The sequence below is a fragment of the Pezoporus flaviventris genome, unplaced genomic scaffold (assembly GCF_033815535.1).
Source record: "Pezoporus flaviventris isolate CSIRO_AGI_PZ_B2104156 unplaced genomic scaffold, CSIRO_AGI_Pfla_v1 ptg000285l, whole genome shotgun sequence".
Classification (NCBI taxonomy): Eukaryota; Metazoa; Chordata; class Aves; order Psittaciformes; family Psittacidae; genus Pezoporus; species Pezoporus flaviventris.
The window spans coordinates 209,273-496,748 of NW_026892832.1; the positions used below are offsets into that span (position 1 = coordinate 209,273).

The 287,476-nt window shown below is 39.8% G+C and overlaps 3 protein-coding genes across 3 annotated transcripts; 2 read left to right on the top strand and 1 right to left on the bottom strand.

Moving 5' to 3' along the window:
• Positions 1-2,787: 2,787 nt before the first annotated feature.
• WDR36 (WD repeat domain 36) lies at positions 2,788-32,726 on the top strand. Its single transcript, XM_061443070.1, has 23 exons — positions 2,788-2,973; positions 3,955-3,982; positions 6,415-6,515; positions 6,989-7,106; positions 7,990-8,122; positions 9,748-9,802; positions 10,639-10,771; positions 11,413-11,588; positions 12,183-12,303; positions 14,414-14,479; positions 15,468-15,551; positions 16,552-16,706; positions 17,348-17,462; positions 18,088-18,253; positions 18,537-18,645; positions 19,410-19,489; positions 23,363-23,470; positions 24,634-24,731; positions 26,211-26,353; positions 27,016-27,132; positions 27,365-27,446; positions 30,220-30,407; positions 32,203-32,726. The coding sequence occupies exons 1-23, from the start codon at positions 2,827-2,829 to the stop codon at positions 32,350-32,352; spliced, it is 2,673 nt and encodes an 890-aa protein (XP_061299054.1). The 5' UTR covers positions 2,788-2,826; the 3' UTR covers positions 32,353-32,726.
• A 30,862-nt stretch (positions 32,727-63,588) lies between these two features.
• CAMK4 (calcium/calmodulin dependent protein kinase IV) lies at positions 63,589-207,876 on the top strand. The gene is made up of 11 exons (XM_061443073.1): positions 63,589-63,887; positions 126,408-126,486; positions 141,834-141,896; positions 142,593-142,675; positions 157,679-157,751; positions 190,460-190,550; positions 192,451-192,525; positions 196,569-196,644; positions 201,645-201,771; positions 203,847-203,999; positions 206,282-207,876. The coding sequence occupies exons 1-11, from the start codon at positions 63,691-63,693 to the stop codon at positions 206,444-206,446; spliced, it is 1,182 nt and encodes a 393-aa protein (XP_061299057.1). The 5' UTR covers positions 63,589-63,690; the 3' UTR covers positions 206,447-207,876.
• Positions 207,877-222,775: 14,899 nt separating this feature from the next.
• STARD4 (StAR related lipid transfer domain containing 4) lies at positions 222,776-230,261 on the bottom strand. The gene is made up of 5 exons (XM_061443086.1): positions 230,050-230,261; positions 228,122-228,171; positions 226,477-226,603; positions 224,372-224,486; positions 222,776-223,836 (listed from the first exon to the last, which is right to left on the bottom strand). The coding sequence occupies exons 1-5, from the start codon at positions 230,152-230,154 to the stop codon at positions 223,610-223,612; spliced, it is 624 nt and encodes a 207-aa protein (XP_061299070.1). The 5' UTR covers positions 230,155-230,261; the 3' UTR covers positions 222,776-223,609.
• Between the last annotated feature and the right edge of the window lie 57,215 nt (positions 230,262-287,476).

The window sequence follows — 287,476 nt, forward strand, 5'->3', positions numbered from 1 at the left end:
CCTCAGTGCCCGGAGCAGCCTAGAGCCCCGCCCCGGACATTTCTCAGTGCCAGGGGCAGCTTGGATCTCTTCCCCCGGGCACCCCTCAGCAACCTGAAGCTGGCATCCCGGTCGACAGTGCCCGGGTCATCTGGCTGTCCTGTCAGCCAGGCTGTCCCCACAGAAAAGCAGATGTCCCTCGTCTGCACTACCCGCAACTTGCGCGACCGAAGTAGCTCCCCGGGGAAAGTAGTTTCTAAGGTAAAACATTCACCTTTGAGGGGGGGGAAATAAAAAGTGTAGGCGACACAGGGAAAATAACACTATCCATCCACTCCTGCACTAGCGTGTCAAAGCAGTGTGCTACAGATGCCCCTGCGACCTCAGTACAGAGGGTCTGAGCAACCACCCATCTGCCGGTGTCCTGAAGAGTTTTATCTCACCTTTAAGAGAAAATCGCATGTTACTATAATAATTGTCGCCGAAAGTGTCCCCAGTGCAGTTATGGGGGGGGCTATTCACACTTGTTTTATGCAAGATTGGCTGTTGTGGAGCGATCAGGTTTGTTTTGTTTGGGGTTTGGATGCTGCGTTTGATTACTATTAATTACCTCAGTTTTCTTTTCAAACCACAGCTGCCTGTGGTTCTGGAGTTCTGGAAAGGTCTGAAGTTCTGGAAAGAGGTGCATGAGACATCCAAATGAGACCCGGTTATGGAATTGGAAACCTTCATTTCCGTAGGCGTTCAGGTACATATATGAAGCCAGTAACGATCTGAAGCCCAGCTGGAGAAAAACAACGTGTAAAGACACCATGGATAATCACAAGGGTAACCAACCAGTTTTTCTAGTGCTCCCGAAGCACCGGCATCCCAGATCTGTTCTCCGTGCCTTGTAGGGTCACGCAGCGGTGCAGGAGAATTAACTTTTGGCTTTTTCTTACACAGTCTTTTGTGGCTTGATCATCTTTCTTCAGATCGCCGACCTATCACGGGGATACAATTTCAGCCTCTGTAACCACGACGAGATACAAGAGGATCTCCTAAACGTTTTGGATCCATACATGACCTTTAAAAAAGAGGTTGGTGGTTTCTCTGGTGGCATCGGAGGGAAACTCTGGACGGCACTGCCTCCACGATTTTACCCTTGACCGCCGGCCGCTACTTTCTGAAAATCTCGATTAGCAAGCCGGGAGTTGGCTAGTTTAGTAAACCGGTGCCTGTGAAACAGGACAGGGAAGTTATCTCCTACTCTCGTCCGGCGACCTTCCTAAAATGTGCTTCGCTGAAGCTGGGACTGGCAGGGACGGAGAGCAGGAGCCCGGGCGGCTGCTGCCAGAGCGCTATCCGACTCTTCCCGGCGCCTTGCAGACCCGTAGGACTGAAAGTCGCTTGTGTAATGATTCACCGACGCTGAAGATGTTGTCACGGTTGCAAAGGTGATGAGCGGTTTAGAAGCTAATGGTCCACACGCTTAGCGGCTCTCGGGACGGCGCACCGTGCGAGCAGTCCCGCAGCGGGCCCGGAGCACCCCGCAGCAGCCCGGCACCGGCTGCCTCCACCGCCGATGCCCACACCCTGCACGGCTGCGGGGAAGGCGGTAGGGATGTTTGTACCGGGGTGTCCGAGGCGACGGCGACGACCGTGGGTTTAACAAGCATCCCCTGTTGTTGTTTCCCTCCAGGAGCTACAACTCGATTTTCATACCTGCGAGGACGCACCTTCAACGCCCGCGGGCCCGCAGCAGTCCGAGGTTCGCCGGGGTGCACGCATCCCCCGACGGCTACGGGGAAAGAGAGAGAAGAACAGGGGTTTGAGGGAGGGAGGGAGGAAGAAAGAGGAAAAGGGTGGGAAAAAGGGGGAAAGAGGGGAAAAAAGGGAGAGAAATAAAGGGAGGAAAGGGAGAAAAATGGGAGAAAGAGGGGGGAAGGAGGCCGGGATGAGCAGCGAGGGTGGGGGGGTGGGTCGCGGGAAAGTGCTAGCGCGAGAGGGGTGTGAGGGCTGGCGGGGCTCGGTCCGTGGTCCGGGGCGTGACCGGCCGTTTGCCCGCAGGACTCCCGGCGGGCGGACCGGGCGGGCCGGCTGCTGGAGTGCGCCCTGGCGAGGGCGCGGGGCTGCGGTGACCGGCCGCCACTGTGGCCGAGCACCCTCTACGTCGTGCAGCGGCACTGCCCCGGCTACCGGCCGTCACAGGTGGGTGCGGGATCGCGTCCGGGACGGCAGGGCAGCCGTGCGGCGGGGAGCGCCGGGGGCAAGAAAGGCAGCCCCGCGGCGGCGGTCCGTTAACGCATGTGCGGTGGCAGGGCGGCGCAGTCGGGAGGGCGAGGCGAGGCTCGTGCGACGAGAGCAAGGCCCAGGAGCTGATGGCGGTGTGGAGAAGCTACATGAATTTGGGCTAGGTGGCTTTGTATGGGGTGGGTTTTTTTTCCCTTCACCGAAATTTTGCTGAGTATTTATTGTCCGCCGGTCAGTCAAGCAACGAAGTCATCCTGCGGGTTATATAATTTACTAAAAGAATGAAATAAAACAAACACCCTGGGTAGTACAGAGACTGTTCGTGCCCCTGGGGCCCGTACACTGGGGCTGCCCGGGGCAAAAGGAAGGAGGGAAGAAAGGAGAATAAAACCTAGAAGTGGCTGCAGAGGCGAACGCGGATAACAGCCCTCCGCCTGCCGCAGCGCCCACCCCGCCGCGCAACCCCACACCGCGGCAACGGTAAGAGTGGAGGGGCGTGGCTGACTGCGGGGTGTGTGCGCACGCGGGTGCGTGTGTGCGCGCGGAGGAAGCGGGGAGGGGCGGAAGCTGGGAGGAAGCCGGAAGACACGCTTCCGGTGAGTGGGCGGCGTGGCGATGGCGCGTGAGGGCTGTGGGGTGTTCGCTGGGTTCCGCGTGCTCGGCCAGTTCAGCGGCCACGTCCCACACGTCCTGCGCTACCACGGCCGGCACCGAGAGTTCTACCTGGCCACGGCCGTTGGGCGTAGCGTCCACACTTACAACGTGAGTACACGGCCAGCGCTGCCCTGTTCCTTTCATCGGCGTCCTGCCCGCCAAGACAGTGGCCGGCGCTGGGCCGCGCCGCCGCCTGTTGGCCTTTACGCCGTGAGGAGGCCGCCCGTAGCAGTCCTCGGCGGCGAGAGGGGCTGCCCGTGGGAAGGGAGGGAGACGGCGGGCTACAGGGGCCAGCGTGGGTGTGCCCGGCCTTCGCGTGGCTGAGGGCCACCCTCATGCTGAGGCTTACCCCTTGTCGCTGGGAAAAACCGAAGTTCGCCTGTAGTTTGGATAGTTGGGAATTAGGGGGTGGGGTTCTTTGGGCAATCTGCTAAATCGGTTCCATTAGGTCGCATGAAAACTTGTAACAGATAAGCATCTTTCAAAGATAAACGCGCCTGGTGTTAACTCATTCCTTGCTGTGCAGTAAAAACATTTTCAGATACAAACAGGACAAAACTGAATTTAGTGATTATAGTGAACAGGACGGTGCCGGCAGCCTAGATCTTCTTTTATGTGCCTTTCTGGTCCGCGCTTAGAGTTCACTCACTCCCGCCAGTCTTGTCCACAGATTGTAAACTAAAACAGTGATGGCTGTAACTAAAGCAAATTTATGTGAACACAGGTGATAACATAATGTGGTGGTAGAGAAAATAAACTAGAATCGGCGATGGTGTGAAAACAGTTTTTCCTAAGCTTTGCAAGGTGTTAAATATGTGCTTAGTTTCTTGTGCATTAGGGTATAGTATATCAAGAAGCACAGCTTATTGTTGCTGGATGGTCTTTTGGCAAATGTATTGTCCCATTCCCTTTGACCTGCTGCCTGTGGGTTTTCCTGTAGATGCTGATAAACTAAGATGGATGATTTTTCTGTCTTGTGAGGCATGCGGTTTACTTCTCTAGATTGGTTCCTGGAGTTTTGAATTTCTATTTATAGCAAATTCATTGCAACCAATCACTAAAAATTGCCTCTTAACGTTTTCATTGCAGGTGAAGAAGCTTGGTATTGTTGCTGTGAGTAAGTATGCGCAAATTGTTAATTCCAGTATGTATTTTTTTTAACACATCTGGCATTAGCACTTGATTCTCAACTCAGAAATGGAAAATTAATTGTAGTTATGTACTAATATTTACACAGAAATATGTTGAAAGGACTTTGAGAAATACCAGATACCCACTTGGAAATAAGACTGCAGTTGCAACTTTAATTGAATTCTCTTAGGGATATACCTTGTGAACCTCCTGTCCTTGTTGTCTTCTTCCAAGAACACCCCTAGGTCTTCAGGAGTGAGCAGTGGGTAAAGCTGAATTTCAGATCCCTTTCTTGTTGTTTTTGTGGTTATTAGAAGGGCATGTTACTGAAAGAAAATAATTACAGGAACAGAACACGTGTGGATGGGACTAGATGTCTTCAGGGGGGGTGTTAAAAATTGGTTGGACTGCTGGATACAAAGGATATGAATTGACATCCAGTTGGCAACAGAGCATAGGACCCTAGGTGTCAACAGTAGGGCCCATATTGTTCAGCACCTTCATCAACAGCCTGAGTTACGAGGCGATGTGCACTCTTAGTAAAAATCTGCAGACAGTACTACATTAGGGGGAGTAGCTGACACCCAGAATGGCACAGCTTCATCCTCGAAGGTGTTGCAAAACGCTAGGCCTGAGCCACCAAAACCAGCCAAGTTCAGCAAGAGCAAGTGCAGAATCCTACACCTGGACAGGACAAGCCAGAAACTGACTGGCTGCATGGCATCATGCTGAAAAGGGGCAGCGGCTTGAATGTGGACCAACAATGGAGTAACTGAATAAGGCAAGCCATGTACTGGGCTATGTTATATCTGTGGCCAGCAAATCAGGGAAAGTTGTTATTTTCCTGCATTTTGTGCTGGCGAGGCCACACTTAGAGTACAATAACCAGTTAGTGTGGTTCTCCCTGTTGCCACTGCACCCCTTTTCTTTCAGGAGGGATGTGAGGAACTGTGGAGTCTCGGGGCCTACAGCACGCAGTATGAGAAGAGACATTGAAAGAGCTGCACTTGATCAGTCTTGTGAAGGGAAAAATACAGGGCAGCCTAGAGGCAACCTGTTTCCTGAAGGGCAGTTACGAAGATGGTGCTGCTGAATTTGTAGTGGTGATAGTAGACAAAAAAACAAGGGGCAACAGGCACAGGTTGCAGCTTGAGAAGGTCACAGTAACAATTAAGGAAAATGACCCAAAGAGGAAACCATATTGTAGTGTAGAGCTTGAGCAGTCTGCTTCCCCGAGAACTCAGCTGGGCATACCTGCAGTTAAATGTATGTAGTACTGGTGATAATCCGTATTTTTGGGGAGGTTGAACTAGATGATTTGCAAAGGTCCCTTCCAGTCAGCATTTAAATGATTCAGTAAGTTTTTTAATTGTGTATACCACAAAATTTTACACAGACCTCATAAAGCAGAATATTTTCCCTTAACAGATCATCTCTAAACTTGGAAGTCAGTGACTGTCACACAACCTGGACTAGATTTAGAAAACCAGCAGTTACCGCTGTAAATACATTAATGTAACTTCTGTTTTCAGCTTACAAAGTCATAAAAACACAGCATATTCTGTGAAATCCTTTTCAGTGGGCTAGATCTTCTTACAGACATAATAATTTGATTTTTTTGAGAAATTAAGTTGTTTACTTACGAAACTGTGATACTAAAATGAACAGTGTGATTCTCATGTAGTGACATTGGTTTACTGGTGTTACATGGTTGCTGCTCTGAACTTCTTAATTGGCATGTGCCTAAAAATGTCTTGGCCTAAGCAGACTTGCATACGGCTCATGTAGAGTTCTGTTCATGTGGTCTTATCTTTTGGGACCACATCAGCAGCTTCTCAGTATGATCTGGAGCTTTGACTTTTACCATTTGAGCTAGTAAAGCAGCAGATCACAATAGTAGGTACTCTTTCTGAGCCAGTCACAAGATGGGGAGTAAGAGGCATTCTTACAGCAGTAGATTCCTGCTGTCTTTAATCAGGAAATGGGTGAAGTAGTGGGTCAGCAGCTTAACTTAGTAGGCATTGCTAGTGATGAGACTTTCATTTATTATCTGAGTTCCCAGTCCAAGTAGGCTGTAGGACTCTTGACAGTCCACAGAAATGCTGTGTTGGCATAACTTCTTTATAAGCCCTCGCAAAGCTGGTATGTGCCTTTTCTTACAGTGATAATTCAGTAATTTATGAAGTGTTTTTCAAAATAACCACCTGGTCTGTTGATCTGATGTTGTTCTTGTTGGTGTGATGTTATTTATGGTAAAAGTGCGTTTAATCTGAAATACGCCCTTCTCTAAGAAATTCAGCCGAATGTTGGAACAGGAGAGCTTTCTTTGTGGGTCACCATGCTAAACAAATTAAATCAGGCTTTCTCTTTTGTTATTAACCTGAAATTTGTTCAAATTTTCTTTTCTTTGATTAACAGGTAATGCTTTGCCACAAGACATTACGTGTTTGGCAGCAGACCGCATGTTGATATTTGCTTCCAATGACAATGTTCTCCATGCTCTTGCCAGAAACAAAGAGGTTTTTATTCATTTACTTATTGCGTAGTAGTACAAAACAGTTATGTTCAAGACAGTTAATTTTCTACAAAAGACTTATTTCCATAGATGTTTAATATCTTTTAGACAAACAAAAACTGTAGAAGGAAGAATAAAAAGATTGAAATAGAATGCAATGGCTGACCTTTGTTTTATATATTCATTATAATAATAAAGTAGCTACTTACAGATAAAAAATAGTTACTGAAAAATAATTCTAAAGTCATATGAATTAATTACAATAAAACTAAATAATTAAAATACTTTAAAATATTTTTGTTAACAGTTTCAAGTATCAGAGAAAATTATGTGTCTTCCACTTACAGTTGTGTCGTCTTTACATGTATTTTATTTAAACTTTACATGTATTTTATTTATAAAACTTAAGTATTACGTTAAGCATGGCATGCTATCTGAACAGCTTATATTGAAAACATTTCTAATTTGAAATTGTAGGTGGTTCATACATATGAAGGTCACAAGGCAAGGATACACCTTCTGCAGCCCTTTGGTGATCATGTCATCTCTGTGGATGTTGACAATGTTCTTATTGTTTGGGATACACAGTCAGAAGGTGAGAGACACTTTATTTTAGTCACTACTTTGTAGGATAGCATTGTTAACAGTAATGTTAAATTTTATTTTTTTTAAATGTGTGTAGTCAGAAGTAGTTTATTCTTTAAAAAGTATCCTTAAATGATAGTGCTATTTGAGCGGTAGTCTGAAGTCCTACCTCTTCACTAATTTTTCATTAATGAATGCTCTACCACAGAGGTGCAGGATCTCACTTACAGAGACCCAGTAAGGTTCCATATATATGTAAAAAGATATGCTTATACGAAAGTTTCATTTTAGTGTTCCAATTTCTGGTAAAGAGTGTGGTACAGTAGCTTTGGCACCATCTCTGAAATCCTTGATATTTACCAGTCCGGGTAAGACTAAATTCTTATGAATCATCTTATAATCGTGTCAGCATCTTCTCATGCCATTGTAAAGTGCCTTAGGAAATCGTGCCTCAGTGCCCTGAAATTTTTATTTTAGAAGGCATTCTCATTGGTGTGACCAGTGTCATTTCCTGGATGCTGGGTCTTGAAAGTGGCTGCAGACAGGTTTTAGAGATTTGAAGTTGCTATGACAAACAAAAGGCATGCTGATCACTTGAGGTGTTTTGCTCAGACAGGAGCAGTCATCCTTCAGAAAGATATAGATCATTGCAGTTCTGCCAAATCGTTGTGTTAGGTAGGCTTATAGGGAAAAAATATACCTTCAAGCCAACAGGTGTTACAGTGTAAAGTTTAGCCTGTCCTGTTATGCGTTACCTAATCCTTTATGCAGGAAGCACCAGTGGCATTTGTACAGAGTAACCATCAGTTCTGCCTTTACATTTGTGAAGGGGTGACAAACCTGCGGTTTTGTAGGGGGTAGCAACATTAACGTTGTTCCTTACTCTTTTGCAGAGCAGTATCTTGAAATGGATTTTGATAAGGCCAGTTTTGCAGTTTCTGCAGTTCTGCATCCCAGCACCTATTTGAATAAAATTCTCCTTGGGAGTGAACAAGGGAGCTTGCAGCTGTGGAATATAAGATCCAAGTAAGATTCTTAATAACCTGGATACAGTTAATGCTCCAAGTATTTTCATATGCAAAAAAATAATACTTTTTAAGTACATGGAATCTTTTACCGAGTCCTTTGGCACAGGTTTTCAGTTGGTCTATCTCCAGGAACAGCTGCTGCTTCTCCTTGAATTCTGATGCCTTTCAAGTTGTGTGGTGTTTACTCTTCCTTCAAAATGTCAGGGATTGTTCAGGATTGGTTTTGTTTGTTTTTTTTTTAAATTGCTTTTAAATTATTATTATTTCTTGGAATCACATAGCTTTCCCTTGAAAATAATTAGAATAATAGTAAACGCATGTTCAGGCCTTCTGCCTCCCTTCTTCCAAGCTTAGTAGTTTGGTTGTTGTGGGTCCAAGGAAGTGCTGCCAGGTAGTGTGGAGGTAGTTGATCCTTGTATTCACGTAAGAGATGTGTAGGCATGTAGCTGTCTCTGAGCATGTCCTGGTAGAGCACCATCCATAATGGCAGTATTCCATGCCTTCCATGGTCAGATGTTTTTCTGACTTGTAAAAGTTACAGCTACAGAGAACTTCCCTGCTTGTTGATGTATGTACTGCAAATAGGTGTTAACTCAGCTTGCATAGTTCAGTGTTTCAATCTCATAGCTATAATCTCTCACTGAAACAGCTGCTATTTTTTTTTGTTTCATATTCTAATGTTTTGGAGATGCTGTATATGCTATATAGGAATAACGTAAAAATACAGAAAAGTTAAATAGTTGTAGTCACAGTACTCTTGCATCTTTTCAATGCTTGTCACAGCAGCTGAGATGCAATACATCCTAGGTGATAAAAAGTCTTCATTAGATGGATTAGTTTCTCTTTTAATTGTGTAAAAACTTATGGGACTTTTACTACTCTTTTGGCAATGTCGCTGTGTTAAGCAGTATCTACTTTTGACTATTTGTTTCCTATACAGAGTATGTTATAGGTAGGTGTGGGCAAAATTAGGCAAAAAAATAAATAGGAATGTCAAGGTTGAAATTCTATGGTCTCTGGCAAGAAAGGAAAATGAGAGGTGGTAACACATGGCTGCTGGCAGTCTTTTAAGAATGACAACCTGTAACTGTGGTAATGGAATACTTTTTTAATCATGTATGTTCTTAAACACTATGTCCATAATTTCACCCTTAATAAGTACTGCATGACTGCCTTGTCAGTGAACAGTCCTGCTTCATGCTTTGGCTGTCACCATTTCTAAAAGAAACAAGGTGCTTGTAATATGAGTGTCTTCATTTAGGGAAGTTAGTCTGCAAAGGAAGGATTTATTTTTAATAGAGGTTGGACCTGACTTTATATCATAATAATTCTGAAGAGGTGTGTTCAGAGCAGAAATGCATGGGAAGCAACTGGCATAGAAGGGTCTTCCTCCCTATTTAGGTTATGTCATTATGTCATCTTTGTGGTATTAATGCATGGTGCTAACTTTTTCCAATAATAATTTACTCCAAGTTTTATTCTTCACCTTATTTATTAGTATCACATTTCTGATAAGGACAGAAAGCTTATGTACTTTTCCTGTATAAGTGCATATAAAGCAGCCATTTTGTTGTAGGGGAAAAAAAAATGTTGATGTATGTTTCTTATGTGTTTGTTTTCCAGCAAACTCTTATATTCCTTTCCAGGATGGCACTTTGCAGTCACTGCCCTTCAACAAGTTAGTAATTTTGGTATCTTATTTTCTTACATAACTGGTCAAGAATAGAAGGCAAAATATCATTGCTTAAAATTATAGCAACAAATATCGCTTACATTCTCTCAGGTAATTTTAATAACTCTCTTGAGCATTTTACTCATTGAAGAGGGGTAGACTCGAAGGCTTATTATCTGCCCTTCCTCTAGCTCTAGTTTTGTTGTATTTAGCATCTTAGCTGTTTTGTGTTCATAACATCTGTAGTCTATTCACTCAGTGTAGTGAATTCACAGAAACGGTTTGTGAGATGCATGTGTTTCATATAACTTCTGTTGCACTGGTAGTTTTTTGCTAAATTTAATTTGCTTTGGAGGTTAATAAAATGTAGATTTTGCTGATTCAAGGAAAGGTGCTATAATTGTATTTACTGTATATTTGTATATATATAAATGAATTAAAATTGATTGGTAGCATTGATCACAGCTTTGAAAATGGTTTGCAGTTATCCTGGATAAAACTTCTAAATACAGGGCTTCTTGCAGGGTGACTGATAGTCTATGAGAACTGAAAATCTAAAGTGGGGTGTTTTTCAAAGGAATTCCAGCTTCTAGAAACAGAATTGTTTCATCCAATGGAGACTTGAGCACAAAATCTTTCATCTTCTGGGTTTTTTTTAGGTCTGTCGTGTGTTCAGTCATGTATTAAGGTGATGTATGTAGAAGTTCTTGTGCAAGATGATTTATTTGGGTTTTTACTATTTGTCCTGGACTTAGGATACCTTGTTTCATATGTATTGGTATTGGTAGTGCAGCAGCAAGTTTTTGTTTTTCATTTCAGTTGCTTTGCTATTTTCCTTGCAGGCTCCAGCAGTGGATGTTGTTGCAGTTGGTCTTGTATCTGGTCATATCATTATACATAATATTAAGTTTGATGAAACTCTGATGAAATTTCAACAAGACTGGGGTCCCATCACGGCAATATCTTTTCGTACAGGTAAATTATGGCATTTTTAGTGAAAATTTGTATAAAATCACTAAAACTAAGTGTAAGGTATGAAATGATGTTCTCTTAAGTGTTTCAGAATGAAAATTTGGGCTGAGAGTTTTAGTTTTCAAAGGCTGCAGATAATCTAGAGAAGCTGCCTCTTAAGTAAGGGAGATCATGCATCTTCATCATACTGGCTGTTTTTATAATATTTTCTTGTGTACTGACTCAGTGCACAGGAAGTATGGCATACAGTACTCTAATTAGATCTTTTCTAATTCTCTCTTCCTGTCTTTGTTAGGAAATGTAGTGTAGATGCTACTGGATTGTTTTGAACTTTTGTACTCATTTTAGTCTTTGAGTACATTTCTGAAATTTGGTTTTGCTGTTAATTGAAAAGCTCAAGAGGATTTAAAACAGGGACTGATAACTTCCAAAGTTGTGACACAGTAGCACTCACATCCTGATGCATGTAGGCTAATAAGCTTGGAATAATTCACTTAAAACATACTTTTAGAATCAGCTTGAGATTTTTTTTTTTTCCTTGTGAGTGTAGTTTTTCATTGTGTCAGTTTTAAGATGTGAGAAGTCAGCAAGGATGAGCTGAATGTCAGTAAGCAAACCTTTTGAACTTTGTTATTGTTGAGCAGATGGACACCCAGTAATGGCAGCTGGTAGCCCAGTTGGACACATTGCTTTGTGGGATCTAGAAGAGAAGAAGCTAATGTGTCAGATGCAAGATGCCCATTCCACAGCAATAGCTGGTATGTCGTTTGTCCCTGGAGAGCCGCTGCTTATTACTAATGGTGCTGATAATGCTATACAGGTAGGTTACAACAGCTGCTCCAATCTGCTGTAATGTTTTTCTGGCAGTCCTCCAAAGTGTAAATGTTCAGTTCGGATTGAAGCAGTTTTCAAAAATATATAGCAGAACTCAAGATCCTGAAGTTGCTGCCTGTCAGTTGATTTGTAATAGGGCAGTTTAAACATTTGCTACCATGATGTCATTACTTCATTTACTGCTTTGTGATAGCCTCGAAGAACAAAGCTGTGGATCCACTTTTCCAGAACCATGCTTTGCATCCTGGCACACTATCTTAAGTCTTGATCTGTTTGCTTTTTTGTTTGTTGTTTTTTTTTTTAAATGTTCTGGGTCATGAGCAGTTGCTGTTGATGAGTCCCTTGGCATCAGTGGACACGCAGCACATTAGCCGTTGGTGGAGGGACAGAATGAACAGTGGGAAACATTCAGCTGCTGTGGTAGGAAACCTCCGGAGTGTTTTAGGATCAAGGATGAAAGCCAATGTGTGAAGTTTGCTGCACCAGCTCACAGCTAAGCCTATTCCACTGCCAAGAGCATTAATTACTGGTGGGACAATTTTTATCAGCTTTGTTTTTCTGCTCTTTTTTTGGGAGACAGGTATGGATTTTTGATGGCCCTGGTGGTACAGGACGTGTCTTGAGAAGCCGGATGGGGCATAGTGCACCACCAACAAAAATCAGATACCATGGGCAAAACGGAGAGCAAATTCTTAGTGCAGGTATGAATTCTCAGTCTTCAGTCTGATTTCCTGCATGCAAAGCTAATTGTCTTTGTTTTACTAATACAATAGACTATATGTTGTGTTACGTATGCGTATTTATGAAACGTGGTAAGTGATCAGTGTAGATGGTATCAGTTATTACTGTATCAAACTGTTTTGCAGTTTCCTCAGAGGATTATCAGTGGGTAGGTTGAAGAGTAGTTATAAGCAGAAAAGGTTACAAGCTGCTTTTGTCGTCCATTTGCATATGCTTGATGAATCAGTTATTTCATTATCTCCTAAGGAGCTATCAGGTGGTCAGAATTAAAACCTGTAAGAGCAAGGGAAATTCTGTTGTGACAGGGAAAAAACAAGCAGCATAATGCAGTTAGTAACTTAGAGGAGACACTCCACCTTTCCCACTAATTTAAGCAGGCTTTTTGGGTTGCAGTGTCTTTGTAATCTCTTACAGCTCAGTTATGTACTCTGAATGTTGCTTGTTACCAAGACTGTAACCTAAATGTGTAAAAATGTGTGACTGCCCTTCCTTAGAAACTAGCATACTTAAAAATCCATAAATAGATGCCTTTGGAAATTAAGTACTAGATCAGATGGTTTTGTGGCCCAGAATCACTTCTGTAATGGACTAATAGAGACTGTTCATCTAATCTCTAATTACTCTGAAGTAGTGAAATTGTCTACATGGGTAACTTTGAAAACATAACATTTTGATGAACGTTACACCTAGTACAACACAACAATGCACTGTACTAAAACTACTTGTGCTAAAATTACTCCCTGGTCCTCCAGCTAGGAATTTGGATTCAATTAACTGCTTACTTGACAGTAATTCAGCTCACACCAGATGAACCATAGGAACAGTAAAGAATTGCTTCGCAAATCCTTACGTTTGTTTTAGCCCTTCAGTGCTTTGTTAACTGTACTGAAAAATGGAGAGAGCAGAGGCAGCCACCAAAGTGGAAAGGGTCTAAAGTTTTGAGATCTGATATATTTGCAGTGCAAGGAGACTGTCTACATTGTTTTCTGAACCAGTGGTAAAACTTTACAACAGAAATGAGCTGGCAATACTGCGGGTTGCCTTCCAGGTGCCCCTTGTTTCCTTAAAACAGGCATCTCCACAAATCAACTTTGTGAAATTTCACCAATGTCGCTGGCTTTCATTGAGCTTAACATTTCTTCCAGTTCGCATTACATACATTCTGCCTTACTTCTGTATCATAGAAGTAAGGAAAGGATGATAGAATAGTATAACTGTTAAATTGTCTTTCAAATTATTTTAAGTTCACTTTTAATAATTTTTGGTTTCCTTATGTGTTTGGTGTTGTAAAAAATGTTTTATGGTTTTTATGATTTTTATGATTAAAAAAATCATCTCCGCATTTAATTTTACATGCGTTGTGCCGTTTTATTTTCTTTTAGTTTCTGGTTCTGCCTTGTCCACATCTTCCCCACAAAGTGCATCTGTTTTCCAGTTTCAAATTTGAGCTTTCTGTCCCTTTATTAAATTAAACTAAATTCCTGTTAGTTCTGCGAGCATTGTTCTCTGGGTAGAGAAGTCCCATTAGTGTCCTGGTCTACAGGAAGGATGGACAGCACAGCTTTGACCATTTTTGTTAGGGTTAGCCTACTGGCTAACCTAGCTGGAGTTCTTAACCAGCCACAACATATGTTTGTTTGACAAAACATAAAGGATGGGATATCGTAGTCGGTGAAGAAGTGTGTGGGGTCATGGGAAAGCTACTGAAGTACTATGGAGATATTTGAAGGTTTTGATCATAAAGAACTGGGAACAGCTAGATATTGTGGTGGAGAAAGGAGATGGGTCACAGAAATTGTACATGGAGATGATGTCCATGAAAGAGGTGTCATTTTGATCTTGTGCGGGACAAAATAGTATGAATGGGATATAGACCATAAAAAAATATACTCCATTACTTCCACTGTTAATAATATGTATTTTAACTCGGAGCAGGAGTTTTAGTAAATACTTTATTGTGGTGTTTGAGGTTCCTGAGTGCAGATATTCTACTTTATTTGCTCAGTTGGCTTATGAGTAAACAGAAAGTTGGTTTTTGCCCATCACTGCTATCTGCTGATATCTTGACAGGTCAAGATGGAACATTGCAGTCTTTTTCAACAGTGCATGAAAAGTTCAATAAAAGTTTAGGACGCGGTAAGTATTTCAGTGAAAGTACGTAATATTGGTGAAAGAAACCCTGAAAAATATTTATGTAAACAGGAGCTAAAACATTAGGTAGGCCTTATTTTCACTCGCTATTGTATGAAGACTATTCACCTCAGTTCTGCAAACTCAGTCCTTCCTGATGTATATAAAGTGTACTCTCAGATTTGTTTATAGTTAAAAGTAATTTCTGTAGCTTGACAGTGGGAAAGATTGGGCATGAGTTTTGTAATAAAAATGTGTAAAGCAGTAGCTGACATTTCAGCATGTGCAATTACAACTTTCTACCCCATTTCCCTCCTACTCAGTTGACTAAATTACTAGTTCATTTGTATTTCTTGACTTTAGTTCCTTTGACTTAAGGTAAGAGTTTAATTTAAAAACCACATTTTCCACACAGTTCTGTGTTTAAGGGATGTAATTTCTTGTACAGGTCAGAAAATAAGACTCAAAGACTAAGATTTTTATTTTCAAATATCTATATATTGATATCTCTGTATTTACGTTTAGATTTGTGTAGACAGATGTATATTAATAGATTGTGTATATATATCCTTTGACCATAAATCTGAAATTTCTGACGTTGGTTAAACCATGATATTTAGTTATTGAAAGGGCTGGGTGTTACATATTGCTTCATTTAGTCACATCTTCGTGACTGCGATTTTAGCTGTGAGGGGGGAACCTCTGCCTGAAGATGTCAGCGCAAGATCCTGGAACAAATTGATTGAGAAATACATAATTGAATATAATTGGCTAGTCATTTGCTCAGCATCACATAAATTTTGACAGGAAATCTTATTAATTTTCTCAACTGTTCAAACCCTAGGTAACAGCAATACAGAATCAATGTAAACCAAATTTATCTAAGTTTAATAGGAACTTTATGTTTGGTACACAATCCTTTTTAAACCATTATTCTCAGATATAGCCATGAGATTGAGACACGTAACTTTTTTTTTATTATTATATTTTTAAGGTTCAATTAACAAAAAGAAATCAAAAAAGAAAGGTCTTAAGCTTGATACGATGGCACTTCCACCAATTACAGTCTTTGCTTCAGGTAAGTAGTCTGTGAAATACATTACAGAGCTGAGCATGGCTTCATTTTGTCTTTTAACCCTCAAGAAACTACTGTTTTGAAAGCCTGTGCTGTATCAAGATGAGATTGAAATTCTGTGGCCTCTCATGAGCTGTTGAGTGGCAGTTTAAAATGATGTTTTACTTGGTAAATTTTTCTGTTATTTTAGAAAAGGGTATTTTATTTCAAATGTCTAACTGGCTCTTCGCTTGAAAATCTCCAGCATGTGAGCCAGAATCTTCTGGTGTATTATGCCAAGATGGAGAACCAGCGGTTACAGGGGTTGAAAATTTTTGTCAGTTGACGATATCTTAGCATGGTTGATTTTGATTCCTGAGTTTCTTTATGTGAGTCTTTTTTCAAAGTCCAATTTCTGGCTTTAAAGACAAATTACTCTGTTCATTTGTATTTAAGTATGCAAATATGAACCTGGCTTTCTGAATCAGAATTGCAATTATCTTTGCTTCATCGAAATTCTTTAAATTAATTACCTCCTCTTCAGGTTTGAAGTCTGTTTTGTCCTAAGTGTAACTATTATTTTGTTTTGGAGGATGGTTGATTTTTTCATACATTGAAAGGTTTGGATTTGCAATTTTGAATAGCTATTTGACTACATGCAGTATTTATATTTGGAGACTTCAGTGATATAGGCTGTCTGTATGTACTTTGCAAATATGTGAGTGTGTGTATATATGCACTTCTAAAATTAGTATTCGATCTACCTGATTAAGGTAGTAGAACTACCTTAAATTCTACTTCTGCTGCTTCAAGGTAAAAATGTTAGTGGTTTTTTTAACATTTTAGTTACACTAGCAAACGCACAATGGTTTGCCTGGTGTTTTTTCTGGATGGTAGTCTTTTGACTGTCCAAGAAGAACAGTAAATATGAACTATTTTGCCTAAAGGCAGTGAAAAATATCAGAAGAGCTTATTTTTGACTCTGTAGTGATTGTTTCTAAAACGAATATATGTTATGTTGCAGAAGTGGCACATCAGAGTGACTGGGATGGTATTGTTGCCTGCCATCAAGGGTATATAACGTGTACAACTTGGAACTATCAGAAAACTTCCATGGGAGCTCATAAACTGAAGCCAGAAGAATTTAGCAAACATAAACCTATTGATACATATGCAACAGTAAGTTTATTTAGGATAATGTTTCTTCAGCATTACAGTATATACTGTTTTGTTAGCTATTTGTACAAAAGTAATATTTAGAATGAAAAAGCACGACCTAGATATGTTTTAGTTGATTTGCAAAATGCTTTCTGCCACTTCATTGTGTCATACTACCTGTTTTGTAATGCATATGGTCTTAATAAAAATGCTGCATATGCATTTTTTTTCTTTAAACATGCAGATTAATTGCAGATTTTCAGATTCAGATAGGTGGTTGGTGTTTACCGTTAATCTGTCATAGTCATATAGAGTTGATTATATGCCAGTGATGATAAATGTGCTCTGTGAATGCAGATTGTTGAATATTTGATATTCTTAGATACAACTTCTGATGGATGTCACTAAGGCAGTATTTCGTTATCCTGCATAAGGATACAGAGCCATGTATGCTACTTGTTGACAAACTTGATTTTAAGAGCCCCTCACTCAGTTGTTTTGCGAAGTAATCTCTTTTGTTCTGTGCAGTTTTCCTTGAAGTCTAATAAAAACTTACTACTCTTGTGTTCGTGATATGTTACATATCTTCTTACAGCTTTACTAATTAGATACACATTTGAAGAATTGCTTTCATGGGTGTTCTTTTTCTTTCCCCTCAAAAGGCAGTTGACATTACCTCATGTGGAAACTTTGCTGTAATTGGGCTGTCAACTGGACAGGTTGATGTGTATAACATGCAGTCTGGCATTCACAGAGGGCATTATGGTGAAGAAAGAGGTAAGAATTGCCACACTACAGCCTGGTGTTCTGTAGTCTAAGATCTCAGCTTTTGAGATGAATGTGAGAATATTTTCAGTGTTTCTAATTATCCTACACTGTCCTGTCTTGCACTGTAATCAGAAGTAATTTGAAACCTACCCTGAAGGACAGGATCTGTGCTAGTTTTAGCAGCTCTGATATTAGCTAATTAACACAAAATTGTCAGTTACCAAAATTGTTAGCAATCTAATGAGATCCTCTGGCCTCAGCTGTTTTTGGAGTAATCACATTTCCAGTACTTGGCTTCTTGTTACAAGGCTTTATCTCTGAGATTTTTTCCATCTGTTTTGTGCTCCCTGCTTGAAAGTGAAAGAATATGCATGTGAAACTGAAATTCTAAGCAAGTCCAGTTCTTTACATAAGCTATCTTTTCAATTACCTGGCTGCAGACTTGGGACTTAATGTAAGTAACAGTGTTCAGACTTTAATGGTTGCATATATGCGTATTTCGTATGATGTATCCTTATGTATGTTTGCTGTTGCTTTATAGGTTTGCAGTTTATATTAGGGCCGACATAATCGTGTTTGGCATTCTGGTGTGTTTAAAATTCTCAACTCGGATTTTCTTTTCACTTGATTGCAGCGCATGAGGGAGCCATTAGGGGTGTAGCAGTGGATGGGTTAAACCAGCTGACAATCACAGCTGGTAGTGAAGGATTAATTAAATTTTGGAAATTCAAAACTAAAGATCTGGTTTACTCTGCTGATCTTCCATGTGTTCCGAGTGGAATTCTGCTTCACAGAGATAGGTAAGAAACTGAAGCTATTTCATGTGTATATTGTTTTGCTGTAAGTACGTAAGTCTAGGATTGCAACCGAATACTCTAATGAAGTTTAAAATTCTGATGCTTTGAAATACAACTGACTACTAGTTGACAAAACGAGTACGAAACATTTTATTAGACAGAAGGAATGTAATTCTATTTATCTGATACTATCCTAGGGTAAAAGATTTTTTTGAGCAATGTTAAGATGTTGCTTTTAATTTTTGTCTGAGTATTCACTATCATATGTGCTACTGATTCTTGGCAGTGGTATTCTGGGAATTGCCTTTGATGACTTCAGTATTAGTGTTTTGGATATAGAAACCAGGAAGATTGTGAGGACATTCTCAGGACACCATGGAAGGATTAATGACATGGTAATTGTTAACTCATTTTTCTGCAACATATACAGATACCTAATTAATTGTACAGATGGTGGGTTTCTCTGCATATGTTAAGTCACTGAGTATTATGTTCAGCTGTGAATAATAAGCTTGTATTTAGCTCTACAGCAGTTTTGGCCATGTTAGTTTTCAAGTCAAAATGTATAGGGTTCAAACAGTGTTTTTAGTGTGTTTTCAGATTTTACTGTAACTGTGCAACAAGCTGATTTTGGTTTTAACAAAAGAAAGCATTAGGAATAATGAAAACCACACTGTGTAGCAAAATTGTTCAAGGCTCTTAACTAGAAATACAGAAACGATGAGCCAGGTAAATAAAAGGTGTAAACAGATATAAGATTACACAACACCCTGATAATTCCTCATTGTGCATCTTGTAAAATAAGTGTTCGCTGAAATACTTCTTAGCTTCTGATTTAATTCTAAGTGCTAGTAAGTACCTACTTACTTGATTTCTTCGCTTTTATGCTTGGTGGTTTTCATCATTAACATAAAAGCATGGACCAAAGTGCTTTTATTAACAGCCAGGTGTATTCTGTGTCATATAGTTAAAACTGTTCCAAAATAGCTTCCTTTTTTGTCTTTTTCTTGCTTTCAGGAAGGTGGTGTCAGTTTTCTTTTATGGCCAGATGATGTCGTCCTGGTGTTAGGGAGCAGTCTAATCTTGAAATGTGCAAAACGGGGCCTCTTGTAGTGTCTGACTTGCCACTTTTGCCACTAAACTGTCTGGTTTATTTTAGACTTTCAGTCCTGATGGTCGTTGGCTAATAACTTCATCAATGGACTGTTCCATTAAGACTTGGGACCTTCCCTCTGGATGGTGAGTCAGTTTAAAAACATGTAATAGAAATGTCTTATTATCGCCTTTTGGTTTGTTAAGTGGCAAAAAGCCTTCTGACTTGATGGTCACCAACCTAAACTATGTGATACTCAAAAGTTGTACATGGTGTAACAACCCAATACCCAGTATATTAGTTCTGTCAGATGCTAGCAATATGTGCCTTTTTCTCGATGTACAGAATAAAAGTGTCCTGAAGTGAAGATCTAATAATGAAACCTGGAGTTTCCATGTAGTGTGAATTTTTCCCTTGTAAGTAGTGCTGTAATCTAAATGGCAAGAGATTGTTTAAGGTGGATTGCTTCATGATATACTGAACTGTTTGTAGAATCATAGAATGGTTTCAGTTAGAAGCAGCCTTCAAAGATTTAGTCCTACCCCACTCTCCTGTAGACAGGTTCATTATATCAGGTTGCTCAAAACCACATGCAACCTGAACTTGAATACTTCAGTGATGGGCCATTCACAGCTTCTCTGGGTGACCTGTTCTAATGTCTCACCACCCTCATTGTAACATTTCTTCCTTGTATTCAGTCTAAACCTACCTCTCAGTTCAAAACCATTGCCTCTAGTCCTCTGAGGAAAAGGCCTGTTAAAAAGTCTCCCTCAGACTTTCCTAGAAGCCCCCATTAAGTATTGAAAGGCCGCAAGAAGGTCTTCTTGGAGCCTTCTGTTCTCCAGGGTAGACAATGCCAACTTTCTCAGCCTTTCCTCATAGGAAACATGTTCCAGTCATCTTACAGTTTTCCTGGACCTGTTAGAACTTCATGTCTATCTTCTGCTGCAGGCTCCAAATTTGGATGCAGTACTGCAGTTAATTTTGTAAATTGAAGCCTGTTCTCAATTACATTAATTTTAGCCACACAGTAAGGCTTTACTTCAGTTACATTTTTTTCATTTGTGCATGCTTGCAGCTGCCAAAAATACTTTTATGATCACTTTGAGCAGTATTCTCCCACAGAGAAATTTGGCCAAGTACTCAAGTAAATACAAGAAGTTTAGAAACTTAAAAAAAACCAGGCCAAAGAGTAACTTTGAGTTCTGCCAGTGCATTCCTTTAGCAGCACAACAAATAGATTTTTAATAATTTAAAGTAGTGCTACACAGTGTGCTGTTCTAGTCATATCTGGAACTGAATGGTTTCATTTGGATCGATTACTGTTGTTGATTCATTTTCGTAAATAATTTTGTATACTGTAAGTTTTCATTTTGCTATAAAAAATATGTTGAATCTACAGAAGTGACTTATTCTCACATGATGAATGATACTAGTCTAAAATGGGGCAAGATGGACAGTAGCTGTCTTCTTTCTAGTACAAATGGGAAGGACATGATCGCTCTGTTACGACTTCCTCTTTCTGACCCTCTTTCCCTTCCAAAATTATTAACTACAGAATTAACTACAAAAATTGCAACATTAATTATCAAACTTCAGAGATGTTACTTGTCTCTCTCATTTCTTGATAACACAACATTTTGCAGTAAGGATCCATTCATATGTTTCTTTAACAGTAGTTCTTATTTGCATGTAACACATAAGTAAATGATGTAACACATAAGTAAATGATTTCTCTCTCAGAACTGCAAGAAATTACGGTCAAGCCAAGATCTAGGCAGATAGGTGACAAACTTTACTTTTGAAAGGAAAGAAACAATTACGTTAAATTGTTCTTCCCAAATGTAAAGGAAAGGTATTTTTCAGCACAGTGTATTGAAAAGGAAGAGCCACTTTTAATAAAAAGCCAGATGCTTGATTTACTTCTACTCTGGTATATTTGCTTATAAATACAAGAACCAAATTATAAACTGTGCATTCTAAAGACTCAGTTATGATACTGTCCTTACAAAAGGCTGGAAAACATGTTTTTACATGACTGAAGTCCTACATTGTGGAAAATATCAACTGACTGTAATGGACTCCATACTGTTTACTTACTGATCATCTGTTTTTATTTGGGAATGGTGCTTAACTGTCCTTATTTTAAGTATTCCTTGTGCATGTTTTTTATGTAGGGCTTTTTGAGAATTAGGAAACAAATAATTTGTGCAGAGAAAGTTACATGGAGGAACTGGCATTATGCAAATTTTTCTTTCTGCACTGTAGCTTGAATAGACAAATTAAGAAATCAAGGCTACAAGCTATTTATAGTTTGGATGGAGTACTTGAGACAGAATAGTATAAGAAACATGTTGATATCACGAGCTCAGCAACTTCATACTTCCCATTGTCTCACTTTTGCAATTAAACAGGAAGCGTAAAGGTGAATACTTTCAGCTACTAGGCATTTATGTAACAATTACTGTACTCTTTGTGTAAAAATTTATAAGCGTGTCTTTTTCCTATAGTGGATTGACCTTTCATCTTCTCCCTATCTGTAATTTTAATCATCATTTAAATTCAGTAGGTAATAAAAATTAATTTAGTGTAACTTAGTTTTGCAGTTGTTCCTTACAGTTGTTTTATTGAACAGTATTTCTCAGTTACTGGTAAAGACTGTGGTAAGAGGATGGATTTGAAAGTAAAGTATGTATGTGTAGTAAGATTTTTTTTAGCCATTGTGTGCTGCATGCAAAAGCTATCAGTGTAACTGACACATGTTCTGGCATTTACAGTTTTAGTGTTTGTATATTTTATATTGAAAGTGATGAATAATGTGACTTTTACCTGGTTAGTTTTCATGTAATGTGTGTCTTAATAGCATGCACTCAGAATAAAATATCCCTTTCAGAGGAAAAAAGAAAAGGCTTTTATTTTTAATACGGTTTGTTGGATCATCACAGGAGTGCTCAAGTACCTAAGAAAATGCATGTCCACAAGATTTTTACATTTTAAACTGCTTTGTTACATGAATATTTTTTCAGTGGTTAGTGAACAGAGCTGGGTGGTAGAACTAGCTGCTTTTGTTACTTCCCACTTTGCTTTTGATTCTGGTCTGTAAACCAGAAGAAAGTATTGAAGCTCTCCATTTGTTCTTTTTGTTTCTCAGTTAAGTAGTTGTCAAACTCAGTTGCTTCTTACAATTTGAAGTAACTGAAATGTATACCTCAACAAAGGAAAAACAGTGCCATAAACCCAGGCTTGAGTGGAAGTCTACTAGGGTGTGCATCATTCAAGACTTGTGGCATCAGCCAGAACTCTGAAATACCTTATTGTTAAAATAGTCATGTAGTATTTGATATTTTAACTTTCTTTTTATGTGTGGGGTATTTTTTTGTGGGTTTTTTTTTTTTTTTGGGGGGGGGTGTTGGGGGTTTTTTGTGTTTTTTGGGGGGGGGGGTGTTTTTTTTTGAGGGGGGGGGGGGATTTTTTTTCACCTTTCTGCAATAATGAAAGGAATGGTTTATTAGGCCGAAGATACAATAATCTCAGAGCATTCTTTACTTTAGAAAGATTAAGTCCTAGTGTTAACAAAGTGTATATCAAGTATCTTGAGAGAGTGAATTGACAATTCAAGGCGAAGTATTGAAAGATGAGGTCAGAGCATCATGAGGCTGATTTAAAGTGTGACATTTACGGCCTATAAATGTTAATATTAGGCATAGGGAGTTGAATGTGGACACATGGTTCATCATGTTCTCCACAGAATGTGGATGTTTAAGTACGTAGCATAAGTGTATCGGCTTTAGCCGATTTAGAGACTCTTACGAGGTGGGTGGTTTTGTTGCACAGTGCTGTTCATTTGCTAAGCTTAGTATTTTAGTACTGTTGTATTGCAGTACCTATCATATGCTAATTTGTATACATACTTCCAATATCCTGCTTGCATTCACTCAAATTTGTGCTGTAATTCAGATATGAATAGATAAACAAGCTCATCTTGCTGAGAATTTCTTTGTTGTGTTTTTTTTCCTTAGCCTCATAGATTGTTTTTTGGTAGACTCCGCAGCTGTGAGCCTTACTATGTCTCCTACGGGAGATTTTCTAGCGTCAGCACATGTGGATGACCTTGGAATTTATTTGTGGTATGTAATACATCTATTTCTACATAGAATTTCAGATGCGGAAGAATTCTTTTAATCACCTGTATCACAAATAGGGAATTCTTCTACAAAGTACCATCTCCGGGCTTTTGTCTTTTCTTTTTCTAATTAAGACAGGTATTCTGTGGTGTTGTGATTCGTAAATTTTGAAGTCTTTTGCAGTTATAAAGATATTTATTTATTTTATTATTATTATTAATGAATAATATATATTATTCATAAAGATATTCTGATAATTAAATTGTCTTTTCCTAAATGTTTCTTTATTATTCTAAAGAATTCTTGTTATGCCATTCCTAAAGTTTTTCTTTGACTCTGCTGTTTTGGTTTCTTTACTCTATTGGAAACATCAGTGCTCATACAGTATTGCTTTCTGAGGGGCTTTTCTTCTTGTCCTGGTATACAATGTTCTCTGAGACTTCTGAGTAGGACTTGTAAGTTGAAATTATTTATGTTTAATGATAAATCACCTCAGATGTAAATTGTATTTCAGTTCAATTTCCTCCTAACCTGTCTTCAAAGCGAATGACTTGTTAGGCCCAGAACTGAAGTAACACATCTTTTAAGTGATAAGTTTTTTTTCTTATTTTTTGCTTTCTCTTATTTTTTTGCTTGATAGGTATTTCAAGTTACATTTGTTGCCTGTGGTTTTGTCTCAGGGTTGTTCAATTGTTAGACCTTTCTGTGCTTAATTGCTTTGTTCTTTTTACCTAGCCCTTTTTCATATTGACTGAAAAAAAAAATTGCCAAAATGACATGTGTGTGTGTGTTCCAAACCTCAAGAAAATTTGCTAAGAGTACTATTTTGAAATTCTGTGAAAGCGGCATTTCTGTATTATATTGTACACATTAACTACAAAGCTTTTTAGATTGTTAGGTTTGCAACTTCAAGTAAATGCAGCATCTGGCAATAATTGAAGTAGTAATACTGCGTAATTCCACAATAATACTCCAGCATAACTTCTGTGTTTCAGACTTTCAGATGATATACATTACTGTGTTTCATTTATTGTTTATCTGGTAGATGAGGAAAACTAGTCTTGAATAGAACCTGGTGAATTGCCATAGTGCAGTAAAAATTATGTCTAAAATATTTGTTCCCGTTCACTTGAAGGTTGTTTTAAAATGCCTGTCTTACTTTTCAGGTCAAACCGTTCTCTGTATTCACTTGTCTCTTTACGGCCTCTTTCGGCAGATTATGTACCTTCTATGGTGGCACGCCCGACTACCTGCCCCATTGAAGGTAATCTTCACATGAAAGAGTATTTAATTTTCGATTTGGTACTATATTTCAGATAGAAGATGGTTTGCTTCCTCAGTGAAGACTCACTGTTTCTCTGAAGTGTGCCTGTTGCTTCTTCTACCATTTTTTGGCATATTTAACTCATATGCTAAATTGTTTACTAAAATCTAGTAATAGTTCTGTGTTCAGACATAAAAAATTACATTGCAATGATCACCATCTCTTCAAGGAGATTTTGCAGATGTTAAAAACGTGTGTGCTGTTTGGTGGCTTTCTTTGATCTGACTTGTCAAAACAGAAGGTGTTTACACATCTTAAAGGCCAGTTTGAAATTAACATTACTGTTTGGGGGTGTAAAGGGGATTGTTGTTTGTCCACTTAATTCCAGCTTTTTTGTCTGCCTGTAAGCTGTGGTAGCTTCACTTGTGCATATTGCCTGTGTTGGCAAGAGAAATGGGTTCAGCTGTCATATAGCTGTGCTAGATAGTCCCAGTGAAAGAAAGGCCTAAAATACTTTTTTGATATGTTTAATAGAAACAGCTGTGGGCTTGTAGCAGTTTTGAGGGCCTCTAGATGGAACTCTTGTCTGCCACACATTTAGCATTGTCTATACATGTAGATCTCCATCTGGAGGAAGAACACACCTTGAATATTGACTGCCCAAAAGAGCGGGGAGCATACTCGATGATGACTGCTTTGTTAATCACATACTTATTTTAGATACTTAAATTATGAAGACAGGATTTTAATTCCAAAATTTAGAATGTTTTAATCCTATAAACTGATTCTGGCTGAACGGTTTTAACTCATTTTCTACCTTCAGCAAATGTAAAGTTCCTGTTGACATGCTCAGGAGCTTTTAATGGTTTGCATTTCTTTGCTGTGTTAGGCTTTTCCACCACATTCGTGGTTTCAACCATGTCATATTTTGCAAAAAAGGAAGGGAAAGTAGAGGTGTTTGGTCAAGACCACGTAGGAAGTCTAGAGAAAACCTAATGACACACTGCACATCTCTCAGTGTTTGTTGTACTTCAGTGTTGAGATCTTCATTTTTATGTGCCACTTCAGTCATACCTATGAACAGGTTGTGAATATTTTTTAAATGCAAAGGTTTTACAGACTTTTAACTTGTAACTTAAATTGTTTAGTATGTATTTTAAAACACTGTACAAGATTTTGAAAATAATCCACTTCTATAAATTGATTTTACATGATTTCAGCCAAAGCAAACAAATCTTTTTAGTCTTCAAAGTATTTATTCAGTTCTGCATTTTAGCTATAATTGTTTGCAATTTAAATTTAATATTTCATAGGGTTAATATTGTTTCTGTAGCTTTTCAGCTGTTTGTTATGCTAGCACTCATACATGCAGCTGTTATGCATGTGTTTTTAAAAAACTGCAGAAGACATAGTCACGTTTTGATTTTTAAAAATAAATGTGAAATATGTATGTTCATAAAATAGATCTGTTGTTGACAGATGTGGATATGGCAGGAGATGAAGAAACATGTGATGAAATGATCGAATATGCCTCACCTGAGCAGCTCGGATTGCAGCTGGTGACCCTTTCCTCATTGCCGGAATCAAGGTGGAAAAATCTCCTTAGTCTTGATGTTATCAAGGTAATTATATTGGGCATGCCAGTGCAGATCTGTAGTATTTGGATTGTATTTTTGAGGAAGGAGGTAAATTAAGGGCTGTTTCTCCTGTAATACAAAACAGGCAGTTAACCATTCTCTTGGATGCTCAAGAAAACTTGAGAAGGCAGAATTCATAATTTTTGCCATTACTGTTTCTGCAACATTCCAGATAGCTGTCTGAAAGCAGATCTTTCCATGTCAATAAAAGTGCCTGTACAGCTGTGCCAGGTTATGCCTCTAAATAACTGTTGGGCATTCACATAACCGGGAAAAGAGGGAATATGCAAAAAATAGTAGTATACAGTCAGATATATTTGCCTGTGTTCTATGAGCTGCATTTACCTAGTCACAAAATTTGATCCTACTTTTCAGGTATTTTTCAAGATTTTGCAGTAGAAGACTATATAGTGCTTTTCACAATTTCTGGGATCTGGGAGAGGGGTTTGTTTTGGCTTTTTTTTTTTTTTTTTTTCTTCTCCTAAATGGTAATTTCTTATTTAGTGGTAAAATATTTTACCTATATACTTATTTTTCAGTTAGTCCTTACATTTTTCATAGTATTTTAAAAATAAAACTCTTCATAAAAAGAATTTCTACATGTTCTTAATGTGGTGATGATTTTAATTCAAGTATCTGCTTAACAGAAAAAAAATAAACCAAGAGAGCCACCAAAAGTTCCCAAGTCAGCTCCTTTCTTCATCCCAACGGTTCCTGGTCTTATACCCCATTACGTTACTCCAAGGGAAGAAAATGATACACAGGTAAAACCAAAAATCTATTAATATAATAGTGCTTATCTAGTGTATTTTAAAAGAAAACGCTTATGTGTTTTAATGCTAAGTGAGATCTTGCTTAAAGACTTTAAAGTACCAGTTTTAACACATTTACATAATGCTTTCTTTCTTAAAGTGTTTGTTCTGTTGGGGGAAAATAATCAAAATGTAAACATATGTTTTGCATGTTCATGTACACTCTTGTGCTTTCATGTTCTAGTCAAAGGTAGTAAGCCTTGGAGTACTGGCACAGAAATCTGATTTTTTCATTCATCTTGAAGAAGCCCTGAGAACTAATGAATGTAAGTTAACAAGATATTTCACTAAAAAATGTAGATGCTAATAATATTTTGATACACATTTGCTTTCTAATGCCAGAATTGTAACACGTGAAGAAAAAAATACACATAGTATAGTAGCAAAGACAAAGAGCATGACCTGTTGTGCATAAGGCTAATACGTAGATAGCCAGTGTGTATCAAAGATCCGTTGGTAGTCTAGCTTGCTGCAGAATGGAGCCCAGTTCTGGCTGAAACCCATATAGAGAAAGAAGGTAGTGTTTCTAAGATTGTTAGATTTGCATTGTGATGATCTTGCCCAGAAAAAGTGCTATGTATTATTTGTAGGGTAAGAAAGGAAGGGAGTGATCTGATGAGATAGTAACTGGGACGTGAAAAACATAGTTTGCCTGCCAATTTCTGTTTCCGTGGGCTACTTCACTAAACATTCTGAAAACTTGGAGCTTTAGTTGCTTACTTCATAATTCAAATCTTAAGAAATAATTAATATAAAAATAAGCTTTTGGATTTCTTTTAACATTCAGTTACCATTGAAATTATCATGTAAATTGACTGTGGAATTTACATGCTGTTTTCCCTGTTTCAATTGGTGCTGCTGCAGAATTGCTGAAACTTAGGTTTTTTGGAAATGATTGCTGATATAGCTGGCTTGGAAACTTAAATGGGCAGTCACCAGTAGTATCATGGTTTAAGCCCAGACAGTAACTCAGAACCATGTATCCACTCGCTCACTCATTCCCCTCTTTTTCCCCCGGCTCCCAGAGGGATGGGGAGGAGAAGCCAAAGAATGTAAATCCCACAGGTTGAGATTAGAATGGTGCAGTAACTAAGGTATAATACAAAACCACTCATACTACCACCAGTGATAATAATGATAAGGGAAATAACAGGGGGAGAGAATGCAAAACTAAAAAGGGAAAGGAAAAACACCAGTAAACACCAGTGATGCACTATACAATTGTTCACCACAAACTGAACAATACACAGCCTGACCCAAGCAGCAATCTCCCCTTTCTGGGTGATTCCCCCCAGTTCATATATTGGGCATGACATGCTGTGATATGGAATATTTCTCTGGCTAGTTTGGGTCAGGTATCTTGTCTCTGCTCCTTCTTGGCTTATTGTGCCCCCCATCACTGGCAGAGCATGAGAGACTGAAAAGTTCTTTATCAGCGTAAATGCTCTTTCAGCAAGAACTAAACCATTGGTGTGTTATCAGCATTGTACATAGACTAAAGTGGAAACACAGCACTGTACCAGCTACTAAGAAGGAGGAAAATAACTGTTACAGATGAACCCAGGACAGGTAGCTTGTGCACGAGGCAGTTCTGCTGGGAATTTTTAGACCCCTTAATCTCTTCTGATATAATCAGCTTACTCAGCTGTACTTAAAGCATTTTTATATGCAGAATGTGATTATCACAAACAAGGTGTGGTGTTACACTGTGGTTTTAGTACCTCAATTGGTAGTATTCTTTTAAGGTGCTTCAGAGCTGCACAGAGAAAAGTGAAACATCATGTGAATAATTAAAAACCTAACCAAGCACCTAGAGGCTGGCTGTTCCAGGGAGCAAGTGCATTGCAGTAGTGGTGCAGTGCGCCTGCCTCAGGCCACCTCTGCTGTGAGGAGAGTGTGCTCCAAGGTCCGTGCTGTAATCCAAATCCAGGCTTTGTTGATCCTGGCTGAAGAAGCTGCTGGTGGGTAACATGGCTCTGTGCTTGCTAGTTTACAAGCATCTCTTATAATGGTAACTAGGCTGTGCAAGTAAGCAGAGATGTACTAGAAGCTATCCTGGCTTACCATTGGGATGGAGACAGGGTTTTGTATGTCAGATCAGGACTGTGGAACACAGACTGAGCTGGGCACCTTTTCTGGATTGTATGTGTCCCAACTTGACAGTTATGTTCTATGTTTAGTTTTTCAGTGTCACAGCACAACAGTGAATTAATACATCTGTTTAATATTAATGTCACAATTACATTTAAAAATAGATAATTTTCTTAGGAATCAAATACAGATGCAAACAGATTTATACCACCTAAGGAATATTAGCCAATGCCTAATATCATTAGTTACCATGATGTAAGAATGTAAAAAGTTGCTCTTACTAGCAACTTCTTAGGAAAAGAAATATTAATTAGAAGACATTTAAAAAAATGTGTTTAACAACAGCTGTGTTTACAAGCATTTATATTTTTATCTCTGCATTTTTAAAGAAAATGAATGGAATTCTCAAAGATCAGGTAGGATTGTAGAAATACTGAGGAAGAACATTTTGAAGAGGAAAGAGTTTCTAAATTGCATACGTTTCTATGAGGGAAAAGATTGACCCCACCCCACCATAGACAGTATTCCCTTGTCTCTTTTAGGGTATATTTTCAACAACCTGAGGTCCCATCTCTTTTTGCCAAAAGAAGTAAAATGGCAAGTTATGTGGTTAATGAGAATTTTTTTACAGCTTAGAAGATGGAAATGGGGGAGGAAGGGAAGTTATATAAATACACAGTTGTTACTTATATTTTTCAAGGTAAAGTTACAAATAAAATGAAACTGTTTTGTTAGAGATGTGCTTCTCTATAGGATGTGATGGGACATTAAATTGAAGGCTGGATGGCATTTGGTGGAAAACAAAAAAGGCAACAGTAGAAACTTGAAACTTACAGTCACTGCTTAAGAATTTTGGAATAAACCTGTCCAGATGAACGATTTGTAGCATTCGTAAGATTCTTTCCTGTAGATGTTACTGGTGATGTATTCCTCAATGTTTTAACACAGATACAGCTTCACTTAACTTACTGAAAAGCTTGGGACCATCTAATATTGAGGTAGAACTAAGGTGTTTGGCCCCTGAAGGTGGTGGCTCAATGGAGGCGATGCTAAGCTTTTTGAGAATGATTGGAATGATGCTGAACAAGAAGTACAACTTTGAACTTGCTCAGGCGTACCTTGCACTATTTTTAAAGGTAACAATTTTCTCACAAAGTTTTATGTTAGTCCTGTTTAAAGTGCTGGCTGTCCAGTAAGGAATGAAAATTGCCTGCTTGAAAGAATTATCTTACATGATTTTTGTTGGGGGTAGTTTTAAAACTGCTAAATGAATGTATTGAATAATTTGACAATTTACCTGGTCACAGTCCAGAAAAAACTGAAAAAAACCCCACAGATGTTGTGAAATGGACCAGACGGGTTTTGTTCTAGTATTTGTTACTTAGAATTGTTCTTACTGTTTGTAACATACCTAACTTCTTAATAGCTGTTAATTGATAAGTAACTGTAGGCTATGCCTTAAGAAGAGAATGCAATGTTATTAACATTTGGGATAGTAAAATAGGTATTTTGTTGGACTTACCACTAGATACCACATGCCTGACTTACTTGCCATGTCAGTGAGCCGTCTTTCTTCTGTTACTGCTTTAGCACCTCAGAAGTAGTAAAATTATTCCAAGGAGTGTGGAAGTTAGAAAGTTATTGCAGTAAAACACAATAGCAGTTACTCGTAGAGGGAAAGCGGTTCTGCAAAAGATTGAAGCCCTTCTGATGCATAAATGCTTACCTTATCAGGATACTCTGGTTTAGGAAACTGTGGTAAAGCAATTATGTACAGTTTACTAGGAAAACGTTGCAAACATTCAGGTACATGTAATACTGGTTATTTAACTGAGTATTTCTTAATAGCAATATTAAGCAGGGATTGGTTTTAAAGAGAATGTAATGCTGGACAAATACAAATACAACTTGCTCTTTTCCTTTTGGGGGGTTAAATAGGACATGTGGGGCAGCTTCCACAAGAACAAGTACTGCAGCTGAATATGAGTAAATTTCACGTTGTAGTCTTGATACTCATTCACAGTGGCTTTTTATCATGTCTGTTTATTATTAGTTTGGTTTTTGTGAGTCTTGTCCCTTGGACTGGCTATAATAGTTGCAATATTAAATGCTAGAATTCTTTTTTTTTTCTTTCATACAAAATCTGTTTGTCTTTAGTGGACATCTAGGTAATTTGCCTCAGAAATGTACTTGGGATCTGAAGTACAGTCAAATAATACAAACTCAGCTGTGACACATGAACACCATTGTCTTTTGCTGTGGGTTCCAAGTGAAACAGCTCTGAGCTTAGCAAGACTTCTAGATTTAAATTGTAATCAGGAAAATAACTGTTCTGTCCATTAAGTCGTAATAACATTGCCTGTCTACAAGACAGAGGTTTCTTCTTTGTGCTTCACCAAGGTTCCTGTTTATTACCTAGGGAGACATCATCTCCCTGGATCAGTATAGAGCATGCTGGCATCATTCTTCTTGCTTTACGCAACACATAAGAATTAAATATTAAGTAACATTTAATAAAAATAATTAATTAAATTTATTTGATTACAATAATAGATAAAATGATACAACATAAAACAGATAAACCTCAGGGCACCTGTTTAGACTTTCTAGCCTGAAGAGGAATTTATGATGTGGGTTGGAAGTAGAATATGTGACTGATTGGGATAGATGCAGCAGCAGATCTATTAAAGCAGTAACATTAAAGACATTTTGCTGCTTATCCCATCTAATACATAGAGTATTGGAGTAAAATGGCTTGAAAAAGACTAGCAAAAGAGAGCATTAAATAGAAGGAATTAATTGAAGGCAAAGAGTCCTTCCCTTACTTGGGACATTAATGAAAACAAAGTATTGGAACTGAATGAGGAAATTGATCTTCTAAATTTTTTGTTACCTGTATATTTTTCACTAATTGTTTGTCTTCGTTTTCAGTTGCATCTTAAAATTCTCTCATCAGAGCCAAGCCTTTTGGAAGAAGTATCCAGGTTGTCAACACAACTTGAGGAAACGTGGATTCATTTGCGGACTCTCTTCAGTCAGAGTCTGTGTGTGTTAACATATATGAAAAGTGTTTTGTTGTAAAATGCTTAAGGGTTTTGTCTGCATAAAATTCCCCTTGGAATAACAGTACAATTTATTACAAAAAATACTGGATTTCGGGAATTATACTATGACTTCTGATGCTGTATTTTATACATCTGTGTATGGCAGAATATTTTAGAATGTGCATAACTTTTTTTTTTCTCAGAGCAAAAATTAATATGTGCAGCTTAAATATTCATGTTGTATCAGTGTGTGCTGTCAGTGAACAAAAGAGCTGGACAGCTATAGGTAATGTAGCTAGTTACTGTGTACTTTCATGACCAAAATGTAAATCACAATGGAGAAGTGGCTTGCAAAAAAATAAAAGTAGGAATGTAATTTCTGTGCAGGAGACCAAAACCTATATTGTGCTTGGTAAATTATTACTGTTGAGACAAAAATAAAACAAAAAGTCTGGGTTATTAGCATTTTATTAACATAAGATTAAAGCAAATTAACATAAAAATGCATTTCTGTGCAATTGGAGTGCTTTCCCTATAACACTTGTAAAAACTAGTTTTCTTGGTTTGGCAAGCTGTATTCACTGTTTTGCCTCAGACACCTATTTCTGAAAGCAAGGATTTTTAGCTGTATTACAAATGATATAACTTGAAAAAACACTGAATCCTAAACTAAACAAACAAAAAAAAAAAAAAACCATTTTTTTATAACCAGGTTTCTTGCTCTAATTTTGGAGGCTAAATTTCTTATGAAAATTTGGATCCTTTTCTTAAGGTGATCAGAATAAAAGCTTTGAGCTGGGTGAATTTTTACATAAATCAGATGTTCTTTGTATGACTTGATATTTAGGTTTTAAATAATAATGTGTGGGCAGTTTGGGAGCCCAGGAATGTGACTGTCTTAAACTTTGCTGTTTGAGAATTCTGCCTCATAGCAGAAGAATCTCCTCATTATTTTACATGCTCTGGACACAGACTAACAGGGTAACCAGTACAAATGTATACAGTTTTGATGAGAAAAGCTGAAAGATGTGTTCACTGCATATGGCAGACTGAAACTATAATGCGGTTTTGTTCTACACAGGTGATTGTTATTTTAATGTTGTCACATTACATAACTCTTTAGTTATGTATCCTGGAACAAATTATTTGCAAACATAGAATTATAGAATGGTTTGGGTTGGAAGGAACCTTAAAGCTCATCCAGTTCCAACCACCTGCTACAGGCAGAAACACCTTCCACTTGACCAGGTTGCTCCAAGCCCTGTCCAGCCTGGCCTTGAACATGGCTAGGGATGGGGCAGCAACAGCGTCTTTGGGCAACCTGTGCCGGTGCCTCACCACTCTCACAACAAAGAATTTTCCTAATGTCTAGTCTGAATCTCCCCTCTTTCAGTTTAAAGCCATTCCCTTTTCCTTTCACTGCAGGCCCTTGTAAAATGTCCCTTTCCATATTTCTTATAGCCCCCCTTATGTTTTATAAGCAGCTCTGAGATCTCCCACAGCCTTCTGTTCTCCAGACTGAACAAGCCCAGCTCCCTCAGTCATCTTTATAGCAGAGGTGCTCCAACCCTCAAATCATCTTCACAACTGCTCTGGACTCACTCGAGCAGGTCCACATCCCTCTTGTGATGGGGACACCAAAACTGCGCACAGTACTCCAAGTGGAGTCTCACAAGAGAAGAGTAGAGAGGGAAAATTTCTTCCCTCAACCTGCTAGTCATGCTCCTTTTGATGCAGCCCATCATACGTTTGGCTTTCTGGGGGCTGCAAGCGCACACTGCTTGCTCATGTTGAGCTTCTTGTCAGCAAACACCCCCAGGCCCTCCTCAGGGCTGCTGAAATCAATTTTCCACTCAGCCTGTGTTTGTGCTTGAAAGTGCTTCAACCCAGGTGCAGAACCTTGCACTTGGCTTGGTTGAACTTCATGAGGTTAGTGTTGGCCCACCTCTCAAGCATGTCTGGGTGACATTCCTTCCCTCCAGCGTATCAACCGAACCACACAGCTTGGTGTTTTTGGCAAAGTTGCTGGAGGTGTGTCAGTCCCGCTGTCCATGTCGCCGACAAAGATGACCAGCACAGGTCCCAGTACTGACCCCTGAAGAACACCACTCATCACTGATCACTTGGACATTGAGCCACTGACCACAATTCTTTGACTCCAACTGTTCAGCCAGTTACTTATCCACTGAGTGGTCCATCTGTCAAATCCGTGCATTTCCAATTTAGACACAAAGATGTCATGCAGGACAGTGTCAAATGCCTTGCATGAGGCCAGGTAGATGACGTCACTCTTCTATCTACCAGTACCATGGCCACATCACGGAAAGCCACCAAATTTGTTAGGTACAATTTGCCCTTAGGGAAGCCATCTTGGTTGTTACCAATCATCTCCTTACTGTCCATATGCATTAGCATAGTTTCTATATCTGCATCATGATCTTGCCAGGTGTTGATTGAGACTGACTTGCCTGTAATTACCCAAGTCTTCCTTTTTTCCCCTTTTAAAGATGGGGGTTATGTTCCCCATTTTTCCAGTCAGTGGGAACTTCTCTGGACTTTCACAACTCCTCAAATATGACACATAGTGGCTTACACAATTCATCTGCCAGCTCCTTCAGGACCTGTGGATGCATCTTATCTGGTCCCATGGACTTCAGGTTCCTTTGATGGTTTCAAACCTGACCTACAGTGGGCAGTTCTTCATGCTCCCAGTCCCTACCTTTGCCAACTGTGACTTGGGCAGTGTGCCTGGAGCTCTTGCTGGTTAAGACCAAGGCAAAAAAAAACCACTGAGTTCCTCATTTTCCATGTTCTGTATAACTAAGTCTCCCATTTCTTTTTGGAGAGGGCCTGCATTTTCCCTAATTTTCTATCATCAACCTATAGAAGCTTTCTTCTTGCCCTTGATGTCCCTGGCCATATTTAATTCTGCCAGATCTTTACCTTTCCTAACCTGATCCCTGGCTGCTCTATTTCTCTGTATTCCTTCCAGGCTACCTGTTCTTGCTTTCACCCTCTGTAGGCCTCCTTTTTATGTTGGAGTTTGTCCAGGAGCTCCTTGTTCATCCACTTAGGCCTCTTAGCATTGTTGCCTTTTTTGATGAGGGTGCATTGCTCCTGAGCTTGGGGGAGCTGGTCCTTGAATATTATCCAACTTTCTTGGGTCCCTCTTCCTTCCAGGGCTCTATCCCATGGTACTCCACCAAGCAGATTCCTGAAGAGGCCAAAGTCTGCTCTCCTGAAGTCTAGGGCAGTGAGTTTGCTGCCCACCCTCCTTGCTTCCCTAAGGATCTCAAACTTCACTATTTCATGGTCACTGCAGACAAGGCTGCCCTCCAGCTTCACATTCCCCATTATCCCCTCCTTTTTTATGAGACCAGTTCCAGCATAGAACCTGTTCTCATTGGTTCTTCTGTCACTTTGAGAAGGAAGTTATCAACACATTCCAGAAATTCCCTGCATTTCTTATGCTCTGCTGTACTGTCCCTCCAACATCCTCCGGTCAACCATACACTGGTTGCATCTAAAGGAGCATGGCCAGCAGGTATATAGAGAGGGAAGCATTTCTCCTGCTTTACTCCACCTGTGAGACCCAGCTTCAGTACTGCATTCAGCTTGGGGGCCCCCAGCACAAGAGTGAGTCCAGAGGAGGCCATGAAGATGCTCCAAGGGCTGGAGCACCTCTTCTAAAAAGGCAGGCTGAGAGAGTTGGACTGGAGAAGCCTGGAAAAGAGAAGGTTCCTGGGAGACCTTAGAGCAGCTTCCAGTACCTAAAGGGGGGCTACAAGAAATCTGGAGAGGGACTTTTACAAGGGAATGTAAATTTCCTTTTTTTTTTTCATTCTTTTTTCATTTCTGTCTGTCTGCCTTGTACATTCAGCCCCCGCAGGCCAGATTTCTCAGTCATGTACATGCAGTGTCCAGTACAGAATACTTCCTGAAACAAGTAACAATTCCATATGTATCATGAGGTGAGCATCTTTTTGGCTGCTTGAATTTGCAAGAGATGTTGTTATGGTTGTCAGAGGAGGGCAGAGATGATGCGAAGTCAGCTTTTACAGCTTCTCTATGTTGTTCTGGCTGTTATGGATAAAGACTAAAGACCATGACTCATATTAAAGCTTGAAGAGATCAAATAAGTATTATAGAAGTTCACAGACTGATGTAAACCTGAGAGTTCTTTGTGAAGTTTACCACTGAGATTTAAGAAAATCCTTTGTACCATAGAATTACTAGCTTCTGGTGATACAATTCTCAAGAACCCATTACTCCCAGTTTCTTGAATGGAACTGAAGCAGTGCCAAATCCCTCAAATTGCAGTGTAATATACAATAAACCCCTGAGCTTACAGGTCTCACTGTAACTAATTTAGAAGATCTTTTAAGATTCATTTTTTGAACCAAGGCATTAGAAATAAAAATCTGAGCAAGTCAGTAGTTGCACATATGCCTTAGTAGAAGGAACAGTAGATAGAGAACTTTCCTCTTGGATCAGAGCAAGGGTCTCTCAAGACTAGTGTCCTGTCTCCTGCAAAGGGTCTATCCAACAGGTCAGGTATGAAAGGATCCTTTTGAGCACATCATGCCAGCTTTCAAGGAGACGGCTATTTAGATACTTCATGACCCAGCTGTATTCTAACAGTTGTGTTCAATATTCTCTGACAGACCTGTTTGCTCTCTGTGAGTTTATCTAATCTCTTTTAGAACCCATTTATCCCTTCACAACATCCTGTAGTAATGCAACCTACAATTAAATTAAATACTAAGGGAAATAATTTATTTTCTGTTTGTATACTCCAGACGTGCTATCTTCTAATGCTGCATACCCCTCCTACGTCTTTAATGTGAGAAATAATAATTGTGCTCTAGTTCTTCATGCTTTGCTGCCACAGAGCAGTTGTGAAATGGTTTCTACTTGCAGAAAAGATACTTCATTTTACTGAGTCACACGTGTGACTTCCTTCCTCCCTTCCTTCCTCCCTTCCTCCCTTCCTCCCTTCCTCCCTTCCTCCCTTCCTCCCTCCCTCCCTCCCTCCCTCCCTCCCTCCCCCCTTCCAATCTTAGCCTTCTTGTTCTTAGCCTTTTATGTTGTCCTTTTTTTCTTCCAAAACTATGCCAACTTTTTGCCATTCATAACTTCTTCAGAAATAAAAAAAAATTTTCCACTTGCTAGTGGATGCAAGTAGGTATTTCATCTGGTACTTCCTGTATTATTCCCTCACCCAAGAATATCAAGGGTGATATTTGTCAAAAGTTATGGAATACAAGTGGTAGGACACATTATAACTTGATTTCATAGATTGGGCTTCATGTTACCTGCAAGAACTTACTTCACCTGATTGGCATTCTAATGGCGTATGCAACAGAGTCTGAGGAAATCTGTTAGCTGGATTAAGGGATGTAGTTCTGATTAATCTTAGGTTTTCTTCCAAGGAGGACAGCTACTGAAGATTTTACCAAGCCAAGTCTGTTTTAGGCTACCTCTGTCCAGGAGCTTGCTGTTACAATTCTTCGTGCTACTGTGCGTCACCACACTGCTCCCAGCTTCTTAAGTCTGTTACCTGTGCCTATCTGTGCTAAGAAGGCCAATGGCATCCTGGGGTGTATTAGAAGGGTGGTGGTTAGTAGGTCGAGAGAGGTCCTCCTTCCCCTCTACTCTGCCCTGGTGAGACCGCATCTGGAGTATTGTGTCCAGTTCTGGGCCCCTCAGTTCAAGAAGGACAGGGAGCTGCTGGAGAGAGTCCAGCGCAGGGCAACAAAGATGATTAAGGGAGTGGAACATCTCCCTTATGAGGAAAGACTGAGGGAGCTGGGTCTCTATAGTTTGGAGAAGAGGAGACTGAGGGGTGACCTTATCAGTGTCTATAAATATATAAAGGGGGAGTGTCATGAGGACGGAGCCAGGCTCTACTCAGTGGCAAACAATGATAGGACAAGGGGTAATGGGTACAAACTGGAACACAAGAGGTTCCACTTAAACTTGAGAAGAAACTTCTTCTCAGTGAGGGTGACGGAACACTGGAACAGGCTGCCCAGGGAGGTTGTGGAGTCTCCTTCCCTGGAGACATTCAAAACCCGCCTGGACGCATTCCTGTGTAACATTATCTAGGTGTTCCTGCTCTGGCAGGGGGATTGGACTAGATGATCTTTCGAGGTCCCTTCCAATCTCTAACATACTGTGATACTGTGATACTGTGATAGCAGCCTTCCAGTATCTGAAGGGGGCCCAAAAGGATGCTGGGGATGGACTGTCTCTTCATTAGGGACTGTAGTGACAGGACAAGGGGTAACGGGTTAAAACTTAAACAGGGGAAGTTTAGATTAGCTATAAGGAAGAAATTACTTACTGTAAGGGTGGTTTGTCACTGGAATGGGTTGCCCAGGGAAGTTGTGAATGCGCCATCCCTGGCGGTGTTCAAGGCCAGGCTGGACAGAGCTTTAGGTAACATGGTTTAGTGTGAGGTGTCCCTGCCATTGCAGGGGGTTTGGACCTAGATGATTGTCGTGGTTTAAACCCAGTCAGGTAACTTGTTCACTCACCTCCCCCCCCTTCTTTCCCTCCCCCTACTCCCGGAGGGACGGAGAGGAGAATCGAAAAGAATGCAACTCCCACGGGTTGAGATAAGAACAGTTTAGTAACTAAGGTATAACACAGGTCACTACTGCTACCACCAATGATAATAATGATAAAGGAAATAACAAGGGAAGAGAATACAACACCTCAGCACCAGCTGACCGATAACTTGCCCCCCAAGCCCGACCAAGCTCCGACCAATACCTCCTCCAACCCTGCAGACTCCCAGCCCTGCCGGCTCACTCCCAGTTATATCCTGGGCATGACGTGCTGTGGTATGGAATAGCTCTTTGGTCAGTTTGGGTCAGGTGTCCTGTCTCTGCTTCCTCCCAGCTTCCCCTCCTCCGTGGCAGAGCATGAGGCTCACAAAGTCCTTGGCCAAACCAAAACATCGCTATCAGCTCTGTTCCCGAGCTGAAAGTCAAAACACTGCACTGCACCAGCTACCAAGGAGGAGAAACATGACTGCTACTGCTGAACCCAGGACATTATCCAGCCCTTATTCCATACCATTCACGTCATGCTCAGATCCCACATTTTCAATATACCATCACTCTTATCTCGGTGCACTCTTATCTTAGTGCATGGACCAGACCCTATAAAGCTGCTGTGTCCATCTGGTCCATGTCAGGCTCCATCTCTTGTAACAGTCTTCCAGAGTAGGAGAGACTGTGTTCAGTGTTCACACTTGTGAATAACCTGGGCAATAGTGTCTATTGCTAAGTCCACCCCTCGATCATGAGTCCATCTCTGTGTTGCATCTCTGCTCTGATGGCCTGAAGTGCCATGGGCCCACCAGGCTCAAAATAATTCACTGTCCCCTTTAGCAGTTTCTGCAGCTTGTTGCTGGGGACTCCATACAGCTGCCTTCCATCTCCGATGCTTCCAAAGCACTGGAGGGGCCCAGTGGACTAGATACTTGCCCATACCGTCCCACACACCCTGCCACTCATGACTGTCCAGCCTTGGGGAAAATCTCTTGGTCCTCCTATATCGTCGTCTAACCCCAGACAAGACCCAAACCTGACTCTGCTTAACTTTTGAGATCAGACAAAATGGTTGTGGGTAGAACACAGTCTGTGTGTGCGCCAACATGCTGATCCCCATCACGATCAGCAGGCAGGTCCCAAGGATACCCAAAGGCCATTCAAAACCTCCAGAACTCTCAAAAGATGCTGCTGTGCTTGTCACTGGGGCTGGTGTAGCTTCTGTGCTTGTCACTGGGGCTGGTGTAGCTGCTGTGCTTGCCGGCTCTCCCACCACCAGCTTCTCTTTTCCTGAGTCCAGCTCTTCCTCCTCTGCCTCGCTGGGAAATGCTGCGTGGTCTCCTGCATCCTCCTGGGGCTCGGCAGGCGGCTTCCGGGGGTGCTCTCGGCCGTCGCGGGGCTCGGCTCGGCCGCGGGGCTCGGCTCTTCCGCGAGGCTCGGCTCCTCCGCGGGGCTCGGCTCGGCCGTGGGGCTCGGCTCCTCCGCCGCCTTCTCCAGCTGCTCGGCAGCCGCTTCCTTCCTCTCCTCGACCGCCCCGACCTCCTCCACCGGCAGCCGTCCCCTCGCGGCCTCCGGCCCCGCTCCCGCCGCCGCTTGGTGCCCGGGGCCGCTCTCCCGGGCCGGTTCGGCTGCCGCCGGCTCCCGGGGCCGCTCCCCCTCGGCTCCCCGCAGCCTCACGAAGATGGAGAGTAGGGCGAGGGCCAGGACGGTGAAGAGCAGCCGGACGGCCAGGTACAAGTCCACGGCCACGTCCGTCCCGCCCTGCTGCTGGAGCCCACCCGTATTACAAGCCATTGCCATGAAGCACAGTGAGACAAGAACCTTAGCCCAGGCCCCACACTTGATAAACACTAACACAGCGAATACCGGCTCTACGTAAGTTACAACATTCTGAAGCTGTGAGATCAAGAAGAACAACTCTGAGAGCCAATAAATCAGCATTGTGACGAATGACTATTAATCCAGTCAAATCTGTCGTTATCTCAACCCTTCGTGCCCCACATTGGGCGCCAAAAAGAACTGTCGTGGTTTAAACCCAGTCAGGTAACTCGTTCACTCACCACCCCCCCCCCCCCCCTTTCTTTCCCTCCCCCTACTCCCGGAGGGACGGAGAGGAGAATCGAAAAGAATGCAACTCCCACGGGTTGAGATAAGAACAGTTTAGTAACTAAGGTATAACGCAGGTCACTACTGCTACCACCAATGATAATGATGATAAAGGAAATAACAAGGGAAGAGAATACAACACCTCAGCACCAGCCGACCAATAACTTGCCCCCCTCAGCCTGACCAAGCACCGACCGATACCTCCTCCAACCCTGCAGACTCCCAGCCCTTCCTGCTAACTCCCAGTTACATCCTGGGCATGACGTGCTGTGGTATGGAATAGCTCTTTGGTCAGCCTGGATCAGGTGTCCTGTCTCTGCTTCCTCCTGGCTTCCCCTCCTCCCTGGCAGAGCATGAGGCTCACAAAGTCCTTGGCCAAACCAAAACATCGCTATCAGCTCTGTTCCCGAGCCGAAAGTCAAAACACTGCACTGCACCAGCTACCAAGGAGGAGAAACATGACTGCTACTGCTGAACCCAGGACAATGATCTTAAGGTCTTTTCCAAGCCAAACTGTTCTATGATTCTATGGTTTGGTACAGAGTTGTTTTGATTTGGTACACGGTTGTTTTGTCACCAAACGGGTTAGTTGGACCTTGTTCCCTGAATTCGTTGCTGGCTGGATTCAAAGTCTGAAGAGTGAAAGCTTTCTTCTCTTTGAGCCACAATAAGCCTTCAATGCAATCTTTACTTTCCATTTTCTTTCAGGTTAAAAATAGAGGTATTATGAGGAAAAACATGTAAATGCCAAGTGAGAGTAAATGGATGTAAATGGATGTAAATGTTTACGCATTGTTCAGCATCACTGACTTGAAGCCCTTGAACACTTAGTATATGTCACATTTAACTCTTGCTTCTTGAAAATGAATGTTAGGAAAAGTCTTGAGTCTGTGCACATCATCATAGTGCAAGTGTCATTGTCCCAGAGTAATGAAACTTGAAGATAACTCATTTGTGTTGGCAAAAGCCAAAGTATTTATTGCCATATTTGAACTCTGTTGATGAACTGTGTTGGAGTTTAGCATTGTTTGTGGAGCATGAATATATAAGTAGTTTCTCCTTTGGAATGTTGACATCAGCAGATGTTTCTGAGCACGTTAGATTAGCATATCAGTTTTTTTCAGCACATCACCAGTTGTAAAATTTACTTGTTTAATGAAAAAATTATCTTTTCTAAAAAAATTACTCTTTTAGAAATGAGGAATCCAATCAGTGCCTTATTTGACATTAATGCAAGGAGTCTGCTTTACTTTTTTTGTGGGATTGCTGTACATAATAAGAGGAGAATAAAATGCTGCTGTTAAATGTCCTTAGCACCTATGTTTTTTTTTTGAGTGGCACTCTTTGGAAGACACCTTTTCTCCACTGATGTGTGTGTGCCTGTTCACAAAACAGTCATGCGGCTAAGTGTAGGTATATACTATTGCCCTGACTCTCTAACGTGTTAAAACGCCTGATGTGCTGGCTTTGTGAGTGTTAGCATATGCCAGTGTTAAGGGCCATCCCCCGTGAAGGATCAGACTACCTAGGCAATTGACAGTTGCTCTAATCACCCATAGAATAAATCAGAATAAGGCAGAGTAAAATAATGTATTTGTAGAATCCTCACTCAATTGCTATATTTGTAAAAGCTATGGAAATAAACTTTACTATTCAAATTAGGTCCAGAGGATTCCTTCATCCTGTGTTAGCATGTAGCCAAATTGCCTTACAGCTACATAGCTAAGGATCTAGCACTGTCTCTTGAGTTGTCCCATGTTGGTCCCAGAATACCACATGTATTTAGCAACTCATCCCATCCATTGGCACCCCAAACTCTCCTTGAGGGTTATTCAGATTCACATGTCTCAAAAGGGTTTTGTAAACTTTGCTCACTAAAGGAGTGGTTATGACATTCCTCCCTTAAAACCAGCAATGTTCCCTAGTACTTTGGAAACATTAAAATCTCTCTGGCATGGCTGGAACTGAAAAGTCACCAACCTGTTGTAGTGTAACATGTCCCTTCCTGTCACATGGGACAAAGTTTAAAGCCCAGGTAAATGTGTTCTCAGAGTGTGCCAGGATACATTTTCTGTTGAACAGAAGATTTGATCACACAGGGTTGTGCAGCTGGTTGTTCACGTTTGAGATTAACCTTCATATTTGCCCATTGGTTTGGGTTGACAACAGGGTAAGGGATGACTGCCCAGTTCTCTTTGAAGAATTCAGTTTCAACAAGATCGCCATAAGCTATTTCAGCAGTGCTTACATCAGTATTAATTGAGATTATTTATTCATGGGGCTAGAATACACAGCATCATCTGTACAAAAATCCCTGTAGCTCCTTTCATATTGATGGCTGAGGATGACATCCTACTGGATGGAAAAGAGCAGAAATACTTGATGCCTTTTTTTGCTTCAGTCTTCCCAGGCAGTCTGCTTCTTTTACTATGGGTACTAGCATCCTTTCTGAAGCACAGCGGCCTGCAGCAATGGAGGTGTAATGTGTTAGAAGAAAGGCTTTAGAGCACAGTGCGCTTAAGTCACTTCATAACAATGGAACTGCATGGGACTTCTACACAAATCTAGTTTAATAGCATTGCCTATCAGCGATAAAAAAAAAACGTAATCAAGGAGGTCCCTGACAACTTGATTGAGGCTTTTCTCCCCTTTTTTTAGAAAAGGTGGAGTGGAGGATCTAGGGAAGTACTGGTTGGTCAAACTTATCTGAGTCTCCAAAACAGTCATGGACCATGTGCTGCGTGTACTTTTGGAATACATCTCCAGCACACAAAGGGCAAGGTGATGAAGAGCAATCACCTGAGAATCATGAGGGCAAATCATGCTTGACCAAGGTGGTTGTCTTCTAGGAGGTAATGTCTGGTTAGGTGGGCAAAGAAAGAGCCATGAATTTAATAATGAAAATTCAGTGCAAGCATAGCACTATGTAATTACTTAATAGTCTGTTATTAAACATCGCAAATTGCTACTGTTAAAGTCAACAGGCATGCTGTCAAGTTGTGGAGACAGTGTTCTCACCGGAGAATGCATAATTGGTACATAAACTCTGAATAATCCTGAAAGATACAGCAAGGCCATGAGAGGCCCGAGGAAGCCTAAACAAGCAAGATAAGAAGAAGCTGGAATTCACCGAGTTAATGAGAATTGTGGACTTTTGGCAAGTTTTCCAGGTCAAGTTCCCACACCTGTGCTTAACCAATTATATGCTAGTTACAAAGGGTCTTCAAGACATGTATCCAATCATAATATGCCAAATCACTGTAAATGCATGTAAGAAATAGTATTTAAGGGGTTAAGGCTTTGTAATAAACGGCTTTTTGTCTGATCATATTGATCTCTGACTGAGTCCATATGTTTTCTGCGGCAGTCAGTTAAGATTTTGCAAATTTTAGTGCTTGTTCATTCTGCTTGCCGTGTACCTTTTGTATTGCTGGGGAGGGACTCCTCGTTAGGGACTGTAGTGATAGGACAAGGGGTAATGGGTTCAAACTTAAACAGGGGAAATTTAAGTTAGATATAAGGAAGAAGTTCTTTACTGTAAGGGTGGTGAGGCACTGGAATGGGCTGCCCAAAGAAGTTGTGAATGCTCCATCCCTGGCAGTGTTCAAGGCCAGGCTGGACAGAGCCTTGCATGGCATGGTTTAGTGTGAGGTGTCCCTGCCCATGGCAGGGGGGTTGGAACTAAATGATCTTAAGGTCCTTTCCAACCCTAACTATTCCATGATTCTATAACTGGCTCACGGGTGATACTGGGTCTGTAGCACAGAGGTGTGAATTACTTTTGCAGTAAGCCAGTATCATTTACATTATAGAAATCAATTTAATCACAATATAATTATGCCCAGTGCATTATTATTTTGTTAAATATCCCATAGCAAAAATCTCAATAAATTAGATGCAGAAATGTTGACTACTACTGGCATCTGAGAGATTTGCAATGCGATGCAGAAGAATTAGACTGCCAAATGAGTTGAAAATATTTCAGGTGGATATCTGATAAAGAATATTTTAAAAATGGTGAGTGCCACAACATATTTGACAGTTATAAAAGTTCTTGCCTTTTATCCCAGAAGGTTTTATTCTCATGTATCATGAGAATTATATATTATGTCCCCTGCTGCAGCCATAGATCATTCTTCTTTTTATAATAGTTTCTACAGCCTGACTATTTTATAACCACTTGGTAACACTATTTTTGCTTGAGCAAAGACCCTTTTCCTCGGGTACATGTAGTCTGGGGATGGTGAGAGGTCCAAGAAATGCTGTTAAGAGTGACTGTAAAAGCGTGTAGCCAGTTGAGAAAGAGACACAAAGTGCAGTTGTCTAAGGGAAAAGGTAGTGTCTAGAAATGTGTTCCTGGAGCAAGACTGCTGCTTAAGATTGGAGCCAGTAGAAATCTCAAAATTGTGAAAGAAACAGACTGGGATGTAGAGCTGGGGACTTGCTGCAATTAAGTCTTACTCCTTAGCAAGGACAATGCCTGAGGTGTTACAAAGGTTCATGCAGTCACAAGTGAGAAGGATTGTCAGTCCCCAGCAAGAGGATGAACCCCACTACAGTGGTACTTGGCCCAGAAGAGGATATCCTCTCTAGTGTTGCTGTTCCCTTTGCAATACCTCTCACAATAATTAAGGAAAACATCAGAGCAGATATCTCAATACCAGAGCAGGAGTTATGACTGAAAAAAATGCTTGGAAGAAAGGAACACAGCCACTTTTTTACACAAAAGGAACAGGAGACAGTGAAGTAACACAGTTGTGTTCAGTGATCCTGCAGGTAAGCAAGGATCTGAAAGCTGATAGTAGGTAGAAACCAGCATCCACATGTTTCTCCTTTTCCCTGCCTAGCAGTGGAAGCATTGCAGACACGCTGTAGAAGCCCTCTTTTCCTTTACAGCAAGATCTTGCCTTTATGCTTGACACAGTTCCTGTGGGAAGTTCTGCTTAGACAAGGCAACTGAGTCCAGAAGTGACCCCAGCAGGCTAATGTTAATTGTTGTATGCCTGATAATGTGCAAGTTGCAAGATGTCTCCTGGCCTGCCTTAGGGAGTGATTTTCTCATAAACACAGGATCCAAAGCTGGAATTCAGCCTCTCAGAGAGCAGTAGCTTGTTTTCTATGTAAGTTGGGATTCATGTCTCTGTATTATGATTGCTAGCATCAAGATCTTAAAGGGCAGCAGAAACAAACAATGCAGTGGGCAAATACAAAGATATCTTCAAAGCATTTCCTTGATAAAATTATTTAGAAAATGTACTGATCTTTCCTTAACAGAAGCCTATTAGTGAGATTGACTGAATGTTCCTAAGGTTTCTGAAGATGCTGATTATAGCATACACATATGAAACAGACTATCTTGACACGACTGAGGAGGTGCTGTACTGGCCCATGCCATTTCCTTTCATGCTGAAAGGAGAGGCTTTGAAAAATTTACTAGCTTATTTCAAGCAGAACTACAGCACAGCTCAGATACTCATTCCTCATCTTGACATGTTGGAGTAGGAAATCCTGGAGACCCAGATCATTACAGGTATTACCAATAACCTTAATTTTGAACCATTATCACCCCAACTCAACTCTCTGGACTGAGAAACACAGATGGAGCTCTGGGATTAGCAGAAGATGGCCCTAGAGGTTGATATGCAATTGAAGCATGGACTATGACTTCTTTGATGTGCCTGGTCAGCCTGAACAGACACATAATGGAGTGACTGTGGCATCAGATGAAATGGTTCAGATAAGATGAATCTAACCTCATTTGAATTAATCTGGCAAGAGCTATTGGCTGGTGGCTAAGAGTGGAGTGTTAATGTTAAGCTGAATGCTGCTGCTGGAGAAGGAACCAAACTCAAAACTTGGTGGTTAGAATATTCTTACCATTTTAGTGTGCTTCATCAGCAAGAGGCTGATTACAACAGCAGTCTGAGGTACAGCTTTATATGCTAGCATATGTTTGTTGTTCTTGTGATTTAAAAACTGTTTTAAATACTGGTTACAGTCCTAAAAATGATGCTGTGCTCTGGGTAGCTACTAACATGTGTTAGCTCTCTGCTTTTAATAACTGACAGCCATAACTGAACTGTCAATTAAAATGACAGATTCCTGTTGATTAGAGACATCTACAGTGAATCTCTAGCCACTGACAAGAAACAGGTTTATATGCTACCAGACAGTATTTTGTAATAATGGGAAAAAAAAAATTTATCATAAGCCATAAATGAAATTTCTGTTGTCTTTAAGAGCATGTTATTTTGCAAACAGATTGGAGTCAAAGCTTTAAATAAGAGAGACTTTTGCAAAGGTCATGAAAACAAGATTGGTAGTCCTTGAATCTTAATCCATCAGGATTGAGAACTACATTCAGAAAGGCTAAGTAACTGGTTTATGCACACTGGAGAATATTAAATTAAATAATTAATTGCCTGTAAATAGAAAAGTATGTTCTGGTCTCTACTATTCTGTTGAAATGAGTCTTACATGGCCATAGGCTTTTTGCCTCTCACAAATATTAATCTCACTGAGTACCAGAAATATTTACAGAGAGTGACACACAAATGACAACAGATTTTAAATCTAATAAAATATAAAATTCTGTGCTTAAGAGAATTGTATAATTTTCTTCCTTTTCATTTAGCTTTTACTTTTTTCCCCAAAAGATGATCTGAAGATCTTCTTAACTATAGCTATCATCCTCCCCAAACCAGAAAAGGAAAGGTTTACTAGAATAAATTGATGACCTTTCCAGTTACTTCTGCCAATCGTGTCGCAATTTTTGTGCAATTATTTTTGCAGTATTCACCCCACTGTTTCCATATATCAGCTACATTTTAAGAGCTGAATAAAACATTGCGGACACGTATGGTTAATACAGCATTTTCACAAATATGTTCCATATTTCTAAACAAGAATCTCTCTTCACATTGCTTAGTTATGCTTTTCTCCTTTAATTACAAAGGAGGGTATCTTACTAAAATGACAGGATCGTTTCTCAGATTGTACTAAGATAAAGGAAAAATCTGGTTTGTTCAATTAATATCTCTAATTTCCACTCTAGGATTCTAACTGTAACAATTACCCTTTATTACAGTCTGCTTGTATTCCCATTGGAGACTAACTTGAAAGGCAAGTGCTTCTTTTCTCATTGTTATTTTGTTAGTAACCACATTCTGAAGAGCTGATTTTCAGTCTGAGCATCACCCACCCATTTTATAATGTGGATGGTAATTTCTACTTGCTCAGTGGGTTAGTCTTTCATTCAGTGACTTAAAGTGCTTGACTTGGATAAATTTAGCTTGACAGCAAGGCATGAATATAGGTGTTATCAGAAATGTGTGACTTTTAGGGAAATGGACCTTATAACATAGTACTAGGTAGAAATAACTGTATGTTGTCATGTAGGAGTGCTCACTAGAGTAGAGGTTGGGCTCCCAGTTGTGGCTTCTGGGCCTAAATATTTTGCTTGCCATCTGTTGCTTTTTTCATCATGCCATCTTAATAGATCTATCCTCTATCAAGTCAGCAAAAAGATCAAAAATAGTACAGAAGAATTCTAACTCTTGGCTCTTTGTTCTACCAGTATTAGTCCTCTCCTGAGAAAGCTGGAGGAAGAGGAGTGATGAAAACCAAGATTTCTGCATACATGGTAAACCGGTCAATGAGAGCAAATCCCATCTTTTAGTTTCCATGTTGTGATCTATGGTTTTGAGATGCTTTCGTGAAAAGTGCTCCTCAAGTGTTTTACCTAAGAGTTACTAATAACTCATCCTACCTTCCTCTCTGGCAAAAGCCTTCAGTGTTCACCTGTATTGATTCTGATCAGCACTTTTAATTACAGGGGAAACAGAATCATAGAATCATGGTTTGGGTTTGAAGGAACCTTAAAGATCATCTATCTCCAATAACTTGCCATGGGCAAGGACACCTTCCACTACGGCAGGTTGCTCAAAACCCCATCCAACCTTGCCTTCACCAGTTCTAGGTATGGGGCAGCCACAACTGCCTTGACAACCTCTTCCAGTACCTCACCCCCTCATAGTGAAGAATTTTTTCCTGATACCTAATCTATATCTCCCCTCTTTCAGCTTAAAGCCATCCCCCCTTGTCCTGTCCTTACAGGATCTTATAAAATGTCCCTCTCCAGATTTCTTGAAGCACCTGTTATGTATAGAAAGGCAGCTCAAAGGTCTGCCAGGAGCCTCAGATATAGATGTCTTAGATTTAAGTATCTTAGAAATACAGTGATATATCACTGTTATGCAAAATATGTTACCCACCCAGTCAAAGGCTTACAGCCTTACTGTACCTCAGCTCAAGCCGATTTACTTCTAGCAAGAATTAAAGAATACTAAATGGTCAAGTCTGGCTCCTAATAAGTTCATATAATAGTGTTCATATTTGTAGATGGCTAGGTAGCAGCCTCTGGGTTTGATTCTACCCAGAAAGAAAATGAATGAGGAATTGCTCTGTGAATTCGAATTACTGAAGTCATGTGAATCATTGTGTTGTCATGTGAGTCATTGTGTTGTCATGTGAGTGTTGACAAATCTAGTCATAAGGTTGTTAAAAGCTGTCCCCTCATTTTCCCCTCATTTTCTCCTCTAGTAGTGAAGACTACTATCTGGATAGCCAAAATTATAGTAAAGAATGAGTCTCTGTCCCTCAGCAATTTCACTCATTTTACGTATAATGAAAGGAAGTTTACATTTAAAGAATGGGGACAAAGAGCTAACAATAAGTGCAGCTGTGCATTAGCGCCCACACATCATATCCTGAAATTCATATAGTGGAGGGTTGTAAATGTACATGGAGAAGCAACAAAAATGCAAGAAGAGATGTTTTTACCGTATGCCCAAATTTTTAGTGTGCTTTTCAGGTTATTCATTATTCATATATCTAGTAGTGTGATGCATTACTAAAATGGCCTGACATTTTCCCTAAGTTTCAGGTTTTAGTATAACTATATACAGCATGTAACTTCAATCATACATGTACCACATGGCCTCAGAAACCCCACATCAGACTTACTTGCATCTCTTAGGCCATAGTGGAGCAGCATATGGAGTTCCAAACTCAGTGGGCTTCAGGATATGCACATAACTAACTAATTAGATGTGCAAATACTCACTGAGTCAAACCCATCAGTCTTCAGAAGTGCCCACACAGCAGGAGATTTTCTTGGCCAAAAGTTTTCTGAGTTGTGATGAACTGGAAAGTCATTTAGGAAAATAAACCATAGGAAAAATCACTTTGGTAGGATCATCTTTTTATCCAACCTGCTGCCTAAGTTTTGCTTTATGCTGAGATGAAAAATGTGAGAACTTTATGATAATAACGGGTCTGTTAGATCTGACTGAAGTGGCCAAAAGCCAAGGAAAAATGAAACACAGCAAGCATATCTGATACTTCTTCTGAAATACTTTCTTAACCTTTACCAATTTGAAACTAATAGACACTGTGAGGCAGAGGTTGTTTCTAACTGTTCTGGTATATTGAACAGTAGATTTGTGTTTCATGAATCTTGCCTGGCCTCTTTTGAATCCATCTACATTTTTGGCACGAAGTCCCACAGCTTACCTGCTCACAGCTACTTCCTCTTGCTTGCTTTGATTCTGGCTGCTTGCTAAGTTTATCTTATTCCCCTTAGTTCTTTCACTGAAAAAGACAGAAATCAACTAATCCTTATCCATCCTGGCTTCCCTATCCCCCTCTTGATATTCTAGGCCTTTAGTTTGGGTAAAATTGAAAAGGAAGCAGTTGCACAGATGACCTTGTAATGGTCATTCTACATAAGCAATGTAGATAGGTTTGTATAAATGCTGAGCAGTTAGGCATTCTTATTCAGAAAATCAAAAATAATTTTTATATGACTTCATGTTTTGAATGCTTTGATAAATAACCATGAAGGCTGATTATTTCTTGAATTGTAGGCAGCTTAGGATAGCTGTAAACATCAGAGAGTAAGTTATTGGCTGCATCATCCTCTTAGCTGGCAGATTATCAATCTCAAAAGAAAATACAGGCAAACATTTTGGAATCCCTATCCTGATCTTTTAAGTGTATCAAAAAAAACATTCACAAAGCAGCAAATGACGGACAAGCTGAAGGTAAAAAAAATTGTTGTTTTCAGATACTTCATAAACTAACAAATACTTCCTCTGGAAAAAAACAAAAATGCTCACTCAGAATGGATCCTAACCTTAACTCTAACACTAACACTAACCATATCCCTAACCCAGCATTTTGTTAGTAATATGCCTTATCTTGTCAGACTCCAAAATCTCTATTTTATTTAATTGCAGAGAAGAACATTTCAAAATAACATTGTTCTTCCTTGGAAGTTTTATAGTAAACAATGCTTTGGATGAGATCCAGTCCAAGAGGACAGGTATTCAATTTGTGTAGACCCTGTAAAAGATGGAGGCTGTGCTTTTGCAGGTTCTTGGCAGCGTATGAGGCCATGGGTAGTAATGGTGGATAGCCCCATTTGGGAAGTCATGATCAAAGGGTGAGGTGTCCCTGCCTGTGGCAGGGGGGTGGAACTAAGTGATCTTAAGGTCCTTTCCAATACTAAATGTTCTACAATTCTATGATTCTCTCATTCACTATAGATGAGTTAGCTGGCAGCTGGTGAAGCATGTTTGACACTGGACTGTTAACACAGAGCACCTGTGTTGCAAGATATGACCCGGTGTTTAACACTTAAACATGTAGCAAAATCACTGAGGCTATTGTTTACTGTATTTTCTCTTTTGCATACATGTTTAAATGTTTTTATTATTTAATGGGATCACTTACAATATTTGAGAACCCAGTGACTTCCCTGGGACTCTGTATGCTTAAAAAGCTTATTAAATCTTAATGTTCAAGTGCTGTAAAGAGAATGCTGGGTATTAATAAATTATATGTGACATTTATTATGCTAGATTCTGTGTTGTCCCAGAGCTGTATTTGTTCCCATTAATGGCATTTGTTCTCAGTAGCATTTCAGACTGCTCTCATCTGATCTTTTTATCTGTATAGCAGTTTGAATTGCCTGAAGTCTTTCCAATTCCCATGATCAGTTCCACTTGTGTAATTTTAAATACACTAGGCAGAGACCACAAGAAGGAGCAAAGTTGAAAGAAGTTAGAAACTTGCAGTTAAGGCTGGGGTTGTGGAAAATCAGAATTTTCTTGTGTTGCATGCAAAATTGGAACAGAAAGTTGAAAGCTCTGTTCTCAGATCTGTCACCATCTCTCAGTGCCTATAAATAAATCACTAGTGTATTCCTGAGTTCCTTCATCAATGAAGCAATGCTCAGTGTGTTACTATTACCAGGAATTCAAGGGAACTTTTAAAAAATGAGCAAAACAAAGTGGCCAACTGAAAGGCAACACATCCTGCTCAACATGCCAGTATTAATTTGGCACCTAAAGGTTGTGACCTCTCTGTGCTGAAGTATCATATTGTGATCATACATGTCTTGTTAGGACAGCTTCATTTAGCTCTCACAAAATCTTCCCAGCAGTTGGCCTCCAATAACTGTCAGAATGATTGAGTAATTTGGATGGCTTCCAAGGCTTCTTCTTTTCCCAGTAACCTACATTGTTTCAGATTGAGTGTGCAGTGGCAAAAAATATTTGCCAGTGTCCTGGGTTCAGCAGTAGCAGTCATTTTTCTCCTTCTTAGTAGCTGGTGCAGTGCTGTGGTTTTGACTTTCAGCCTGGGAACAGTGCTGATAACACCAATGTTTTTAGTTGTTGCTCAGTAATGTTTACTCTGACCAAGGACTTTCTGAGTCTCATGCTCTGCCAGGGAGGAGGGGAAGCTGAGAGGAAGCAGAGACAGGACATCTGACCCAAACTAGCCAAAGAGACATTCCATACCACATCACTTCATGCCCAGGATATAAACTGGGGACAGTTACCCAGAAGGGTTAGATCACTACTCAGGTCGAGCTGGGTATCAGCTGGCGGGTGGTGAGCGGTTGTATTCTCTTCCCTTGTTATTTCCCTTATCATTATTATTATTGGTGGCAGCAGTAGTGGTTTTGTGTTATACCTGAGTTACTGGACTGTTCTTATCTCAATCTGTGGGAGTTACATTCTTTTGATTCTCCTTTCCATCCCTCCGGGAGGTGGGGGGAGGAAGGGGAGTTGAGTGAGCAAGCAGCTGCATGGTTGTGGGTTGCCAGCTGTGCTTAAACCACAGCAGTTCTTTTTTAGTGCCCAACGTGGGACACGAAGGGTTGAGATAACGTCTGACCAGAGTATGTCTAATTGTATTTGTGATAAGTATTCCTTGTTCTGGATTAATAGTCACTCATCACAATGTTGATTTATTGGTTCTCAAAGCTGTTGCTCTTGATCTCACAGTTTCAGCATGTCGCACCTTACTTACAGCCGGTATCTGCTGTGTTAGTGTTCATCAGCTGGGGGCCTTGGGTTAAGGTTTGTTTCATTGTACTTTATGGTAAAAACTTGTAATACAATAAACTCATTGATCATGAAACTGATCTGGCTTGTGTTCCCAGTGTGGTCACCACCTCTATATTTTGGGAGGTATATGATAGGAGCTTATAACTATTACACATCTATTTTCCCCTCCTCGGGTGGCCAGCCTAGGAGGGAGACATTCCCACACACCCTAGTGACAAGTACAGCATCTACTCAAACTCTGAATACAACAGATAATGCAGCTACTCCAACTGCAAGCACAGCAGCTACACCAAATCCAGCAACAAGTACAGCAGCTACTCAAACTCTGACTACAACAGATAACGCAGCTACTCCAACTCCAAGCACAGCAGCTACACCAAATCCAGCAACAAGTACAGCAGCTACTCAAACTCCGACCGCAGCAGACAGCGCAGCTACTCCAGCTCCAAGCACAGCAGCTACACCAGCCCCAGTGACAAGTACAGCAGCACGGTTTGAGAGTTCTGAAGGTTTTGAATGGCCTTTGAGTACGCTTGGAACCTGCCTGCTGGCTGTGATGGGGATCACCATGTTGGCACACATACAGTGTTTTACCCACAACCATTTCATCTGATCTTGGAAGTTAAGCAGAGTTGGGTTTGGATCTTGTCTAGGATTAGACAATGATATAGGAAGACCAAGAGATTCTCCCCGAGGCTGGAGAGTCATGAGTGGCACGGTGTGTGGGACAGTATGGGCAAGTATCTAGGCCAGTGGGCCCCTCTAGTGCTTTGGAAGCATTGAAGATGGAAGGCAGCTGTATGGAGTCCCCAGCAACAAGTTACAGAAACTGCTGAAGGGGCGGGTGAATTATTTTGAGCCTTGTGAGCCCATGACACCTGAGGCCATCAGGGTGGAGATGTAACATAGAGATGGACTCATGATCAAGGGGTGGACTTAGAAATAAACATTATTGCCCAAGTTATTCACGAGTATGAAACATGCTGCAATTAAGCAAGCCAAGCGGTTAAAGCCTCTTTGGTATGGAGGACAATGGCTGAAGTACAAATGTGGGGAGGCCTGGCAGATTGACTACGTCACACTCTCTCCTGCTCTGAAAGACTGTTACAAGTGATGGAGCCAGACATCATGGACCGGAAGAACTCAGCAGCATTATAGGGATTGGTCCATGCACTAAGGCATGATCTCTCTCTCTGTGTGGAGATATATATATATATATATATATATATATATATATATATATATATATGTATATCTATATATATGAGATAAGAGTGGTGGTATATTGAAAAACGTGAGATCTGAGCATGATGTGAATGGTACAGAATAAGGGGTGGATACTGTCCTGGGTTCAGCAGTAGCAGTCATTTTTCTCCTTCTTAGTAGCTGGTGCAGTGCTGTGGTTTTGACTTTCAGCCTGGGAACAGTGTTGATAACACCAATGTTTTTAGTTGTTGCTCAGTAATGTTTACTCTGACCAAGGACTTTCTGAGTCTCATGCTCTGCCAGGGAGGAGGGGAAGCTGAGAGGAAGCAGAGACAGGACACCTGACCCAAACTAGCCAAAGAGGTATTCCATACCACAGCATGTCATGCCCAGTATATAAACTGGGGGCAGTTACCAGGAGGGTTAGATCAGTGCTCAGGTCAAGCTGGGTATCAGTTGGCAGGTGGTGAGCGGTTGTATTCTCTTCCCTTGTTATTTCCCTTATCATTATTATTATTGGTGGTAGCAGTAGCATTTTGTGTTATACCTTGGTTACTGGACTGTTCTTATCTCAACCCATGAGAGTTACATTCTTTCAATTCTCCTCCCCATCCCTCTGGGAGCGGGGGGAGGAAGGGGAGTTGAGTGAGCAAGTGGCTGCATGGCTGTGGGTTGCCAGCTGTGCTTAAACCACAACAGCCAGGAATTTCTGTTACAGAAACTGGTAGAAACACCACTGGACCGACCTGAACCAGACAAGCAAATGTTTTGCCACGATTTTACTTTGGCAGCTCTTGATCATAAGTGTCAAATTTGGGCATATTAAGATTCCTGTACAATTTTAATGTTTGGCCTTTTCCATTATGGACAATGAAATAATATTCTTATAGCAGGTGGTTAAAAGACTGCCATCCCGTGCGTGTGGGCAGATCATGAAAGTATACCAAAATTTTACACAGATATAGCAAGATAATATTGGTGGCTACCCCTGTCAGGTGAATGGGGTTGTTACTATCCTCGTGGTGAGTGAGAAGTGTGAGGAATGCGGTCATAGGCTCTGAAGAGACTCAGAGGCACAAACAAGGAATTTTTACATTTGTTGACTTTAATTAGAGGAGTTATATAAACAAATCAACAGTCTGGGAGGGAGATGATTTCTATCAGCACCATTCTGAGCAGGACTACATTGTATTTGTTGAAGCTCAGGAACAAAACTTGAATTAATTGAGATTTGAATAATTTGGTTTACATGGATAAACAGGGAAAAACATATTAAAAAATATTAGCTGTGATTAATCCGCAAGACCTAGACACAGTCTGGTTTGTGGCTGGAGAGATTAGGATCATAGATGAGACCCAGACAGCAGACAGATGTGGTAGCTATCTAGCAGCAACTGGCAGGTAGTAGATGTGGTATTGCTGAAAGAAGGTATCTACAAGTAGAACTGGACTGAAACTACTTTGATCAGTAGAAATCTGGGGTTAAAAATCTCATGTACTTCCTCAGGCGTGTGCTAAAATGACTGTAAACTCCTCTCCTTGACACACTGGGTAGCAGGTAGCAATCCTGCTTCTCCATCTGTCCTGAATGTCCTAGGCCTAGGATAGCCTGCTGTCATGCTACCCACTTCTCCTTTGCATCTGGAACTTCTGATGATTAGCACAAGTTCTTATTATGTATTTGCCCAGAGCACTGAATCACTGTGCAGTCTCCACTACCCAGCCCAGCAGACCCTCAGGGACAAAAGCCACTCACTTCAGTAGAGATGTGGTCCATCTGCTCCGGACCAATTTCTTAGTCTTAAAAAAGTTCAGACATTCTTCCACTGTTGTAAGCATCATCATGCTTTAAAACTGATATTTTTATTATACTTTATAGCTATGTGAAAAAATGGATTATCTTGCAAAAGCTAATGAGTTCACCATTGCTGAGATACTGTCTGAGAAAAAAGGAAAATGTGATGTAGGCTATATAGAGGATCTGGACAAGAGATCATCTGCGATGCTGAACACAGAAAGGCTATTTGCTCATGAAGCTGGTTTTATAAAATGACTTATTTATAATAATAGCAGGAGAAAGTCTGTAGTGCTTGAACAAGAAAACATAGTCTCTTTATCAGCCCACTTCATGCTTGGATACCTAATAGAAGACCCACCAGTGAACTGGTAATTGCCATTCATTTTAGTAGGAGGTAGCAGAGGAAGGTAAGGTGCATTCATCTCCCCAGTGAAGGCTCTTGAGATTTAAAAAATAACTGTTGATTTTTTTCTTTATTCTTGCATTCAAGATGTTAACTTTTCCATTTTTTTTCTCCCATAGATGTCACTCACAATCATAAAAAAAACCCACTTTTTTTTTTCTCTTGGGTATTTTTTTGTTTGTTTGGTTGGCTGGTTTTGGCGTTTTTTGTTGGTTTATTTTTTCTTTATTTTTGAAATTGAACATTGAATTTGGATACAGTACAGTGGCAGCTTCTGGGGCTGTAGGGAAAAGTTGAATTATCACAGAAGTCAATTGTGCTGGTAATGACAACTTTGTGTTCCTAGTCAGTCTTTGATAATGCTCTGTATGCTGTCTGCAATGAGTTAGCTCACATAAAATCAGGTCAAGCTGGGTATCGGTCGGTGGGTGGTGAGTGATTGTACTCCCTTCCCTTGTTATTTCCCTTATTATTATTATTATTATTATTGGTAACAGCAGTGGTTTGTGTTATACCTTGGTTACTGGACTGTTCTTATCTCAATCTGTGGGAGTTACATTCTTTTGATTCTCCTTCCCATCACTCCTCGAGCGGAGCGAGGAAGGAGGGGAGTGAGGGAGCGGCTGAGTGGTTCTGGGTTGCTGGCTCAGCTTAAACCAAAACACAGTAGTAAAAAATCTTGCACTGCTGAATTTGGATATAGTTATGCAGAAAAAGAAAAAGCAAGTATCTTAGACTGCTTCTCTCTGCTGGACAACATAGCACAGAGGGATCTGATGAATATTTAGCTGGCTTTTGTTCACAAATCAGCAAAAGGAGCTGCACAACCACTTATTAAAATGAGGTGAGTGGCAGCTGTTTCCCTTCATATGATTCCTTAATGTTTGCTTTGATGCTGGACAAAATATAAATTGCAGGAAATAGAAAAAAAAAAAAAAGTTTTTTCTGAAGTATGGTCTCCTAGTTCTTCAATTCATTGCATATGCACCCAAGCTGCTAATGCTCTCATTCCTAAACCTCCTTCTAACCTTCCTCCAAGATGACGTACTACTGAACTGAGGTTTGCCTCCAGCCTACTGCTGTGAAAGCATTTGCTTCATACAAATACCTGTTTCTCAGAAACTGCTAACGTTTCCTTGCTCTCACAGTTTTTATATAATTTCCAGTATGCAGATGTCTGTTTTCCAAACACCAAAGAAATGGTAAAATTGTCTTTTCCTTCTTGAAAGGGAAAACAACATTATTAAACACTCTCAGCTTTTTTTTTCTTTTTTTTTTGTTTTATTTTGGCTGTGACTCTGTTTTAATAATAATTTCCATTTTTTCAACTTTCTCTATGGCTGTCATCATTTTAACACTGGCAGAAAGTTTATATTCTTATACGTACATTTTAGAGTTCACCTCATGGGTTGGTGTGAGTTTAAACTGCATAAGAGCAGGGGAGGGGGAAGGGGGAAAGAAAATGTTTTGCATTAGAAACAAGGAAGCATTTTATCGCAGAGAAATTTCTTGAGCAGCTCATAATGGTTAGAAAAGCCAAGGCCCAGTTAGAATTAAACTTGACTAGGGATGTTAAGGATAACAGGAAGGGATTCTACAGGTACGTAGCAAATACAAAACAGACTAGGGAGAACGTAGGCCCCCTCAGGAAGCTCTCAGGAGAACTGGCTACACAGGATTTGGAGAAGACTGAGGTTCTGAATGACTTCTTCCTCCGTCTTCACTGGCAAAGGCTCTGACCAAACCACCCAAGTCTTAGAAGGTAGAGGCACGGACTGTGAGAATGAAGACCTTGGGCCCACTGCAGGAGAGGATCTGGTTTGAGACCATCTTAAAAATCTGAACGCGCACAAGCCCATGGGTCCTGATGAAATCCATCCGTGGGTCCTGAAGGAGCTGGCAAATGAAGTTGCAAAGCCGCTGGCCATCATATTTGAGAAATCATGGCGGTCAGGTGGAGTTCCCAATGACTGGAAAAAGGGAAATATAACTCCCATTTTCAAGAAGGGGAAAATGGATGACCTGGGGAATTACAGACCAGTCAGTCTCACCTCTGTGCCTGGCAAAATCTTGGAGCAGATTCTCCTGGAATGTATGCTAAGGCACATGAAAAACAACAAGGTGTTCAGTGACAGCCAGCATGGCTTCACTAAGAGGAAATCCTGCCTGACCGATTTGGTGGCCTCCTATGATGGGGCTACGGAACTGATGGATAGAGGCAGAGCTGTTCATGTCATCTACCTGGACTTGTGCAAAGCATTTGACACTGTCGCACACGACATCCTTGTCTCTAAATTGAAGAGACATCAATTTGATGGATGGACCACTCGGTGCATAAAGAACTGGCTGCATGGCCACACACAAAGAGTTGCGGTCAATGGCTCGATGGCCGGCTGGAGACCAGTAACGAGTGGTGGCCCTCAGGGGTCAGTGTTGGGACCGGTCTTGTTCAACATCTTCGTCGGTGACATGGACAGTGGGATTGAGTGCGCCCTCAGCAAGTTTTCAGATGACACCAAGCTGTGCGGTTCGGTTGATATGCTGGAGGGAAGGAATGCCATCCAGAGGGACCTTGACACACTTGTGAGGTGGGCTGATGCCAACCTTAGGAAGTTTAACCATGACAAGTGCAAGGTCCTACACCTGGGTTGGGGCAATCCCAGGCACAGCTACAGGTTGGGCAGAGAAGAGATTCAGAGCAGCCCTGTGGAGAAGGACTTTGGGGTGCTGATTGATGAGAAAATGACCATGAGCCAGCTTCAGTGTGCACTCACAGCCCAGAAAACCAACCGTACCCTGGGCTGTGTCAAGAACAGTGTGACCAGCAGGTCGAAGGAGGTGATCCTGCCCCTCTACTCTGCTCTTGTGAGACGTCACCTGCAATATTGTGTGCAGTTCTGGTGTCCTCAACATCAGAAGGACATGGAACTGTTGGAACAAGTCCAGAGAAGGGCCACGAGGATGATCAGGAGACTGGAGTACCTCCTGTATGAAGACAGGCGAGAAAGGTCAGGCTGTTCAGCCTGGAGAAGAGAAGGCTGCGTGGAGACCTCATGGCAGCCTTCCAGTATCTGAAGGGGGCCTATAGGGATGCTGGGGAGGGACTCTTCATTAGGGACTGTAGTGACAGGACAAGGGGTAACAGGTTAAAACTTAAACAGGGGAAGTTTAGCTTGGATATAAGGAGGAAATTCTTTCCTGCGAGGGTGGTGAGGCACTAGAATGGGCTGCCCAGGGAGGTTCTGAATGCTCCATCCCTGGCAGTGTTCAAGACCAGGTTGGATGAAGCCTTGGGTGATATGGTTTAGTGTGAGGTGTCCCTGGCCATGGCAGGGGGGTTGGAACTAGATGATTTTAAGGTCCTTTCCAACCCTAACCATTCTATGATTCTATGTAATAATGGCAGATGACCTCCAGTTGAATTTTGTGTGAGCAGGGATAAGAGAGGTAAGTGTGCTTCACTCAAGAAGGGCTATGTGTACCTTCTATGGGTCCTACTAAGTGACTTTTGATGTTTGATGTGTGAAGCCTCTCCTCAAGGGTTCAGTTTATTTGGATTTAATGACTCACGTAGGCTTGTGGATCAGCTTTATGAACCAAAGGGTGCTGTTTGATCCTGCAAAATGAAAGGGAATGCTTCAAGTATCCTTCTATATTCTAGAAATCCAAGGACTGAATGACCTAAAGAGAGACAGAATGATATGTGCTGTGTCTATGCTGCAAAGATAACTGTTCTATGTGTCCTCCTGCAATAACTATAAAATTGCCCTGTTACCGGAGGCCCACAAAATGTGTTTCATGGATGGCTGCATCACATTGTTTTCTAACAGTTCATCTTCAGGCAATCATTGTTCTTTATGTTTTTTTCCAGGTATTGGGAAAAATCTTCCTTACTTCAAAACGTGTGAGTAGGGTTGAAGCAAAAGGATGTGTTGCTACTGTCCTTCTTTTTCCTTACTGACACTCTACAAAGGATCTCCCTGTTCCTCTTCTTTGTTTTCTTGCATAAACACATCTCCTCACTTCTGATGCCCTCTCCTTACACTGTGTTCATTCTTGTTCATTCTTACCTGATTTACTGAATCTTTTCACATACCCAGCTGATGAAAGAATCTGATTTAAATTTATGGGTGGCAGGAGAGGGGCAAGAGACTGCACATCTGTTGCATGTCTTTTTTGTTCATAAAAACTGCTTCCTCAGTAAAAGAAGCATGCCTCCTTGACCTGCCTTTTCCCTCTGAGTTCGTAACCTGAGTTTGGTGGCAGGAAAATTATGATATTTGTAGCTACATAATGAAATTTCACACATAGTATGTCACAAACACATACATGAAGTTTTATCTGTGGTTTAGTTTCATGTCCAATAATGACAGTGCAAATCTTAATGTTCTTAACATAGATCTGCGTGGAACACAGTGCTTTTGAAGCGTTGCCTTTGGTTTCCTGGAGACTGAGAGGCATTAGTGTGCTGGTTACACGCAGCGCGCAACCTGAAGACTTTCTTTAATTCCATACGGACATATTCAGATATTGTTATTCTAATTTTTTAAGCAAGTGGAGCTCCTGCAGAATAATGTGCAGTCAGTTTTCAAGTACTAGGTTGTACAATCCAGCTCACTTCGGCACAGTTTTAAGGAAAGTCAGATGCTTTCACATAAGCAGCCCAGTACAAAAAATAAAGATAAAAAATCCCCTGGTGCTATGGCAGTCATTAAGGAGTACATAAAGGTTCATGGTAAACATTTCCAGATTATCTGAGATGTGAATCTGATTACAGGTATCTGGATAAACATAATCTTTCTACACTACAACAGAAACATGTGGCCTTTGGGTTACAGAACATGTTAGGTATTTGACTAAAGAAAAATATGATAGTGAATACCAGTCTTCAAAGTGCGCTGATTGGCCATTTGTGTGTGTGTGTATGATCATACACAGACATACATACACACACAAACATCATACACGCACTGATGTTTCCATCATCAGTGACCATTTCCTACCTCAGGAGATGCTGTCAGAAAATGTCATAAGGAAAATTTGTCACCTAGCAAGCAAAGCTTTATGAAGAAAAGTTTTATGCTGACCAGCAGAGACAGAGTGAGCCAGGGAGTTGGGAAGAAGCACAAGCAACAGTGAGCCAGCTGCTTGTCTGCTGCTCTGGCACTGATCTCAGCCCTCTCATGATAGGTGATTTGGGCACAAGGTTCATCTTGAAGGAATTCTGGAGTTTCTGTCAAACTGGCTTGCATAGAACTTGGGATACTTTTTCCTGACTTTCAAATAGGGATTTGGAAATAATACAAATATCAAATTAAGATGGGGATCTACATTTTAATTTTATAACAGCAAAAAGTAAACTTGAGAGGAAGGGGCATTAACTCTCATCTCATTTATCTTTTTTATCCTTTCCTACCATGAAAAGAGACCTGATTTAGCAGATATTTCTTCTATTATCTTCTTAAGAAGAGAGAAGCATTTCTCTTTTAAAGTCTTTGAGAAATTAAGAGATTCAGAGTTAATATTACTTGCCCCCTCCTAAGTAAGGAAGCTGGGGAATAGTAAAAGACAGACTTGTTTATGGGGGGAAACAAACCATCTTGGAAAACATTAATACACCTGAACTGACACAACACTGAACAGGATACCAGGCTTTATTTGAGTGAGGAATGCAATGTTTAAAAACAGGCTAGTGGGTCGTGGTTGAAAATTGGAGGACTTCTGTCATTTCTGCTGCACAGGCTCGCACGTGGTCCATTTTACCTCATGCCTGTGCTTACGTGACAGTACAAGTGGGTGTAATAGCATGGAGAGGATGTGAGTAGGATTGATCTGGCATGCTATGCATGCGAGGCACACACAACTGCTGTTTTATTCCAGCACTATGCCAACAGAAACTGCCCATATAAAGGTACTTCTGGCTAAGATTTTTACAGCCAGGGTTACAAAATACTGTATCACAACTGCATACATTTCATAACCTGCAGATTTCATAACCTGTTTAAGAGTGGCATGGCAGCACAGCGATTTTGTTTCTTTATGGCTTCTTTAAGTTCTGTGGTGGGAAGGGAAGCTGTATTTTTTTCGTTTGCAGTCACGTTTGTGCACCTGTCAGTCTCTTTGCCAGCTCCAATTGTTTTGTTCAGTCACTGCCTCCACACCCTCCTCCCCAGCTTTCATTTCACAGCGAACGCTGACAGAGAAATCCTGAGCTCCCGCGTCTCACTCTGACAGCTCATCCCGGATTTGGAACTGCCAAAATGGTGCAGCATAATGGGGTGCACCCGCCTCGCCGGGGGCGGTGCATCCTTCTCGGCCCCGGCCGAACAGCAGCACACCGGGATTCCATTCCTCCCCTCGCGAAGCTGCGCTCCCCTGGAGCTCCGTCTTGCCGTCCGTGGGGCCGCTCCAGGCGGGATGCTGCTTTCAGTCCGCCCTGGGGCTCGCTCCCTGAAACCGGGGAGTGCCCGCGGGCCCGCAGCGCGCCTGGAAAGCATCGCCACCGGTGCGACCCCCGAGCTAGGCGGCTCCTTGCGCAGCCGCCGCCGTGCTCGCCCCCCGCCCCGCCCCGGGCCCGCCCCTCCGGAGGTGTCCCCACCGCCCCTCACGGCTGGGGAAGCTGCTGCTGCAGCCGGGTCCGGCCCGGCGTGGAGGAGAAGAGGGGAAGGAAGGAAGGGGAAAAAAAAAGGACAGAGAAAGAGGGGGGGGGGGGGGGGGGAAGGAAGGAAGGAAGAAAGGAAGGAAGGAAGGAAGAAGGGAGGGAGGGAAGAGGCGAGGAGAAGGAGAGGGAAAGGGAGAAGGAGAGGAGAGGCCCATCGTCGCCAGCCGCCTTGTTCTTCTGTTTTCTGCAGCGGAGGAGGGGGCAGCCCCCGACAGGCGTCCCGGCATGCTGAAAGTCACCATGCCTTCTTCCTCCTCCTCCTCATCATCATCATCCTCTTCCTCCTCCTCCTCCTCCTCCTCCTCCTCCTCCGGCTCCTCAGCCACCGGCCGCCCCGGGTCCGCCGCTCCCGACTACTGGATCGATGGCTCCAACAAGGACACCCTGGCCCACTACTTCGAGCTCGAATCCGAGCTGGGACGGTGAGTCGCGACAGGGACAGGGACGGGGCTAACACTGGGGCTCCACTCCCCTGCGGCCGGGCTCGCTGTGGCGAGAGCGGCAAAACTTTGTTTTGTGTGAACGGCGGCGGGAGAGCTTGTGGCTTTCACTACGTGTAGCCTTTCGAAGGAAAATTACACCTCTTGGGAGCCACGCTGTGCAAATCCTCAAGAGAAACGAGTGATGTTCAGGAGAAGGTGTCAATCCCTTCCGGCAGATGCTGATCCGCATGAACGTTGGTCAGGGTACCTGTGTATTTGCATACCTAATACTGTATCAGCTGAATGGTAGGCATCACTTTGAGGGCACTAAAATGCCAGCTTATTCATAGTCTCACTTCATTTGAGACCTCTTACTGTTATCACCATTGTCAGCACCCTTAGACCTTGCTCTGCTGAAACTCCCGGCTGAGACAGGAGTCTGTGAACAGGCCTCTGTTAGCGGAGTCTTCTCAGTGGAGTGCAGCACAGACAAGCGAGTGGTGCATGTTCATTCATGAATTCTGCCCTACGTGCTTCTGCCTGGCAACTTAAAGGTCCCAAGAGTTCAGCTTTTTTAAAACCAAAGCCCAGTGTAAAATGCTGTTGCCTATACCTAATGTGCAATTTTTACTTTCCAGTTACAGTTGTTGGTTCATGTTGAATCTGTGGGTAGAAAATAAACTGTAAAAAAGAAGAAAAAAAAAAGTGGAAAACAACTTTTTAAAGGGTTAAAGGGTTTATAATAGATAACTAAAATCTGTAAGTCAACAGGTAGCAAATAGCAATTATTAGTTTTGCCAGTGACAGGGGGATCCAGACGTCTAATGACAGTGAAATCCTGGATGACTGGGGGAAATTTTCGGGTGATAACATGGTTGCCTTGGTACTGTATTTTTGCATGCAATGGAAGTTGCGGCTTACCCGCCATACCTGTGCTTGTTGTGCTGTAACTGATAGGTGCAGGAAGATCGGTAGAAATACAATGTATCATTCTTGGCTTGCTGGCTAGGTCTCAAGCATCTGCAGGTACGTCTTTGCCGCTGTTGCTACTCATGCTAGCCAAAATTAAATAGGCATAAGTTAGGTACACTTGGCACATTTATACTTGACTTCTCTGCACACCTATGCAAAAACATAAAAATGTAAAGCAGTAAATATTGTTGTGTCAGTTTTGTGTCCAGAAGTGACAAAAAAAAAAACCAACCAAACAAACAAAAAACCAAAACCAAACCATGCAATACTGCTAATTAGCAGCAGTTGATACCAACTCTGTCATCTCAGTTAGTACTGTTATGTGTGGTCTGTCTAAAATCCTTTCAGCATGCATGATAGGGACTGTGGACTTTATGTAAGAATAGTCTGTATCAGTGATACATCATGCGTTTACTGAGTACCTTGGAAAGGGGTTTTAAAAGAACTCTCTTTCTAAGGAAGCAAGGGTTAATGAAAGCTGAGGTGCAGTGGATTTTTTTGCCATGCAAGGTGAGACAGTAGATGCTGAAACCCTAACAAAAGGATTGAATAAGGAAGATAACCACACCCAGCTAGTGTAGAGATGTTGGCTACTAAATCTGCTTTGCTGTCAAACAGAAATAGGAAATGATTTAAAGCAAAAAGAAAACAGAAGTTAATAACTGTCTTAGTCAAAGACTATAAGGTAGGGAATGGAGAGAGAATTCTCGGAGGAATACATGCTTCAAGGGAAAATTGCACTAATGGGTATAGCAGTGAGATCTCAGTCCTTAGGTCCCAAGGCTAGCTTTGAGATCCTTTAGGAGACAGCATCCAGAGCATTGATGCTTATCTCAGCCCTCCTCTGGCAGCCTAGGTGTATCTTACAAATCTGTAAGGGACATCCAACAGTCCCTCTTGGTTCCTAAGTGTAATATAAAACTATTGTTTTCTCTTGGTAATCTTGTCTCCAACCTTTTAATAATGGAGATGATTTTGAGTACATCTACAAAAACGTATTTATTGCTTACTTTAGTGGTGGTGAAAGTATATTGGCTGAGGCTGAAAAATATGAATATGTAATCTGTTCAGATACAATAAAAATAATACACTACAAGAACCAACGTGAGACTCTGCTAAAATATCTTTAACAAATACAGAGATTGGAAGAGGTCATCTGTCAAATGCGAAGACCTGCATTTGGACAGCTATTGCCAAGTATGGGAATTCCCCTTTGGAAGGAGTATCTTTTCTGCAAAGTATGTGTGGAAAATCGCTGATCCATGATGGTCAGTAATTCTTCCTTTTACAACAACTAAGGAGGCATGGGAGAAGAGAAGGAAGGTACTGCTACCAAGAAAAACAGTAAATGCCTAAAAGCTTGGGTAAGAGTAAACAGCTGACTTTCAATAGTGGAGTTCTACAAGGATCAGTTCAGGTGTCTGTGTTGCTCAACATGGTCAGAAATAAAGGGGGTTGAATAATTATATTTTCTGGCCTTACTAAATTATTAAGGGTTTTAAAAACAGTGTTCCCTATAAAGAATTGCAGAAAGACCTTATTGGACCGTTAGGGCATTTAAATGGTGGATGAAATCCAGTTTAGATAAAATAGGGGTGGAGGAGAAACCACGTGGTTGTTTAAATCCTATAGTGAGGTTAAGACAGAGATCTACTGAGATGCCGACATGGAGACAGAGATCTATGAACACCTAGCTGAGGTGCTTGTTTGCGGTTTTCTTTGATGAAACCTCCACAAGGCATCCGACAGAGCTAGCAAGTCAAAAAAGAGCCACAGGTAAGGCCGTTTCAGCACACTGTGTAGTTACATGGTGGAACTCCCCCCTAGTGGATATATATGCGCTAAAGGTTTCCGTGTGTTTAACGGGCAACTAGGCAAGTTTACCTTCAGAAAATCCAGTAAGACTGATTAAACATGAAGATACTAACTACTGAACTGTAAATTCATCTGTTGAACATTGTGAGAATATTCTTTGACAGTACTGACGTAGGTTTGCTCTATTCCTATAGTTTTCTTGAGACATCTGTGTTTAGCCACTATTAAGAGACACTGTTCTGGGCTAGACATGCTTTTATTCTGACCCAGGACACCTATTTTTCTGTCCAGCTGAAATCCTAGCTAGTTCACCTTTCTTTTAGCTCATTTCTGACAATGCAGGAGGGGAGGTAAAGGGAGAAGGGAGCGTGTGTGTGTGTACCACGTAACTGGAATTCAAAATGCTGTAAATCTTAAATTTTGGCCTTTGTTTTGCAAAGAGTATCTATTCCTTCTCTGAGAGTTGCAACACTGGTGAATTATTGACATTGGAATTTCATTGTAAGTGTATTTCATCTAAAAGATTATTTTGCACTTCCCCTTGGAAAAAGATTTTAATAATTTTAAGTTCTAAACTTGTATGTTACTTAAAGGCTAAAACCTTTCGTTAGCTTTATATAGCCCTTGGTGCATTTTTTGGTACAGAGTTTCTGAATTCAGGATTAGTCTAAAAATGGTATTCAAGTGAAGAAGAAATTCAGTAACAATTTTTGATACTCAGCAATATGATGAAAAAGGTATTTATTAGAATTTTAGTTATGGAATTTTAGTTATCATTCACTCTCTTGCACCAAACTACATAACTATTTGAATTTAAACTAATGTTGTTATTGTAGGTATATTTTAGATCTGTTAAATGGTCAAGAGCAGCTGGAAGTATGCCTTAGGATTTTTAGGTTAAATAAAATAATCATAACAAAAAACACCCCAAGAAAATTTACAGGCATTTTTCTTTGTGCAAGAATGATAAAACAGGATCTTCCAAAGTTACCTTTTTGTTTGTGGGCAGTCTTTCAATTGTGTGATCCTTGCAGAGGACCTGAAACTGAAAGGCACTGAGTACTTGCAACTTACATATAGGTGGTTTCTATTCTTGAGTTTTTAGCACAGAGTTTAAATTCAGTGTGCTGTTCGAACTGAAGATTTCTTAAAACCATAGAATAGTTTGGGTTGGAAGAGACCCCCAAACGCCATCCAGTCCAAACCCCCTGCAATGAGCACGGCCGTGTTCAGCTAGATCAGGTTGCCCAGAACCACATCTGGTCTGGCCTTCGGTGTCTTCAGGGATGGTGCATCCACCACCTCTCTGGGCAACCTGTGCCAGTGTTTCACCATTCTCACTGCAAAAAATCATCCTTCCCACATCCAGCCTGAATCTCCCCTCTTCTGCTCCAAAACCATTTCCTTTTGTTCCATTGCAACAGACCCTGCTAAAAAGTCTCTCCCCATCTTTCTCACAGGTTCCTTTTAAGTACTGAAAGGCTGCAATAAAGTCTCTCCAGAGTCCTCCCCTCTTCACGCAGAACTTGTGAGTTCTGTCATAGTAGCATCTACGTTTTTAATGGCAGTAGTAAATGAAATCAGGTAATTCCTTTGTATCAGCATCATTTCATAGAAATGAATTGGTTTTGTGCTTGATGCTTTGAAGTTGAAACATGTTTTGCTTTGAAAGTGTGCCAATTATTTTCCCTTCCATTCCTTAAAAAAAAAAAAAAAAAAATAGGGCCTTTTCTCTGTTCTCCCACATAATTTGTTTTGCAGACTGCCATGTTTGTTTTGAAATCAGTTGCTCAGTTTGCTTTGGGGTACTTTTGAAGTATGTCAGTTCCTCCTTCAGTACCTTTTTTGCTTTCTTGCTTGTGACTTTTGGTAATGGAACTGAGGATTTCCCAAAGAGACACAGGCATGCAGTTGGTGGCACATGGTGTTAGATGTCTGGATGTGAGCATGCAGTGCTTGGCTGAACCAGGATGAGGATTATCTTTGAGCAGAAACTGCCTGTGTAGGTTTGACTGTCCTCCAGGTCATGTTGTTGCATGATACAACTTGCTTATTGCACTCACACCTTCAGGTAAACAGGAAGCATTTTCATGCAGGCAGTTCCTGCTGATGGAGAAAGTTGAAGATGTGGATCTGAGGCCTCATTTTGCAGCTGCTGTGGTAGGTATACTGGACCTCACTTCGCAGTAGGAAGACAGGTGGTACAGAGAGCATGATGCACTTTTGATAGTGGCTAAGGTGGCAGGTGGATGTGGAAAGCAGTCATCTTCATGCATTGCATCAGCTCGCATAAACCTAGTTGAAGATTTTATCTTCCTTTTCCTCTTGAAGGGGTTCTGTCCACCTCATCTTTTCCTTTGAAAAATGGCCTAAGCGGTTGACCATAGGCTCTTGTACAGTGATCGCGTGCTTTGCTCCTACTGAAGCAGTGCTGTTGTGGACAAGACAATCAAATGCTAAACTGGGCAGAAAGAGGATGTCAGATTTTTGTTAAGCAAGACACTGTTCTAAAAAGGGGGAAGTCAGCCCCTATCAAAATGCGCGACTAGGGAGAGTCAAAAGTAAAAAATTATATGAATCAATGAATGCTTTCTGTGGAAGCTCTATAGCTTCTTAAACGAGTGTTTCAGATTAAATTCCTCATTTAGGTATCATGAACCAGGCTGAATAGCCTGGGTTTTGACAACTAAAATTCTTTATTCAGTGCAGGGAGAGTATTTTCTTCAGCTTTTTTTGGTTGATTCAGAATTAAAAAACTGGATGTTGAAAAAGCAAAAAAGATAAAAGTCACTTGAGGCTCTAGCTATGGAGAAAAATAATCTCTTAGAGTAGACATTTTGAACCTTGCCAAGAAAGATTGTTATTGAGTCTGTTGTCCAAATATCTGTCTTAGGTGCTAAGTTGCTTGTCTAAACATTATCTCTCTGCATGTTTCTTATTTAGAAAATAAGAAAGCTTTTTTGGGTATTTGTTGGCACACTTGACACTGCTTATTAGAAAATCAGTTTTTTAGGTTTTACAGACAGTTGTTCAAACCTGTTTACAGCTGGGATTTGTGGCAGAAGCATTGCTCTGCTGCAGTCAGGAATTTTGCATTGAGTTGCAGACTTTACTAGGGCTCAGAAAACAGATAATAAAATACACAGTTTTTTACAATGGCTTAGTTTTATATCTGATTCTTGTTAATATTGTGACTAAGGAATTGTTTCCATCATGGCATGATGGAAAGTAGGTTTATTGATTCAGTCAGTTATGGACCAACTGTTTGCCTGTTAACACTTGTGAACAGTCATGTCAGAGAAGCTAACTATTGTAGCTACCTTCTGTCAGGAATATATTTATGCTTGTCTCATAATGCTGTGTCTGTAAATAAACAGATTGCTTACATTTTAGTACAATTAGTAATGTTGGTGTGGTCTCACGTCAACAGAAGGACTATGGGAGTGTGTCCAGAGGAGGCTGACCAAGATGGTGATGGGTCTTGAGGGCAAGACTTAGGAGGAGTGGCTGAGGCCACCTGGTTTTTTCAACCTGGAGAGGAGAAGGCTGAGGGTGACCTCATGGCAGTCTACAGCTTCCTCATGGAGGACAGCGGAGGAAAAAGTGCTGATCTCCTGTCTGGTGGCCAGTGCATGACATGAGGAAATGGAATGAAGCTGAGTCAGGGGAAGTTCGGTTGGACATCAGGGAAAAGTTCTTCACTGAGAGGGTGGTCAACCACTGGAATGGGCTCTCTGGGGAAGTGCTCATGGTGCCAAGCCTGCCGGAGTTCAAGGAGTGTCTGGACTTACTCACATGTTTAATGTAAAGTAGTCCTGCAAGGAGCAGTGAATAAGACTCAATGATCCTTATGGGATCATCGAGATATTCTATGATTCTGTGATCTAAGTAATAACTGTATTATATAAAAAACAGTTTAAAAAAAGGTTTTCTTCTTCTTCTAAATATGAACTTAAATAAGCTACTGATTAAACCATATATTTTTGTGTCTCAAATTACAGAATTGCTAAGATTTTATTTGTATTGTATTAGACCAGTCCTATTTTTAAAAAGCAATTTGTGGGTGCATCTACACTGAAGTTTTAATTTGTATCAGGAGTGACTTTTATGAAACAAATGTCATAATTATCCCCTCTCACTATGCTTTGCTTTGCATCAAGGGGTGTTCTTGGAGCGCACAGAACAGCCTGAATGTAGCTGAACCAGAAGATGAACTTCAGGAGCACTTAATCCACTCTAACCTTTTATAAGCAGCCAGTTCACAGGACCAGATGATGGCTTATCTGATGTGAAACCTGCTTAAAAGTTTGTGTTGGTACCAGCATGTTGCCACCATTTGTAACACTGGTGTGCGCATGCTGCGCTGCACTTCTTGCTATTATTATTCTTGCACTTGATTACATGTGCTGGTGGTACTGCATTTGAATCTAATGTAGTTAATCTGCAAGTTGATTAGTCGGGTGCTTGTGATTTCATGCATTGGACACAATGCACAGGTCAGCCTGCTCAGGTTTTGATTAACTTAGAAGCTAAATGAAATATATATTGTATAAGTAAAAATTCAGCACTTAAAGTGGGCAGTGGAAAATTAGTCATTGCCGAGTATTGCATTATATCTGTGTTCTTATTAGGTTGTGTACTCAATGCATTGGTCTGTCAATAAATAGAGCTGTTACCTTTTTTCTGTAATAGAAATGCTGAGGAAGTTTTGAGTAGCTGGAATGAAAAGGTGATCATCGTGTGTAATTTTCTCAGCTTTCTTGTACTTAAAGAGGAGCTATTAATAATAAAAATTATATTAGTGAGTTTTTACTTCTTTATTTTCAAGTTAGTGAAATGAGTTAATGACTGGTTGTAAAAGCTGTCATTTGTACCCATTTTTTTTTAAATGGGGCAGACAGTTAAATAATAAATACTACAAAAGACATTGGACAAACCAAGAGCAGCACCACTGTATCTAAATGGAAATGCAAAAAGCTTTTAATTACCCTTTCACAGCATGAGTGTCATTGTACTGTAAAAAGAATATCTCTCGTGAAATTGGTGGTTATCCGGTTAGTAAAGATCTGCTTACTGTGGGGAGAGGAAGCATGGTAAGAATGCATAAATGAACAAGTCAACAGCAAATACACAAGTCTAAATGTCTGAATTCTGCTTCATTGTGAAAGCACAAGGGAGTCTGTGTTCTATCTTTTTATGCAATCTTAACCCCAACTGATGGTTCGTATGTATTGTACACACATAGATAAAAATAGTCAGAAGTAGGGGTCAAACATAATGAAATTGTTCTTTTAGCTTGTTAGAGAGGCAGTACATCTGAAATTGAATAAGTATTTTTATTGCAGGCGATAACAGGAGAGAAATTACTTGGCTTGAACCACCAAATTACATGGTCAGTAATATGCTAATTCTTACACAAGTGAAGTAATCACCCAAACAACTTTTAAGTTGTACCTTTTAAGCTGCCTTCCTTTCCTATGTGCAGTTACCCATACTAGAACTCAAGAACCATAAAATGTAAAGTAAAAGATACAGAAGACGGGAACCATGTTGAGGAAAGAAAAACCCCCCAAAGCATGCTGCCTTTTCACAGTTAACTGTCTATTTATCACGGCATTTTTGGGGGTATAAAGCAGTGGTAAAAGCAAGACCAGGTTTTATAATGCACAGCCTCAAAAAACAAAGTTAATTGTTAAAAGCCAATCAACAAACATATAGTATGTGCTCCAATGCATACCTCGCTGTGAGTATCTGTATGCCACAGATAAGATGCCAGCGCTGCAACTTTACCTCAGAACTGATGTCGTCTCTACAGTCCTTTTCCCCAAACTCTTCTCAGTAGAAAAATGTGATGAATTTTTCTTCTGGCTCCTCTCAAGGCATTGTGGGAAAGAAAAATAATAAAAAAGCACTTGGTTGGGTTTAAGGAGGAGGTATCATTCAAAAACATGATGTATGTCTGCTTCCACTCCCTCCCCCACCCTCTAGCAATAATTTTTCCCTCCTACCAGTATTCCTAGTTTCTTCTTAATTCAGATTATCATAAATATACCAGTATTGCTACTTGTTTTCAGTCTTTTCATCTTCACAGCATATGTGTGTCTGCCACGTTCACTGCCTTTGGGAACTGATGCTGCAACTTAAAATACTGAATTGACTGTGGTTATATTCATAAAGATTACCCCAATTGTTCCACAGACTTTGGCAGAACTGAGTAACACATAAACAGAAATGTTCTACAAATGTCTTAATTTTATGTTCTGTAGTGAGGCAGCATGGCTTCATGTGACTTAGGGGGTGTGTCAGTCAATCAGATCAGTCACCACAAATTGTGAATTGCTCGTTGACATTTGTTCATTTATTAGAAACCTCAAATGCTAATATTAGTAAATAACAAATTCATGTAAAGAAGTTGAGATTAGGTCAGAAATGAAATGCAGGAATTCCAATTTAATTTAGTTATTTTTATGAACAGTTTTGCACTCATGAATGAATGGAAATAAAACAGTGTGTCAGTTCTCAATGAATATCCATGGAATAAGAAGTCTGGTATTATCTTGAAGTACTTCTGAAATATTATTCATACTGATTTTTCTTTAAATAATCCTTGTTAACAGAGGCACCTGCCAGTACCAAAGAATGTGCTGTGGTCTTATTTGTGTCTAGCTGTAAAAAAATTTAATACTATCTTGAAAGGAGTGGACATTCTTACCCCTTCTGTGAAAGGCTGAGCATGAATTGTGCGACTTTCAGTTGATAGAGACCTTCTAGCTGCTTTTATTGTGTGGAGAAAAGTTGTTTGAATTTCATTCAAACTTAACAAAATACCTCTTTCAAATTCTATGTATATACAAGATAGTGTTTGCTATTTCTGATTTACTGGGTGTCTAACATTTTGGACCAATGAGAGTGTGTTAAAATCTTGTTTTGGGCCAGAAATTATTTCAATGCTTTTGGCACACATTTATTTATTTATTTATTTATTTATTTATTTATTTATTTTTAATATGGTGGTATTACATATTTTTATATTTTTGCAGAGAAAATGGATGTCTTGGTAAGGCTTATAAAGACTCAAAGTCTGCCACAGATGAGTACTGACTTTTTTCTTCCTTTCTTTTTACCCTATTGACATATTTTCTAGATTAATGAACTGCAATTCTGATTGTTCAGATGTTTGTTTTCCTGTTGGAGTACGTGGTTATCAATTTTCTATATTGTACAATAATGATTTTCTAAAACTGAATACAAAACATGTTGAGTACTCTGGCATCATTATTGTGATCTTAAGTTCAGAGACCTGCAAGATACTTGTGCATGAATGTTTTTACCTGCTAACTTTGTGGAATTTCATTAATAATTGATGAAAGCTAAGTAAGATTAGTAACCAATTGCCAGACTGGGACAATGTGTAATCAAAAATCTGCAATGAAAAGAGATACCCTAAAATTTACTGGCATGTTTTCTGTTCTGACTATTATAGAGATGAAAACGCCTCCATAATAACTCCATAATAAATATGTAGGTAAATTTTTTTTTTCATTTAAATTCAAATAACTTCTTTATGCATAATTCATATCACAGGTGTTCAAAGCCAAGTGGAACAGGAATAAAATTGAGTGAAAAAGCAGGTTTATTCATTACTATAAAAACTTGCTCAGATTTGATTTGATTTGCAGTAGCATAAAAAGAATATGCTTCTATTTTCCGAGAATCATTCATTTCAAATGACAAAACAACCTTGGTAATCTCCTCTGCTTATCCTCCTCCTTGACACAACAGCATCTTTTTGACCCTTTGAATCTTCAGCTTGTCTAGTTAAAAGACAATAGCCCACGTTACTGTAAAGTAGCTTCAGCTGGTTTGATCTAGCCTAGTCCATTTTTATTGTTCTTGTCACATTTACATATTAACCCCAAATATTTTAACCTCTTCACATTCTTTTTCTGCATGACTATAGAAAAGATGAAATGTTGTTTGTGATGGAAAAACTCATATGTATTTCCCTTGCAGATAACTAAATTAGAGCTAGCAATTTATTCTTCAAATAAGTAGCCCAACATACCTTACTTATTGTCTTCGGCCAGTCCCTATTTTGTGAACTGGCTATGTTTGCTATTTTTGAATGAATACAATAAATAATTACTAGGCAGTTTGTTTAAATAATTTGCCATTGTACTTCTTATTAACTGTATCAAATAATTAGTACGACCATTTGATTGTGGTTTTCCCTAGTCAAAGCCAACACAGCGTAATGATTAGAAGGATGTTAGTTATAGAATCATAGAATTATAAAATAGTTAGGGTTCGAAAGGACTTTAAGATCATCCAATTCCAACCCCTTGCTATAGGCAGAAACACCTCACACTAAACCATGTCGCCCAAGGCTCTGTCCAACCTGACCTTGAACACCACCAGGGACAGAGCATTCACAGCTTCCTTGGGCAACCCATTCTAGTGCCTCACCACCCTTACAGTAAAGAACTTCCTCTTTATATCCAATCTAAACTTCCCCTGTTTAAGTTTTAACCTGTTACCCCTGGTCCTGTCACTACAGTCCCTGATGAAGAGTCCCTCCCCAGCATCCTTGTAGGCCCCCTTCAGATACTGGAAGGCTGCCATGAGGTCTCCACGCAGCCTTCTCTTCTCCAGGCTGAGCATCCCCAACTTTCTCAGCCTATCTTCATACAGGAGGTCCTCCAGTCCCCTGATCATCCTCATGGCCCTGCTCTGGACTTGTTCCAACAGTTCCATGTCCTTTTTATGTTGAGGACACCAGAACTGCACACAATACTTCAGGTGAGGTCTCACAAGAGCAGTGTAGAGGAGCAGGATCACCTCCTTCGACCTGCTGGTCATGCTCCTTTTGATGCAGCCCAGGATACGGTTGGCTTTCTGTGCTGTGAGCTCACACTGAAGCCGGCTCATGTTCATTTTCTCATCAGCCAACACCCCCAAGTCCTTCTCTGCAGGGCTGCTCTGAATCTCTTCTCTGCCCAGTCTGTAGCTGTGCCTCGGATTGCCCCAATCCAGGTGTAGGACCTTGCACTTGGCATGGTTAAACTTCCTAAGGCTGGCATCAGCCCACCTCACAAGTGTGTCGAGGTCCCTCTGGATGGCATTCCTTCCCTCCAGCATATCAACTGAACCACACAGCTTGGTGTCATCGGCAAACTTGCTGAGGGCGCACTCAATCCCACTGTCCATGTTGCTCACGAAGATGTTGAACAAGACCAGTCCCAACACTGATCCCTAAGGGACACCACTTGTTACTGTTTTCCAACTCAGCATTGAGTCATTGTCCACAGCTCTTTGCATGCAGCCATCCAGACAGTTCTTTACTCACCGAGTGGTCCATCTATCAATCTGATGTCTCTCCAGTTTAGAGACAAGGATGCCATGTGGGACAGTGTCAAACGCTTTGCACAAGTCCAGGTAGATGACACCAACTGCTCTGCCCCTTTCCATCAGTTCTGTAGCCCCAACGTAAAAGGCCATCAAATTGGTCAGGCAGGATTTCCCCTTAGTGAAGCCATGATGGGTGCCACCAACCACCTTGTTATTTTTCATGGTCCTTAGCATACCCACAATGGCATGTGGCCACTGGAAGACCATATATCATGGTTGAGAGTCATGCTTGTTACAGTTTGTTTTACCCATGTATTCATGTCTTGGTGAACTGGCAGATTTAGGAAACTCTAGAATTTCCATCCCATGATAAATTTTAGTAATTTTGATTTTGGTTTTGGTATGAGTTAGGGTGAAGAATTGAAATCTTGGCATGAAGTGGATAAGGGCCATTTTCACAGCATGGAATTTTTCAACAATTTTGAATTAAAATTTACAAACACTTTCACATTTTACATTTTGTGTTTATTAAAGATATCATTGACTCAAAGTATCCAGATTGAAGGACAAAATTATATTTATCTCTTATACTGTGGTGCCTTATGAGAGTTTTGTTGCAGATCCCTCTTTTAACTGTTTCTGCCGTCTTTTGTTCCTGCTTAGACTGTGTTTTACAAATTACACCAAAAATGCTTAAGATTTCATAGGATTTATTTCCCTACTGGAACATATGGAGGTTGCAGAAGCAGTATTTATTTGCTAAATCCAGTTATAAAACTCTCAGACTTTTCTAATAAAAAAACGGTAGACATTATTGATTGGGACAGGAACACATTTGCCTTTCTTCCAGCTGCTATATTGATAGTTTGTAGCTGTCTTGTTGTTCATTGCCCAAACTGTCTGTCTGCCATTTTCCTGCTGTTTGCAATTGATGAAACTTACATTTATTAGCAAAATTCTTGTTTGTTTGTAATGCCTGACCTTGCACTTAATACAGCTGAATTTTATCTCTTTTCTCTTACTCCTGCTCCCCAAGTAGTAAGTGGAGTTTTTCCTTCGTGATATTATTTCCCTCTTCCATATTGCCAATACCTTCCCACCTGAATCAACGTATTCCTAAGGTTATGCCAAATTCAATAATTAATGAGATGCGTAACAGGCCAAAGGATTATTGCTCAAGTATGCATGTTGGAAAAACATAGAAACACTGAAGTAAAGAGCAGTGTGTTTCTGACAATGTTTGGTTGAAGGTGAGATTGCACAGGCAAATTTTCTTGAGAGGAGAAGAAAATCCCAGAAGCAAGTGGTTTGTAAAACTGTTCCCCTTTCTACCATTATCTCACTGAAACTGAAAAATAAGCATTATTGCAGTATTGCCCATACCAAGGTTGAATCTGTTTGTTTATGTTCTTTTGATGACTCTTTGCTTCTTCAGATAAGGATGCTATGGCTATTCTCAGCTTCCTTTCTCCCAGCCCCAGTGCTTTCTTTAGAAAGTGCCCTCAATCATCTTTATGCAAAGAGAAATATTTTATACTGTATTTAATGGGAGCAAACTTTAGAAGCTGAAAAATTGGGTAAACAGGGTAAAATTAGAATGCTAGTCAGAAAGCTGATAGAAATCCTGATGTTTCAGGGAAAGTAAGGGATTAGATTTCATTATGCAGATAGGTTTCTGCCACCATGCCATATTCCTTCTCCCATCTTTTGAATATGGATTGAGGATAAATTTGATGATTCCTGAATGCAGAAGGACTCAGCTCCAGTAACAGTCATACAAAAATGAAAAATAAAAATGAAAAATAGTATGTTTTTAAATGGCACTTGAAAATTATGTGGGTCTGTGACTTATAGGACCTGATTTGTCCTCGGATTTTATCCATCCAGGATAGTTACAGTTGTGAAAAAGTGACTGCAACAGTGGCATAAAATGCTTGCCTTCATATGTATTACAAAAAGTCCTGTTTAAACTTATTTGTAATTTTTTTATCTGAAAATATAATGTGGAGGAATTGGTATTCTTTAGTCCAAGCGATGGTGCTGGGGAAAGGTGATAATAGTTCTCCAACAGAGAACCACACCTGTGATGTAGACTTATTCCCTGAAATTTAAGGATGACTCCTGCATGAAAGGAGGAGAGAAGTAGCTTGATCAAGATTATGAAAAAAATTGTAATTTAGGAGAAAATATTTAACCATCAGTAGTTCTGTAGTGGCCTCTTCTATATGAGCAGCAGAGACAAGAAATGTGTCAAAAATTGGTATGTGATCATTTTGTGAAAAAGACCATATGACATGGCTGCCCGTCTTATGAGGAGCTGTCTTGATAACTCAGGAGAGTTTTTTCCTGCTTGTCTTCAGAATAACTGTATTGATTTTCAGTGTCCACTCATCAATAGCAGTAATTCAAATATTGATCTGTTGACATCACCAAGGGATTAGCTAAGTTCTCCTAATTCTTATCTCAAATTGAAGTAAAAATCTCTTTAGGGGCCAATGTTTTGTTCGTTTGCATCCTTAATGCTTGGCTAGTGGAAAATATGTCTAAACTGGAGCTCTTGCTCTCAGAGATGAGCATGTAGTGGGTTGAATATGTGCGTTATCCTTTTAAATTTTGCTTTTTGGTAAGAATCAACTCTAATGAAAGCATGAATGTGTTTTCCATTCTGTTTGTGGAGACAGGAGCCCTCTTGTTTGAAAAGAGTAAGTGTATGTTTTCAGAACTTTCAGCCATTTCAAAATCAACTAAAATTAAAAATTGCATCTGAAAATCCTGTTTTCCCTATACTGACTAAATATGCATGTATTTTTTGCAATATAAATTTGAAATGAACTGGTCATCCTAAATTATTTGAGCCTTTGTAATTTAAGAATGGCTGTGCTGAGTCAGAACAAAGATCTGTTTACGCCAACAGCCTGTCTCCAGCTACAGTGAGAAGCATGTACCTAGAAAGCAGTGTTAAGAACAGGGCAGTCAATCAAATGTCCTTTATTCAAATGCTTGCCAAATTCTTCAAAGAGGTTCTGTCATTTTGAGATGTGGCTTCCCATTCTAGAAGCTACATTGATTATTCCGCATGTTATCATGCATATCCACATATCCACATATCCTATCTTAGAGCTTTAAATGACTTCAGCAATACAGAGCAAACATACAGTCCTCCAGATGTATCTCATAATATTTGTTTCTTTCCAGACTAAAAAGGCTTGGTGGTGTACAAGAGGTTAGATATCACCTTAATTTAAGCTATTTCTTTCATGAATTCAAGTTAACCCATTAAGTAAGTCTCAACAAGTGCCCATAATGTGTTCTTGGTCATTTTACCTGTTCCATAATCTCTTCTGTGCCCTCTCTGTCTTCAGTTTGGGAGGTCTGGGGACCTCCCAGATAGTTTAAGAATAGTTTTAGCCCTGGAAAAACTGTAGTTAGTTCAACATCAGATTTATCACAGGCTGTTTGTTCAGTAGACACAAATTCTTTACAGAATTATGATATTTATAATTACAGTGCAGTTGCTGTTCACTATTATAGCCATCCTGTGCTGCAGAATGCTGTAGAGATGCTTTCAACACAGAATATTTTTCATTTGGTAAAAAACAAGTAAGAAGGTGCTCTCTTGCCCCTTGAGGCAAATGCCTGTAAATAGTAGATCTGAGGTAAGAGTGAAGCAGAAGCAAGTGGCTGCTGTTCCTCTGCGAGATTTCATCCTATGCCTTCCTTTTACTTTACTACACTTCAGACAATGTGAAGGTCTTCACTTATTTTTACTAGTTTTCATGTCTGTCCACATGGAGTTAGCTACTGTACGTCCAGCCAAGGAAAAATCTGTATGATTAAAGACAAGCAAAAATTTTGTGAAATTATTCCACATCCCCATGCTGTGACAAATCATTTAATTTGTCTTTTTGATGAACTATGCAAGGGACAGAACAGTTTCAGAAATTGAGGGATAGAAGTTCAACTCCTAGCTAATGAGTAGATTGAGAAAATTTATTTACTGTTATAGGCATAGTTTTTGGTATGGAAGTGGTGAATGAAGATGACAAATCTTGAATCAGATTTGCTTTTTTCTAGTGGTGCTGGAAATTCTTCAGGTAACAATTTATATAGCTTGTAAAAGAAGTGCGTATTTCTGAATGGCTGGAAGAAATATTGTCATTACTGGACAGTGAAATTCATGCCTAAATGACATACATTCAGCCTGATTAAGCTCTATTAGGAGTGTTTCAGTATCTACTAATGAATAATTTGAATGCAGGCTCCTTGGATTGTTAGTCCTTTCTGTCAGCTTTCTTTGTGTTAGTGTTCACCTATGACCTTACATTACAGTATCAGTTTTATTGTAGAAAAACTCAGTGTTGTTTAACTGTTTGGAAGTAAAACAGGTGACAGTATTTACTGAAACTAACTGTGTTTAGTGTTGTCCCTAAAAAAAATAAGAGTTGCTATTGTGAACTCTCTGTAATTCATGTAGGTGCTTTAAATGCACACGTGTGTGCATGCACACATGCAGGCACACCTCAGATGGATGAGAAGGTAACTTGCAAGTTTTTCTCATATTATGACTTTGAGGGAATGGGAATCACCTGAGAGTGTTCCCTGCTGAAAATGAAATTAATTATATGTACTTAGAAGACTAATGTAAAACTTAATTTTTAATTTAGAAATACTTGTTCCGGCTTGTATCAGTGATAGACAGCATAGCATTCTGAAGCTAGGTAAGAAGACTTTCCAAAGAGTGGTGGAAGATGTAGGGTGTTACAGTTTTGAGTCTCAGGGTGAAAAGAGCATTTTAAGTTTCACCTGGATGGAATCATAGAGTCATTTAGGTTGGAAAAGACCTTTAAGATTGCAGACCAACTGTAAACCTAGCACTGACAAGTCCACCATGTCACTAAGGACCATAGCTAAACATCTTTTAAATACCTGCAGGTATGGTGACTCAACCACTTCCCTGAGCAGCCTGTTCCAGTGCTTGACAACCCTTTTGGTGAAGAAATTTTTCCTAATATCCAATGTAAACTTCCCCTGGTACAAACTGAGGTTAACTCCACATCTCTTCTTAGAATGTTAAACTTCTGCCAACAGCTGCAGTCCATATTTGCTAGTAAATGCCTAATAGTAGCTACAGGTTACTTGATAAATTCTCTCATTTTTCTCCTCTTCTTAAATGGTGCATCTTCTCAGGCCATCCTTCTCATAACATGACAGAAAAAAGATCCTTTCTTCCTCAGCTGCCATACTGCACCTCTGTGGACAGCGGAGATGGAAAAGCCACTTTGAGAATATTCTTCCTCACTTTTAAATTTTTCAAAGAAAATGCAGAAGTCCATTATCGTCGATTTTGCATTTTCCACAACCTTGAATTTTGTTAGAACTTTCTTCTACTGGGAAGCAATACTCTTTAATCTGATCCCTCTGTCATTTAGAAATGAACGTATTCATTCACTCCAAAAGAAGAGTTATTAATGGAAGATGAACTCACCTCAAAAATTTGAAGAGGAGACTGGAAAATGAAATGAGAGTTTTGGAACTCTGAAGTTCTTCATTTATTGTATAGCATCAGACTCCATGGAGGGCTCTACCTTGAACTAGTAGTCATGTCAGCATTTGCCCTGCCATGTAATTGAGATGAGATAGTAGTATGCCAGCCTGGCAATGATTTCAATTCAAACTGAGATGTAAAATACAGGCATTAAGTGTACCTTTCTTTCATATGATTCTCATGTGGAAGACTCTTTACTGAAGCTGTTTATTCTTGAAAGACCAACATGGCGTGTGAAAATCAATTAATTAGTCATCTAGACTTTTGTCTCTGGGTTTCATAAGACTGAACTCTAACAGCATTGAGATGATTAACACTGTTCCTTGATTTTTATCCTCTCTTGTCACAAGTATGAGCTAAATCTACCACTGGAACTGTTATTTCCTGACAATTTTTAAGTCTGAAAAGCTACAGATGAGGAAGTACTCTTTCATCTCCAGCCAGTGCTCTTCAAGTCAGTCTGTCATTACAATCATTATGAAACAAAGCTGATATGTTTTGCATTTAAAATACATTTAACATAAAAAGTTCATTATTTTAAATGACAAAAGGTAACCTTTTGTTATAAAACACCTTTTTGGTTTGCATTTAATAAATTTTGCCCATAATAGCATGTGCAAAGTTTGGTACATAGAAAAAATCCAACAATCAAACCCAACATAAAATGTACTTTCACATAACATAAACTTATCTATAATTTCCTAAATTCAGTCTTCTGCATGTTGTTTTCCTTTTTTGCCATCAGTCAGTGAATTGAAATGTTGGCCTAAAAGCTGTCTTTAATTCATTCAAATGATTGCTTCGTAGGCATAGTTCTCATTAAATGTAGATTCTCAAGCAGAATCGGAGTTATCGGAAAACAAACTTTGCTAGTCTGCCTGATGCTACACAGTAAATTCATTGCTCACTGCTTCACCAAGAACTTTATTGCACCATCTGCACGTTTCAATGATGATAATTCTTTCCATGTGTTGGTTTTATCATTCTTTTCCTCCTACTAAGCAGAGTTCTTGTAAGGGAGTGGAGGTTGTTTCTCCTACGCAGTGCCATGTAAATTATTTAATGGGGAACCCAAATAATGATGATTCTGAAAACTATTTGGACACTTGGCTTGTGCCCTTGGCATTTGGACGTGTAAAGACAGTTATAAGAGAAGATGCACAACAAGGCTACCAGTCATATTTTTAGGGAAGACAAAAAATATAAACTACTGATAAGCTCCCATTGTTTGCCTTTGGCAAAGGGAAGACACAGAGATACCAGTCTCTTGGAGCCTCTGAACAGCTACATGCATATTTACCATCCATGGAAATTCTTCCTGTTAATTTGCTATTGCAAAAGCTACCTTCTCAAGCTAAATTAAAGGTGTTATCCATGTGCTAGTACATTCTGTAGACACACCTTAGAGATATAAAGTTGCATGTATGAGGTCACGCAAGAATTTCCCTCTTTTTCCCCAATATTAAATACTGGCTGTTGAGTTTGTGGCAACAGTGGTGGTTTTGAAGTACACAAATACATGATGTCATTTGTATGGCACTATGTGATGTTAGATTTTCAGCTTATCTTTAGAACTGACCATTCATTGAAGGTTTTGAATGTAACATAGGACAAAGATGGGTAGTGAAGACCCTGAAAGAAACTATGATTGGCTTTAAACTCTGAGAATGGGATCAAAGTTAGGTGATCCAAAATTTTTTCTGTCTAATAGTCTAGTACCTTGAGAAGGTGCGTAGCTTCTTAAGCTGTGTAGACCCCTTCTGTTACCACTCGAAAGAAACAAATAGTAATTGATCCTGCCTGTGTTGCACACCTGTTTTACAAATAAGTGGGTCACCTTCTGAAAGTGCCTCTGTAGAGTATGGTTTGAGAGCAGGAATTTAACCAAATACTTTTGCACAGCTAAAATTAAGAGATTCACATTTAAAGAAATTTTGCAGCAGCTTTGCAAGAGCTGCGCTGTAAACTGTTTCCTGAAGGATGAGTTCTGTCTTGCTAATGGTAGGTATGTGAGCACCGTTTTATGCATCCAAGAATATCTATAAAGCAAGTCAGGCCAATTCACGTAGCTTGACACTGTAAATAGAGTAATATTATATATAAAGGATAAAAGACCTAAATTAGCTGTTAGAGTTGAAAATTAATTATTGAATAATAGAGCATTCTGAGTGTTCTGGATGGAGGTTGCGTGGACTATCTGGCCACCAGACAGATGGAATTCTGTTTATGGAATGGTCTTGTATCATTTAAATCTGAAAGGAAGAATCTTTTGCTGGACTTCTTTTTAATGAGCTGTTTTGTTCTCTAATTATTTTTAATTAAATGTAAGTTTTTGATTTTTTTTTGTTTCTTTTTTTTTTTTGTTTTTTCATAGATAAGAATATCTGAGGTAACAGAAGAAGTGGGAGAGCTGCTTCGGTAAAGCAGTTCAGCGTGGGTGAAGCTAAGCATTGCAGGTGATTACACTTCTGACAGAGTTTTTTAGGAACAGCTTTTGAAACCCAGATTAGGAAAATAAAAACTACTGATGCTTTATATAGGTTGATTTTACAATAGAGTTTTCTAATGGCAGATCTGTAGTTAAACATATCCATATAGTCTTGGAAGGCATAAACATATAGTCTTGGAAGGCAGACGCAGGGACTGTGGGAATGAAGACCTTGGGCCCACTGTAGGAGAGGATCTGGTTTGAGACCATCTTAAAAATCTGAACATGCACAACTCCATGGGTCCTGATGAAATCCATCCACAGGTACTGAAGGAGCTGGCAAATGAAGTTGTGAAGCCGCTGGCCATCAGATTTGAGAAATCATGGCAGTCAGGTGAAGTTCCCAATGACTGGAAAAAGGGAAATATAACCCCCATTTTCAAGAAGGGGAAAATGGATGACCCGGGGAATTACAGACCAGTCACTCTCACTTCTGTGCCTGGCAAAATCTTGGAGCAGATTCTCCTGGAAGGCATGCTAAGGCACATGAAAATCAACAAGGTGCTTGGTGACAGCCAGCATGGCTTCAGTAAGGGGAAATCCTGCCTGACCAATTTGGTGGCCTTCTATGATGGGGCTACAGAACTGATGGACAGGGGTAGAGCAGTTGATGTCAACTACCTGGACTTGTGCAAATCATTTCACACTGTCCCACATGACATCCTTGTCTCTAAACTGGAGAGACATCAATTTGATGGATGGACCGCTCAGTGGATAAAGAACTGGCTGGATGGCCACACACAAAGAGTTGTGATCAATGGCTCAATATCCAGCTGGAGACCAGTAACGAGTGGTGTCCCTCCCGGATCTGTGTTGGGACCAGTCTTGTTCAACATCTTTGTCAGTGACATGGACAGTGGGATTGAGTGTGCCCTCAGCAAGTTTGCAGATGACACCAAGCTGTGTGGTTTGGTTGATATGCTGGAGGGAAGGAATGCCATCCAGAGGGATCTTGACACGCTTGTGAGGTGGGCTGATGCCAACCTTATGAAGTTTAACCATGCCAAGTGCAAGGTCCTACACCTGGGTTGGAGCAATCCCAGGCACAGCTACAGGTTGGGCAGAGAAGAGATTCAGAGCAGCTCTGTGAAGAAAGACTTGGGGGTGTTGGTTGATGAGAAAATGAACATGAGATGGCAGTGTGCGCTTGCAGCCCAGAAAGCCAACCGTATCCTGGACTGCATCAAAAGGAGGTGATCCTGCCCCTTTACTCTGCTCTTGTGAGACCTCACCTGGAGTATTGTGTGCAGTTCTCATGTCCTCAACATAAGAAGGTCATGGAACTGTTGGAACAAGTCCAGAGAAGGGCCACGAGGATGATCACGGAACTGGAGCCTCTCCCGTATGAAGACAGGCTGAGAAAGTTGGGGCTGTTCAGCCTGGAGAAGAGAAGGCTGCGTGGAGACCTCACGGCAGCCTTCCAGTATCTGAAGGGGGCCTATAGGAAAGCCTAGGAGGGACTCTTCATCAGGGACTGTAGTGACAGGACAAGGGGTAACGAGTTAAAACTTAAACAGGGGAAGTTTAGCTTGGATATAAGGAGGAAATTCTTTCCTGTGAGGGTGGTGAGGCACAAGAATGGGCTGCCCAGGGAAGTTGTGAATGCTCCATCCCTGGCAGTGTTCAAGACCAGGTTGGACAAGGCCTTGGGTGATACGGTTTAGTGTGAGGTGTCCCTGCCTCTGGCAGGGGGGGTTGGAAGTAGATGATCTTAAGGTCCTTTCCAACCCTAGCTATTCTATGATTCTATGATTCTATGAAACAGCACTCTGAAACATAACTGAAGCTTGGGAATTTGTCTAACTTCAGATTTACAAAAGTATCTCTTTCACAGATTGAAACTTAAGAATGTATGTGGAGTATGTCACAGCTTTGTTTATTCCAAATAAGCTAATGTGATAAAGAGCAAATAGTTTTTCATGTTCAGTTCTACAGACAAAACCGTATTATCTTGAAAGTATCTTTCCACATATCACTAACAGTAATTTCATTCCATCATTTCAAATATACTGGGGAAGGAACTTTCAGAAAATAGCACTGTCAGGAATGTAGGCACGTATGGAACGTACACTCACACAAACACACACACCCCTACCTCTTTAGTTATTTTTCTGTTAACTGCCAAAAAGGCGGGATTTTCAGAGTCTCGTCAGAAAATATTTTTAATCCCTTTTGCAGAATGTATTCATTTTAGTTGTTATCAGGTACTAGAATCTACAGGTTATCTCATTGTACATACAGAACCTTGCAGAGATGACTCCTTATAATTGCTCTGTGCAATCTCTGAAGGTGCGAAAGTACACAACAACCATTGGCAGGGAGCAGGAGAAGTCATTGTCTTAATTTGCAGTAAGGCTTATTTAGATGAGCTATTGTAAAAGTGCAGGATAGATTTCAAGAGGTGGTCCAGTTGGCGCGTCTCTGTTGAGTGGTCTACACCTGTGGGCCTCTCAGTTGGTCATCATCTCCTTTTCTTCCTCTCCACCTCCCTCCCACACACCTCTCAGCTCCTTGGTTGTCTGCTTGGTCAATTCCCTAATACTTGAGTTCCTCCCCAAGCTTACTGCCCTTTTCTGTCTTTTCCCTTCAGCAAGAGGCTCAGGAGCCCTGGGCAATTGAGGAATCAGGGTCCGAAGCAGATGTTTCTGCCACTTTTCAGTCCTACTTGCTGTGACCTTGCAGCAGTGCTACCAGTATGCATAACCCAAAGAAAGCTGATTGGTTTTTCTTCTGCTTTGAATGTCACACAGAATGGTGGTGTGCTTTGTCTCTTGGGGATTATTGGGCTTAATGTCTGTTTCAGTGAGCTGAAATGAATAATGAGAATATACCATGAGAAATGGTATATATGCCACTGCACATCTCAACAGGCTTAGGGCTTTTTTATTATTCTAGAAAGCACTTGTAGGTCCCAGTAATGTTAGTCTTTTATTTAGGCTACAGTGGCTGCATAGGGGCATGGATCTTACAATCTCCTTTGAGTAACTAAAATTCCGTTAATATCAAGGATTAAAGGATCCTCTGCTTTGTCTAGCAAGCTTCACAAAGCATGTTTTAATGAGGTATCAGTGGAGAGTTTCTGTGGTCTTGTAGTATTTTGCATAGGTTCAGAGAGAAAGATGCTATTATTGCCCCTATCAGCAATATTCTGTGTGTCTAGTGACTGCAGATACATATACAAGAGAAAAAAATTCTTAACAAAGAAGGCAGAAAAGGAGAGCTGTGTTACCTTCAGTTTTCAAAGGAATAGACACGATTCTGGAGGAACACTGAAATACATGTACAGGTGATCTGAAAGTGGTGCCACAGCAGTGCAAGTGCTATGATATTGTCCTGGGTTCAGCAGTAGCAGTCATGTTTTTCCTTTGTGTTAACTGGTGCAGTGCTGTGTTTTGACTTCTAGCTTGAGAACAGTGTTGGTGAAGCCGATGTTTTCGGTTGTTGCTAAGTGATGTTTACCGTGACCAAGGACTCTGTGAGGCTCATGCTCTGCCAGGGAGGAGGGGAAGCTGTGAGGAAGCAGAGACGGGGCGCCTGACCCGGGCTAGCCGGGGAGGTATTCCATACCACAGCACGTCATGCCCGGGGTGGGGGGTAACTGGGAGTTACCCGGAAGGACAGGGGCTTCCGGGGTGGAACTCGCTTTCTTGGCCGGTGGTATCGTATTCTCTTCCCTTGTTATTTTCCCTTATCATTGTTTTAGCTGATAGTAGCGGTGGTGATTTGTTGCTGGACTGTTCTTGTCTCAACCCGTGGGAGTTGCACTCTCTCGATCCTCCTCCCCGTTCCTCCGGGAGCGGGGAAGGGGAGAGCCCAGGTGCGGGGTGGGGGGGGGGGGAGACGGACACGGACCTTGATTGTTGTCAGCTCGGCACCACTCACTGGGAGTGAGTGAACAAGTTACCTGACTGGGTTTAAACCACGACAGATATCTAAAAAGTTTACTTACGCATTCTGAAGTTGCTAATGCAGTGGTTGCCAGTACTGAAAAAAAAAATATCATTAACATCTAAATGTTAAGAAACAAGATTTTCCAACTTACATCACTGTTTTTGCAATAACTATGTTTGTTTTGTTTTTTGGTTTTTGTTCCTTTTTTTTTTTTTTAACAGAAAATGCTACAGGAAAGAGTTATAGAGGTCACGTTCTCTTGTCCAATGTAGATTTATTGTTTGGCCTGTTTCAGGCATTCAGGTTCCAGCAGAAATTAATCCAGCGTAAGTTTCTGCTCTTACTTTTAAGAGCTGCTTGTCTGTCCTGTAGATAATGGTAGGTGACTGCAACATCTGTGCAAATCCTGAAATAACCTTTCTTCTGCAAGGCACCACTGAATCCTTTAATTATACCAACTCTACCTTCAGAAATCACTGGCTATAGGTGATATAAAATAAACCCTAAGTGGTTCATAAGAATAAGCTTAGTTTTTACTTGTATTGTGGAGATATGAATAACTGTCTGTATAAATCTTTTTTCAAATACAGACTAAACTTACTGTTCAGTTTCAGTTGCAATTTCATAAGTTAGTGTGGTGTATTGTGAAATTGCTCAACCTATGTGTTTGTCATTTTAATCAAGAAATTAACTTTTATAGTTAGGAATGCAAGTAAATAAATAAGTGCAGTTATGTCAAGCTGTGAAAGTTTCTTTCTCCTCTTCCCCATTACATGGCCTGTAGTGGCTGTTGCTATCATGCAGCTGTCAAGCATGCATGGAATAAATTCAGTGTAAAGCTAACATCTGTTGTGGAGCCTCCTGCTGGCCCTTATGCAAGTCCTATTAGTCCAAGACCGGTGTCACCTGAGTGAGTGAAAGGTATGATCCTAGAATCATGGAATAGTTTGGGTTGGAAGTGACCTTAGAGTTCATCTAGTTCCAACTGCCTGCCGTGGAGAGACATACCTTCCACTAGACCAGGTTGCTCGAAGCCTCACCCAGCCTAGCCTTGAGCACTCCCAGGGATGGGGCATTCACAACCTTGGGCAACATGTTCCAGTGCCTCACCACTCCCACAGTAAAGAACTTCTTCCTTGCATCCAATCTATATCTACCTTCCCTCAGTTTAACCCTGTTAACACTTACAGTATCACTGCTTGCTCAGTACATATAGTGAGAAACATTTAGGAATGTTGATAACACATTAGAATTTTCACATGGTCATATGAGAGTATAGCATTAAGATGAGATGCACGTTTTAAACTTATCACTAAAATAGATAGTAATATGAAGGAGCTCTGCATTGAATTATAAATAAAACCTGAGAGTAATCACCAGTGGCTGTCTGGTTTCGTCAACATGAAGAGTAGACAGTTGCACAGTCAAGATTACCTTAGGAGATTTAATCATGAGCACATATTCTTAAATATAAAAATATGTCTATTAAGCAAGTGTTTGAAATAAAACTGTCACTTGAAGCTACAAAACTCTCTGCAATTACAACAGTTCACCCAATGAGGATCTGATTTTAACTGTAAGAAGGATATATATATACACCTATACTTTTAATATTAAAGCACAGAAAAGAGCAAACACTTGAGGAGGTACAGACAGCAGACAGGTGAAATATCAAATGTCTGTTCTCAGGATAAGTTTCTTGTTTGGACTTTTACACTGAACATACTTTTAGTAAAATTTTAAGTGTCCTCACCTTGCTTTTTCTTCATAATACCTCAAAATGCTGACTGAGGTCCTATTAATATGTGGAGCAGAGTAACACCCAGATGGCAAAGAATTAATTAGGAATATGTTTAGAGCATAAGGCCATTCATGTTCATGCTGTCAAAGATGTCTAAATTTACTTTCAGAGAAATTTTGAACTTAAAACCTGAAAAGGATGGATCAAAGGAAAGATACAAGACGTTTTGAGGCTCTGTGTGTTTCAGTGACACCACAAAAGCCTTGTAGCTGATGCATATTTTTCTGATTAGTTGTCTGACTCTCATAGAACTCTTCCTAAATTAAGCTTTGGAGGAGACTCAAAAATCTTTTCCTTCAAAATGGATCTTTTTTTAATGCCTTCCTTGAAACCCCATTTTATTTATTAGTTTATGTAAGTATGTCTGCTCTAAATTTGCAACAAAAGGAAAAGTTTTTGGATTGATCATATTTGTGAAGATTACTGGTTTGCTGTGAATCAATACAATTTACTTGTGGGAATTATGAAGATTTGGAGGACTTAAATGACAATATAAGCTTATTTTTAAGAGTGAAAGGCTTTGCCAGTAGGAGAGTAGTATAAAAATAGAAACCTGTAAGAGAGAACAAAAAGATGTGGTTCTGTTCTGAACAGTAATATTATGAATATCATTGTAGAGTTTGCACAGACAGATAAAAATAATTTTTGTAGAATTCCAGATTAAAACTTCTGATTTTTAGAAAAGATTTTTTTCCCCTCTTCCTTGTAATAGTGCTCGACCACTAGTAATGATTCTTCAGCCTGAACGAATGTGTCAACTTGTGATGGCACTTGAGAATTGAAGTAAGTGGTATTACCCTTATGATTAAAATTAAGCATGGGTTTAAAAGCTATAATAGATCAGGGTCACATAACACAGTGCAACCAAGGATGTGGGTGAGATGGTTTAACGTGAGGTGTCCCTGTCCATGGCAGGGGGATTCAAACTAAATTATCTTAAGGTCCTTTCCAACCCTAACTATTCTATGATTCTATGACTCTATGTTCAGTTAAAAGAGTATGAGCTCACTTGCCCTTCTGTTCACTTTTGCATTGCAGACGAAACATCTAAAAATCTGCCATACTATCTCTTGTGTCCTTAAAACAAGCTCAATTTTCCAAGTCATCACATGGATAGATTGAGTAATATGATTCTTTGCAGGATAACTGGCCACAGTTGTTCTCTATAAGGTTTAGTCTGTAAGGTGCTGCAATGATTACTAAAATGTAGTGAATTAAGTCTGTTTCATAACGGCATAACACAGCATAGGTACCTGCATTTTCCTGAGGGCAGATGCAGCTCACATGACTTGTGCACAGCACTCACACATTAAAGTGCCACTGGAGAAGTTCTAATACAGTCACCTGATCAGACAGCAAATTTGGTACACTCCAGGCCTTTGCTGCGGGAAAAAGGACTTTCATGTAACCTAAGGCACACTTTATTTCAGAAGTGAGTTATTTTTAATTTCTAAACAGCTTGCATGGATATCTTTGATATACATGTAATCTGGAGATTTTCACTACAACTTGTGATTTTGCTGACTTGAAATTTAACTGTTTGCTTCTATGCATTATAGGTTTTTTCCTAGGAAGAAAGATAATTGCAATGATTTATGAACTCAAATCCTAGATCTTTAAATAGGCAGGAAAATTAAAAAGTCAAGAGTAACTGCAGATGTGTCTTCTGTCAGCAACTGACAGAACGGCAGTTATTTTAGAAAGCTGCATGGAGGAGGGGTGGAGGCTGAGTAAGAGTAAGGATCCAGAAAATGTGAGATCCAAAACACAGCAGCATTTGTGTATCTGTCATTCAGAAACTTTTAAACTCTACCAAACTTGGATATGGGATCAAAACCAACTGGTAAGGTTGCGTACATTTTTTCTTTTAATAAAAGGAGAGTCAGTAAAGATGTGTTGGTAAGTCTTTCCTAACTGAAGTTATGCAAAATCAGTTTTCGTGTTTTTAGAAGACTGCTTTCCATAAAGAGCAATGTCTGCAAATTGTATTTGAACCAAAGGGTGAGATTAGTCTTAGTTATTTCTGCAGCATTGTGCATTTATGTAATAAGGTATATACATTTATGTAGCAGATCTAGAACAGGTGTGTTCTGGACTTTGCAGATGCTTTTCCTGACAGCATTGTTTTGAGCGTAATGAAATTTGAACATAAACTGGAGAAACAGAGATAGTGAATAATTACAGCTGTGTAAAATGTAGGTCAGCTGTTGCTTGTCTGCAGCATCATTTATAACCCAGTTATTATCATTATTAGAATAGACCAGAATTGTTATTAAAATACACATTCATCACACAATCTTCACAAACCTCACTTGCATCAGTAAGAATTCCCTGTCCAAAGTCAAAATGACATCATCACACCACTGACAAAGGTGGACATTTTACAGGCACTCCATCTTCAGCCTTTCACCACAATTACAACAAAAGCTGTAAAAATTATCACCAGTTTCTTGTTGCCAACCAACTCTGGAAATTTTTTTCCTTGCTATGTAGTGAAGTGCATCAGGGCACCTATATGTTATTACCAACGTCTGATCTACTAGGGAAGAGAAGTGGGGGCAGGGATGAATGATTCCCGCCTCAGGTCACGGGGGTAACCGTGACGTCAGGCAGCCCTCCCCGGGGATCCTCCTGCGGAGAGGTGGCGCTGACCAAGGTGCTGACCGCGGGGAGTGGCGTCAGCCGCTTGACGGCCCGCGGGACCAACGGCAGCTGGGCCTGGAGGACAAGGGTCGCTTCTGCTGGGCCAGAACAGTCACAGCTGTCGCTAGAGAAAAGCAAACTGGGGGGGAGCTGGAGACTGTAAATAGCAGAAGAAAAGGAGAAAGCGCACAAAGAATTACAGCTAGTCAGCTTCTGAGACAGTCTAGCCTTGTGCTTGCTTTCAAGAGAGAACACTTGTGTGCTCAAGTTAAATAGCAAAATAGCATACCTGAGCACTTTTTTCCACGTCACCCTAGAAACATTTGAAGTCTTATATGCTGACCTGCTCTGTTTGTAAATCACAGTCAGTTTTCTTTTCCCCTTTGTGAGACTGGTGAGTGGTGAATATGTATGATAACCCATTTTTCCCTTCAACAGAACAGAAATCCTTTCTACCAGTAGTATGACTTAAATAATCTGTTCTTAAAATGCGCAGAAGTGGTTGTATGATTTTCTCTGGCTTGGATACACTGAAATAAAGTTTAAATTTGCAAAGTTTTGTTTAGTCTAAAGTTTGGCTCTAAATTTAGAAAAACAAAAGTTTGGCTCAAAGGTTAAAGGTTGAAGCTTTCTTTTGTTATGATGAGCCAGGGGAGTTTGGATAAGCTTTCAGAGAAGCATCAATATTTGCAAAGCTATGAGATTCACTTAGAGGGAACCTCAGAGGAGTAGGTGGGGAGGTGATCACTGAGCTAGAAAAGTGGGGTTTTTTGTTTTTTGTTTTTTTTTGTTGTTGTTGTTGTTTTTTTGTGGTTTTTTTTTTTTTGCTTTTTGGAAAAAGATACATAATGCCCCCAAAAGGCAGAGAGAATTTCTGTGTTGTTTTATTTCTCTGCTTATAGCAGTAGTGAAGCTGGAGAGAGAAGATAGCTGGGAAAAACATAATCATTGTAGAACCTACGCTACTGTTGGCATAAGGGAGAAAGTATGAAAAAATCAGAGTCTGAATAGGAAGAAACATTTGGAAGTGCAGACACGAAAATGCTATTTTGAGGGAAATGCTATTTTCTGTGGAACAAAGATGAGGTTTTTGGAATGTATGAACACATACAAATATTGGGAAATTATGCATCTTAGTAATTAATTAACAACTTTATCTGTTTTCATATATCCTGCTACACCAAAATATTAGAACAGTTGAGTGTTGTTTTTAGATTTCACTGTTTGGGTGGCTGGTGGGAGGTTTTGAGGGAGGAAGTTAACAAAAGCTAACTTCTGAAGCTTCATACCCTTTCCCTTTTGGATTCAATAGCTGCATTGTTAGCAGGAAAGTAAAATAGTAATCTTGGTTGGGAATACTTGTCATATAGAATGTTTAGGTTTTATTTAGGAGTACTGTCTTGTTCAAGGCAGTCCTGGAGAAAAAGCAAAAAAAACCCTGAATCAAGATAATCGCTTTGTGGAAGAACAGTTGCACCCTGTTCTGTAAATAAATAATAATCCATTGATTTAAATGGGGTCACATATCACCTAAAACATGCAACAAAAGGTGATGAAAGGGGTCCACTGTTTCATGAAGAGGATTAGAATAGCTAGAACTGTCTATTCCCACTTGGTCCACCACAGGATCATCCAAATCCACTCTCCATTTTTATACAGCGCTTCAGTAAGAATGGTCTTTTATCTTTTACCTTTTTCTAGTTTATTTTTTAATAATCTCTTCTACCAATGCAAACACAGTTATTATTTCAGTGCTGACAAATCAAAGATCTCACTCCTTACTCTGTGCATCACCTCCTGCCTTGATAGCTGACATTTTCTTATTATGCCAGACTGTTGGTCTTTTTTCCATTTTTTATCCATTACTCCTTTCACACCACATTCTCCCCATCCCTTAGGCCTATATTCTACATAACTTTTAAACTTTTTTCTACCCACTCATTCAGCTGTCACTTTTATCTTAGTTACTTTAACACTGGTTTTTGAACTTGACAATGCAGTTTTGCATTTCTTATTTCTACATAGAATGCTATTGTAATGGTTATAGAAAAAGAAAAAAAAAGTGATCATGTCACTTTTTCTTTTTGTCTGTTTTTGCTGGTTTATTTTTACTTTTAAGAACCTTTGTTGCTCAATTTTATCTAGCAGAATGTCAGCTTATGCTTCTGATTGCCATGTGATGCCAAAATTCTCTGCCTGATTGCTTGGCATCTAATCAGTTGCCCTGGGGTTTTCTATTTATAATTACATTATTAAAAAAAAAGTATTAAATCTAGCATCGCTTTCAGTTCTTTCTTGTGTGGTCAAATTACAAATTGCTATTGCTCTGAGACTGGCCGCCAATCACTCTCTTGTTCCTCCTCATGAGCTTTTCCTTGTTTCATAGTCTTATTCACCTTCTCATATATCTTAGTGTTTTGTGCTGAGTAGGTAATTGGTTCTTCTGGGATGTCAGTTCAAAAGGCACAGGCACTCAAAGCTGATAAAGAATAGAAATGGTAGAAAAAGTGTTTCCTATTGTACGTTCCTCTGATTTTGAGTGATCTGATGTAGGTGGTATGCAGGCAACTTCATATTGATTATTTCATGCTGATCCTATCTGCGGTGAGGTTCAGCAGCTTTACTGTTTATCACATCATTGCAGCATACGAAGTAAACAAAGCTTTGCATGTTTTTGCATGTTTTTACATATACAATGCTGAACATGCTAGATGGTATGCCAAGGTTCAACAAGAACATTATGCTCTCACACCACTACACAGGAACATCCTCTTTTTAAGCAGTATATCCAAGTAGTACTGTTGAAAGTGCATATTAATGCCAAGGTATGTGCTGAGATTGCAGCAGTCACTCGTGCTAATGCATGGATCTCCACAACCAAGGCTTGTAGTACAACTCTGCCTAGATTCTGATTGAAATCACTAGGTCTTCATTACAGTTTTTGCTACACATTGTCTGGATGAATTCACCCCCTGTGGAGCAGGGACTGTCAGACTGTGTATATTCGCTATGCATTCAAAAGCTTTTAACCATGACAGTGTGAGGCACTATATATGTAATAATACAGCACTCATTGCTTTTAGGGTTAGAATGTATGAAAACAAATTACCTGAGAAGACTTCAATTTGAGAAGACCCTCATGACAGTAAGTAATGATAAAGAGAGGACAAAATCAGTCACCCCTAGAATTCATTGCAAAATTAAAGCTTTTTGAATCTTTGGGAAAAGGAATCTCTAAGAGGGGATGCCAGCTGAGAAGGCATGGTCCAGATTGGTTTCTCAGCTGTAGAATTCTTCCTTCTAACTTCACACACCATCTTGCATCTTAAATCCAGGGTCACCTTGAGTAGGCTTGAGGTTAAAGACAACTTTTTCACATGTTCTTCTTAACTGTTAAGCAAAATATAGCAAGGCATTCTTAGGCAAAATGTAGCAATGTGAGATGGCTTTGGAGCTCTTAGTCCACTGGAGTTCCTTACATCCATTTTCACTCAGAGCAAACATTCTCAGAGCACTCATTGAAATAAAATCTGCTCTCTTTCTCTAATGCTTATCTGATTAAAAACTTTGCTGATGTCCAAATATGCAGTTTCATCTGGCAGCAGAATAGTCAGTTACTGTTTCCAGATCAAATATACTGGGCACTGCAAGATTAAAAGCACCTTGTATTCAGAAATATATTTTTGCACATCAAACTTAAGTTCCGTTTTGCCTTTTCCTAGCAGTAAAAATAGGAATATCATGCTAGAAGTGTGAAATCCTTCAAGTACCCATAGTACAAACAGTAAATGCTTCTTGCTTTTGCATATGCAAGATGATGCAGAGAGGAAAACTCAAAGTGTTAACAGAGAAATTTAATCTTCAAAATTGTTTATGTCACTTTAAACCAATTATTTACAGCTCTTATGTGGCAGAATCTCTATTATCTAAATATCTTTGTATTAGGATCTAAGAAAAAACTTCTATTGGCAAGCTAGGGCAGCTGTTGAGAGAGAAGTGTGTGATTAATACTAAGCAGAGGAAGTATGTTCATGCCCCGATGGGACTTAATGTATGACTGAAATAGAGGTGAGTTCCATTCTTTTTCAAGAATATTTTGCATTTTGGAGATCTTGTATTCGCTTCTCCCTGAATGTTTGTTTTATTCTGGGACATTGACAACTTGCAGTGTCAGTTGCTCTACTCTTGATTATTAACATCTACCTATGCATTCAAATAATTTTCATTCTTTCAATTTTGGGGTATATGTTGTTCTTTCTAATCTCTCTGCAGAGACTTATCAACTGCTAGGTTGACACAACTATTCCTGATGCCAGCATGTATGTATTTGCATAACCCTGAAGAAAAATACAAGGAGTGTTACGGGTTTGCAGTACAATCCAAAGTATATCTGATTCGTTTATTTCTTCATTGTTTTAATTGTGTCTGTTTATCACTACCTTTGTGTTTGCACATCTAGCACATATGAATCATAAATAAAACAACAAAATGTCAGCTTCCTTCTCAGACAACATTTCTGGATAAATATATTCTTGAGGGCAAGTTAAGTTAAACCATATCCTGTTGGCATCATACCCTTGCCATTCTCATTTTTGTGACTATCTGTTGACATTATGTCAGTAAAAGTTGCATTTTATGAAAAAGGAAGTTGAGTTTTGATTTTTATTTTTTTATTTTGCGCACTGGCTTTTGTCAATTTTTCCAAGCAGGCTACCATGGCAGTTCGGATTCTTGCAAAATAGCGCTGTTCACAGGTTTTGAAACTGCAGAAGGGATAATTAAATCCATGGCTCCCTGTATAGTCTGGTTTTCTGTTGCATAAAACTATCAAGTTTTTCTATGGATTCATCTCTTCTTTTCTAAATTCTGCATTGCAATTATGTGATCTGATGCAGTGTAGATTGACACTTGGTAGACTTACATTTGTACATTTGTACAGTGAATTCATACAGTCTTAATCCTGGCCAGGACCATGGTTTCTGTGCCTTGGGTGATTGTTAAGCATACTCTGTCTAATTGCCAATATACATATTAACTTGCTGTTAAACATTTGTTTCATGTCATTTGTGTTAAAAGATGTCAGCAAAAAATGTTTTGTCAGATATACTTGTGATTAAAAAGTATAACTAGGTCTTTGAGAAGCAAAAATAGGAAGATGTTTTGAACCTTTAAAAGGCTATGAGTGACATGAATCTGTGTAATATTGATGTGCAAATCACACAAAAGCATTTAGGATCTCAAAAAATCAGTTATATATAATATATATATCATACATATTTTCTCTATTATCATTAGTCACTGATAGGCATACAATCAAATATTGTCAATCTTCTTTATAAAACAAATTTAGAGTATTTTAAAGCTTTACTAGGTCTTTGGAGGGTACTTGGCTCACAGAACTGGCAGTGTGATATCAGTCCTATTCGCTTTAACTGAACCCAATATTTCAGATGTGTCTCACCAGTACTGAAAACAGAGGATTTAACACCTTACTTGACCTGCTAGCAGTGCTTTTCCTAATGCAGCCCAGGTTGCCTGGCCCCATGACAGCAACCCTTATCTTCAAGGACTTAGGCTTTGCATAAGTCTGGAAATATTCTTATTATTGATTTAGTAATTTTTTGTTTGTTATGGTTTTTTGATTGGTTGGTTTTGGTTTTGTTGTTTTTTTTTTGGTCTGATTTTTTTTTTAATTATGTTTATTTCTCACTCTTATTTGAAGCCATTCCTCTGCATTTAATCTACTGAACACCTGACTGAATCAGAATCCTCTACCTAGTTCTGTGTTATAGGGATGTGACATACATCTTAACAGTGACTTTAATGCTGTTCTCAGGCACTAACATTTTTTTGCCCCCCAAATACCCAGGTATTTTCCTTTTGGCTACACAAGTTGGAGGACCTGAACAGAATTCTGTAGGGTTTTCATAGTTTCCAATTGAAGTATTGCATCTGAAATGTAGCCAGAGAGGTTAGATGGTAATACGTGCCCATGGGACTCAGCATATCTGAACAGATTTGTATTTTATATAAACATGAATTTAAAATTTATATGTGAGCATGTCTGTATTTTATGTTGTTTGCAAGCTCTATTTAGCATTCAAGATGATTGTATAGAGCTCAGGTATGTGTGAAATATATGGTACAATTCCTTTTAGCAATAAGAAAGATTCACTGTGGTTTTAAGGTCAGAAGGCATCAATGTACTATTGAATCAATCTAACCACCTTTGTAGAATTGGTCGTGGATTTTCACTAAGGCTTTCATATGTTTGGTGCAACAGCATGTGATGGAACGATAGTGTGTCTCCTAGAAAGGTGGAAATAAAATATTCTGCAATGGAAATACAATGGAGTAGAGGAGAGGAGTTTCTTTGAACTGAAAGATCTTAAATCAAGACAGGTTTTAATCAAATTAGATTTATCTATTGATGGGAATATCTTATGGTGCCTTTCATGGGTGTAATTATTTACATGGCGTTTATATTGACACGTATAGCACAAATTCAAGAACAGTAATTTAGAAAACAGTGTTTAAGAAGGACAACAGTCTCTGCCCAGGGAAACTCCCTGTCCACTTCAAAGGCAGAACACACAGGCACATACATCAAGCAGACAAGTGTGGGTGTTTACAGGCCATGGGCTCTAAATACCACAGGTCATCTGGGATCTCTTTAATGCATTTTGTGCGTGTATTCAGTTTCAGAAGTTCTGTGTTTCTGTTGGTCAGTGGTAGTCCTGCTCATGTTTTCCTGTTGTGTTGCTTTTCTTTTGGTGTTTTATGACTTGATCACCATAGACCAGGAAATTTGAAAATAATGTGTTTTGCTGCTTCTGTGAGATGGAAGGCAGCATGCACAACAAAGACAAAAGGGAGTAAGGTGGTAGGCATTGGGAAGTATTTTGTAAAACAAATACATGTTAGGAGAAAGGAAGAACAGAAACAGTAGTATCAAACTAATTTTATCATAGAGCCATTGCCTGTGCTCAGTTGTCAGATTCTGAGTTTTGTTTTTTCCTTAGTCATAGTAGTATATTGACTTCTCTGAGCTCCTCTGGACTTAGCAGTTCAGAAGGAGAAGATGGAGAAGGGAGAAAAGGTCACAGACTTCAAGACACATACGGTGTCATTTGACCAATGATTTAATGTTTAAATTCATCTGCAAAAGACCTCAGCAGCTTCAATTCTAAGTTGAAAGTCTCTTGCAAGCCGTTTTTATATTACATATTATTTCTTAATGAGGAAATAAGGAACTCTTATTTCTAGAACTACTAATGTTAGTAAGTCTGTGCTTACAGTTAGCAGTTTTGGTTGACTTTTCCATGTTCTCTCCTGAAAAGCATTTGTGTAATTGGAAATTTAAGATTCTCTTTTATCCAGCTCTTCCCATAACACCAAGATAGACGTTTGGGTTTCCACAGCTGAAATATAGCACCCAGTCCTTTCTAACTTTGAATACAAGACTAATTTCCAAACACGAAGCTCAGTCTTTTGTGCATCAGCTGTGAACTGGAACATCTATATCATAAAAGAAGTACTAAAACATTTGTTCTGAAAAAACTTCCTGTGTCTTAGTCCAACACTCTACAATTTTTTGCAGTCTCATAACCCTTTTCATCTGTCAGTCATATTCCATTTTAAAATGGATTCAGCTTTTTGTGACATTGTTTCTGCTAGAAGCTCAGTCAAAACCTGATTCCTTTTGTGGTTAAATCGCCTAATTTGTGACATAAATGTAATTGGAGTCACAATATACGCCTTGGATTTTGAACTTCCCTTTCTTACTCACATGTACAAACTGAGAATCTTTGACGATGGGGTGAATTGAACTTGCCTATGCGTGAGGTACCCCACAAAACTGCTCCATCACTCTCTCTCCTCCACAGGGTATGGGGAAAAAATAATCCCATGAAAAGCTTGTAGGTTGAGATAAGGACAGGGAGATAACTTACCAGTTACTGTTAACAGGCAAAACAGACTTGACTGGGAGTTAATAACCAAGAAGGATGGTAAGAAATAAGAACCCTCTAAAAAATAGCACCCCACCCCCATCTTCTAAGGTTCAGTTCAAAGACTTGTGGTCAGTTCATCACACATCGTCTCTGCTGCTCCTTCCTCCTCACTTTCTTCACCTGCTCCAGTGTGGGGCTCCTCCCACAAGAGACAGTCCGCCACAAATGGTTTCAACGTGAGTTCTTCCCACAGGCTACAGTTCTTCATGAAGTGCTCCAGCATGGGTCCCTTCCATGTGGTGCAGTCCTTCAGGAACAGGCTGGTCCAGCGTGGGTCCCTGTAGGGTCACAAGTCTTGCAGCAAACCTGCTCCAGTTTGGGCTCCTCTATCCACTGAGCCACAGGTCCTGCTAGCTGGGGTCAAAGCCTCCTTTTAGGCATCTCCCTGCTCCAGCTTGGGGTCTTCCCTGGGCTGCAGGTGAATATCTGCTCTCTATGGGCCTCCACGGGCTGCAGGAGGCAGTTTGCCTTACCCTGAACTGCACCACAGGCTGCAGGAGAACCTCTGTTTTGGTGCATGGAGCACCACCACTCCCTCCCTCTTCACTTAACCTTGAGGTTTGATTTCTCCTAGTTTTGAAGAACCAGTCGTGCTGATCAGAGTAGTTTCTGGGCAGGTGTTTCTTCCTGAGAGACAAAGTTAAAAAAAAATTAAAAATGGCTTCAGCAAAAGAAAAACAAATAAGTATGTCTCAGTTGCTTCTGTTTGGTTGATGGAAAAACAAGTGCATGCAGAAATGCTTAGAATTTCAAAAATATAAAGATGTATTGTTTATCCCATCAATAAAATATGTTGAAACTTTATTTGAAACAATAAATGCCTTTTGATGACATACATACACACAATTAACAGTCTGTGTAATAATTTGAGCCAAATTTTCAGTTTCTAAAAGCAAATAGTCACTATGGATATATTGAAAAAAAATTGTGCAAAAAAGCTATTACTGAAATGAGTGAACCAAACATAACTGAAAGTATGCTTCTATTTCCAGTGAACAAGAATTAATGCAAGGCATAGACCTTAGGTAATAGTAGAGATCAATTTCCTCTTTGTTAGGTAACACTACTTAAAGCAAAGTGATAATAAAGGGCAGCTTTCTACCAGTACCAAGAAATTTAATTTTGGTTGTTATTGACCTAGAAAAAAGCTTCCAGAATGGCAGAGTGTATCAAAACAGAAGAAATGTTTCACCTTTGCCTGAAAACACAGCAGAACTCGGGCTTCTCCTGAGTTGCTGCAGTTTAAATCTTATTCCAGAAATCATCCCAAGAAATGCAAGCAGTCTAAATAAGTATTAAGCCTACTTTTAATGAATTTTTTATGTTTGATACAGAGTTCATGATTCATATAAGTCACTGAATTAGAAGATTAAGTCTCCTTTTATTATTTTGGCTGCCTGATGGCATCTGAAAGAAATTATCATGATTAATTAAATACAGTTCAATAAAAGATAAGAGAACCTCAAATATATTTTGAAAAAAAAGCTATGTATTATACTGGGATGTAAATGATGCATAGGAAGGACAGTAATTTTTGTTACCACCTCAGCATGATTAAATATAGGTATTTATTTTGGTGTCTCAGTATCTTTGTGACTGAAGAACAATCAGAAACATGTGCTTGAATTTAATGTAGAAATACAGAGTCAAATGCTGGATTCTCAGTTTTCTTTAAATCTACACAGTGCAGAGAAAAATGAAAAACGTATGTCACATCTCCTAAATCATGAACTTGTTGCTCACCATTTTCCAGCTGTTCTGCAAATTCATGTTTTAAGTAAAGATGTGATGTGAGGCTGGGGAGAGCATCCATCCAAATCTTTGTGGTGTTCTGCCAACCCACATAAGTCTATGTCCCTGATGGAATTTTCATGTAAAAACCCTGCCTGTCTGCCTGAGACATGCACAGAATTTGAAACATGGTAGATAAAAGGTTGAAGGGTCTAATCAGTTGCCTAGTTAGTGGTGAATAGTATTAATTAAAAAATGTTTTCTCATTGTCCGGTTCACTTCTGCTCTCAAATTATAAGAGAATGGTTGTTAGAGAAGCCCTCTTAAATTATGGCTACTGTAATTCAAGTTAAATACCTTTTGTTGTTGTAATGAGCAAAACATGAATAAGATGATTGGGTACAAATGATTACCATATACAGCACTATAGCCCTTTTAAAATGGATCCTGACAGGACAAGGAAAACAGCTTACCTTTTTAGTTCTGATGATTTACTAGACAGAAACATACATTGTCAAGGTTGTCATGAGCAATTTAGTGAGCAGTGAAAACGTGCACTGTACCAAATCTTTTCTGTAGCCTTTTTCACACAATTTAGTAACAAAAACTTGTTAAAAGAATACTTGTTCTTAAAAGAAAGTGGTTTGAAAAGGTAAAGGCTGTTAAAAATACATCTTTTACTTCACCTTGCATGTTGAGAGAAATGAGGATTTGACCTGTCTGTGAATTCAGTTAAAAAAAAAAATTAAGTGGCTGGTAAGGTTTGTTCAGGTAACAAAGACTTATCCAAAAGCAGAGTATAAGAAAAAAAAATAGTCATGGTAGTATTTATTAGTTGGTTCTGGTTGATAGCTCATGAAATGTTGTGTGCACTGAAAGTATTTTGAAGAATTCTGATATTTTGCTTCTTATCTAGCTTGCTGAAAAGGGTATGTTGCTCAAATACATAACTCTGTCTTGGCAGCACTTTTGGGACAATTAGAGATAAGAAAGTAAATTAGATTGTTTGTCAGAAAAAAATACAGATCATCCCCTTTTCCCAGAAAATGGTCACATGGAATTTATAATAACAAAAATACATATATGTAGTATAATAAAAACATAATACATTAGTTACATTGTATATATTTTCAAATTCAAATGCATGTTTGAGGTAGGGGTAGAGCAATTTTAAAGGCTTCTGTGCAACAGGTTGTGGTCTCTGTTAGTATCTTAACAGACTAATTTTATACATGCAGATCTGTTCTTCTGAAAATAGATGAGGTTTATCTAGATCTATTTCATGGTATTTAACAAACAAGCATTTTTTGTCCTGCTTTTGAAATTGGATATTCTTTCTCTTTACCAGCTTATTAGTATATTAATATAATGTGTTAACAATGAACAGAAACTGTCAGGAAAGTATCAAATTGGCTTGCTGATAAGTCTTGATTTCCCCAGTAAATTTCAGCAGTTAGTGTTCCCAATTAGCTGTGATCACAGATATCTTATAAGATAAACTAGCAGTAAGCAGTTACTGCAAACTAATATGGAAGATTAATGTGGTTTTGTACTATTGTTATAGCTATATCTATGTTTACGGATTTGTGATTTTTTTTTTTTTTTTTTTTGGTATGAGTGCTGGATATTCCATGTATTCCCCAGGGTCATCTATTAATGAAATAACTAGAGAAAGTGGGTACATAATGCTCTTAAGCAATGTTAGTATATCTTTGTTTTTTGAAAAAAGAAAGGTAGGGAAAAATAATACGAATAGAGATAATTTTGCTGTAAACATTATACTTGTCATCAGTTGCTGCATTAATAAAGCAACTAGAAAGAGAATATACTGGAGTTCTGTCACTTTGTGGTTGTCTGTTCAGGCACTACACTTGTGGTGTACGACTGAATAAGTGTTTCAAAGCTAGTATTTCAAAATCACTTCCAATTTACCAATTAATGTTTATTTGAAGTATTTCTCACATGTCTTTTCTGCATTTTCTTATTTTTCTTTCCTTTCTTTCAAAAAGTATATTATATGTCCGTCACTACCCTTTGATGCTCTTGCTGTAGCCTTGCTGTATCCTTGTGTAATGAGCTGCTTGAACTAGCAGTCTTAAAAACAAAAGTATATTTATATGGCAATATAGATGGCAATCTACTGTAAAAATTAATTCATTTGCTTGCTTTTTCTTTATAGTAACAAGATTGAGAATAACATAGGTTTATTCTAGTCATTGTCTGCAGAACCCCTGACAGGTGCATCTGGGATCTGTTTAGGACTATTAGATCCTCTTGTCTTCTCATCATCCCATGAGTGACTGATGGCTACTGCAAGATTCATTCTTTCATTACCTTATCAGGAAAGCTGTAGTTGATCAATAATGACAAAATTAATAGCAAATGCAGTTCCTTTTTTACTTAAATGTTAAGTAAACTTGAAACTAAACAATGTGGTTGACATAGAAAACTGACATTTACAGAATGGCATTAGGTAGGTGAAGACATGGCAAGAAGGCAAAATATTATGTCTGTTGCTATTAGAAGATCAAGTTAAAATGGTGTATTTTTTAATTACAACTATATACAGGAGCACAAGGGGATTTCTTAGCTTGTACAAGAGAGGAAGATGGGCTTGAGGAGGAAGATTATAGGCAACCTGTTAAAGGTGGATTGATACTATTTGCATTCTTTAAAAGTTGGGGTTTTTCTTCCAGCTTGCTGAATGTGTTTACTATTACATGAAGAGCAGGAAGATGTTCTTTAAGGGTGGTAATTTTTCAGGTTTGTCCTGGCATACCTAATTAAAATAAATTTGTTTACTTTAAGTTAAACACAATAGCATCTGTCAGACTGCGGACTGCTAGGTTGCACAACAGAGGTGTGTACAACTGGCGCAGTCCTGTTTAGACTATATCTTAGTGAAGGTGTAATGAGTTATGCTCACATGGAAGCACCAGGTTTGATACTTTAGCTTGATGCAGGTGCCATAGATGACTTATTTTGTGTGGATTTTTCTCCTCAGTTGCTGAATGTGTAACATTTGAAATGGCATTGGGTGTGACAAGTCTATACCACTGTTTTTTCAGACCACTTTTGATGATGCATTGAGCTTTAAAATTTGACATCACTGTTAATTCTGTTTTGCAAGTTTTGTATCTTCTCAAAGATAGTCACGATTAAGCTAAGATGGGAAAAAAGACAGAAAAAAAAAAAAGAACTTAAGCTAATACAAATTCTTCATTTTATTCTTCCCCATACTGTTTTTCACATTCTGAACTTGAAAAACAATACAGTTGTTCTCCTCAAGCTTTGCTTTCATTTTTCTCTCCAGCTTTTGTTCTCTGCTGCCCTTCTTTGCCGTTGCATGTTGTTACCATAAGCCTATCAAGATGTTTCATCTTTGCTGCTCTTTCTATTCTGAAGTCCTTTTTCTCTCTTTCTTTCACAGAATCATAGAATGGTTAGGGTTGGAAAGGACGTTAAGATCATCTAGTCCCAACACCCCTGCCATGGGCAGGGACACCTCACACTAAAGCATATCACCTAAGGCCTCGTCCTTTCGTACTATCCAGCTCTTCATTTGGCATCTCTCCAGGCCCACTCTGCATGTTCTACCACCCGCTCCTCTCACCACCTTGTCTTCATTTGCCTGTTTTCCCTTCTTTAGCATGCTTCCCTTCCCAGCTTCTCTCATCGTCTCACCATCTCTGTCTCATCTCCACATTTATAGATAAATATAGGTATATGTATGCATGTCCTTCTCAGTTTCCCCATCTGGGATGATTTTTTTTTTTTTTTAGAGCTCTGTCCTCCCTGTGTTGTTATATCTTCTGTTGGAATGGTGGTGTGCTATGGGAAGCTTCCTGGTGTGTGTCCCACTGCACAAGTTGTTTTCCCAGCATGGTTTCTTTGTGCATGTTGTGAGGAGGCAGAGGATAGAGGTCCGTTCTTTTTTTTCTTTTTTGCTATTGGCTCTATCAAGAAAGTATCAGACACTGTTCCCTGATACAGACTTGGAAAACCTCTTGTTCAGGGGAGTATGGCATCATGGTGACGTTTCTACTGCTGTTGAGAGTCTTGAGAAGATACTGCTGTGATCTTCCTTCACCAAGGCATTGATGTAATACTTAGAAAGGGTGGAAGCAATTTCTTCTGACCACTGGGCATTACTATGATAGTTGCCTATATAAAACTTCCTTTGTGATCAGAGTTTAAATAAAACACCATCAGGTCATGTTTCACCTGAGCTGTTCCAAATGTCCTAGGCTGGAATGAATCAGGTTACAGAACTGCCCGTTTCTCTTTGTTAACTGCAAAGGGGATTTAGGTGGTTAAAGGGAAATAAATAAAACATTTGATCAGATGAGTTTTGCTCCCTGTTTTTGTACAGGCTCAGATAGAAAGAAGAAGGCTGAGAAAGTTGAGGCTGTTCAGCCTGGACAAGAGAAGGCTGCGTGGAGACCTCATAGCAGCCTTCCAGTATCTGAAGGGGGCCTATAGGGAAGCTTTGGAGGGACTCTTCATTAGGGACTGTAATGATAGGACAAGGGGTAATGGGTTAAAACTTGAACAGGGGAAGTTTAGATTGGATATAAGGAGGAAATTCTTTCCTGTTAGGGTGGTGAGGCACTGGAATAGGTTTCCCAGGGAGGCTGTGAATGCTCCATCCCTGGCAGTGTTCAAGACCAGGTTGGACGAGGCCTTGGGTGATATGGTTTAGTGTGAGGTGTCCCTGCCCATGGCAGGGGGGTTGGAAGTAGATGATCTTAAGGTCCTTTCCAACCCTAACTGTTCTATGATTCTAAGAAAATAATTTGAAGTCTCAGAAAAGGTGCTCAGCACTTCTCTTAGCCTCACAGACTGTTACACAAGCGGGGAGGTAAAGCCAAGGTAGAGTAAGACTCTGCTAATGAGGCATCTGATGAGTCTGCGAATAAGGAATAATTTCTCAAAAGCTCTGTGTTTTAACAAGAGCTGATGTATATATTGTGGGGAGTTTGCTACTCAATGTCTCAGCTCCTGGTCTTTGTAATACCACATCTTTCTAAATTACCTTGAACTGACTGTTCACCTTTCACTTTTTTTTTTTCCTCTCTGAAGAGAACTAATTCCCTGGTTGCACTTTAGGATCCTCCTCCAGGTTAGGCTGAGAAGAAAATTCATCTGAAAAGAGCCCAGCTCACTTTGAGCTAGTCTTTTGAAGCTGCTGAAGGTTTAAACTGGTTTGTCAGAATACATTGTGCTGATGGCTGACATCTTATGTGCTTGGCCAAATTCTTTCTGATAGTATAACCACTTCAATCCCTTTAACTCAACAAGGAGGCAAAGAGTTGGTTTCTTCTAAAACTAAAATGTGCTGGAAAAGTAAAGGCTTTAAAAAGTACAACAGCTAATTTTGGAAATGTTGCCACATGTTAAACTTTTTCTAGTGCTCAGTGAAATGGCCTTTACAGGGAAACATTAGGCATTTTCAGCATACACTTAGGTCATGTTAGCTGATGAAGAAAGAAATGAAATAGTCTATATTTTTGTGCATTATCAGTATATTTAATATTACTCTTTCTGCAAAGCTTTGTGGTTTAGAGTGTCATAGCTAAAATAATATTATCCTCTTAAAATTACTATAAGGATATTATTTTCACTTTATTAAATGAACATTACTTGAAATCGATAAAATAACTATGGAGTCCTTTTTTTTACATGGGTTGTTTTGGGTTTTTTTTTTGACTCACACATTAATTTCTGAAAAAGAACCAGAACAACAATTTTTATTATAGTTCTGCGTAACACTGCAGAAGTATTTGAGTAAATGGAAATAATTTCAAATTACTGCTGTGTACTGCCCATTTCTAGTACTGTGAAGTACAAATATAACTTTGTGTGTTCATTTGTAATAGCCCTTACAGAATTAAGTTTTTGAGGATGAAATAGCAAAACACAACAATAAACTTTTAAACCAAAATTTCAGAAGCAATTGAAAGCAAAAAAAAAAAAGGGGGCAAAAATAAAAATTTACTCCAGCCAAAACAAAAGACTGTGAGCCTGCTCTAGGCAATCATGTTGTAAATAGCTATATTTTGCGCAGTTCCTGTAGCTGAAGTGGTTGAGCTTACAAATGGTCTATGTAATGGTGAACTTTCAGTGAGATCAAGAAGGTTCCCTTTGGGGATCATTAGTACGGTGGTAGCTGCAAGATGCAGCCCCTCACCATGGCCAGTGGCAGCTGCAGCGTTGCCCATAAGGCAGGGCAGACCTTCATTTCCAGTCCTTCCATTGGCAGGAGGCTGCCCACCATGGTCCTACACCTTTCCCGTCCCTGTGGCTGGCCATTGGCATGATCTCCTCTCCTGTTCTCTGTGCTAGCAGTTGGCAGAGCATGCTTCTCACATGAGCTCACCCTCCTCTTCAGATGCCCTCTACTGACTGATGTTTGAGACTGATGGGTGCATCTTCCTGGCCGTGTAGTGGAATTACAAAACAAGACTTTTCCTATTAGTAATCTCCTCCCTTCTTTTACCTCAGTAGAGGCAAGAAGCTTCCATTTATTGCAGCCAATGTGTTTCATTATTGGACAAACTACATTATTATAAACTAAGCACCCAAACTAATTATGTCTTTGCAAATTAAATTCACTCTGATGGACAAACTAGGAAGCTCTCACTTTCTACCACTGCGGCTGTTAGGAGAAGATTTGAAAAGTGGGGGAAGGACTTCACATCTTTAAATTCCAGCCAGGGAGATTATTAGGGCAAGCTGAGAGAAAACAAGCTAACTCTTGATTTTATTAATGATAGCAGCACTAGACCATTCTGATAACTGTAGAAAATGTGCTGAATGCTGTATTTCTCCCTTAGGAATAAAATATGATGCTCTTACAAAATTGCATAGGCCCTTGGTGATAGGAGGGGAATGAAGATGGAAAGAAGGTAGTTAGTTGTATGCCATACTAAATGTGAAGTCTTGCTGATCTTATTTTTTCTTAATATTTGCAAAAATACGTTGAGTATGTTATCAATAGCTGTTATTTTCATCAGGAAGCTATGGTGTTCAGACAGAGGAAATCAGTGTTTTCCAGCTACAGTTTGCCTTACAAAAAACACATTAGAATTACAAAATCTTCTCTGTCCTCTCTCACAAGATCTGTGCTATTTGACAGAAATCAATAAGTGAATCTAAAAGTTCCAGGGAAGCAGTGGGAACTGCTTCTGCTGCCTGCATTACTGTAGTATGACTGCAGTGAATGTATATATTCCAGTAACATATATTAAGCCACAGTGTATTAATCTACGATAACTTCTGTAATTATTGTTACCAGTAACTGCATATAAAATATGTCATGTGTTTGGTGAAGTCAGAGTCTGAAGTACAAGCCTGGATTTCTTTAAGGTCGTGAATAGCATTAAGAGTATTATCAAAGGCTGATTACTCTGATCATTTACCGTCATGATGGTGCCTTTGAACAAGCATCAAACACATTTATTTTCAGGTTTGAATAGTTGGGATTTCATCTGTTTAGATTCTCATTTTTCCTAAAGCTATTTCTGTTACCTTGTAAATAGTGATGAGCATGACATGCATTTTTACCTCTTGCCATCTGTGGCTCATCAAGATATTTGGTAGCTTGATACTGGCTAAGTATTCTGTGAATGCCTCCTAAGTTTTCTTTAAAAATGTCTTCCTGCTTGCCCAGTTTTTTTTTACTGGCTAGGTTGAGTCAACTCTGAACAAGTAATCTCAAGAGACAGTGTGGGCTTGGTGTGCTTTTCCCACAGAACAGCATCATGCCCAAGTGTGGGTGGGAGTTTAAGCCTCAGAGATCTTTTCGTGAACGTGTCTGTGCCATGCCCGCTGGTAGTGTGATTAGCTGTCTGGTCCTGAGGGTAGCCTAGGCTTAGGCTTAGGGTGTTTATCCTTTGAATTTCAAATACTGGGCAAATACAAGTGGAATGTGGTGATACGCTGTGGCTGATAAATCTGTTTTACCTGCAGCTGATTATAAACTGCATTCAGAACAAACACTTTTATACATAACATGTATTCTTTTGCAATACATAATAGTGGGAAATAAAGAAATTACCAGAGTTTGAGGAATTTTCCTTAAGGTGTTGTGAGACTGTAAGATGTATCTGCTATGAAAATGGACATTCTCCAGCAGAAATTCATATATGCTTACTAGAAGGCAGTAGGCCGTGGTAAATGTCAATGTCTAGAATTCAAGCAGATTTCTAGAAATCATGATGATGGGAAAGCACTATCACTAAAAAGGAAAAATTTTCTTTAGATTACCTTTTGGGGGGAATAATTCAGCATTTACAACTGCAAATGAAATAAGTAAAAAAAATATGCGCTTTGACTGGGTGCTTCAGCAAATTTCTGCACCTATAAGTAGCACTCTCTTCACCTTCTTGTGGTCCACACTAGCATTTTTGTTCCCATTGTAGTCTGGTGATGCAACATAACATGCATTGTTTTCTGTTAAATGTAGGATGAGAGAGTGTCTGGCTAAAGATAATGCACCTAGATTTTAAAGCACTGCTTCCAGTCCTTGTGTGTTGGTGAGATTCTTTAATTCCACTGAAGAAGGGATTCAGCTTCTTGCAGTGTTTGGAGTTCATGACTGTGTTCTTTGATCCTGACTGTACTGCTGTGGAGTGGAGAGGGCGCATTTGAATTCATGGTCAGGGAACCATTAAGTGGAAGCTCAGTGAGTCAAAACTGGATTCCCAAGCAGGGGCAATATGGTCTCAGATCAGTCCAAGAAAGGGATGATATCTGACCTTGGTACAAGTAACAGAGTTCATCTCTCATGTTTCTGGCAAAAGGGCATTTCTAAACATACTTCAGTTTTCCCACTGATCAACACTCCATCTGTCCTGTTTCTTTCTTTTATTTTGAGAGGAGAGGAAGGATTTGCAATAAACAACAAGAAAGTTTGGAACTGGGATATACTGAGGTGTATTTGCTGAGTGTAACTTCACAATATTTGCCCTGTGCACTTACCGTTTGCTACCAATTCACTGATCAATACTAAGAACTGTTTTACAACCCAAATGAATCAGCCAGATAACTGCGTGTCTTCTGAGTCTGGGTGATCTTTGTAGGATTTCTTTCTCATTTTCTCTCTATTGAGTTTCACCATATGGCCAGGCTATCTTGGCATTTCAGCAGCAGCAGTGTTTGATTTCTCTGCCTGTAGCCATACCCATCCTGCTGAAAGATTAGCAAATAGAATATGTCAGAAGTTAATAATTTTCACTGGAGGTACAACACGTCTATATTTAAGCACTTTAGTTTTGCCTTTCAAAAAGGCCAATATGGCAGCTCTTAAGAAGTCTGTCTAACTTGACTTCTCTGAAGAACTCAAATGAAAGAATAATGCAGCACTTGGAAGTCAGTTTCTCAGCTAATCACATCCCTGACACAAACCTCCACAAAAATAGTATTTTAATAAGAAAGAGAGTTTCTGCCTCAGGGCAATAATTCAGGAAATTTACTTCATGTTTTATTATTTTAGCTTGATACTGCCAAACAGCCCCCACAGTAAGCTTAAGTCTTACTGGAGCTATTTGTGAGGTCTATCATGAGGTTTTTTTTACTGTTTGATAAAAGCAAAAGGTGCCTGAACTACGTGTTCAATTGCCTTTTCATTTCCTGCTTCTTTTATTTTTCTTAATACTTTAATAGTCCTGTATTAGAAGAGTGATGCTAAAGGAAGGTGTCCTTTGCTTTTTATTTTTGGAGCAATGAAAACATAAATGTAATACTCTAATTACTCATATTCACAGATTTTACACTACAACACTTGTCCTAATTGTACTCCATTGCTGATAGCAAATTTGCTGTGTAGATAAATTTTGCATTTATGCTGCTACAGAATGGCACTAAGGACAAGAGACTTCAAAAGTGCTGTAAATGGCTAAATGCATCCAGAGATGTTGGAGTAAATGTGGGATAGCAGCATGTTATCCAGGTACCAGGCTTTTTTCATAAGGGGACTGACACAATGGCTTTGAAGAGTCCTATTTAGAAATGGGAATACAGAGAAATGAAGATAATTTGAAATATGTGACCTGAAACTCTGAAGTGGCTTGCAGTAGCCCATAACAAGCTCCATGTAAAAACAAGAGTATATAACAGATAGAAAAATTTCTTAGTAACAGCTGCTTTTGAGTGAATTTGTTACTTATATATCTGAAAGATTATTAGATGTAGCTAAACTGGTGTTACTTAGTTTTTTTATACCCTGGAATTTTTATACTGTTCTTTAATGTTAGACTGTTTGGAGTGCCTAAACTCCAAATGACATTTTTCCACATTATTCAGTTATTGTCTACATGTACAACTTCATGTCATCACCATGACCCATTTCTGACCCTATGTCAGATGTCCAAACCTGAAAGGCTGTTGTAGAACTCAGCCACTATTCACTTTTTATATCCTACCTCAACTTTTTGCTGTCTCTGAGAGGTCATATAGAAGATTTCTGAGCTTCCCAGACAGCAGCAGAATGCATTTGAGGCTGAATGCATTTGAGGCTGTCAACTCTAAAGAATGCTTAAATTCTCCTGGGAAAATTATGTCCAAGAGTAGTGCATGTATTGAAAACTTCTGTTTTCCTGTAATTACTAGAAAAATGTCTTGATGGTCCTTCTGATGGTTCTTTTTGCTGTTTTTATTTGCATAGTGCCTTTACATAGAGAAAAAAAGAGATCTAGGGGGTGTGTGTTACTGGTTTCAGTGTGGTGTGGTGTTATTCAAGCTAGCTCTGAATCAATTATCTTTTTCCAATATGGATTTTCCAGGGAATGGAAGAAGGGTGAAGTGGGTTTAAACCCTCTTGAGCACCAGAGCATATACGTGATGCACATTCCAGTATCCTGTGATAGAAGCATGGCCACATGGTTCTGTGTGTAATCCCTATGTGATGTTCATTGCTTTCTCTATAGCTAAACGTTTCTAAGTACCTGAATTAGCCTGTAGACATAACCCTAGTTTCCATCACTCTGAATCACAGTTTTGATATGCCAAGGAAAGGATAGACACTTAGCCTTAGACACCTAAGTCTGTAACATTTTTACTCTGAGGCATTTTATTTTGCATTCTGCCTATCTAATTTACTAACTGGCCCTAAACATATCTGGGAGAGTTGCTGAGATTAATGGCATGCACTTTTCCCAAGATACAGAGATGCTTTGAGAAGAACAATACAAATCATGGGTAGTATGATACAGAACTGCTGATAGCTCCAGTAGGTAAATGGAAGAAGTGGAAGACTGCAGGAGCAGAGGGACAGGGAATGGGACAGAACCTCCAGTGCGTTTGAGACTGTGGTCTGCATTGTGCTCAAAACTTTTTGGATCCTTGAGCATTTATGGAAAATGGAATATAAACTGCTTGCTGTTAGAGATGAGGGCTGCATTTAGCCATGATAAGTAATATTTTGTCATTAATAACCCCTTGTCTTTACTGTTACAATAGGACATAGTCTTCCACATTTTGCCTGCCACAGTTTTTCAAGTTTCTGTCAGTGTATTCAGAGTTTAAAAAGCATTAGTATTGTTTCATTAAAGATGTCAGTTTCCTGACTGTATTCCCAAATTTGCCAATGCCAACAGGTTTATTATTAATTCAGTGGAGGAAAAAAATTCTGTTTTCAAAGGTTACAGATGGAGGCATAAGGGAAGAATCTCTGAATGAAAACTTGGATGAGCTTAGAATAATAGAATATTAGTATGGTTTTAGTTAGAAAGGACCTTAAGATCATCTAGTTCCAACGCCCCTGCCATGGGCAGGGACACCTCACACTAAGCCATGTCACCCAAGGCTCTGTCCAACCTGGCCTTGAACACTGCCAGGGATGGAGCATTCACAGCTTCCCTGGGCAACCCATTCCTGTGCCTCACCACCCTAACAGTAAAAAATTTCTTCCTTATATCCAATCTAAACTTCCCCTGTTTAAGTCTGAACCCATTACCCCTTGTCCTATCACTACAGTTCTCAGCTTCATTGTGAACCTCAAAAAATTAGACATTGTTTTTCCCGAGAATGTATCAAATAATTTAAAATTATTTTATACTTTGCCTTCCTCTTTGAAACTAAAGCTTTAGAGAGTCCAATGTTATTAAAGTTCTTTATATAATTGACATAGACTAAAACTTCGTAATAACACCTTTTGCAAGATAAAAACATTATTAACTAGATATGAATATGAAAATGCATATGAATATGAAAATTATATATTTACAATATTTTCATATGCAGTCTATGACTTCATATGCAGTCTATGCATATGAAAATACTGTAAATACATAATTTAGCAATATAGATGGATGGTTTGTTGATAACAAGAAGTACTGTGTGTACTCAGTTAAGTCTTCAGAAGGTATTTATTTTTCAATTTTTGATGGGTTTTGGTAAATGAGACTCACAGAGTCTCAGCCCAGAAATAGCATTTCAATTTGTGTAAAACTTACCATATTTGCAGATTTTGTCTTCAGTAATTGGCAGTATCTGAGCTCTTATCAAGGGTATTTTCTCTTTGAACATCAAGAAAACAAAACATGGGAAAGGATAGCAGGAGTATGTGATACCTTTTACAGCTTGATTCTTCCTCAGAGGAAAATGCCGTGCATATGAATGCCATGCTGATTGTCTCTCGCAGTTGTGTGCAGTGTAGCTGGTCAGCCCGCTCAAAGAACCTGCTTCATGAAGGTCTGTGGAGGTCTCTAGCAAAGCCTTTTTGTGCCTCACAGCTTTTTGCACAGGTCCAGTAGTGTCAGGCTATGGCTAATGTGGATGCTGAACCCTGTGCCTGCAGGTGACGTTTGCTGTGCAGGGCAGGCACCAGCTCATTGCTTACATTGACAACTAGTTGTGTAACTGTAACCCAAATGGCACTTACAAGCACATAAACCAGTGCATAGGCATAACTGACCACACTTTTTATTGCAAGTGTCTCTTTGAAAGTACACGGGGAAAACTTTTTTAGTGTGTTTAAAAAATAAATCACGAACCTGTAAATCATGTATAGACTATGTTGAAAATACTGCTTAGCCGTGATCCTATTTTACATTTTAATAAAGTTTGGAAACGCCATACTTCAGGTACGTCAGTGAAGTATACTGTGCTTGAATTTTCAGTATGAAGGGGAAAACATGGAAGACTTATTTTCTTTTTAAATCTGTAATGCACCATTGTGCTGAATTCTTTATGTACAGGGGTACAGACTGACATAGATTAGATAAGAATCATTATCCTGGGTTACAGAGCAGCTCCAACAGCTAAAAAGCCTCAGTACTTTAAAATTGGAAATTGCAGTAATTGGAAACTGCAGTCTTTAACATAGACTATTAAATGCTGGCTTAGTCAGTGGCTGGTACAGGGATCTTCAAGAAAAGATAAAAGAACTTTTTTTTATTTTTTAAAAGTACTTTTCTTCTAAAAGAAGTATCTTTATCTTGGACTAGAAGATCTGGAATAATCTCCTGGAAAAAAGTAATTCCATCACTAAAGAGCTCTCTCATGTCTAGCAATGAGTAGTGGTGTCCCTTTCTTGAAAATGTGATTTACTGTACATGCACTTGCTTCCATAGTTACTAGGATGGTCTGTGATCACAGACACTGAGAATGCCTTCTGTGATATTATGAATATCCTATTGAAGTTCCTGTAAGTATAAATATCAGACAGAAAGACTAGAAATGGATTTTGACAAAAAGCAGAAGCAGCAACACAGAAGAGAGTATACAGTAGTAGCTCTGGGAAGGGAGAAAGCTGAAAATGCATCGTTGGTCGAATTTACCAAGGAAGGGATGTGAGAAATGTGCTCAGTCTTACCTCTTACGAATAGAAATGGCTGACTCACCTACTGTAAAGAAGAAAATATACAGAATAGCTAAAAAAAAAAAAAAAAGCCAAAGAACTTCTAAATCTACCACATATTAAAATGTTTATTGTCTTGTGGAAGAGATCCTGAGTTGGCACTGTGCATAAATTTCTTGGGAAAAGCAACTTATTTCAGAGAAGCCATTGCATAGAAGTTGATGATTCAGCAGAACAAAACCCTCCAAGGAGAAGGGTTACCAAAGCTTACCAAAGGGTTACCAAGGGTTACCAAAGCTTACCAAAATGACAGCTATTCAGGATAAGTACAGGCTCAAGAGCTTGAAGAATCCCAGAAATTACTTGTCCTAAATTAGCTGGGAAAGATTTTTTTTCAAATATTGGTTTAGATATGTAGACATGAGTAGCCATGAAATTTTCCCTGTCTGATTTGAAAAGGTTGCCTTTTGCTATACAGAGTAAGCTGCTAGTAGTCAAACTTCCACAACCTCCCTTCTGCTTCTCTTCCCTCAACCAGGAAAAGCAAGAGGCATTAAGGGATGTGTGAAGATTTTGTACTGCCACATGTTGTCATGTGGGACAAAGGCTGGTTTGCCTCTGCACCCAGAGATTCTCATGAAGAGATGCTGATCGATGATCAATGATGTTGACAGATGATGATGGACAGACTGTTTAAAACACTTCCTGATGAAGGAATGTGTCACTGGAGAAAAACAGGCTGGCAGTTCAGCAGTGGCCCAGGAAGGAAGGTCTTGCAATCCAGCTTCAAAGTTTTTAAAAGTTTTTACTGTTCTTTCTCCTCACATGCATTCTTCATTAAGATTAAATAAACAATGTTTATGCTTCATTTGTATCTTTTAAGAAGGAATGGGAGAAGATGCTGCTTATGAGATAATGGTTTAACCAGTGCTTCAAATAAGGTGTGTGCATTTCCAAGAGAGGTATGTTCAAAGCTGAAAAGTTAAGGAGCTAAACTATGTTCAGAGCTAAGTCTTTAAAGGTCAGACTTGATGACCTTCAAGGTCTTTTCCAACCTAGCTGATTCTATGATTCACCGAACTGTTCCAGTTGTTAGTCTTTGTGTGCTACTAAGAGAGCGATAATGGCTCCGGAACATGTCACATAGACGAAAAACACATAGGCAACAAAGTCTATGGCCATATAAGAATATAATTGAATATGCCAGAAGAATATGGCAGTCCAAGGATTTGGGTCTGCAGCTGTCCCAGGTAGCCTAAGCACCTGGTTTTGAAAATTTGCCCCAGTGTTTCCAAAGTTCAGTACCAAAGACAAAAATCTGCGTCCTGTTGGAATCAGTAGGAGTTCACAGAGTCCACTTTCCTACCCACTTGTCTTTGCCCTCCTTATTTCATTGAGCTGCCTAAATTTGCGTAGATAAGTACTCTTCGGTCCCTGAAAAACAAGAGCAGTCTGAAAGGAAACTCCATGCTAAATAAGATATCAAAAATCAGTTTCTGATCTATTGGACTACAAGAGCTTCATGTTCAAAACTTTTCCTCACACTATTACAAATTCATTTTCAGCCAACTTTCCGCTGCAAGTTTTTTCAGGCTCGGTAGGAAAGAAATTGTTTTTTCTATTGAGAGGTCTCCTGCTGTTTTAGAAATACAGCTCTTATGTGCAATCTAACCCAGTTTCAGTAAAGGGCTAATGTTAAAAAAGAAGGAGCTAACATATTTTCTATGCATTTTTCTTCCACACTGCTGTATGAAGCGCTCTGATCCTCACCTCATATCTTCATTTCAGCAGATTTACCTGAAGCTTTTCTCAGAAACCAACTTTCTGAAAGTTCAGTTACACCAATGAGAGCAGTGTACACACAATAAAGCAGTCATCTCTGAAATTCAGTTGAGTTCAAATTTTGCTGCCATGTTTTCAAATTAAGGTCTGAGGTAATAATTCTTGCTCTTCTAGTGAGTCTGGCTCAGCAGTATGTTTCCAGTCAACAAAATGCTTTATGATATGCAGTGTTGGTGGTCTGTTGCTGGTCATCGATAGTTATCTAGTACCTAAAATGGAGACTTAAGTAGTATTTGAGATGAAGGAAATAATCCATTGTTAACATGTGTATTACTGAATGCAGCTCATTTAAACCCTAGCTGAATGTCTGCTGTTTCAAAAGCCAATAATGCCAGATGTAATGAAGAGTTTAGAATCCTTGTGAGCCAGAGGTCTTGATCTTAAATTTCCTGTAATACCTGAGAGAGAAGCCCCACTGGAAGCTACTGAGAAATACGCTGTTTACTCCCAGCAGGAATTATCAGCTACTGGTTCAGCCACTGCAGCAGGGGTGGTTTGGACTGCTGCATTTTAGTGTTTCACCACCCAACCTAGCCCACATCTGAAGGATTACAGTTCTACAAGTTGCTACCTGTGGAAGCTACAGGTTCAAGAATATTGGCAAGCACTAGTCTGATGATCGCTTATTTAAAAAGACTGTATGTCATTTGTTGAGAATATGTTTATGTAAGCCTCCTTCTGTTTATATGCTGAATGCAGTGAAAGCTGAGTGTAGAAAATATCTTGTCAGTCTGGTGCATTGCATTTACAAGCCAGCCTGAACTGAAAGTGATGGCTAAAAAGCCCTTTCACCTCAAATATTAGAAAATCAACACAGAAAATAAAAGTCATAGACTCAAAATATGAAAAGGTTTGGATGCTTTCCTTGTCAAAATCAAACCAGACAAAACTCTGAAATTCAATGAAATTAGCTTTTCTTTCCAGAACTGTGTACGCTTTTTCCATCAGCCTTGTCTTCTTCAAATGTTAGTTTTATTACATCCTATAGAAGGTGCACGTTCAATGGTTTCCCTCCACTCCCCCATCATCTTTATTTTGTGAAATTTTCTGTTCTTCTTACAAGTTGTGAAATAATGAGGGGGAAGGGAGGGCTGCAGTTATGCACAATATGAAAGTCCTGTATGTGTAGATATTCATGTTTTAAAGAAGCTTTTAGATCAGATTTGAATAATTTAGCAATTGCTTGTGAGTTCACTGTAGAAAGAAAATTTATTTTGATACACTTTCACATGAAATGCAAGTTGTAAGGATTTCTGAATTTACATGTATGTGCTTTTTTATATGAAAGGAAGAATAGTAATGCCATGGAATATGCATTTTTTTTAAAATGTAATTTCAATTTCTTTGTATGCGGGTAGTTCTGACAATTATTTTTTGTTCTGTCCAGTCTTTAACTTCAAACAGGGTATTTAGCTTTGAAGTCTAGGAACAGTCATTTCATTCCTACAAATTCATTTTGACCTTCTAGTGTATGTATACGAAAGAGTGATTAAATGTATTTTAAGTTTATACTTCTGTAAACTTTAGAAAAGAAATTGGTATTCTTTATGGAAACTAATATTGGATTTTAATCTGTTATTGAAGTTTTGGCAGCACAGATTTCCATGGCTTTATAATAGGTACAATTTTCTTGGGGCCATTAATTCTTTCACCTGATCTGTTTGGACAAACAAGATTGTGTAATCTTTCTGTGACTGCATGAAACACAAACTAATTTTTTTTCAAAAATCAATTCAGAATTTAAGGAATTTAATCCAAATTTCATCCAAATGAAATTTGCAGGAGATTACACTGAGGACTGAATTTGTACTGAGTGAATTGAAAATGCAGTATAGATCCTGGGATGAGGCATGGCATAGAGACACTGACCTACTTTTGAAAGGTCAGAAGATAGCTTTCAGTGGGGCTTCTGCCTCAGATACTGCAAAAAATAACAGGAAATTTACAGATCAAGACCTCTGACTCATAAGGATTGTAAACTCTTCATTACACCTGGCATTATTGCCTTTTGAAACATTCACACCATACCTACCTGTGACCACATAAACACCTGGCTGTGCTTCCTCTTGGTTCCCATTTTTTTTTCAAAAGCAGAAGCTTTTTGTGGGTGTGGGGGAGCAAGAGCTTTTTTCAGCCTGGCTCAGACTCTGCGTCTTTTCTCCTTGCTCTGCTGGTCTCTACTGTGGGTCCAGCCTGATCCTGTAAATTCCATTTTCTCTTTTATATGCAAATTCTGCTGATCACTTCCACCTCCTTAGCACCCCTTGTAGGTGTCCCTGCCTTCCTACCATTTGTCCTGACACCACTGTTTTTGACTGCATGTACTTGAAGTGTGACCATGCCTTTCATCTTGGCTTGCTGTCTGGACTCCTTAGCACAGGCAGAGCACTATGATGTTGCTGCCCAGTCTCTAAGACAGAGTCCTTCTAAAATAACTGTGAATTCAGTAACGCCTGAGGATAATGATAAGAAAAATAATCGAGAATACTCAACAAAGAGTATAGTGGCTGGGAAGGGAGCAGGGAGAGGGAAAAAAGGGAAGGATGGGACAACACAGGACAAAAAAGTTTTACATGTTTATTTTCAATATTTTTAAATTTTTTTTTAATTTCTGTGGAAAGCAACAAAATGCACAGATAAGTCATTGAATTTTAGTCTAATTTCATGATTCAGCAGTACTTTTAATACTTTAAATTTTTCATGCAATCTTTGGAATAATATCTGAGTGAGTTTACCATGTCACAGAAGTATGCTGGGGATGCCTGGGAGGGACTCTTCATTTGGGACTGTAGTGACAGGTCAAGAGGTAAGAGGTTGAAACTTAAACAGGGGAAGTTTAGATTGCATATAAGGAGGAAATTCTTTCCTGTCAGGGTGGTGAGGCACTGGAATAGGTTTCCCAGGGAGGTTGTGAATGCTCCATCCCTGGCAGTGTTCAAGGCCAGGTTGGACGAAGCCTTGCACGAGATGATTTAGTGTGAGGTGTCCCTGCCCATGGCAGGGGGGTTGGAAGTAGATGATCTTGAGGTCCTTTCCAACCCTAACTATTCTATGATTCTATTCTATGATTCTAAGTATTTGTACTGTGGGAAAAGTAGTCCTATACTAATACTGAGTTGCATGTCTAGCAGCTCTGATATCTTCCATGCAAATGACATAGTATCATAGCATCATAGAGTAGTTAGGGTTGGAAAGGACCTTAATATCATCTGGTTCCAACCCCCATGCCATGGGCAGGGACACCTCACACTAAACCATGTCACCCAAGGCTCTGTCCAGCCTGGCCTTGAACACCACCAGGGATGGAGTATTTGACACTTTTTTAGGGAACCCATTCCAGTGCCTCACCACCCTCAAAGTAAAGAATTTCTTCCTTATATCTAACCTGAACTTCCCCTGTTCAAGTTTAAACCAATTAACCCCTTGTCCTATCACTACAGTCCCTAATGAAGAGTCCTTCCCCAGCGTCCTTAGGTCCCCTTCAGATACTGGAATGCTGCTATGAGGTCTTCACGCAGCCTTCTCTCCTCCAGGCTGAACAGCCCCAACTTTCTCAGCCTGTCTTCATACGAGAGGTTCTCCAGTCCCCTGATCATCTTCATGGCCCTGCTCTGGACTTGTTCCAACAATTCCATGTCCTTTTTATGTTGAGGACACCAGAGCTGTACCCAATACTCCAGGTAATGTCTCATGAGAGCAGAGGGACTCCTTTTGATGCAGTCCAGGATACGGTTGGCTTTCTGGGTTGTGAGCTCACACTGAAGCCATCTCATGTTCATTTTCTCATCGACCAGCACTCCCAAGTCCTTCTCTGCAGGTCTGCTCTGAATCTCTTCTCTGCCCAACCTGTAGCTGTGCCTGGGGTTGCCCTGACCCAGGTGTAGAACCTTGCACTTGACATGGTTAAACTTCATAAGGTTGGCATCAGCCCACCTCACAAGCATGTCAAGGTCCCTCTGGATGGCATTCCTTCCCTCCAGCATATCAACTGAACCACACAGCTTGGTGTCATCGGCAAACTCGCTGAGGGCGCACTCAATCCCACTGTCCATGTCAGTGATGAAGATATTGAATAAGACTGGTCCCAACACTGATCCCTGAGGGACACCACTCATTACTGGTCTCCAGCCAGACACTGAGCCATTGACCACAGCTATTTGCGTGCAGCCAACCAGCCAGTTCTTTATGCACCAAGTGGTCCATCCATCAAACTGATGTCTCTCCAATTTAGAGACAAGGATGTTGTGTGGGACAGTGTCAAATGCTTTGCACAAGTCCAGGTAGATGACTTCAACAGCTCTGCCCCTTTCCATCAGTTCTGTAGCCCCACCATAGAAGGCCACCAATTTGGTCAGGCAGGATTTCCCCTTACTGAAGCCATACTGGCTGTCACCAAACACCTTGCCTTAGTATGCATTCCAGGAGAATCTGCTTCAAGACTTTGCTAGGCCCAGAGGTGAGACTGACTGGCCTGTAGTTCCCTGAGTCATCCATTTCCCCTTCTTGAAAATGGGGGTTGTATTTCCCTTTTTCCCATCATCAGGAATTTCACCTGACTGCTATGATTTTTCAAATATGATGGACAAGAAAACCTCAACATCATGAGATTTCTCACGAGTTGTCATTGTCCTAGTTCTAAGCAGCATCACATGGAAGTGTTTTTATTGACCGTTATAACCAAGTAGTTAAGATGTATGCATTGTTTGTATTTATTTTGTAAGTTCAAAACTGGATATAGAAACTTATTTGTGTAATAAAGCATATAGCATACATAGTGAAATGTTTTGGGTTTTTTTCTTTTGTTCTTTAGCATGGTCACAGTTATACATGGGGTTTTAAAAGCAAATTTTCAACAGAATCATTAAGCACCCATCTAGAGAGAAACACATGTCAATAAAAGAGAATGACAATGTTTCCAGCAATGTTGGTATTCTAATTTTTACTGCTCTCTAACTTAGCCAACTATATATTCCTGGATTATGACTTTTTTGTATTGTTCCAGCCAACTTCAAGTAGTATATGTTTTGAGTTCAGACAGCCTGTTCAAGGCAGAGATGCAAAAACATAACAGCTGAAAGATCCTTTAAGCCTAGTTTTCTTTAGAAGTAAGTGCACATTTAAGCACACACAAATATATATAATAGTATATTTCATCTAAATATATGTTTATACGCAAAGATAACAGATATATGTATGTGTGTATGTACATATTCACCAACTACAAAGAAGGAAGATCTGGCACGACCAAATCTAAATATGTCAGCACAATATAGTGAATAATCTTGTGGTTGGACTTATCTGCATTATGGGAGACTTAATTTCTTGTTTCTAGTCTAAATTATGAATCAGTTCCCCATCAATCACATACTGCAATGTACTTCTGCAAGTCATTATTAGCTGCTTGGGCTTAGGGTCCTCTCAGTTTCTTCTGTTGAAACTGTTGATGCTGAAAGATTAAATATTGCCTAGTGTTAATATCTGCTCTTTGTCAAATAAGTGCCCTAACCACTGAGAATAAGCACTCTTTTCTATAGCACCATTAATATTTATCATTCAGATGAAGTGGAACATCACCTGTGGAGAATGAGATGTTGAGAATCCTGCAGTCTGTCTATCTGGCTATAAATTTCGTGCCTGTAGGAAGTGGCATGTTGCCACAGGAACTTTTGATTTCTACATAGTTGTGTTTTCTGATCAAGTGTATCAATGTAATGTTTAGATGATACAAGTTCCAGACCAGGTTTTGAAAACCTGGTTAGTGGCAGTCAAGGTCTAATGACGAAAAGCTTAAGATGAGTGCAAGAGTTTAAAATTAGCAGCTCTCTGACTTTTCAGTGGCACGTGAGATTTTTGCAGCTGAAGCTTCCCTCTGCTTTTTGGTCATGAAAGCCTGAATCGCTTCAGCTGGTGACTTTCCAAGGCGTACAAGCTCAGGAAAGCTGTTTCCACATTTACATGAAGACCCATAAGCGGTTCTCTCCTCTTCCCTCGTTTTTTAATGGGGAGAGGCAAAGAGATCCTGTTATTACCAGAGAGACAAGGAGTCAGATCTGTACTAGTAATGGTTGTCTGGCAAGATTTGCACCAGGTGCATGATGTAAGCAGGTTACCATCTTGTTCCTGAGTCCTGGTGCTGGTTTCTGGCATGGAAAGGAAGGCAGTGTTAGCTTGGTGATGTCTTTCCTCATTGGTAGGAACATATCTGTCAGAGCTAGGCATAGGCACATAAACCAAAAGAGAACTCTTTGAATGCATTCCCAAGTCTTGTGATATCTTGTAATCATTTCTTTTTTTCACCATATTAGGACTCCAGTGACATGCTACCAAAAATCTTTACAATAGGGAATAATTTCAAAACTAGCCTCTCTGTGTATTTTGAATGGTGACTAATGAGCCTGATGGCAAACTGCTCATCTGGGCATGCCTTCATAAAGTCCTGTCTCTCCATGCTGTCATATACTTTCTTCTGGCTTTGGATAGCCAAATGAGCTGTTAAAGGTGGAGCCATGCTACCCCTGCTGGTGTAGCTGTCCATGTCATCACTAAGCCAGTTCTGTTTGATCATCAGGGTTGTTCTGGTGACTAAGATTTTATTCACATGGAAGACTTTGCAGAGCCACATTACAAACTGGTAAAGCAAACACTGACAAGAGCATTATTGAAAGACACTGGCAGCCCTCCATCACTGCAGCAGTAGCAAACACCTGGAGACGTGCTCAGGAATTTATAGTCTAGTTATCTGAATCATCATCTGCACAGCTTATCTAATTGTGCCCTCAGCCAAATAAAATAATTTCTAAGAGTTTTACTGCATACTTAGAGCATATGCAGACTAATGGGTTTAAGGTTTATCCTGCATTCTGAATCTATGAAGCAGAATACAAGAATGATTAGCAGTTTATGCAGTGACCTCACCATTACAGTGCTGTAGTGAAATACTGGAGACATAAACCTTACCATAGCAGGTCCTTAGAATTTTATTTGTTAACATTTTTGGTTGTACTGGTGATATGAGTTATACTGATGAAGATGTGAAGGTTTTTTTTCAAATGCAGTATATTTTCTTTTTTTCTTTGTGCTAAACAGAGCCTTTTGAGACTTGACCAAGGAGAGGAGATCTAATTAAATTCATGCAATGATACATGAGATACAAATCATTTTAGCATTTCAGTTGAAGTGAAGATTAGTGTGTTTGATGCAGACAAGCCCTCAGATGAGTGAGGTATGTAACCCTTGCTGTAGGCGAGCTTTCATGATGAAGGGTCTTTCTGAAATAAATGTTCTCAATCAATTAACAGTTCTTGCGCTTACTCATGTCCTCATAAAAATATAGACATGCCTGCTCAGAACACTATCTGGCACTTGTGCCTGTGCTGAGGAGGCAGAAGTGCAGAGGTGGTTTTGTGCAGCGGTGCACCTAGAATTATAAACCTTTACAGGTTTATTTGTGCAGTCAAACATGGCTATGCCATTCTACTGTTTAAACAAAGGCCAGTTGTGTAATCCTGCATCTTGTGGCCATGTTCTGTAGACATACTGAGATCAGTTTTTTCCTGGTTCAGAGAGATCTGCTTTGGTGTGTGGTATATATAGAATCCTTTCACAGCAGTGAGCAGTTCTGCGATGTATGTTATTTGGGAAGTCGTATATGGTGATGGCAATCCCCTCTAGTTTAAAAATCTGCATTCAGAAGTGCTGAGTCATAGAGTGGGTGACAAATCTCCTGAGGACAGGAGGCTTCCCAAAATGCCTTAAATCTAGTGCTGACTTATAGCACTTCAGTGCATCCTTTTTGATGGTGGTTGACACTGGGTTGCTCAGTGTCATCTTAAAGTAAATTTGGTTTAATATAGAGGCAACTGAATTGTTTGTAAGCATTATGGTTTTGTCAGGAGCTTTTTGTCTCATTAGCCAATTCATACAGGTCCCTTCCTTGACAGAACAAGTAGAGCACAGCAAACAGCCTCAGCAGCAAAGCCTATCTTAACCAACTTCCCACTCAAGAAAAGTGCTTTCTAGTAAGCAGAGGCATCATTTTATGATATGAGTGCTCAAATTCAGCACATTCAAGTGAGTACACCTTGAAGACAACTAGAAGATGTAGGCCTGGGTTGGTTTTGCTACGAACAAGCTCCACCAGTTTCCACTGAAATAACCAAAACTGCTGCTCGCTCCATCTGGTGTGAGTGGCAGTTTGAGCAACTTGGATGTTTGGGCAATGGGTCAGGGAGCAGCACAGTAATTGTCTCTTCTTTTCTTTTTCAATTAATTATTACACATGGGTTGCCTTAGTAAAGATGTGTTGTCACAGGTTTGGTGCCAGATTACATTCCTTGGTACCCTGAGGAAACCTCCAGGGTATATGAGGAGCCAGAAAAAGGTGTGACTAAGAGGTATCTTGAGCTCTTGCAAGTTCTGTTGGCTGAATAACCACTGAAGTAAACTTGTTCAACAGAGAGCAGTTTTTACACTGGCTTTTTGGTTGCATCTCTGGGGAAAAATGAGCTATTTTTGTCCAGGCTGGGAGGAGTAGAAAATGTAGTTTCAGCTAGGCAACTCTGTTTATTCACATATTCAAAGAGGCATATGTACAACTATTCTTCCCATTTTTTTTTTTTTTTTTGAATGTAGTGGGGCTACATCCATTGTCTACAGATGCAGGCAGAAAGGGACCCAGAAACCTTACGCCGTCAAAATGTTGAAGAAGACAGTAAGTTGTTTTGTTTTGTTTTGTTTTGCTTTGCTTTGCCTTGCTTTGCTTTGCTTTGGGATATGTTTGGGATTTTCTCTGGTTTTTTTCAGTGCTGTTTCTTTGGGGGGGGAAGAGGAAATGGGCTAGATATAGGACCCTGCAAAGCTTATATTTTCTGTCACAGAGCTTTTTCTGAACCTCATCACTGAAAAAGCTTTTAGAGGTAAGAGTGCTCTGTTTGGAATGCCTGATCCCAACAAATCTTGCTTATACCTTCATCTGGTATTGTCTGTATAAACTTAGATTTGGGCAAAACTTTTTAGACAAAAATGTTTTCACTATAGAAAAGCAGCAGGCTCTGAATCATTTAAATGTTCTGTGATTTAATTTTGCTTTAATACATTGTTTTGCTCAAAAAAATATCATTACATGATTTATTTTTCTTAGAAACTGATTAACACACTACTTCAAACCCAAGTAAAATCAAATAATTCATGGAGATTCCCCCCCCCCCCCCAAAATTTGCAAGAGACGCAGTTGAAACATTAGTTATTTTTAGAGCTCCATATATGTCACACTTCTACCACAGTGTAGTCTATTTCCGTGTGTGTTACAAAATAGGCGGTGAAAAGCATGAAGAGAGACTAGAGAGGAAAGGCTACTAATGGACTGAGAGACTCTAAGCAGAGAGTGAGCGTGGGTGGTAGGGTAGAGCAGTTCATGTTCCTAAGAGGGGAAGAAAAATTTGAGAGGAGGCAAGCAAGCTGTGAGGCACAGGCATGATTTTTATTCATGGGTGGTTTTGTTTCAGTTTCTCCCACTGTTAAATAGCCCATTACTTCATAAAATTCGGGAATGTTCACATGTAGCAACATAATGATGGGTGGGTAGGTGTAAACATATCTAAATGCTGAATTAACTGGTGGTCTCTGGGCAAGACATAATGAGTGAGTTCCACATGAGTAAAATGTTGGCATTAATTTGTCATCTTTGAAAGTAAGCCAAGGTTAAATTAGCAAGGAAATTCAGTTGTGTATGCTGCTTTTGAATACACATCTGGTGCATTGGAGAGCAGATCATCCGAGGAGCTTGCATTGCTGCGGCCCTACACTCTGTCCTTCCTATGGAAATGCAGAGAACTTAATTTAAGCTTTTATCAGTACTTTATGCCAACAATTCCTATTATGTTTTAGGAGCGTTCTTTCTTATAATGCTTATTCTGAAATGCACTAGGAAAACTATATTGCTTAAGAATATTTCTTTGTCCCCCCCCACCTTTTTTTTTTTTTGTTGTTGTTTTTTTTCCTGTGTGGAGATTCTCATGTTCACAATGGCCACATTAATACCAGATCTATATGTGTCTGACACTATTCAATTTAGACTTTTGGTGGACTTACTGTAGCATAGAATTTTTAAAAGTGTAGGAAGAATGTCAAGCAAGAAGGGTAAAAGAACATGGTTATGTAAGTTATCTGCACAGCGGCAAGAGCTTAGCTTACTGCAGCCTTGATTGTATGAGCAGCATGGTTAAGCAGTTCTCGCAACTGAGTTGTTTGCTCCCAGTACAACTTACAGACTTTCTGATATTTTGTTATGGGAACAATTGATTCTTTTACACAGTTGAGCTTATTTGTAAAATTGAGTGCATGGGAGGCAATACTGTAAGAATGTGCCGTTTCTTATGTCTATGTGCCATGAGCTGCTGTGGGTCTGTTCCAGTTTGAAGACAGTATTATCACAGAGACAGAATTAACTGTGTGTTGCAGTACTTCCACAGCAGGAGTCCTGACCTTTGCTCAGAGTATCTCAATGTAAAAATAACCAAGTGTAGGACAAATCGTACACCAAAATGTTGATCAGTTTGTTTCCTGTCAGCATTTTTTTTCAAACAGTTAGAAAAAACAGATGGCAGTTCAATAGTGGAGGAAAAGTGGTGGGAGAAAACGAAGAAGGCCCTGTGACTGCCTTTGATGCAGAGTCCCATTTCTTTGATTGCCTTTCTTAAATACACGTAAGGGAGCTCTGAAGAGCACACGAAATCAGAAAACAACGAAGGTGACAGAAAAGCAAATACACTGTTTTTTTTTTTTCTGTCCAAACTGACTGACTTTAAACAGTGCACTGAACCAAACTAGCTCGCTGAAGAGTGTCAGTTAAAACAGGGGCAGGGGCAGGGAAAGGGTGGTCCCCTTCTAGAAGCAGTAACACGTGGTGTGTGACTAGGAGTCTGGTAGCTGACCAGCAGCTCTAGATTTGTGAGTGCTGATAGCTACAGTAATTTGAAGTAAAGCATTAGAAATTATTACTTTTTTTCCCATTGGAACAGCTCAAGTAAGAAACAATCCTTTTGGACTGAAGTAGTGTGATAGGAACAGACTGCAAGAAACATAAAATTTCTCATTCTTTTCATTTAAATAATAAGTTAAATTTTTCATTTTGCCTAATGCATTCTAATACATTAAATAAGCAAATAAAATTTTGGGCAAAACAAATCAGCCAATTCTGAGAATACACACTTGTGGAGGATGTGAGTCCTTAGAGATTTTGTAATCAATAATTCTTTATTATCTAGCTTAAACAAATAGAATTATTAGATTATTTGCTCAGTTCTGTTTGTTGTAGGGTTGTTTTTTTTTTTTTTTCATTTTATTTCTTCGGTTGGTTGGTTTTTTGGCTTTGTTTTTTTTTCTGATTGCTAGTTAAACCAACAAAGAGAAAGAGGAGAAAACATGTTTATACAAAACTTTTTTGGTCAATAATATTTTGGGGATTTTTTTCTTTCAATTCAGAGTTTTAATAATTCTTGAACTTTAATTAGGATTTTCTAAGCTTCCAAAAGGATGAAAAAAAATGCTGGTTTGCTTATTCAAAACTACTGAAACAGAATGCTTTGGTTCCCTGCTTTGTTTTGGTTTTGTCAAATTTGGAATAAATTTATGAGTAATTTTGAATCCTTTAAATTACACAATGGTGACTAAAATTTAATTGAAAGAACACTTCTGGCTCTTACTCCTGAAGCTTCTGACTATCAAAGTTAGGAAACTAACAAGCAGATTAGAACCTTAACTTCCAGAGCAGCTAAGAGACAACTGTTGCAAAGGTTAAGGTGATCCAAAGAAAAATTGATGTGTTAGTGGGAAAAAACCTCTCAGATAATGTAAAAGAAATTACATTTTGAATTGTTCTTAACAAAGAAAAAAAAGAAATATGTTTATAAAACAACATATGTGGGGCAGGTAGATAAGCATGCTAAATTACTCCCTTTAATTTGCTCATCCAACTTTTATGCTCAGTTTGTGAGCATAATTGAAAGGTCAGATTGTATTACATACTCATTATTTGACTTTGCTATTTTTAGCAGATCTCTTAAATTCCAAATGCGTAATAAATAAACAGGTTTGAATCATGTAATTTTTTTGTGGGGAAATCATTTCACGAAGCAAGAAACAAAAGCAGATCATATAGTACTTCAGGAAAGCTAATCAAATGAGCAAATTACACTTGAAATTGCAAATATGAGGCTGGTTTTCCTTTCACTACTCAACTCATGACTCAGTGCTTAAGAAAAATGTGGTATTTTTAGCATGCATTTCATAAATATAATTGTTAGTACTGTTGAGGCTTAAAAATTGTGTGTGATTCAGAACAGTTAATTTTGGAACAGTTGCTATTGCAAACAACACGTAACATGTGGATCATATTGGAAGAACACAGGATTCGTGAAAGAAGCAAGCATATTTATGTGCTATTCATTAGATTAAACCCCTCATTTGCAGGCCTTTGTCTCCTTTTGGTGTGCTAGGCAGCATATGAAGCAGGGCCAGTCTGGACATTGTCTTACAGTCTGGGCAGATAAATGTCTTCCAAGAAGTCTTGTCTTCCACCTCTGCCTTTAAATTTCCTCCCGAGTCTGAGCAAGTTGCTTTAAAAATAGGGAAGAGAACAGATGGCCTCTGTTCCATGATTTCTAAATTAAGATTTCAAGTGCCTTGCCCAGGTAACAACTGTAACTGAAGTAATGTGGGAGATGCCATTGCAATTAAGTAACATGCTCTGCTGAAAGGAGGAGGATTCTGAGCTGGGTTGCCTGGAGCCTGGGTTCTGGTGTTTTCCAAATTCAGCCTGTGCCACTGGCTGAGGTATTTCTTTTGGCTTCAACTTTCTCATCCATGAAAATGAGATAATACTTATTTGATTTGCTTCTCAGCAATGCTTTGAAGGATAGCCTGGTTAATATTCCTAGGTTTTAATTGATAGGTACTGTCCCCTAAGAGTGATTGAGTATTACGAAATAATAGGCCCTCTGTGCCTCAGACAGTGAGGCATACAGCTACAGTGACTGTTTTGGAGAATTCACATTTTGATTTTGAGTTGTTTGTTTTGTGTTTTTTCTTCTTGTGCGGGCATCTTCCCTCACAGGGGGTGTGGTGCTTAACCACTATTTCGTCAGTACTTCAATTAAAATCAGTATCTATGAAGCAACATCCTTCTTGCAGAATAGTTGATGTTTTAAATCAGACAAATGTTCAGGCACATGAACTCTTTTTTAGATCAGAAGCAAAGCAATAGTTTTCAGACAGCACATATGCTGGGAATAGTTGTGCTGGGATTAACCTAAATGTACTGCTCGGACAATCTGAGAACAGGATAGTTTATATCTGTGGAGCAGAGAGGAGTGTGAGCAAATGTAGAGGTAACAGGTTTCCCTCCTGGAAGTGGGGTATCTAGATACCTACAGTTAGGGTCTGAAGGAGAATATAATGGCCTATAAAGGTATACATAAAAGATCTCAACTGCATCATGTTTGCATATACATACACATACATACATACACACACATATATAATATATACACATACATACAAATATATATACACACTATAACATATCCATACATATGTATTATAAACTATATATATTCCCAACTATACAAGGACTACAGTTGACTGGGTTTTCCATTTTGAGTTGTAGTGAGTTGGTAATAAGTGGTAATCAAGAGGCTCATGCAAGAGTTAGGTCTATTTTCTTGGAGAAGTGCTCCTTTTGACTAAGCCTTCCCAATTGACTGAGAAGGCAAGTGACACAGGGTGTGGGTGAGGTGGGGACTGTACATCACAGATTGAGGTAGCTGGAATTAGAAAATTGGTCTTTAATTGACTTTTGGACAAAAGGATGCATTTTTATAGCTATAAAATAAAAACTTGTATTTTCTGCCATGTGGCCTTACAGGATTTACAATTTCAGTGCCTCCTGCCTCCATATGACTTGTTTCTATATAGATTTTATGAGATCCTATATCTATATCTGTATCTGTATCTGCATCTATCTCCTCTGGTGCAGCAATTGTTAGCACTGTTACTGGACTGACATCTGGGAGTGATGAAGTTTAACAGGCATATCTGGTACACAAAGAAAGTAAGAGCCTGACATAGTGCTTTGATTTGTCTGAAGTACTGTGACATTATTCTGTTTGCTATAGGTTACAAGTCTTGGAATATATTTACATATATATTTAAGGTCTTTCTTTTTTTTTTTTCACAAAGCTGGTATTAATACATTATATTGAAGCGTATTGTTTTGACTTTTTTTTTTTAAATCCAGAAAAAGAGTGGTGTCATATGTAAATCTACATGAAAACAGTCATCTGCACATCAGTGCTAACCATTAAAAAGGTGTATTTTTGTCAACTAGCTCATACATTCTCTTCTGTTATTCATACACACATATATATACACACCATATATACTGTTGCTTGGTAATTATTCAGGAATGGTAACCTCTTAATTACCACTCCATTTGCAGTACTATCTATTATGTAGATTATTCCTCCTTGTTTGCTCAACTTTTTGTCATCCATGTCATCTCATTCATGTGTAGTACAGACTGATGTTTCTTCTCAAAGATAAAAACAATATTTTGAGCAAAATTATTTTCAGTAAAGAAATAAGGCTGTAAGTCTGCTTATATCCAGAAGGGGAATCCATAGAACGGTTTGGGTTGGAAAAGACCTTCAGACCATCTAGTTCCAATGCCCCTGCCATGAGTAGGGACAACTTCCATTAGACCAGATTGCTCAAAGCCCCATACAACCTGGCCTTGAATACTGCCAGGGATTCGGCATTCACAACTCTGTCAAATCCTCTCTCTCTAATGAAGAATGTTCATTTTGTGGAAATACCCTACAGAAGAGGAGAGAACTGAAAGATTCTGTTTTTTTTTCTGTAGTAATATACCAGTAGTTTTTTGCTTTAGAAGCTATGAAATCAGACACCAGCTACTGAAAGTGGAAATTTTTGTTAAAAATAGATTTGTAATATGCTGGTTTAGTCCTTGGAAAGCAAAAAGTGGGTTTTGTCTGTATTGGCATGACATCCTTCAGAAATGGAAAAAAATCCCATTCTGCAATTAAAAAAACCCTGTCCTACACACATGAAGTTATTTAACATGTCATCTGCATTAAAATACATTGTATTGTATCACATTGTAATACATGTGATATGTAGAACTCACTTACCATAGAACAGTATTTTTTACCTGTTGCCATTTAGATTGAACTGCTGTGCTCCTCCTAAATCATACCTTGAGTTAAGATTTTAAGGACAGAGACTGTGTATTATATCACTTTTTTTCCTTAGTCCATTTATTTTATAGATAATTCTAATTTCTGGTGTTCACAATTTGAGAACTACAAGGATCAGCTAATAAAAAGAGGAAATTATAAAGCACAACTCATTGTTATAGAGTTCAAGGAAGCTCAACCTACTGTATACATCACATTGTTGAACAAACTTTTGAGAAACTAAGCAATATCCATTAAATGGTTAATTTATTAAAAAAAAAAAAACAAACCAAACAACCAAACAAAAAGATTATACAAATTTAGCTTTGAATAACGTTACAGGAACTTTTGTGAAACAGTCTGAGCTGTGCACTTTCTTTCACTAACCCATCCAAGCACATTTTGTTCCCTGCCTGAGTACCATGATTTGTCTTCTGTATGGCTTTAAGCAAGATCTGAGGTGCTTTGTGTGTCTAAAGTGCGTGGAAACATAGAGGGGCAAGACAGGGAATAGAAATTGTATGTGTTGCTTTGTAAGAAATTATTTAATGCTTAAAGCAGAGATGCAACCCTGCAAATGGGCTGAGCAGAGATGCAAAGGTAAATATTAGGCTATCCTGAGATTATAGTCCACCTCTTTAGAAACCCTGTGTTATTTACAGCTGTTAAAGAAATCTGGAGATTTGCTTTTGATGGAGCTGTACTGCAGGAAGGCAGGGCTTCTTCAGAGATGGGTGGTCTTTGAGGCTTGTTCTGGGGATCTCTGAAAGTCTTCTCACTCTGCATTTCAGGAAGTTGTATTCAAGAAACATATGCTGTGATTCTATCATCACAGTTCTGACAGTTATTCAAGCAAAGAATTAAGGGAAAATTGGTTTGATGAAAAAAGTTGAAGAGAAGATGGCAAAAGAATATAAACCACAGTATTTTCTCCAATGCTTGCAGTTCAGCTGTTGGAATAAAACAGGAAAACAGGAACAGCTCATGACTTAAAACATAGCATCCTGAGTTTTTTCTGCTGGCCTGAAGCTGAGTTCCCTGTAGCCCCTCAGAAACTGAGGTCTATGAGAGAGGCAATTTTACCAAGAATTCACTTGAGAAGCTGGTTACACTGCCTTGTTTCAACATAAAATATATCCTCTTTCACTGAGGTGGCCTCCTTTTGTCTTATATCCTCTAAGAGGAAGGCTGACCATGTGTAGGGAGGAATGGAAAAGCAAAAGTGGAAATCAACACAGCAGCTGTGTAACCGGCACAACCTGTGGGTTTCAGTTGCAAAAGGTTTTTTGCATGTCCTTGAGATATGTCACCTGGTCAGAGCAACACTTAAGACTGGAGCTAAGGATCAGTACAAATTTCTAAGCTGAATATTGTGATGGCTGCAGGACTAGAGTGCATGGGTGAGGATCATCCCAAATATTTGCCAAACTAAACTTGTTCTTTGCTCAAATCACTTAAAAAGAAAGGACTTCCTTAAAGAAAAAGAAAAAAACAAAACAAATCAAAACAAACAAAAAAGACCCCAACCAAAACCACTGAATAAATAAAATATATCTTACAAATTGCTTTCAGGGGGTTGGAACTAGACAAGCTTTAATGTGCCTTCCAACCTAAACCAGTCTGTGATCCTATGAATAGCATGTTTTTTCTACAAATGTAAAAAATCCCTCCCCATTTTCTTGTAATTCCTCCCCCTTCATTTTAAGCAGCCTTCAAATACTAGTTTGTTTTGACCAAGCTGTTCCATTATACTTCACATATATTTGAAATTCCAGCTGAGCATATTTACAGTAGATATAGTTGAAACCAGCTGGAAACATTTCCATAAGTAATAAGAAAGAACATGATTAAGATAGTTTGTTTTATATTTCAGTCCTATAGTATTTAAGTCACTTTAATTTACAGTTAAATAGTAATTTAATAATATTGTTTATGAATATTAATAATTTATATTAATATAAAATTACTATTATATTTAATAACATTAAATTGAATAGTAATTTAATAATAATGCACAAGTGAAGCAAAACAAGGAATTAATTCACTCCTTCCCACAGGCAGGCAGCCATCTCCAGAATAGCAGGGCTCCATCATATGAAATGGTCACTTGTTACAAACACCATCTCTCCAAACATCCCCCCTTTCCTTCTTCTTCCTCTAGCTTTTACTGTTGAGCACCATGTTACATGGTATGGAATATCCCTATGGTCATTTGGGGTCAGTTCTCCCAACTGTGTCCTCTTCCAGCTCCTTGTTGCACCCCAGCCTGGGGCAGCATGAGAAGCAGAGGAGGACTTGGCTCTCTGCAGGCACTGCTCAGCCATAAACTAAAACATCACCATTTTCATCACAAATCCAAAATATAACCTTGTACAAGTTCCTGTGTAGAAAACAAACTAGAAAACAAACTTTATCCTTGCCAAACTGGTACATTGATCACAAGGAATAATTTGATATTTGTGGTAGAGACTACACTATTAATGGTAGTCCTGGTACATCAAACCTTTATTGGGTGATGGTGAAGGTTTACATGGATCTGTAGGTGTGAATTGATTCAGAGAAGGATGGGTACATGAACTTACTATTTATATGCAATTTCTTAAATTGCAGCAAGCATTGCGCTTGGATAATAACAGTAATCAACATAGCATATTCCAGATCTTTATAATGCAGCTGAGGACTCCTAAGAAGTTCAAGGACCTTCAATACGAAATGCTGTGGGTAGGAAGTGTCCTATCACCTTATAGCTGTCAATTTCTAAGGGACTGTTACTTTCCAATTTATTTATTAGGATGGTTTGTATGAATGTGAAGCCTTTTACAGCATGCCAGATGTCTAAAACTGGTTACATCACTTAGAATAAAAGCTGATTAATACATTTTTTGCTGGGAAGAGAGGAAATTTGGGGATTTGTAACTATACAGGTGAAAAGCAAAAATGAGCAAGAAAATGGCAAGTACAATTTTATAAATAATCCTAAAAATGCAACTATTCTGATTTTTTTTTTTTTAAAAGTGCCATACCATTTGATTTACACATTGTTCTTGTGTCTTAGAAGTGTCCTCCACCCAGCTTTGGGAACAGTAGAAATGTCCGTAACACACTATAAATAGTGAATAGCTGAAATGAGCAGCTCATGAATACCTAATAGCCTGAAATTTGTTTATATAAACCATTCAACAGTTATCAAACATATTTGCAGAAACCTGTGTATAAATGAGTCAGGAACAGAAATAGCAACCAGATTAGTCAGATAATTAGACCACAACGTATAATAAGGCCTGTTCTAATGACTTGTTTTAAACTCAAGACATAAAACATAGCATGGCAAATGACCAGCATTGTGCAAGCTGTACCTCTGTAACATCCTTCACCCTTCAGTGATGCCACCAAGTTAATGTAGGTGAGGAACAGAACCTATTCACAAAGGCTTGTGTGTCTTTGAGGAACATTATCTACATCTGATCAGCTTTACCATTGAAATCATATATTAAAAGATGAAGGTACCTGTTAAACAGGTATGTCAGCATGTGATTTACTGTGCTGAAGTCTATAAAATCCCACAAATCATCTCTACATATCAAATGGTTTGGCTGTAAATGTACTGTGCTTTTTGAGAAACAGACGTATGGCTTCTTTGATAGAACAATTCACATTTAACATATTAACAGTAATATCATATGCAATAGTGCATTTCTCTTTCATTGTTTAAAAGCATATGCTTGCACATGCCCAGCTAATTGGTATTTGCAGCCAGCAGATTTGCATGTACAAACAAAATATTTAGGCACGTAACAGAACGAATGCAACCACATTGATGTAATTTGGCAGTAGTTCAATGCAAGTGTGTTCAGTCTAAAGAATATGCATCAATTGATGGATTATAGACACAAATTAGAAGTGTGGACATGCGCACAGACAATAATAGCTTTAGTAGTAGTCTATTTTCTTTACATTAATAATACAAGTTTACTTGCAGAGGCTCAAAATAAAAAATCTCAGTAACCTATTCTTGTGGTTTAACCCCAGCCAGCAAGCAGCTCAGCTCCACACAGCCACTTGTTCACTGCCCTCAGTGGAATGGAAGAGAGAATTAGAAAAAGTAATAAAGGCAGATCAATAGGTAAAGCATAAGCAACACATAGAAGTGAATCAAACCAAAGAATTCATACACCACTTCCCACGGTCAGACAGGTGTTCAGCCATCTCCAGGAGAACAGGGCTCCATCACATCTAACAGTTATTTGGGAAGACAAACACCATCACTCTGACCATATCCTCCTGAAACACAAAATCAGGATCCTCAACTCAAAGAGAGTTATAAAGCAGGTATGTTTATTACGGCGCTGGGTGCAAGGGGGATTGCTCCTCCTGACTTGCACACTGAGGGGTTAAGCAAGCAGATATTTGTTACATACAAACATAAGTATTTGTTAGGTTCCTGAGAGATTGGCAGGGATATTACAAATAGTTTAGGTACTCATTATCATAAGTCTCCTCCCTTTCGGTGCTTGCTATCTGCCTTCCAATGGTCGTGAGCAGGGGTCTTCCTCATGTGGGCAGGGGTCTTCAAGATGAAGTAAGCAGTCTTCATCATGGTGCACTTTTCACCTTTGGCACAGTTGGATGCCCCAGTAATCACAAAACTAGCTGAAACCAGCCATATCTGTAGCTTTCTGATAGCTGGCGAAGATTTAGAACAGTGTGAACATCGTAAATTTATTGCGAGAAAAACAGGATGGGCAGACAAGGAGTATCCTAAGCCAGCTGATATTCGGGAGTCACTGTTTCCAAACTAACTGATAATTAGAAGGATGGTAAGAAATAATTCACTCATTAGAAGGATGGTCACTCTTGTTAGTAAGACTACTAAATTCTGTTATCACACCACAGACTTACAACCCAAACATTGTCCCTTAAGTTAATTTAAAAGTATTTTGACCCTATGTTTTCCAGTCACTTGCTTTCCTCATATCACCGCCATCCTCTTTCACCTCCAAATTAGAGCTGTTGATGTGTGTCAGTAAGGGGATATTAAGTAAGGAGCTGTGCAGAGCTGGAGTGAACAGCCTCCCTGAGGTGGTCAGTGTTTTTGAAGCTCCTCTGGAGCAGTTTGCATTGGCTGCTTACACCACTTGCCTGGGCACAGCATTATCTCTCAGTCTGTGTGGTGGTCATAGCTGGCCAGATGTGCCACTCCATGTCCATGGTGCCCTGAGGAATTATTAATCGTTCAAGTGGGGAGTCTGTACTTGCAGGATGAGGAATGGGGTCTTCTTCCTCTCCGCTAAGTCTCAGTGGTACACTGGCTGGGCACCTGTTTTCAGGATGGTGTGCCATATTGCAAGGTAGCAGCTGGATTAATCTGTTTCTAGTGTCAGTTAATATTTTCTTGTTTCACTTAATTTACTTTCACATCTCAGGGGTTTGTAGCATCACACCACCTCACCATCTCACGGCATGGAAATATGGAAGAATCTCAACTTTCATTGAGGATTTTTCCAGCCCTTTTCCCATAAAAATAGTCTGAAATTTATAAATCAGAAATTTCTGATTTCCAAATTAAAAATAAATTAAATCTAATAATAAATTAAATTAAATTCATAATAAATTAAATATAATAAATAAATCAGGCTGATTATAGTCCCAGTGCTACTTCACTGCATGACCAGTATCAAATTTTAAAGACACAGTGTTTTCAGACACGTATCTATAAAATAGATAAATGCCTAATTCTAGAGAAGTGAAATAATTTGAGAAACAAAATGCTAGGAATAATCCAGAAATAATTACTTATTTTTTTTTTAATGAAAATGTTTTCATATCAATTAAAGGGATGGATAATATCCTTTGCTCACACTTGCAAATGCTGTCCTAACTTCCTAGGCCTTAGTCACGTGATATACTCTGTTAATATTATATCTGTCTGTCTGTAAACAAGACATACAATTGCAGTTTTAAGTGCACACAGCATGGTACTATTTGTCTAGTCACGTATCCAGCTACAGTTTAGATAGACATTTCAGCTCAGTGAGTTCTTGGACTGCCTTTTGCTCCCAAGGTCAGGTCACTGGATCTCTGCTGCTGTTACAGATACTTTTTCCAGCTAGATTAAAGCCAGCATGCAGGTGATTACCTGGGCTACAGTCACAGCTCTTGGTTTGATTATTAAAGTGAACTGTGGAGCACTGCAAGCCACAGCACAAGACAGGACTGTACTGAGCCTTACAAGCAGTTCCTGCAGATTTCTGTGGCTTAGTGCTTCATGTGGATGTCTCCACAGGTAAACTGTGTATGCATATGGATGTGGGTTTTAGTAATTACAGACTATCTAACAAATTTGATTTTTTTGGTCTATGAGCAATGACATCTTCACACTTCGGGTCAGTGGTGAAGAACTGATAAATAGCCATTTCAGGATTACCTAGCAAATGACTTCTCAAATTGGCATTGATGTACCACAGCAGCGTGCTGCTTCCTAGGCATATCACAACAAAAGCCTCTTGATTGCTTGCAATTTCAAGTTTGCAAACAGAAAATACAGCTCAGTAAAATTGAACCAATGTTAAAATCAACCAAACAGTTATTCTCACAACCCAGTACAGAATTAGTGTGAGCACACAAAGTAATCTGCAAGATGAGAGGAGGCCTCTATAGTTTCTCAGATGTAACTACTCAGTGCCAAAAGGAATCATCTTTAGTTTGGCAGCTGGTTCCATATTTGTTGCCAGGAATGCTTGGTACACGAACATTTTCAAAAATGCAGAAGACAAGTAGTAGGTTGTTCAGTTTGTAGTGGTCCTTTTGGATAAGGTAAATTACACAGCCTAAACAAATATCCTGGGGAAATGACTGTCCATGCAATATTATACATCAGTTTTTCTGATCATGTCTTAGGTGCAAAGCAATGAAAACAGTCCAGACTTGTATTATTCGCTGAATCACCAAGAGCCTCTTGCTACAAAGCAGAGATCTTTGGGGCCCCTGACTGTGCACTTGTGCTCACTAAAGTAACCAAGAGTTGAATTATAGCACTAATGCCAAGGGGAGATTGAAAATGAGTAAGACCACAGGCTGATGCAAACTGCACAGCAGACCATTCTTTAAATCCGCTGCTCAGTATCTATGTAGCAAGCAAGAGCAAAGAAATACTTGCATTAGGAGTAGGAAGCAGTAAAGCTTATACAGCCCGTGAGGGTCACAAACCTGAAAGGATCCTGTATTTGAACCCGGAGCGGGCATTTGCATGTGCAGGTTTAGTTACTGACCACGTCCTTTACCTCTAATTAGGTGTTCAGGTAACTGAGTATTTCCTTTTTGATTTTTGCTTTCTGCTTTACATGCGCTAAATCTGTCCGAAGTTCTTTTCTCTTTCTTTCATTTTGCTTTCTGGCAGAGCCACTGAAAGAAGCTAAATGTCAATGAGTTTCCACTTGTTTACACCACTGCCAGAGCACTGTGGCATTACTAATCTGGAATCATTCCTGATTGACACAAAGGGAGAATCAAATTCTGCCTATCCTGCAGTTCTGAATGTGACTGTTACTTGGATTGTGTTGTTTCTGGAAAAAAAAAAGTGAAATACTGAGAACTGCATCTCTTCTTTCAGGTGATAAAAAAAAAAAGGATTGTTTTTTTAAGCATGTGTCTTCCTCACTAAGAATTGAAAGGTAGTTTTAGATCCTTTTTAAAGGTTTATGTATTATGGCTGTTCATTTCCTATATGATGTAAAGAACCCAAACCAAACTACAAAAGAGTGTTTGATGGAAAGTCTGTACTAAAAAGCCCCCCCACAACATCCCCTTAAAAATGTTTTGCTTGATACCATCTGTGTTACCAGTTTAGAAACAGGTAGTGACTTAATTTGCTGACTGTCATTCATTTTGTAACTCTTGAGGTGAAAAATGCTATAGAAGAAATAAGTTTATAATTGTCATCAGTGTAGGATTTCTCTAGGGTTTGTGAGAATATTTGCAAACCAGATACTTTCTTCATAAATGTATTAATTACCTTAGCAGCATAAAAGCATCCACAGCTTGCTTACACGCATTTTCCTTTCTTGCTCGCTTGAGCATTCAGTCTCTGGGAGAGCCACAACTGTCTTTCTCAAGTGAAACTCTTCCTATGTCTGCATTTCTTTGTGAGAAGTCACCAGTGCCCCTGAACAACACATAGGTTGTGCCTGGATTTTTAAAGACTTCAATTTGAGAAGGAAAAGAAAGAGAACGGCTATCCTCTCAGAGCTTTAACCCACAGATTGTCTCTTGCATTAATAGAGCATTCCGTTAGATATATCCATAGCAAGTTGAAGTTAAACCTTACAGTCTATGGCTGGGGGCATTTGACCTTTGCATCACTCTTGCTCTAAGCAGTACGTTACACTGCTTTGTTGTGCGCATTCTAAGGGGAGAAAACTATTTCCAGCACAGCTGCTGAAGACTGTATTGAAAGGAAGCTATTCTGGTGTAAACTGAACTGACGAAAATAGTGAAGATAGCAGAACTTGAGTAAAAATGGAATGTTAGCATCTTTTCAGATGTCTCTTGTATATTCTGCTTCTCATGTGACTTACATTTGTTTGCAATCATTTACTAGATGCAGCTGTTTTTTTTGTCTCATGTTAAAGGAAGATTACTCCTTACAGTATATTTGATTTGTGTGTCTCACATCAACTTACTCTCTTATGACAACTAGAAATATACTGTTCTTACATATTTCCCTGTAAAGTTAGAAATTTCCAGCTAGAAGCCTCTATGGTGACCATAAAAATAAATTTTTCCCTTTTTCCTCCCGACTTTAAACCAGGTAGACAAGAAAATTGTCCGCACAGAAATAGGAGTTCTTCTTCGCCTGTCACATCCTAACATTGTAAGTTTAGGCTTGTTCTTTCACTGCATGTTTGGGTTGTTTTAGGTTGTTGGGTTTTGGTTTTGTTTTTGTTTTTTTGGGGGGGGTAGTTTTTAAAGTTATTTCTGTCCTCAAGATGTTACTGGCTAGCCTATACAGACTTGGATACAGCCTTACAGTCCTGGTGTTAAGTTTTGGGTTCTCCTGAGCACTGTAGCAGCTTGGTTTAGAAGACTGTTGAATTAAACTTACACTTTAAAATAAAATGTTGATTTTTTAACAGCATTGACTGAGATATTATGCAAAAGAAGTTCTCTAGATTAAAGGCAAAGTTGGTGTTGTCAGTCCTTGGAGTGTGGGGAAGGTCTTACCTTCAGTTATTCTGAAAGACTGGCATACAGGTGTTGACAAGCACTAACAAACTTATCATCTTAAATTCTTGGGTTACACAGAGGTTGCTGAGGTATGAGAAGTATGAAAATAAAAAAAAAAATAGGAGGGGAATGCAAAGGAGATAAAGGTAGCAAAAAAATAAAAGGTCAGTGGGAGAGGACATGCACAGTAACTCACTCAACTGCAAGGTAAATGACACACCAGCACCAGTTGGTCCCATCCTCTGCTTTATTGACTGTGGTCCTCTTCCTGCTATTGGCCCTGTGATATGCACAGACAGAAAACAAATAAGCAAAATAAATCCTTTTTGTTATCTTTTACCAGATAAAACTGAAGGAGATCTTTGAGACCCCAACAGAAATCAGTCTTGTTTTGGAACTGGTCACAGGTGGAGAGCTGTTTGATCGGTAAGTTACCTGTACTTGGTACTTTCCCCAAGAATGCTGCAGTCCAGATGTCTTCTCTGCACATAATCCCAGTGTTAGTAATTACTGGAATTATTTCATCAGCATATGGTTTATTCACATAAATAAATGTTGGCTTAAAAATGTGTTTGGAAATGTGATTATCAGGATTTTTTTTTTTCTTGAAAGCATACATGAGTTGAAAATGGAGGAAATTGTCAGTAGATTTTGAAAAGCACAAACTATTGAAGGAAGGTGCTCAGCAGGTACATCGCATCAGATACGAGGCAGGAAAAACTTGCCAAATCACATTGACATGTCATTATAAAATATGATAGGTGAAAATTAACCTGCCCGGAGGATACTGTTATGTCAGATAAAAATTTGGTAAATAAAGTAATAAGAAAGAAGTTCTCTTTTGTATTTATTGTACTTTTAGAACCTCTGGTTATGAAGGTTCTGCAAGACAGGTATTGAGTTCTGAAGGTATTGCTTCTAAGGCTGCACCTGCTTGTCGTGTAGGTGCATATACATAAAACAAAATAATTGTATAATAGTGTTGGGGCAATATTTTAATGATAGGGATTTTGGTTTTTAGAGCAAGAGAAGGTATAAAAAACTTTTTATACTGATTTTAGTAAATCAATGAATTCACTGGTGTTGGTCATTTCCAGCTCATGTAAGGACAAGTTATTTGCTCTTCTTTCTTCTGTAATTAAAGTTTAGTATTTTAGAGGACTGTTACATAAATGCACATCAAAGATTACATCTGAAAGCATCTTTGATTTGAGGAAACAAAAGCATACCTTTTTTTGTACCATGGTCACAGCTACAACTTTGATATGAACTATTTTTGAACAGGTAATAATAAATGCAGCTCCTCCTGTGTCATCTTTAGTTGGCAAAGCAAGCAGGAAAAATGTACTATAAGACAAACAAGGGCCAAGTTCCAGGTTGGACTTGATGATCTTCAAGATCTTTTCCTAGTTCAGTCTATGATTCTATGAGCTAGACAGGACACTGCACAAGGTGTTCAACCTATCACATAGTCATTTATATATCCACATGGCTTCAGACTGGGTAGTTTTCAGGAAGGCTGGATACTCTATAGGAGTCTTTCACAAGACGAGTTTGCAAAAAAGAAGACATAAAGATGCCAGTGAAATTATTGGCTCCTGAGCAGCAACTATGTGTGTGGTAGAACTGAAGATAAAAGAAGCCATGGGATCCAGGATGGGAAATTGCATTTTTTGATGGAAGTAGGATTTAGTGTTGCAACATTTACAACATTTTGTAATCTGTATTCAGCAGTGATTAAGGGATTTGAGCTTTTGAACTTATCTTTCCCAAAAATCTTGTGATTAATCCAGTAGTTTGGCTAGGACAAGCTGTTTGGCATTGCCTAAAGTCATGTAGTCACACGCTAGAATTGTGGTGCCCCCCTCTGCGATGTTACGAATGAGCGCTAATACTATGGAGATCTTGTGGATTCAGCATCCTCGTTTCTCCATATGCAACAGAACTGGAAACTGAAAATATACAGTCTTCTCTGACCTGCGATTTCCTTAAAAAAGCCACCCACCAACAATAAAACAAAGAACGCAAAAAGCTTAACAACAATAACAGCAAATTGTTAGAAATATGCAGCCAGGATGTTTTACACTGGCCACTTCAATTAAGCATTAGCTGTCCTTCACCTCTCTTTCATCTGGGCTGAAGGATTAACACTTGCATTGTGCTATACAGTGGCTGCTCTCAGAATTTTAGTGAGAGTAAATTTAGCTTTGTGCCTTAGGGCAGACTTCCCTTCTCAATTAATCTTTTCAATCCATGCATCTTTTTATGAAGAGATGAAGGAAATGTCCTGACTTACAGAGAGGCCTTGTGCACTTTTTCTTCTGTGCTTGCATGACTCCCATCCCAGGAAAAAGCAAAATGACCCTGAAAGATCTTCCACTGGGCAGTGGGGTTGTGTCAGATTTGGAGAAATAACTGTGACGCTGTCTTGAGATCCACCTTATGGCTGTCATTGGGAGGAGATAGTGTACAGAGAGTGTGTGGGCCAGGGACTACCCCAAGGGTTTGGAGGACATTATGTGCTTAATGCACAGCTACATGACTTTGTAAATAAGTGCCCAGTACACAGACAGGAAAACAACTTTTGTACTCTGGAGGAGTTACTCTTACACCTGTTTCACTGCTCTAGTTTTTGCCACTCCAGATGTCCATTCTTCTTTTGAATAGTATTTATCCTGTGGATTAGTAAACTCTTTCATATACACATTCCCCTTATCATGAATTATTGTATAAATACCCAAGATCTGATTAGCATTCTGGAATCCTATTACCATTGTTGATGTGCTAATGGTTTCATGCCACATAACATAAAAGTTCTAGATAATAGAATTACTCACTTCCTTCAACATATTTAATATTTCTGTCAAATCATCCACATTTTTGCTAAAATGATCTTTCGTTATGACAATTTTTGAGTTGCGTTTCCCAAAAGGAGGTAAATTCAAACAAAAGTATCAGCACAACTGAGTTAATAGAGCTGAAATCAGGTTGGTTTTGGGTTGTAGTTTTAAAATGAAATCTGTTTCCCAGACTTCATAAATCACACTTTAGGCCATACCCTGACAAGATTCCAAACAAACCAAATGCAACTGTACAGTAAATTGGCGAAGTTTGTGTAAATTAGAATGCTCATTGCCAGTTTGCATGATAGTTATTGCCAATCCAGTAAGTGAGTAAGAAAGGTCTTTTGAAGTAAGACAGATCAATGGACAAATTGACCAAAACAAAAACTGCAGTAGGTCAAAAATTAACTGATACTCTAGTTCTTTCCAGACGCCATGCCTCCAGCTCAGTGCTGGCTGTATAACTTTGACATTTACTTGGCCCTCCTCCTTCATTCCTGCATGTTTAAAACAGAAGTGCGTGGTTGAAGTGCATTTAAACGAGCAGCATTTTGACAGAGCCCTGAGGGACAACCTGCTGGTATAACTGTGAGTGTCCCAGAAGCGGTCTGTCCAGCATGGCTGTGTTTCTTATGCTGCCACAATAGCGATGGGAGGCAGGCTGCCATCACGCTGGTTCTCACCACGGTAGGAACCAGCTAAATAACAAAAACCCCAAATTAGCACAGCCTTTCAAATATGCAGAGGAGTGATTACTGTAGCATTTGGATAGTCTTTAAAGGACCATGTTTCCACTACACTTGTGGATAGCTAATTTCAGGCCTGGGAGCAAAGCAGCAGATAAAGGTCAAGTTTTCATCCCTGTCTTAAATCTTCTCACCTCATCTTCTCATGAAGAGCATTGCATGTATGTTCAGTGCATAGTCACGTCTTTTGCAAGAGAAGTTTGAGTGATGGAAAGACATACTGAAATTTGGTTTTATTAGGGATGACATCATACTGTGCATACAGAATAAAGTAATAAACTTTATGTGGATAATTTTAAAAGGCAGATTTATAATCAGGAAGCTTCTCTCCACTTCAGCTCTTCTCCATTGAGCATGAGAAAACTAAAGGCAGATGATGGAAGTAACACGCTACATGCTTTCAGATTGATGAGACTGAATTTGAGCTCAAACAAATGGACTCAAGCATTTTAATATGAATTGAAGATCGTAGTGGAAAAGAGTTTAAAAGTTTAAATGCAGTGGCCATAAGGGGCTGTAGAATGAACTGAAACCACAAGTAGTGTAGCTTTCCTGAAAAAAAAAAAAACACCCCACAAAAAAAAAACAACAAACCAAACCCCAAACCAACAATAAAACAAAAAAACCCAAACCCAGAATAATTTCATTTATGTAGACATATTGTTTGTCAAACTAATTGCTTTTGTAACCCATTTTAATTAATAATGAGTAAATCTTAGACTCTTCAAAGATTTGATTAGGTAAGTAGCTAATGGTCTCACTTTCTATGTTAACCATTGTGATCATGTTAACCATTGGATTTCTTCAATTTTCTTTATCGTTCTTTCCTTTTAGAATAATGATGGTTCTTCTTAAGCTTGGTTCAGTGTATTCTTCTCTTGTCTCTTCCTTTTGCCCTCTGTGCCTTCATTATTCTTTACTTAAATACAATTTTTTGTACTTTTAACTTTGACTTTCTTTTCTATTGCATGGTGTATTTAACAAGATTCTTGATCACTTCAGCACAGCGAAGCCTGGTATCTGTCTTTTATCGGCTAACTTTTTTTTAACTTTGTCTTTTCCTTTCAGCTTTTATTCATATTAGCACCTTTCAGATGAATCACCTCTATTTTAACTTCATTTTAGACAGAATACCTGAAGAATAGTTTTTGTTAGAAGCTCCCATTTTTCAGGTTCAAATAATAATGTCAATCCACAAGTTCTCCTTGTCTGTATTTTGGCATCTTGATCACAAAGTCTTCTGTTTCTTCCTTCATGTTCTTATTAACTGCACCAAACATTGTCTAGAAATATTGCTTACGCCTGGCAGTATTTTAACTCACTTCCATTTCAGATTTCATCTAATTTCCTCTGAGAAATACATATTCAAGCTGATACCATCTTCTTTTATGGGGTGTACAATGACGAAAAAATATTATTTACTTGCTCTAAAGAACTTTCCTTTCAGAGAGATGATGGACCGATTACATTTTATGGACAAAATTTACAAAGTCTTCCCAGGCTTCTTGTTTCTGATTATGGAAATTAGAATTACTGAGGGACATCAAAAAGAGGCAAGGAATCAATCAGTCACTAAAGTGGGGGAGGAGGACAGGTGGTTTGTCTTTTATAAACTAGTGGTAGAACAGTGTATTTTATTTATTCCTGAGCTCTGGTCTCATGCAGTGGAAGTCTATCTTCTGAACAGGGGTCAGAGCACTCCTTTGGGCTTTGGACTCTGTTTCATATGACCAAGTTAAAGTACCCTCAAGTGGGACTAGCAAAAATAAAATAAAAATAAAAAAAAAAGGAGGTCTGACTTGACTACACCAACTGAGCCTTACTCTCTGAAATGAGAACACACAAATTAGCTCTGGTAAAAACGCTCCTTGATGTCATAATAGCTCACTTAGTGTCTCTTGATTTCAGCTGCAGTGATGCTAAAATCCAGTAATTTAAGAGTAAAGAAATGTGTGTTAATGCTCTCTTGTGGCCTTTCAAATGTAATTTGATATTTCCTTCCTGGAGAGAGTTGTAATAGTGCTTTATACTTTTGTAGTCAACACCTTATTTTCTGTCACTTGATAGAATTACTCTAAGTAAGCCAGTATCTACCGACTACAATACTGTATGCAAGATGAGAGGTACAAATGACCTTTTATAAATGTTTGTTCATAGGATACTACTGTAGTGAGGTTGATAAATGCACTTAGAATTGGGTGAAACACCAGCCACCAAAGGGAATGCACTTGCAGTTTTATAAATGACTAAACAATTCAAGCAGTGATGATGGTGCACTTATATAACTGCCTGACTTCCTACCACTGTCTAAATGTGAACTGATGTGACATTAAAGCCTGCCTGGTTCTTAACACCACTGTGGAAAGCTTTTGTCTTAAAACATTTTAATTTAAAATGTCCTCTGGCCTTGAGATAACTTTGCAGGAATTGTTAGCATGGGTATGTCCTAGCCGGGACCAGCCTGTATGCTACTAGCCCATTCAGAAAACTGGTGAAGCCTTTTGGAAGTAGGACACATCAGCCTGCAAAACCTCATAGTTTGTTAGGTATTTTAAAGACCAAGACTTCTTGTTATTAGTTCATCTCTGGCGTATATATTCTTGGGTTTCTGCCTTAGCCTCACCACTGTAATGTAGATATACATGGCTTGGACACCAGACGAACTGGGAGAGATATATCTGTAAAAATCAACAGGAAGATAATACAGCAGTAGCTGATTTCCACTGTATTAACAAATTTAGCTTTCATATTTATTTGAAATGCAGAGAGGTTTTTTTACAGCTCCGTGCAGGTGACAAGTTGAGGGGTGTGTATATATACACATATACAGCCTATATAGTAGTAGCCTACATAGTGTATACAAGAAGTATCTGACTAACCCAGAACCTACTGATGTGTGTTCTATGCCTTGATTCAACACCTTTCCTGAAATTATAAAAGCATTTGGGATGTGAGTGCTTTGTACATTTTGTTTCTTAATGCTTTTTTCTATTTGCATTACGACAAGAGTATGAAGAGAAGATAAAATGTTTTAGAAAGTACAGTTATCCTAAATATCCAGAGTACCAAAAAGCTTGTCCTAAATGATAATTAAGCAAATCCTTTACAGATAATGTACTTCTCAGTTCAATGTTGAAACTTAGCTGCTGCAGTAAAGAATATATCATGCACCCACGCACTTTGAGAGGTGCCAAGGCCGCCAAAAGAGAACTGAAACAGGTGAGACTGAAATAATCCTGAACTGACTAACAATAATATGAATGCTCTTGCAGATTATGACATGGAGAGACATAAACATAATGTATGTTATACAAACAGTGCCCAGTTTCAGAATTCAGTGGCCATCTGTTGCACTCTGCTTGGGAATTAAGTAATGAATCAGAATAAGCTCTGGAGCAATGTGTTTAAAACCTCACAGCAGCTACAGCTGTGCAGATTTGGCATGAAGGGCTGGAGTAGGCAGGTTGTTCACCTGACCTCAGGCAGTGTCCTTCAACTATCCTCGGGCTTCCAGGGTTTGGGGTTTTTTTTCTTAAGCAGTAAGATTCATTTAATCTTATGTAAGCTATTCCAGTGACTTTCTAGCCTGGTAATTAGATTTGGCTTCAGTATGACTAAAAATTTTCTTTCTTCAAATTTGGCCAATTTTTTTTTCCTTGTTCCCAGCAGGTAGAGAGAAAGTGAATACTTTGTACTTTGTGGCAAACTCCCATGCAGTGGCGGACTGTGGAAAACTACATATTCACAGTCCCTACAATCTTTAGTCCCTGGTCATGTTTTCTATGTCTCAATTGCTGTCAGTTGAATACCTTCCGCATTTTTTCTGGTAACACGGTGCCCATAGCTAGACAAAGAAATCCAAAGATTTCTTGTTAAAGACAAAGAAATAGTTCAAGATTTTCTGAGAAACTTTTTTAGTTCTGCGCTTTGAAATGCTGAATAGGAAATAAAGTGTCAGAAGAGAAAACAACCCCTAGTGTGGGATATAAGAAATATTTCAGTAAATTCTCCTGTATGCCAAATTTATGAAAAACAGCCTCTTACTTAATAATGATGGAAGGAAAATATCTTTCCTAAACGACCACAATGCTGCATTTCATTTCTGAATGAGGTACTGAAGAAAAATGTCTAGTTTGTTTGACTTGGAGTCAGTTCCAACACATTTCTGTATTTCCCATTATCTTTTGTCAGATCAGGGGCAGACAGTTTGAGTCATCAGTGACAGTAACAGCTGGTCTGTGCTAAAATAGGAAAATGGATGTAAAATAAGGAAGAATCAACAAACTGAATCAGAGCTGCTTTTTTTTATTACTTTTCAATGCTGTAGTATGGAAAATACATAAATATTTAGATAGAAACCTTAATTTTTAACTAAACAAATTCATCAAAGCAACCAGGAATTGGAATTGCTTCCATACAGGTATGAGGCAGTAGATCTGTGAATCATTCACTGAGAATGTGTAATTCCTGCAATGATGTCATTTTCTTTTCCTGTTTCTTCTCATTTTTAGTCTCACTTTACCTTGTAGAAATCTTTCATTTTAAAGACATATTAGAATTTACATAAGAATTAAGTGGATATGTACAGAAAAATATCACTACAAAAGAATTCAGGAAAATTGACATTTGGTTTAAAGAAACAAATACTTTTAAAAATTCTTAGCACATTCTGGCATTGGAACAGATCTTGTATTTATAAAGGCCAGTGTCTTGCTTGAGACTGTACATGATGTAACAGGATGCAGTCCACAGGTAAAATGTGGAACAAGAGTTCTGAATAAAAGCCAGCTAGAGGAAGAATGAAAATGAGCCTAGAAACACTGATTTTTTTTTTTAATATATGTTACTGAAAAACAAATACAGATATAGCAGGAAGAAAGATAAGTAATGCTGTGAATTGATAGAGTGATTAAAAATATTACTGGTTTGGATGGCTAAATAGATTTAGTAGACCTTTTGAAGGCTACATGAATGTTTCTAGATTCATTTAATACTGAAAGTCAACCAATTCCACAGTATGCAGAAATAGTATTTATAGTGGCAAAGAGCTAAATACTGCAAATTTTAGAGTACCTGTTCAGATTGATTAGCATAAAACTAAGTGTGCTTACTAATCTGAGGCAATGGAAGCAAGAAAAAGACTTTATCTGCTCAGAATTCACATGAGGCTTGAGGATGGGTAAAGTGGTCTGTGTGGGAGGGAAGCAGGGAAGTGGGGTAAGAACAGGAGTGCTAGTCCATTTACAGTTTAGGGTAGGAAAAAGTAAGTTTGTTAAAGTGGGTAAGAGTTCAAATTTTCTTGATCACAAGGAGTCATGAGAACAGCTTCTGTTTAAAATTGCCAGAATAGCCATTGCACTGGATTCCCATATCCAAGAAAAAGAAAAGAGAAAGAGGCTTTGGTTTCAGGGTCAGGGAGCTGGTAAAGTACACATTTCTTGTGCCATTTTGTTCTGCTTCCATTGCTTCTTCCACCCCTGGTGTTCTCTATATACAAGTTTCAGGAGTGGTTACAGTGCAAGGCTTGGAGAGGCTCTGAGGATTGTGCTGCCCAGGGAAGGACATATAACACCTTCTCAGTCTTGTCTGAGAAGTCACACTGCCAGGGAAACAGCCAATGCTGACCAAGATTTTAAGATATTGTCAGTCTTGCATGAAGAGGTGTGTGCATCAGTCACTATCCCAGCCTAGCATCCTCTGGCTCTGAATGGGTCCTCTGCTTGTTAAACAGGTTGCTGGGTGTCTCTGGTTCCTTTTTTACCATTGCAGCTGTGCAAGCACTGTTTCTCTTGCTGGATAGAAAAGATCTGACCCTCTGCTTTGTTACTCATTGAAAAATCAAAACCAAAGCCTCCTTTCCTTCTGTGATGAAATGTTCACATATTTGTTTTTGTAGGAGATTGATGGTTTCCACTTGTTGCCTAACATGCTTGCCATTAATCCTCAGATACATGTATTCCAGTCAACTGTAAAATTGTATATTAGTATAATTGTATATTAGTATGATTGTAATAGTGCTCTGAAAATTGATTCTAAAATGACATGTTAGGAGTCCTCATCACTTTACTCATTGATTTTCAGATTAAATGTGTTTAGTTTAGCAGGACTGTGCTCTTCCTTTATTTTTTCCCATCAGTAATACAGTTTCTGTAGAGCAAGTGTGGCCACTATGTCCCTCCCTCCCTTTACTATGATATTACACTGCTTTCATTGTCTTCATGAAAAAGTGGTGAATTAAAGCATAGTACCAAGTCTTAACAAGAATGTCCCAGAAGAAGTAAAATCCAGTTCATGATTTTCTTAAACTACCCTGCAGGCTACACAAGTATGGCGAATGCTAGTAATAATTCATGCATCTGTTGAGGCAGCCTATAATGCAGATATACATAATGGAAACATAAGCAACATAGCAGGCATTGCACTTCCGCGGTAGAGAGATGTTACACTAAAAACAGTCTGCAAAACTAAAGGATTTATATTGCCAGAAAATTTGCAGTACTCAGAGGGAAGAGAAATGCTAGAAAGGCTGAGTGGAAGTTGGCAAGCTTTACTGCAAATTATTAAATACTTGAATGCATACATGAGTTTGACAATCACGTGGAAGCAACCAAATTTCAACTACCTACTGTGTATAAGAAAGCATGGATCACCACAAGAAATATACCATTTCCACAGGTTTTCCGGGCAGTGTGACTCTAAAGGTGGCTTTGCTCAGCACTGTGTTTTTTTTTTATAGCTTCGTTACCTGACAGCAGAAGGCTTTTCCACCTCTGAGTCTGAGTGGCAGCACAGAGGGTTATCATTGCTATGGTGAAACAACTGTGGGCTCTGGGTCAGGGGTGCAGTTGGGTGGGTTCTGCTGAGTGACTGGCTTGGCAGGTAGACAGGGGTGCTTCTTGGCACCACCTCCATCTCCGACAGTGTCACAGAATAACAGAATGGTTTGGATTGGAAGAGACCTTAAAGATCATCTAGTCTCAACCCCCTGCAATGGGCCTCTTTGAGTGGACTAGGCTGCTCAAAGCCCCATCTAACTGGCCTTGAACACTGCCAGGTATGGGGCATCCACAGCTTCTCTGGGCAATGTATTCCAATGTTTCACCACCCTCATAGTGAAGATTCTTTTCCTAATATCTAATTTAAATCTACCCTCTGTCAGTTTAAACCTGTTCCCCCTTGTCCTGGTAGTGGGAAGGAGTGAGGAGCAGCCTTTGGGAAATACTTTTCTGCTTCTCTTTATAAAAAGAGGTGGATTTGTCTCAAATATGTTCACATGTGCTTGGAAAGACAAGATTAAATCAGTACATTCTCAGATGTTTGTTTTGCCATGTACAAGTGTAAAGAACTGAATCAACATATTTCAATAAAAGTGTACGCACAAGCATGAAAAAGTGATTTTACACAAATGGGATTAGAATATGAATCTTTTATTTCATCAGCATTGCATTTTTGCTTGCTTTAGGATGTCATCTTTGATTTGAAGTGCTGTCTTGAGCTTCCTGAATACCTGTGACACCAAATTCAGTGTTTTTTTCAAGCTTTGACTTTAAGCATTTTGGTATCCTTTCTTCTGGATTCCCTGCTGTTTGCCTCACAGTTTTCCTGTCCTGCACTCTTTTGGTCTGCCTGGCTCATTCATTTGCATATCAAAGACAGTATTTAATTAGTTCCTTACAGTGCTGTTCCTGTCCTGTTCTCTCAAGGAAAGTTTAATCTTCTTTCTGTGCTTTTCTTAGAGATAATTCTGTAAAGTAGGTGCAAATAGGTGGTTTTGCTTCAGTAATAACAAAGTAAGACATTTTTGCATGTTTCCTTCCCATTATGAAAGAAAAGGAGAATGAGTCATTGTTAAACTGTAGGCTGAAATTCAAAAAATCATTGTAAAGAAACTTCACTGGTCTCAGGTAGGAGTGTTGTTTTAATAAAGCAAACCAGCACACATACTTTTTGTCTTACATAAATTATCACAGGGAGGATGCAAAAAATAGATACGTAAATGATCCCCCAGTATTATTACAGAACCTAAAAGAAAGGATAATGTTATTTCAGTACTCTTCCTGACTGCCTAATAGCCAGGTTCTAGTTTTAAAACAGAGTGCCCTTTGTAATAAATTTTCATCTTTAGCAAGAATTATGTCTTTTTTTTTTTATTTATTGCTGCTACAGAAGATTAGGTTTTCTACTTGCTTGATTATTATTAATTAAGAATGTAATTTCTATTCTCAAGAAGTCTGGATTCTACACTGCTGAACAACTAGAAGGTTAGCTCGATGTTACATAAGCTGTAATTGGCTTGCCAGTGCATGTTATTCACTTGTAACATCAGTGGATGAGTCACGTTCTTGCACAATAATTATACAATAGGTTTTTATTCCTGTCCTGACATACAGGCCCACACTTCATTACATTTATTTACTGTAAAGTATAAATTCACAACGGCTTTATCTTCAGTATTATCTAGGTGTTATTTCTGTTACGTGTTTAATAATAATAATGAGAGCAGTATACTACCTACTACCCCTATCAACATATAGTTGTCTAAGTCAGGGTGGACTGGTCTTCTACATGTGGTCAAGAGGGCAGTCTTGAGCATCTTTTTGACCTCCTGTTTCCAGTGGTCAGGTGGTTTTCTTTCCTGAATTGTTTGGGCATTGACAGGGAGCCAAAAACCTCGTATTTTATTTGATTTTATTGAGTGGAGAAAAATACAAAGAGTTTTTCTTTTCCCCTGGTTTATCTGCTTGAAAGACATACTGTAAGATCAGAATTTTTTTAAAATGTATTCCAAAATCTATGCCAGTTTTAAAGAAGAGTCAAACTAGCACAGCAGACTTTTTGTTTTTACTTCATTGTGACAAAATTTTAAATTTTGTTACTATCTCACCTCCTGTGCCCTCCTTAGGACTGTAAGCTTAATTGAATGGTTATGTGAATGTCCTTAATACATGGAATCCTGTAAAACAAGGAAAGTGTTTTAACATGCCTCTTGTGCTGTAGATGGAGGAGCAAGATGAGCAAGATCAATCTACCAGCAGGGAAGCAGGATGGGAGCAAAGTCGGTATTCTAAGAAATGCTTAGGGATGCCACAGATAGGAACCTACTGGCTGACACTAAGTACTTTGAATTAAAAAGGAGGACAAAGCCAAACCAGTATATTTGGTGGACAAACACCCAAGCAAGAGGGTCACTGGGACTCACATCTTGCCATGCAGTCTACCAGAGGAAGATAATTCTGACTGAAATAGCTAAGGAGGACTCTTACTTTCAAGTATAATGTACCATTGTACTGTGTAATTATGATTTTTTTGTAACCTCTTTCCTAAACTTCAGGCTAAAAGCTTAATATAATGTCTCAACGAATAAAGTTCACTTTTTTTTTTTTTTTACCGTTGTGGTTTAAGTTCAAGTAAAGCTCTCCCTGATAGTTTAAACAGATGACCAAAGCAGGGGAAGAGCTGGAGATACAAAAATGCAAAGGAGGTAAAGCAGTGCATATGGAATGGTAGCTGAAGCGCTGCCAGAAAGAAATGAAACTTCCAGAAATAATACTAAATGCAGCCAAAAAATCATTGTGAAACGGAAGAACTCTCGCTTGAGACAGATTGCTTGCTGTTACTGGTGGCACACGAATAGATTTAGTTACCTGCAAATACAATGACTGTTAAGTAATTGCAGCTGGTTAGGTATATCCCTGTATAGACTATATTTCACAGTGCCCTGCTTGTTACATCTATTTCTGGTGGATTATTATCTTTTCTTTGATTCTTACTGCTCTTAATTTTCTAATGAGTATGTAGCAAAGCTTTTCATATGTACATTAGTCAACACTTTTTCCTGACAGTTTTTCTTAAGCTGTAAGGAGTTGCATTGAAGATACCTCAGTATAAGCCTGTTATTTCAAAGAAGAGAAGTACTGAAAAGATACCTGTATTTCCAGTATCTGAAGGGGGCTTTTGCAGTATCTGAAGGGGGCCTACAAGGATGCTGGGAAGGGACTCTTCACTAAGGACTGTAGTGATAGGACAAGTGGCAATGGGTTTAAACTTGAACAGGGGAAATTCAGGTTAGATATAAGGAAGAAGTTCTTTACTGTGAGGGTGATGAGGCACTGGAGTGGGTTGCCCAAAAAAATGGTAAATGCTCCATCCCTGGCAGTGTCCAAGGCCAGGTTGGATGGAGCCTTGGGTGACATGGTTTAGTGCAAGGTGTCCCTGCCCATGGGATGGGGGTGGAACCAGACATTCTTAAGGTCCTTTCCAGCCGTAGCTATTCTATGGTTCTGTGATTCTATGATACTGCAAAACAGGAGGAGTATACCCTGCTTTCCACAAGCAGAATCTGTTTCTAGACCCTGAAGGTTTTCCAGTGACTTTTGACTTCAAACGTTATAGGCCTCTTGCTCTCCTGCTTCATGGGGATTTTAGGTCATTGTTTTCTCAACAATTGCTTGTGTGCTTACAGAAAGCAAGTAAATATTATAAAATGTCTCATAGTCACTGCAAGTTGTTTCTAGACAACAGCTGTCTGCTTTCTTAGTCTTTGAAAAATTAATATGGTAAAAATTCAAAACTTCAGGTCAAAGATCTGACCTTTAGGCAACTCTCTGAAGGAGAATTATTGCAGCTCACAAATACTGGGTGTAGTCAAATAAGGTAGTAAAAAGACGGATGGGTCGCTTAAATGGTGTATTAGTACTAATTATAGGTTCTTCTTTCATTAACTTCTTACAGTTATTGTCCGAATCTGTATCTTCTGCTGGGTCTGTTTAACTGAACTCTGCATTTATATAATGTTTCATTCTGTAATGGCAGTTCTAGGAGATCATGCAATGCAAATCCTGAGTCAGAACCCAGACCTTGTTCTTCTAAAAGAGTTGCAGTAGCACAGCTGGGCTTTGAGGCTATCCCAGAAGTCTGCATTTTCCCTTGCTGCCATTTCTATGCAGCACAGCGTACAACATGTTCAAATACACCACTTCAGAACATTACCTTAACACAGAAATGTGTTTTCTTTCTTAATGTTTTTATCATGGTAAGGTACCAGAAGATGACACTGAACGTGAAAGTTGATGTTTTGTTTGTTTTTACAAGATTGAACAGATGTAAAAATGAAGAGGGAAAGAAAACCAGATTTGCAGGATCTTCAGAAGTCATAAATACTGCTGAACTCTCCATAAGCCACACTTGGTCAGCACATTTACAAAATCAAGTTATTATGTGTCATCTATGCAAACTAAAGATAGCATTTACCTTAAGAAGAAATTTAAAAAATTAGGTTTAGTTTGAATGAAACCATGTTTCTTTGACTACAGATCCTCAAATCTCGACTAATGGAGAAGAAAAAGAAACTCATTCAGCCCATTATACCTGAGGGATAGTTTGAAACTAGTAAATTTTTTACATCATCTGTTTCTCTTGAATAATTCAGATCTGCATGTGCCTAGCACAGTTCTTTTGTCAAATAAGTAAATAAATAAATAAATAAGGGGGAGGGAGTTTAATATAAAATTGAAGTAGCAGTTCCTAAAGGATACCTAGTTTCATCTGAGAGTAATTCAGATTCTCTGAAAACTCCAAAATATTTCAACTGAATGTGCATATAAGCTTGAGCTTCTTACCTAGCTGGTATTTTGTCTCCGGTTATTCATTTAACTGGAAATCAAAGGTAACCTGAATTGCAAAAGAGTTGTTTTCCATTCTTTAGGGGGCACTCCAGGGTCGTGGTCATGTTTAAATTTGATTGTTTTCTAGTTCATTTTTTAAAAGTTTTTGCCAGCATGGTTTATTTACCAAAACGAATAATTCTGAATGAGATTTTGCATGTCACTTTTTTGTTGTAGGATTGTGGAAAAGGGTTACTACAGTGAACGAGATGCTGCTGATGCTGTTAAACAAATCCTGGAGGCAGTTGCTGTGAGTATTGTTTAGCACCATATGCTCAGCACCTAGTTTCCTAGTTTTTCATTGACAGTGGCTCAATACACACTCATGTGGGAAAGAAGCAGAGTTCACTGGAAACAGTCCACACAAGTTTCCTCCTATAATTAACTTTGTATCGATTTTTTTTTTCTTTTCTTTTTTTTTTAGGAAGTGGCACAGTGACTCTGGATAGGAATTAGCAATGCGTTTAACGCTCTAAGTCATCTGTTAAAGTGGAGTGCATGCTCTGCCCAAACTAAAAAAGCTGTGGAGTTTAGCACTGATTGTTTTAGCTGCAAAAGTAATTTGAAATTGCTGTCAGTTGTGTAGTCTCTAGCTCATTTTTTGTGGAGTATGTCACAGTAAGTCATTTGGAACAAGAGTGTGCTAGTTTTCCTTTCAACTAAAGTGGAGCATAGATGGCCAAACTGTGGTGGGTTTTTGTGTAAAGAGTTACAAGCTGGTGTAAAGAGTTACAAGAAGTTGAGTCAAGCTCCTGCAGAATACTGACATGAAAATAGTCTGCTACATTTGCAGTTGTTCCTTGAAGGTGACCCATCACAGTTTTTGCTGCTGCAGGAGCGTTTATACAAACAAGGCGCATTGGAGGAAGGGTGGACTACTACGAAAGTGGATAGAGTATGCTGCATGTCTAATCAAAGATCAATTTTCACTGCTTTTTAAATTGCAGATGCATACACAGAATGACAGTAGATACTGAGAGATCGAAGTTCAGTGCCAGTAGCTTGCGTAACTCCCAATATACCTTCTTCCTCTATATTTCATGTGGTTTTCACACCATTGAACTTTGTACAATTCTATCACTTAGAGAAAGGTACAAAAATTTTTGAGACAAGAAAATAAAGTCTTTTAGTAGCTACATAGAGTATTTCTGTCTATCACGTGTACTTCTCAGTCGCTTGTAGCTCTTCCATCTGGTTTCCTACCAGATGTTCCCCAAACGCCTAATCAGATGCTGGGAAGGTACTTAAGAAATTTGTCAAATGTCTAGTCTGTATGCTGGCACTGATCAAGTCCAGCATAGAAGAGAGGAGACATGTTGGGTAAGAAAGAACAGTCTGGCTGGGACAATCAGAGCATTTCAAACAAAATAGTAACATAGAGACAATTTTACTTTGTCACACTAAGACATTAGTAAGACCTAAGGAGGGATTGATGCTAAAGATTTTGCCTTCTGCTGTTCCTGGCATCTGTCTTCAGAGTCAGCAGAACATATTTCTGTTTCTATCCGGTAGCACTGTATGGTTGTCTGCAGCAGATATTTTGGGTGAAGCAGACAGGAAGCAGAAAGATGACAAAGATCTTGGAGCAGACATACATGCTTAGAGGTGTACAAACAGTGCAGACGCAACGTGACTGACTTTGGGTCTATTTCCAGACTATCATACTTTTCAAACAAAAATCAATTTTTGATCATGTGGAAAAAAAGAGAGGTCAGCCTGAAGAGCTCTTCCAAAGCGTGAGAGTGGTAAGGCAGGATCTGTACGAATAACCCACAGAGATGCAGTGTCAGAAGACCTGTACTGAGGAAAGGACTGTTGACCTCTGACCTCTGTGGAAGATATCTAAAGGTGGGAAAAAGAAAATGCGGTTACAACAGTAATGCAGTTATTCAGAAGGAACAGACCGACTCAGGCGTATTTACCTGGTATGGTAATGGAATACCCCATTGTGAAAAAAATCCTATAAATCATGGTTTGGTATCATCTGCAAGCCTGTTCACACTAAATACAATGTGAGAACTGGTGTTCCCAGGAGTAACCAGACCTACAGCAAGACCATCGTGTTCACTTCCTGACTTTCTGAATGATCTGGTGCTTACTGAGTTGCTCTCATCCAAAGTAATCTAAATTATGTAGTCAAGTTTAGTGTGCTGCATGACACATTTGTATAAACTTCTTAGAACTGGGTCAGATTACTATTTTATGAGCAATTTTTTCTTTGAATCAAAGTGCCCCAGTTAAGGTGGTTCTACATTATTTATAATTCTTTTCCATAAAATTATCATGAAGTTTTGCTGAAAGATGTTTCAGAAGGTGTTTCAGTTCTTTATTTTAAAATCCAGGAACCAGATGAAGATCTCCATCTTCTGCGAGCTGTAACAGCTTTGCTCAAATAAACGAACAGTGACATATGAAAGCTAAAAAGCTGATATTCAAGGCCAGGTTGGACAGAACGGGTGACATGCAAAGGCAAGGCACTCTTGCCCATGGCAGGAGGGTTGGAATTAGAGGATCTTAAGGTCCTTTCCAACCCAAACCATTCTATGATTCTGAGGTTTATATGAGCATGCAATAATTTGGAGTTTTATAGATCCTGGTATCAAATCCCTAGCTAAGATGGACTGTACAAACTTTTGGTGTCATAGCTGATACTGAACATCTAAGCAAAAGCTGGAATGGCTGTGGAGGTGCCAGCTCCCAATTTGGGATCCTTGCAGCCCAGCTAAAATACTGTGATAGATTGGGGCTGTAAATTTGGCAGAATGGTGTTTGTGAACATAAGAGGAGTTACTGTTAGAAACTGGAAAATAACTTCTGCAGCAGAGTAATCTTTCCAGAATAAAAGAAAATATATCTATTGATGATTCTTAAAACCAAATAATTATACAATCCCCTCAATAAACCATGCCAATGAATACCCTCCTGGCATCAGATAGGTGTTCTGACTACTGCAAGTTTTATAAATTTCTCTTAGCAAATGAACTAGTCTACCTACTTATTTTATAAACCCCTTGTTAAGGGCTATTAATATAGTAATGGATCTGTCCTCACAGTGGATCACTGACATATGAAGGCTTGTCTTCATTTAGCAAAGGGTTTTTTCAAAATTCTTCTAAAGGATTTATTCAAAAGTGTAAAGTGGGACTTTAGAAGCACCAAAGCATTTTGCTCAACTCAGTCTGAAATTGTTTAACTAAAAGGACTATTAAAAAAAAGTTCTGTAAAAGTTCTTAAAGAAAAAAACAAAACAAAAATACAAAACAGCAGCAAAAAACAAACAAACAAAAAACAAACCAAACGCAAACCAACAACAAAAATCCCCCCCACAAAAAACCAACCAACCAACCAAACAAACAAAAAAAAAGCACGCAGAATAAAACCCCTCCTATAAAGCGTCTATCTTGGTCTATCTGTTTTTTGTAATGTATGAGTACTGTAAGATTAGCTGTTACAAGGCTTACCAAGAATTAAGTAAGTGGCTAGAGTAACACACAGGAAATTAATATTAATCTTCCAGGTCACAAACCAGCATAAATATATCAGACGTTTGTCCTCCCAAGAACAAAGAAAATAACAAATCCAGTATTGTTCTGAAGACTACTGCACCCATTTTGCCCTTCTCCATCATTTTTCTTTCTGCTCATTGCATCTGTGTTCCCAGTGCATGGATGTATTTGCCTTTTCTGGGAACAAATTACCTTTTTTAATCTCTTCCACACCTTTGCCTTTTCCATTGTTCTTCAAGCTGGGAGATAGCTTCATTCATAAAATAAAAGGCTTATACAAATCTAGGCAAGCCAATGTTAATTTCTTCAGCTCTTTTGCTTGCTGTTCAGAACAGGTATGGAGCTTCTGTTGCTACCCAACATCTCATAACAGGGTGAATTTCATTCCTGAGAGAGGATGCATTTGCAACCTCTCTTAGCACATCATTATCCTTCCTCTCCTCCTCAAAGGATCAGTTGTATACAGTATCGGTTTCTTGCATGCTTATTTTTGCAGCAGTTTTCCTATTTTGTTTAATCAATGGATTTCCACACACGGATGTCCCAAGGCCATTCTTCACTGCCTGACTTTCAGAATGAGTTATTGATGATATGAAATTCAAATAAACCTTGAAATACTGGTCACAAAAATACACACTTTTTCTGTAAAAGACATCTTCTTTTTAGGTGCTCAAACTTAAAAAAATTACACTAAATTTTTAAATTTTTTTAATGTGCATCTTCAAAATCCTATATTTGTCACTAAAAATAAACTGTGTTCCTTCTTGCCTACTCTGCATTAGTGTCAAAATGATAGGTTTCTGCTTGAGAGTTAAATTACTCTTTTCATTGTATTTAAATTTGAAATTATTTTTAACAGTTTCGTTTTTGTAATTACAGTAGTTACTAGATATAATCTAGACAGAGTTTTGAACTCACTTGGCAGTCTCTAAGTTAATTTCCCATCATATTTTATAATATGTTGTTTTCTTATGACTGGCCATCATCTTGTCCTGATAGGAACGTTTTCCTTAAGGCATAGGTGGGACCCCCTCGGTTTTCATTTCCATTTTCTATTTCAATTTTCTACCCCCCCAAGCTTCATTGTATGCCTGCGTTTCTATTCAGTTTCCTGTCAGCTTAAATTCACAGACAGCATGCTGAACTTTCAGCTATGATGACAAAGACTGACGGCACTTAGTTAGTTGCAGGTTTGAGAGAGAAAATCTAGATTAAAGGTTTCTATTCATTTCAGTGAACTTTGATCTGTCTGATAATGAGCAGTAAGATTGTGGGTAAGGACCTCCTGCAAATGTGCATCTTGCAAGTATATTTTACAGACCTTGAAGCGTTGGACTGCCTAACAATTAGAGCTTAGAGCAAATGAGGTAATTGGACTGGCTGAGATCGAAGAGAATTGGTCAAAATATCTGGGGGTTTTGGCATTCAAAGAAAAGTGGACATTAGATAAAGAGTAAGAAAAAGGTTTCATTTTTTTCTATATAATTGTCTATGTTTTGGCTGGAATAGGGTTAGTTTTCTTTCCACGAGCTGGTGTAGTGCTTTGTTTTGGGTTTTGTCTGAGAGCAATGCTGATAACACACCAATGGTTTAGTTGTTGCTCAGTAGTACTTGCTCTGATAAATGACATTTCAGTCTCTCATGCTCTGCCAGTGAGGAGGGACACAAGAAGATGAGAGGAAGCAGAGACAGGACACATGACCCAAAATAACCAAAGGGGTTTTCCATACCACAGCGCAACATGCCCAGTACATAAACTGGGTGGAATTACCTGGAAGGGCCAGATTGCTGCTCGGGTCAGGCTGGGTATCAGTCAGTGGATGGTGGTCAATTGCATTATGCATCACTGCTGTTTGCTTTTCTCTTTTTGTTCTCTCTCTCTTTTGCTTTTTTAATTACCCTTTTCATTGTTATTATTAGAATTAGCATTATATTATACCTTATTTTAACTGTTAAACTCTTCTTAACCCACGGGTTTTACCTTTTTTCCAATCCTCCCCATCCCCCTGTGGGGATGTGAGAAAGCAGCTGCGTGGTACTTAGTAGCCAGCTGGGCTTAAACCACAACTATCACCGAATTAGTGCCTGCTGGGGATAGATGCAATGGATGGATTTTAGTTTCAGCCACCAGCTACAAGGTGAACTTAACTGAGGCTTAAATGTGACAGAATTCTGAAATGTTGAACAAATGTGTTATCAATAAATTCTTAGCCAGGCCTAAAAAGGCACACTGTTAAGAAGAGTAAGTGTATTGAGACAAATAAGGAAGAAACCCCGGGGGGGGGGGGTCAGGAGGCTGGAAGGGAGTGGGGGGAGAAGGGGAAATTAAAATTTTGTCATTTTTTCAGAATGTTTGCTCAAAAGTGGTATTCCACTAACTTGCAGGTGTAGGCCATGTTCATTGAGTATGCAGTTGTAAGTAAAAGGACAGTGCTTGATACTGTAAGACAAGAAGCAATTTGCTGTTCTGGCTGCAATTCTGTGCTAAGTATTATGATGTCATATTGTGTTCTCTGACATGATCTGCTTCTGCCACTCTCCTTCTAACCTGTCAACAGGAAAAAAATGAACAGAGGTGGATGGTTTTCAGACTTAACGCTTGTACTCTGGCACACTCTGATTTTGGAAAACTTGCATAACAACATTTTGGACAAAGAGGCAGATAAACACTGAGTTCAAAAGAGGGACAGCAGCTATTTGCAGTTAAAAGCACCATTTGCAATGTAATCGAGGACATGTATGATAAGGACGCTTGTATTTGTTCTCTTTTTAACAAGTAAATAGGTTGTCAATATGTAAGGTAAATTCTGTGTTGCTATTATGGCAATTCATGCAGGGAAAAATACAACATAGAAAACCTAGACTCTGAATCAGTTTTCTTCAAGCTATTTCTTAAGCTATCTCCTGTTACTGAGGTTTGTCCAGGAGCTAAGGATTGCTCACAGAAACTGAATTTGAACCTTCAGGGAGATGTGATGTCGATACTCATGTCCATGAGCTGGGAGTTGTTCAGAGCAGTTGGTGTCAGTGGCCCAAGATGTTGAAGAACTATCCTGTTCATTCTGATTTCTGTAGTGACACATATCTTGGGGTATTCGGTTCCTTGTTTTAATAGATGAAACATAAAGTCTTACTATGCCTTTTCCTTGTAAGATTATCATTTCTAATATAGAATTATAGAATCATGGAATCATAGAAGCATTCAAGGCCAGGTTTAACGGGGTTTTGGGCAACCAGGTCTAGTGGAAGGTGTCCCTTCCCATGGCAAGAGGGTTGAACCAGATGAGCTTTAATGTCCCTTCCAACCCAGACCAGTCTGTGATTCTGTGATTTCTTTGTTGCACAAATTAATACAAGGAATGTCACACGAGATACACTGGTTGTACTAACTGATTTAACAAAGTTGAGATAATTGAAAGGTATTATGAATTCCCTGTGAAGTCTTGTCCTGAAGGAAGGTACGAGACCATCTAAACATGATCCTTTGCTTACTGCAAAGGGTTCTACAGTGCACTTGAAGTCACAAGTCAATAAGGAAAGTGCTGTTCAATAAAGGAAGTGCAAGTCGATGAGGGGATGAGAATGTATGTAATTATAATCTTATTACCACTTATGCTTGCAAAATTTTATTTGAGTAAGCACATCACAGTATGAGAAAAAATGGACATTAGTCTCCATAATGACAAGTGTATATTGTCTGATGTGTGTTGCTTGTAGCCTACTGAAAGAACATTAACACCCCATTTAGAAGTAATTGTAGTAGAGTGCAGAATAAAGAGTAGCAATGTTTCTGAAAACAAATTCCATAAAAAAACGTGTCATATGCACAATAAATCCTATATATCAAGGGACGGTGTCAGACAGAAAGAAGGAATGAAATAGCAGAGATTGTTTGTCTGCCTGCATATGCTATCTTATAACACAGTCAGTGAAGTCATGTAGGACCAATGGTTTGAATTGATATCAAGGTGCGTTTTTCAGGACAGTTATATACATACTTCCCTTTAATCTGAACTGCGAGTATTGCCATGGACATGGCGTACAGCTGAATGACTTGTAGGGAGGAGTAGCAGTATCCATTCTAAGACATTATAGTTGGGTTTTTTTTTAATTTAAAAAAAAAGCGCCATTTTATGTGTTCTAGGCACGAAGTGTTTATTTCTTCAAAATTTGTTTGAGTGGCTTCAAGTTTAATCCCCTTGGAGAGGGGTGATTTAGCATATCACATATAGAAATGATTCCATGCAAGCCGGGAAGTCATTTCTGCCTTTTCTTCCATTTCATGACAAGATTTTAACGGGCTTTTTAAGTACCCTGGGGAGACGTCGCACATTGCTGTAAAGAGCAAATAAGCAAATAGGTAAACTGTCAAGTTATGTAAGAAACCTACTGAAGTGCTGCCACTTCATGAGAGAGAAATGTATTTGTGCCCTAACCGTGCTATTTCTGAAACAATGTTATGTGCTAGTTTCATACATAGGATAATCTCTTTAGAGAGTGAGGGCATTTTGAATTAGTAGCTTCATAATATTACTAGCTTACATTCACTTTTTGTGTTTGTTGTAAAGAGATTTTGAACAATTTTTTCTTGTTAATGGTGTATTTAAATTGTTGGAAGTACGGTTGGTTTTATTATTATCACGCCAGCATGATTTATCAGTAATTTGATTCAGAATTATTTTCAGAAAAACAGTTTTGGAGACCTGCTCTAAGATAAGTGCAAAGCTCTCTTTGCAGCACACAAAGAAAAGAGATTTACTGTCAAAAGAATCTGGCAATGCTGCAATCATCAGTAAGGAAATGAGGGTATTGAATTCGTTGTTTTCTCTAATAGAGGAAATGGAACAAGCACTAATGATCATGCTGTAGGTCTACTGTATTACAGTTTAATGTCCAGTGCAGTAGAAAGTCAGGGTCATATTTGCTAAGTTGTTATGACCTCAAATTGTGCTTCATCTAAGTAAAGAGTCCTTCTTTTGATTTGAAAACAAGTTACTGCAGTATTAATTTTTAAAAAAATATTTGGAAATAACAGTGAAAGTGATTAATTAACTCTTTTTTTTATTTCACAACACTCCACAAACACAGTGCCAAATGCTGCTGTTTTCAAGCAGTGCCTGCAGTTCATTTTTATTCCAAGAGGCTGACATTTACCAGGGAAGTTGCTGTCTGAGAACTGATTAAGAATTCAAGAATTTGACCTCTTCCTAATTCATCTCAGGCAGAAGGGCAATTTTCCTGTACCTTCATTTATAAGATGCACTGTTGAAAATACTGTGTGAGGTGAGTGTTTCCCCAGCCCAAAGGCTGGGTCTATATGCCTGATTAACTGATCTTTTGGCCGTCATTTGGCAATGGCCTGGCCATCCCTTTTAGAAAAGAAGGCACAGAAAACAACCTCTGTAGCTCTGTGCTGACACTGAGCCTGAGCCTGAATCTTGGCTTTAGACAGCTACCCATTTCTCTCCTGTATGTTACCAAGCACACTTTTAGCAATTGATAAAGTACAAGTAAAGGAAAAAGCCTGGCTTTTCTCATGCTTTAGTCTTTATTATAATTTTTATTGCACATATTGTGCAAACTGTCATGCGGGAACATGACATCCAAATATCAGTTCCCATAGAACGTAAGTCATGTACAGTCTGAATTGACAAAATGTACATGTCACTTTAGGAGCCTGGCAGGGCTCTGAAGTGTTCTGAGCTAGGGAAGCTCCTAAAGCATCCTGAGTGCCCTACATACTGTGTAGAAACAGTAAAAACCTAGCAATTGCAAGCAACAGAAAGGGTCAAGACCTCAATGAAATATGAGGAGGTCTTGCCTCAGAAATTGCCCTGGAGTAAATACCAAAATAGAAAACCACCCGTCTGTGCATGAACAAATGGAGGAGAAATGCTAACTGGCACTGCAGGAGTGTTACCAGTAACTATTGCTTTTCATGCCGGCCACACAGCCACAGCTGCATGGATGGGTAGTACATTCTTTTCCTAAGGGCTAAAAGACATCTGGTTAAATGCTACATGAAATTCCCTAAAACTTTTCTAAGGTTTGAGTAAACATACAGAAGTTCACTGACTTTTAGAGAATTTGGTGTTGTGAGTAGGGTCTGAATGCACCTGTGCACAAGAAGCCTTCCCCTGTCCTTTGTGAGGACACCGGCCAGAGGACAGAAGCAGTCCTGGTCCCTGCAGTGTGCTAACAAGGCAGAAAATTGTTTCCCTAAGCAAATGGCATAAGTAGCAGCACCGTTGCCAAAGTCACTGCTTTATCCCCAGAAGGATTTGATGAAGTGTAAGGCAGCCCTTTTCTTCATCCCTCCCTATTCACAGGACTGTTTTTCTGTCTCCCAAGCCTGTTGTGCCTGCAGACCTAAGTGAGGACAGGATTGTTTCCCTGTGTCTGGATGTTCCTGCCTTGGTAATCATGGTAAGGATAAAAATACATTGATTGTTCAGAAGTAAATTGAAAATGAACCTGTGAAATTACAGATATTTGCAAAAAAAATTACTCAGATTTTGTAGCCTTGTGCAATTTTTAATCTCTAGTTCCATAGTACTGAACTGATAAAATGCAGGTTCTCAGCAAAATGGCTATTTGCAAAATTACATTTTTTCATTAAGAATCTTACCCTAATCTCTGTGCCTGTAGTTTGAGGAAATGCTAAGAGAATTTCTGCTGTCTTTGGGAGATATTCCTCACATGCCAGCGGGGTTGGCATGAGCTATTATTGGCTGACGCTGATCACTCTTCAGCAGGCTTTGTAATAATCTATCAGTCATTGTTTTAGATAAGTGGTTTTATTTCTATGGCCCTGAGAGCATGAGTGAAAAAAGATTCTTTATTTATTCCCTCGAGATTCCTTACTGATGTCCTGAAATTTCAGCAACCGTGGGTTTTTTGTACCATGTAATGAGTCTGGTTTTCTGCTTTTTCATTTACTCTTTTGTGACAAGTATTTCCTAATACTTGTTTCCTACGTAAATATTTTTGTTAATATTTGTGTGACTGATTTTTACATGCTGTTCTCATCTCAGCTTGCTGGCGCATGCAGATTGCTTTCTGAACTCCTTTACCTGCGTTTTTAATGTTTTTCAATAGCTAGCAACAAAACCTTGGCTCTTGGCTTTAAATTACCCACACCCCTGTTCTTCAATTGCAGTTTTCATAGACTTCTGTGGCTGAAAATCCAAACTCTAACATAGGTGAATGAATGAATCTGATATTTTCAGGAATCAGTGCCACTTCACACTTATCATGCCAGCAGACTTGAGTTCATTATGGTGCATGTCACTTCGTAAGGTAGAAATAATGAGAGGATATGTGCAAGAATCAGAGTGTCTCCTTGATTGGATGACCAGGGGCTTTTCCAGGAGTACAGGCCCTCCAGATTTGTTACATGGTGCCTAAACATAGTACCCAACCAGTAGTAGTTCAATTTCTGGATATTGAGAAATTATATTGCTTGGTGAACAGTGCTGGATGTGGGGCTTTTGGTGGATTTTCTGACACAAGTTCATGTACAATAGTAGTGATGGGCAACAGCTGGAGTGTAAACAAACAGCTTGTTTCATTATTGGAATGTGCCTTTCCAAATACTCTGGTCAGCTGAGTCCATCTGACAAGCAGCAACAGCAGAAAGTCAGTATGCTGTCAATTACAAAGTAAACATACACATTTTATTGGTTAGGATTTAAAATTACCTTGCCTTACTGTGGTTAGCCATGTATAAGGTATTATCATACTATTTACTTACTATCATAATTTATGGTAATAAAATACGATAATTCTGGATTTTATTTTACTGTGCAATATTTAACAACAGTAGAGCTAGGTGCCATGAATTATCAGGGCTGCAAGCTAGTCCTCTTTCTTGCATCTGAACTTCACTGAGGTTCTTGTACCTTCCTATGTGACACATTAATGCATGTTTTTAAGTTGCTATAAATAACACTGAAAGGCACGTAATAAAAACCTCTCAGTTTTAAAGCCTTAAAATTACATCACTCATTTAAAAATCAAGATTTAATGTAAAACTCCATTATGATGTGATAAGATGTATTATGAAACATTGCTGCTAACAAAAAATCCAACATGATTTTCTGTGCTGATACAAAACCCTAGAATAAGTTTGCACATATGACTGTGTGGAAGGATGAATAACTCAACAAACTCACAAACTAGAAACCTAACAGCTCCATGTCTCTCAGAAATGAGAGTTCTGTCTTCCTGCAAGCATGCTTCATTGAAGACATGAGCAGTGCTTCCACCATGCAGAATGGGGTTCCTGTCCTTTCTCTGCCAGTATGGATGCTGGTGCAGGTGTGCACAGCTGGGGCATGCCAGCATCTTTGTTCTCTGCAGGGATTGCTGAAGGAGTGATTCACCTTCATGTAGGATGCTTTCTGCATCCTCTTCTCTAAATGGTGCAGCTCAGTAATGCCAATGTACTCTACACTCAGTTTTGGGTCCTTCCAGAGAGTGGAATAGCAGGGAAGATGGGCTGCTATAGCTCATGTGAGTGTTACTGCATACTCCAGTAGTTAAAATTATCCCATCGTGATGGACCATCTTGGGTGCTGCAGCACAGAAGGCTGCTTTCAGAGCATCTGTAATGAATAACACATGTATGTTATTCAAATGCAGCAAACCACAGCAGCATTAGAAAAAGGGCTGCAGTTGTGTCTAACAGAATGGTGTAACTCTTCATGCTGCTTGTAACCCCATCTGGGACAGGACATGTTGGTCATGAGAGATCGATTTACCTTCACTTCTTCCCTTGCTTGAAATGTGAGGATTAAGTGGCAAAATCGATGAGGGAGAAATGTAAAAGAGAGATTCATCTTCTCCAAGAGGGTTGAAATACATTTGAATGGCTGGGCAATGATTCAGTGTCCATCAAAGTCTTGGCAGTATTTATTTTGTAAATTATTGATTCTGATTTTCACTTATCCGCTGGTAAATCAAATGGGTGAGCATAAGCTGAGTTTTGTTTGTAAGAATAGTGTAGTTTTAGACAAAATACTCTTAACAATAAGAGATCTGTGATCTCTTTTGATATTTTGAAGCACTTATCTGGCTTTCTGTGCAAGCATGATGCCCTGCAATCATTTTGTATGTGTGGTTGTGTAGAAGGGCAAACCAGTTGAAAAATATTAACAAATTCACAGATAAAATTAAAAGCTCTGTTTTCTAGTAAACTTTCTGATAGCATGAATAAAAATTTAGTAACATGCAGAGAAAGCAAGCCAAAGACAAAATCTTATAAGTTTTGCTTTAAATACCCATGTGGTCACTGAAACTTGCAGCAAGGATCAGGTTCAGTATGTCACTTTTGATGGAAAATATTTCCAGCCCTATATGATTTTACACATATTGCTGTGTGAGACTGCTGCTGTCCTGTCCTGGGTCATCACAAGTTTTATCAATGGAGGTGTTCAAGCTGCCCATTTCCTAAGCTAAATTTCAAAGTAGGGGTCTGAAAAGGATGACCTGTTTAGCCAGAATATAGACCTGCTTCCTTTTCTCCATCTCTGATAATGCTCTGGAGGAAGCAGCAGACTGAAGCAGGTTTGTATCTGAGCAGAACATTGAGTGTCTGTTTCAGAATGCATGGAAGATATTTGTAATTGTGTTCTAGTGACAGGAAGAAATGTTTAAATACCGTGATGGAGGCTTTTCCCAAACTATCAGGTAAGTCAAGCACAGCAATATAGTTGGCCTAACATTGCTACAACAGCATTTGTTGAGAAATAACTATTGAAATAGCCAGTAAAGCTATATGTCTCTTCTGGGGAGCTTTTCAAGTTAATGGCAGGTAACCCACTAATCTAAGTTAAGGACCAGATTCTGAGGCTGTTTTCTGGTGCCCCTGTCAAGCAGGACAGTGCTCTCAACATGCTCTGTGATTCACATCATGCATCAGGCTTTGGAGGTGACAGGCAGCAGTGTGGCTTTGACAGGCTCCTGGTGTCACAGACACCACCACACAGATGTGCCAGGCACAACCCCTCGGCTGCGCAGCTCCCAGTGTTTCAGCCTCCTGCCAGCTTCCTCATGAAACAAACGCCAGACCAAGCTGGGTTTAGGTAGGTCTAGATCTGCAACTCATATAACTCTATCTTCCACAGAAAGCCTTTAATCTGTGAAAGCGAAGATTCATTAACTGCTACCACCCCTCAGGTCTGATGTACTCGATGTGATGTAGTTAAACTGCTACACAGAATGTGCGTGTGGCTTTTTAAAAATAAATTGTTAATTTCTGTGTTACCTTTTAGTTACTGTTCTTCCTGGACTTTTTTTCTGTTGTGTCCTTTTTATGGTTTCTTAGAATTGTTTTTTTTCCACATGAAATACAGACCGGTATGTCTAAATAGTGAAAAATCATAGGCTGGTTTATAGCTTTCTGTGAGTTTTCAATTAGATTTGTAAGTTTAAATGGTAGAGTTGATGTGTTTGATCTAGGCAAAGGAAATAAAATTCTTTAATATTGTAGGGCACAGCTGAGCAAAAGAAATGAAATAATTCACTGGGCTGTTGTTTTCAAACACTTCCTCAGAGACTTGGGGTTTATTTCAGCGCTGTGTCCAATATGTTGCGTGCTTGGCAAAGGTCTTTGTCCTTTCATGCAGCTTTGGAAATGTAAAAAGAAATTACACCAACCAAATAAGGTAGCACTTTATTCTTCCCTGTTGGCCCTCCCATTGGCAATCATAAGAGCAAAAGCCTCCTTCATAGCCCTTCCCCAAAGATCAGCTAAAATTATCCCTGACACAGACCCATCCAGAAGTCTGACCTGCAGCCAGAGATGATGAGAAGAGCCTGGCAGCCTTTCAAACATGAGACCTGTAAGACCCCAGAGTGCCCACATAAGCCTACTCATAAAACATTGTGTGAAAAGCCGTGTGTACACAGAAGTGTGCCCTTGCCCACAGGGACTGCAGACATGTTTGTCACTGGCAGCCTTCACTGTGTTTCCTGCTCTCCTGCTGTAGCTTAGTGCTGCTCTGTTAATATTGCAGCACTCAGGAGGAGTGTGCAGTTTAGCATAGTTAGAGAAAGTAGTTTGTATTTTATCAATATTCTGAGATTGAATTACACACAGGAAAGAAGGTTATCTGCCAGGCCAGAGCGATACAATCCTTCACCAATGTACTTGGGAGTATCAGAAACCAAGTGGACCTTCTATGTCATTCCTCCTTTTAATCCTGAGCAAGGAACGGCTTTTGGACTGACAAGTTACACTGATAAGTGAATGAAAAAAGCTGCATGGGAAGCCAGAAATGCTCTCCTCTTCCTTAAAGTCTATGATTCACATCATGCATCAGACATAATAGTCCAGCATGCCAGCAGAGAACTGCAGAGAAGCATGTGTCTAAAATGTTTGGAGATCAAAGGCACAGGCCCTGAGCCCCACTCTGGATGCAGCGTTTTCTACTGAAACAAAATTGGATCTAGCTTTATGCTTGATGTCCTTCCTTTCCACTGCAGGTATAGGCCTTTGAAACTAGATTTGTGCTGGAAGTAACTGCTTGAGATTTGAGAATAATATAGCACCTTACATACTGTAATTTTCTTCAGCTGCTAACCATTTTAATATCTCCTTAATTTTATACCTAATTGCATAAAATTTATTTGAAATTAACAAAGAAGTATACAACAGTGATATAGTCAAGATGTATGCTTCTGAGAAACTGTTCAGTTACTCTTCTTTCTGTTATGTTTGGCAATGCAGGTAATTGTACTTAACATTTCATGATAATTAGATTCATGGGTTGCTGTTTCTGTAATGACACAGACATATGGGACCTTAGAGTCAGAATGACTGGCTGAGAAATTATGACTTACTAGTGTACAGTGACCAGAAGATACTGTGCATGAGATAGCTCTGAAATTCTCTGTTCTTTTCGTTGTGTCTGTCCCAGGAAAATACCACTCACATCATTTGCAACTTATGGGGAAGGTATTGTTTTTCAAAGAGAAAGATATTATTACTTTCTTTAGTGATTTGCGTGGGGTTTGTCCAGCATCACTAGGTTCAATCGCTTGTTACTTTCTAGCCCTATTAATGTTTGCTTTGAACTGAGAGCTGGTATCGCTGTTGCAGTGGACAGAAAAGAAGCTCCAGTAGATCAAGTGTTACATGCACTGGAACACCCATCTGTACGCTTGTCTATTATTTGACCACAAGAAAAGGCTCTAGTTTTCCTGTCCACAGTACTGAGGATCATTTAGGTGTCAGTTTCAAATCACAGAAGTTTTAAAGAGCCTGTTTCTTTAAAGAGAGTGATAAATAGTAGACATCGTATCAAGGCAAGAGGAGTTTCTGGATCCCACTGTATTTCTATGCAGTAGTGTCATTGAGCATGCAGCCTTGGTCTGAGAAAGGTAAAGATATTTTCAGAGCACGCTAAAAGGATTTTCTGGCACTGGGACCTTTACTGGGGCAGCCATCTGGGATAATCACTCTGTGAGCAAAATTCATCTTACGTGTAATGTAGTCATGGTATTTAAAGGCAACTGTTGCAGTATATTTGTGAATGAATGTACTTCAACCACATGGAAAGGCACATTGATCTTGGTTTAACCACTGTTCTTTGTAATCTAGTGTAGACCTTTTGTTTGCATTTCCCTTGCATTTTGTGTTAATTTTATTCTTTCTAAACAGAGAAACATTGCTAACAGTACCCCAGTGTTATTTCTAATAGGCAGTGTGTTTAGTTTAATGGGTAGATAAATTTAGCTGCAGATTTTGTTGATAATGCTAGTGGTCTTGTCCTTGTCCTTTTCAGTGGTCTTCAACGCTGACTTTGAGTGTACAGAACTTACATTTTAATTAACTTACAAAATTGTTTAATGTGATTTAGCAATATAGCTCCATTTTGTATTTCAGGTAGGTCTGCTCAGACCAAAGTGTTCTGCACACTAAATAAATGTAGTGTAGTAAAATCCAGTATTATAAATAAATGTATTTTAAACTTTGTTTAAATGGCATTTGATTAAGCTTTCTTACCCTACAAAGAGGAAAAGATTGTGTTGGAAAACAAGTGTGCTATGGTGAGGTATGACCTGGACAAACTGGAGTAAACTCAGCATCAAATCTGAGTAAAAAAGCAGAGGCCATGCTGGCTTACCAGAGCCCTTTCTGACACTGGAAATTACCCGTATGGCAAAAAAATGAGATGTCAACAAGCTGCTCCACAGCACCCAACTGCCACCTTCTGCATTTGCCTGGGGTGAATTTGCCCCCTCCAGAAAGAAGGTCCAAGTATTAGGAGCAGCAGTCGTACTTGCTTCCTTGCCTGGGGCAATGAGGGTTACTTGGATCCTCAGTTGTGCCCTGCGGGTTGATAGAAAAAAGGAAGAAATGTTCAGACCACAGCTGTGTGAGTTTCTGACTCCTCTCCAAGTGAAGGTCAAAAGAGGGACTGTTTTAAAAGGGTGAGCAATACAGAGTAACACACTAAGGGTGAATGTTAGTTTGAATTCTTCTTCTGTATTTCTGTCTTCAATTACCATTGCAACAGCAATTTTTACGCACAATCTGCTTTGAGAAGGTTGTGTTCTTAAAGGAAAGAAAACAGTGCCTTCAGATATGGCTGTAAAAAGTAAATGCAAATGGCCTGCAGCCATTTACAAGAAAACAATTCTTCTTGGCTGCTGAAATTAAAGCCTTTTTTTAGTATTTGGGTTTTTTTACTATTTTGCTTTTGGCATTTCTCCTGAAAAGAAGTAGCTTGTCTTGAGGAAAGGACTGAGATGTTGTAGATTCACGTATTCTAATGTGCAGTGCACAGAAAAATATATTCATTCTTTAAGGTGTAATATGTATAGCCTCAAGTATTGTATACTGATAGGCTTTGGTTGAAACAAGTAGCTGTCTCAAAGACTGGAGCCCTTTAGACCATAGATTTCGAGGTCTCTTCTGAATTTTAGAATACTTGAAGTTTGGCAAGCATTTTCCTAAAACTACACCTTATCCTAGGGATTTTGTTAATCCATTATGTCATACTTAGTGCACAATGGATGAACGTGCCTCTCGCTTAATCCCTCTTGATTTCATGGAGGTTTACACAAAGGGAAGGAAAATGCTCTGAACTGGGAACTGCAAACCTATATGCCCTCTCACCAGACACTGAAAGCAAATAAAGCCTCAGATGAAACCTTGGTAGAGCTCTTTTTCACCATTTTTTAAGAGAGGTGTGCCCACAGAGAACAGCTAAAATGCAACACTTTCCTGGCAGCCACAGTATCCCTCATTGCATGACCTCTCCGTTTGCTTTTGGAACTCTGCATAGACCAGCCATGTGGTAGGCAGCCAGCCAGTGTCCCCTTCCAAGATAGTCACAGCCTACCAAACAGGGTCTCAAAATACTGGTGGAGGATGTTATTTCTCAGCTGTAGTAGAGGCTGACTGGCAGCACTAGGTACAAATGCACAGCTCCGCATGGAAATGATGTCAGTGCAATGTGCATTCTTAATTTAACCTGTGTATAACAGGTTAAATGCATGTGCTTTCTTCTAAGAAAAATATGTCTGGTTTAATTCTGTGTATTGTGTGCTGGTATATATGTATATGTATACAGTCATCCATGTAACATGGTAGTCTGTAACTTAACACTGGCTGATCTCAGTAGGCTCTCTAGTATTTTATTTGTGTGGAAAGTAATGAGCTTTTACTCACAGTTTAGATGCATACTGTTACAGTTCTGTGATAAAAGCTTTCAAAACCTGAGATGAGATAGTTTAAACACAGTGCAGTGAAGACAATTAAGTTTGTCAAAGAGGTAACTCCAGCAGTAAATGTAATTTTAATGGTAGAAAATGATGGCATTTCATCAGTATTATATTTTTTAGTTATTCTTGCTAAATCTTAACGTTTGACAGTGTGCCTGATAGTGTCTGTTTCCTTGTTTGGAAACAGCATTGTTATATCTGACACTGTTCTACCTTTGCTTAACCATATTTGTCTAAATACAGTTACTCTCATCTCTGCAAGCTAACTGAAGCTGAACGCTGATTGCACGTAACTATCAGCTGAAGCCTTAAAACTCTCTGTTAACTGATTTAACAGGGGAAAAAATACATGCCCATACCAAAACACAGGCATACATTATATGAAAGTATAGGTTTTACCATGATTGAGTCCCCTATCCATGTGGATCATCAGTGCTGCACTAAAGGCAGTAGAGCAAACACAGCCATCAAGTTTGGTCTTCTTGTCTCCACAGCCTGCAAAAAAACATCCCTGACTTTGCAGGGGTTCTCCCCTTTGGAGCCTGGGAAAGATGCTCAAGTATGAAATTCAACCTTTTGTTTCCATCTTCTCCATAGTTATAATTTAGACAGTTTCTTTTGTGGTCTTGCCATCATAGATATATCTTCTCACAGAGTGATGAGCCATGGTCGTAAGATCAGCTTTTTGCTCCTCAGTTCCTACAGAAAACCTGTTTCCATCCCAGTGATCAGGAAATACCTGTGGGCTCTCATTTCTCCTTCCACCTCCTTCATTCTAGATGTTCACCTGCTGTCTTGAGAAACAGCAGTTGTTTCCACTCCAAGCCTACAACTTTTGTTAAGCTAAATAAGCCCATGTGTTTAATTTCTGTTTCTAAGGACATGGGCTTCAAGGTTAATAGATTTACTGTTGGAAGGATTGAGACTGATTTCAACTATTCTGGGAGAACTCCAATCCCAAATACCGTTGCAGACACTTATGCTCAAGGTGAAATAATTCAAAATGGAACAAAATTTTCCTAATCACTCAGTTAGACTTTATCTTTACACATATCCCCTTAGAAATTTAAAATATTGCATGCCACTTATTTTTTTCTTGACAAAATGAGAATTTTCATGTTCTCCAAAAATCCCTACTTGTCCTGCAGTCCAAAAAAGTCTCAATATATAAGTTTAGTGTTACAGCGTATGGTAGCACAGCCATCAGCCTTTTGGCATATGGTATAACAAGAGCCTTGTGCTGCAGCACATCTCTTCATAGGAATACCTCCCCTGCTGCATCCAACTACTACATTTGTGTGTTGCAAAATAGGCATCACATTAGGAGTTCATCTTGTACATCTAGGATGTACTAGTAGTACATCTGGTAATGTATAAATACCCTTTCCCCCTCTTGCATGGCCAGTTCATGCCTGTGTCTGTCTGTGTGCTTGGCAGCATTATACAGATGTCCAGTAACAGAAATGATTACTACCTTTGAGAGAAGGTGATATTTTACAGACTTCAGTGGACCTGCCACTACTGAATGCTGTTTTTCTGTAGTGGTCACATAAAACTGTACATCTTTGCTGTGCGAGGAAAATGGAAAAGCTGTGTGTGTTACAGGACGTGCTGTCAAGGTGCAGAAAGATGCATAAAGGTGGATGAGAGCTGGTGCTTAACACAGATCTTGATGAGAGTATTCAGGTAGCTGGAAACCAGTTGGAAAAATAAAATAAAATTAAAAAAGCAGCAATGGAAGCAAAGATGGACCATAGGCAATCTGTTTGCCGAATTATGAGGGCTAAACTGACGCGTGTTAATTTCCAAATTTAAAAACATAAGGAAAAGAATGTACATAAACTGGAGACCTTGTCACAGACAAGGTCGTGCAGAATCTGAGCTTTGCTATCTTTTGTGTTTGCCAAAAGTCTAAGTGAAGCATATGTTTGTCAGTTTTCTCTGAGCCTCACAGATTGAAAGATGTTACTTTCAGCAGTAACTTTCCTGTTTTTCTCTTCCTCTGAGCTTTGAGATCTCTCTGCTCCACATTCCCCCTTGAACTGGAGATATCAGCTGCTTAAATTCTTCCCATTTGACATGTTAACAGCTTGCATCCTGAGCTGTTCTTGCCTGACAAAAGACATTCCTCATCTGAATTTCTCCCAGTGCAGCACTGAGCAGACAGGAAAGTCATTTCCACTTACTTGTGTGAAGTGTTTTGTGTACTGCTCCCTTGGCTAAGCAGAGTTCATTTCTCAGTAGGATCCTTACTCTGGCAAGCACTGAATTGAGATCAATACTTAAATTAGGATGCAGTTGTCATTTCCACTTCATTGGTGGAACGAAGTCCTCATAGCTCACCATTTCTCTTTCAGCCTTTCTACTTCCAGCTAGAGTCAGGCCTTCTAGTCTCATTGCACCACTGCTTGCAGCCTGGTCTTAACTGAGAAACAGAATATGTGTGGGGTGATGCATCAAATCCTATTTCTGCTAAGCAACACAACCCACAGAAGCCACTAGAAACTGCAATAAAAAATTATTCAAAAAGCCGTAGTATAAAAGGTGAAGAAAGAAAAATAACCAACACATTCTAAAAGAAGTCTTTAAAGTGGAAGAATGGAAAATTATGAAGAAGAAAACTACTGGAACCTAAACTACACCTTAAACGCAAATCTCTCTTTGTAGATGACAGAGCTACAGCAACATCTCAACATTCAGACTGCAGCACTCTGACTCTCTCTGCCTGTCTCAGTCTCTGGTGCCCTTACCCCTTCCCCATTTGTTGTCCTTTTGCAGCCACCACCTATATGCCTAGGTAATGCCAAGGTTAGTGAGAGCAATGGGGTACAGAGGAGGACGCAGCCAGGTGGTGGTGGGCAGGGGACCAGAAACATTGCAGAGAGGAGAAGGGGGAGATGCAGCTGGGCATAAGCACATCACAGCCTCTAAAGCCTCCCAAGAAGGAGTCTGAGAAACTGGCTGTCTATGTCACTGCAGTTTTGGCATGGAAGAGGGGTACCTGCACAGCACTGTCCCCCTGAGACTGAATGGAGATTTGGGTGTTTTTTTCTGGTGACTGCTTTGAGAGAGATGATCTGGTTGAGTTTGACAAATCACACAAACTCTTCTGAAGAAAGAGGAAGGAGTTTCTCTCCGCAGGGTCACAAACTTATCAGACAACACTTATCCCCTTAGCTTTCTGCTGCAGTTGCTGCCCTTACAGGAGCTGTGTCATGTGATCTTCCTTATAACTGTACTGAGTATCACCTTAGAAGCAGTTTATGGTTTGACCTCCCCACACTTCTTGGAAGGTTAGCACGAATAGTTGTGGCTGTCACAGTGAGGAGCCTTTTCCTCATTTCTAGCCTAAAGATATTCATAGCTAGTTTCTGATTGTTGTTATTTTTTTTTTCTTTTGTGTCAAGAAACCCTTATCTTAACCCCTTCCTTCCACCAGTTCTGGTGTTTACCATTACATATTTGTAGAAAGTGGTCAAATACTTCTTCAGGTTTTACTTGCATTGCTGAACAAGGCAAGTTTAGCATCATTTTGTAGCACAGCAGCCTCTCCAGTCCTCCATTGACCCCTGATTCTCCAGAAGAGGTTCCCTCACATGACTTGGAAGAGTTTTACCTACCATTGGATTAAATTTCCTTCCATTTTGCATTTCTGCTACTCCATTTCCTTCAGTGTGACCATCACCTAAACCAGTAATTGATCTGAAGTTGTATCAAATACCTTACTGAAATCCAGACACATTCATGTCTGTAATTGTTGCATGAAGTTAAGGTGATCAAAACCTTTGAAGATGAGGATTTTCTGTGGGCATTGTTTTCTCCTTCATCAGTGGTGTTCACATTCACATCTGCTGTTGTGCCCAGCACAGTTGTGGTTTGATAATAAGAGGTTCATCTGAGGTAAGAGTGGCACACCATGTTCCAAAATATTTTTAATTTAACGTTGATTTATCTTCCATTAGCACTTTTTTGCCTAGCAGATCTGTTCAACCATAATCTGCAAAAGGTAAAGGGGGCTTGGACTTCTTTAGCTTATTTATACCATAAAACAGAGTGAAAGGTTTTGAATTTCTAATTGTATGATTCCTCATCATATTTCACACCCATAATTCAAGTCACAGAAAGCCAGAAGCCTCTAATGATTAGAAACACCTATAAATGATGGCATTATAAAGAGTGAGCTGGTGAAAGCTTGGGTGTTAAGAAGGGACATAATTTTCAATCACTCTGCTTCTAGTGATTCAGTCAGATTGTGTTCTCATTGTGATCAATAGAAATGTAGCTGGTTATCATCTGAATGAGGTCAATACCAATTTAATTTTAGGTTCAGACATGTGAGATAAAAAGTTTTTAATCCAAGTTGACATTCTTGTTTCTCATTGCATACTTTATTAGCTAAGATTTTGAGTAAAAGAATTTTTATAAGCAAGATTTTAATACCGTTATCCCCTGAATTTGGAAGTTACTCTGTAGCAATAAATACATTTTATATCTCATACTGATTGACAGAGTAATCAACAAAGATCAAACTGTTGGCCAGATTCCTAATTATCCTGTGGCTGTATTTTAGTAGATTAAATAGATTTAACCCTGTCCCTCATCTTTAAATCTCTTCTACACTGTATAAATGCACAACCCTAAATCAAAATACAAAAATCAAAATATATTGCTACTCTATCTATCTCCATCCCCTAGAATGCAGTGATAGCATGCATAATGATGGCCACTGAATTTAATTCCAGAGTTTTAAAACAGAAGTTGCCAACTCTAAGAGTTACAGCATTGACTGTAGGCTGATCCAGGCTACAGAAATATCTTACTTGCACTAAGAGTACAATCTGTCCACAAAGTAAAGTCAAAATGCTAAGATTTTATACTTAGTTCCATGGCTATGAGTTCTGGTAAAATATCTGTGTGCCTGAGGGTCTCTTCTCCTATAAATACAGGCTGAGAGAGTTGGGCTTGCTCAGTTTGGAGACGAGAAGACTCTGGGGACACCTTACAACAGTCTTCCAGTACATAAAAAGGGCCTACAGGAAATCTGGAGAGGGACTTTTTACAAGGGTGTGTAGTGACAGGAGAAGGGAGAATGGACTAAAGCTGAAAGAGGGTAGATTTAGATACAAGGAAGAAATTATTTACTGTGAAGGTGGTGGGACACTGGAACAGGTTTCGCAGAGAAAAGTGTTGCTGCCCCATCCCTGGAAGTGTTCAAGGCCTGGCTGGATGAGGCCTTAATCAACTTGGTCTAGTGGAGGTTTAGATTGGATATAAGGAAGAAGTTCTTTACTGTAACAGTTGTGAGGTACTGGAATGGGTTGCCCAAGGAAGCTGTGAATGCTCCATCCCTGGCGGTGTTCAAGGCCAGGTTGGACAGAGCCTTGGGTGGCATGGTTTAGTGTGAGGTGTCCCTGCCCATGGCAGGGGGATTGGATCTTAAAGTCCTTTCCAACCCTAACTATTCTATGATTCCATGATTCTATGTTACCTAGCAGAACAGATTTGTTCCAGTTAAATATTTTTGCATTTTTTTTCCTGAACCCTGGGAAGAATACGGCACAATAACTGAGAAACAGAAATTATTTTTTTTGTAGGTTCTTTTGAAGATTTCCATTATAATTGCAAAATTTGGAATTAAATGGAAATAGATCCACATAGAAACTAGAAAAGATACGTGTGGAAACAAGATTCTGAACATTTTTCACTGACAAAAATAGAATTCTAGATGAAATCTCTCAGTCTTCCAATAGAAGTAGATCTCATAAGGGAGAGTATTTCTAACCTTTCTGTACACTGGATATCAGTAAATCCACAGGGAAATTACTTTGTTGGACAGAAATTAAACATCCCCACCCCATTTTCATCTGTTGCTGATCTTTCTGAAAACAGAGGAGCTGGTAACATATTCGGGTTTACAATTCAGCATTTCTCAGCTAGAACGTGGTATTTCAGAATTCCACTCATTAAAAAAAAACAAAATTTGGCTGCCTTGATAAGTTTGTCACATTCCCCAGCAGAATGTGAATTGTTTTTTTGCTTTTAAGAGCCTACACAAACCTTTCCAGAAAGCTTATATTAATATGCAATCAGAGATAGCTTTCAAAGGAAGCAGTTACCAACACGATAGAAATTTCCACAGCCTGTCATCCTGACCTCCTCCTCTTTCTAGTAGATAAGAATTTTTTAACTCCTTCCAGTTCTGTTTTTGCAGACATTACTCATTCTTATGTTTGTTGGTGGGTTTTTTTTTAATATATGATTTATTCACAAATATAGCTGGTACCTTGTCTAGTGCAACAAAAATGTTTGCTCTTAATGTCATCACCTGCAGAAAAATTCTGGCATGGAAACCTGGATCTTTCTTACCTTCAAAATGGATCTTACAAATTCCAGCTCTTTCAGGGATCCTAAAAAACTGTCCATGAAGATATTTTGTTTTGTTTTGGTTTGGTTTGGGGATTTTTTGGTTGGGTGAATGGGTGGGTGAGGTATTTGTTTGCTTTTTTCAGATGAAGAGGGCACTGAGTGATTATGGGAGAGCTATAGCAGACTTTTTTTCTGGTTTTGACTATAAATTTCATGTTGCAAAAACATGAAAAGGTGGGATAGCTGGCAAATCTACACAGCTATCTTGAGTGAGGAGGTTCCTGAGGTATGGTGTTGCTTCAGAAGCAATACATTGTTTTCCTTCCTCACTTCAGAATAAGAGAGTATATGTGGGACAGTACTGTGAGGCTGGGATCAGTCCAAGTTTGCACACCACTAAAATAGGCCTTTGGACTGTATGGGGTGAGGCCTCACCTTCAGCAGATGAGAAAGTGGAAATAAATGGAAACACTGCTACACATGTAAACCTTGAGGTCTGTGCTGTTTATAACTACATTTTATAAAAGTCTGTAACAAAAGCAAAAAAATAAACCTGTTTTGTTTTTTTTTTTTGATACGTGATCTATGCAGCCCTTTCTTGAATGTAAGATCAATATTAGGCTTAACAAGTGATGCTATCACAAGTAACCCAAGCTTCACTATTCAAGGAAAAGAGTGTAATTAACCCAAAACAACATCTGTGAGTTATTTATGCATAAATAAGAATTCAAATGCAGAAATATAAGTATTTATTTCATACAGTGATGTGTTAAAAATTACAGACTTTTTATATGCATGTTCAGGAAGACAATTTCACAAATGGGCACTACTTTAATTATGAGATCACTGTGGGTGCTAGTAAATGAGCTGACATCACTGTCTGTCAGCAATGCCGATTACCTTTCAACAGCCAGCACACATATCATTAAATTGTGCCAACCTTCAAAACAAAGTGACCAGTTTCAAACTGCCTGATGGAAATAATCTTTGTCTTGACTAACAAAGAGTTGTTTTGACAGTGCTAATTTACCCAAGACTGTTCTAAAAATTTGAACAGTATATACAGCTGAGTTTTGAGCAGTCCTTGGTGTGGGTTAATTTACAACTGTAACTGTACTGTACAAGCAGAAAAAAATCACTTTATGCTTCACAAGTAAGTGGTATAGATTCTAACCTACCCACTGAAGAGTTGCATTATTTTATGAAATATCCCTCTTCAAAAGGGAGAGGAATTAATTAAAAGCCCTGAAATGTAGTGCTTTGATTAGAATATGGAAAAATAAATTATTGCAAGGAAACTAAAATATGTTGGTGTAGAATGAACAAATGTGTAATTTTGGCTAATTAGGGCAATATTTTATGGCCCCATTATAGGTATAGTAGAGCTATGGTTAGCAAATCTTTGTGGCTAGCAAAACTTAACACTGCCATGAACAGTTTTCCTCAGCTAAATGGCTCTCTGGTCCTGGAGCTCATTGGGGCCTGAGCTAGAAGCTTCAGATCTTTTTCCAATTGTGTTTTTCATTTGTATTTTTTTTTATTTCCTAATGACAAAACCAAAGACATTACTGGCTCTCAAAAGCATTACTTGCTTTTCTATAACCTACTTGGAATACAGAATCTAATTCTTTTTTAGACTTTCTAGAATAACTGTAATGTTGCTGAAGTTTGTATTCCATACAGAGTTGGCAGATAGAGAAAATAACTTCTGCAGAGTTATGCCATTGGCTTGAAGGAAGAACCCTGATTTTGCAAAATACCTTTCTGCTTCCTTTTAAATGTGCTAGAATGGCATTAATTTACAAAGACCCATAAAGTGGATTTATGAAGCATTTGAGGTTTTTTTTTAGCTTTGTCTTAAAATAATTGTATCTCTAACACTTTTAAAATATTTTTCATATTTTAAATTTAAAAACTCTTGCTTCATTTTTTTTTGTGTGTGTTTGTTTATAACATGAGTGGTCAATAAAAGCAAAAAATTCTGAAGACAGAGAGTGAGTAGAACAAAGTAGTAACAGCAATGTAATATGCTTGTAATGTTGTCTTCAGACCACTATACAGACAGCAAAACCTCAGGACACTTTGGAGGGCTACGAGAGCTGCTCTGTGTGAAGTCAGCCAAGCAGAGAGGTGCTGAGTTGTGCAAAACTAGAGTGGTGTAGTGTGTACCAGTACCAAGGGCACGACTACTAGTTTTCAGCTTTTGTTTTCTGGAGAGGGCTGTTTGTGGGGTTTTTTTAGCTCTTTTATTATTTTTTTGCAACTCCTTGTAGGGGGAAAAAAGTATACTTCACCTTAGCAGTTTCAACAGATCAGGTCACCCGTTAAGTGACTTCTGCCCACTGCAATTCTGTGGAGTTACTCTGCCTCTAATATCATGGCTCTTTTGAACTTCATCACAAATAACTGAGTTTTCTCAAAAGAATGTATACCCTTCACTTTTTTGTTATGCAACCAGACAGGGAGCAGGCACACGGGGGGTGTGCCGTAGGTACTGCGAGGGGCCTGGGCAATTGCAAGAAGAAAAACATCTTCTTTGTCTTCTGCACCCCAGTTATGCAGAAAAAGACAGTTTTAAGCAGAGTGGCTGTATAAGGAATATTGTTAATGTATGTTAATTCTTCACCGAATAAAAAATCTACAAGTGGGCTGCTCTTCTGTGTGGATTTGAGAAGAAGCCACTATAACAGAGCTCTTTAATCTACTCTGATGCTGTAGCCTACTTATAGTTTAAGAGGAGAATTTCATGCCACTGTGAACAGTTAGCTCTCTGCACAAACCTGCTTGTTTGGGATTTGTGTGGGAAGGTGTGTTGGATTTGTGTTATCCTCTCCTACATATGTCAGATTGCACAGAACTGACTGCGCATGGTTCGCTGTGATCACACCTCGTGTAGTGTTGCCATCCTCAAGGCTGCTTCACTCTTCTAAAAGCATGAACATTCAAAAGATAGAGCTGTTTCCAAATGTAGAATAAAATTATTGTGGAGATTGCAGTTGAAACATTATATGACCTATTTGCTTAATTTAGAACTTCCTTTTTGAGCTATCTCATAACTTCGAATATAGTAGACCAGCAAAGAAAATAAACACTTTGATTTACGCATCTATGCAGATGCATTTCTTCTTACTTTTTAATAGTACACAGATTTATTATCTGAATTCATAAATCAAATTAGTTGTGTTACTGCATACTTATATAAAGTACAAAGGCAAATATTGTTTGTTCTACTGAACAAATGAAAATGTTTGGAAGCCAATCTATTAAGCAGCAGACATAATAGCGTACTCCAGTTTCCCAGAGCAACCAATAAAAGCAAGACAAGTGCAAAGAATAGGCTTTCTGCAAGATCTTTGGAGAAGTTTTCATTACTTGGTGCCTTTCTATGACTCCATTTTGTTGTTATCTATATAGAGACATCCAAAACTTGCTCAAATACATCCATAAAAGAAATCAATGTTGAGTTTGCTTTCTGTAAATATGCTATTTTGTTCATTCAATCCCGAAACCAGTGTGACTGCAGTAAGAGAAAGGGGGCAGAGGGGAGATTATGCTGTGTATATGAGTTGATTTCATACTTTTGTTACTGGTACCTTAGTGATTCCCATGAAGCTGGGTTCTGACACTATCACAGAGAGTGTCTTTTTTCAAAGCTCTTTAAGCAAGAATTCTCAGAAGCACTTCTGCAACACCTCTCAAAATAATCCTTGCATTTCCAAAATAATTTTAATTATCATCTTCTAACAACAACAAAGAGCAAAAGGAACTCTCACACAGCAAGTAGAAAGAAGCTTAAATGAAAAAAAAAATAAAAAAGCAAAACCCCACAAAATAAAAATAAATTAAATATATATATATATATATATATATATATATATACGTTCTGCTGTAGTCACAATTAAAGTCACAGAAGTTGTTCAGTTACGAGTTGCTGTTGCATACCACAGGAGTAAAGGCCAAGATGAAGGCAATGAAGGCAGCCTTTATTTTAAATGGTAAACCTTTCAGAAAATTGCCTGTATATTATTGCCACCTAGTGTCATTCTAAGTCTGTCCTCAGCATTTATCAAAGAGTAGTAAGACTGTCAGATTCAGTTTTCCTAGAATACATTTCTCCCAGGTTATCTGAGATGCTTTACACTAATAATGCAGTACCCCACTATATCTTTGAAACACAGTCAGTTCACCTGCCTGCCCTACTTACATCCCATTGGCCTAAGTGATTGAAAAACAAGTGTGATCATAGGATGCACAAATATATTTTTGCATGTAAATTCACCAATTTAATGCAAACTGCTTAGGGTTTTCATTTTATTTTTACTTGTTCATTCTCTTTTGCTAAATAGAATAGCCATATGTTCCTTAAAATCAGTACTGTCTCTATTTTTAGCACCTGCCTTGATGTGGTTCAAAAAAACAGTAAAATCAGAAGAGAAAGGAGAAGGTACATGAGAAAGAATAATTTCTCTTCCCTGTGTCACTGGCCAGCTGCTCAGATGAAACTGCTGTTCATAGGGAAGACTTTTTCCACAAGGTCTTCTTCCACAGGCCTTGCTGTGAGATGCTGTGGAAGCCTCTCTACCATCCACATCTCATCAGGCCAGATGAAATGCTGTTATTCTACAAGCAAATTTTGAATTTTAGTATGTAGATGTTACAGGACTTAACTAGGACTAAATATATCCATGTAGTGTTGTCATGGAAATAGAGAATTTTGATGAAAATACAGATTTTCTGCATAATGAAATACCTTATTTCAGTAACATGAATTAGCAAAGCTGCAATCAGACAACTGTCATGCCTTTATTTTCGTTCAGAGGTTGGCACTATCTACTGAAATTCAAAAAAAAAAGTAGAAAGAGGACATTTTAGCTGTTGTGAGAGCATCATGTCATGATCACGTATTATGTGCATGCTATGTTAAATTGTTGTAAAGCGCTATGTATCTATAAACCCTTATCCATCCATAGAATTCAAATGGTGTTCTAATTCTTGTCCATATCTAATAGGTGGGGAAAATGATGTAATTCAGCCATGCTTAGATTGTAAAGTGAGTCCATACACTGCTCTTGCTTTATACATGAGACCTTATCTTCTAGTCTAACCACACCATTCAATCACTAAGAGACATAGCATGTAAATAGTACAGCACAGGCTATCTATTTTGCAATGACAGTACACAATGCCCATACCTGTACTCCAGATAGAGTCTTTGAACTTACACTACAGAGGCACTGCCTGCAAAAGAACATGGTGCTTCTTAAAATTGGTATGTGAGAAATAAAGTGAAGAGCAGTCAAAATAGAGCATATATAAATTGAAATAAATGTTATACAAAATGAATTATGCCAGTTCAACTAGTTCTGCTTTTAAATCAAGATCGTTTAATTCAGAATGCTGTTCACATATCGGCAAAACAACGTGATTACCAAGTAGTTTTCAATAGCGCTACAGGGGGAACAGAGCTGTTGGGCCTGGTGAAAATTTGCCAGCAAGTCCCAGTGTATTTACCAAGAAAGGGGGCAATGCTGAAAATGGACACAGTCTTGAAAGGTCCCATTCAGCAGCAGATACACTCAGTGAATGATAGGTGTTTCAGCCTGGAGGACAGAAGGCCACTGCATGCACTGGAGAACTTTGTTAACAAGTTTGTTTGGAGGCAGGTACCTTTTACGGAAGTCCAGCCAGGAGTCTTTCCCCTTGGGAGGCTGGGGATCCACAAGTCTAACTGGCACTTTTGTATGGTTGAAGAATGCGGTTTCTGCATCACTGAAAACACTGGGGGGGGGGGGGGGGAGAAGTAAGGTGTCCATTTTGCCCATTTTTATGTTATTTCACAAAAAAAGCTATTGATTTTATTGGCCAAACTCCACAAAATGTGACAGGAAGGTAGGTTTCAAAGGTAAGAGATGCTAACAGTAGGTCTGCTAAACCCACGACCTGCCAGCTTGAGCAGCCCCAGCCACATGCGTGGCTGGACCACATACCACAGTGCCCAAATACGAAGTCAAGAAAAAGAAATAGTGGTAGAGAGAGGACAGAGCAGCAGGGACAGAGACTAGAGATTGCAGCAACCATGATGGATCTCTGTGGCCACAGGGAACAGTCAGAGGTGCTGTGAGTGGGCTGAAATTCTGGGCTAGGATGCTGGGGAGACAAAGGCAGATGTGGTGGAGAAGGTAGGAGTAGCTGCAGGTGTTGTGAGGAGTGGACATGAGAGAGCTCAGACTGTTGTAGTAGCAGTCTTAGAAAGATGTGGGCTAGGTTGTTGAGGCAATTCATGTTTGCTGGGCACCCCATCCTGCAAGTTTTCTGCAAATGGTGAATTAGGTAGAGAAGGGAAATTTTCCTATGTGGGGTCTTATGACTTTGTAATAAAAAAAGAGTTTATGATGCAAGTTTAATAGAAATATGTCAAAAAGCCAGTCAGTCATGAGGCACAAGCATGGTTAGCGGATGTTGCTGGTTATGGTTCTTGCTATGTCTGAGAAGAAGCCCTGTGAGCTACTCTAACTTTATGCCTTAAAAGAGAGGAAAAGTTGGACAGCCTCTCTCAAAATTCTTCCTGAATTTCCCTTCCTCAAAAATGCAATTCTGGAAAGAGAAGAAAATTCTGACGTTTACAGCCGCACAATGTAAAATATTTTTAAGACTGTGGGCACATGTAAGAAAAGGACTTCCTAAAAACCTGCAGACTTAGCTGGAAAAATTCTCATCACAAATCTGGTCGAAAATTTTTCATACAAATGAATGGGAAATGTCTGCTTTCCACCAAGCAGTCATGAAATGTCTGAACCTTCTCACTCTGACAGAGTCAGCTAAATAGTTTTGCAGCACATGAACACACATCAGTGTTCAGACATCTCTTTGTGTCCTCTCCAACCTGATTGCTTTTGGTGTACTCCCTGTGTTCCACTATTACCTATGCATGAAGCATCTTTGCTATAGTTATGTCTCCACTAGCAGATAAAGATATATTTTTATCCAGGGTGAACATGATTGTGTGAAGCCATGCAGAAGTGACGATGTTAAATGATGTAGCAGCATGCAGTCCATCAGTTCTCTTACACTGTTGCCTTTTTTTACCTTGGATAAATGATTAGCTCTCTCACTGTCGAAAACACATCTGGGACAAGCACTTGGATTTCACTCTGAAGTAGATGAGAGTCTTCAGCTGGTCTCTGCAAGCCATATCATGACAAATATTGCAGATTTAGGATTATAAACTGTCAACAAAAAGCATATATTGCATTCTAAGAAATGCACACTTAAAAAGCACTCAGTACCACTAAAGTAATGACCAAGGAAACAATGTGTTCTTACTTAATGTTATCTAATCACTGGCAACTTATAGAAACTAATTTCCGATGAGATGTGCAGTCAAAATTCATCTCAGATGCTAACTCAATGCACACTTTGGCTGTGCTTTCTAGATGGTCAACCATTTGTCATGTGAAGCATAACAGTGCAGACACTGTTTTTTTTTAAAGTGAAAACACAGCTGAAAGAGATGCTACTGAAATGTAGACTTCAAATAAGGTAATCTGGTTTTACCCTTGAGCATCTTTCAAGGCTTCAGAGGTTTCTGCTGAATATTTTGTCAACAAGAAATACAGAATTTGATTAACTAGTTTATCTTTTTTTTTTTTTGTCTATCAATATGTTACGTATTTTTTCTATGTCTGTCTATAGCAGTGTAAGAAGCAGCCATATATTCCAGAAATTCTTTCTTCCATCAGTGCAAGGCAGGAACAGCATCTTAAAAGGAATTCAGAGGTGAATAAATTCACACGTACTGCGTGTGCTATAGCAAGCAGGTGGATTTTTGAGACTCTGCAATTGGGTGGTTTTAAAACATTTGAGAAGTCTGCTCCAAGGACCTTAAGGATTTTATGATTAGCCCAGGACACATACTGCATCTCTTCTACTCAAAGGTGCTTGTTTAATAGTTGCATGTCCATTTTATAATCTCAGAATTTTGTAACATGCAGAAACTACCTTCCTCTGAGGCAGACTTTGTATCTGAGCATCTGTTAGATTATTTCCTAGAAGCTACCACTGTATTTAAAAAGTCAATAACGCTTTCCAAGATGTTTTTCTTCTCAAATGGATGTGATGCTAATTTTGCCTTCCCAAATTTTAGTTTGATATTCAGATTACAATATGCATCCAAAGTTCCTGTGCTGCACAGGTTTGAAGAAAAAAAGCTACTGACTATTAGTTTAGTGACTCTGTGCCACACAGAATGCAAATTATATTAATGTGCTGCTCTAGATTATTAGGAAGATGTTAACTCATGCTCGACCATAATATCTTGTTCTCATTTAAATGTGTTAACTTGCTCTTTTTCTAGTACCTGCATGCAAATGGGATTGTGCATCGTGACTTGAAGCCAGAAAATCTACTCTATGCAACACCAGCACCAGATGCACCACTAAAAATCGGTGAGCAGCATTATATGTATGCTTCCCTAATTTCTTTGTACCAGTAATATGTGCTAACTGATGTTTCCAGTCTCACTACCACTTTATTCAAAGCTAATGCTTATACTCAAATGAATAGCATGTTACTTCTCCAGCAGCACTTTTTGTTTTTAAAACCAAGGTACTTGCTTAGAGAATTTATGGATAGAATTGTTCAGAACATGTCAGAGAATGAAGAGCTCAGGAGGAACAAAAAGGATCATGAGATCATCATACATCTGTCTGAACTTCTGTGCCCTGTTTTTTTATTTTTAAACTAGTATTTTAAAATGGAAAGATTCATTGGCATGAAAGTACAAATGTGCAGATAAATGGTAGAAAGCAAACTGAGCAATGCTGACTTCTGTTTTGAAGACAAATTTGAGGGATAAGAAGTGATCTTTGCAAAGAGCATAGGCAAGCTATCTGAGGCATGGTCAGCACCATGGGGGCAATGAGGAGGGCCAAGGTGAGATCAGGCTCTCCTGAATGGGGACATATTATACCAGTTCTGTTGGGCATGGTCACTGGTTGAAAAGGGCATGACCTCCAAAAATGCTAGGTATGCCAAGTTTTCGCTTTAGCAAAGAGAGGCTCTGTGCAATCCTCCTGAGCTGTATGTAACCAGTTTGGAAAGACCACCTTGTGCTCTCTTACCAGAGAACATGGGAGCACACAAGGAGTGAGTGTTGCCATGTTCACCAGGCTGGTGTCCATCATGGGTTTCAGGAGCTACATTTCCACCAAATAGTCTCAGCAGTTTTGTATAAATTTCTGGGAAACTGTCACCTCAGGATGATGGTATCTTAATTTACATTTTATCCTAGTTTTTATCTTTCCTGGAAAACCTCTAACAGCTGTAACATGCTAGATTAATGCAGCACCCAGTGGCCTTGGTTTGACAGCCAGAGTGGTGTAGGAGTTCCAGAAGCATTTTCCTAAATGCTGTGATTCCTCATCTTCTGGTTAATACTATTGTTGTTTAAATTGACATCTGATTTACAGTAAGTATTTATAAAAGATATTTCTGTTTGGATAAATAATAATACATAAATTATAAGCATTTAGGGAGAAGTGAAGCCTAACTATGCATTTATAGAATAAAAGATGAACTTTTTTTTTATTCTGATTCTGAGTCAAAATATTCACTCTGTTATTCACTGTAACAAAACAAAAATACTTCTATTTTACAGTTGTTAAAACAAGATTATCATCACCTGAATTAAAGTTTGAAGAAGTTCAGTTTATTCTCAGTGAAAACTACAGTATATAAAGACTTTGGTTTTCATGTCTTTAAAAGAAATGGATCATGCAAGTATGACATGTAAATCGTGAGGGCTCTTCCTCTCTAAGCAGTAATTCAGGGTAGAAACACTGCAAAAAAGGATGATCATCACTTCTCCTGGCACAAGCTCTGTTTCTAGAAGCCTTTTATCAAAGTATTGTTGTGATTTTGTCTTGCAGGGACTGTATATTCTGGTCCAAGAAATTACTGACACATAATTTTTTAACCCCAAATTGTTCTGTTAATTTTATTGGATTACTCACAAAGGGAAGGTGAATATGTACCAAAAATGCATTTCTGGATCACTGCTTTTATGCCTTTAGGCATACCATTTTATTGGATTTGTGCAGTCTTCAGGATAAAATACAAGCTACATTTCTGTCAAGCAAGAGCCAGGAGTACTCATTTGCATGGACAAATTTTTCTTTCAGATCATAATCTGGGTAGATTCTTTAAACTGATCCTCATCTCTGGAAATTACAGTATTGTTCATTCAATGCATAAAAGTTCATTTACTTACATATGAAATATAAAAAGGAAAAAAAAGTAATTTTACAAGGAAGTAAGAACATAAATATTTCTGAATAATCTTAACAGCTGACTTTGGACTTTCCAAGATTGTGGAAGATCAGGTGACCATGAAGACAGTTTGTGGAACTCCAGGGTATTGTGGTATGTTGTTTTATTACTTACAATATGCTGCACTTAATGTGAGGATGTTACATTTTCTCTTTCCAAGGTGAAATGCTTCATCCTAGAGTCAAATATCCAAAAGCCCCTAAAAAGCAGAAATAAAAACCTAACGTTCAGAACTTGCACTGGGTTAAGTTTCTCTAAACTCATATTCTGCAGCACTGAAGCTTAATAATCGAAGTATATGTCATGGTGCAATTTCATTACTCGCAAGGAAGTAAGTTCAACCTTTGTAAAAATGCTGAAATTACAAAAATAATACTGGAGAGGCATCAGCAGGAATTTGAACTATGAAAGGCATAGTGGAAACCATGAAAAATTTATACAGCTCATAGCAATTATGAATATTTGAATATTGCTTCCAATTAATTTATCTTGAAGTTCTTTTTTTAACATAGAAGAAATCAAATTATTACTTAAAGTAGGGTCATAAATTAATGTATTACACAAGGATGGTAATTTTAATTCCTTTAGTAATTTAGAAATTAGGAAATCATATTTGATGATGTTGGGTTTATATGGCCTTTGAGGGTACTTTCTACTTCTTTAAATCGTGCTTCATCTCATGGTTTTACATGCTTCTGTTTTACACACAGTTCATGCTTCTCAGTCAGAAAGTGAATGCTACAATTGGTGTAGGTGTAATATCTGGCAAACAATGCCATAGCTGTGCTGTATGTCAGATACCATTATTCCACAGATGATATAACTAAAACCAACCCTAAAAAATCAAAAGTCTAAAACCAGAGCTCAAGCATTATAACCCACCAAAGCTTAAAGAAAGGAAGCATACAACTGATCTTAAAAAAAAAAAAAAAATTTAAAAAGGTGCTGCCAAGTCCTAGTGGCCATTCCCTCATGACGGGGAGAGCATTTCGCTCTGAGGCTGTGGCAGATTCTCATCCTGCTGCCAGCAGGGTTGTGCCCAGCCTGCATCCCCTCTATACAGCAGACCTTCTTCAGCAGCAGCATTGCCAGCTCACAGGGGACAGCAAGGGGTGCTGCATCCCTGTGGCAAGCCTCTGGCCTGCATGCCAGGGCAGACCCCTGGTGTGTCTTGGCTTAGTTCTGTGTGGTGGATGCCAAGCTGAGCAGGAAGCTGCTGGCCAAAGCCTCTCGAAGTTGCCTGGTAGCTTTCAGCAGGGCATCGTGAACATGCTGTCTGACCGCAGGTACAGTATCCTTATGCACAACTTTGTGGTTAGAGCCGGGACAGATAGCTCCCCACAGATGCAGAAGCTCACTTGGACTCCTGGAACCAGAAAATGAGCCAGAAATGGATCCTCCAGTGCCAGAACATGCAAAAGAAGGAGCCACTCTGTTAAAAGAGGATTGCGGCTGCTTCTGCAGTCTGCTCAACCTTCATTGCAAGATCCTTTCATGTTAGCAAGTCAGCTAATGGCCAGAGAGGCTAGTGATCTTGATTACACCAGGGCAAGCTTGCTGGGTTACCCACTGAGAATACTAATCTTGAGCAACCAATGTGATCTTGTGGAGAAGCCTATTTCTGCCAGTCTCACTGAACTGCAGATCCTCAATGGGCTTCTGCAGGAGGCTGCAAGCTGCTAACAGTGTGCGGGTGGTAGGCATATCTGGTTGTTTTGGACAGTGCTGAGCTAAGCCATGTGGAAACTGGACACTTGGCATTTGTTTTTATAACTGTAAAAGCAAAGCATTGGAGAAGACCGTAAGATTACTCTGCTGTTTCATATTACAGATGATAAGGCAATTAAGGTGACATGTCCATTACCTCATATGACATCGTCTGCCAAGCACATACATGCACCAAGTATGCTTTAGAAGTAGCACTGAATTCCAGTCAGTTTCATAAAACTGTACATCACATATTAGCCATTAATGTTCTGGTTGACAGTTATACTACAAATGCCATAAAACTGTAGATAGTATTTAGCCCTTTTTATGACTGTCTTTTCATACTATAAAAACAGGTTAAGGTTTATTCCCACAGAAGAGCCCTCAGAGTAGCGATGACTTGCTGGGGAGGTTTGAGACCAAATGCCTGTGATGAGAAGACAGGAGCTTTGTGCCTGCAGACATGCACCTGCGATCCTTCTTTCATGACCCAAGTTAAAACTGACCATGCAGAATTCCTGCTGCCTGGAAAATATACAAGGATTACTTTCCAGAAGTGGAGGAAATCCAGGAAGAAAATCGTTAAAATGCCAAATTGAGCTATGAATAATTAATAGGCACAGACTGACAACTCCCACATCCTGCCCACCCAGCTATCAGCAGCTTTTCTAGAAAAGGACACAGCAACAAAAACACCTACAGGAGTCTGGGTCCTTTGCATCAAGACCTAGCAATCTTCAGTCCCTGGAACATGCAATATGGTGCAGAGGACTGAAAGCAGGAAGATGGTCTGAAAGAACTTAACTTGCTGAGACACTGTGCTTTCAGTGAACTTAACAAGAAGGGCATAAGTGATTACTGACAGTAGCAGAAAATAAGCATAAAGATAAGCCAGTGCAGAGCAGTGATTTGTAAATTACAGCCAACATCTAAACTACTAACAATGTATCAGTCAAATCCATTCACCAAAAGCAAACGTCTGGAAATACTGAAAAATCATATTTACAAAATGTATAGCTGTGTAATCACAGTCCAGATGGCAAGGCAGGCCTAAAGGGACAAATCTTTGGTCTCTTTTATGACCATTTTGCAATATCACAGAGAAGAAAAGCCAAAAAAGGGCAGAAAGTGTCTTCTGCCCTTATTCTGAGCAAGAAGACATCCCAAGAAACATTATGCTCTCTAGCGAGGAAGCATATTGGCCATTAACGGAAAAACTCTTACTTACTTTAGAGCCCCTCACAAGGCATTAACAAATACGACAGGAAGAATAGTGGTTAACATCTCTTTTCTTAATCTGTCTCCATCTCTTTCTATGAGGTCATTAGCTGCTTTGCCTGTAAGCTGTACTGTTTGCTACAGGCTGACAGGAGATAAAATCAGTTGGGACCTAGTGTCATTTCTCAAAACCAGCCCCTCTCTGTTCGCCAGTTTACCTATGAGAAGAATAGGAAGGCAGGGAAAAGCCTGTGGTTAGACTGGTAAGTTTTTGTCCAGGTTTTGTACCATGTAGCAACAGGGAATAATGGTCTTTGCCTTCAATATTAATGCTTTGTAAAAACATTTGATGAGGTGGTGGACTCAAGGGCTCTGCTGCCATCCTGTACATTGATGGATATTTATGCAGATACAGTGGTAGCTGAGAAGAAGGGCTACTGACATGGAGAAGTGTGTCTCAAAGTTGTCTTTGTAATTATTTTTTCCAAATTAGTTGGGTATTTTTGCCTGTGGCCAAAAAGTGAGACAGGGAAAGTTCTTACCCCCCTCCCCTCTCAGTATGAATCACTTCCATTTTGTCCTCTGGAGATGTGACATTTCCATCCTGCCACCTCAGAAGCTTTGCCCAGGGAGGTTTGCCCAGTCAGAGGCAAACCTCAAGGGTGCACAGAGCTATTAGCCCTGGAGGTGAGAGGGCCAGGGGCACTCAAGGTAGGCACATCACAATTTGAGTGTGCAACGATGCCCATTTTTAGTCACACACAACAGCAACAAATACTGATACTGAGGGATACAATGGTCTACTCAGCTTTCCTTGAGGAGTGTTTGTCAAGCTGCCCTCTCAGAGGTTAACTCATGTTTACCCTTGCAGAGCCAGAGTCCCCCAGGATGGCCTGGCCTTCCTGCCTGCTCCACACCGCAGCAGAAGCAATTGCCTGAGATGGTCATGTCTTGCCTTACAATCAAAACAGAATACCAAAAATAAAAAGCAATTTGAAACAAAAGTCCACTTTTCATTTTAATCTGGCTGTGCTTGGACATGATTTCTGTTGCTTTATACTCAGTGAAAGAAGTTATTTGCCTAATTAAATGCTTAAAGGAGAGGGCCCTAACTTTTAAAAAACACTTAGGAATGTGCATGGAGGTTAAATTGTGATTGTTATTTCTGCATTCAACTTTCATTTTACTGAGATATGTTTTGTCATCGGCAGCACCAGAGATACTACGGGGATGTGCCTACGGCCCTGAAGTGGACATGTGGTCTCTGGGAATTATCACTTACATCCTGTAAGTGCAGACAGTGCTACAGAGTGATTCAGTTGTAAGCAGCTGCTGTGCTGTGAGCTGGAAACATAAGATCCTGAACTTTAATGGTGATATTCCTAATCTTACTTAAGGAAGTAAAATCCTAGCAAAGCATAGCAAAACACTAAGGTTATATATTTGATAAATACAACACTTCCTGAACAACAGCAAGATCTGTGCAGAATTGTGTTGTTAATCTGAATAGCATGAGTGTCAGAAAGCATCGTATGTGATTTTTTCTCATTAACTGTGAGATATATTACAATCCTAAGTAACTTCTCAGCTACAGACGGGACAAGGAGAAGTTAAGGTGCTTGCAGTAGTTCCACATTGCCTATGAATATCCCCAAATGCCCATTTGTATCAGCCACAGACACTGCTACAGCTTCGGCTGCAGCACCAGCGTTGTTGTCCACAGCGTCTCAGCCAGGAAGCAGGAAGCAACCCTGGGCTCTGTCTGCAAATCAGTCCAGTGGGTTAAATGACTAACGCTGAAGTGTTCCACTTCTGACAAGGTAACCAGAGACACTGTTGACAGAGGGCTGTTAGTGAAGCTGGCCAAACATATTTTAAACAGTTGAAGTTGCAACTACAGAAAATTTTCAAGCAGTTGTGTTTAAAGGTAGCCACTTGCATTACAAATACTTTATTGTATCGATGGAATCTGTCGAAGGAAGAGTACTGAAAATGAAAAAATGTATCTGATGTGTTGACCGTTCTCTTAATAGGAGTTAATAACTTAATTAATTCCCTTGGAAGCACCAATGCTAAGCTGGATTGTGTGGTTGTATGCAACACTTGCATGATGCCTTTTATGGGAAGAAAATGGGATTTTACACATACACCTTAAAAATGCAGAGGATTTTACGTATTACAGCCATTTTCTTTCCATTTCTAGGACTCATTAGCTATGTCCAGCAAGGATAGCGTGAAATAACACAATTATTTTCTTTATGTTTTCTAAAGAAAGAATTGTATCTTCTAGGGTTTATACTAAAAGTACTTGTAAGGATATATCAACACTGAATATACTACAGTTTAGTATCAGAAAACAAGTTTTGTCCTGTAAATCAGGACATTTGGGTGCCTATAAATAATAGGCTACATTATTTCTATCTATCACTTTGTTATCTGCTGCTTTTAAAATGTGAACCTTTATCTCAAAGCCTGGCTCAAGTCTTTAGTAGGTCACATCTCAGATATTGGCAGGTGATTATTTCTCATCAGTTCTTTGGTCCATGCGTAGCAGAAAGGTATGAAATTTGCCAGCAGGGTTGTCCCTGAGATTGAAGAGGTGCCTTTTGATGTCCCTTTACAAAGATACCTAGATTAAGCTATAGGCTTGCCTAGTTATTCAGTGATTAAAGGATCACTGTTGTACTTGAAACTGAAAGCATTCCTTAAGCAGAACTTGTTTTCAAGTGTAGACAAGCTCCAAGCAGGAATGTACAGCAAATTCCTGTTTGAATATAATAAGTGTCATTTGCTATATCCAGCCTTTCAAAACCTTCCAGCTGTTCAGGAGATGCCCCCAAGCTGTTAAACCTCTGCACTGTTGTAACCACAAGTGTGTGAGCTGGTGGGTGGGACACACCACCAGTACAGATACTCCTCTACTTCTTCCTCCCCTTTTTCTTCTCCTCTGTCCTCAAAATCAAATTTGACCTACACGAACAAGCCAGATCAAAAGGGTGCTAGTCAAATCCACTTAGCCATCTCTTTCACTTAGCTTTAACAATATTCCACATTTAAAACTGTTCTATTTCAAGCTTTGTAGATCAACATTTCTGATAGATAAGAAGCTGAGACCAGGAAGGTATATCTATCGTAACTAATTCATTAATCCTTCAGCCTGAAGGAAAGTGTTGTATGTCTCAGTCTTATAGTTTAGTAGAGGGATTGCACTTATGTACTGGTACAGAAATACATTGCCGTACGTGCCTCCAAAATTGAGTGTATGTAAGAGTTACTATGCTACAGAAGACATGCATAAAGGTCTATCTTCTCACCAATACAAAGTGAATTTACAATGTGATTAAGAAAAACTTAGACACATACGTTGGCAGAAAATTATTCCTGAGGCAAATTATATTAGAGCACAAGCCTGATGAAGAATGGCTGAGGGAACTGGGGTGGTTTAGCCTGGATTAAAAGAGGCTCAGTGAAAACCCTATCACTCTCTACAACTATCTGAAAGGAGGATGGACAGAGGAGGTGGCTGATCTCTTCTACCAAGTAACAGGTAATAAGACAAGAGGAAGCTGTGCCAGGGGAGGTTTAGACTGGATATTAGGAAGAATTTCTTCACTGCAAGGGTGGTCAGGCACTAAAACAGGCTTCCGGGCCAGTGGTGGAGTCGCTGTCCCTGGAAGTGTTCAAAATACATGTAGATGCCCTCAGTGACATGGTTTGGTGGTAGACTTGGCAGTACTGGGTAACGGCTGGACTTGATGATCTTAAAAGTCTTTCCAACTGAGTTGATTCTGTGAAGACCTATTGATGATAGCTGTCATAATTCTAGAGAAGCTACATTTATATTTTTAACAGCAAAGAGGACCAGTCCTTTTGTATTCCTGTGGCAGGTTAGAAATTCTTGCAGCTACTACACATCTGAGATGCAGATAGTTGTCAACAGAGAGGCTGTGCCTGTAGTCAAAATCACATGGATTTCACTGCTATTCACTGCTATTCACTGTCAAAGTTGAAAGGGCTCTCTAAAGGTCATCTAGTCCAACTCCCCACTCAAAACAAGTGTAACCTGTTGCTCAGGTCCATGTTCAGTGAAGTCTTGAACCCCTCCAAGGATGGTGAGTCTGCAGTGTCTTTGGTCAATCCCCTCCAGTGTTTGACCACCCTCAAATGTAGCATAAATATGTGCAGTTATCCCTACCTATTTACAGCCTTTGTCTAACTGCATATAATGATCTGTTAACTATTTTTTCTTAATTGTAGATCTCGCTCATAGAATCATAGAATCAACTAGACACAGCTTGAGGCTGTTAGTGTGATAGTTCTATCACACTAATTCAAGGTGATTTTTTATTAACTTACTTAAAAGGACACAAAACACTGTCTAGTCATTTCTAATTGGTTTTGAAGCTTTTTGCATTGATTTTTCTTCATTTAATAGTTAAAAATTAATCAGCATAATACAATGAAATTTCATGATAAAATGAAATGAAAAGGAGCCACACTGTGTCTTACCCTGGCTTAATTTTTCTAATTTGAAATGGCACCTTCAGTTTTATTCAGCTAATTTGGCATGTAGCGAAAAATCTGTCTGCTGAAACAAAAATGTTAATAAAACAACCGTAGGTGATAGTAGTGAGTTACAATGAAAATATTTTCAGGAGCAAATAGAAAATCACTTAGAAGGCTTCCAACACAGTCTCAACAGGCCTTAAAAATGATTTTACTGTAGGTCATCAGTTACCTGGTATCTAGAAGATAGCTTTATCTTAACCAGTTAGTGGCCCAACAATGCACTCAACCAACTCAGCAAAGGTGCTCCATGGGAACAGCAGCTGACCTGAACTAAGCTCAGAAGTGGTGGTGAGAGAGGCCAAGAAACAGGATGGGGAGCAGCAGAGGGACTGTGACCAGCTCCCACCCACTTAAGCACACAGTGTTTGGAGATTGGATCGTTCTGTTTTAGTCTATCTCTGCCAGACTTGGAAATTAACAATGTGCTCAGAATGTGCTTATGGTGGAAGTTTTCTCCTCTTCAGCAGTGCAGAGTGATGCAGCTGTTCATGGCTACACACCACTCCCAAAACCACATTTTTTCCTTTTACATATGTCTCCTTTTTCAAGACAGGAATCACAGAGATTGGGTTTCAAAATATAAAAGCAACTTAAAATGGAAGGTTAACGTTTTTTAGATTCTTTATGGTCTGCTGTTACTTTCCTGACACAGTATTATTGTTAGTTGCACTTTCTGGAGGCAGAGTAGCAGATAGACTTCCTCTTCAGCTCAGAGTACTTATTAATTGAATAGGAAATTAATTTTTAAACATCTGATTATGTGTGCAGGCATGATTAAAGTGCAATGAAGAGATAAAAAAAAAATGACATTATATAAATGGAAATAGCTTCTGTGAGTTCACTTTCCCCAGGGCCAGCAGTGTGGATCTTTTGGGGGGTCTGTATTATTCAATATATTCATAAATACAGCCATGGTGAGATTACAAAATTTCTTGGTAGTATATAGGTTACCGAAGTAAAGATGAGGGCTGATTATTAAAACCTGCTAAAGGTTTTTACATTTTGTGGATGATAGGATGACTGAATATACAGCGATGAACTTAATCAAAAACCAGTCCAGGAAATCTAAAAACTTCTAAATTCACAGGTAAATTATAGTTCCTCTGCTAATTCTTATCCTTCAGGGAAGAGCTACAGGGTTTCTGATAATTGCTCTATAACATATCTGTGCTTACAAACAATCAAAAAATGCAGATCCAAGGTCAGGGTTTTTAGCAAAGAAAAGTAGAAAACATCATTACACTAATTTGCAACTCTGTGGTGTGCCCATGATGAATGGTGTTTGCACTCACTTCAAAAAGTCATACACTAGAGAAGGCCCACAGAAGATGGCAGGGATGAGCAAAGGTTTCAGACTGATGAATGATAAAATAGTCTAAGGTACTTCAGCCTGAGACCAGCAGAGCAAAGAGCTGCTATAAAATCTAGAAGGTAAATAGATAGCAACTGTTGCATGGCTAGTCTTATGAAAACTCCCTGTATTAAAAGTTCCAATTACAGACATGTGAAAATGGAAAATTTACAGTTTGATCAGCCTTTCCCAGTGCTTATGAATGCTTATGACCATGTTTTACTATGCTCTGTAGAATTAGTTCCATGTCTGGTTTCCCAAAGTGGTCTACAGGACATGAAGTAGGGAAAGATAATACTAGAAACTGTTTCTAACAACCCAAGACAAAGTAATGTTTGAAATATTTCTTTCTTTTTCACCCTTGCAGACTTTGTGGATTTGAACCATTTTATGATGAAAGGGGAGATCAGTACATGTTTAAGAGAATCCTGAACTGTGAATATGACTTTGTGTCCCCCTGGTGGGATGATGTGTCTCTGAATGCCAAGGATTTAGTAAGTAAAGGAAAAATGAGACTGTGGATATGCATTTGTCTAGTATTACTTCCACTGACAAAAAGAGTCCATTTTTGAGTGGAGGCAGAGTGATTTGTTAAATAATTGTACCGATGGCTCCTTGCTTTTCTTCTTATTTCTGGTATATGATAGTGCTGTGATACATCCCCTCTTAGTCCACTGCTGAAATTTTGCACTCAGACCCACGGATGTTATGGTATTTATGTGATCTAATCCACAGACTGTAGGCAGCTGGCACAGTGTTCATCTATGTCTGCCTTTCAGGCTAGCACTGAGGTGCTTCGTCAGTCCTCTTTGCAAGGCAACCACCTTCAGAGGAACAAAGATAGAAGTCCTGTATTTTGTGCAGTTCTCAAGTCTGAAATTTTGAGGAAGAATATAAAAGGAATGAAGCCCCCCACACCCTACTTTTCCTCACAGCATTTTTCTGTCCATTTAAGCTTTCTCTCAGTAGATGAGGAAAGACCGATTACTTTTAAATATGGTCCATTAGCAAAATGCAAGGCCTGGCGTGCTACCTGCACCTTATGCTTTTATTACTGGATAACGTAAATTGGATCCAGGAGGCATTGATCTGTAGACAGGTATTCTTGGGTTTGATTTTTAGTCAAACTTAACTTGCACAATTCTGTTATTTCATTAGCACTGAAGAAACAAGTGCTCAGTTCCATATTGCTTATACAAACTGTGCCACAAAAGTTTTTAAAGTACTTCAGAATGCCTCAAATGGAAAAACTGTAGAAGTTCAAAGTATGTTTTAGTTGTTGTATTAGATGTGATTTTTTTCTTAGGTCAAAAAAATACTATTTACTGTTGTGTCATCAAAACCCAGATAAACAGCAGCTTGCAGCAAAGCTGCTCATTCATTTTATATGGAGAGCTTTGGTCCAAACTGGTGCCTACCATTTTGCTAAAGTTCAGAATTCCAGGTTTGAACACTACAGCAACTTGATAAGGATGATGTCCACGGCTCTCAAAACCTGTACTCTAGGCAGTTAGAGTGTTCGGCTGAAGTGATCTCCTTAACTTGACCTCTTCTGTGGATGCACAGCAGGTATTCATCATGATGCCGGTTCTCCTGCACCTACTTCAGGGCACCATATTTCTTTAATATCTCTTTGTGGGGAAATTTCAGAGTCCTCAAGTGAGTCCTCCCTTCACATGTGGGCACAATGCAGTGGTGCAGCCCTGTGGCATCACTCACGCTCTGCTTCAACAGGACGTGGAATATGGACAGTTGCATAAATGTGGCTCTGCTGAGTACCGCCATGTACTTCTTTACTCCATTCTCACCCTTCTGTTTTTTAAAACACCACTTGCCCAGCAAAACCCATGAAATCCAGCTTGGCTGTATACACTCGTACCCAGCAGTTTGTACAGTTCCACTCCCAGAGGTACATGTGCAGTATGCTGTTCTTAAAAACATTCTTATTGTTCTTACTGTTGTGTTTGGAGAGGTGCAGCTTCCCTGGTCTTGGTAACAGAAAGAATAGCATAAACAGCATTAGTTTCAGAGTTGGCTAAGAGAGTAATAATTGTACAGTACTTTTTGTTCCATGATGTTTTACAGCGACTGAAAGAATCATTTCATTTGTTACGTACCTAGCAGTGACTGCATGGTACAAGTCTGCATGAGCTGCATTCACTAGAATTTAAATTTTCAAATCCACTTTAAACTTTGTCCAGATGTAAAAGTGCAGATACTGCTAAGAGAACTGCTTGTCTGGGGTTTTTATGAGAATCTTTTAGGGTTTATGTGACAATTCAGACAAACATGCCTGTGGCGGATACAGGCCACATTGGTACATACTTTTACAAATGTTGCTAACCAGTTGATTCTTTTTCTCTTCCCCCTTAATGGCTGTCTTAGATGTTATTTATGGATGACCAAGAATGCCAGAAACAAAATACATGAAAAGACCTGCATACAAATTGTTGTTGGCCACTTAGAAATACACTCTAAGATGCTTTCCAAAACCAAAGCCCCAAACTGTAAAGTTTGACAAAAGTAAATGAAGTTTAACAGTCTTCTGTATATCTTCCTTGTGATGCAGGTTAAAAAGTTGATTGTTTTAGACCCCAAGAAACGTCTTACCACTCTACAGGCGTTGCAGCACCCATGGGTCACAGGGAAGGCAGCAAACTTTGCACATATGGACAATGCACAAAAGAAACTTCAAGAATTCAATGCCCGGCGTAAACTTAAGGCAAGTCTCTGAATATGGTCTCTGATTTGGCCGTAAAAGCTTGCAGTTAGATCAGTAGCCTTTCAGAAACCTTGCACACTTTTCAAGACAACGTTCTATAGAGTTATGGAAGTTTTTTATTTGAATGATGAAGATTAAGAAGTTGAAGCTTATTTAGTTGATGTCTGCAGCCAAACATATAAAAATGTGTGAAGTTGATTGAAACCCAGGGAGGCTGTGAGTGCTTCAACCCTGGCAGTGATCAAGGCCAGGTTGGAAGAGGCCTTGGGTGATATGATTTAGCGTAAGGTGTCCCTGCCCACGGCAGGGGGGTTGGAACTAGATGATCTTAAGGTCCTTTCCAACCCTAACAATACTATGATTTTATGAAAACTCATCTACACAGACAGAATTGCTGAGCACGCACATAGCTTTTGCAATTTCCTACCTTTTTTCCTTTCTTTCTTCCTTTCTTCCCTTCTTCCTCCCTTCCTTCTGTTCATCTCTCTGTCCTGTACTGCTTACACATCTTTAAAGTATTGACCAGAAAGAACACAATTCTGAGTGGTTTATTCATGAGCATCCATAGATCTGGAAGATATTTAGTCTACTACAGCTTATTTTGATCTGTAGGCCACACTCAGTTTCTATACCAATCAATGCAAAGCAGGAGCTTAAGCCATCCTTTTGGATGATCTAGAATTAGCATTTCAGACATGCAGGTCCATAAAATGTGTGGATTGAAATTAACAGGCCCAAAACATGCATTTGCAGGTACCTCTAACAGCAAATGTGCAATAGCATTCTTTCATCTGGAAATGAGGTGCTGCGAGGCAGGAGCGCAGGTGGGACCTGTGCTGAAAATAACATTAGGCTCTAAGTCACCATTATGCTCCTTTACCATCTAGTCTACATATCTACTACAGAAAGAAGCAGGGAAACATTTTTAGGTGAAAACAGCAGGCAGCTGGCCATCTAACTGACACAACATTGGGAAAATTTCTCCTCCCCTAATCTCTTCTTCAGTTGTGTCTGTGTGGGAGAGACTTGCAGGGATACTTCAGCACAGGAATTATGGTCATTGTGGCCCTGGGGAATAACAGTAAAATGCATCTCATCAGAGAGCTTTGTAATTCCTATGGGGAAAAAAAAGGAAAAAAAAGGGAAAAAAGAAAAAACCAAAACCCAGAAATAATGACCCTTAACTTTGGTTTTGCTCATTTTTCAGTATTACTAGGGAATGGTGACAGGGAATCTGCACAGAGCAAAGAATAAAACTTTGTCATTTACCAAGATCTCAGACACTGTAGATATAATTCACAGTGACACTTTGCCCATGTAGAACATGTTCTATTCAAGATTTCTGTAGCCTTACAGTATGTCTGCTCTGTATTCACTGAAGATGCCATGCAACATTGTTATGTCAAAATTATTTCAGAGCATGAGCAGAATCATAAATTTAATTAATTCTACGTGCGCTGTTACATTCACCACCTTTCTGCATTTTTTTGATTTTGATTCTCTATATTTTTACACCTTTGATGCCCAATGAGATTTTTGGTTTGATGCCCAGAGTTGTCATAAACTGAGATCAGTATTTCCACTCCCCACCTCTGTATGTTTGGGTTTTTTGAGGCAATAAAACTCTTCAAGGCAAGGGCTTAATGTATGTCTTAATTTTGTGACATCTTATATGGGAGAGTTTCTCCCTAGTGTGTGTGCCTATATACACATGCGTATGAAATTACCTGTATGCTCTACACCATTGTGCTTGGCATAGATGATAGTCAATAGTGATATATTATTTTCCTTTATGAACTGTGGAATGAGTAATGATAATACTGTTATCACTATGACAGAAGGTAGCTTTCTTTTTGCCATGTACAACAAGAGAAACCTGAAGTAGCGTCTAAAAACAAATGCAGCATGTGAAGCTGAAAAAAAAATTCTGTTCATGTTGGCCAAGTTGTAATCATGTGAATGCAGCAATTTTATCAAATCATAGAATAGAATCATAGAACAGTTAAGGTTGGAAAGGACCTTAAGATCATCTAGTTCCAATCCCCCATGCACCATACCTCCCACTAAACCATGTCACCCAAGGCTCTGTCCAACCTGGCCTTATACCTCAATCCAGTACTTCAGATGGCCTTCTAAATCTGTCCAGGCCCAGGAAGGTATCCAAATGTGACATTACTATGAAGACTAAACAAAGTTATGTTCCCTAACAGGATGATGCAAATATTGCAGTGCTGACAGACGAGGTCCTTTAAGGAATGTTTACTTGATCCTCTCTTTCTCAGGCTGCAGTAAAAGCTGTGGTGGCATCAACTCGCCTCGGCAGCGCCAGCAGTCACAGCACACATGACAGCAACAAGCCCAGCCGTAACCCATCTCCCATCCATGACAGCAAACCTGAAGAAAAACCTATTCAGGAAGCAGAAGAAGCTCCAGAAGAAATGTCTTAGGTCAACATGCTTCCTTTTTTCAGCTGAAATCTGTCATTACATACACCAGCTTACTTGTCATTCAGCAAGAGAGATTTGTAAGCTTGGTCTCTCTGGTTCTGCTTAAGGGTGCCAAATACACTGGCTGGCGATTCTACCTTCAATGCATGTGACTGATTATGAAAATAGTAAACAGTTCCATAAGGCATGTCATGGAAACAGTGTTATTTGCAGTAATACCGGCAGGAAAAATCATGGGGATGAATAACTACCTATCATAATGCGTATACTTCATATACATGTATCCAGTGTTTCTAGATAGCATTTGAAATGAAATACTACTTAATTTGTCTTCTGTATGTCATGAGTTTCTTTGAACTGCTTCCTTCCAGATTCATAATCCTGCAGCAGACAAAATGGAAGGAAATACCACTCCAATGCTTTTAAAACTGATGTATGAAATAATGCTTTTTATCTTTAAAATTAAAAAAGCATTTGGGGATCTATACACAAAAAACATTCCACTACTTCTGAGAAGAAATTGAAATGTTAGCTCCACTAGGCATGAAAATGTCCATTCCTCAAGCTTGTGTTGAGAATGCCTTATCCTGACTTCTCCTATTTATATACAGTATTTTAATGACAACCAAAATTATTCAGATTTCTGCCATTTCATTCTCTAGTATAGCTAAACAAAACAGACTAAAAGAGGATTAGTGGAGATGCAAATTTGAACCATTATGTTTATTCATTAATTTCTAAACTGTGCAGCTAAAAGACTTTTTTATAGGGCCTAAGGGAACAACCTGCTGTAATACAAATTATAAATGCTTAAAGGAAGCTATTCCACAACCCAATGATTTTGCTCTGGAGAAACACTCTTATACAAGGTCTGCGAGCAAGCAGTATAATCTAGTTGCTTCCCAGATCGTTTAACCTCATGAATAACCAGTTTCCATTTGTCAGCATAATTAGTCCAGGTTTTCCTAACAAAGGACCCCTCCTGTAAAGTGATCCACCAGCACAGATCTTACATCCACCAGAGCTCCTGTGTCTTAAGTTAAAAGCTGTGATGTGCATGAATCACCTTGCAAAATTAGGGTCAAGCTTTTCAGGTATCTTGATTCTTTCGTTGAGCATAAATAATAGAAATTGAAAAACTAACATGCATCAGTATGTATGACCATTTACATTTGTTTGTTATCACTTTGACAGCATGTGAATTTTGTGATGCTATTGATATATTACAGAAATGGCAAAAAGAACTTGATGTACAAGAATGTCATTTGTGTTTGTTAAACTTTTTAATACTGATAGCTACGTAACATCCTACTACAAGTCAACATTCCTCTTTTGCTTTAATCATTTTTATGTTGTTAGGCTTTGCACAGTTTGCCTTGAAAAATACATCAGCTACTGAAAAAAGTCATTAATAAAACATTCAGTAGGTACATTTCCTGATGAAATTAAAGGGTAATATGAAGTTATTCAGATAGTAGGTTTGATAAATAAAATATAAGCAAGATTAATATAAAAAGGAAAATCAAAGATACTGTCTTTACTAGGTGAGAATGCATGCTAATGAATGTATTGTACTTGAGAGTTTTTACCAATTTCTTATAACTCTGAACATGTACAAAAAGGTTTCCTAATTAAGTGCAGTTGAAATTTAAAGTACGTGCACCCGTCCTTCATTTTTTTCCTAGGTTTGAGGGAATCCAACACTTTGAAGTCAGCTGAAACAGCTGCTGGGGGCATGGCAGCTATAAATAGGCCAGCAAGACACTTCTGCAGGTTTTCCCTTGGAAACAAGTAGTCAGACTAATCACTTTGGAAAAGATGATGGGTACATCCACTTATTTTTTATTCCCTTTCTTACCTCCTGGGAGGTGACTGCAGGATAAACGCATTTCTCAGCCACAATTCAACTCCTGCTGTTACAGTGGTTAAGCCATATGAGTTCAGTCAGTGGGAAGGTTTGATGGAAGAGGCTGGATTTCTGTAATGTTTCCGCCTTGGTTTAGGATAGTTCCTTCTAATCTGCAGAAGTAAAGCTGGCTGCACAGTCATTGTGTGCATATCTATGAGTGCTTGAGCATAATTATTTTTGCCTAAGGCACAGCTTGTTGAACTGACAGGCAGTCCCAGCTGATTCTTAAGGTTATTTTTTGCCAGATTATACAATAGTATATCATAACTGAACTGCTGTGGTGCAGCTGGAGACCTCTTTGTGACAGCATGGCCTTGGAGGCAGCTCAGTCTTGTGCTCTGGGGTTTCAGTTGTTCTTGCTTAGTTTTTGTTTATTAGGCTCAATATAAAACAATCAGGATGTCTGTGCTGAATGAATTGCCAGTATGTGACTCAGCAAAGCAGTATGCCTGCTTTAAGTGTGACAGAATCATAGAGAAGGAACAGCAACACTACGGTGTATGCATGTAACGGAAGAAAGAACTGTTAACATGCATCATTTTTGTCTGTAAAATCACATCCTGGAGGCGTCTGCCATAATTCAGACTTGGGATTTCTGGTGGTTTAAACCCAGTCAGGCAACTCGTTCACTCACTCCCCCCCCTTTCTTTCCCTCCCCCTACTCCTGGAGGGACAGAGAGGAGAATCAAAAAGAATGCAGCTCCCATGGGTTGAGATAAGAACAGTTTAGTAACTAAGGTACAACACAAATCACTACTGCTGCCACCAATGATAATAATGATAAAGGAAATAACAAGGGAAGAGAATACAACACCTCAGCACCAGCTGACCAATAACTCGCCCCCCCCCCCCCCCCAGGCCGACCAAGCACTGACCGATACCTCCTCCAACCCTGCAGTCCCAGCCCTTCTGGGTAACTCCCAGTTACATCCTGGGCATGACGTGCTGTGGTATGGAATACCTCTTTGGTCAGTTTAGGTCTGGTGTCCTGTCTCTGCTTCCTCCCTGCTTTCCCTCCCCCTTGGCAGAGCATGAGGCTCACAAAGTCCTTGGCCAAACCAAAACATCATTGTTATCAGCTATGTTCCCAGGCTGAAAGTCAAAACACAGCACTGAACCAGCTACCAAGAAGGAGAAATATGACTGCTACTGCTGAACCCAGGACAGGAGTTCAACACCAGTGTCTGTCTTACTGTGGCTGAAAAATATGAACGCACCCAAAAACTATTGGAGGTGGACCAGTTCCATATATGTAGTTATAAACCAGTTGCATATATGTAGTTATAAACTAGGTAAAATATTACCGATGGTCTTTTCTGTTGAAATACTAAGGTTTAAGTTTTTAAAATGCTCAACATATTATCAAAGTCCTTCAAGCACAAAAGGGAGAACCTTGCCATCTTTTTGAAGTCTTCAAACTTAGCAAAACTTTTCCTTCAGAAGAGTACAGCATTAGCCAATTGAATATTTGAAGTCTGGGCTGAGGATCCAATGGCTGTTAAATGGCTAACCATGTCCTGCCTTTACACAACAGGGTTTTTTACAAGCTCAGGAAGCTTTGCTCTAAAATAGAACAGACTTCCTCTCATTTCAAACACTTTTGTTTGCAATTTTGTGGATGACATGGTGATTGCACTGCATAAGCCTGGTGCTGGTTTGTTTGGACTTCCCAGTGTGCAAACATGCTGTAAAGATGCAGATACACCATAATCAAACTTCTGAATGCAAAAGAGCATCAAGGCAAAATGATGCAGCATGTGCTTCAGAAGAAGGGTAGTAAGGGCTCTGTTCCCACAAGCAAGCAGTCTGTTGGGCATACGGAGAGTGACAAAAACTGCCTAGCATCCCCCTTGCAAGGACTCCATGCCTCAACGAGCTCTGAAAAGCCACATGGTAATACAGCAGCATAGAAGTGTCAACCAGAAAGTTTCTGGAAGGGGCTTACATCAGCAGGGAGTCTCTGGCTGTGGCTTACTGGCAGCCTGGCCTTAGCAATGACCAAGTAACAATCCTTCTCCTACAAGTGAAACACAGAGGCAGCTGTGGGGAAAGTGAGGACAGCACTGCATGTCCTGCAGTCCAGCAGCAGGGAAACGGAAAAAAATGCTAGGAGTTGCAAGTGTTCAACTTAGGAGACGGACAGCAGCATCTGCTAAGCAGCAAATGCAGGAGGACTCTCAAGAATAAACACTCATTTCCAAATAATGACTGGCAACTGACCCTCAGCCTGGGAAATACTGTAACTCAGAGCCTTGCAGTGCAGCTCTTGGGATTGTTTTTAAGAGTGGCGTACGAAATTGTAGGATGGAGGACTTCAGTTTATCCTTGCATGGTGCCCTGTATGCTACGTCCTTACAGAGTGAGCACTCATAAGTCCCAGCTCAGTGCCTTGACTCGTGGCTTGTGTAGAGGCTGTATATTTCTCCTGGTGAAGAACTCAGGTTTTTGTGGCTGAATTTACCTTGCTGCTGCTCAGCTTACAAATGTATAGCTTATGTAGGCATGTCGTTCAGGTAATAGAAAATATATTCTTATATGGGAGAAAAGCAGGAATGAAGCTAGCCAAGCAAGACACACAATGAGACTGAGAACAGTGGCAGAAATACAAGCAAGTCCAGAAGATATTAAAGGTAAACAAAGAGACAGCTCAGAACATCTTTAAAGTTACTTTATAAAACAACAATAGGTCAAAGAATGTCCTTTGCTCCCTTTCAGAGTAATTTCAATTACAGCATACAACCACAGTAGTGAGAGTTGATTTTGCTTTTGTATATTTATCTTTCCTGCTAAGCTCCTGTGCAATACCATATTGTATCAAATAAAACCCATCAGATACATTGCCAAATAAGAAGAAAATACAATGATAAGGAACGAAAAGGAGAAAAATAGAAATAAAATAATTACATAGTACAGTTATATCTGAAATGAAAAGATGCTAGTTCCAGAACATGTATAAACTTTTACTTACAAGACTCTAGATTCTCTGCATAAGCAAAAATTTGCTTTATGTCTGGACATAAAACTTCAGGCCAGAGTAATTCAGTGAAGACTGATGGAGGGTCAGTGCAAATATGGAGAGCATGCCATGGATTGTAAATACTCTAACTTATATAAGAATGTAACAATGTACATGCATATAACTAAAATTCCATCAAAGGCAAAATAAAAAAGTACCCGCACTGCATGCTCTTCTATCCCTCTAGAATGGAACAGAGAACAACACAGTCATGAACATAGTCATTATTGGAAAGCATTCGAATACTATGGGATAGGCATAGTACAGAAACAGGAATGGAACAGAATAGTCGAAGTGGCCCAGTTCCAAACTTATCAATAAAATTATAGATACATATTAAAATATATATATGTACATGCACACAAAACTATATAAATTTATCAAAAGAGAGGCAGAGACTGCTGAGCAGTCTGTACAAGCCATGTCTGCGCTAACAGTCACAATAGGCTTTTAAGCTGTCTTTTGCCCTTTGCCAGCATTACTCAGCTGAAACTGAAACCATAGTGTTTAACATACTCCTGTACATGGATCATCACTGAATGAAATTCAGTGTAATGGATATTAAGATATGAAAGATTAATAAATACAGATGGTACAGAGTTTTCCCTAGCTCTGGCTCCTTCACAGCAAGATGCAGCTGGAAAAAGAGTGTTTCAGTGCCCTTGTCATTTTGCATGCTCAGGACATGGACCAAAGCGGGGTGACAACACCAGCACAGCATTTTGTGATGGGTTAGAGCTGCCCTAAACCACACCAGAGGCCCCTGCCCAGCCATGCTCTATCCACAGCACGTGTGACCAAGAACTGACTAACCCTTAACTTGCATATCAGGAAGATGTTAACTGTCCAAGGTATATTAAAGAGCATGTGTCTGCTCCTACTAAGTAGCACAGAGCTCCTCCCATAGTATCAGCTGCTTTTTTTCTGTCTGACTGAGAAATTGCAGCATCCCAGAGTGTTATGTGGCAATAAGCAAAGCTTATCATCTCTGATTTTTCCATTTGAAACTCTAGTTTCAAGAACAAGTGTTAACATGCATTCATGGCTAATGGCTTGTTGGTTTTCTTCCCTGTTATGTTTCATCTTTTTTCCTGTCCCTGGACCCCGTGGGGCACCCAAGAAGAGCTGTCAGCTGCCAGTCAGTGTGAGAAGAGCCATCTGATGTTGGCAGGTCGCAGCTACACTGCCCTGACAAATCTGCTGTTGCCCTTGTGTCAGTCAGATGGTCTCGCACCTGCTCTTTTTCTTGTTTGTGCCCCCAAGAGTTTAGGTTTTACTGTTCAAGCATAAATATAGTCTTCTGTGACCCACCCTTGGTGTGATTTGTCATTACCAGTTACAGTACCCAGGGAGAAGTGCTTCCTTTTTCTCTCCCCATTTCCTAGACTCACGCTGTTTTCTGGCATCTTTTGTTTTCTTTCTCAAGAGTCTATGCCTGGCTAACAAAAATAGTCTGGTGCTTTGCAACAAATGCTGTGCAGAATCAGAAAAGAATTCAGCTCCTTGAGTTTGGTTCCCAAAAGAAAATTAAGGCATCTGGACTGTAGAGGCTTTTGGCTGTATGAGCTGCTACCGCTGGAGATGAGGGATTAAAAGCAAAGTAGCACAAGAGCAGCACCATGCCAGGCTCTGTCCCTCAGTACCAGGAAGATCTTTTGTCAACGGCATCCTTTTCCTTCCATGGAGAAGATGTGGTTTTGGTCAGTCCAGAGCAGCACATCAGGCTTAGGAACTCTGAAAAAATATTGTGTGCACTATGACCAGTGATCTTCTTGGTATCATTTATGTAATACTGGTTGATATATTTAGCATCTTATTTTTTACAGCATTGCCAGTTAGTGCGTTTGCTGGCAGCAGAAACAGTGAAGTCAGTTCATAAAACTTTGGGCCTATTTGTTGTCTGGAACTGCAAATTATGATCTGCTTTATAACACAGAACTGGGTGGAGCCAATCATTGCTTCTGCATATGTACACACAGGGAAAGTCTATCAAAGAGGAAAAAAAGACTATACTTCTTATCCCTACACTGGGTGGATCTGCAATGGCTCTCGTAATTGAAATTACTGTATCATAGACCTTAGGCTGTTACTCTGGTAACTCAAAAGCTGAGACAAGCCATTGGACATGATTTAGAGCTGCAGATGGCAGGTAATCTATCCCAGAGTCAATATGCTCCAGTAGTCACAGAGCTATATTTACTCACCCGCAGAACTATGCATAGGGGTCTGCTTTGCCATATCAGCCCTCAGGATCATCTGACGTGTCACTTTTGAGCTACTCCTTCTGAAAGAAAGTTTTTTTATTAATCTAACAAATTTCAATTAATTGTGCACAATGTCAACAGTTTTTCACCCATGCCCTTCAGGGTTAACAATGCAGCCCTGGGGGAAGCTCAAGTCCAACCAGTGTCAAAGCAATAGTGTTGGGCACCACATTACTTGTGATGAGGTAATGGGATTTTAATCCTACCCAAGGAATTATTTCTCTCGTTTCTGGACAAGTCAGAGGAGCTGCAGGTTTTGCAAATGTCCAGTGATCAAATTACCTCACCGTATCAAATTACCTGATTTTTATCAAATTACCTGATCAAATTACCATACTTAACTAACCAAACAGGGTGTGTGACAAGTACAGGGTAAAGATCTGTGTCTGTTTAAGAGTCAAATACTTTAGCTGTTGCTGATAAATTCCATCTTACACTTCTGCTTGAGGTTAACCAAAATGATTAGGCACATTTAAATCAATTGGCTTAGTCCCGGTAATAAAGGCACCAGTGTGAGAGGATCTTTTCAGATTAAGGCACAGTTTTTACAGATATTAACAACAAAACTCTCAAAATGTTAGCTCCAAATAGCTGTGCTGCACTGTGAGAATTATAGCTATCATACCTGCAAGAACCAGGGTTATCTAGGAAAAAGCAGATCCCAAGGCATGATTGTGTTACTTACAAATGCTAACTTTACGTGAACAAGCATTAAGTGCCATCATGAATCCATAAGTACCACTAAACAGTAAATACCCACAGCAAAAACACCAGGGGATTTTACTACTGAGCACACCAAAGAGAGTTTCTTGGATTTGACTAGACTGGGAATAATTGTCTATGAGCATTTTCTCCAATGTCTCAGGTTCCTGATTTTTGTTGTTTTCCAGACATCACCATCTCTCATTTATGAAAGCAGCACAAACGTATCCAGTACCAGCCTCCTCTAGATGGAAAAACCTCCCCATTGACCCCACTTTTCATTTGTAAGACATCAAAGCTGTTTTGTTTGTACCATTAATATGGCCCCCAGTCTCTTCTTCAGCTTGCTATGAGGATCGGATTAGACTTTAGTGGCAAATGGGAGTTTGTCAAGAAACATTTAATGAAGCAAACTGTATGTGTATTGAGACAAATATGACTGTATGCATACTTAGAAAAATACATCTTTGAAGGATTTTCTAAATCCTGCTGCAGCAGTGTCCTTCCTGAGAAGCTATCTTACATGGGAATGACAGTGATTCATGGGATCAAGGATGAGGGGGTCATTAAGAGCAGCCAACATGGTTTTAACAAGGGGAAGTCATGTTTGACCAACCTTATAGCCTTCTATGAGGAAATAACTAGGTGGATGGACGATGGCAGAGCAGTAGATGTGGTTTTTCTTGATCTTAGTAAGGCATTTGATACTGTCTCCCACAGCATCCTCATAGATAAGCTAAGGAAGTGTGGGCTTGATGATCAGGTAGTGAGGTGGATCAAGAACTGGTTGGAAGGAAGAAGGCAGAGAGTTGTGGTCAATGGGGCAGAATCTAGCTGGAGGTCTGTGACTAGTGGAGTGCCTCAGGGGTCGGTGCTGGGACCAGGGCTGTTTCATATTTTCATCAACGACCTGGATGAGGGAACTGAATGTACCCTCAGCAAGTTTGCTGGTGATACTAAACTGGGAGGAGTGGCTGACACACCAGAGGGCTGTGTTGCCATCCAACGAGACCTGGACAGGCTGGAGAGCTGGGCGGGGAGAAACTTGATGAAATATAACAAGGGCAAGTGTAGAGTCTTGCATCCGGGGAAGAACAACCCCATGTACCAGTACAGGTTGGGGGCTGACCTGCTGGACAGTAGTGAAGGGGAAAGGGACCTGGGGGTCCTGGTGGACAGGAGGATGACCATGAGCCAGCAATGTGCCCTTGTGGCCAAGAAGGCCAATGGCATCCTAGGGTGCATTAGAAAGGCTGTGGTTAGTAGGTCAAGAGAGGTTCTCCTCCCCCTCTATTCTGCCTTGGTGGGGCCGCATCTGGAATATTGTGTCCAGTTCTGGGCCCCACAGTTCAAGTAGGACAGGGAATTGCCACAAAGATGATTAAGGGAGTGGAACATCTCCCTTATGAGGAGAAGCTGAGGGAGCTGGGACTCTAGCTTGGAGGAGACTGAGGGGTGACCTCATCAATGTTTACAAATATGTAAAGGGTGAGTGTCAGGATGATGGAGCTAGGTTTTTTTCAGTGATGTCCAGTGATAGGACAAGGGGCAATGGGTGTAAACTGGAGCATAGGAGGTTCCATGTGAACATCAGGAAAAATTTCTTTACTGTGACAGTGACAGATCACTGGAACAGGTTGCCCAGGGGGGTTGTGGAGTCTCCTACGTTGGAGATATTCAAGGCCCGCCTGGACAAGTTCCTGTGTGATGTACTCTAGTTTACCCTGCTCTTGCAGGAGAGTTGGACTAGATGATCTTTTGAGGTCCCTTCCAACCCTTAGGATTCTGTGATTCTGTGACCCTGCAAAGGGTCCTAGGCTAGTTGCCACCACCAACCTACTGCCCCCATTGTGGTGGCGGGTTCCTTGTTTGCTCTGCTCAAATCTTCACCATCTTGACTGCAGGAAAAAAGAGACTAAAACTAGAGACTTTTTACTGGAGGAAGTCAGAAACAAGAACAGTTAAATGACTTAGCTGCTGACAGATACCCCTAGCTGCGTCTGTAAACTATTATGCACAAGAACCACTTCCTTGTTCACACCACATCTTCATGAGGAGTCATGCTAATCCCTCTGATTAAATATCAGAAATTTAATGTTCCATAAAGGAAATTATTTTCTGCTTTGGCTGATCATTTGGTTGGTTGTTGTTGTTTGGGAGAGTTGTTTGTTTGTTTGGGTTGGTTTGGTCTGGTTTTATTTTTTTATCAGAATACACAGTGTTGAGATGCCTATGCTTGTGAGATTATCTCTGAAGTGATTAAGTGCTCAGGGGGAAGGAAAGATGGAGGGCGGACCCTAATTCCTAAACCTAAGATACATAGGATGGTCAGCCAAGGATGGCTGACCCAGCTTGCAAGGGAGTGGGAGAAGCAGGGACTGTCTCACCTGTATCTGTCTCACCTGGGGGAAGTAGTTTTTTTTGTCCCAAGGAGCTATACCATCATGCCCTTGCAAGCTGAGAGGCACCAAGCAGAGTCTGTCTGGCTTCTCCAGACACACAGAAACACCGTAAGCTGGTTTTAACCTGGTTTTAACCTGAAGAAATGTGATACATTAAGGGCTTGTGTCTCCCTTACCCTTGGTTTGAAGAGACCTGGTGGCTCTTGGCTCTGAGGCTGGATGAGGACCAGATCATAAACAGGGAATTTTGTGCTTCTGTTAATTCAACAGTATATGCTGCATGGTTAGAAAATGTGCTGCTGCTTCTGAGACAAACAGACAAATGGTGCTATCGATTTGACTATAAAAAACACAAAGTATTATAAGCCTGTTACAGAAGCTCATTGATCTCAGAGCAAGGGTGGCTGGACTCTTAATAAAATGAAAAATGTCACCTATCTATAAGACTTTCTCATGTTAGCTCTGTGTCCTGTATACCTGAGTCCTTCTTTTCCCGCTTAATGTGCAAGAAATCCTGTATTGTCAACACTGTTTTCTTGTACTAGCAAAGATGTTAACCACTAAATAGAAGTGGTTATGTGGTTATGGACTGCTTAACTGTACACCTTTACTTCAGACTAAGCCTGTTTGTGTAGTTACCTTTACGATACTCTGCAGATGAACCAGAGAGAAATTTGAATCAGAAAATACAGAAAGTTTGGTAATTTCAGTGTATTGTATTTGGGACCAAGGCACCTGCTTGTTTGCTTGCATGGAAATGCTAATAAGCTGTGAGAATATGCTTTGATGGCAGTAAGCCTACAAGTTTAATAAGTGGCTTGCATGGTTGATCTGATGCTAAATAAACTAGTAAATCTAGAAATGCTTACATCTATTATTTGCTGACAGCTAATGCTCAGCATAGATTAAGGAACAATAGTCATCATTAGAGGGAGATGTAAAGATGGATTGTTACCTGTTTATATAGCAGTCTTGAATAAATTCCAGCTTGGCATAGCATTTCTCCTTCTTTTTCCCCTCAAAAAATTTAGCAGTTTGGATAATAAGCTAAATCTGTTGTTGGTGGAATACAGAACAAGGGGGCTGTACAACCAGTAAGGCTGCCCCTGCTCCTGGGGAAGGTTTGCTTGAAGGTTTGCTTAAAGGTTTGCTGGTTTGTGGGGACATCCTTCATACTCCGGTGAACAGGGATGCTGCAATTTCTTTCCTTCTTCCTCCAAATTGTGGAGCCCAAAATTCTGTTAGGTATACAGACAAGGAGGGGTTGCATTGTATACCCAGATAACAAAGTACTCATGTTTGCAGCTGCTCTGACACACCCCTTTAAGTAATGCCCTGCACCTCGTGAGCCTTGGAGTTTGAATTAGTAACACCCTAGCTGTAATGCTGCCTTGACTGGAACCCAAATTAAAAGCAACACTGAAATTGACCTGATTCCCTAAGAAAGTCAGGGAATCTTACTTAGGATGGTAATTTACTCTCCAGGGTCATAACTTGCCTCAGATCTGGGTGTTTGCCAGCAGGGATTTCAGCAGGCTCAGGTACAGAGCTCAGGAAATGCCTTCTGCCAGGCGCTCAAGGCACAGCCAAACTGGTCCACACAAGGCCTGAGCAAGGTCAGTTTCTGATTACACTTCGGGCAGTGACTGACCTAATAGCTCCATCTGTGTTGCCTGTATCAAAGAAACATTTTTGAGGATTGTCAGGTAGTCATACTGACTTGACTATCACTGAGAGAGCAATTTTTAAAAAATCACTTTGGAAGAGACAGTTCCAGGTAATGTGTTTGGGATTTGGGTCACCTTAACCCAGCTGTGATAACTCTTCTTGTATGGGTCAGCTGTGAAATATGCACAGGTATCTCTTGTCATGTGCTGTTATGATCTGTGCCTGTTTTCTCCCTGCTAATGGCACAATCCTGAGGAAGGTTAACCCCACAATAATCAGTCCTTATCTGTGCTGTAAACTGAGCCACCAACACAATTCAGTGAGGACTGAAGAAGGCACAAAGTTTAAACTGTTGTTTAGGAGTTCAGGGTATATTCTTTCCTAGACAACATTTAATATTTGGCAGAGATTTATTATTATCTCTGCCACCTTAATATTCTCTTTCACCAAGAAATGGGTTTAAACATCACTATTTTTTTCTAATTATTCTAATTAATGTCCTTAGTAATTTTCTGAAGATCAAAAGTGGCCTCTATACCTATTCCCACCCCACTTTGCAAAGAGTGACATGACACACGCCCTACAAGAGCGTGCTGTACCTCAGAGGTCACAGCTCCTTTCCTCAGTGACAGAAGGCTGCAACTCTTTCCTCTGAAGTCAAATGCTAAACTCTCCTGCCCTTACACAGGCTTAGTACAACAAACATGGAAAGGTTCTACATAAGATACAAGCATTTTCTCTTGTTTCTGCAGGTGCTAATACATGTCCAAATACATGTTGCAGCATGATTTATAACCTTAATGTACATCTGTAATTGCAAGGTGCTACATGCTCATGTGGTTTGGATTAACTTAGTTTTGATGGTTTAATAAACCATTTCTTAAACATGCTAAAAGTTAGGTTATACTAAGAAAAAGATGGTAAAGTTCTTTCACAGCAATCATGGGGTCATAACAAAAACGTATGTATTTTTAGAATTTAAGCTTTGATAAAATCCTGTACATGCAGTTTTAAGATACTTCAATTCAGCAGATATCAGAGTTGTGTACCTTTCTCATCAAGTTTCTAAGGAATGATAGATTTCTTGGCTTTCAATAAAATTTTGGAGGCAAACTGATAGCATTAGAGATCATGATAGAGCTGAAGATGAACCACATAATCAGAAATAACTCCCCAAAGAGCAACTGAATGCTACATTTGCCTGCACAAGCACTGAAAAAGCTACACCACGAGTCTGTTGAATCCATGTTTTAATTTATTCTGCAACTGCATTCAAAATATAAATACAATCTCTTAAGTGCCGAACAGTCAGTTAAAACCATTGTTAAGATACACTTTAATGTTCTGAACAAAGACACAACTTTACTGGTTTCACTAGAATTATGGCTACTTTTACAGCAGTGAACCTCCTATGTTGAATCACCAGCTCACATCATCAAAACAGTTCTGGTTATTTATGATTATTGTAGCAATTACCACTCTTTTCATATTTTATAAATTCATCGTATTTCACATTTATACGTTAAGCAAATTTGAGATCAGGATTTGTGGCATTCCCAGAGCATCTATCTGAAGTACTGGTCTACCTCCCAGCCCCAGCACACCAGACTGCCCCAAACTGAGCTTAGTCCAGTCTCTACAGATGTCAAGTAAGGAGCACAACTAAAAGCAAGGTTTAATGCTGGAAGTGTTAGACAAGGAACAGAACCCAAACATGAAAAGTGCCTCATCTTTAGCCATCTTTCCCATCCAACTCAATGTACCCAGTTAAAGTGGCAAAGATTAGAAAATCATATTGCCTAAATCCCTCATTTTTTTGTTGGGGTTTTTGTTTTGTTTTTTTTTTTCCCCAAAAATACTAGCCATATAAAAATAATTTTCATGTGTCTATATACATGCCATTTCCCTAGCAAAAACTGGTCTCTGCTATTCTTGAGCACCTCGTTCAGAAGTCGCTTTCAGATAGCTATACTTCAGTTTAACTAGAACACTCTTAAATTCTAGTACTGGTGAACCTCACAATCTTGCAGAAATTCTGCTGCTGTTAGGATGACAGAAATCTATACTAGGTGATTTACTTTATCTCCCACTGTCTCCTAATATGCAAAACATAGGCTCATGTGCTTTGTCCTTTCAACTGCTTTCCTGTTTTTACTGTCTTGGGCTCCATCTAGATTGTCCACTAACTTAGGAGGATAACAATGCCATAGTGGGAACAGAGGTTCTGATGGGTAAGTACTTGATTTTGTGGCTTTCTTGGTTCTGACTGTGCTCTAGTTAAAGAACAGCTCTGCTTCAAGAACTAACAACACTCCTCTCAATCCTCAGACATATAAAAATAAATTTTGGTTTCAAATAAATACAACACACTGAAACTGGACATCTTTCTTGCTCTGTATTACTCTATAGCTCAACTGTTTGGAATAACTGCAGGGTATCAATTATGCACTGATTCAATAACATAATTAGCTTACATTGTCAATCACTGCACTCTTAAATCAGAAAAAAAATTTCTAAGTGTGAGATTCCCAAAATAAATCCTTAAAATCTTTAGCACCTTTCATGATTTCTCCTCAGCTGAAAACTACAGAATTGTACAATGCTCTTTCACTGATTAAAAAAATAATAATCTGCCTCAGTTCTCTGTCTCCAGCAGTCTCTACTCTGTTACTCACTTGAAAGTTTAGAGTCACTGGCAGCAGCAAGACTATGTCTGTTAAAATATACAAAGCCAGTTCAATCGGTGTTTAAGGAATAAATTACTATAATGCAAATTAGAAGGCCTACTTTGCTTTCAGAAACTTTCCTCTCATTCACAAAATTTTTCAATTTCTAGGTCTGCTATGAAAAACAACCCCATAAAAGGAAATCTGCATGGACAAAATTTTATTAAAAATATCTAAACAGACACTAGCAATTTTCTTCCATTTAAACGTAAGTTCTTTCTTCAGCTGTTCTGTGCTTCATTAGCCTATCTTCAATGAAAGCATAAAATGCCATTTCACTGAACCCTAAGTAAGGTTAGATAGCCTGTAAGTGTTAGAGCCCTTAGAATGCGTGTTTGGAACAGGGACCTCCTAATCTTTTCTGCAGTGCCTAGTGTTGTACAAGCATCATCCTAAAAGTGTCCTGTGCTCTTTCAACCCATTTCTCCAGCACTGAAGGGCCTCTGTGTAGACTTAAACTGGGCGTTTTACAGAGCAATGGCATATTTCTTCTATATATACATCTGTATCGCAACCCTTCAATTAGTTGGTCCCAGCAGTTTAAAAAAAAAAACAAACATGAATATGTATATTCACTATACACATAGTCTTTATAACTGGAAAAAATAAATAGGGTACACTTCAAACAGTTTCCTCTATAATCATATCAGCATTCATCCCACATAGCACTACTGCTAAGGTTTTCGTACTTGTCTCTGTAACAGTACTAGAAAGGAGTGGACACTAGCGTTTAGGAAAATGAGTATCTGCTGACACTGATTCCTTAGTGTCCTTGGTAGTCCTTGTGAATTTCCAGTACTATGGGGGGAAACACGAAAGGCAGAAAAGATGGAAAGATTAACTAAGGAGTTTAAAGGCAACTGCAGAATACATGTGCTTTCTACAAACATGAGCATGCTTGAGCAGTAAGAAAAGTCCTCACTGGTCAGAGTTCAGTGTTCAGCTACAGTGGCCAGTGTGAACAGGTACAATATTGCAGGGAAACAATTTTAATCTGAGCACTTTTTTCATGAGAGTTTATTACCAGCCCTTGGAATGTACATGTACAACTGGCCACAATATACTGGGACTCCAAGGTACTTCCCCTAATTACTATGTTAAACCTGCTTCTACTAGGACTGGTAAACCATAGGAATAATTACAATCTCATCTGAGCAAATGATACATACCAACATTAAAGCTTAATGTCAGGTTTTAAAGACAATTTGGGTTCCTAGTAGCATAGACAGTAAGTAGTCTTTTGAAAGCCCCTGATATGTACCTGTCAGCATCACTGGGCGGCTAAATATCCTTAAATATTAGACCCTTCATCTCCAGAAGATCTGAGCAATTCTCAGCTTGAGCTTTGGCCTTCAGTGCTTATGTTTTCAGATGATGATTTCAGTTATTGCAAAGATCAATCTCAGGGCATTACCACAGAACGCTCCAGTGCAGTGCACCAGCATGCTAGCTGTCTGTGCTATTGTGGCTACACCAGCACCTATACCTGAAGCAAGTTAGTCATCCTTTCTGTTGCTTTAGTAATTCCAGGATTTTCAGTTAAGGAAGAAAAAAACCAAAACAAAACAAAACACAAAAGAAAAAACAAACAAACAAACCCACAAAAAACCTAAAACTCAACAAAACCACAAAAACCCATAGAACACAACTGCATGAAAATTTAAGTGAAAAATGCTTTAGAAGTGCTGAATCTCTAATCACTGTAGAGATTAATCGAAGACTTGCTATTTTGACAACTGTGTGATTAGAAGTCCGCTAAGACCTATGGAAATATATCAAATGACTTACATGAGCTTTGGATCAGCTGTAGGGGCATTTCTTTATCTATGCACTGAGACTGTTATATACAATAGTTAAATAAGTTACAGTTACAATACTGAAGAAATGCCAATAATGAATACTTATTTTTGCTAACAAGAGCAAATAGCTTTCTTACAAATAGTATCATTTAATAACTTAACTATGTAATATCCCTATGATCAACTGAATTTGTAAAACAAATTACAGATACACCTGTACAAACTAAATAAAAAATTTAAGTAAATATAAAAATATATAATTACAAAATCACATCTTCAATGAGATGCTGCCGGTACAGCAACCTGCGCCAGCAAAATCCTAAGCACTCCACTCTCAGTACTATTGAAGAGAGCTGAGTTCATGTTGCATTTTTCAAGCCCTCCCTCCCCCCATCTTTGTGTTTTCTACCTAAAAAGCCAGAGGTTTACAGATTCAGACCACTCCTCACACAGCTGCATAGTGCTGAGCAGGAAACGGAATCTTACACCATGAATTAGGAACGTATGCTAAGTATCGCATTAAAAAGTACTTCATAAACTTGTTTGGATGCCTCAGTATAAAGGTTCAGGTATCATTCAGGGACAGTGTCACTTCTTCACTCAGTAGCTAACCTATGCTAAGCTAAACAATAGCATTTGATTGCAAGAAATGCATGAGCTCTTAAGTCACTGTTTGTCTATGTTTTAAGTGCCTTTTTGAGGTCAGAGTAGAAACTGGCCAGGGTACTAGACATGGCAGTGTCCACTGCAGATTGTGGTAGCATCCCTCGCAGTTCAGTCTGAATATAGCCTGTCAAAAGACTGTGGCTAGGATAGTCCTTAACAGGGACACAGAACCAACCACAAGGGTGATTGAATCCACGGACAAAGTTAGGCCCCACCTCTCCACAGTCTAGGCTTATACCTATCAATGAAAAGAAACAAAGGAAAATTAATTTGAGACAGAGGTAAAAAAAAAGGTATGGTAAATTTAAAATTTACAAGTTTCTGTTTGGAAAATTTAGAAGTGACAGATTTCAAGTTTCTGCATATTCTCATGCATAGAAGTTGCTTTTCATTCTACCTCCACAACAGACAAGGAGAGGTCGACAGCAAAAATTCTGACATTATATAGACATTCATCTCATTAACTGGCAAGTTAAGCATGCTGCTACTCCACCCAGTTTGCTGCAAGAGCTGAGCCAGAGCATTTAACTTGTCTCTACCACTCCTGTCCCATAGTTGGCATAAGTGAAACTTGGCACAAGGGATGGCTCATGGGTAAGCCACCAACTTGTATACTACTTTAAATCTATAAAAGGTTAAAAAACCTTTGAAACACTTGCTGGAGGCCTTCTTACACCATTTTGAATGCCTACTGCAAAACTAAACTTGATCTAAATCAAATCTTCAGCGAAGCAGCTGTTTCACAATAAGAATTAAGCAGAGACATGCCTTACCGCATGTTAGAATCCCATCTTCATAGCTTGTAGTATAAGAGAAATCAACAAACTCCCTTGGTGCTATGATGTTCCAGAGCTGGCCAGCAGTGGTGTAGCGCATCACACAGCAGTTCTTGGTGAGTGACAGAATACAAAGTGTCAGAAAACAAAAATAATTTAGTGTAATGAATACAGAGAAATTTATGCTTGTAGGCAGCTAGCGTTTTCCACAAAGGTCACGGCTTCTACACTGTGCAAACAGCTTCAGTGAGGTCTGAATGGTTTTGTGTGCAGGGACAGAGAATATCTGGCACCTTTAAACCATAGAATCATAGAACTGTTTGGGCTAGAAAGGACCTTAAGATCATCCAGTTCCGACCCCCCTGTCATGGGTAGCGACACCTCACACCAGACCATGGAACCCAAGGCTCTGTCCAACCTGAACAAGGACAGGGCATTTACCACTTCTCTGGGCAACTTGTTCCAGTGCCTCACCATTCTTGCAGTAAAGAACTTCTTCTTTGTATCTTATAATATATCCTTATGTCTTCCTTGTATCTTATACCTGAACATCCCATTTCAGTTTAAACCCATTATCCTATCGCCACAGTCCCTGACGAAGAGTCCCTCCCCAGCATCCCTGTAGGCCCCCTTCAGATACTGGAAGGCTGCTACGAAGTCTCCACGCAGCCTTCTCTTCTCCAGGCTCAACATCCCCAGTTTTCTCAGCCTGTCTTCCTATGGGAGGTGCTCCAGCCACCTTATCAACCTCATGGCCCCTCTTCTGGACTTGTTGAAACAGCTCCATGTCCTTCTTATGTTGGGCACACCACAACTGCACGCAGTACTCAAGTGGGATCTCATGAGAGCAGAGTAGAGGGGCAGGATCATCTCCTCTGACTTGCTGGTCACACTCCTTTTGATGCAGCCCAGGATACGGTTGGTTTCTGGGCTGCGAGTGCACACTGAAGCCAGCCCCTGTTCAGTTTCTCACTGATGAACAAACACCCCCAAGTCCTCGTCCACAGGGCTTCTCTGAATCACTTCTCCACCCAACCTGTAGCTGTGCCTGTGACTGCCTCAACCTAGGTGTAGGACCTTGCACTTGGCCTTGTTGAACTTCATGAGGTTGGCACCAGTCACGCCTCAAGCGTGTCAAGGTCCCCCTAGATCTATCCCTTCCCTCCAGCCTATCAACTGCACCATACAGCTCAGTGTCATTGGCAAACTTGCTGAGGGAACCACACCAATTAAAACTAGAGAACTGTGTCATCCCTAGGAATGTAAAGCCATGAGCACTTATGTGTCTTACTTAACAAGCCCAAAAGAATAAATAATAAAGAAGTCCATGAATAAATTGTAAGAGGTCAGCCTCTGTAGTAACATGCTCTCCCAAAGTACTTGTAATCCACCAAGAGAAAATAAACCAGAACATAAGCAATTCTTCAAAAATGTTTTTTTTAAAAAAAAACAGAGTTTGCACCAATTTTAGGGAACAATTAGCAAAAATACATTGCTGTAAAAATCTGTTAAAGCCAGATGTCCACAGGGTTTTGAAGGCGTACCGAATGTCTACAGGAACCACAGCAAGGCTTCCAACTCTTCTGCAATCAACTTCAAATCTACCTTTCTTTAGTAAGTCCTGCCATTCAGTATAAACTATTTTGACTCCCATCAGTCTGGCCCCGCCACACAGTGAAGTCAGTCTTTCAGGAGGAGGGAAAGCGCACAGTTTCTGTATGTGCAGATTATTAATACCCACAATTTTGTCTGTTGTGTATCAGAAGAAAGCAAGCTATATTAAAAGGCGTTGGCACATCAAATACCATACCATAACTCTCTGTATGTGAATTTTACCAGAGGTTACCAGAACTCCCAGGTCCAAGAGACTTGTGACTGACAAAGTTTTACTCCTTTTTTGATGGACAGAACTGAACTTTAAGCTGATGGATAGGACTGTGCAGCCAGAAACCCTCATCTGAGGTGACGCACTGCATGTATGTGCAATACCGCATGTGCATGCAGAAATATGTTGGTATTTGTTGGAATCATTGTTCTGCTGTAGTTAAATCCACATATGCATCTATACACATTTCCCTTAAGAATCTAAATCAATTCCTCACCTCGTCAAATGTTTCCATGATGTCCATTGTCGTCATTAAGCTGTCCCAGTCTAGCCTATAAGGTCCAGGGCGAATGTGATCCACTATTCTGTCAGTAACATCTTCCACCACTCCTTGAGCTTTGTAGCTAAAGAAACATATGTTTACATTTAAAAGTAAAAATTCTTTATAAATATTTCATTACCTTGCAACAGTGCATTTACTATAATACCCGGAATTATGGTCAGTGAACAACTGTACCAGAAAAACTACAAAAAAAGACGTATGGGTGCATCTGTCCTTCTCGGCAATAAATATTTGCAGAAACTTTGTCCTGTGCTGCAATCAACATTTTGTAAATGACAAACTCCTACCTCAGATAAAAATTATCATGTTTATTCCTCTAACTTGTCATTTTGCCCTTGTTGCTGGGCAAGAAAAGGAGTTCACAAGGGACAAGTAAAGATATGAGGAAAAAGAAAGGATAGCAGGAATACACTGGGAAAAGGATTTTTCATAAAGTAGAAGTAACAATAGTAGAACAAAGCTAATGAGAAACTATGTTATGCTTTGGTGGCATATAAGAGTACCAAATATACCAAAATAATTTTGTATAAAACATTATCGTACATTCATTTGTTATTAGATAGTTTTTAGTGGACATCAGAGATGTTGTTTACTTGAGTTATACTGGACCCAGTTCCTGAATGGGAAGAATCCACCAGGATCAGTATTTCAAAAATACTCATTCATTAAATTGTTCTTAGGAAGCAACTATTCAAGCAACAGATTCCTCTATTCACTAGTTCACCCATATTCACTCATAATTACCTGGTTTGAGCCAATCTCAGCTGTATAGTCAGAACAGGAGGACCAAAGGAGCATGCCAGTGGCTTCACTGTGTCCTTCAAAACTTGAAACTGTCCTTACAGATACTGTATATATATAACCCTGGTGTCTTCATCTACATACAGCAGCCACTGCCCTCTTGGCAGTGGTTCCAGTTACAAAATCCATTGATGCCAGTGTGCCTGTGACCCTACAGAGTCAGCAGACTCTTAGTGTCTGGGATCATCAGCTCTTGCAGACTTAACAGGATTTATATTCTACAAGGCGTATGTGCCTTTGAGATACTTTCAAACACTACCTCTTCACGCAGCTTTTAACCCCTTCACAGTACTTTTCTAGTAAATATTTCTCTACCTAACCCTACAGAACCCAGTGACAGACTCTCACACAGGAAGGACCTTTATGTCATACATTTTTCTGACAACTATACACTTGATATTTTACTCTACTGCAGAGTCACTGTAACAGTCTTAAGTACTGACTGGGCTTTCACCAAATAACACTTGGATCTATTGAACCTGGACTTGACTCTTTGGCTTGTAGACCATCTTTCTAAAAGGTCTGGGCATATGTTGTTGCCTACTCCAGCCAATATGAATTTTGTGGTGTGTTCCAGTTTTCATTGCTCAGTGTTCTAGACAGCATGCAATGCTAAAGTGCCAAAGTACAACACTAAAGAAATGATACAGGCACACTAGACGATCCACTTAGTTTCTCCTCTGGAGTACCTGTGTAGCTGAGGGCTTCCTTCATTTATGAATCTACAAAGCACATCTGTGGAACCTTAAAAATGGATTTGCTCTGCAGGCAAACTTACAGGTATCCACTGAATTCCTCTGATGGTTTACGCCACACAGTTGCATCTTTCTGAAATCAAATGGAAGATAGGATTTTTATTGTCAGTTATATACAACTATAAAGTGTCCAGAAAATGTGCCAATTTTTTTGAAGAAAAACAAATAACTTTACCATTAAGTATGGTTAACACCAAAGTGCTCACTGATGTGGGCACTTTTGTACACTTTTCTTAAGAACAGAAGATGTTTCATACATCTTTTACTAGTAATATTCCATTTTTTTTTCAAAAAAAATCAGTCAATTGCATTTCTTAGTGTCAAATACTAGAAGTCTGTGCAGAAATAGGGCTTGGCAGGCCAAGCCAGCTTACTGTGAAAACATACAGAATAACGGAACATTATTCGGTAATGCCTTTCAATTGAAAAGCAACTGGAAAACCATTATATGCACACTACTCAGACAGGAAGATCAGACAACTTCTGCTCGCACTCCTGTTACACATGACCAAGCAGAAGTGTGCAGGAGGTGCTGACCATGGCAGAAAAGAAAGCTTAAGTTACCCTTCTCTCCTAGGTGCCTGACTAGATGTGTCATGCAGGCAGTAGTCTACTAATTTGAAAATTATCCAGAGAAAATAAAGAAACCAATATCTTCTGAGTTTTACCTCTGAGATGGAGCCTCTTTACAAAATCTCTCAATTTTAGTATTAAACAGAGTACCATATGGCAGCTTTTTATTTGGAATCATGATTACATAAGCACTAAGCACCAACTGTCCTAAAGAATAGCACCATAAGTACTGCATCCAGAATGGTTTAAGATATTTTGGGGCAAAACACATGTCCCTGGCAGGTAGCTAAAGCTGTGCGTTTCTTTTACAGGGCACAATATGGAAGGAAACAAAGGCGAGAGGAGAGAGAATGGATGATCCCAAACACTGAGATTCAGGTAACTTCCTAAAGGAAAACAAAAGTATAGCTACAAGACACCATTTAGCAGAGCAGAGGTGGTACAGGTGTTCTGTAAGATGGCCTGGGTTGCTTACTTTGTTCTTCCCTTTTGAGACACTGAATTTGTTAGTTTCACAAACAGTCAAGTTACATTTGGAACAACTGAGCATCTCTTATCAATATCTGCTCACAAAATAAATAAAAAGAAAAAATAAATAGAAGACCCATTCAAAGCACTGTAACAAAAGGGCAAAGACAGAAATTTACCACACTAGTACTACCACGCTACTACACTGAGACACCAAAATACACTTGTACCTCCTATGCAGGACAGGGTTAAAATGTATTCAACCAGCCGAGAAATGATGTACCAGCAAAGTCTTTTCAGCTTGATGAAGCAGGGCTCAGAGAAACCAAGCAGCTCCAAAGAAGGGTAGGCAAACTGCTTGGAAAAAGCAGGAACTGCATTCCCTTTCATGGAAAGAAACATGTGGGGCTCTGAAGGCAATGGAAACATGAAAGCAATACAAGAGAAAGAATTCAGAATGATCTCACATTTTAAGAGGAAGACGTTTGGAACCTGAGGCATGATAGGTTCGAGCATTATAGATAAAAATAATTAAAAAGGCTGGCAAAGTCTATAGGCTGTGGCTGCTCTGTGGAAAGTACATGTGAGCAACCTGCAACACTGCTAGTGCTAAAAGAAAAGCCTATAGTCCTACACAGGCAGGATTTTTCCGTGAGATACTTCCCTGAAAATGGGTAGAAGGACTGATAGGTTATGTCTGTAGAACGTAGAATCACATCCTATCACCTACAGATGTATTATCCTGAAGGGTGGTTCCATAGGGCCTCTCATAAGAGACTCCTACAAGAATTTGCCAGGTGTTTCACACCCATATTATCCAGCACAACAACTTCTCTTCCCTCTACAAGTGACCTGCAGCTTCCTTAAAAGAACAAATTGGTCCGCATGGACAAAGCCACCCTTCACTCACGGTTTTCTTGGTGACCCTCCACTCATTGTCTCTGATGCTGTGGTACTGAACCAGGGTGTTCCGCAGCCTGGTGGCCAGGGGTGCCGAGTTCGGCAGGAGATCCATTTGCTTTCCTCCTACATAAAGACACCCATTACACAGACAGAAGCACCAGAACCAGACACCATGCTAGGGACGTCAAAGACAGCATGATGCATTTAAATCATAGAATTGCAGAACAGTTTGGGTTAGAAAGGCCCTTGAGATCATCCAGTTCCGACCCCCTGTCATGGGCAGCAACATCTCACACCAGACCATGGAACCCAAGGCTCTGTCCAACCTGAACAAGGACAGGGCATTTACCACATCTCTGGGCAACCTGTTCCCGTGCCTCACCACTCTCGCAGTAAAGAACTTCTTCCTTGTATCTTATAATATATCCTTATGTCTTCCTTATATCTCATACCTGAACTTTCCCTGCTTCAGTTGAAACCCATTACCCCTTGTCCTATCACTACAGTCCCTGACGAAGTGTCCCTCCCCAGCATCCCTGCAGGCCCCCTTCAGATACTGGAAAGCTGCTACGAAGTCTCCACGCAGCCTTCTCTTCTCAAGCCTGAACAGCCCCAACTTTCTCAGTCTGTCTGAGAAAGGGAGTGAGGTACTCCAGCCCTCTTTTCAACCCCGTGGCCCTAAACCCGCGCACTCTGAACAGGGAAAGCACAACCACCACCTGCCCTGCCCGTTCCGCGCATACACCCCCTCAGGGATGACGTCAGGATCCCTCGGGGAGGCGGGGCGGAGGGGGCGCAGCCGGCAAGACAAAGGCCGCCCCCACGGCCGTTAGGAGTCCATGACAGGCGCAAAACACTCACCCCTCCTCCCTCTCCCTGCCCCTGCCCCTGCCCCTGCCCCTGCCCCTGCCCAGGCCCAGGCCCAGGCCCAGGCCCAGGCCCCGGCTCCCACCTTTGTACGCGACCCTCCGCCTCCTCCAACCCTACGGCTGCCGGAACCGCCTGCCGTCCCGACAGCACAACGGCCGATGCCGGAAGCCAATGAGAGTGCATCCGCCTTCCGGCCGCAGCCAATGGTCGCGCGACCCGCCGCGGAAGGAGATGGGTGGAGAAGGTAGGGGCTCGCTGTATTCTCGTATCATGCCACCTCTCGGCATGTCAACGGCATGTCGTCACGAGCCAGAGGAAGACCGGCGCCCCTCTATTGGCTGCAGAAGAGGAGCTCGACGCCGTGATTGGGTGGGTGAAGTGGAGTGATGGGAGGGGCGGGGTTATCGCCCGGGGGCGGCCTCCGCGTGGCGGGGGGTGCATGAGCGGGAGTGGTGGGGCGTGGCGGCTGCGACGGTGCTGAGGTGGGGTATCTCTCTTCTTCTCCCCTCCCCATCCTCACCCCTTCCCTCTCCTCTCCTCTCCTCTCCTCTCCTCTCCTCTCCTCCTCCTCTCCTCTCCTCTCCTCTCCTCTCCTCTCCTCTCCTCTCCTCTCCTCTCCTCTCCTCTCCTCTCCTCTCCTCTCCTCTCCTCTCCTCTCCTCTCCTCTCCTCTCCGTCACCTGGCCTGGGCTGGCCTTGGCGGTCCTGTTAACCCTGATGTGGCCCGCGGATACCATGTTACCACAGGATTGCAGTGTGTGCTCGGAGCCCCCGAAACAGTCACCAAGCCACGTCTGCTTGTCTTCTGACGCATGGCGTGCTGCTGTCACTTTCTAAAGTGTTGTCATGGAATCTGGAACTGAAAACAAAAGGGTTGTCCAACTGTGAAAGACCTGAGGTGGTTCAAAGCACAGCAAGTCACATGTGGTGAGGAACTTTGAGATACTCTTGCTTTCAGTCAGCTGTGCTTGCAGTGTGATTGAGCAGGCTTTTGAGGAAGTGTTGAAGGGTTGCTTTTGATTCAGAGAAATCTCCAGGAGCTCGCAAGCTAAATTTTAAGTTGACAAGCAGGTATTTATTGCAGCACCAGGAGACACGGGGGATCACTTTTCCAAGTGTGCCTCTGCCAAGCATCAACCAGGCTGTGATTATGTTGTCCTTAAACGTACATATTCATTAGATTACATCATACTTTTAGAGAATGCATCCTCTATGCATACAAAAATGTGGTAGTGGGCTTTTGGACCCCTGGTGGTTATTTCTTCATCACTTCTTTTTAGGATAGTTGTCATATCAGTAACCACTAGGCGGTTCTGGCAAAGCTTATGTTAGTAATTTCCTTTTCTCTGTAGTTGCTAACAAAGCCTAACATCCTTGAGGTTACTCATTTACAACCCTATTCTTCAATCAACCCCATTCTTCAATCCCCTCTTTTCTTGCCCTATTTCAAATTCTTTTGCAACTGAGTTATTCCATTCTTTTTTTAAAGTTTCCTGAATATTTCCCTGTTTCTACTTGATGCTTAACCTTGTTTCTCTTCCATTCATCATAGTTCATGGATTGTTTGCAACACCAAAAGGAGCATTGGACTTTTATACACATAATCACAACCATTCCTATTATTACCAGTACAGTAAAAACAACTGTCTCAACCAGGAGAGATTGGGTACCCATGATGTTAATTTTTCCCAGATTTCCTCAGATCCCAATGAAGTGCTGTCCTGTGCCACCTCATGAAATATTTTAACTTGTTTCCACATCTATTCCAGTTTGTCTCAAATGGAATAGGGAGGCCAATTAAAGGAATACCCAATCTCTCTCCTGATTTAGGTAGCTGAGTACAGATCCAGCAATCATTCTTGTTTAAGATGCTAGCAACATTTTGTATCAATCTCAGATACAGATTTTGATTCCATGCTTCTACACCTATTATTATACAAGTCCAAATTATGATCGATGTGGTCTCATATGTATGGTGCCTGAAGACTCAACGCACCATACTTTTTCTCAGTTCTAGCGGTTTTCTGGTTCTGGCGTCTTCTTGATTCTTGAGTAATGTATCTGAGCAGGCTGTTCTTTTATCTTCACTGCTGTAAAGGTAGTCAGTAATATCTGGTATGGTCCACTACACTTCTCTTCTAGAGGATCACCTGCAAAATTCTTCATGAAAAACCCAGTCTCCTGACTTAAGAGGATGAATAGGGTAATCTAAACCTCTGGCCTTGATCCTAACACTCTGCCATTTATTTCTTCTAACTGTTTTTCCAAATTTACCAAGAACTGTTGAAGGTACCCTTCTCCTACTTCTTGAAGGCTCTCCCCTTTAAATTGAGATTGATATGGCTTTCCATGTAGAATCTCAAATAGACTAATTCCTTCCTTTGACCGAGGTTTTGTTCTGATTCTCAATAAGGCCAATGGTAGTGCTTGATACCAGTATAACTTAGTCTTGACAAATCTTCCCAAGCTGTTGTCTAATTAACTGATTCATTTTTTCCACTTGCCTACTGGGCTGAGGCCTATATGGAACATGTAATTGCCAATCTATTTCCAATTTCTTGCTGATTTCTTGTAATAATTTTGCACTGAAATGTGTACCGTGGTCAGAGGAGGTAGTTGCTGGTACCCCAAAATGAGGTATTGTTTCAGTTAATAGCACTTTAATCACTTGTTTTGCATTATTTGCCTGCAAGCAAGTGCTTCTGGCCACCCTGAAAAGGTATCTGTCAATACCAACAAATATCGATAACCTCCTTCTAGGTAATTCAGAAAAATCTATTTGCTGCTGTTGTCCCAGATAATTACCTTTTCCAATTGTCCCTACCTGATTCCTGTTTTCAGTCTATTTTTCAGACATAGTTTGTGGAGACTGTGTTCTCACGGGAGAATGCATAATTGGTACATAAACTCTGAATAATCCTGAAAGATACAGCAAGGCCGTGAGAGGCCCGAAGAAGCTTAAGCAAGCAAGATAAGAGGCTGGAATTCAGCGAGTTAATGAGAACTGTGAACTGTTGGCAAGCTTTTGAGGTTGAATTCTCACACCTGTGTTTAACCAATTATATGTTAGTCACTAAGGGTCTTCAGGACATGTATCCAATCATAATATGCCAAACCACTGTAAGTGCATGTAAGAAATAGTATATAAGGGGTTAAGGATTTGTATAAAATGAACAAGAAGCATAACTCATATTGAGTCATTTTCTTGATTCCGGTTGCTCTCTCCAACAATAGTTGACATTGTTTTGTCACTAATTGCACTATGGTATATAAATTTCTTCCTATGATCTGTTTAAATGTTTATACAAGGCATTACTTCCCCAGTGAGTTTTGTTATGTTCTTCTTGTAACAGCTTCCATAATTGACTATAGGGGATCACTACTTGCCCATCAGGTATTTTTAGCCAACACTTTTCATTTTTCTGTCCTTCCAAGTCTTCAATTAGTTTCATATCTTCTTTAGAGTACCTAGGTTTATTTTGATCAATTACCAGTTTACCGTGAGGTATTAAGGACGTCACCTCAATTCTTTCTGTTTCTGCCACCTGTTTAGCTTCAAAATCAGCCAAATTTCCAATCTCTTGATCAGAGTTACCTTTTTGATGTCCTTTACAATGTATGATAGCCACTTCATTAGGTAATTGTACAGCTTCTAACAATTGCAGAATTTCCATTGCATGTTTAATTTGTCTTCCCTGGGTGTTTAAAAGTCCTCATTCTTTTTTCCAGGTTGCTCCATGTACATGAACTACACCAAAGGTATATTTGGAATCAGTCCATATGTTTATCTGCTTGTCCTTTGCCAACTCCAAGGCTCTAGTCAGGGCTGTTATTTCTGCCTTTTGTGCTGAGGTGTTAGAGGGTAATGGTTTAGCTTCTATTACCTTTGAAACTGTAGTTAAGGCATATCCTGCTCTTCATTTACCATCTTTAAAAAAGCTGCTGCTATCAGTGAACCAGGAATCTGCACCCTCCAGGGTCCTCTCCTTCAGATCTGGTTGGCTCAAATATACTATCTCTATAGTGTCCAAACAATCGTGAGTCAACCGTTCGGTAGGGGTTTCTTGAAGGAAAGATGCTGGATGATCTTTCGAGGTCCCTTCCAATCTCTAGCATACCTACTTTACAACTTTAACAAGTTGTGGCCTCTACCCTCGCATCATCAGGGTTTTCCCATTCAAAAGCAAATAAATTTTGACTTTCTTTGGCCAGGGGCAGACAGAAAAATGCATCCTTTAAGTCCAGACCGGTAAACCACTTCTGATTAGTATTCAATTTAGTCAATAAGGTCTACAGATTAGCTACTACTGGATGAGTATCCTCCGCAATTTTGTTGATTGCTCTGAGATCTTGAACTAATCTGTAATTTTTCCCATCTGATTTCTTTAATGGCAAGAGAGGAGTATTATATTCTGATTCACATTCAATTAATAATCCATATTTTTAAAAAAATGTTTCTTTGCTTCCCTTTCGATCCTCCAATTTTAAGGGATATTGTTTTATTCTAATTGGGCAGGCCCCCATTTTATTTCTACTTTAACAGGCGAAGTATTTTTTCGCCTTACCTGGAACTTCAGACACCCATACTCCCAGATATACCTGATTAAGGATTTATTCTATTTCAGGGAAGTCCTCCTGTTTGCTTTTCTGTTGAATTAAAGATAAAATCAAAACTTCAATTAATTGATCATTTTTGACTCTTAATTCTATTTTGCCTTCTTTAAATGTTGCTTCTTGTCCTAATAAAGATTTTGGAGAATTTGGCATGTATAAAAATGTATGCATTCCTAATTGTTTTCCCAATTTATACTCTAAAGGTTTCAGAAAGACTGTTTTGTTTTTGTTTTTTTTTCTTGGTGGCCAGTAGTTCCCACATCTGTAACAAATTATTTTCCTCTGATTTAACGCCAAATAAGTTGCTCCTGTATCCACCTAAAAATTCCACCTTATTTCCTTTAGTCCCTAGTTTTGATGTAATCAGTGGATCTTCTAGGGTAGATTCCCCAGGTCCATCAGTCGAGTTCCAATTCAGTCATGGGAGCCACCCCATGGCACTCTCCCCTGGGCAGTCTCACTTCCAGCGTCCAACCTCCTTACAGTATGCACACTGATTCCATCCCACAGGAGAATTCAGTCTCTCACCTCTGCCTGACATTCCTCCTCTACCTCTGCCTCGTCCCCTCACATTAGTTCCTCCACCAGTTTCTACTTGTCCCAAAGCAGCCATTGTAGCCATGCCTATAGCACGACTCAGCTCTTTCTTTTCTACCTGTTCCTGATTCCTATACGTTCTCCACACTTCTTTAACATTCTCAAGTCCTTCTGCTCTGTTGCCAGTGACAACAACCTCTTCCTCCTTATCAATAACAGATGGGGCAAATGCCAAGAGTGCTCCTCTCGGAGGTACCTGTGATGCAGGTACCTGTCTTCCTGGTTACTCTGTTTGGTTTTTTTTAAATTTAAACATCATTCCCCCAGTGTCACAGGCTAAATAACATCCCTCCAGCTTAGCTTTCTGTTTTTGCCTGTCCTTTTTCCAAAGCCAAAATTAGGGATCTGGCAGAGCTATATTGATTTCACATTCTGTCTGCCAGTCTGGGTGTTTTCTTAAAGTGAAAAACATATCTGCATACATCACTTCATCCCATTTTTCTTGTTGTCTTAAAAATAATATTAATTGCAACAACATATTATAATTCAAAGTCCCATTTTTGGGCCATTTTTCCTGATCCTCCAAGGTATATAATGGCCACCGTTGGTTACAATATTTCATTAAAGTTTTCCTATTTACCAAGCCCCTGAGGAATACTCCTAATCCTTTCCAATGAGCTAGAATACATCCCAGCATGAGACTCAGAAAATCCTTGGTTGGAGTAAACATTATTTAGCAACAACTGAAAACATCAGTGTTATCAGCATTGTTCCCAGGCTGAAAGTGAAAAACACAGCACTGCACCAGCTACTAAGGAGAAAAATGATTGCTACTGCTGAACCCAGGACAATAGGATATTGAATAGTACTGTGATTGGTTGGTTGAGCAATTGATCTGTTTCTAGACCAGTGGCCAGTTTGGTCATGAGCATTGTGTTTCCCATTACTCTCTTTAAGACTGCTCAGTTTTCCTGAGCTGGTTATTCTGCTCAGTGTTACCAGGACATTAGACTCAAATCCATTCAAACCTGCCCAGTAATGCAAGAGCTCTCATTAATTTCAAGCAGTAGAAAGTACTTAAAACTGCAAATACAGTTCACACCATTGGTGGATTTGGGTCTTGTTTTGTTTTTTCAGATATTCTGCTTTTGACTGTAAAAGGTAGAAAATGCTCTATGTGTGTTAGAGTTCTGCAGGTTTGGGGCCTTTGCATAGGCATCAAGTTTCATGGTGAGATTCAGAGTTTCCAGACCCAGGCCTTCTGAGTTGCACAAAACACATGGGTTTCGTAGACCTTTAAAACTATTCTTCACTGCAGACACATAGAATCACAGATTGACTGAATGGTGGAGACTGGCAGGGACTTCTGCAGGTCGTTTGTTAAACCCCCCTGCCAGCCTGACCTGGTCACATAAAGCCAGGTGCCCAAAACCATGTCCACATGGCTTTTGCATATCTCCAAGGAGAGAGACTCCACCACCTCCTTGGGCAACCTGTGCCAGTGCTTGGTCAACCTCATTGTGAAAAAGTGTGAGCTGATGTTCAGGAGGAACCTCCTTGTGTTTCAGTGTATGCCCGTTGCCTCTGGTCCTGTCACTGGGCACCACTGAAAGCAGCCTGGCTCTGTTGTCTTTTTACCCTCCCTGCAGGTTTTTTATGTACGTCGATGAGACCTCCATGAGCCTTCTGTTCTTTAGGTTGAACAGTCCTAATTTTCTCAGCCTTTCTTCCTAGGATTGATGCTCAAGTCCCTTCATCATCTCAGCCCTTTGCTGGACTCTCTCCATTGTGTCCATGTCTTGTCTTGTTCTGAGAAGCCAGCACTGGACCCAGCACTCCAGCTTCACCAGTGCTGCATAGAGGGGATGTTGGTGGTTCATGTTCAGCTTGGTGTCCACCAGGACCCCCAGGTCCCTTTCTGCCAAGCTGCTTTCCAGCTCAGCAGCCCCCAGCATGTCCTGCTGCCTGGGACTGTTTCTCCCCAGCAGCAGGACTTTACTCTTCCTCTTGTTGAACTGCATGAGGTTCTTCAGGGCTCATTTCTCGAAGTCCTCCTGCATGGCAGCACAACCCTCTGGTGTATCAGCCTCTCCTCCCAGTTTGATGTCATCTGCAGACTTGCTGAGGGTGCAGTCTGCCCACTATCCAGATCATTAATGTAGATGTTCAACAGGATCAGACAAAGTATTGACCCCTGGGGTACACTGCTTCAACCAGGCTGCATGTATGTATTCCCACTGTATGTAGCCTCTGGGCCTGTCTTTTCAGACATTTTTCAGTCCCTCTCACTATCTGCTCATCCAGCCAATACTTCAGTAGCTTCTTTATGAAAATTTTGTGAGAAATCCCGAACTTACTTTTCACCTGCAGTTGCCTCCTAAGACATTTTTTTCCACTTATCTACCTGATTCATGTTCTCTGTCAGGGAAACAAAATGCAAATATCCATGGTTGTAACTCGGCTGTAGTAGAACAGTTGGAAGTTCAACTTTAGAAGAAGCTGCTTTGGAAAATTGTGGTCTTGAAATGTCCTGGACATAGCATTTTTCAAGTTGCACAGCAAGCCTGATATTTAACTAAAACCAGTTTTTTCTTTAAACTTTTTACTGACTCATCTGAAGTTATATGACCCAGGAAATTTCTTGACTATGTAATAGACCAGCCTTTAACCACTCCTGGTATTTCCAGTCAGACTAGCAGAGCATTTGAGCTTTCAGGAAAACTGCTGGAGAAGTCTGACTCTTTTGGATCATCAGCCAGTGAAATCTTTACTCTGAAGAGTTTATTTATTGCTAAAAACATGCACAAATATTACCTACTGTCGCATTAACCACTAAATAGAGCTGACTTCACATCTGTGTTAGGAGGCTTTTTCTAATCCAGCATGGGCAAAATGTGTTTGTTTGGGAGTATTTTTCATAGAAATGCATCACAAGTATAAGGCAAACAGCTTGCTTTCCTGTTGGGCAGTTGCGATAGTGAAGCCATTCTAGATTGTCAGCTAGCTAATGATTCTTGCTGTTTTGTTTAAAAATAAGCCACAACAAAAAAGGCTTTATAGAGAACCTCTAATATTCTTCATATCTGATGTTCAGCCAGATTTGGGTAAGTGTACAGTATGCTCCTTTTCCATCAGAGGGTGATGAAAAGCAGGTCTTTATTTTTGTTGTGCTGGTTGGCCCACATACAACTGAAGAAATTGATTTCATGGTTAAGACTTCATGTTTGTTTGCCTAATATGAGCCATATTATATCAGCTGCCTTGACCATTCTGATGGTCATAAATGTGAAGTAAACCTGAAAGGCTGTGATTGGATTCTTAGAACTCACACATATTCGCAAATGCAACTTTCCATATGGTGAAAAGTGTAGCTAAAAATCTTGCATGCTTCACTGCTAATGAGCAAGCCAGACTAAAATTCAAGCTCACTTCTCACATAATTGCTTTCAAACTAATATATTTAAATAGAAAAGTGAATGCAGTAAGACAGTTGCTGCCTTAGCCAGACCTGGGTCAAGGAAACGGTCTGGAAGACAGAATAGCTTATTGCTTCTGTGGTGAGATTTGGGCTAGACAACACAATTTATTTCTGTGGGATCAAGTTGTTGGAGAAACCTGTTGGACTGAATATCCATGCTGTTACAGCTGCAGTGCTGTTTAGGAAGGAGGGGTGGTGGTCTGGAGCGCAGCTTGGGCCAAGCAATAGTTAGAAAGCAATCTCTTCACAAACCAGCAATTGTACCTTTTTTCTAAGTGCATTTTTCGGTTAAGCCACAAGATGGCAGGAAAGCAAAAATAAAGATTTTTTGCTGAAGCACCTGCGCTTGAAAGTATCGTTTAAAATCAAATACGGTAGCGGAGGAGGGTAATTTTCCTATTAAAGTGTTGTTAAAGCCTTATAAAGCTTTGAAATCTGCTAGATATTCCTTAATTAACGTTATCTAACTCTGCTAAACCATAGTATGGTCTTTCTCTTACCTGCTGCTTGTGGGTCATGACAAATACTGTCTATTCTTTTGCTATAGACATAGAGTAAAAAAAATAGCCTTGAATATTTCCTTTTTGGATCCCACTGGAATATGATGTGTAGGAAAATTAAATGTAGAATAAAGTCTGTTTGTATCTGGAAGAAGAACTATGCTTTTTTCTGAATGATGATTAATCCTTGGTTTCTGTATTTTATTAATATACTTTCTAACTCTGCCCTTGCAAAAATTCTGCCTTCACATTATTCTCAAAGCTGGCTGCAAAACCACTTAGATGTGAATGGAGACTTGTTTCTTCCTTATTTGTAGAGTCAAAGGTAGAAGTTTCTTAAAATCACCTTTATGCTTCATCTGCCTGTGTTACCTTTTATTAAGAAGCTGCTGTAGTATTTTCTATGAGACAATTTCAAATGAATGAATTATGTTCCTCTCCTGGCTAGTTCCTTCAATATAGTCTTACTAGCCTGGTTTTTAAAACATCCCATCTCCTTTTTCAAAAACAATGATCACAATATCATCATTAGCATGGTGTAAGTGGCAATAATGTATAGTAGCTGTTCATAGCAATAGTTTCAGTAATAGTGATGAACCGTGGATACATGTGGTTTTAACTTCTCACCTGATCTGGTTTCCTTGGTAGTCGTCTGTCCTCCCTGCTTCATATTGTGGTAGTGGATCTTGAGATTTGTACATGTTCTAAAATGCCAGAGAGCTTTCTGCATCTAAAAAAAATATTGCCCCCTGCCCCCTGTAGACACTCAATCACCTTGTGTTAATGAAGCAGGAAGCTTCTCACCAAAAAAAAGTCTTAAAAGTAGTATTTCTTATCTCTAAAAAGTTGTTGGATGTGTCTTGGCCAGGCTTCAACGACATACTCAAGGTCTTTCTTTAGTTTTACCTGTTTGGGAACTTACTGCCTCTTCTTTCCATCCCTAATCTCATTTGTGGCTGCCTTCCCAGCTGTTTGCTTTCTAACACGGACGTGTTTTACTTCTAGGACAGGCAGCCTTGGGCATGTGCCAATGGCAAAGAGACTTCTTTATTGAGCTGGTCAAGAAGTGCACCATTCTGCAGGTAGAATAGCTGTGTCTTGGCCAAGGATCAAAAACACAGATCACAGACCATGAGCCAGTGTACAGAAGTAGTTTATTGCACACAGGAAATGAGTAGTAGCTCACGACTTTGCAGCCTAGTTAAATAATCATGGTCAGTCGGTGTGTTGTCATGCTGGTAATAAAAGGAGAAAAGTGTAGCTGGGTAAAAAAAAATCATAATGGTAATTCATGTTTTTTCATATGACAGACTTCTTTGTGAGAACTGCTGATCCCATGTTTTCTGCTATTGAAATATTGTTTCATGGTAAATTAGCAACTCTACCTAAAGCAGTTCAGACTGCTTCAGTTCAAGCAGTTACTTCATTGTATTTTCTAAAAATTGTGCATGCTTACAGTGGTGTGTGGGAGTAGTATCAGCAAAGCATAACTGCTGAATACCTGCTTTGGATATCATTATCTTGGTCTTTTGGGGGAATTTCTAATTTGGTGTAGATAGAAGCCTGTTAATGAATAACAAAAGTGACTTATTTGTGTTAACCATACGATCCATTAGGACTGACAAAAAATGTTCCTTGAAAAGAAAGACATATTGATCAGGTCACAGTCAGAAGATAAGATTAAGATTTAGAACACCAATTTTTTTTTTACCACAGTAATAAGGAAACAAAAATAGAAAGCTGAGATTACAGTTCTTTGAAAGGCAGATGTTGGACCAAAGCAGAGATGCTGTACTACATATTAATTTGCCATAATGTTAGACTTTGCCTGGTAGAACTTAGATCGATAAGTAGCATTCTTTCTTTAGAAGGCTAGTGGGTTTTTTTTTTCCCAGAAATTTGCTGCATTGAAAGCTTCTTGCCAACTACCCATAAATTTCTGACTTTGGAATTATTGTGGAAACATAGGGTGTTTTGATTTCTGCATTTATACCTTTAAAATCTTAGTCTCCGCCATGGTTCCTTTTTCTCGCTCCACCCAAAGGGAGAAAACAGGTTTAAGGGAGCTAGTTGCTGCAGCCACACAGTGATGCTGAAGATGCATTTACTCCTAGCATTCTTCTAAGTGTCTTAAACAAGTAGCAGAGCTGTGCCCTGCTCACTCTCTGGCCCCAACTTCAGCTGCTGTGGGTTTAAGGAAATCATTGGGTAGGCAAAAAAAGAGAAACGAGAGCGAGTAAATATCAGGTTCGCTTTTGGTCATAAATAGATACTAGATCTACTGTCTTTGTTGGTTTCTCTTTTAATTTGCCATGCCTCTTGGCAGTACTGTAGCCTTTTATACTATTTTCCCACAAACATGTCCTGAAATCCCCCATGGCCACAGTTTGGTCTCTTTGGTATGGTCCTGACATTAGCAGAATTGGAAACCATGCTCCTGTTACATTTACTTCTACAATATTTTAATTCTTTTACAAGTTGATTTGAACATAAAAAATTTGAAGACATTTTTACCATTTTAACTGTGTTTATATATAGGGCTGTCATCATCATCAAGATTACTTTTTCTGTATCAACATCATGGTTGCTGTCAAGAAAAACAAGACTTCTTTTGACCCTCACAATTTCAAGGCTAGACTGAAAGCAGTTTCCTTCTGTACAGTATGTGTTCTGAAATACCTAACTCTCTAACATTTGCTTCCCAGAAATTGATTTATAGCTATATTCTTTTTCCATGGAGTTTTTTAGTCATGATTTCTCTGAATGATGATGGAACAGTAGGGCGCACAGACCTTCGTCCGTGTCTTAATCTTTTTTTATTTTTTTTCCTTCCAGCAAGCACACTCCCTACATGTTATTTTTTCTTAGAAAAGTAGCTACCTTATCTTCATTATATAATGGAAACTACTTAGAGTACTTCCAGGTTAAGAACTTACTTTTGAGAACTTAAAGCATGTTTGGCAACTATTCAGTTAAGAAAGATACATTTATCTTGGATGTCTGAGCTATTTCCTTTGAGAAAATGTCATGAACAGTTGAAAATAAGTAAGTCTTTTTGACTGATGAATTGAACATGATGTAATTGTTTTAACACACATTCTGTCTTAATCAGCTAATGATACGGACAATAATAAATGCTTCAGGTTTTTTCAGCCAGTTCAAAACAGTCTTGACATTATGGATTTTATCTTCAGCCTGGACATAAATTACATATTTAATATTGGAAGTATTAGGTAATGATTCGGAGAAACCTCCAGGAACAAACTTGCCAACAGAATTTCAAGTTGACAAGCAGGTATTCTTATTGCCGCGGCGGGAGACACGGGGGATAGCTCCTCCTAACGCGTGTCCCCGAATTGCTCTACAGGTCATCCTTATGTGGTCACTGAGCATATTACATAATTTTCCAGAAAGTTTCCCGCATGCATACAAAAATGTGGTGGTGGTCTTTAAGGGTCGTTTTTCTCAACAATGTTCATAACCAGCTTAATTAACATTACAGACATAGCAATCATCCTGTCCTTCTACTTACCAGTTAGTTTAACTGCTCTCATCCTGGACATCTGCTAGTCCTGGATACTCCCACCAGCTGGATACTAGGATACTCCCTAGATACTCCCACCAGCTTAATGGGTTTATTAACACCCCAAACATAGCAATCATCCTGTCCTTTTACTTATCAGTTAGTTTATCTGTGCCCACCCTGGACATCTGCCCACCCAGATACTCCCCATCCCCAGGTCCTGTTTTTCTATTCTGCTTTTCTCACACCTTTTGTGCTAAGGTCCTGAGGACCTGAACCTATGTCAACTACCTTCAGGCAGGGCAGTTATTTTCCATTACAAAGCCATTACATAGAACTGATTACATTTTGTACTTTTGTGCCTCCTTGTCTCAGTAAGTAAACTAACAGAGGAACATAATTTTGGTTCAGGCTTCCAGGCAGAGGCAGAAAGCCTGAACTGTTTTTCAGATGTAAAATTGGCAGAAGGCTGAACCTGATTATGTTAAAAGCCTTCTTCAGCCCTATGACCTGTTGTTTTCTTACTTTTGGTGAAAGCTTGCAGTGTAGTCTAAATAAACAGTTCTGTACCATGTGCTTTGCCTTTTCAGCTGATTATTATTAAAATATGCCTTAGGATTTTATATGTGAGAATAAAAGCATGGGCAAGGAAATTAAGGACATAGCTTGAAACTTACTAAAGACAATTACTGGGTTTTGTTAAGCATGGGGAGATTCCTTCAGGCATTTGCAGATGAGAGAAAGACAACTAGTAGAATATTTTTAGGAAATTATTAATTTCCAGGAGAAAGATCACCTCTGTCTTAGGATGGGATCCTGAAATATCACTTCAAGGGGGAAGAAAAGAACCCCAAAAGCTCATCCGGTGGGTAGGCCACTGCTACCATCAAGCAGTTAAACAGTTGAAGAAAGAAACCAATTCCTAAGTGTGATGTGAAACTAAATCCTAAATGTATCTCCAGAAGAGCCATTCCATAAAAAGCTGTATTTTTCCAGCTGTTCATAAAATTTGTTAGAATTCGTTTCTTTTGTTTATTTGGGGTTTTTATTATGTTGCTAGTAGATAGCAATTTATACTAGTGGTGAGGTATTATGGGAAGAGAAAAATGCAAGTAAACTGTACAGGGTTGATGTGGTGGGGATGGTGGTTTGTTTTTTAATGGGGTTGGGATATTTGACACAGCTACTGGCCAAATAATTTCAAAGCTGGAGCCTTGAAAGAAATTGTCCTATGGAGATGGAGGTAGATGGAATAAGCTATATGATGTGTAAACATTAAGCAATTTGGACTTGAGCAGAAGTAACTGTGTAACACTTTTAAATATATATACTTTTATAAGCAGTTTTCCTCAACTACATGGGAAAAGCCTAGAAGAATTATATTTCTATTATTCTCTGAAATAAAAGTATGTTCTCAAAGGATTTTCCTGTTCATTTTCTCAAGTCCTAACGTCTGATTCTGCGAAAGTAGTTTTTTGAACAGTGGAAAATCCTGATGGCTTGCTATCAGTCTCTTTGACTACAGTTTAGTCTTTCACTGAGTTTTTGTAGTGGCATATAGAAGAATAAATTGTAAGTGGTGCAAGCCTTGTTTGTCATATTTTAAAAATCATGACAGGTGAATTTCTCGATGACTGAAAAAAAAGGGAAATATAACCCCCATTTTTAAGAAGGAGAATATAGAAGACCCAGGGAGCTACAGACCAGTCAGTCCCACCTCTGTGCCTGGCAAAATATTGGAGCACATTCTCCTGGAAGGCATGCTAAGGCACATGAAAAACAGCAAGGTGCTTGGTGACAGCCAGCATGGCTTCAGTAAGGGGAAATCCTGCCTGACCAATTTGATGGCCTTTTATGTGGGGGCTGATGCCCCTGATGGACAGGCGCAGAGCAGTTGTCATGTACCTGGACTTGTGCAAAGTGTTTGACACTGTCCTGCATGACTTCCTTATCTCTAAACTGGAGAGACATTAGTTTGATAAATGGACCACTCCATTGTGGATAAATAATTGACTAGGTGGCTCATGCAGAGTAGTGGTCAGTGGCTCAATATCCAATTGGAGACCAGTAATGAGTGGTGTCCCTGAGAAATCAGTGTTCTGTTGTTCAACATGTTTGTCAGCAACATGGACAGCGGGATTGATGCACCCTCAGCAAGTTTGTAGATGACACTAAACTGTGTGGTTGGGTTGATACACTGGAGGGAAGGAATGGGATCCAGAGGGATCTTGACACACTTGTGCGGTGGGCTGATGCCAACCTCATGAAGTTCAACCAAGCAAAGTGCAAGGTCCTGCACCTGGGCTGAGGCAATCCCAGGCACAGCTACGGGTTGGGCGGAGAAGTGATTTAGAGCAGCCCTGCGGAGAGCAACTTGGGGGTGTTGGTAGAAGAAAAACTTAACATGAGCTGGTTTTAGTGTGTGCTCACAGCACCAAAAAGCAAACCATGTCCTGGGCTGCATCAAAAGAAGCAAGACCAGCAGGTTGAAGGAGGTGATCCTGCGCCTCTACTCTGCTCTCATGAGACCCCACTTAGAGTTCTGTGTGTAGTTGTGGTGTGCTGAAAATAAGGACATGGAGCTGTTGGATCAAGTCCAGAGGGTATGAAGATGATCAGGGGGCTGGAGCACCTCTCATATGAGGACAGGCTGAGAAAGTAGGGGCTGTTGAGCCTGGAGAAGGGAAGGCTGTATGGAGACCTCATAGCAGCCTTCCAGTATCTGAAGGGGGCCTATAAGAATGCTGGGGAGGTACTCTTAATTAGGGGCAGTAGTAGTAGGACAAGTAGTAGGACAAGGGGTAACAGGTTCAAACTAAAACAGGGGAAGGTTAGGTTAGATATAAGGAAGAAGTTCTTTACTGTGGGAGTGCTGAGGCACTGGAACAAGTTGCCCAAGGAAGTTGTGAATGCTCCATCCGTGGCAGTGTTCAAGGCCAGGTTAGGCAGATCCTTGGGCAACATGGTTTAGTGTGTGGTTTACCTGCCTATGGCAGGGGAATTGGAACTTGGTGATCTTAAGGTCCTTTTCAACCCTAACTACTCTATGATTCTATGCATACCTGATAGATAAAAGATGTGTGAAATACTGACCTGATTTCAGAATGTATTTGTTGAGGTAGACTTACATATTGCTCAAAAATAATGTAGTATACCAGTCTTATTTGTTCTGCCCATAGCAGTCTGTAGATTGCCTTGCTGAAAAATACCCTGCTGAAATTGTGTTACTGACACCGTCATGCATGCTTACAGTTACCATGTTCAGACAATAGACTGATTATCATCCTGTGGCACAGCTAGCTTTTATACATTATAAAAGTAAAGTGCAATTATAAATATTTCCAATATAGTCATCTCTATCCTAGGAACCATTCACTGTGAATGATATGTTTAATTCTGCTCTGTTGCAATTGCATATACAGATCAAGCTTTGCACAGCTCATAAATTATTTTCTAAGGTATGGAATGGAAGCTCTTGGATTTATTAATTCCTGCATTCGTATCAAGTCTTTTGGCTTATAATTTTTTTTTTTATTCTCAGCTGGTGAGTTTTTAATCATTTCTGGATTTTTGTGTCATTTAAACACATGTCCAGGTAGAGAAATTTTGAAGCATTTGACTCCTGCAGGAAGTGGCAACATGACAAATAGCAGTTTAAGTTACTTCCAGAGAACTGGAAAGGTATTTAGAATTTAAAGGCACCTATCTAATTAAGTTCTCTATCCCACAATATATAGCCAGTTAATGATAAGTCACACTTCACACAGGCCAGTAGATGAAAATTTTGTCCATTAATACTAAGGGGAAATATGGGGGCCTATGGTAAGCAGGTATATATATATATATATATATATATATATATATATTTTATCTACTACCGCTACTCATTTCTTCAATTATTTCTTTCATCCTTGTTTTGTTTCTGCCACTTGTGCTGGTGCTTTTTTTTGTTAGTTTTGGGTTGTTTGTGGGTCTGTTTGGGTTTTCCTGTTATGGTGGGGTTTTTTTTGTTTGTTTGTTTGTGGGTTGGGTGTTTTTTATCAGGAGGTAGGAGTTACTGAGGGATAATATCCAGAATATTTTAGGGACCAGTTTCTGCTCAAGATTAATAAAAAAAAAAAAAAAAAAAGAAAAAGGCAGTATCTCGATAGGTTCATTTTTTGGATCTAGTCGCACACATAGGAACATAAGTTTATGAACAATATTTGCATGTTTATTGAGATGGTCTGAGAGATCAGACAGACAGAAAATACAGAATATAATCTCACCTTTTCAAATTCTTTTAGATTTAGAAAAGATATAAAAGGAATAGGTAATTCATACCTCAAGGAAAACATACTGTTTATGGCATAATCATAGAATCACAGAATTGTTTAGGTTGGAAAAGGCCATAATGTACCTAAAATTACTGAAACAGTATACTCTACTGTCAGGGTCCGATTGGAGAAAATCCCAGTGCCGGACCCTGTTTCAGTTCGTGACCCCAAGAGTGAAATTCAGAGGTCAAGTACCATAATTGGACAATTTGTTTATTACAAATTACAAAAAGGCAGCTATAAAAAGGGGAAATTATTGTAATAAAGGGGATAGCAATAGGAGAGATCGGGAAAAAAAAGCAGAAAATGAAGCAAGAATTTGGGGTACAGAGACAGAGATAGTCACCACCGTGGATCCAGGGGTGTCCCGGGAATCTGTTGTCGTCATCGGTGGTTGGAGTTCTTCAGGGTTCGCAGTCGCGTAGTATCAGAGCAGTGTCCCCCAAGAGTCCGTCGGTGGTGCGTCTCCTCATGGAGGCGTCCTTCTGGAGTCCCCTTGAAGGTACACCATGGAGTGTGTCTCGTGAAGTTGCTCTCATGGCAATGTCTCATGGAGGGTATCCCTCAAGGGTCCGTAGTAGTCATCTGTGGAGTGTCCTCACGGAGGTGTCCTGGAGTCATCGTCATGGCCATGGCTCCCTGGCGATGTGCCTCTTGGTGATGTCCTTTTCCCCTTTTGTAAAGAGTTGAGGGAGGTACCTCTGCTCTTCAAGTCAGTATTACACTTTCCTGCTGGACCAGTTTCTCTGGTCTTGCAGCCAGCTCAACTGCGCACACAGGTCTACAGCAATTCTTGGGATAAGGGACAGCAGTTCCTCACACCGACTTAATGGACGGTAGAGTCTTATCAGCTCTTTCTCATTCATCCCTCAGGCAATTCATGGTGGGGTCCCAGTTCAATTCCTCACACCAATCCTTGAGGCAATGGAAGGAAGAGTCTTATCTCAACTCCTCCCACCCATCTCTGAGACAATGGTTGATGGAGTCCCATTTCAATTCCTCACACCAATCCTTGAGACAATGAAAGGAAGAGTCCTATCTCAGCTCTTTCCCGCTCATCCCTCAGGCAGTGGATGGTGGAGTCCCATCTCAGCTTCCAAGAATCTTTGAGACAAAGGACAGTGGAGTCTGATTTCAGATCAGTCTCTCACATCTACTTTTATAAAACAGTTATAATAATATTTAAAACATCCGTAGTGATTTTCAGAATTTCATAATACACTGCAAAGAGTCTAAGAAATTCTGTGGTAGTGGCCAAAGGCAGCTGCCCATAGAAGCATATCACAAGTAAATCATGTGTGAATTTTCTCACATACACTCTCTCATCCTTTATTTATTTATATGGCTTTGATTTGGAGAAGCCTCCAGGAACAAACTCCCCAACAGAGTTTCAAGTTGACAAACAGGTAATCTTTATTGCAGCGCCGGGAGACACGGGCGATAGCTCCTCCTAACGTGTATCACTCTATTGCTACACAAGCCATCCTTATAGGGTCGCTGGGCATACATACATATTCATGAGGCTACACGTGAATTACATCATTTTCTAGAAATTTTTCCGCATATATACAAAATGTGATGGTGGTCTTTGAGGGTCGTTTACTTCTCCCAACGATCTTCATAACTTCTGTCAGTCTTTGAAGCACCAGCTTAATTAACATTAGAGACATAGCAATCATCATGTCCTTCTACTTGTCAGTTAGTTTAACCGCTCCCACCCTCCACATCTGCTAGTCCTGGATACTCCCTAGTAGATGTTTACACCAGCTTAATGGATTTATTAACACCCCACACATAGCAATCATCCTGTCCTTCTACTTACCAATTAGTTTAACTGTGCCCATCCTGGACATCTGGTAGTCCCAAATACTCCCCATCCCCAGGTCCTGTTTTTCTATTCTGCTTTTCTTGAACTTTTTGTGCTAAGGTCCTGAGGACCTGAACCTATGCCAACTACCTTCAGGCACCGCAGTTATTTTCCATTGCAAAGCCATCAAACTTAACACTACTTAGAACTGATTACATTTTGTGCTTTTGTGCCTCCTTGTCTCAGATTAAAATACTAATTGTTTATGGATTTTCTTCTATGAATATGCCTACTCACTTTTCAAACACGTGTAAAGTATTACTAGCAAAATCTTGGCCGTATGTTGTGTGGAAAACCGCCTCCTTTTCTTGTTTTGCATCTGCCTTCCTTCAGTTTTATTTGGTAACCTCCCTAGCTCTTGCACTGGAACACACAGTGAACAGTTAATCCCCGTTCTCACTTTCCATGTACTCAGATTTAATTGACCTGTGTCTTATACCTCGTGGTCTCTTTTTTCTAGACTGAAGAGTTCTTGCTTACTAATCTTCACTTAAGAAATCTTCACATAATTATTTCTCACGCAGAAGTAATTCTAAACTTTTTGACCATGCCTTTTGCCTTTCTTTTAACCTCTTGCAGTTCTCCTGTGCCCTTTCAGTCTGACCTACATAAAATATACCAGTACTTCTGCACGGACTAATACTTGTACTTTTGAAAAACACATCCAGGGTTTATCTGTGTCTGTTAAGTTTTATCTGTGACTGCTAGAAAAATGCATTACATATCTTGCCACTTACTCCAAGTGTCTTAGCATCTGTAGCTTCAGTGAAACCAGACCAACATCTACATCTGTTTCTGGGCATTAGATATTGGTAGAACTTTGACTGCTAATTTAGAGAGAGTAATATTTGCTTGTTGACAAGTTCTATTCAGCCAGGAGCTGTTCAGAGACCATCTCCAGGAACAGAGATTCTCTGTAGCACTGGTTACTCATAGACCATGGTAAAACTTTTCTTGAAATTATATCCCAAAATGTTTTAGTCAGTTCTTTATTCTGTAACTTGAAAAGATGACAGATGGTGTTTTCTTTGCCTGACATGGAGGAGTTGTTTGTGCTGGCATAGAGTAAATGGTATTTCATTATTTCTCAATGATTTTGTGTGGTTTTGAATAAGAACAGAAAGAAAAAGGCCCTTGGTGAGTTTCACTGCTCCATTAAAACCTTCTTGCTCAGTCATACTGCATCCATTTCAGTGATTTCCTGTGAAATTTTTGGTCTAGCATTTTTTCCCCTTAAAGGGAGACACTGAAGACAGGATACACAGTAACAACACACAATGTCAAATATGAGGTCCTGGTTTACTCCTGGCTATTCATGTTAATTTTACTCTAAAGATGAAATAATTCTGTTGTGATAGGACCTCTTGCTGTAGTCATTGAGAGTTGTCTAATCCATCATCTTGGACAATATTGGCACCAGTGTGAGTAATACTAAACTAGTGCATCCTTAATAACTGTAGACAAGGTCTTCTTCACTGAAGATGTTAATGATTCTCTCAGCTCCGTTATGGTATGCCAGCTTGTCTGTTCCAAGGGCTTCTGGTGCCAGTACAGCTTGGAGGTTTTACTCCTGAGAGTGCAATAGGTGGAAAGGCAGACTTGCCATAAAGTTCCTTCCATTCCTTTGTTTTGTCAGCCCCCATTCAGAGATGAAGGACTCACAGCAATTAACAGTAGATTTCTCAAGTATCTTGGTCATTCACACAAATGTACCTCACAGTGCCTCAGTGAAGAAGGCAGTAGTACCACCACTGGTGAAACAAGCCAAGAGTCCTTTGAAGAGGAGCATATAGCAGAACTGATTTGCAGTTGGGATTCTGTATCTAAAAGAGATAATAAAAGTCAATGGAAAACTTACGGAAGGCTGAAAGCTGGAGAGCAAAGAAGGTATGAGATCTTTAACAAGAGAGTGCTTAATTCATAGAAGAAACTACTTCCAATGTATTTTAATTCACTGCACTTAGTGGAAAATATGGACTTTAAACTTAACAACACACTATTATGTTCCTACAATGCATTTCTGTTTTAACACCAACACTGTATTATTTACGTTATAAATTTTATTTTATCAGTCACTAAAACCACATTCTTTCTGATCAGTGACTGTTATCTTTTTTGAACATTTATTTATTACTTCATGCACAGTTTATTATTTCTTTGTATTGTTTTGTTGCAATTCTGATTATTCAGGACATTCATTCCTGTCTTCCAACTCAGTACTAGAGCACTTCACACTTTTTACCAAAAAACTACAGTTTTGTCACAGGTGCACATGCTTTCACATGTTGCCCTGGACCTCAGGTGGAGGGTAAGGAAATAAGCTAGCTGTTGTCAGCATTGGGGTTTACAAATAATGGTCCTTGTACATGTCTCAGTGTTTGCATACCCGGAGTATCCATGGATACCCTTTAACCACAATAAAGAATTTCTTGTTACTTCCATGGATATAAATTCAGAGTGTTCACAAAGCATTTACACAAGTTGTTAATGTCTTGGATTAGTCTTTATTATGGCCTGAAGATTAATTTATCTGGAAGGTACTTGCTTCAGGTTACTGTAATAGCAGTCTGTAAATGCTAACAGAAAGTTCCCAAATGATGGAAGGGCTGCAGAACATGTTCTATAAGGAAGGACTGAGGGACTTCAGTCTTCAACCTGCAGAAGAGAAGGTTTATGGGGGAACCTCATCACATTTTTCCAGTATTTAAATGGTGGCTACAAAGAGGACAGAGGCTTTCTCTTCACAAAGACCCACATGGAGAGGACAAGGGGCAACAGGTGAAAGTTGCACAGGCAGAGTTTTCATCTTGATAAAAGAAAGAAATTTTTCACTGTAAGAGCAATTGTACATGGAACAACCTCTCCAGAGAAGTGATAGAGTCCTCATCACTGGATGAAAACAAAACTGGTCAGGGTGTTAGATAATCTCATGTAGGCTCCCTTTCCCGTGAAAGTTTGAAGCAGATGATTTTTTGAGGTCCCTTCCAACATGGCCTATTTTATGACTCTGTGATTAGTAGGCATCATAATTATTGTGGCAGTAATATAGTCAAATATATATGGAGTCAGCATACTGAGTCCTTAATTTCAACTGAATGTGATGGTCACTGCCTCATGGTGTTTAAGAACTATTGAGTTCATATGCAGAATTTTTCCTGATTTTCTTCCAACAGTAGTCAACTAATTCCCCAAAGCAACCTTCTGAGTATTACAAATAAGATTTTAATGTTAATCTTTGACAAAAGAATACCACAAACCTAGTGTTTCAGGAATATAGTTACAATATACAGGGTAGTAGAAATTTGAGATTGATTAATCTACTTAAGTTTCATGGAAAGGTAATGTTATTGCAATGCACAGTCAGTCCAACTCATTGCATTTCATAAAGAGCAGGTCAGTAGTTCAGTGCTGTTAGTCTCCTGAACTTCTCCTTGCTCTTTAATTGTTTTGCTTTCTCTAGAAATAGTTCACATCACATGTGTTTTCAGAGGTCTAGGAAGTGCTGTGAGAAACCTAAGATGACTGCAAGATGTGAAAGGAGTTAGCTATAGTAGTTAATGTTCATGTTCTCAGCTCTTGAGCTGTTTCATCTTAGAACAAATTCTTCGGGGAAGGGATTAACCTATTTGAGTGATTATACATGTTAGTAAACATCCAACACACCAGAAGCAGATCTGCAGATATCCTGGTAAATTCTTCAGAATCTGATTTAGTGTGATAGCTTAATAGGCTGAATCACAAATTAAACAGATGGCATGGCAAATGCATATTCTAATCCATTCAGGGATGGTAAACACTTGCTCTTCGAACAGTTCTGTTTTCTTCTCCCCACTTCAGCTACATTTTTTTTTTTGGCCAGAGCCTTTTCCAGATAATAAGCAATTTACTTCCCTCTCCAGTTATCATATGTTTCACATGCTAAGATTGGGAGATATATTATGTAATCTTTTCTCAGAATGTGGTAAGGGCCATTAGAAATCTTACTTTTCTATCTCTGCCTTGTATTTATTTGTGTTTAAGTTGTTTTGAGAGTTGGGAGTTTTTTCCCACATTTTATTGTAACTCTGACAAACAGTACTAGTAAAGTTGCTATATACTTAATAGTGTTTCTCCCTCACCTAAGCATTTGATGTTTCATAGAATGAACTCATCAAATGTGAAGAGGCCCTCCTTGTACGTTTAGAAGGCACTTAGGTCATCTTAATGCTACCTAGTGGGTTTAAAAACCAGCAACAATCCTCGGATAGCTTCCTCATCTCTTCATTTTAAGATGTTGGTGATCTGAGTTCTTTTATATACTGAGTTTGCAAAACTGTTCTAACTGGAAATAACACGACTGTTTTGGCTTACCTGTCTGAGATCAGTGAGTGGTCTTGTGGACCACTGAAATGGTACCCAAGGAAGAGGAAGTCCCAAAACACTAGTACTTTTTTTAAGGCGTTTTTTTTAAGATAAGTAGTGAGTTTTGGTATTTTGTACAATTTTGGTAAAGGCTCTGTATACGTTTGAGTATGTGTTCATATTGTCAGAACAGGATACTGGTTTTTACCTCTTTCAAACCATTCAAATACAGCTCCATTTTTATCTCGTGCTTCTCATGTTTCACTCCCATCACATTTAAAGGCAGCACAGATGAGATTTGTTTGTTTGGGTTTCTTTATAAAGTAGTTTGGCCTGAACATGTACAGACTTGAACTTTGCATGGTGAGTTGTGCAGCCCTTAGTAAAGAACTTTGAACTTCCTTTGGTTCACATAGCTGCTCCAAAGAACAGTTGCAAAACCTACAGAAGTATTCTTCCTCATCTGAATTAAAACAAAACAAAACAAAACAAAACAAAAAACAACCAAACCAAACCCAAACTTGTTCATATTGAAAAGAACAAGTAAGTGTGCTGATTACTGGTTGTGTAATTTTCATTTTTATTGTGAAGAGCTGCAGGGAAGTGTTGTAGTAGTATGCAAACCTGGTGTTCAAATGCCCTTTGGTGCCTACAGTATGTCTGCATGGCAGCCAGGTGTGACTACAGCATGTATAGCTGTACCAAAGGTGGCAGCAAGCTAGGTTTGTTGATGCCAATAGAGAGAATTAGCAGTAATAAGTTTGTGTGTGTGAGGCTTGTAGTTAGCCTGTGCTGGAAGCCCTTTTTATTGACACTGCTGCTGGTACCAGCTTTAGGTAGATTAAAGCAGGCAAAGCTTTTCCTACTCTTTATGTTCTCACACTTCTGATTTAAACCATGGGTATATACAATGCATGGTGTCTGTGTATGTAGAAACATATGCATGACCCCAGTGTCACTTCCAAGAACTCCAGTCTGGTTGACTTTCAGAGCTGCTAACCTGGTAATGTTACAAAATGGTAATGACTACAGAATTGAAAATGCTGGCTGAATTTCTGGGCATCTTGATTCCTGTTCTTCTATACTGTGTCTTCAGATAGTTATTTGTCTACTCTTAGCACTTTCAGAATTCCTTGCGGATCATTATGCAAGCTAATGGTGGATCTCTTAAGTAAATTTACAGGTTTCTAGGTGGACCTCTTAAATGAATTTTAAAAGAATCATCAAATAATTTATTTATTAATTAGTTGAAGCAGAAAATACTGAAAGTAGAGAGAATGTTCTGGATTGCACTGGAAAGTCAAAAGACTAAAACTGTTCATGGGTTACAGATAAACTCTGCTGTATGTAATGGAATAAAAAAGCCACATACTAGATGGGGTAAAGGAGCTAGAAAATGAAATTCCTGATAGCAGCAAAATGAGGTCACTGTTGCACCAATAGAAGTAGAGCCCTGGGGAAAGAGGGCAGGTATGCCAACCGTGAGGCTTCTCCTGCAAGAGCACTGATGAACTCCAAGGGAATTGTGTCCCAGGCAACCTGGTGACAAGCAATGCCAGGTGTGCTGGAGCCCTGCATTACAGTGACAATGGCTGACCAATCCACTTAATGTAAGACCTTCTTTCTACACTGACTTTTTTTTTTTTCAGGGAACTAGGGCTCTAAGGCATAGTGATTGCCACCCACTCAGTGTATCTCTTTCACTGAAGGTAAAGAAATCCAGAAAGTAGTCCCTCATCTGCTCAGGATCCAGGTTAACTGAGGCAGCGATGGTAGCATCTCCTTTTATCTTATGTTCTGCATGAATGGGATTGGCCTCCTATCACCAGAAGATTGACAAAACTTCCAGGATGTTGGCATCTTCAGTGACAGCTCAAGTTCAATTCCTCTGAAGCCAAAAATGCAATAGCCAGGGAAAAAAAAAGAAAAATAATAAAAAAATGCTTGATGAAAATTTGATCTGTCCTTGTGGTTGGGACATTTAGCTGAGTATGAAGATGGGAAGGAATGAATCTCTTTTTTTCTCTCTGCTCCAAAGACTGCTCTCTTTTGCTGGGCAAAAGGAGGTGTGTTTACTTTGCACAGAGCTGAGTGTAGAAGTCATGTTCTGCTTGTACCAGCTGAGGAGGGATGGAGACTGCTCTTGAAAAGTAAACAGCATGATTTGTTGGTTAGAGCATTCTATGCAACAACTGGGGTTCCTTCAGTCCTCTTTAGAGAAGGATTTTGTTTCTTGAATGGGCTTTAGATGTTGCTGCTCTCCTCTGCTTTGGCTTCCTATATGCCTTAGAGTTATCAACACATTCTCATGCCAAACTGTGCTTGCAGGGGATCTAGAGGTGGGATGTGGCTAGTCGTACAAGTTAGGAGATTCTGCACGTTGTCATTTTGCTCAGGCCAGGCTAGAGTGTAGTAGATCAGTAGATATGTCAGCTATGTTTTGAAACATTTATTGTGTCATGTGAAGAGATAGGGTAGCATATATAGAAAACTACAGGAATCTGAGGCACAGCAAAATGCAGACATTAAATTAACTACCATCAGTAGTGATTCACAAGGTTTACCCTCAGGAATCACAGTCAGAAAATGCATTGAAGCAGATGAAAACTTCAGTGCCAACTACTTGCTTTCTCCTCTGCCATGCAAAGTGTTCTAGATTAGACTAGTATATATTCTGCCCCTCTGCTCTGCTGAGGCCTCACTGGAGTACTGCATCCAGCTCTGGAGTCCTCAGCACAGGAAAGACATGGACCTGTTGGAAAGGGTCCAGATGGGGGCCATAAAAATGGTTAGAGGGATGGAACATCTCTCCTAGGAGGAAAGGCTGAGAAAGCTGGGCTTTTTCAGCCTGGAGAAGACTCCAGAGAGACCTTATTGTGGCCTTTCAGTACTTAAAAGAGGCCTAAAACAAAGATGGGGAGAAAGATGGAGAGAGACTTTTTAGCAGGGCCTGTTGTGACAGGATGAGGGGTGATAGTTTTAAACTAAAAGATGAGAGATTGAGGCTGGATGTGAAGAAGAAATTCTTTGAAATGAGGGTAGTAAAATACTGGCACAGGCTTCCCAGAGAGGTGGTGGATGTGCCATCCCTGGAGACAGTCAAGGCCAGGCTGGATGTGGTTCTGGGCAGCATCGTCTACTTGAAGTTGTCCCTGCTCATTGCAGGGCATTGGACTAGGTGACCTTTGAAGGTCCCTTCCAACCCAAACTATTCTGTGATTCTATGATTCTATGATTCTATAGTGAAAGAAAGAGCTTTTCTGGGATGTTGTGTGTGAACAATACTTTGAGCTGTCCTACTGTAACTTGGCTTCCTTTCTTAGCTTTTCCTGAATTAAATATTTTTCTTGATTTCCCTCAGTAGAGACAGTGGGATGGGTTTGCCATACATAATTAAATGCTTCTATTCAGTGCTAGCCAGAATGGAAGTACACCACTAGAAGTCAGGGTTGTAGGTACCACCCTCACCATAAAGTTAGCATAACCATTTTCATTGCTTGTGCATGTCTGCAGGTGGCATTATAGTAATGTGTTCAAATGGTTTCACATACCTGACAGATGTAGGATCCACCTCCTAGGGACAAAACTTAGGTTTGATTTTTATTCTGAGTCACCTCCAAAGACTAGCATTTGACTGAAGGCAATTTAAATAATGATTTATTTAACAGGGAAATCAAGGTGGAGAATAAGAAGATGATCTGTTATAACAAGTTAAATGTTAGCCAGAAAGTCTTCAGGTTATAAGCCTTGAGTGGGTAATGGACATGTCAATCTTTTCTCTAACTTACCCTTTCTGAACCACAGAAACAATCAAAGCAAAGATTTTCTGGAAACTGATCTAGTGACTAACCATTCACACATGGTGAAAAAAATTATTTCCTCTTATCAAGTCAAACGGTCTGCCCTTGCTTCATAGTAATGTAATGCATGAAGGATTCCTTTTTGCCATAAAACCAGGAATTATATAATACACTTGGTTTGTGCAGATCTGCGGTAGCTCCCTTGTCTCTACACTCAACTTTAATGCTCTAATTAGCAGAAAATTAGAGTGGGTATAGAAAAGCACAAACCTTTCAATGTTAAGTGATAGCTTTGGGTTTTGTCAGAGTAGGAGCTTCAAGAACGCATGTAGGAGCTTCACAGATCCAGTAATACAGTTTAACATGCCAGTAGGAGAATTTTTTTCCCAACACAAGTCCCTCAGATGTAAATTCTGACATGAACCATGAATTTATTCTGTATTGATTCTAATTCCAGTTAGTGCAACAGCAAATAGTGTATCATTTATGAAAAATGTGTCAGATTTTTTAATTTGTTTTTATCCATCCAAACTCTTTGTTTCTCTAACAGAGTGAGGTAGAAGATACTCAAATTGTTTATGTTTTGATCTAGAATGTAATTCCTTCTCCTGATTCTAAATTGCTTACTTTTGTATCTTCAGGGGAAGCTGCTTTGTTTCTTGTCTTATGGAAGCTAGATGAGTGACACTTGGCTGTCCTCCTGACACTGACTGTTGTAGGGTTGTTTCTATCTACTCTTCCATTTTTGAGCTGGGACATATCTAATGGCCAGAGCAGAGAACATTGCAAGAAGCTGTTAGCTGCTGCCAAGTAATTCCGTCCCAAAAAGGACATAACCCTGTCAACTTTGTTCTGATTCTGAGCTAAGGAGATTCACTCCAAGGGCTAACGAGATTACGTATGGCAGCCTACCAATATGCATGAGGTTTTGAGCTTCACTATTACAGTGCCCTACCCAGCATACAAGGGATACTTTTCTCTCTTGCATGTAATCACAGGCATAATTAAAAAACTGTTCTATGCAATTCCACTTCTGAGTCCTTGCTGCTGAAGTTCGTTTGTCTCTTTTCCTTTTTTGCTTGGCTCAGAAGATGAGGACTACACAGCTGTCTGTTCCTGGGTGCCAGTCCAAGGAGGACATCCTGTCCAAATTCATACTAAAGGTCTTGAAGTTGCATGGGGCCAGCTATAGCTATCCCACTAGGCTCTCACAATACTTGTCCTGCTCCTAATTTCTCTGATACCAACTGGCAGCCTTTAGAAGAGAGCCCTCATGTGTAAAAGGGGGTGGATGTCAGTTGTAGGATGGATACAGTTCTGCTCAGTGCTTGGCCAAAACTTTTCTGTGGCACTTATTAGCAAGCATGAAGTGGATCCAGTCCTCTGTCCCGTTCTGTGTTGGCACACAGAGACTTCACTTGGTAGAGTGCTTCTGGGGTGGCAAGGAGGAAGAAAGCATTATTTAGCTGTCTTTGGACTGACTAATGGAAAAAGAGTACTGCAAAAACTGTGTGAAGATGTGGCTGTCTTCAGCATGTGTACTGACTGGGGGCTTTCTAGGTGAGAGTCTTCGTGATGTGTCAAATGCTGCAATAGGACAGTGAAGATGCAACCATTGTTCCTCTAGTATAGTCATCAGTACTTCAAATTCCCTATTGCAAAATTTCTATGTGGGGGATATGTTGAAGTACAAAGGTATTCAGCTTGGCCCCCTTCTTGCCCTCTCCCTTTCATTGCAGTGCTATGCAATAGGAGCTACAGGTGCTTACTCTGGTGCAAACAAAGCTGTTTATCTGGGATAATTTGGTGCTGTAGTTAATAAGGTGCTTAGTACATTCTCAGTACTGGGCAGTGTCACAGTGCTGTGACTATGCTGCAGACTGTGCTGCACTTGGAGCTGACTCACTTTCTCATGTCAAACTGTCCTCATGCTCCTCTTCAGGATGCTTTGACTCATACCTGTCCTAGGAGAACCCAGAACCAAATCAATCCTGCTGAAGTGTTTCCACCACTGGGCTACTCTCTTTTTCTTGTTTTTTTTTTTTCCTGTGGAAATACTAGCCTATGGTGGAAGAAGGCAGGCAGGCCCTTAAATTGCCTTGTTTGTACAAAGACTTTAATTACAATGACTATTTTGGAGGTGCCTTACAGAAGCTTAGAGGTATCATTGTACTCAAGGAGAGGCATATATGTAATTACAAGCATTGAACAAGCAAACAAAAGAAAACCAGATTTATAAACTGATTTATAAAAAACACAAAAATATGGCAAATACTTTGCTCAGACTTAAGCAATACCTCACCATTAAAATAGGAGATATTTCTTAGAGCTAATATCAGATAAGAAATAAATCAGCCTACATTTGACCCAGGCTTATCAGCAGTAGTTATTGGATATTCAATTCAAACATTACCTTCTTAGTAAACAAAAATATTCTCATCACCCTCTAGTGCATTCTGAGCCAGATATTACTCAGATAGCATTTACCATTTTGAAATATCATATTAACATGAGAAACAGATTTTTGTTTTGTTTGTTTGTTTTTGCATAACTGCAAACTGGTGCTGCAGTCTGCTTTTTCCCTTAAGAATAATGGTAAGATACAGAACTGACCTTGAAACATTTTCTGTATTTATTTTAGTTGATTATTTTTTTTTAGATTTTTTACCAGCAGACTATTTATCATATCAAGATCTTCAGACAGATTTTGAGACTTTTGAATAGTGTCTCTCAGAAGCCTTATTTTCCTGCAGAGGGTGGTTCTTTCAGCCCTCTTCATCCTGTCTATCACATGGCCCTCAGCTGTGAAGGGGCCTGTAAGAACATGGCCCTCAGCTCTGAAACCAAACTGATTTATAGTTAAGATTGGCAAGCTTCTTGTTTGTCAAGCAGTTTCTTGCAATAGTAATATTGTGTGTTTGCTTTTATAAACTTTAAAAAATTTTTATAAACTTTTATAAACAACTGTAGTTGTTAAAATACCAACAGAAATTGTTTAAATAAAAACTGTAAAAAAAACAGCAGAGGTGACTAAACCTATACATAGATTTTGCCACCTTCTCATCTACATTGCTACATAAACATCTGATTTTCTGCATCGGTATACAAAATGTATTTTAATAACTCTAGATAATGCTATATGACTGGTTAAAATTTTAAGTTAATAAGTTAAATGTCGTAATTGCTCTAGCTTACTTTTCTGATTTTTGTCTGGTAAATCAGGCATGCAGGACGCTTTGTAAAGTTTGTACAGCAGCCCTTTGAACCAGTAAAACATTCAGTACATGTGGAGTCAGCAAGATAGGGGAAGGTCAGGTCTGTTCTATTTTGTGTGTTGTTTACCAGGCTGCCTGTACTGATTGGAAAATTCATTATACGTTAACTTTAGATTCTGCCTGTCCTCTGAAGAGTGAGCGTGGGCTATGTGCCAGAGCAAGATGTTACTTTTTATATTCTCTGACCTATACACATTAGATACAGTCACTGTTTCTACTCATAGCATCATAGAATTATTGAGGTCAGAAAAGACCTTTAAGATCACCCAACCATAAACGTAACACTGCCAAGTGGACCACAAAACTGTGTCCCTAAATGCCACATCTACGTGATTTTTAAATACCTCCAGGGATGGTGACTCAACCACTTGCCTGGGCAGCCTGTTCCAGTGCCTGACAACCTTCTCAGTTAAGAAATTTTTCCCAATATCCAATCTCAAACTACTCTGGTACAATTTAAGGCCATTTCCTCTTGTCCTGTCACTTGTTACTTGGGAGAAGAGATTGACAGCCACCTCACACTCCATGATACTGACACCCACACTCCTCCTTTCAGGTAGCTGTAGACAGCAATAAGGTCCCCCCAGAGCCACCTCTAGACTAAAGATCCCCGGTTTCCTCAGCCGTTCCCTATCACACTTGTGCTTCAGACCCTTCACCAGCCCCACTGCCCTTCTCTGGACCCGCTCCACCATCTCAATGTCTCTCTTGTAGTGAGGGGCCCAGAACTGAATACAGGATTCAAGGTGCAGCCTCACCAGTGCCCAGTACAGGGGGGTGGATGATCACTGCCCTGGCCCCGCTGGCCATGCTGTTGCTGATGCAGGCCAAGATGCTGTTGGCCTTCTTGGCTGCCTGGGCACAAGCTGGCTCATGTTCAGCAGCCGTCAGTCAGCATCCCCAGGTCCTTTTCTACCGAGCAGCTTTCCAGCCACTCTTCCCCAAGCCTGGAGCATTGCATGGGGTTGTTGTGCCTCAGGTACAGGACCCGGCACTTTGCCTTGTTGAATCTCATACTGCTTTCCACAGCCTATCTATCCAGCTTGTCCAGGTCCCTCTACAGAGCCTCTCTATCTTTCAGCAGATCAACACTCCCACCCAACTTGGTGTCATCAGCAAATTTACTGAGTGCACTGAGTGGTACTTCTGATGTTTTTTTCCTTTCTGTTTTTTCATTACAATTTTGTGGGGGTTGTTTAGTTTTTTGAACGTTGTGCTGTTGAAGCAGAAACAGATCAAATTATAGCAATAAACACTCTTTGGAAAATCACTGTATCTTTGAAATTGTTTTCTACGGTTACTTTGTAGTTTTAGTGACTTCCCTCATTTACTACTTTATCATTACAGTTTGCTTTTAGCTCTGCATCTGTGAATAGGAATTACATAATTAAAAGCCAGGCAGCAGCATGTCGCATCTATGCATTCACAGCTGCTTTATCTCCCTGATTTCTGAGCTGAAGTCTGTGTGCATTTGCTGCTTAGAAACTTGATGAATCCCAGTGTGGCAGGTTTGCTGTGACACACCTTATTTGTGTGGCACTTTGTGCAGTGTCCATTCACTACAAGTGCAGTACTTTCTGATGTGCTGTTTTGATCTGCTTATGCATGCAAGATATTTGCCCAGGTTTTCTGGGCACCTGCAGCTTATGCTTCAACCAGGCAGTCTGATCTCCCATCCAGAAGACCAAAATCCACTGCTGTTTCTAGTCATAGCTTCCAAGCAAGAAAAATCCTACATACAAAACCATTGAAAGTGTGGTAGATCTAGATGCACTTTTCTGTTTCCTAGTTTCTTAGGTGGGTAAAAAAACATCAAGTAGCAGTGTTACTTTTCTCCCTTTTAAAGTATTTAAAGTTTTCTCTTTTGCCTCAAATTTGTTTACAGGGAAAGCTATCTCAGGCAACTTCTTTCATAGATAGGGCCTTTCTCTTGCAAACACAGCACAGCTGTACTACCTGACTTTCTGCAAGTGAATGTTCTGCAGTGGCAATTTTAAGTGGAGGATGTGAACAAGTGTTTTGCTGGACTGTGGCCAGGACTTTTGGGGCATTTCAAGACTCAGTCCTTGTTCTTTTTGGCTTGATACTTTGTCATCAAGTTTGTAATACAACTGAGTTGCTCCATAAGATGCAGCTAGTAATTGTGTGATACATTCAAGGGCTGATTAAAAACTTGTGGAAACATGCCCACTTTTCAAATTACCTTTTTAAACAAATGAGATTAATGTGCTTTAGACCCCTTGTAGTAATTTTAAACATACTGTGATTAGTTTGGTTTTATTGATGATAGGAAAATAAAATTTCCTTTCTTCCTCGTAGCAAAACTTGCTCTCCTATTTTTAGATGAAGTATATATGATTACATAACCATCTGTGGTATTTTGACATTGGAAAACTATTGTCTACCAGAATACCCTGAAGCATTGGGGTTCTTTAATTGCAGAGTGCTTGGAATGCAGCTGCCTCTAAATCAGATTGCACGACTCTGTAGGTAGGAAGACCTGAAAACAAATAGAATTTGGAATTAGTCATGCATACTTGCTTTGGAGGATCAAGGGAGCAAGTGGGGTTGATAGACCTCAAAATACATATTTTTTCAGTCGTCTGCTTTTCTTTTCCCAGTATAACTCAGGGAGCTTTGAAAAATAAATGGAGGGAAAAAACCGTCCTTAGTTAGATGTCTGATAAAAGCTGGGGAAATTCTTCCAGCACCATTATTCGAAACCTCTGATTTCTTTAGCTTTCATTTCAGGTTATGTTAATGCGTGCTGGTAGAGGAATTTTCACTATTTGAAAAAGAATTGCAAATCAGATTAAAATGTCTGTGCTTCAGTAAGATGTTCACATGGTTTAACCTAGCAATAAAAGTAAATATGGTGAACTAGAGAGACTCATGCGTATTTATGTAGGTGCATTGTTCTCATGATGTGAAAAGTGGCTAATGCTTATCTCTAATTTACCACATGGAAAGTTGCTGGTAGATACTATACTCTTGGGGCTGACAGATGAGATTGGACTTTGGCATCTCTTTCTCACATAGCTGGCAAGCTGCACATCTTTCTACATAACTGTTGCCTTTTTGGAAAAAAACTATTCTTTGAAAGTGGTTAAGGTCAGGCAGAGTTTGTTCTGGATTTTACAGTATTTATTCTTGCATGAGAAGGATGTGACCTGCTTCTCATGGGGGTTTGGCTAAAGACTATTGATGTGGTGGAGGCATGCTTCCTGACATCAAAGAAACCCTACTGGAGACAGTGAAAGGCAGGACTATATACTGCTCCTTGTACCTGCTGCACTTTCATATTTACATTCTTTCAGTTCCCCTCCTCATCCCACCTGGAGGATATATCCACACTGCAGGAATTTGGGAGCTTGAGATGAGGTCTCTGATAACATAGCTATGAGATCATCCTACTGTAGAAGAGGTCCTCAAGAGTACAATCAAAAGGTGACAGAAGATGACAGTAGAGACCCTGAAGATGCAAGCACAAAATGGGAGGAGAAGGGTGGAAGCACAAATCACAAATGATCCATTACTGGCCACAAAAGGAGTGCAGCCTGGAAGCTGGTTGAAGGGCATGACAAAGAACAAGGAATATGTAACCCACATGTAAAAATCCCATATGTGTTAAAAACATGGGAGAAAACAGAGAGGTGTCAAAGATGGTCACCACCCCTACAAGAATGGGAACCAAGGAAGAAAATAAGAGATGGATTGCTTCATTCTTGTCTTCTTCCGCTAAGGACACCACTGCCACACAGTCCCAGCAGGTTCCCCTCAACTTGGATAGTAAGGAGGGCAGCTTTTTGGCTTACCATTCAGCACATTTTGCCTGTGTGAAGCCTCTTTACTGTGTCATTGAATAAATTTGGATTCTACAGAGCACTGTGAGTGTGAACATGTGTGTTTATACACACGTGTGTATGTGTATGTGAATGTGCTTTTTCTGCTCCAACATGCCCACTGAGTCAGAATAAACTCGAATGCAATAATGCGTTTGAATGAATTTGAGAATTTCAGACATCCTCTTGACTCCCTCCCCCAGTTTCTTTGATCTACTCTTAAAAATTCAGGCCATCAAAACGTAAATGCGTGTCTGCATTTATGTACATGAATAGTCACACCGAAGTTAAGGGAGTAGATTGTGCTTACTCTCCCACTAGTACATTTGGTGAAAGACAGATATCTTTTTGACAGGCTTGTGAGGTGGTGTCCTGGGTTCAGCAGTAGCAGTCATGTTTTTTCCTTTGTGTTAACTGGTGCAGTGCTGTGTTTTGACTTCTAGTTTTGAGAACAGCGTTGGTGAAGCCGATGTTTTCGGTTGTTGCTAAGTGATGTTTACCCTGACCAAGGACTTTGTGAGGCTCATGCTCTGCCAGGGAGGAGGGGAAGCTGTGAGGAAGCAGAGACGGGGCGCCTGACCCGGGCTAGCCGGGGAGGTATTCCATACCACAGCACGTCATGCCCGGGGTGGGGGGTAACTGGGAGTTGCCCGGAAGGACAGGGGCTTCCGGGTGGAACTCGTTTTCTTGGCCGGTGGTATCGTATTCTCTTCCCTTGTTATTTTCCCTTATCATTGTTTTAGCTGATAGTAGCGGTGGTGATTTGTTGCTGGACTGTTCTTGTCTCAACCCGTAGGAGTTGCACTCTCTCGATCCTCCTCCCCGTTCCTCCGGGAGCGGGGAAGGGGAGAGCCCCGGTGCAGGGAGGGGGGGGAGACGAACACGGACCTTGATTGTTGTCAGCTTGGCACCACTCACTGGGAGTGAGTGAACAAGTTACCTGACTGGGTTTAAACCACGACAGGTGGGCAGATGCCGACCGCAGGAAGTTCAACCAAGCCAAGTGCAAGATCCTACACCTGGGTCGTGGCAATTCCAGGCACAGATTGGGCAGAGAAGAGATTCAGAGCAGCCCAAGGAGAAGGACTTGGGGGTGTTGGTCGATGAGAAAATGAACATGAGCCGGTTTCAGTGTGCGCTCGCAGCCCAGAAAGCCAACTGTATCCTGGGCTGCATCAAAAAGAGTGTGACCAGCAGGTCGAAGGAGGTGATCCTGCCCCTGTACTCTGCTCTCGTGAGACCTCACTTGGAGTATTGTGTGCAGTTCTGGTGTCCTCAACATAAGAAGGACATGGAACTGTTGGAACAAGTCCAGAGGAGGGCCATGAAGATGAGGAGGGGACTGGAGCACCTCCTGTATGAAGACAGGCTGAGAAAGTTGGGGCTGTTCAGCTTGGAGAAGGCTGCATGGAGACCTCATGGCAGCCTTCCAGTATCTGAAGGGGGCCTATAGGGATGCTGGAGAGGGACTCTTCATTAGGGACTGTAGTGGTAGGACAAGGGGTAACAGGTTCAAACTAAAACAGGGGAAGGTTAGGTTAGATATAAGGAAGAAGTTCTTTACTGTGGGAGTGGTGAGGCACTGGAACAAGATGCCCAGGGAAGCTGTGGATTCTCCATCCTTGGCTGTGTTCAAGGCTAGGTTGGACGGAGCCTTGGGCAACATGGTTTAGTATGTGGTGTCCCTGCCCATGGCAGAGGGTTTGGAACTAGATGATCTTAAGGTCCTTTCCAACCCTAACAATGCTATGATTCTATGATCTCCCTTTCCCTGCCCTTCTATTCTTGCCTTGCCTGACCTTTGAATTTGTTCCTTGCTTGCTGCTCCTGCCCCTCTTCTTTGTACATTACACAGAAGATTGAAGTTCCAGCCCAATACATTACAATTAATTGAATTTCTAGAGAAGTACCTGATTCAGAAAGTAATGGTCCTGCTGTAGGAAGAACCAGTTAAAATTAGGTAGACAGGTACTAGGGTATGTATTGCTATTTTTGTTTTGCTTTCTCCTTTAAGGCTGGGGTTTGTCTGTATTTTTGTTCAGCACAGAATTAGAAGATTTGTGGGTGGAAGAGAAGAGTCCATACAATGATGTGTGGAGGATGTGGTATTCTCTGGTTTTGGTAAAATGTTCCCAAATTAATTGAAATTTTAGCTAATGAAGTGCTGTGACTTGTATTGAAATCTGTGAGATAATAGTTAGAAAAGTACCAACTTGTATTTCTTAGTAGTCTAAAAAAAAAACAACCCTTCTTAATATGGCTCATTTTATGACTTTTAAAAGTTACTCTGGCATGTTAACTGCTCTCCTATATCATCAATGTGCAACAGAATTACAGTGCTGCAGTTCCGAGGTTGTTCCAATAATTTCAGATTACATTCACCCACAGCAGAAGTTCAAAGTAGCCTTTGCCTTTCTCTAAATTCAATCTGGAAAGACAGTCAATAAATGCCTAAAGTTTGTGGACAAAAATTAAGTCCAAATTAGGTCATTAGTGGACTATAAACCTGTATCTCCAATCTATTAGAAAAGTATCACTGCTTATATGCTACTCAGCTGGAGGTGGTCTCCTCTGTCCTTTTAAAACTGTCATTGCTAACACTAATGTAGAGGAGATCAGAATAAGCACTAATATGAAGGCAATGTGTAGCACAGATACTCACTTAAAAACAAACAAGCAAACAAAATGTTACTTTGATGCAGTCTGACTTCTGGGGAAAGAATTGTTTCATGAAATATGAAGGCCATGCCCTGTGGATAACAAAATCTGATAAATGGTCACACATGCCATACATTATAGTCTTGGTTCAGAGGCTCCCCAGAGGCAAGTTTTGAGAAGCGGGCAGGGACTGGACAAATTTCCTTCTTTCTTATTCCTGCTGAATTCTAAACAGACCCAAAGTGATTTGCAGAATAGGGTCAAATTTGACAGTGGCTTTAAATTGAAACCAAAACCAAAACCAGCAAATAATATATAAAAACATAAACATAGAGTCTTTACATAAAACTCAGAAGTAATGGCTTCTTTACGTGAAGTTTCACTTTGTGTTTTTAAATAGAATTGACATTGGAGTTAGAAATTATGTGTTTGCTCGTAGAGTCACAAATGTTAACTGGAAAGATTCTAAAAAGGATCAACCAGATGAAAATGGAGACAAGAGACTCTCCAAGTGAAACACAAATGATTTTTTGGCTGAACCCTAAAGAGAAAAAGCCCTCTGAAATGAGCTGAAGTCACCATTTTAAAGATGTTTATTTAATTCAGAATGTCCCAGTTTTGCTCTCGGCATCTTTATGCCAGACCAGTATTGAAAATATGCTCTGTCAAAGCCTGAGGGGCTGGTGGTTGTCTCTGTATAGTGTTGACCTGCAGGATCAAGAATTTTCTTTGTGTGAGGTAAACGTAAGTCACAGCAGTACTCCTCTGAAGCTAGATAAGCAGTATTATCCCTTTCAAAAATTATGCTTAGTCCCCACTTTCACTGTGCTGACTCAGTGATGTTTTTTTTGTTAGCTCCTTTTAGCAGTATGAGTATTCCATATGAACAATATCTTTAAGGAATAATTTAATATCCCAGAGTAGAAGTTACTTCTCTTTCATCTCTTGTTTTTACTTACCAGCTGCCATAGATGTAGCCCTGAAACCAGTATGATTTCATAAAGGATTTCCAGAGAAACAATGACTTCTACTCCCGCAGATGTGACTAGGGAGCAAGTACCAGTCTTCAGCGAATAACATTCATTATGATTGAACTTTGCCATTGATGTCTAACTGCACAATTGCATATTTAATCTGAAATACCTAGTAACACCGGGCTAATTATATTCCTATGAAGAGCATGACAAAGTTAAAGAAAAGCCTGTTAAAAATTCAAAATGGTCTTTTTCCTCCTTACCTTGCTCATTTCATTTTCTCCCTTGAAATTCTCTGCTGCAGATTTTTTTAATCTTTATGCCTGTAACCACACCAGCATCAAATGAAGGGGGAAACATGATCTCTTGGCTGTAGGAATAGAAATAAAACTAATTTTTTCATTTATTGTAATTTGTATATAACTGATGGAAAAACTTGGAGTTCAGGGATTCTAAACAGTTGTCAGTCACATCATTGTATAAAGTGATCAAATCTACAGGTGAAGGAAACTGGTTAGACATTCATTAGGCCTTGTCAGTTCAGATTTAACTCAAAGAACTGTACTAAAACCCCAATATAGTGACTACTATATATTGAAAGGGAAATATGGGATGGAAAGTTTCTGCTACAACTTTATTTTGTATCCCAGGTTAAAAAAAAAAATAATTATCCCCAAAAAGTTATACCAAGTAAAAAAAAAAAAATATATATATATATATATCCCAAAAATACCCTAAAACTATTCAAACATTCATAAAGATGAATCACATGAGAATTTGGAGAATTTCCTTCATAATTATGAATTTCTTTTTAGCAATTCATCCACATTGCATTAGAAGGCAGTAAGTTATGTTTTATGTTAATGCATAGGTACTATATCAGATCTGAGGCATAATTAGTTGAGTGCATTGTCTCTCAGAGCAACTAGATACAGATACATTTGATAGCTGTGAAAAAGCAGTGTGGTAGGAAGAAAATTTTTCTGTCACATTAGGTCTTTTATCTCAAATAGCAAAAGTAACTGAACTCATAAAGTGAAGTTAAAATTTAAAAAGATACTGTTTGATGGTGGTCCTCTTATCTGCATGAAAGTCAGCTCTGTAAAACTTCCTAAATTCTTGGCTTCACCTCCAAAGAAGAATGCTCACAAACTTTCTTTAAGTAAGTTTAGTAATAGCTGGGTTGGCTCTAAAATAAAGAGAACCACACAAAGTACTCCAAGTGCTTTAAAATGCACAAAACAAAGAAAAGCTAAGTAATTGACATAAACTGCTTTCATGTAATATTGAAAACACAAATAGTTTTTCATCTCAGATTTCCTTGGGGAAAGTCTGAAAAAAAAAATAAATCTTTTTTTGTCTGTTTATTTCTTTATTAGAATAAAGAACATTTTTTACTCCATTTCAGGACTGAATGTACAATCTCACATATATATATCCATTGCTTGGTACGGCCTGACTCCTTAAACATACTAGAGAACAATGTTCAGGATTATTGATCAAGAATGATTCCTAGAAACAGATTTACACTTCTACATTCAATTAAATATATAATGAATTACTGCCTTCTAAATGTATATGTATTACTATAATCTTCCTGAGAATGCAGATGCTACAAACGTACTTCTGAGGGGTGATCTGAATGCTAACATGAAAGTAAAACTTAGTTTTGGACAATTACCCTGGTAGATACCTGTGGCTTCTCAAAGAATAAGGCAGCTTCAATGCTACCAGCTGAGCCAGCGGAAACTGTCCTTAGCCTGTTAAATGTCATCTGGTATGAGTTAGGAGCAAGCACGCAAATAAAGATTTGCTTCCTGTCTCTTCTTTGAAGGGAACACAGATATAAGCCAGCATATCAGGTGGTTTATGTCCATATAGTAGCCTGTACTACCTGGTAGAATTTGGAAAGGTGAAGGTTATTTGTCGTAGTCAAGTAGGTAAGAACTGTAGCTCCAGCTGAAGCAATAGTTTTTTATACATAAATTTCACATATCTTGCTTTTCAGTGTTTATGACTTGGGCTGATAAGGATTTTGGCATGTGGAAAGGCCACCTAAGCTGTGTTTCAGACATGTGTTTGGGGCCCCTCAGCAGCCCCACAGTAGACAGCTCTACCCATCTATTCATCCACTGTGGTCAAAAGCATCTAACCCATACCCGTGTACCTGCTGTGAGCAGTGCTTATGTGGCAGAACTATTAGGAAAGAAATTAAGATGTGGCTTTTGCTAGGCAGCTCTCTAAACCCCAGGAGTAGAGGTAGAGCAGAGGGAACCTGAAGCAGGTAACCCTTGGGTGCAGCTGGGGCCATGTTCAGCCCAGCGCATGAGATGCAGTTTGGTCCATGCTCGTATCTCAAAGTATCACAGTATCACACAGTATCACAGTATGCTAGAGATTGGAAGGGACCTCGAAAGATCATCTAGTCCAATGCCCCTGCTGGAGCAGGAACACCTAGATAATGTTACACAGGAATGTGTCCAGGCGGGTTTTGAATGTCTCCAGGGAAGGAGACTCCACAACCTCCCTGGGCAGCCTGTTTCAGTGTTCCATCACCCTCACTGAGAAGAAGTTTCTTCTCAAGTTTAAGTGGAACCTCTTGTGTTCTAGTTTATACCCATTACCCCTTGTCCTGTCATTGTTTGCCACTGAGTAGAGCCTGGCTCCATCCTCGTGACACTCCCCCTTTATATATTTATAGACACTAATAAGGTCACCCCTCAGTCTCCTCTTCTCCAAACTATAGAGACCCAGCTCCCTCAGTCTTTCCTCATAAGGGAGATGCTCCACTCCCTTAATCATCTTCGTTGCCCTGCGCTGGACTCTCTCCAGCAGCTCCCTGTCCTTCTTGAACTGAGGGGCCCAGAACTGGACACAATATTCCATATGGGGTCTCACCAGGGCAGAGGAGAGGGGAAGGAGGACCTCTCTCGACCTACTAACCACCCCCCTTCTAATACAGCCCAGGATGCCATTGGCCTTCTTGGCCACAAGGGCACAGTGTTGGCTCATGGTCATCCAGTCGTCCACTAGGACCCCCAGGTCCCTCTCCCCTACACTGCTCTCTAACAGGTCGTTCCCCAACCTATACTGGAACCTGGGGTTGTTCCTGCCCAGATGCAGGAGTCTACACTTTCCCTTGTTATATTTCATCAAGTTATTCCCTGCCCAACTCTCCAGCCTGCCCAGGTCTCGCTGGATGGCAGCACAGCCTTCTGGCGTGTCAGCCACTCCTCCCAGCTTAGTGTCATCAGCAAACTTGCTGATAGTACACTCAATTCCCTCATCTAAATCGTTGATGATTATATTAAATAATACCGGTCCCAGTACTGACCCTTGAGGCACTCCACTAGTTACAGGCCTCCAACTAGACTCCGCCCCATAGACTACAACTCTCTGGCTTCTCTCCGTCAGCCAGTTCGCAGTCCACCTCACTACCTGATCATCCAGTCCACACTTCCTCAATTTAGCTGTGAGGATACTGTGGGAGACTGTGTCAAATGCTTTGCTGAAGTCAAGGTAGACCACATCCACCGCTCTGCCATCATCCATCCACCGTGTTATTTCCTCATAAAAGGCTAAGAGATTGGTCAAACATGATTTCCCCTTGGTGAAGCCATGTTGACTGCCCCTCATAACCCTCTTATCCTTGATACGCCTTAAGATGGCACCAAGGGAAAACAACAGCTGGTCCTAGCTGCAGGGTGAAGGCAGGAGCTGCCAGCACTTCTTGGCAGCGCTTCAGTCAGATGATTTGAGGCGAAAAACTGGCTTATTATCTGACTAGGTGTCTTAAAAGAGACCAAACTCCTTGTTCTTAATTAACCGTTAATTAAGAACTCTTTGTTCTTAATTAACCGTTAACGCAGTGAGCTGAAGTGAAAAATTAAAATCATTGTTGAAACAACATAAATACTGTAGGTTGTGGAAATACTAGAAACTGGGTGTAGCAAGTTTGATATGTCACTTGTGTTTCACTCACTGTTTGTCTTCCCCCTCATGTTTGCTAGTTAGTGCATCTTACTTAAAATCAAACCTTGAGGGTCACCCAGAGGCTACTGGCTGCTGTTATTAGGTTACATGCAGCCACAAAACTAGTTTTAGCACAGACCTATCAGAGTGTGACAAGCAGTCATGGTTCAGAGTTTTACATATTAATCTGCTTATGCCCATGGAAACCAGTGCACTTAAAAATACATTAAATGTTTTAAATTGGGTACAGAAAAATAAATAATTAAAAAAAAGATAAAACTATTTGAAGTGTAAAGCATTGAAGCCTTTTGTTTATTAACATGGTGTTGCTTTCCTGTTATTTCTTTTCCATTTAGGCAGGGAGCGATTGCTGTAAGGAAAAGAAGCACCTATCAAATCTTCTTCTTTCAGATATTATTAAAAATAACTAAAATTTCCCATCTGAAGTGAAAACTCAGTTAAAATGTGTTAGACGGCTATTCTTAGAGATGTTGAATTTAAGGCTGGGAGGCAACAGCAAACTACACCTATGTAAGAGGGTACTTTTCTACCCATTGCCAGCACACTGATGAGGCTGCTGCTAGAGCAACTCAATTAGGATTGTGTGCTTAACTTGCACATGATCTCTCTACATGATCTCGTTAGTCCCATGAAACCCAGCTGGTCTCTGTGCAGCAGCACACTGCACCTCTTCTAGCTGCTGCTGTGGCCACCAGCCAGTCTACAGAAGACCTGGGTTTAGCCAACAAAAAGTGAGAGGCAAGGGGAGCAAAGCACCTTTGTGGGGGGAACAATCCTGCCGCTGTCAGGGTCCAGCTGAGCAACACTCCACTTCCAGTGCAACCTTGTAGATCTCCCCCTTAGCCATACACATACTAGCTACACAGGATTTGGAGAAGGCTGAGGTTCTGAATGACTTCTTTGCCTCGGTCTTCACTGGCAAAGGCTCTGACCAAACCACCCAAGTCTTGGAAGGCAGACGCAGGGACTGTGAGAATGAGCACCTTGGGCCCACTGTAGGAGAGGATCTGGTTCGAGACCACCTTAAAAATCTGAACGTGCACAAGTCTGTGGGACCTGATGAGATCCATCCGCGGGTCCTGAAGGAGCTGGCAAATGAAGTTGCTAAGCCACTGTCCATCGTATTTGAGAAATCATGGCAGTCAGGTGGAGTTCAAATGGATGACCTGGGGAATTACAGACCTGTCAGTCTCACCTCTGTGCCTGGCAAAATCTTGGAGCAGATTCTCCTGGAAGGCATGCTAAGGCACATGAAAAACAACCAGGTGCTTGGTGACAGCCAGCATGGCTTCACTAAGGGGAAATCCTGCCTGACCGATTTGGTGGCCTTCTATGATGGGGCTAAGGAACTGATGGACAGGGGTAGAGCAGTTGATGTCATCTACCTGGACTTGTGTAAAGCTTTCGACACTGTCCCACATGACATTCTTGTCTTTAAATTGGAGAGACATCAATTTGATGGATGGACCACTCAGTGGACAAAGAACTGGCTGGATGGCCACACACAAAGAGTTGTGGTCAATGGCGCAATGTCCAGCTGGAGACCAGTAACAAGTGGTGTCCCTCAGGGATCGGTGTTGGGACCAGTCTTGTTTAACGTCTTTGTCACTGACGTGAACAGTGGGGTTGAGTGTGCCCTCAGCAAGTTTGCAGATGACACCAAGCTGTGTGGTTCAGTTGATATGCTGGAGGGAAGGAATGCCATCCAGAGGGACCTTGACACACTTGTGAGGTGGACAGGTGCCAACCTCATGATGTTTAACCATGAGAAGTGCAAGGTCCTACACCTGGGTGAGAGCAATCCCAGGCACAGCTACAGGTGGGGCAGAGAAGAGATTCAGAGCAGCCCAAGGAGAAGGACTTGGGGGTGTTGGTCGATGAGAAAATGAACATGAGCCGGCTTTAGTGTGCGCTTGCAGCCCAGAAAGCCAACCATATCCTGGGCTGCATCAAAAGGAGCGTGACCAGCAGGTCGAAGGAGGTGATCCTGCCCCTGTACTCTGCTCTCGTGAGACCTCACTTGGAGTATTGTGTGCAGTTCTGGTGTCCTCAACATAAGAAGGACATGGAACTGTTGGAACAAGTCCAGAGGAGGGCCATGAGGATGATGAGGGCACTGGAGCACCTCCTGTATGAAGACAGGCTGAGAAAGTTGGAGCTGTTCAGCCTGGAGAAGAGAAGGCTGCTTGAAGACCTCATAGCAGCCTTCCAGTATCTGAAGGGGGCCTATAGGGATGCTGATGAAGGGCTCTTAATTAGGGACTGTAGTGACAGGACAAGGGGTAACGGGTTAAAACTTAAACAGGGGAAGTTTAGATTGGATATAAGAAGGAAATTCTTTCCTGTGAGGGTGGTGAGGCACTGGAATGGGTTGCCAAGGAAGGTTGTGAATGCTCCATCCCTGGCAGTGTTCAAGGCCAGGTTGGACAGAGCCTTGTGTGACATGGTTTAGTGTGAGGTGTCCCTGCCCATGGCAGGGGGGTTGGAACTAGATAATCTTAAGGTTGTTTCCAACCCTAACCATTCTATGATTCTATGTGGCCAGTATGTGACCTCCCTGCCAAGCACCTTGGGCAGGCATTTGCCAGCTTGCATGGGGCATGGAGTGGGTATTTGTTGCTGTCCTGCAAGCATCCTGTGATGTTTCTTCTGCACAGAACAAACATGGAAGATGTGTCTTGCTGACTGGGGCTAGCTGGTTCCTTAGCCTGACTCCATCAGGGCTGGTCTACCCAAGCGAAGGATGCAAAATTGTGTATGAAAGGTATGCAGACCATGCTTCTCCTTTCTGGATGATGTTCTTAGCTGAACTGATCAACGTCCTTCTTTTCTGGCCACTGAAACCAGGAAGGTGGTGTTGGGATAAAAATGAAGATACCAGGAGACAGAGCAGCTGGAATCAGGATAGATTAAAATCAAAAGCTTTAGATCATTAATTCTTCTACAATTCTATGTTTCTCACTATGTATTTTTAAATTACTTGAAGTGAAATGGAGGCCTGAGCAACCTCATCCCTCTTTTGATTTATTTACCCATAGGGTCTAAAATACCCTAAATAATTCATCTCATGTTCCTTTTTTTTTTTTTTTTGTTTGCTATATGTGAAATGAAAATGATTGTTGGTGATTACTGCTCTAGTACTGGAATACTGGTCTCCCAAGATGTTCAGCTTTCTGCAGCACTAGGAACAACCTGCATGGCTGTGACACTGCCAAAGAAATTTGTGCCATTTTTCTTGAGTGTATCTGAGATTTTCGAAGATGCCCTAGAGTAATGGCTGAGCTGTTAGAAAACACTTCCTAACATTAAACCTAAAGCTCCCACCAAGATTTAGGCTGTTTCCTGCCTTAGCTCTCTCATGTTGCAGGAAACGATTTTTCTCCTGTCCTTCTGCAAGTGCCTTTTGTATACTTCAGTAGTGTTGTCATGTTCCCCTCACGCTGAATTAAACAGTCGTATTTCTTAGTCTTTCCTTGCTGAGTACATTTTCTAGATCTCTGGCTATTCTCACATTCTTTTCTTTCTCATATTCTCTTGCTCAGAACTTCATACAGCAGTTTGGCTGAGGTTTTGCAAATGCTGACTGGAGTGGAATGAGTCCTGTATGAGCCTTACAGGTTATGCCTCTATTTGTATATTTTAGTACAATGTTTGCTTTTCTAGAAACCAAACTGCTGGTAGCTTCAGATCCACTATGGTCCCCAGATACTCTTCTGCAGAAGCTCTACCCCAAGATTTGGGTATTTGTCTAAACACTGGGTGACATTGTCTTAAGCTTAAGTAAATCAAGCAATCAATCGATCCATTTTCAAGATTGTCAGTTTTAAGTGTTCATGGTGTTCCCTAGTGCCACTGCCTGTACTGAGTGCCTAAAATTCTATAGGGTTGCTTCCTAGTTCAATATCCTAGTTGCTGAAAATGTTTATTTGCACAAAGACCTTAATTTATATTCTTGTATGTATATATTTTTGTATGCCTGTTATTTTGTAGTAAATTGCTGAGCACTTTTCTGTTTGTATGGTTTTCCAATTTTACAGCCACTGACCTGGTTTTCCTAGTTTGCTTATAAAAAGATTGCATCAGCCAATGTCAAAAAACTTAATGAAAAGCAGGATTTATGACTTCTACTGTTTTTTCATAAGACCTCTACCTTATTGTGGAGGAAATGAGATGGGTTGGATATGATTTTATTCTCAGTGAATCCTTTCTGGTTGTCAAAATATGGTTTGTATAATATCAGTAGGTCCTTCTGTTTCAAACTGTCAAACTTTCAGTATTTTTTCTTTAAAATTTTGCTGATGGGCTAATTTTATTGGCTAAGGCAAACTGGTTTAGTGCAAGGTGACCCTGCTCAAGGCAGGGAGGTTGGAACTATATGATCTTAGGGTCTTTTCCAACCCTAAATATTCTATGATTCTATGATTCTCTTTACTCTCACAGCTTGAAGTAAAGGCCTCTGCACAATACCCTCTGGTGTGTAGCAGGATTTGGAAACTTCTGTTGCAAGGCATTGCTGACTCTCAAGACAGATCAGCTTATCCAAATGACTTTAAGGATTAGATTACAAGACACAGGATAAAAAATGGTCAAATTCCATACCTCAGAACCAGCAGTAAGAATAGCACGCAACTCACCCAGGGAGAATAACTCCGGCAGAGAAAGACTTAGTTGTGTTAGTGTAATTACTCTGAGCTTTGAGTACCAATAGTGACTATTGTTATTAAAAGCTATGACAGGATTTTTGCAACAAGGTCTTGGAAAGCTGTGAGTAATTTAAACACTTTAGGCAGTCAGGGAATAGCTTACATAAAGAGTAGACTCAAAAAAGCAGCAAACAACAAAGTGGACACAATAAATAAATAAGTCAGGGCTTAATATATACAGGGAGAAGGAAGAACTATAAACGAGCCTACAAAATCTTACCACTAGACTGAAGGAACATAATTCAATGAAAACCTGTGGGCTGAGACAAGTATTGTTAGCAATAGCAGATATTTCATAACTGTAGAGATCAGAAGTGTCAGTAAAATCAGTCTCTTGAATCACTGTAGTAACAGCGTGTAGAAAGGAGTAACGACAACCATTGCATGCATCTTTCATACTTCCATGAATCAGATATACCATGTATTTAGGTTTTCAGTCATTAAGGCGTCCCTGCAGCCGTGCTGTGCAGCATGAAAATAGGTTTTCACAGAGAAGTTGTAATAAAAATGGGCCATGAAGCAGGGGTAGGCAGGTTGAGGTGGGGGATTACATATTTTGAGTGCCAAAAAGTACTTTCTAACATTGTAACCTGTAGGTGGTTTCTTTTTACTTCTTTGTTATTTTTTTCAGAGTGACTTGCCTTAGTTTGCATAAGAAATCAGTGAACTTGATCAGTTTCCCATACTTCATGCTCTGGTTTTTGGGCTATTTTCAATGCACATTTTTAACTTGTCCTCAGAGAACTCTGCAGCCTTCCACATTTCAAAACCTAATAATGAGTATTATCTCTGTTTACTTCTTGAAAAAGAAGGCACAGAAGAATTATAGCTACATTTTCAAAAGCAACTTTTTTCCACTGGTGTATCAGGAACTATATCTTTGGAGGATTTAAGCATACCCACGTCTTAAAACACCCTTGTCCTGGGTTCAGCAGTAGCAGTCATTTTTCTCCTTCTTGGTAGCTGGTGCAGTGCTGTGTTTTGACTTTCAGCCTGGGAACAGAGCTGATAACAATGATGTTTTGGTTTGGCCAGGGACTTTGTGAGCCTCATGCTCTGCCAAGGAGGAGGAGAATCTGGGAGAAAGCAGAGACAGGACACCTGACCTAAACTGACCAAAGAGGTATTCCATACCACAGCGCGTCATGCCCAGGATGTAACTGGGAGTGAGCCGGAAGGGCTGGGAGACTGCAGGGTTGGAGGAGGTATGGGTCAGAGCTTGGTCAGGCTGGGGGGGCGAGTTATCGGTCAGCTGGTGCTGAGGTGTTGTATTCTCTTCCCTTGTTATTTCCTTTATCATTGGTATTATTGGTGGTAGTAGTAGTGATCTGTGTTATACCTTAGTTACTAAACTGTTCTTATCTCAACCCGTGGGAGTTGCATTCTTTTCGATTCTCCTCTCCGTCCCTCCGGGAGTAGGGGGAGGGCAAGAAGGGGAGGGAAGTAAATGAATGAGCTGTCTGGCTAGGGTTTAAACTATGACAACCCTGCATATTCCTGGGTCGCAGGCAGCGGGCAGCAGGCAGCATGGGCATGCTGGCACTGGGGAGTAGGCTTTTCTGGTGCAGCCATGAACTTTCTCCCTTAGGGATTTTAACTCTAGTTTTAAAACTACTTACTTTTATAAGAATTAATAATCTTTGTGAATGCTCAGAGAGCACTGTGTGGGTCAGATACCAAGCTGGAGTTCATAGCTCATTCAGCATTAAATTTTCTCTCTAACCCTTCTTATGAATGCTGGGCAATACAGCAATCAATCAAAAAAAAATAGGACAACACTGGACATACATGACTGTTCAGATGGGCAACGTGAGGTGCATACTCCTGCAAATGCCATGGTCCAGGACAGTGACATATGTAATTTTGTTTCATAAAATAAAAACGTTTTTTAGCAACTAGTAGAAGATAAGAGAAATCTGAGTGCATTGGATAAAGTAGTTTCTTTGACCTACTACTTCTTTCTGTTTGCTTTCTTTACAGTAGCATCCACATATCATTCTGGAAACAGGAATGAAATCAGAAAATCAGTTTGTGGCACAGGCTTGGCATGGAGATGGTGTACTTTGGGTACTACCAGTTAAGGCCTGCTAGACTGAAGGTGAATAGGGTAGTCCCAGTTAGCCACAAACACATGCCTCCAAAATATACTGTTAAGAAACTGATTGCTACCCAGAGCCATTTTGTAAGTCACCTGTCTCTCAGGTGGAAATAAAAGGCACCCATTGTGGCCTTGAGTTATTTTGACACACTGGCATACTGAGGGTACAGCATGCTAGCTGTTGCCCTCTAAGATCCCAAATAGTCAAAAAGGAATATTTTTCCATAGCACAGGGATTGTTTGTGGTGCGTAGGAAATCAGAGATGCCTAGTGCCATTCACTTTTCTGCTTGCTCCCAGAGAGACAGCAGTGAGACTTGTTCTGCTCCCTTCCCTCCTGCCTTTACTGTAAAAACAAACTCCTGGCTCAGAAATAGGCCCTTAATCCCCTTTCCTCTTCCACAATGAATTTGCATAATCTGCAACACAGCCAGGCAAAATGTGGTTATTTATAATCCAGCAAACCTCTGTCCTGATGTCTGCCTTGCCGCAGGGAGTTTCATGAAGTGCAGGAGAGTATGATGTTCACCCCTGTACTTCTCATGGTTTGCTTTAAGAATAGAAGTACTAGAAACTACCCACATAAAATGCAGCAAAATGGACGTCTTAAATACATGTTTTGCCTCAGATACCATCCTGAGTATAGTTTAATTCATTGTATTTTACTGTCAAAAATGTTTGGATGCTCATATTGTATGAGTTAGTATTGTAATTATATATTCTGACATGAATATTTTTGCATATCCCCAGTAGTTTGTTATTGCTATGAGGTCTCTGGGAAAATGTTGGGATTTTTTTTTTGGTTTTTGCATGATATTCCTATTCTAACATATTATTTAGTGTTTTCTGGAGTTCAGGACTGTAAGTGTAACCATAAAACAGCATGTTATTCACCAAAGGGGGAAACAAAAACCACAATATAAGTAACACTCTAGCAGTCATCAGAAATCCAGTTACCTAACAGCACTGTATCATCGAGTGGAACTTATGCTTATGGGGATGGTTTTTTCATGGGATGTGCAGGAGCAGGTTTGGTGCTTCATGTGTAATTGTGAGAGGCAGAAAGAAAGCCAGATTTCTGAAGTGGGTTCAGATGTACTGTTCTGAAAAAAAAAAAAAAAAAAGAAAAGTTGCATGATTTTCACAAGTAGTCAGAAATCTTACCTGCCCTTGGAGATATTATTACTGCATTGTACAAGAACAAGGCAGGAGTGCAAAATAAAAGGGCATTGACTTTGCAGCATGAACATGGTAGGAGTTACCACAGAAGAGAGTTGTGTCCCCTTGTGCCTTCCTTGTGGATCAGCAGAACAAAGACCCATTCTTGATGCCAGTCCCAGGTCATCTTTGCCTCTCAAGCATGTTAGAGTAGTGCAAAGCCCAGTAAAGCAGTTGAGAAAAAGTGAGGGTTCAGGGAACCTGTGGTACGACTCCTTTCTCTGGGCCATAATCCCTATATCAGTACAAGGTTAATCCCTGCCCAAAAATTGCCTAGTAACTGATTAAGTGGAGTTTAAACTTACAGGTCCCAGAGTGTCCCAGCAGGAAGACGAGCTGTGGTTCATGTCATTCCTAAATACCAGAGCAGCGCAGTCTCTGATGAGGTAACATCACAGCACAATTATAGAATCATGGAATCATAGAATGGTTTGGGTTGAAAGGGATCTTAAAGCTCACCCAGTTCCAATCCCCATGCCATGGACAGGGACACCTTCCACTAGAGCAGGTTACTCAAAGCCCCATCCAACTTGACCTTGAATGTTTGCAGGGATGGGCATCTACCACCTCTCTAAGCAACCTGTGCAAGTGTTCCATCACCCTCATCATAAAAAATTTATTCCTATATCTAGTCTGAATCTACCTCTTTTAGTTTAAAACCGTTACCTTGATAATAAAGGAAACCCATTAATGATTTGCACAGTGTCTTTTCTAAAGATGCATGAAAAGCTTCAATGTCTGGTCAGTAGCAGCCAAGCACCCAGAAAGGACAGAAAACTTGAATTTTACCTTTCAGTAGTCCGAAGGGGTAAAAATGGCAGGGCAGTGTGCACAGCTAAAGCCCCCCTGAGTGAAGCTGGCCTGCACTGAGTGCAGCCTTTTCACTCAAAGCCGGTATGTCTGTGAAACAGTCAGTGGCGCCATATGGGCTGCGAGAGCTGAACTACACAATTTCAGTCAGCTGAAATGTCCAAGAGTGCATCAGAAGATGGGTCAACCCTGTGAACCTGGTTTTGATCTTGTTTATCCAGCCTAGTAACTACAGTGGAATAGCTCAGTATTTACCCAACCTAGTAACTACAGTGGAATAGCTCAGTATTTACAGTTACGAGATCAGGTGCACTGCTTACTTTTTCAAGATCCCTGGTGTTTTGGCACACAGTGTTCTTAGATTCTCCCTCTACCTAATTTCTTGGAAATTAGGATAGATACCATTAATCACAGAAGATTATTTTATTAAGACCCCTGTTTTCTATCACAGAGTCATTCCCTTCCTTCCAGATCTTCGCCATCTTGCTTTCAGAACTAGAGTAAGCCCATTCCTCCAGTTTCCTCTCCCCAGCCTCAGGATATTGTGTGCTATCAAATATGCCTGGGGGCAGTGTGTAGGTTATTTGATTCACACAGGTACTAGACATGGGCCTCTGTTGCTAAAATTTCCTTCTCAATGACCCCTTGGGCAGAGGGAACTGTACAAGTGGAGAAGTGTAGCATTGGGTTCTGACAGGACACGAGGTGGGGTGCAAAGCTCTGTACCACCAAGTTAGTGCCCAGTACCTCCCTTTTGACTTTAGATGTTCAGATCCTTCAGTAAAAGGACGAACAGCAAATGAAACTCAGTAAAGAGTGCCCTGCTTTTATCCTCTGCTCTCATGTGTGGTCTGGCTATGCTGTGAGCTTTAACAGTTACAGCAAATTGCAAGTCTGCTAGCATAGGGCTCCCCACTGAAAAGAACTTCCTCAAATTGCTGTGTTTCAGAGTGAAAAACATGCAATACTTCTTTTCTGATTTTGTTGATCAAATTGCACTTTTAAATAGTAGCAATTTTGCGATTTACATAACCTTTTCCTGGTGTGGTTTGCTTTCCAGAATCTGACAGAAATGTTTCCTGCTGCTACAGTTAACTTACTGATAACTTACTGCTGTTTATTTGCAAATGCAATGTTCAGGTGTCCTTTTTATACCCTCCTCCCTCTCTTTTTTTTGAGGGTTTTTTTGCCCCTTACAGCCCTGTCCTCAGGCAACCTTCCTGTGAATAGCACTGTCAACTGGGGTGTGCTACGAAGGAAACAGATTTTGTTGGGTTTGGAAAAAAAAACCAACTTGTTAGAGGCTACAGGTGGTTTTGAACAGCCGACTGAAGTCTGTGCTGGAAACACACAGCCTCCCAGGAGACTTCACCTGGTCAAGTTGCACAAGTGACTCATGGTCAGAAACTCACCTCTAAGCAAACAGCAGTGAGGAAAAAGTGACCAAGCCAAAATGACTCACAGGGAAATGAAACCTCCAGAGAAAAGGCTGCTCTGAGAGGCTGCTAAAGCATTTAACTGTAGCAGCTGTCAGTACAGTCAGAGATGTGACTGATTGCGTAACTGGTGGGTAAGTAATGCCAGATATAGCTGCAAACCTGTGGCAGTGTAGTCCTAAACTTAGCAGCCTCTAGGACTTGTCTAGTAGTTTGATTGTAAAAAGATGGATGGTCAGTGGTAAGTCTTGAGTGGAGGGGTACAGAGACTTTCATTTAGGAGCTTAAAACACGCTGAAATTCCCTGCTAAGAAATGCAGCTTTTAGGAAGGTGAGGTGTTGAGAGGATAAATCACAGTACAAATAGCTTTCAAGGTTCTTACATTTTTAATGGAAGTCTGTTCAGATGAACTGAAGGTTTGAGACTGCAAAAAACCACCTGAAAATACAAGAAAAAAAATGCAAAAAAACACCCTGAAAAAGCCTACTCAACAGTTTCATCTTGAGGATGTGCCTTGGAAGAAAGAAGTACCTGTTGCTGTGGCTTCCTGAAACTTTCAGAATCTGTTCTAACTCACGTAAATTTCCCAATAATAGAATTACCTGGGTTTAACTATTGATTTGAAACAGTGCTGTGCAAACTCTTTCTTTGTCTAAAACATCATCTGCTGGGTCACATCTTTTCCTCTGGAATCAGCAGCTGGAAAATATTAGATGACTCACAAAGAACTGAAAGCTTTGAAAAGCAGTACACATCAAGTGACATATAAGGGCAAAGTCTTTTGATTCGCAACTTAAAACACCAAATTGGAGCCTTCAGAGCAGAAACAAAGTTAAGCTGTTCTGAAATGTTACAAATTGACAAATGAGATAAGACAATATCAGAAAGGGCAAGGTAGAAGCAAATGCACAAACAGCATGAGCATCATTTTGACTTTTTTATTTTTTTCTTAAAGCAGTGCTGATTTTGCAGTTAGACTGCTTCCTGCAATAATTTATACCGGCCTACACAGCACTTTGAGCTCTGGCCGTACCCTGACAGACAGATGGTAGCTCAGAGCTCTGAATGCACTTACAAAATTGTTCAGATGAATACGTGTAGGCAGCCAGGATTGTCAGTATGATAGTGGGTTACCTGAGGATTTTAGGTTACATTTACATAGTGATTAAACTGTAAATGTAAGATGTATTTTCTTCTTTATTCTGCATCATAGGTAAGCACTATTCACATATCCAAATACTGGATTCATTTTTCAGGAGGATGCAAGCTACAGGGCACCTGCCCCGTTTGACCACTTTCACCCACTTAGCCTGGGACTAGAGACACAAAATCAAACCACGGTGGCCATTGTGTGAATGTTGCCAGGTATGCCCTTGGGCAGAGACATTGGTCTTGGTCTTGAAGGTCAAGCAGGGATTAACAGGCACAGCTGAGGAGTCAAGGCTGAGGCATCAACGCATGCCCCTGGTTCTCACACAGCTGGCCTCATCTCCTGCTACATCTTTTACCAGTGGGGCTGCCAGCCTGCCTCTTCTGCAGCTCCTTACTCAAAAAATGTAGGGGGAAAAACCACCAATGTCTCTCCTCTAGAGTCAAGTTTGCTTTCTGTGCTTTTTCAATAAGGTATTTCAGAGCTCTGCACCTGAAAAAGAAAATATCTATGGCATATTGGAGTGTAACATTCATGTTTTTTCTCTGCAAACCTCGCATCTCTTGAGCTCTAGCTCAGACAGGCACAACTTCTGAACTTTCTGTTTCCCCTTAATTGCTTGCTATATTCTCTCCATGTTTTCATGACTGTAGCAGTGAAGTCCATGTAAATTCCAGTATTTCTGTGTTTTACTTCACCAGAACTCAAATAAATCAGAAAACAGGGATGTGAGGGACCACAAGATGGGGTCTAGTGCCTTAGCACGTAGATCACAGCCCCCCTGGACTCAGACTGCAGCATGAGTAAAAGGTGAATGGGGAATGTAAGCCTCCTGTGGTTAGTTTTGGAAATCTATGGGGTCACACTGTACTAGGAAAGTTTTTAGGAAGCCATAAAAAGACAGGAATTCCTGATTCTAATCTATCATTACTTAATGATAGGATCATCTGGCTTTGAGTTATGGACAGTATGAAGTATAATAGATATTTGCCAACATGTTCTGGAGGATCTGAAAGATCTCAGATGAGCATCAACTGCTGCTTCCATGGCACTCTACTCAAGCAAGTTCTATCATTCCACCTTTGAAAGTCATTTCCAGATATCTAGAGATTACCTCAACATGTTTCATGACACTGAAGACTATTCTATCTTGTTCTGCCCCCATGAAGAGCAGTTTGGTAGCTTCACTTCAGACTAAACCAACCCATTTCTTTCAGTCACTCCCTACCAGCAGTTGTTTGTGCCGCACTTGCTGCATTCCCCTGGAGTCTGGCTGATGTACACCCATCTTCTCTGAGCTGGGGTGCCCAAGGAGGATGTCATATTCCAGCTGTTAGACTTGCCAGTGCTGAGTAGTGCTATTACCCCACTTGGCTTACTTGTTATACTCCAGGTTATTCAACTATCATGTTTGCTTTCTCTTTTTTTGCTTTTATGGGAATATGATGATGTTGAGACAGATCTGGGATTATTTTCATTCTATTTAAATTTGCTTTTTGGGCTTCAACTTCTTATCTGGAACGTTGAATTCCTTTTTTTTTTTTTGTTATATGTTAGTACATCTTTAAAACTGGAAACGTAATTGGAGTCTATTACATCTTTAATAGTAGAAATTTAATTTGAGTCCATTTAATTGAGCCTGGCATTAAAGTAATATTAATTTTAAAATAGTTAATGTTCTTTTGCATAGGTTTTATATGCATGCAGACAGAATTTAGCTAACTTCCACTGAATAAACTTATGAGTATGAATCAGGTTTTTTTAACCCACCTCCTTGGGATGTTGTTGACAGTATAAACTCCAAGGTGTAAGGGTTAATGTTTTCTTCATTTGGTAATTAACAATGCAGGGATTTTAGCACTGAAATTTAATTGCTAACACATGCTGTTCTGCCTTACTTTTCATTTAAGTAATGCTTGGTGGTAGCAACAGCTCGTTCCTAATTAGTGATTTTATCTGCATAGTTTAAAATGCTTTGTGAAAAACATCTATCCTTTATTATTCCTATTTTGCAGAATTAATTCATCTTTGTTTTTTTCTTGTTGATTTGTTGAGTGACGAGGATTGATTTGCCACATACCTCGCAGTATATTTTTGAGGTTTACAGTTAGATCCAATGTTTCCTGAATCAATATATTTAACCATAATGATTTAAAAGTACTCTCACTAGCCTTTCTATTGCACAAATACTTATTTAATGAGGGGTTTAAAAAGAGGGCTCATGATGCTGTACTGCATCAACTGACTGTGAAATGCATTCACTGCTTTTTTCCCTAATTGTTTTAATCACCTTTCCAGCTACATGACTCCTTCCTGCCAACCTGAGAAACCCCAGCCTGCTCCAGTCCCCACCCTTGCCCTACCACCATCTCTCTAAACCAGCTTTTTCAGATCCAGCTCAAGGTCTCTTTGTGCCATAGAAAAATTAAATATTGCTGTCCCAAGGGTAAGAATTTCTTTCATCATTACTCTTCATGTACCAAAATTCAGTTGTGCCATGCTGTGTCAAGCATTCTGCTGGGAGAGATTCCCAGCCTGCTTCTCCAGCTCCCCAGCTCCAGCACTGAGGTAGGGGTGCAAAGCACCCTTCAACCCTGTGTATGCATGAAGGGGTATTATATGTTCACCAGACAAGAGCAAACATGTGATGCATGCAGCTACTGTCCCAGACAGTCAAACTGTACAGTTTCTTCAAAACATGTCTAATAATGATGATTCATGAAGTATTACAGGAAGTACATGTATGAAATCCTAGAGGTATTCCTTAAAATGGCCATACCACTGTTTTGTTTGTTTGTTTGTTTTGTTGTTGTTTTTTTTTTTTTATCTTCAGGTATGTTTTTTAATATTATTTTTAATAATATTAATTAATATTAATTTTTAAGGTTTTTAGTATTATGAAGCCAATGCTATGTGTGCCACAGCCACTATTACTGGTGCAAAAGTGTATGTCACATTTGCCTGTTTAGGAAGCCTCCATTAATTATAATGCATATTAAATAATCTTTGGCAAATTCCAGTTTCTAAAATGTTATCATATTAAAAGTTGTTATAAGTAAGGAGTCCTCTATATTTATTATTAACAAAAAAAACTGTTATTTGTTGTATTCAAGAACGACTTTTTTGTAGTTTGATCCAAGGCCTTAATCCACAGATCCTTACATCTTTATTAAAATGGGGTATGTTGCTGTGAAGTTTAAAAACCAGTGCTGAAGGTCAAGCAATTATTATTTCAGCAGCTGCAAGTTCTGAAGCAGTGTATAACCCTTTAAAATATTTTAGCTATAAAAGCTTTTCATGTCTAGAAAATTCAAATACTAGAAACTAGTACTGGAATTTAAAAATGTTTTAATCACCTGTCATGTCTCTCTTAGAAATGGTTCACTTCCTTCCAGAGCTAGTGGACCACAGGTAAGAAAAATAAGATCAATT

What these genes read in the sequence shown, in the direction of transcription:
- WDR36 (XM_061443070.1), top strand. Translation starts at nt 2,827, where the DNA reads ATGGCGCGTGAGGGCTGTGGGGTGTTCGCTGGGTTCCGCGTGCTCGGC. An exon ending in GGCAATATCTTTTCGTACAG is followed by an intron (nt 10,772 to 11,412) that starts GTAAATTATGGC and finishes ATTGTTGAGCAG; the next exon opens with ATGGACACCCAGTAATGGCA. An exon ending in GCATTATGGTGAAGAAAGAG is followed by an intron (nt 17,463 to 18,087) that starts GTAAGAATTGCC and finishes ACTTGATTGCAG; the next exon opens with CGCATGAGGGAGCCATTAGG.
- CAMK4 (XM_061443073.1), top strand. Translation starts at nt 63,691, where the DNA reads ATGCTGAAAGTCACCATGCCTTCTTCCTCCTCCTCCTCATCATCATCA. An exon ending in CTCGAATCCGAGCTGGGACG is followed by an intron (nt 63,888 to 126,407) that starts GTGAGTCGCGAC and finishes TTTTGAATGTAG; the next exon opens with TGGGGCTACATCCATTGTCT. An exon ending in TGGAACTCCAGGGTATTGTG is followed by an intron (nt 192,526 to 196,568) that starts GTATGTTGTTTT and finishes TGTCATCGGCAG; the next exon opens with CACCAGAGATACTACGGGGA.
- STARD4 (XM_061443086.1), bottom strand. Translation starts at nt 230,154, where the DNA reads ATGGATCTCCTGCCGAACTCGGCACCCCTGGCCACCAGGCTGCGGAAC. An exon ending in GGAGGGTCACCAAGAAAACC is followed by an intron (nt 228,172 to 230,049) that starts GTGAGTGAAGGG and finishes ATTTGATTTCAG; the next exon opens with AAAGATGCAACTGTGTGGCG. An exon ending in AGATGGGATTCTAACATGCG is followed by an intron (nt 223,837 to 224,371) that starts GTAAGGCATGTC and finishes TTTCATTGATAG; the next exon opens with GTATAAGCCTAGACTGTGGA.